The sequence below is a fragment of the Coregonus lavaretus genome, assembly GCF_964263955.1.
Source record: "Coregonus lavaretus genome assembly, chromosome: 13".
Lineage (NCBI taxonomy): Eukaryota > Metazoa > Chordata > Actinopteri > Salmoniformes > Salmonidae > Coregonus > Coregonus lavaretus.
In genome coordinates, this window is record NC_140000.1 from 21,796,376 (window position 1) to 22,084,733 (window position 288,358).

The 288,358-nt window shown below is 43.9% G+C and overlaps 1 protein-coding gene across 1 annotated transcript; it reads right to left on the reverse strand.

Annotated features, from left to right (window-relative positions):
- Positions 1 to 34,116: 34,116 nt before the first annotated feature.
- LOC311139868 (semaphorin-6D-like) lies at positions 34,117 to 173,274 on the reverse strand. The gene is made up of 21 exons (XM_084174858.1): positions 173,112 to 173,274; positions 154,366 to 154,470; positions 108,568 to 108,776; positions 81,646 to 81,854; positions 79,709 to 79,823; positions 79,292 to 79,349; positions 75,206 to 75,262; positions 74,701 to 74,802; positions 72,320 to 72,410; positions 71,933 to 72,055; positions 71,548 to 71,636; positions 67,877 to 68,094; positions 67,407 to 67,538; positions 67,055 to 67,210; positions 66,026 to 66,199; positions 65,544 to 65,681; positions 63,466 to 63,543; positions 60,654 to 60,712; positions 60,207 to 60,257; positions 57,429 to 57,593; positions 34,117 to 37,953 (listed from the first exon to the last, which is right to left on the reverse strand). Exons 4-21 carry the CDS (start codon positions 81,791 to 81,793, stop codon positions 36,587 to 36,589), a joined length of 3,321 nt encoding a protein of 1,106 aa, XP_084030984.1. The 5' UTR covers positions 81,794 to 81,854; positions 108,568 to 108,776; positions 154,366 to 154,470; positions 173,112 to 173,274; the 3' UTR covers positions 34,117 to 36,586.
- Positions 173,275 to 288,358: the final 115,084 nt, after the last annotated feature.

Sequence of the window (288,358 nt, forward strand, 5' to 3'; positions counted from 1 at the left end):
TCGGAGAGGGTGGAGAGGAGGATCTGATGGTTCACAGTATCAAAGGCAGCAGATAGGTCTAGAAGGATAAGAGCAGAGGAGAGAGAGTTAGCTTTGGCAGTGCGGAGAGCCTCCGTGACACAGAGAAGAGCAGTCTCAGTTGAATGACCAGTCTTGAAACCTGACTGGTTAGGATCAAGAAGGTCATTCTGAGAGAGATAGCAGGAGAGTTGGCTAGAGACGGCACGCTCAAGAGTTTTGGAGAGAAAATAAAGAAGGGATACTGGTCTGTAGTTGTTGATATCGGAGAGACCGAGTGTAGGTTTTTTGAGGAGGGGTGCAACTCTTGCCCTCTTGAAGACGGAAGGGACATAGCCAGCGGTCAAGGATGAGTTGATGAGCGAGGTGAGGTAAGGGAGAAGGTCTCCGGAAATGGTCTGGAGAAGAGAGGAGGGGATAGGGTAAAGCGGGCAACAATAGCATGGTAATTTTTTCTCTATAATAGCTGCTGTAAATTGGACAGTGCAGTTAGATTAACAAGAATGTAAGCTTTCTGCCCATATAAGACATGTCTATGTCCTGAAAAGTCTGCTGTTACTTACAACAGTCACGCTAATCCCATTAGCGCACGTTAGCTCAACCGTCCCGTATATGGGACACCGATCCCATAGAGGTTAAATAAACTTGAATAGATTGCAGCAGAAAAACTAAAACAGCCCGTTTGGGAATGAAATTAAGTAAGGTGGCTGAGTGTGTGTAGTAGACCTTAAAGAGCCACTGAACACACTGATTGGCATGTATGTTTTTCTGTTGCTCAATCGAAAAATGAGATTTCAGTCTTGGAGGTGTGTTTCCTGACCTATTCTGCTTTTGGTTAATGATGTCTGTCAACCCATGAGACACTGTAGCTTATTTCACTTCCTCAAAATCCCCAGAATGAATCTAAGATAAGTCAAGAAATCTGTAATTAATTTTGAAGTTTTTGCCGAGGATGTTTTAGTTGAGCAATTTTACATCTAACTAAGGTGTTTGGTGCAGTATTTTTCAAGTAAAAAAATGTGTGATGTGTTGTCTTATGTAAACAGTCGGAGCTCCTGGGCAGGTCTGTCTCAATGTCTATGCTATTGGATTGAGAGCAATCACCCCTGCTTTTACCCCAAGTTATAGTGGGCATATGGAAATCATCAAATCAAAACCCAACCTTAATTTACCCATTATGATGCACGGATGTTCCAAACTGACTTTATGACCAATATTATCCTATTTACACTGTAGTCCATTTTGACAGTAGAATAACTGTTTCTGACTCATATTGATGCGACATAGTCCGTTTTCGAAGGGATTCATTGCTTTTTAAAGGCAGTCGCTCTTTAAAGGTCCAATAGAGCGGTTTTTAATCTAAATATCAAATCATTTCAGGGTAACAATTAAGTACCTTACTGTGATTGTTTTAAATTAAAATTGTCCCCAAAACCAAAAGCTTCTTAGCAAAGAGCAATTTCTAGAAATTCTCAATAATTTTGCTAGGACTTTCTGGGAGTGGTCTGTGTGGGGAGGGGGAAACTGAAAATTAGCTGCTATTGGCAGAGAGGTTTGGAACTCTCTTTCATATTGATCTATTAACTAATTTACCACATGGTGATGTCACCATGGAAGGCCAAAACCCCATCCCACTGACATGCTGACATTACAGGCATCTTTCAAACAGCTCTTACACTAAAAGGCCATTAACATAATTTTCACAACCTTATAGTGGGGAAATATACGGTGGGGCCCGAAATTATTGACACCCTTGATAAAGATGAGCAAAAATGAATGCATAAAATAATTAATTCAAACACTGAGCTATATTGTATGCAAAAAAAAAAGGAAATTATATTATTTTATATTAATAAAATTGCTCAGAGAAAGAGATTGTGTTTAACAAGTAATATATTTTTTCTCAAAAAGGTAGGGGTGAAAATTATTGACACCCCTGTTTTCAATACCTTTCAATACCTCACCTTGCGAGGATAACGGTACTGAGCCTTTTTATAACGGCACTGAGCCTTTTTATAAAATATTTAATGAGTTGGAGAACAAATTGGGAGGGATCTTAGACCATTCCTCCATACAGAATCCTTCCAGATCATTGATATCCTTTGTCTGCGCTTCTGGACTGCCCTCTTCAATTCAAACCACAGATTTTCAATGGGTTTCAAGTCCGGAGACAGTTTTTTAAATTTTAATAGTCATTTTTGCTCATCTTTATCAAGGGTGTCAATAATATCGGACCCCACTGTATATAAAACACAGCAAAATCACGTTTTTGACTGCACTGTGCATTTAAAATAGTAATGTAATTAATGGGTGCATTTCCTTTACATTGGTCAATATCAATCAGATTGATAGTTATTGATCCCCACAGGTTCATGTCGTTACCATGAGCAGAGAACTCCAAATTACTGTAGTAGAGTGTGTGGATATGGGAATGGAATGCCTGCTTCTAGCAGGAAGAGACACAAAGGCTTTGTATTCCATGTTCCAATGTTAGTGTATGTGTATCTTTAAAAAACAGATAAAGAGAAGTGTTGCCAATATCAAAAATATCTTTGGGCAAATTTTGGAGGTAGATAATATGAATTACTGAAGACCTCTACAGCTTTTTTGAAAGATATGTAACAGCATTGTACTAAATGGCATAATAACAATTGCTCATTGCTTTACACAAGCATTTTAATATTTCACAAAATGATTGTACATAAATGTTTTTAGATGTAATATTAAATAGGTTCCCCATCACTGTCTGTCTATAAGATAATTATATATATCAAGGCACACCATTTGTGTGTCACAGTGGATTGTTATTCTGCATGGTATTGGATCCGTCTCGCTCGAAAGCGCAGCCCTTGCCTGCGGCTGGAGCAATAGCAGGTGTGTCTATTGGCCTGATGAGAGCCAGACAAAGCGTCTGGGTTCACACAAATGATACAGACTCCTGCCACAAGCTGATAATGTTTTAAAGAGAAAGTGTCACCTTTTTACCCGTATCATGAGCTTGGAAAGGGCATCATTAAAAATAAAGATTTTCTGTACTGTTTTTTTCCCTTCACTTTTTGTCTGATGTTTGATGTCTTAAAACAAAACAGAAAAAAGGTAATGCATCGTAATTACTTTTATTATGAAAGGAAAGAGGCTCAAGGCAAGCATAATACAAAAGAAGGCTCAAACGTTGACAGTGAATACTGTACTGTAGCAACTGAATAACAGCAGCATCAACATGTGTAAAGCACTCAACATGCTTGGAGGGGAAATGTTGCAAAAACATGCAAAGACACTTGTGCACAGAAAGGTACCACTAAACTGATACATTGTGATAGGAAAAGGCCACAGTATATCACAAGAACGTCACATGTCAAAGTGTGAAAGTACACTCATTTGGTAGGTGTATGACATCTGCTTGAAGTGCATAACATATCTTTCTGCCAACTATTCACTATCTGTAAACATGCTACTCTATAAGGCATACAGTTAAGGAGTTGCCCAAATAAAGAGCCACAGACATTGTCAATAAAGGGATAGTCCAAGGTGTGAAAATGCATAATATGTTCAGATGTAGCACACTGCTAACATGCCATCTGTGGGCAGTGATATGCTTTATTTCAGATACGAAAATAATATTATATAGAACTATACCAAGATGCTATCTACGATAGAACTACCGATATGAATCTTTGACTCATTTCCCTAAAATGCTAATCTAGATGTTCATAATTAGGCACAAGTTACGGCACAGTAAACATTTCAATAAACCTAATTTGGTCATTCACATTTATGACTCTGGATCCTTTCCATTAAAAGTGACAAAGTTGTCTATTTGTCATTTTTTGGATTGCAGACATTGAATAGTTAACACTTATGCTATTGCTGACATCAAACATCTAAGGCCCATTAAAGCCACCCAAAAACAATGACGTCTCTTTAAAGGATACTTTGAAACATTGTCTACCTCTCTTTCCATGATGGCAAGAATACAAATAACTCGGGTGACAAAGATATGGATCTGGATATCAATTGTATGTTATAGGCTGGCTGATGTTAAAGGTGATATCTGTCTTCCAATTTCAAAATGTATTGACCAGCTCAATGAGGGTGAGGGACTTTGTGAGTGTGCAGGGCACTGGTTGGCATAAATGTAACTACATTAGTTTTTTCTGTGTAAGTGAATTTGTGTTTGAGCGATGGTTGATTGATTGTTTGTGCATTTTGTGCCTTGGCCAAAGTAAAAAGTAAAAAGTAAAACATTCCACAGGATACACTGTGTATACACCATGCAGCAAACAAGCAACTTTATAGCTTCAAATGGCATTCACATGTTTTTCTTGATCTCACATGGAGTTTTATTCCTTTACTATTACAGGTACACAATTGAAATGTAGGCCTATTTGCAGGAGGAACTGTTGCATAGAGCACCTGTAGTCCTTTCCTGCAGTTGAATGACCAAAAGTGGTCTCATGGGTGGAATGTTATTAATATTTTTCATAGTTACATAATTAATAAACATCCAGTGTTTCTATGTCAAATGGTTGTGTTATATTTCAGTCTTCTGTGAAGTATATAAAGTGTAATGTTGGGATGCAAACTCAAAATTGAATACATTTCAACTCTATATCTGACATTGTAAAGGTGTCTTATTTTTTTTAAAGCCCATAACCATGTGTGTGAGGTGTATACTTTTTTTTCAAAGTATATTTGTTTAAGACTACCAAGAAACACTCTGTGTGACCCTGATTTAGGCCACTGCAGTTAAAAGTTAAGGGGATAGGGTAGTGAAATGATGCGATAGTAGTGGCAACGGAGATAGATTTGTGTCTTCAGGAGATAGATTTGATAGGTGTTACAGCAGGTACCTTAAGTGATGCTTATGGTGTTAGGCCATTTGGTAGTAGATGTTCCTTATTAGTGATTCATACGAAACCAGGGCAAACAAAATATCATGATTTTGGGATTTTCACAACATTTAATCCATAGAATGGTCCTTTGGAGGAAGGATTGTTGACATTTATTTGACATTTGTAGCTAAAAGCATAACTGAGAAATACTGAATCAAAGTTGGCATATTATGGCATTTTTGCCTTACCCAGTCCTCCTGTAAGACTCCATAATGTTTAATCTGTAGATGCTACAAAGTAAAAATTGGTGTCATATGAAACTTTACCGCTTGCTCTGTAATATAAGTAGTATTATGATTTCAATAACATTTTTGTACATTCATTTATGAATTTTGAAAAATATATATATCAATATTGAAAATAATATATGTATTAGGCAAATGTTTCAATATATTGTTGAACATAATATTGGGGCATATCAAAGTTCCAGAGTGGGATCTCTGCTAGTTTTAATGTTATGGTGCATTTTACATAGAGAAATTGGCACAGTAGGCAATATAACCAATCACAGCCCTCCTTTTACTTGCGTCATTGCACATCATGCAAATCACCAGCAGAGGGCGACCATTTTGGACGCTAACAAACTGGATCAATAGCTATAAAAGTAGCATAGATCCCACTCTGGAACTTTCATATGCCCGTAGAGCAGGGGTGTCAAACTCATTCCACGCAGGGCCTAGTGTCTGCGGGTTTTTGGTTTTTCCTTTCAATTAAGGGAGTTCCTTACAAATTAGTGACCTTAATTCATAAAAATAATAATATGCCATTTAGCAGACGCTTTTATCCAAAGCGACTTACAGTCATGTGTGCATACATTTTTACGTATGGATGGTCCCGGGGATTGAACCCACTACCCTGGTGTTACAAGCACCATGCTCTACCAATTGAGCTACAGAGGACCATCAATCAAGTACAAGGGTGGAGCGAAAACCCGCAGACACTCGGCTCTCCGTGGGATGAGTTTGACACATATGCCGTAGAGTATTATGTTCAACAATATATTTAAAAAATTGCCAAATCTAAAATGTTTTTTCAATAACATTATGGCGTATTTAAGGAGGCCTGGGTACTTTGATTAATTATTTCTCAATTATGCTTTTAGAAACAAATGTCAAATACATGTCAACAATTCTTCTTCCAATGGACCATTCTATGGATGAAATCTTTAAAAAATCCCCAAAATCATGGCCTTTTTTTTGTCCTAGTTTATTATGGAATCACTCTTATGTGTTGTCATTAGGGAAATAAGGGCTGGCAATTACTGCTCATGACTGCAGTAATTGGTGAAGGAATTGATATAACATGTTACAATAGCGCAGACAAAGAAAGGCCTTAGGTGATGCATGCTCGAAGGCTGCATCTAATACAAAGGTGGTTTGGCACCGGCAGTCATCCAGCATGTGGTCCTTGGGCAAAATGGATTTCAAAAAGTTGCTCCTTGAGCATTGCAATAGTTGACAGTGCTTCAACTGCAATACAGTGTCGAGGGAGCTCCTTAGGTCCTCCTTAGACAATGCGGTAGTCAAACGTGTCCTTCTCCGTGTGGTCTGTCCAGTTGGAGGAGGGCATGCTGCGGTATGGGTCCAGCAGGATGCGGAAGCAGCGCACGATGAGCAAGGCCAAGGCGATGAAGAGGAGGAGGACGAAGACAAAGGCAGCCTTCCCCTCAGCCATCCTGGACCCCTCATCCATCTCGTCACTGCTCCTCCTGACCTCCTCAGACAATCATTCACAGATGTGGGAAGATACTGGAGCACTGGTGGCTCCTGTAGTGAAAGCCAAACCAATCAAATATGAGTAAATGCATTGTATATAATGCTTTACAGTGGAAATAAAAATGTGTATTTTAGATTCTTTCTTGGTCTACTAATTTTTATTTTTATATTTTACCTTTATTTAATTAGGCAAGTCAGTTAAGAACAAATTCTTATTTACAATGACGGCCTACACCGGCCAAACTTGGACGACGCTGGGCCAATTGTGCACCGCCCTATGGGACTCCCAATCACGGCCGGTTGTGATACAGCCTGGAATCGAACCAGGGGGGTCTGTAGTGACGCCTCAAGCACTGAGATGCAGTGCCTTAGACCGCTGCGCCACTCAGGAGCCCCTAATGTAGAGGCTAGGCAAGAATAGTAAACACTTGCAAGGGTAAAAAGTATTCTAACCACTGGCTTGCCTACATCAGAACACTGCAACATGGCCATGTAAAAGGACAAGCCAAGCAAACACAATGCCAGTAGAGTGTGTGGTAACTCTTTGAATTGTTCAGGCTCCAAGCAGCAGCATTGTGTAAGAGTGTTTTGCTCTCTCGATTGTGAGCTTTAAGAGGCTCTTTTGGGCTGGATTTAGGCCTCATGGTTCTGTAAGCGTTGTCACAGAAATTTGACAATGTCACCTGGGAGGGGATGACAGGCAGAGCCGCTGGTGTTATGTGAAGGCTTATGGTGAGTAGGCAGACGAAAGAGCCATTTGTTCTAGACATATCTCTGCCAGTGACTCTCGGGAGAAAAACCTTCAACCCTGCTTCTCTGTGACAGGCAGAGGACTAAACATCCTGTAATCCATCACACTTAGGGCTCAAGAATGATATTTCACCCTGCTGACTTATTGTGTTGCCAGAGGAAAGTGACAGGTGATGTGGCAGTAAGCACAGCTGAAGGAAAAGGAACCAAATGAATTTTGTCTGGTTTACAGTCATTTTTTGTCAGTCTGATGTACTTGTTGATGAATGTAAGCTAATATCAATTTCTTACCATGATGAAATTAATAATTTAGACAAAAAAAAAAAAAAAACGTTTAAGCAGTGCTTTTGATATAGGCTACCTTCTTCGGTTCTTTAATTCTGTCCCTTCAAGGTACTATTGTTGAGCAATTAAGTCTAGCAACGCACTTTACTCTGCTGATTGTTGTTAGGCGATATAAAATCAAGTCTCCTCACATTTACTTGGCCATTTTGCATTGTCATTGCATTATGGAAGCCTCAGTTACAAAAAAAATCAGGGAGACAGTTGACACATTACAGAATATGATTGTTCATGGCTGTGTAGACATGGACAGAGTTGACTATCAAAGTGGCAAGAGAATGAGTTTTGGTTTGATTTATGATTTATGTTTCTACAGCATTAATTAAATATATGTTTTTATTAGTCAAACTGGAGAGAATAATACTATTATATGAGGGGTTCCATACGTTATGTTGTTGATTCTACAGTGTCGAGAATGCATATTGTCGGCTATTATCTCATAACAAACATATACTTGCCTGGGATCTACTGACCTCTGAAATAATGTAACAAGCCACACCATTTTGATAATAGAAAACAGGTATTTTTTAGAAAACAGGACACACCCTTAAATAAATGTTTATTTTCAGATGTTTTGTAAGAGTTTATAGACTATTAGAATTATTTTCTGATATCGATTGTTATTGTATCAGTGCCACATTGGGAAATTAAAAGAAAAATTCAAGGCATTCTCTCGCCTGTGCGGATGTGCCAAAAATGACAATACACAAAAATAGGCAAGTTTGTCTCTTTGATGTCACTCAATGAGCAGCATTGCATTTAAATGCTAAAATAAATTATCAAAACATTATTCCAAATTATTAATGTATTAGGCCTACTTTAGACTAGTGAGAAGATGGCGTGACACTTACCTGTTGTATCAGAAGAGCGTGGGAAATTCCGTCAGCGCGCGCACCAAAGGCAATACATTTATGAATAGCCTAATATTTTTCAGTTTTATGTGAGAAAAACAATAGCAAGCATTTTATCCAACCATACCATGTTCTCCATTTTCATTCTCTTTCTTTCAAGCTGTTAATATTTCTGCCTGCTCATCCACCCAGAGCTTTTGTCGTCCCCCTCACTCACTCCCACCAAAGCGATGTAGTAGGCTATCTCGTCGCCAGTGGCAACCTGTTGCCATAGTAATCCATCCGTAGAAGTGTAAGTGCACGAGAGAAAGCAAGGTGTGGTTCTGTCTGTGTGTTTCATGACATAGCAAATTGATAAGCTTCTGTTTGAGACATATAGGAATAACTGGTTCTTCCACAACCTCATTGTTAGATAATTATTGCAAAATGTGCAGAATATCTCAATAAATAGAGAGATACCACATAGAAAATACATTAATTCTGGCCTTTCATATTTTTTTGTTGGTTGTACTTCTCTGGAAGAAACATGTAGAGAAACCTTGCACAGACTAGTATCTTGGTTTTGACTCATATCCCATTCCCTGAGTCCCACCGATAGTCCAGGCTACCAAACTATTGCCTAATATCCTAATAATTTTTCATTAAAAAACAATGATGACCATGCAAGTCAGTTTCTTAATGGTCTGTGAGTAATAGCCTATATTAGACACACTTCAGTGGTAAGATGTGATTGAATTACTTGATTCATAATATAAGCAGACCAATACTGTTTTGGGTCACAGAGAGTGGGTTATTTGACCTCAGTGTTCGATGAGCATGATTTGCTCTGAGCCAGACATCAAGCAGTTAGTCCTCCACATTTAAGAAAACCAAATCCCCAATGAAGTTGTTCAATAATCGAAAACTCACTGATGGACCTGTTATACAAAGCCCCACAGAGCTCTCTTTTGGTTATTTTATGCATTGCAGTTCAAATCACACAATGGAGACAGACGCTGAATGTATAAAACATTAGGAACCCTTGCTCTTTCCATTACATAGACTGACCAGGTGAATCCAGGTGAAAGCTATGATCTCCTATTGATGTCACCTATAAAATCCACTTCAATCAGGGAAGGAGACAGGTTAAAGAAGGATTTTAAAGCCTTGAGACAATTGAGACATGGATTGTGTATGTGTGCCATTCAGAGGGTGAATGGGCAAGACAAAATATTTAAGTGCCTTTGAACTGGGTACGGTAGTAGGTGCCAGGCGCACCAGAAGGAGTGTGTCAAGAACTGCAACGCTGCTGGATTTTTCATGCTCAACAGTTTCCTGTCTGTATCAAGAATGGTCCACCATCCAAAGGACATCCAGCCAACTTCACACAACTGTGGGAAGCATTGGAGTCAACATGGGCCAACATCCCTGTGGAATGCTTTCAACACTTGGTAGAGTCCATGCCCCAACGAATTGAGGCTGTTCTGAGGGCAAAAGGGGGTGCAACTCAATATTAGGAAGGTGTTCCTAATGTTTTGTTCACTCAGTGTATAAGAATATACTGGTATTGAGCCTCAGGCGTTTAGTTACCGGACAGGGATGGGCCTATACCAGTGCTGTCATTGACTCAAAGGGAAGCTGAATCTCCATAAATCTACACCCTCACTGCATGCAGGCTATTATTATTCAAAAACAATACACGTACAGGCAAACAATAGTTTTTTATGTGTAAGTAAGAATCAAAGATTTACTCATTTGTTGATTCCTATGGAAGTTCCACTGTTAACACTTTGGGGATCTGTAGCCGCTGACTGTTTCTTGCTTTCTTTCCAATAGAGAACTGAAAACACAGTGTTTGATTAGCTACCCTCCTAATTAGTAGACATTCTCACTCCATGTTCTTTTATGGAAATGAATTGAAATGAACACCATTCATATCAAACACCATTTGCATAGTTCATTCAAGAAGCTATTTACTAAATAAGCTGGGTAGGCTACATTTGACCATAACACTTTAGTTCACACACCAAAAACAAACCCATTTGAATTTGCATTTGAAAGAGGAGCATAAAAAATATAGTTGTGTATGTGGTTGCAGAACAGATTAAACAATTTTCAAACATGCACTCACGCCATCCCTTGAGAGATGCTTTTCATGTTGACTACATAGCTTACAGAGCTTTTAAGTCAAATTTCTACTGAGAAATGAGTGGGCACATGTGCACACACACCCTCTCATGTGAAGCACCCACACACACTCGCGTGCGCGCACACACACACACACAAACCACAGGAGGCTGCTGAGGGGAGGACAGCTCATATTGGCTGGAATGGAGTGAATGGAATGGTATCATACACATGGAACATAGAAACCATGTTTTTGATGAATCTGATACAATTCCATTTATTCTGTTCCAGCCATTACTATGAGCCCATCCTCCCCAATTACATTTTATTTTTTTAATCGCTTTGGTGCAATTTTCACAAGTATGTGGTACATTTTCACAACTCTTTGTACAAAACTCAAAACAGATCATCAAAAAGGCAGTTGTTTCAAAACTCTTAAGCACATTTTCAATTGACTAAGGCCTAGATTTGATCAGATCAAGCGTTAACTGGCGATAGCCGACACCCGCATAGCATATGGCTGTGTCATAGCTGATGTTTTGGCTGTGTCTGAGGTGTAACTGCGTTGGAGCTGTCAAAATCTGTGAGCAACTGCTCTTGATCTGTCACGATGTTAGAAATGGTGTGGTGTGGAATCAGGCGCAGAAGCAGAGAGACAGTCCAACAAGGCTTTACTGGAGAGTGCAAAAATAATCCAAAAACAGCCAGAGGCCAAAAGACGCACACAGGCGTCCAAACACGAGCGCACAACACAGGGCGCAAAACTCTCCTCAACCGAGGAGGAAGCTAATCAGCAAATGGCGTGCCGAAACACGGGACACGCATAAACACCTGACACAAAACAATTACACACAACACTACACTAACAACAAGGAAACTAAATAGGGTGCTTAATGAGACATAACACAAGACAGGTGTGGCTAACAGACAAAACTAATCAAACAGGAAACATGGAGCGGTGGCAGCTAGTACTCCGGAGACGACGACCGGCGAAACCCGCCCGAACAAGGAGGAGGAGCTGCCTCGGCCGAAACCGTGACAGTACCCCCCCCCTTGACCTCGGGGACGCCCAGGAGGACGCGGAGCAGGGCGCGTAGGATGACCACGATGGAATTCGGTCATCAGGGACGGATCCAGAATGTCCCTCCTCGGCACCCAGCACCGCTCCTCCGGACCGTACCCCTCCCACTCCACGAGATATTGGAGACCCCCCATCCGGCGTCTCGAATCCAGGATGGTCCGAACAGTGTACGCCGGAGCCCCCTCGATCTCCAACGGGGGCGGAGGAGTCTCCTCAATCTCGAAGTCCTGGAGTGGACCAGCTACCACCGGCCTGAGGAGAGACACATGGAATGAGGGGTTAATATTCTTGTAATCAATAGGTAGTTCTAACCTGTAACACACCTCATTCAATCTCCTCAGGACTTTAAAAGGCCCCACAAACCGCTGACCCAGCTTCCGGCAGGGCAGGCGGAGGGGTAGGTTTCTGGTTGAGAGCCAGACTCGATCTCCAGGTGCGTACACTGGCCCCTCACTGCGGTGTAGGTCGGCGCTCGTCTTCTGTCGACGTATGGCACGCTGCAGATGGACGTGAGCAGCGTTCCACGTCTCCTCCGAGCGCCGTACCCACTCATCCACAGCGGGGGCCTCGATCTGGCTCTCATGCCACGGTGCCAGAACCGGCTGGTACCCTAATACACACTGAAAAGGGGTTAGTCTAGTGGAGGAGTGGCGGAGAGAGTTCTGTGCCATCTCGGCCCAGGGCACATATCTCGCCCACTCCTCCGGCCGGCCCTGACAATATGACCTCAGAAACCTACCCACATCCTGGTTGACTCTTTCGACCTGCCCATTACTCTCCGGGTGGTAACCCGAGGTAAGGCTCACCGAGACCCCCAAACGTTCCATAAATGCTCTCCAGACTCTGGAGGTAAACTGGGGGCCTCGATCAGACACTATATCCTCGGGTACCCCGTAATGCCGGAAGACGTGAGTGAATAGAGCCTCAGCGGTCTGTAGGGCAGTAGGAAGACCCGGCATGGGAAGGAGACGACAGGCCTTAGAGAACCGATCCACAACGACCAGGATGGTGGTATTCCCCTGTGAGGAGGGAAGATCGGTAACAAAATCCACCGATAGGTGAGACCAGGGTCGTCGTGGAACGGGCAGGGGCTGTAATTTACCCCTGGGCAAGTGTCTGGGTGCCTTACACTGGGCACACACTGAGCAGGAGGAGACATAAACCCTCACATCCCTGGCTAACGTTGGCCACCAGTACTTCGTACTAAGGCAGTGCACCGTCCGACCAATACCCGGATGTCCAGAGGAGAGAGACGTGTGAGCCCAATAAATCAACCGATCCCGGACCTCGAGCGGGACGTACGTCCGACCCACCGGACACTGTGGAGGACTAGGGTCGGTACGTAACGCCCGCTCGATCTCCGCATCGACCTCCCACACCACCGGTGCCACCAGACAAGACTCCGGTAGTATGGGAATGGACTCTCCTCCGCGTCATACCGGCGGGACAGAGCATCTGCCTTCCCGTTCTGGGACCCAGGGATGTAAGTGATCTTAAACACAAACCGGGCGAGAAACATAGTCCATCGAGCCTGGCGAGGATTCAGTCTCCTAGCTGCCCGAATGTATTCCAGGTTACGGTGATCGGTCAGAATGAGAAAAGGGTGCTGAGCCCCCTCAAGCCAATGCCTCCACACCTTTAGGGCCTGTACTACGGCTAACAGCTCCCTGTCCCCCACGTCATAATTCCGCTCCGCCGGACTGAGCTTCTTAGAATAAAAAGCACAGGGGCGGAGCTTAGGTGGTGTACCCGAGCGTTGAGATAGAACGGCCCCAATACCGGCCTCAGACGCGTCCACCTCAACTTGGAAAGGTAAAGTGGAATCCGGGTGCGCCAACACCGGAGCCGAGGTAAACAGGTCCTTCAGTCTCCCAAAAGCCCTGTCCGCCTCAGCCGACCACTGCAAGCGCACCGGACCCCCCTTCAGAAGAGACGTAATGGGAGCTGCCACCTGTCCAAAACCCCGGATAAACCTCCGGTAGTAATTCGCAAAACCCAAAAACCGCTGCACCTCTTTAACCGTCGTTGGGGTTTGCCAATTACGCACGGCGGACACTCGGTCCACCTCCATTCTCACCCCTGACGCAGACAACTGGTAACCCAAAAAGGAAACTGACTCCTGGAAGAACAGACATTTCTCAGCCTTGACATACAGGTCATGCTCCAACAGTCTCCTCAATACCCTGCGCACCAGGGCTACATGCTCGGCCCGAGTAGGGCTGTACACCAGAACAGTGGCGGCTCCTGAAAAAATTCTCAGGAGGGGCAATTTTTCTGATGATTTAGGTGACCTACACACGTGCACGAGTCCGTGCACGCGATTCCAGATATCTTTACCTCTGAATAAACTGCCTTTATTATACCATATCCACCCTGTCCAAAGTCTCTACTTGGTCTCAGTTCTCCAGTAAACTTGTGATTATCAACAGTACACAACGGTAACAAACAATTGGGGGAACTCACGGGGCAGATAGTAACCACTTAAAAGGAAGCGATTCCCAAACCTTCCATAACAAAGCCATCACCTACAGAGAGATGAACTTGGAGAAGAGTCCCCTAAGTAAGCTTGTCCTGGGCCTCTGTTCACAAACACAAACAGACCCCACACAGCCCCAGGACAACAACAACAACAACAACAACAACACAATTAGACCCAACCAAATCATGAGAAAACAAAAAGAGAATTACTTGACACATTGGAAAGAACAAACAAAAAAACAGAGCAAACTAGAATGCTATTTGGCCCTAAACAGAGAGTACACAGTGGCAGAATACCTGACCACTGTGACTGACCCAAACTTAATGAAAGCTTTGACTATGTACAGACTCAGTGACCATAGCCTTGCTATTGAGAAAGGCCGCCGTAGGCAGACCTGGCTCTCAAGAGAAGACAGGCTATGTGCACACTGCCCACAAAATGAGGTGGAAACTGAGCTGCACTTCCTAACCTCCTGCCAAATGTATGACCATATTAGAGACACATATTTCCCTCAGATTACAGCGATCCACAAAGAATTCGAAAACAAACCCAATTTTGATAAACTCCCTTATCTACTGGGTGAAAAACCACAGTGTGCCATCACAGCTGCAAGATTTGTGACCTGTTGCCACAAGAAAAGGGCAACCAGTGAAGAACAAACACCATTGTAAATACAACCCATATTTATGTTTATTTATTTTCCCATTTGTACTTTAACTATTTGCACATTGTAACAACACTGTATATATACATAATATGACATTTGAAATGTCTTTATTCTTTTGAAACTTCTGAGTGTAATGTTTACTGTTAATATTTATTGTTTATTTCACTTTTGTTTACTATCTACTTCCCTTGCTTTGGCAATGTTAACACACGTTTCCCATGCCAATAAAGCCCTTAAATTGAATTGAATTGATAGTAAGGTCGCAATGACACAGAAAGCAGTTCAACGTCGGGGTACAGAGTCGCTCTCTTATCAGGATCGCGGTCCGCTCTGACCAGGGTGAAGGTGGCCGGCTCCACTTCTCTGTCCGGGACTCATCCAGCCAAGTCTCCCAGCTGTATTGGGATTCAGCTGCCAGCAGCGTTTTCATTATTTAGTCCGTTCGTAGCGGGTATGTACACGATCAACAAGATCAGTCCAAAACCAACCACTGGAAATCCATGGTTGGCAGAATGTTTGTAAACTAAGTCTACAAATTAAAAACATAAAATAACGCCGCACTGCAGGTCGCAACAGAGACGCTTCTAGCCACCATTGTCTTAGTTACGTTCAACGTTACGTCACGTATGACGAAAGCGCGTAAGTGCAAGCCCACAGACACCCATAGAGAATGTATTGAAAGCTTTGAAATGTGAAAAAAAATAGATTTTACATGACAGGCTATGAGAGACTTCTGGGCGATTTTCAACTTGACTGAAATCGCCCCAAAAACGGGCGGGGCCATTTGAAACACGACTTTAGCCTGATTTGACATTTAGTGGCTGGCAGATCAGACGTGAACACTGATAACTGCTGTTGCCGTGATATAATTGATTAGAAAAAAAATCCCTTCCTTTTCCCGTTTGGCAGTGCGTCGCCCATATCGCCCTATTGAACAAGCCGTCCCTGCACCAGAATATCATCGATGTACACCACCACTCCCTGCGCCTGCATGTCCCGGAAAATTTCATCTACAAACGATTGGAAGACTGATGGAGCATTCATTAACCCATATGGCATGACGAGATACTCGTAATGGCCGGAGGTAGTACTAAATGCTGTCTTCCACTCATTGCCCTCCCTAATGCGCACCAAATTATATGCGCTCCTGAGGTCCAATTTTGTGAAGAACCGTGCACCGTGCAATGACTCCGTCATAGTCCCAATCAGCGGAAGTGGATAACTATATTTAACAGTCACCTGATTGAGACCGCGGTAGTCAATACACGGACGCAGACCTCCATCCTTCTTCTTCACAAAAAAGAAGCTCGAGGACGCGGGAGAAGTAGAGGTCCGTATGTATCCCTGTCTCAGAGACTCGGCAATGTAAGTTTCCATTGCCCTTTTCTCCTCCTGTGACAAAGGATACACATGGCTCCGCGGAAGCGCGGCTCCTGTCTGGAGGTCTATCGCACAATCCCCCTGTCTATGAGGTGGCAATCGTGCCGCTCGGGTCTTACTAAACACAAGTGCCAAATCCTCATACTCAGGAGGAATGTGCAGTGCTGACATCTGGTTCGGACTTTCCACCGAGGTCGCCCCTACGGAAACACCCAGACATAACCCCTCACACTGAGCAGACCACCCTTTAAGAGCCTTCTCTCGCCACGAAATAGTAGGATCATGGGTAGTCAACCAGGGAAGCCCCAGTACCACCGGATACGCAGGAGAGTCAATCAGATAGAGTTGAATCATCTCCTCATGACCCCCCTGCGTCATCATCCTAAGTGGCGCTGTGAGCTCCCCAATCCACCCAGATCCTAACGGACGACTATCTAAGGCATGTACGGGGAAAGGCTTATCGACTGGAAGGAGGGGAATCCCTAACTTAACACAGAATTTACGATCTATAAAATTCCCAGCTGCGCCTGAATCGACTAGCGCCTTATGCTGGGAACGAGGTGCAACCTGTGGAAAACAAACAGGTAATGTAAAGTGGACGACAGAAAGCTCTGGGTAAGTAGGGCGCCTACTCACCTGGGAGAACTCCCCACTGTATGGCCTGCCATCTCCCTCCTCAGAGGACCCTCCCCAGCACCTAGCCGCGGTGTGCCCTCCGCGGCCACACCTGGTGCAGGAGACTGCCCCCCTCGGGTTCCTACCTCGTCTCCCTCTAGCGCCAGCCCCTCCAAGCTCCATCGGACTCTGCTCGGAGGCGCTGGAGGGTGGAATGGGAGGCCCCCATCTGGGACGTCCGCGAGTCGTGAGTAGGTTGTCCAGACGAATAGCCATGTCCACAAGCTGGTCGAACGCTAATGTAGCGTCCCTACAAGCTAACTCCCTGCGGACGTCCTCCCTAAGGCTACACCTAAAGTGGTCTATGAGGGCCTTCTCATTCCACCCCGCATCAGCCGCTAGAGTCCGGAACTCCAGCGCAAACTCCTGTACGCTCCTCATCCCCTGTCGGAGGTGGAATAGACGTTCCCCCGCCGCTCTTCCCTCTGGTGGATGGTCAAAGACCGCACGGAAACGGCGGGAGAACTCCGCATAGGTGACTGTGGCGGAGTCTATTCCCCTCCATTCGGCGTTGGCCCACTCCAACGCCTTGCCGGTGAGACAGGAGATGAGGGCGGAAACGCTCTCGTATCCCGAGGGCGCCGGGTGTATGGTGGCCAGGTAGAGCTCCACTTGCAAAAGGAACCCCTGACACCCGGCAGCGGAGCCGTCGTACGCCCTCGGGAGCGAGAGCCGAATTCCACTGGGTTCCGGTAGAGGGGTGGGCTGGTTGTCTGGTGGTGAAGGAGCGACAGGTGGGGCTGTGGGAACACCGCTGGTCTCCCATCGCCGAAGGGTGTCCATGACACCCTCCAAAGCGTGCCCGATCCGATTGATGCGATGCTCTTGTCCCAGGAGACGTTCCTCCACGCTGTCGACGTGTGCTCCTGCTGATTCCATATTAGGTGTGTAATTCTGTCACGATGTTAGAAATGGTGTGGTGTGGAATCAGGCGCAGAAGCAGAGAGACAGTCCAACAAGGCTTTACTGGAGAGTGCAAAAATAATCCAAAAACAGCCAGAGGCCAAAAGACGCACACAGGCGTCCAAACACGAGCGCACAACACAGGGCGCAAAACTCTCCTCAACCGAGGAGGAAGCTAATCAGCAAATGGCGTGCCGAAACACGGGACACGCATAAACACCTGACACAAAACAATTACACACAACACTACACTAACAACAAGGAAACTAAATAGGGTGCTTAATGAGACATAACACAAGACAGGTGTGGCTAACAGACAAAACTAATCAAACAGGAAACATGGAGCGGTGGCAGCTAGTACTCCGGAGACGACGACCGGCGAAACCCGCCCGAACAAGGAGGAGGAGCTGCCTCGGCCGAAACCGTGACATGATCATTGTCACAAAGTTCAGAATCAGAAAGTGTAGGCTATAGGCCAATATAATTAATGATGCTCAAAATGAAACTCATTAAACAAAATAATGAGGATTTCTATCAGCCTAATTGAGGTTTAGATTACATCTCAAATTCCAGTGTTCGAAATTGTAAACAAGGCTGCATGCAATTTCTCATAATGCGACTCCGTGCTGCCAATGGCAATGCCCACTTTAGGTATAATGCCAGGAGCAGCTTTTGGATTTGACAGCTCTAACGCAGTTCACCTCCGACATGCGGATGTTGGCTGAAGCAGATCTGATTGAACAACAACACAATAAATCATACAGTCACTTTTTCACCAAACATAATCAGTGTTGACAGAGCGGCATGGACTAAGATACAGTGGCATATTATAGAATAGAATACAGTATATACATATGAGATGAGTAGTGCAAGATATGTAAACATTGTTAAATAGCCATCACTAGCACATTAGAGGCTGCTGCTGCCTATTGAAATCACTGGCCACTTTAAGAAATGGAACACTAGTCACTTTAATAGTCTGATGGCCTTGAGATAGAAGCTGTTTTTCATTCTCTCGGTCCCAGCTTTGATGCACCTGTACTGACCTCGCCTCCTGGATGATAGCGGGGTGAACAGGCAGTGGCTCGGGTGGTTGATGTCCTTGATGATCTTTTTGGCCTTCCTGTGACATCGGGTGCTGTATTTGTCTTGGAGGGCGGGTAGTTTGCCCCCGGTAATGCGTTCGGCAGACGGCACCACCCTCTGGAGAGCCCTGCTGTTACGGGCGGTGCAGTTGCCGTACCAGGCGATGATACAGCCCGACAGGATGCTCTCAATTGTGCATCTGTAAAAGTTTGTGAGGGTTTTAGGTGCTATGCCGAATTTCTTCAGCCTCCTGAGGTTGAAGAGGCACTGTTGCGCCTTCTTCACCACACTGTCTGCGTGCGTGGACCATTTCAGTTTGTCGGTGATGTGTACGCCAAGGAATTTGAAGCTTTCCACCTTCTCCACTGCGGTCCCGTCGACGTGGATAGGGGGGTGCACCCTCCGCTGTTTCCTGAAGTCCACGATCATCTCCTTTGTTTTGTTGACGTTGAGTGAGAGGTTATTTTCCTGGCACGACACTCCCAGAGCCCTCACCTCCTCCCTGTAGGTGGTCTCGTCATTGTTGGTAATCAAGCCTACTACTGTTGTGTCGTCTGCAAACTTGATGATTGAGTTGGAGGCGTGCTTGGCCACGCAGTCATGGGTGAACAGGGAGTACAGGAGGGGGCTGAGCACGCACCCTTGTGGGGCCCCAGTGTTGAGGATCAGCGAAGTGGAGATGTTGTTTCCAACCTTCACCACCTGGGGGCGGCCCGTCAGGAAGTCCAGGACCCAGTTGCACAGGGCGGGGTTCAGACCCAGGAACTCAAGCTTAATGATGAGCTTGGAGGGTACTATGGTGTTGAATGCTGAGCTATAGTCAATGAACAGCATTCTTACATAGGTAATCCTCTTGTCCAGATGGGATAGGGCAGTGTGCAGTGTGATGGCAATTGCATCGTCTGTGGATCTATTGGGGCGGTAAGCAAATTGAAGTGGGTCTAGGGTGACAGGTAAGGTAGAGGTGATATGATCATTGACTAGTCTCTCAAAGCACTTCATGATGACAGAGGTGAGTGCTACAGGGCAATAGTCATTTAGTTCAGTTACCTTTGCTTTCTTGGGTACAGGAACAATGGTGGCCATCTTGAAGCATGTGGGAACAGCAGACTGGGAAAGGGAGAGATTGAATATGTCCATAAACACACCAGCCAGCTGGTCTGCGCATGCTCTGAGGACGCGGCTAGGGATGCCGTCTGGGCCGGCAGCCTTGCGAGGGTTAACATGCTTAAATGTCTTAATCACGTCGGCCATGGAGAAGGAGAGGCCACAGTCCTTGGTAGTGGGCCTCGTCAGTGGCACTGTGTTATCCTCGAAGCGGGCGAAGAAGGTGTTTAGCTTGTTCATGTGGAAGATGTATGACTTCCATCCCCATGAGCGTACCACTCTCCTTCAGGCCATGGATGATGAGGTATGCAATGATTTAAATTCAGACCAGTCAGGCTTGGATTCACCATGCCAAAAGGTTTTTCCCCAGGTACATGAACAATGAGGACATTTACTGTGATGTCGATGACAACCTATGGCCAAATGCTCAAGACAGGCTTGATGCAACAGTGCCTGCTAAACATTATGTTTCTTTAATTTATTTCATTTGATTGTGAAAGATGTCTTGAATGATCACACCTTTGATCACACATGGGATAGAAATTATGGAAATGTGATGTTCAGTCAATTTTAATGGGTAGTGCAAGTGTATTGCCTAATGTGAAAACTGTAATGTACTGTAATTAACAAAAAAAACTAAATTGAGAAGATATCATTATGTTTTGTTTTGGTGATTAAACCAATGTACTCACTATGTTTCACAGTAAACTTATATTGTAGATCAATGGTTGTGTGGTGAAAGATGTTTACAAACAAAATGGATGCACAATGAAAGGTTTTGAATGTAAGACTGGCTGCGTAACAAGTGTTACCAGTATGGAATTTAGAAAATTCACCACATACTAGTGAAAATAGTACCAAAGCGCAAAAATCAAAACTGTAAGGTGCCACCAACCTCCTGTGACACACACACACACACACACACACACACACACAAATGCCTACTCGACAAAAACACGACTTTCCTAAACTATTCCTCAGGCACAGCCTCAAAGGAATAACCATTAAAAGTAAAATATATATATAAATAACTAGTGGGCTGAAATTGATTTCCTTTCATTATTTTTGTATAAATGTATGTACACTACATGACCAAAAGTATATGGACACCTGCTCGTCCAACAACTCATTCCAAGATCATGTGCATTAATATGGAGTTGATCCCCTCTTCGCAGCTATAACAGTCTCCACTCTTCTGGGAAGGCTTTCCACTAGATGTTGGAACATTGCTGCGGGGAATTCAGCCACAAGAGCATTAGTGAGGTCGGGCACTGATGTTGGGCGATTAGGCCTGGCTCGCAGTCGGCTTTCCAATTCATCCCAAAAGAGTTCGATGGAGTTGAGGTCAGGGCTCTGTGCAGGCCAGTCAAGTTCTTCCACACCGATCTCGACAAACCATTTCTGTATGGACCTCGCTTTGTGCACAGGGGCATTGTCATGCTGAAACAGCAAAGGGCCTTCCCCAAACTCTTGCCACAAAGTCCAACAGTTGCAAACGAGAGTTTCTATTGGACAAATGCAGTTATTTTTCATCCCCGTTTTGTTTGCTTCCGTTTAAGAAACGTTTTTCAACAGAATCGGCGGAATGAATACACCCCTGATCACGCATAAACACAGTTAACTTTCATAGCAGCAACGTTGCATTCCTTCTCGCCTCTATGCACTCTCCTCCTCTCACCTTTTCTCTTCATTTGTGGACTTCAATGAACAACACGTGACCAGGCTATGTGACCAGGCGAAAAAACCTTCCCAACCCAAACCATGTCATAATCGCTACACACAGCCTACATAGTTTTTCCCATATTAGCTCAAATTAATGTCCTAGTCAGCATAGCTAATAGAACTAATGCGTTAGTAAACCCGCTACAATCATGCAGTAACTTTACAGTGTATAGTCAGTAAGCTGTTACACCGGCGGGCCCCGGTGGCAATAAATTAATAAAACCAAAAGCTTACCTTGTCTTGGAAGAGTTCCAGTGTTGTGTTGGATAGTCATAGCCAGCTAGCTAACATAGCATCCCTCTGTTTAAGTAACTAAACTAGCCAGCTGCATTTGCTAGCTAAGTAAGTGAAACTGAAAGTGAAAATAAAGACGAAATCTCTCTCTCTCTCTCTCTCTCTCTCTCTCTCTCTCTCTCTCTCTCTCTCTTGCTTCTCCTTCATTTTTGAAGAAATGAATTTGTTGAAAACTGTTAAACTATTGTCTCCCTCTCTCTCTCTCTCGCTCTCTGAGTCAACTACTCACCACATTTTATGCACTGTAGTGCTAGCTAGCTGTAGCTTATGCTTTCAGTACTAGATTCATTCTCTGATCCTTTGAGTGGGTGGACAACATGTCAGTTAATGATGCAAGAGCTCTGATAGGTTGGAGAAAGTCCTCCTGAAGCTGTCATAATTACTGTGTAAGTCTATGGAATGGGGTGATAACCAAGAGCCTCCTAGGTTTTGTATTGAAGTCAATGTACCAAGAGGAGGAAGGAAGATAGCTGTCCTCCAGCTACACCATGGTGATACCCTACAGAGTGCTGTTGAGGCTACTGTAGACCTCAATTGCAAAACAGTGTGTTTTAATCAATTATTTGGTGACGTGAATATATTTAGTATTGTTTTATCTAAAAAGGATAATTTTTTCAATGTTTTACCATTTTAATTTTTATGAAATTCACTGAGGAGGATGGCCCTCCCCTTCCTCCTCCGAGGAGCCTCCACTGGTATGTATGCTTGCATATACAGTATATGATTATTTTCTTTGCTACTGCAGATGCAGTGTCTTATAAGCCCATGTGGGCTGGGCATCCTGAAGATGTGACACTATAATAATGAAATCAATCATGCCTTTTCTTGAGTCATTTCCAGCTAAGACATACTTTGTCTGACACCAATAGTTCCTCTCCATTCCATGTAGACTCATCTGTGTGTTCTCCCCAGCTTTAATTAATTAATAGCTTTGTACTCACTTCAACAAATCTATTCCCTGTATTTCTTAGACTAATTGCCGGCAGGAACAACCTCAATAATCTAATTTGGAGAGGAGTGTAATCGTCAGGGGCTGCTCAGACATGATTAAGTATTAGTTTGACTTTGAACCAAGAATAATACCTACAATGTGCGTGTCCCACTTAACAACACTCTCGAGAAATATTTTCAAGTTTGACAAGGAGAAATGTTTCGCATAACATTTACATGTATTCATGAAAGGTCTATTTATTAGAATAACGTTTAGTGGCTTTGGGGGCTGAATGGACTAGGTGTGACAAACAAATTATATTCGGAAACATACCTAACTCCACGTCTCAGTAGTCTGACTGATTTAACGTGTGTGTATTGTAGTAATATGCTATGTTGTTGGATGGTGTTGATCTGTCAGTAAACATGTGGTCTATTGAATGTGTACTGAAGAAAAGTGAAGTAAACCCTTGAATGTTGAACACGAATGTCAAAATAAAGATAATTCATTATTGACAGTTCATGCAGCAGTTAAGATTAAGTTGTCCATCAAAGAGCTCATATAAAGGCATGGAAGGACGTCACAACTGGATTACTGGTTGCTACGTTTTTATCCACAAGAGGGCAGTATAATGTAATACATCTCATGTACAGAATAAAAAAAAAAAACTTCAGCATTTAGTCAGACGCCATTCATGTTTAAAACAGTAAATAAACGAAATGTTTATTGACCATTGCCTAGATACTGTCGGACATGGATTTTGCTGCTCTGTAAGGTTGATTCATTCACAACAGCAGCCCTGAAAGTGGCTTTTGTGCCTGGAAAATATCCTGGCAATTACTGTACAGGAAGTTTGACAAGTGTTTAATTTCTTGAAGTGACTGTCTGGGAGAGTTGTGGCCCCTATGCTCATGGTAGCTCTGCAGCAGAGCAGGCTCACTGTATACAACTGTAGAGTAGACCACTAAAAATATCAAAGTCCCAATCGCTTGCACTCTCTCTCTCTGAGTTATTACAGCATGTCGGCTGCTCTTCCATTTGAGTGGTGATGTGGAGCTCGTAATGTCTGGATGCTTTTGACTTGATCCTGCTCAGTTTACAATGTAAATTAAGGGGATCACAAGCGCTTTTAAAACATATATTTTGCTGTTAATTACCACGAGTAATCAACCTTTCGATTGCCACAACAGGATTCTATGATGCATCACATCATTTGAATTAACAAGGCAGAGCGCAGATACATTTGGTGTGAAAACAGACATGAAATATGACAGGAACTAGCTGCCGCTCAGACTGCAGAATCACTATTGGTGAGGATTCTTCATCACACAAAGATTCCTTTGTTCTGTGGCCCATCTTTATTTTGTGTTCTTGTACTTTGGGGGCAATCTACTTTATGTAATATCCATTGGCAGATGAGTGACGTATTTCTTTGTTTGAATTTCTTTGTGAAAGTGAGAAATTATTAATAACATGATACACACCTCTTTGTTATCAGTAGCCTTGCACTATGCACGATGGACAATGTACATTCATTCTTCACAAAAACAAGTTGAAAAATCTATGAGCTAAGGTTTCATGATCAATTCTTAGGCGTGCTTCTGGTCTTCACTTTCCCCTTTCTCATTCTCTGGCTTTTTACCTGATGGAACTGTAGAGAATCCGGAAATAGCCCAACTCATTTAAAATCACAAAGACTAAAATGTTACTGCCTGAAAAGAAAATCAGCATTTCTCCAAACTGTCATCTCCTCAATCTCCCAAAGACAGTAATGATCCTTAGGCTCTGCAATTTAAGGAAATAATGTGTTTGGGGGAAAAAAGACAAAGAAAGAATGATGTCTCAGGGAAGGATGGGAAGAGGTTCCGAATCATTAGCTCTGTGGAAATGCCGCTGTTAGAGGACTAATTGAGTGTCCGGGTGAGCCATCGTTGGGTCGGCCTCAAAGCGCCGGCGTCAGCATAACCAGGTGGGTGGCTGTAAAGCTAGGAAAATGAAGCCCCACTTCCAGGCAGAAGTAATCACTGCAGTTTAATAGGGGCGACATTGAGACGATTCAGCTGATGAGCTGTGGGCGGCAAAAGAGGTCATGAAAGGCAGAGTGAGGGAGTGTATGGCATGTTAAGTGAGGTTAGGGACACGTACTGCTGAGTTAAGCAATTTAATTAGAATGTACAAACACCTGAAGATGTGTAAGGAGGTGGAAAAATTGTCTATTGTCACAGTACACTCCCTGTTCTGTTTGATCTTGTTCATTTCAACAATGACTCCAGGTCACACCGCCTTTCTCAGACACTGGAACAAAGTGAACAGTGGTTGAATGCTTTATCAGGATCTGATCATCTTTCTTCACTCCTTGCAGCCTCGAGTCTCGCAGAATCACCACACATGGGTGGAGGAGCTTTCAACTTTGTTAGTTGTAGATCTTAACTTTTAGGATAATAATGATATAATTCCCTTGCTTTACATCCTGCAAGTCACATAAATCAATCAATCAATCAATTTTATTTTATATAGCCCTTCTTACATCAGCTAATATCTCGAAGTGCTGTACAGAAACCCAGCCTAAAACCCCAAACAGCTAGTAATGCAGGTGTAGAAGCACGGTGGCTAGGAAAAACTCCCTAGAAAGGCAAAACCTAGGAAGAAACCTAGAGAGGAACCAGGCTATGAGGGGTGGCCAGTCCTCTTCTGGCTGTGCCGGGTGGAGATTATAACAGAACCATGCCAAGATGTTCAAAAATGTTCATAAGTGACAAGCATGGTCAAATAATAATCAGGAATAAATCTCAGTTGGCTTTTCATAGCCGATCATTAGAGTTTAAAACAGCAGGTCTGGGACAGGTAGGGGTTCCATAACCGCAGGCAGAACAGTTTAAACTGGAATAGCAGCAAGGCCAGGCGGACTGGGGATAGCAAGGAGTCACCACGGCCGGTAGTCCCGACGTATGGTCCTAGGGCTCAGGTCTCTCAGTTGGCTTTTCATAGCCGATCATTTAGAGTTGAAAACAGCAGGTCTGGGACAGGTAGGGGTTTCGTAGCCGCAGGCAGAACAGTTGAAACTGGAATAGCAGCAAGGCCAGGCGGACTGGGGGCAGCAGGGTGTCATCATGCCCGGTAGTCCTGACGTATGGTCCTAGGGCTCAGGTTCTCAGAGAGAAAGAGAGAACGAGAGAATTAGAGAGAGCATACTTAAATTCACACAGGACACTGGATAAGACAGGAGAAGTACTCCAGGTATAACCAACTAACCCCAGCCCCCCGACACATAAACTACTGCAGCATAAATACTGGAGGCTGAGACAGGAGCGGTCCGGAGATACTGTGGCCCCATCCGAAGATAAACCATTTACATGACTCAGTGAACTTTACATACACGTGAACTTTACATACACACTTCTTTTTTATGTCAAGAATTCAGACGGGTTGGTATTCCTCAAGAGCTATAACCATATAGCTGCTAGACAAGCTACCCATTGAGCTGGAAGTGGAAACCAATTTCATCATCCACAACTGGGCAGGACGTATATCTCTGCATTCAGCATTTCAGTGCACAGGGAGAGCCTGTTTTATTGCACCTATCATCTTCAGAGCCAAGTTGAGAATGGGCTCTGTTTAGCACTAGGCTAACGGGGCGCGCGCTGTGACCACCACTCGAACGGCCCATGATGAGAACACTCAACCTGTCACTTCCTGTTTCCTCTGGCTCTGATCACCTCTCTGTTTACACTCCCGGCCCCTCACAGCACAGAGGCTTTAATGGGGCACCACAGAACCAACCAAACATACAATAATCACGCTGTCAGGTGTCAAAACCCGGAGTTGTTCACCACATCGCAAGGCAAGACGCTCACCATATTTTCCCTAAAGACATCGATAGTTGATGTCGTGGGATTGGTGTCGGGATCATCGATTTTGGTCCGCTCTCGCCTGCAACAGAAAGCCTTGGGTTTGTCTGAGGACACAGTCTAAATATAGGAGTAGCCTCTGGGGCAGCTGTGGTTGGGGTTATATGTTATGAGTGTGTTTTTGTTTGAGGTATCAGTGTGGACTGGACTGGATGAAGGCTGTTTAGACTGGTTGTGCTGGGGGACTTCCAGTTGGCTGACAATACTCTGGCAGGTCTGAGGCCAGCAAGTGGTGTGTGTTGGGGGTTGTAACTGGGGCGGGATGTCCTGGTCTGGACAGGTGCAGGGTGAACAGTTTGAGACAGGCAGGGAACATGGGAACAAATGGGAGGGGGCACGAAGGGCGAGGGGTGGGTTGTGAAGGAGGGGAGGGGCAGAGGAGACTCATCGGAAACGGACAAGCACAGGTGGCTCCTTGTCTCCGGGTGAAAGTGTCAGAAGTGCTGAGTTGAGACCTCTACTGTGCCGTAACGGTCCGGATTGAACCGGCACCAGTCCTCTCCGCCCTCTGCCAACTGTAGCATTGGGGGTGTGCTGCGGGCTACGGGCGCCGGACGTGCCAGGCATGCCAAGCATACCGCATAGCTCTTTACTGACCTAAGCCCTTATTGTGGCTGAGCCCAGCGCGACAAGCCTCCTCACCCCACAGTGTATGGGCTACGAAGCTGGAACAGAGAGTGTAGCGCTGTGGATATGGGCATATGCTTCACATTCCCCATGGAACAACATACACACAGTCTGTGGCTTTCTCAATGGCTAGCTAACAAAGGATTAATGAATAAGCCAGTGAATTTAGCTAAACATAATCACTTTCCTGTAAACTCATTTTATCCAAGACCATTTAAAATGTGTCTTTACAGTATTATACTGTATGTTCTAGGTCCAGGAAATATGATCTTGTTTTAGGCAATAGTTGAAAATGTTGAAATAGCCCTTGAGGTCAGATTTGTGGGCAGAAAAAAAGGAAAACAATTTAGAAAACCCTGAAGAGAATTATCCAATCAATCACAAAACATGCAGAAACAGAAACAGAGAAACGGTCTGGTAAACCAATACATTTCAGAGGGAGACTTGATGGTACGTGGTTGACTGCTTTGCAGTGGTAGGAGAACAGAGGTTAAGAGAGGACAAGGTTAGTGTGATTGTGTTGGGCAAGCTACTGTAAGACCTGCATGAGTCCAGAGTCAGATCAATGCTGAACAGGGGCCATAAGAGGCCACTATATGGTTAGTATTAGCTCTTTAAAAAGCCTCACCCCATGAGACCTATAGCCTAGCTGATTTCACCCATAATCCATTATAGGTATGCCTGTCAATTACCTTTGCACGACACATTTGTGTTGGTGATAATTAATTTTGAACAGAGAATGGATCCTATACAGTATCTATGTGGTGTAGACTAAATACTATTACAGCAATTTCCCCCCCACATTCTTTTCAGCATGAAAGGGTCTTTCATGAAAAGGAAAGAAAGGAAGAAGGAGAGCATGAAAGAGAAATGTAATATTTTTCATACTGCAATTTTCAGTAAAAGGAAATGGTTTTCACCCTAGTAGGAGGGAGACTAGAGGCTGCTTGTCTCTATGTGCTGTTGAAGCTTTGTGTTTCTCCACCAGTATTTATGGGCCATTTAAAAGGCTCCAAATGCGGTGTGGTTTGTGGCCTACTAGTCCTTCCCAACTCCTCTCTGGGAGCGAGGCCAAACTGGGCCTAGTGTAAAAACAAATACTGTATAGTGAGGAGTCTGAGTTATGGACACTAGTTTTGTGGAGAGAGAGTTTTTGGCTTATATGTCTGTAAGCGCTTCCATCGTTCTGGCATCCATTTGTACTTGCCTGAGTATAGCTTCTACAGAGCTTAGCAATGATCTGGTCAATAAATGTTTCGATTTTTCTGAAGGAAATAATTCTGAGATGATCTATTGCACATACTCAAGCACAAGACCAAAACAAGATATTTGAGGATGTGTCCCTCTTCTTCTCAAGCAAATAAAAAATAATTTTCTTATCAAAGAGGAACATTATTATGTAGTTTAAGCTATCTTTACTAAATGCACAAAGAGGAACATTTTGCATCGAAGACCAACCTATAATAACAAGCATTATAGGGTACTGGACCAAAGTAGTCATTTCAATAACCCCCCTATCTGATCAGATGTAGACACATACTACTAATGCCCTGCAAAGTTAATTCAAAACAGACTTGAAAAAAATGTAACCTTGGTTTCCTCATCCCCTTGTGTAACATACTGACAGAAGATAGTATGCCGCTGACTTTTAAGGGAAAACTTCTTTACTGTCAACTTCAGCAAGATGTTTCTGACGCCAAATGAGATGAAAGCCTTGGTGGTGGGGTATAAAACAAGCTCAAATTAATATCCAGTTTAATGAGGAGCTTCCTTAGATCGTTTCCATCGAGTCTTGGGGGTATTCATAAATGAAGTCTTTGCATTCTACTCTCTAGAAAAAGCACAGCGTTGAGGTTAGCGCTTTTACAGTATTTATCATTCATCAAATAATGTGCAATCAAATAAACTGTGTTAATATTGTAAAGCCTACATTCACATTAGTTGACAACTCAATCAAATGTAAAACTAGACGTTGAGTGTCCAGCAAGAAAAGACTAAACTGTATTTCTTTATTCTGTGGTCATATTTGTTCTATGGACTGTCAAACAGCAATGCTGTGTTCTGTATAGTGACAGCCAGGTGCAGTGAGGTCACCTTCTTTGTTTAAGGCCAGTGACAGTGATGAATGGGACTATATGAAAGGGCCACAGAAAAACACAAGAAAGGTTGATGGAGGGAAAAGTATGAATACAAGGAAGGGACAAGCAGCATTACACGTGTCCTGAAACCTGGATCAATGTTCTCAGCATCGCCTTTTTTTGCAGGCAAAACCCAGTCAACTTTTCAGCGACAGTGATTATTTCACTGACAGGTCATCGCTGGTAACAAAATGGTGACTGCGTCTGCCCAGCCTTTCAGACGTTCCATTGGGAGACATTTAATGAATTCTGATGCCAGCTGTCAGTGTGCTGTCGCTAGGGTGGACACGACGGGAATAGGAAGTCATTTTAAGGCGAGTCTCATGATTCCACTGGAGCTGCATTTCTTAGGGGAGGGGGATGGGTTGGTGGGGGGGGGGGGGGGGGGGGGGTGCAGGTAGGTCACGGTGGAATAGCTGACAGCATATAGACCTATTTAGAAGGAGAAAAATACATGGTTTGTGAAGTCAACAGTCAGGCGGATTAAGGGAGGTGTGGGACCATGCAATGTAATTGGAAAATGTATTTTTCTGTCAATCATATGTGGTGTTTTCTTACATCAGTATTCTATTAGTTTTTCTTCGGTGTAGAAAGCTGAAGGACCAATCTAGTTCTCAAATTTGCCAGACAGTGACTTATTTCAGGGAATTAGATTTTTCTGATCAGGAGAAAAAGTGTAGGTGGTGTTCTGATCGAATTTGTTTCACATAAACTTCCAGGGATGAAATGCCTTTATTTGAGGCCAGAGGGCTTTCTCATACACCTCAATTCAAAGACTAGACACACAAAAAAACTGTCTTCCCATATGAATTCAAGTCACACAGGTGTAGGCCTGCTTTGTGTCAGATAAACTAGCTTTCTGCGTAATAAACTGCAATTGAATATACTCTTTAGTTTCCCAAAGTAAAATCTTTGCAGTTAAAAGCACCAAAATGTTTATACATTTGAAAGGACTGCTCTTTCATTAAGGTGCAAAGTGGTTTAAGTGATATGTCTCTGATAAGACAAAAAGCCATCATAAGTTATTTCAAGGGCCGTCTACTTATTTGACCACAGCAGTAGACTCCTATTAAATAAATAAACGCCTCACCTCTGTGTGAGTGGGGACTTTTGACTCCGTACCCCCACCTCACTCCCCCCACGCTAATGCAGTCATGATTACCCAATAGGCACTGAGGATAATTATATATGCTAATCAATACAGGCTTGTCAAGAGGAGCCAAAGTCAAGCAATTTCAGCACAACCTTATTGTACCTCATCAACAACATGGAGAAGGTTACAGCCAAGAGGTCAATCCCAGGTCACATCAACACATGTAAACAGTCCTCTTGACTAGGGTTGAATATTTTCCCAATATTTTACAATGTTCCATCCCTAGAATAAATAACTTTTCTCCTGGGTAACCTGGTATTTCCCGCCAAACAGGAAGTGTCATTCTAAAGCAGGGTTGCCCAACCCTGTTCCTGGAGAGCTACCCTCCTGTAGGTTTTCGCTCCAACCCCAGGTGTCACTAACCTGATTAATCTTATCAACCTGCTATTAGAATCAGGTGTGCTAGATTAGGGTTGGAGCAAAAACCTACAGGACGGTAGCTCTCCAGGAACAGGGTTGGGCAGTCCTGTTCTAAAGCATACAAATACTGTATGTCTGGATTTGATTCGAGCTTTGATCGGCATGAAAATTCAAGCCTGATGAACCATACACTAGGGACATTTTATGAGCCCTACATTAAATACATTTTATGAGCCCAAGCCCAAAGAAGCCCAAGTGATTGTGCAGTCATCCAATACATAACCTATGGTGACTCCCTGGTTAAATAAAGGTAAAATAAAATATATAGGTTACCTCACATTACGAACGACAGAAAAACATAAAAGCCCATAGATGTAGCTATTCTGTCTTGGGTAAATAAATGAAACACGCTCCAGTAGGCTACTCTTTGTGTGTGGACTGTATTACTGTATTGTATTGTATTATACGGACTGGAATTACGCACCTTGTTCAAACCATGAAGATTGGAGAGAACATGCGATGCTGGTGCAGTACATGCGGCCTACAAAGTTACAATTACAGGCTAGCGAGTTTGATTTTAATTTTGAAATATAATAGGGCCTATTTTACATTTTTATAATTAGTAGGCTGACGCAACGTGTGTGTTAGCCTACCTCCTCTTTCTCTCTATTGTTGCTTCATTGCTTTCAACAGTTAAATGAAATACGTTTATTTGTCCTTATCGTCATCATTTTAATGACATGCTTGAATAATATAGGACTAGAATAGGATGCAGATGGCGTTCTTTCACTTCTCTTCCAGATTGAATAGTGAATAAATAACTGCTATAGCCTACCACCATCACGCGTTCTCTCTTATTTTCTTTCTATTGGCTGCTGCATTTAACATTCAGCAAACAAGAGCTTGCATTCTTCCATCAAGCTATTCTAGTCTAGCTTTTCCTGGGACTCCAAGAGCTAAGGAGTGTTTTTTAAGGATAGAGGCCAGCGGAGCGCAGGTGCGTATTGAGCAAGAGGCTATAAATTAGAAACATATGCATAACCCATCATTTATTCAAATAGCTAAAAGGCTATACTGCATGTAATTTATTACCTGAAAAGGGTAGGCTAGGACATCTATCTATCTATATATCTATCCATCTATCTATAATATACACTGAACAAAAATATAAACGCAACATGTAAAGTGTTGGTCCCATGTTTCATGAGCTGAAGTGAAAGATCCCAGAAATTTTCCATAAACACAAAAGCTTATTTCTCAACAATGTTCGGCACAAATTTGTTTACATCCCCGTTAGTGAGCACCTTGTGCTGAGGACAATAAAAGGCCACTCTAAAATGTGCAGTTTTGTCACACAACACAATGCCACAGATGTCTCAAGCTTTGCGGGAGTGTGCAAATGGCATGCTGACTGCAGGAATGTCCACCAGAGCTGTTGCCAGAGAATGTAATGTTAATTTCTCTACCATAAGCCACCTCCAACGTTGTTTTAGAGAATTTGTCAGTACGTCCAACCGGCATCACAACCACAGACCACGTGTATGGCATTGTGTGGGCGAGCGGTTTGCTGATGTCAACGTTGTGAACAGAGTGCCCCATGGTGGCGGTGGAGTTCTTGTATGGGCAGGCATAAGCTATGGACAACAAACACAATTGCATTTTATCGATGGCAATATGAATGCACAGAGATACCGTGACGAGATCCTGAGGCCCATTGTTGTGCCATTCATCCGCCGCCATCACCTCATGTTTCAGCATGATAATACACAGCCCCAATGTCTCAAGGATCTGTACACAATTCCTGGAAGCTGAAAATGTCCCAGTTCTTCCACGGCCTGCATACTCACCAGACATGTCACCTATTGAGCATGTTTGGGATGCTCTGGATCGACGTGTACGACAGCATGTTCCAGTTCCAGCCAATATCCAGCAACTTCGCACAGCCATTGAAGAGGAGTGGGACAACATTCCACAGGCCACAATCAACAGCCTGATCAACTCTATACGAAGGAGATGTGTCGCGCTGCAAATGGTGGTCACACCAGATACTGACTGGTTTTCTGATCCACACCCATACTTTTTATTAAAGGTATCTGCGACCAACAGATGCATATCTGTATTCCCAGTCATGTGAAATCCATAGATTAGGGCTTAATTTATTTATTTCCATTGACTGATTTCCTTATATGAACTGTAACTCAGTAAAATCTTTGAAATTGTTGCATGTTGCGTTTATATTTTTGTTCAGTATATATAAATCTTGAACAGGATGATCTATTTGGGATGCAATTAGAATGAAATTGATGGAGGGCGAGAAACACGGAGTGCTCAAGTATCCACTGATTTAAAGTAATTATATTTGAGTGATAGGCTGTTTAAAAACTCTGCAGCTGCAAAAATTTTTTATAATAATCTTTACAATTAAGAAGTAAGGTGAACACCGAAAGATGGAGATTTGTAAATTAGACGCGCATTCAGTCCTTATATTATCCTATTGTAGCATAGGCTATGCTGCAGCAAATGTAGACCTACCTATCACAAGAAAAAAAGTTACCATGATAAGATAATGCATTGTAGACTGCGCTCCATAGCCTACTGAGATGCGCTCTGTCCCCACCCTGAGCGTTGATGATTGATTATGCAGATAGCAGAGACAAGGCCGTAGAGAAGCCAAATTTAGCCAGATATAATTTAACTGTTCCATTTCACGTCATGGTGTTCATAGAAATAATGTATTATAATTTACTGCTTTCTCGCATTTATATATCCCGGGGAAAAGGGAGTGGGTTTAGGCGGGAAATCTCGGGAACCCTGTTCCTGCTATTCAACCCTACTCTTGACAATGGTTTATAAAGTTGTTAAATACTTGTGTAATAAAACACAGGTAACTTCTATGTAAGAATAATGTGACACACCAGAGTCAATAACACACTTGCAATGTATTTTCATTTATTTCTATCAATAGAGACATACAATGGTATTCTGTGAGACCAAATTCATAAGAGCCCAAGAGCTTCAGCCCAGAGAAAGAAAACATACTGAATCAACGAGAGCCCCCCCCCCAAGATAATGTATTTACACTCTGTGCAATACTGATAGCTATTAGAAGTAAAATAGACCATTCCCTTTCCCATACAATCTCAATGCAAACTCAAATAAACTTCACTTCAACTCACCAATAAGTACCGTAGCTGCCTTTTTCCTGTTATGATATGGTCACATTCAAAATCAAATACTGGTTTCATGTGTAATGGGAGTGATCCATATGGTCTGTGAGGATTCTACTTATGCGTGTGTTGCATCCAAACAACTAGTTTGCCTAAAACGCAAGAATGTAGCCATCTATAACTAATGTTGTAGTTCAGGCTCATGTATCCATCGGTCAGCCCAAGGTGAATTCAAGTGGGAATGGTAAACTTGAGGTCAGACCAGCTTCAGGAATCTAGGGCATAAATACTATTTTCAGATACAGTAATAGTGTTTTTTCTCTCTCAAAGAATTGACCATGAATCCAGCAACCCATGAAGTAGACCAGAAAGTGCATCAGCAGAGAGTTCCAGAGGGAGTTGTATTTCTGAGGCCGATCTGACTGCTTTCCCTCTCTCTCCCTGAGGAGAACGCCCAGCGGACGCTCCGGGGAACACTGGCACCCCGGGCGATTCTTCCCAATGCTCCGAGAGCGTTGATCCAAGGACACGGCCGGCGCCGAAGCTTCCGATCCCTTCCAGTCTATGCTCATCGGATCAGGGCGTCCATTCCATTTCTACCTAAATCAATTACCACATCTTCTGACCAGACAAAAAGACCACAAAATATTTTCCGCTACCTGTGGTGTTGAGGTTGAGACCAAGTGATATGTTGGGAGTATCAGAGAGCCCGAATAATCTTAACAACTGAGGGACTGATGTCCCCCCCCCCCTTTTAATCTATTGAGTAGCCTGCTATGCATCAAACAATCAAAAGGTAAAGTTAGCAATCAGGGAAAAAGCAAACCCAGTGAATACACATGAAAATATGCAGCCTGAAGCTGTGGTAGTCACTTTTCCAGTGCTGGCAGGCTCACAGTTCAGGGATATTAAAAACCCTAGTTAGAAATACAAATCTACAATAGATATGACACATACCGACGACCATGAAAAAAACACCTATTATATAGCATCTTGGCGCCTTGCATTTACCCCTACACCCCATACCACATACTATATTAAATAAGGCACACATTTACACATACAATTAACATTTGGCTAGTATTATTCCTTTATTTACAACCAATAGCCACAAAGTTAATAATTATAATAACTGCAGTAAGTACCATGTTAAGAGTGTTTTTTTTTTTTGGGGGGGGGGGTGGCATTGTCTGATTTCTATCCTGATTCTTTGGGGGTTGAGTGTCTGGTCCTCTTTGGGTATGATATATGATAATTGTATTATAATTCATGAGGATCAACTAAGCACCAATGTGATAAAAACATTATTTTGGAATTGTTGTAGACCCTAGTTCATAGACCAGCTGTATTAATGCCTTTTATCTGTTTCTCAGGACTTGGCAGGATAGTAGGGTCTCCATTTTCCAAAAAAGAGAAACACCTAGCATAGTTGCTTTGAGTAGTTTCCTTTGCTTGTCAGTATCCACCAGCTTGGTTCTCTTTTTGAATGTGAGTAGTAAATTCACCATGAACGTGTTAATATGGTAAATGATTCTGTATTCACCCAGTCCACATACTAACCATGCTGAAACAGGGGCAGGCAGGTCCTTGCCTCATTTGGGGAACTTCTTTTTGAGATGCCAAACACCAACCAGTAATGTATTTCAACAGAATGGGTTCAGTTTCAAAGTAAGGCAAAAAGACAGAGCTACCTTTAAAGGAGTTTTGTTGAGGTCGCTCCACAGGATACATATACTGCATATGTATATGTATACATATACGGTGTAGATATAAACACTCATATATATACACACACATGCATATATATAAACACGTTAGGGGGATCAGGACTGTTTATCAACACTACATAAGAAAAGGTAAGCAAAAGCAAGTTTCATAGGCATCGCAAGAAGCTCTAGATTCAATCTTAAAATGTCCGATGCCAAACCCTTCCATAACTAAGTTGCATTGTAAATCCACACTGAGGACATTGGCAGCATAATATAACGGGGTCACGTTTCACCAACCCCAGTTCCTCACCTTCTATAAGCAAGTAGCTGAGCAATACCAATATGGTACAAAGATATTCATTGGACAAAAAGAGGGAAATGACAAGTTTGTTTGAGGTTTGTCGACAGCAACACGGCTGCCGCATAATCCAGGGCACGTCTTTTCATGAAGGTCTTTCACTTTTCACTCATTGAGAGGAGAGGACGAGGCACTCTTGTCCTGTTCTCCTCCTCTCCTCTTTCTCCTCAGTAGTTGAAGTTTCCCTGTTGGTTGACGGGAGAGGAGGCGGGGATGAAGAGGGGTTTGGGAGGGACGTCGGGTTTGAGGGAAGTGGTCCGGCGGACTATGGCCCCCCGGTGGAGGTATCCTCCGGTATCCTCCTGCTGCTCTCCGTTGTAGCTCTGCTGGCGCGTCAGGTACCCATTGGGGATGAGCGGGTAGTGGATCTCGCAGGCGCTGCCGGTGGAGTTCATTCGAGCCAGCATAGGGGGCGGTTGGTGCTGGTGGCCGTTACGCTGGCTGAAGCTTTGCTGCCGGTGGACCATCCCTCCACCACCCCCTCCGTTGGCAATCTTAGTGGCAGCGGTAATCAGTGAGTGTCTCTGGGAAGAGTGCCTCCGCTCCAGGGTGGACTGGTGGTGAGGGGGCATGTCCGGAGGTACATCCATGCGGCGGGTCAGGCTGTCTCGGGGCAGGGTGGATGAGCTGTAGTAAGGTGCTGACTCCGTCTCGGGGATGTGCGGCTGGACACGGTTGGAAAAGGCTAGTTGACCCCCGTGGCACCCGCCACTGGCTGACAGGCCGGATGAGGTCATGACCTGGGCGTTCTTGCTGGTGTTGGCCTCGTGGATGTGTTTGAGCAGCTCGTCCAGCGACGTGACCTCCATCACCTTCTGCGGGTAGCAGGGGTAAGGCTGCTGGACAAACATGCGCTCGGCATTGTGGATCTTGCGTTCCTCCAGGAGCTGGGGTCCACCAACCAGGGCATGCCCATTAGCCAGAGCTTGCCCATTGGAGAAGCTGTGAGAGTAGGGGTAGATCTGCTGGTGGAGCAGGCCTGAGCTGGGCCTGGAGCCTTGTCCAATGTTGTGGGACTTGGGCTCCTTGGCATTGTTGCAGTTCTGGTTCTTCTCCCACTGGTTCTTGAAAGCCTTCATGTTCTTGATGGGCAGTTCAGGGGTGGAGTCTGGGGTGGGCAGACCCGAGAGCTCCGAAGAGTGGTGTAGGTGATGGGGGTGGACCAGGTCTCCCATGGTCATCCCTGGGTGGTGACCACCGGTCCGTCTGGGTGCTCCTTGATGATGCTCCTTCCCGTTCTGGAAGAAGGAGTTGTAGAGCTTGGGCGAGGACACCTCCATCTTATCCTCCTTGTTCTGGCTGTCCAGCAGGCCATTGAGCTTGGCCAAGCTGCGTAGGGACAGGGCGTGAGGGATGGGGGCCTCCGGGTCCTTGGCCAGCCTCTTGGTCTTGTGGCCGGTGTGGTTGCAGTAGCAGGAGACCAGAAAGCCTGAGAGGAAGGCTCCAAGGACAAAGGCCACCAGCACACAGGCGATCAGCAGGGTGTAGTGGACACTGTGGTTGGTCTTCTCCATCTCGGGAGGCCGTCGGACACCTTCACAGAATAAGAGAGAGAGAACAAAATGGTATTTAGTGTAATGAAACCAGAGACCTAGAAGAGACTATAATTTCTATAAGGTCAAGCAGGCAGCAGCTGGAAAAGACTGGTTGTGTTTACAGAAGCTCTACTATGTAGGAAGCAGCATTGCAGAGGTGTTGGAACTAGCCTCTTGGCTTGCCTCCCTCTCTGTTAATGAATCAATAAAGTATTATTGCCAAGACCTCAGCTTTCGTCTCCAACTGCAAAGAGTGGCAGAGGGCAAGAGCTCCCCAGTCAGTGAGAAATCAACTCCAAAATGAGTTTGGGCTTTAAATATTGATGGGTGCACTGGCAGAGGTCTGATGTCATTAACACTGGCTGTGCTTTCAAATGCATGGATCAGGGTGAGTGCACCTGCGATAAACTTAACCAAAAATAACCAACTCGACCAACCAGCTCGTAGAATACATCACTCTTTAATTGAACGAGAGTCTGACTTTGATTCAAATGGTTGTTTGGGAAAACATCTGAACTGCCACAACTAAGCACCTCAAAATCTCAAGGTTGTTGTGACAAAACACTATGAAAACGCCCTTGGATGGTGTGACCCTGCCACTATATTTGCCTAATGGCATCTGAGATTCGACAGGAGGAGTGATACTTGCCACCTCTCTCGCAATCAGAGCTCAATTACAAAGGCTGCTGCCATCTGTGGTGTCAGGCCTTTCTCCAACCTTAATGATAGTCTCTGTGAAATTGATAAGTCTGGGGAGGGGAATTGGCCCGCACTCGGAGGGGAAATGCAGGTGTTCCAAACAGGCTAATTTCATCCCGTAATGAGAGCTCAGGTTAGGCAGTAATGGGCAATGATAGTGCCAGATTAGACGTAATGGTGGTGATGGGATGTTGAAGATGATGATGAGGAGGAGGAGGATGGGGGGGGGGATTGAAATGATTGGGCCTAAGAGAGACTTGTCAAGGGTTTTTCCCTTTCGATGAAATTACAAAGAGCTGCCACATGCTTCAGCTTTAACAGAGTGAGGGCACTTGAATAGAAGGGAATTTCACTGAGGGAATTTACAATTAGGCGTTTAGCGGAATCAAACATCTCATACAACATTTTCAATGACAGCAGTGTCTTACACTTCATAACTTTTTTAAATGGGTTTTGTTCAAACAGGTCGCCAATACATTATTCTGTCTGAATAAGAAAAACATTGCTGGGCCGAAAACTGGAGTCTGTGAGGGTAAATGCAGGCAGCATACCAATACTATCTGAAAGAAGGATATTAATTAATTTATAAGGGAAAGGGAGATGTGAATAATAACTCACATTAATCTACAGTACATGCAGAACACAGCACAGAATGACCTTGGATACATTTTTTAAAAATGCTCTTAGGTCAAGTGTGTGTGTGTGTGTGTCTTTAGGTATATATGTGGAGAACAGGTATGCAGTGCACACACACACTGTAGGCTGAAGAAATGAGTAGCAAAGCTCCAATGCAGCTTCAAGCACAAACTCATCATGAATCTATAAAAGTAACAAAAGCACAAACGGGAAAATCTCGATGTGTCAATAGAGGAGCACAGGCATCAGCCTTGAAGCTCCTGCCACTTTGCTAGTAACTCTAAAGGGTACTTGTAACCATTACCGTTTTTCTTTGACAGCCTTAATACAAACAGAGAGAAGATGGGGCAGAATTAGCATCAAACAAGGCTCGGTTCTTTGGTCTTGAAGGAGCTGCCGACACGAGTGTCTCTTTGCCTGGCGTTGATGGAAAGTTATATGTAGGTCACAAAGTTACCGGAGAAGTGTCTGCTCCCTGTCTCTCTCCCAGCGCTATCAGGAAGTAAAGGGTTTTCGAGCACTGCAAAGCACTATAAACTATCCATTGGGCCATTTGCTCTACATCATGAGTAGAATACTGGGTGCCATTCCGCTATAGAGAGATGCAATATACTGTACTATCACATTCTCCTGTCGATAATGTTAAATTCACAGAATAAGTTAGACGTGCTGCTTTGAAATCGCGAGTTCTATCCATTCAAGTGCTATATCCATTGTATTCTATGGCGTTGGTATGGCTGTCCTTCGTTTATCCCATCTGTCCTAGGCCAGTGTGTCAGAGTGAGCCGAGGCAGTGTGGCAGCATGGGGTTTTATGAATAATACAGGTCAGGATGCCCATGTCTCTGTGTGGCTTCCCCCAGCCTCCCTGTGGCTCCCAGCTCCCAGTCCTGTGACTCATCTGGGCCCTCTGACCAGGACCCTTGGGGGCCCCTATGACTATTGAAGGGTTCCACATGGCCGAGGAGCTATGAGTCAAGCGCCACAGTGGGGAAATGCACAGCGGAGGTACACAGATCTCCAACCCCACGCACAACCTGTCACAACACGTTTGGGGCTGGGGTGGATGACTCAATTGGGCCGTATGCGTGACATATTGTGGCATGGTCACAGTGAAATTAATACCCACTGAATCATGGCATGGGGGAGACTGGTGTGCTGCTAGATGGCGCACAGGAGGCAGAGCATGCAGGCAAACAGTATACTGCCAGTTGAGGCTAATGCATTGCCTCAACAGTGTTGAAAGAAAATACATTTAAAAAGGGTCAAATGAATTATTTTATGATCCAATGTCGTATGACACCTCTGATAAAGAGGTGAGACAAAAATGTTTGAGAGCTTTGCTTTTAATGTAACATGTGACCATTAATTGGAGTTGTCCGCACCTGTGTAGTGGTAGAGTTACATTAAATATGTTAGTAAAATATAGGTGTGTTATATAAAGATATGTGGTGCTGCAGGATAATTGAAGCTACTCAAAGCAACAACAATAACCTCCTCTCAATGTTTATATAATGTTAATAAGTGTTGGTCCATGTTTTTCTCTGTTGTCACACTATCTTTAGCCAAAGTGTGGGTTCAGAATGGTCTCTGCTGAACAGAGGCATAATATAACTAATGTGTGACGAACAGGAACACACACACACACACACACACACACACACACACACACACACTAAGGACTCTCAGGTCTTCTAAAAGGTAAACACACATATGGTTGAGAGAGGACAGGAGGAAAGGAGGAGAGGGAGAGGGGGGGGGACAGCTGGAAGTATTCATGCTCGAGAGGGAGAGAGAGACAAAGAGAGAGAAAATATAACTTCAGTAAGAAACTGCCAGGCAATGGGAGAGAGAGATACAGTAGGGAGAGAAAATATAACTTCAGTAAGAAACTGCCAGGCAATGGAAAAGAGAGAGCGAGAGGAATAGGACAGAAAAGAGACGAGCAAGAGAACTAGAGAAAATAAAATGAAATAGAATGTGGCAGAAAGCTGGGGACAAAAAGTGACAGAAATAGAGTGTGAGAAAGAATGTGTAGGGAGCAGATTGTAAGGGGGAGGCTGGGGGAAGATGATGGCGAGAGAGATGTGTCAAAGTGAGTGACAGATTGTCAGCCTGGTGGGTTTTGAAACCTCGCTCTCAGAAGCAGCTATGTTTTGGTACGTAGAAGACCCCCGCTTGACGCTTTCATAGCACTGCATATGAGAAACACTGAGCGATTATATCCATAAAGGCTGTGCATTATGTAACCAAGCTAAAGCTATACGTAACCTGGAGTCTGTTCTGCGTTTCTCTAATTGGGGATGGGTTGCGCGAGGAGCCAAAGTTGAGAAAGTGTCGTTTCTGGAGTGTGAAGTGCTATTACGGCAGGTGATAAAATGGCTCCAAAACAAATAAAAACAAAAGCAGTGAAACACAAACAACGCAAGCAGAGGTTTTCACCTTTGACTCACGTCTAACCCTTCTCTGAGATGCTTAAAACCGATAGTTAATGAAACATACAGATTCAATTAGCTCCATAAACGCCCAACTGAACTACTACAGTACATACCTTAGAAGTGTATCAGAGTCTTTATATCAGAGTTGTTATATTCTACTGCATGTCCACCATAGAATCAGCTAGCCATCTGCAGTGTTGATGGCCAAATGGATGGTCTTGAGAATCAGGGATGTAGGATAAGCTAGACATCAACTGATTATTGAGCTGGGATACTACGGTGCTTTTGGTAATCCTGATTGCTGATGGCTAACGATGTTGTGGAATGGTGAAATATAGACACAGCTCGACTTTGGGACAATTCCAAGGTACAGTATGCAAATGTTGTTTTCAGAGTGAACTATCCTTTTAAAGAGATCACTTTTCCATTGTGTGTCAGTACATTCCTCAAGATCGCACTTACAGTGCCTTCAGAAAGTATTCATACCCCTTGACTTATTGTTATAGCCTGAATTCAAAATGGATTAAATTGACTTTTTCTTACCCATCTACACACAATACCCCATAAAGACAAAGTGGAAACATGTTTTTAGACATTTTTGCAAATGTATTGAAAATGAAATACAGAAATATCTAATTTACTTAAGTATTCACACCCCTGAGTCAATACTTTGTAGAAACACCTTTGGCAGCAATTACAGTCTTTCTGGGTAAGTTCAACACCATCAGCTCAGCGTCCAACACCATAGTGCCCACAAAGCTCATCACTAAGCTAATGACCCTGGGACTAAACACCTCCCTCTGCAACTGGATCCTGGACTTCCTGACGGGCTGCCCCCAGGTGGTAAGGGGAGGCAACAACTGGGGCCCCTTAGGGGTGCGTGCTTAGTCCCCTCCTGTACTCCCTGTTCACCCACGACTGCGTGGCCAAGCATGACTCCAACACCATCATTACGTTTGCTGATGACACAACAGTGGTAGGCCTGATCACCGACAACGATGAGACAGCCTATAGGGAAGAGGTCAAAGACCTGGCAGTGTGGTGCCAGGACAACAACCTCTCCCACCATGTGAGCAAGACAAAGGAGCTGATCGTGGACTACAGGAAAAGGAGGGCCGAACTGGTCCCCATTAACATCGACGGGGCTGTAGTGGAGCGGGTCGAGAGTTTCAAGTTCCTTGGTGTCCACATAACCAACAAACTATCATGGTCTAAACCCACCAAGATAGTTGTGAAGGGGGCACGACAACACCTTTCCCCCCTCAGGAGACTGAAAATATTTGGCATGGGTCCCCAGATCCTCAAAAAGTTATACAGCTGCACAATCAAGAGCATCCTGACCGGCTGCATCAACGCCTGTGTATGGCAACTGCTCGGCATCCGACCGTAAGGCTCTACAGAGAGTAGTGCGTAAGGCCCAGTACATCACTGGGGCCAAGCTTCCTGCCATCCAGGACCTATATACTATGCGGTGTCAGAGGAAGGCCTAAAAAATTGTCAAAGACCCAGGTCATAGACTGTTCTCTCTGCTACCGCACGGCAAGCGGTACCGGAGCACCAAGTCTAGGTCCAAAAGGCTCCTTAACAGCTTCTACCACCAAGCCATAAGACTGTTGAACAATTAATAAAATGGCCACCCAGACTATTTACATTGACCCCCCACCTTTTGTTTTTACACTGCTGCTACTCGCTGTTTATTATCTATGCAGTCACTTTACCCCTATCTACATGTACAAATTACCTCAACTAACCTGTACATTGACTCGGTACTGGTACCCCCAGTATATAGCCTCGTTATTGTTATTTTATCGTGTTACTTTTTAATTTGATTTTTTAAAATATTTTCTTAACTCTATTTCTTGAACTGCATTGTTGGTTAAGGGCTTGCAAGTAAGCAGTTCACAGTAAGGTCTACACCTGTTGTATTTGGCGCATATGACAAATAACATTTGATTTGATTAAATCTCTAAGAGCTTTCCACACTTGGATTGTGCAACATTTGCCCATAATATTTTTCATAATTCTTCAAGCTCTGTCAAATTGATTGTTGATCATTGCTAGACAACAATCTTCAGGTCTTGCCATAGATTTTCAAGTAGATTTAAGTCAAAACTGTAAAGTGGCCACTCAGGAACATTCACTGGCTTCTTGCTAAGCAACTCCAGTGTAGATTTGGCCTTGTGTTTTAGGTTATTGTCCAGCTGAAAGGTGAATTCATCTCTCAGTGTCTGGTGGAAAGCAGACTGAACCATGTTTTCTTCTAGGGTTTTGCCAGTGCTTAGCTCCATTTAGTTTATTTTATATCCTGAAAAACTCCCTAGTCCTTAACGATTAAAAGCTTTTCATTTTTTATTAATTTGTCAATTTCGAAAAACATCATTCCACTTTGACATTATGGGGTATTGTGTGTAGGCCAGTGACAAAAAATCTCAATTTAATCCATTAGAAAATTCAGGCTGTAACACAACAACATTTGGAATAAGTCAAGGGGTATGAATACTTTCTGAAGGCACTGTAGCTAAACACTGGAGATTACTCCTGAGTTCTATTTGCATCAAGTAAAGACGTTCCAAAATAGCCTAATTAGTTTCTGTTCTCTACAGCTGAGGGGAGAATGTAATAGTTCCATTGAAGGGAACTTCATTCCATAGTGCCGCAATGAGTCAAAATGGCCCCAGGCTTTAGCAGGCTACTATCACCCCCAACTAATGCCAGAGATGTATTTTCTGCCGTGGAAAACACAACAACAGATTATTGACAGCAACACTCCAAGCACTGTGAGAGATTAAATAATGAACTAAAATTTTTCATTTTTTTTCTAAATTAAGCACGAAGAGGAGTCTGCTAACTAAAATTCGGAGTACTTTGACAGTTGAAATAGCTGATGCATGGGTAATGTTGAACACAGTTCACTCTCTGTGTTCGTGTGTGTGGTGTTTGAGTGTGTGTGAGAGGGGGTCTGGGTGTGCGTGTGAATGAATTCAATCATGTACTCTCATTATTAAGAATATGCATAATATTACACATCAGTGCCCAACCAATTGGATGCAGCTTGATTTATGCCCACGAGGTAATATGATACGCTGTAATGTAACTGGTTCACTCCAATTGAAAAATAGTGCTAATGAACATGGCATTTTATTAGAAGTGTACTGATGCATGTAAACTCAGCAAAAAAAGAAACGTCCCTTTTTCAGGACCCTGTCTTTCAAAAGTAATTCGTAAAATTCCAAATAACTTCACAGATCTTAATTGTAAAGGGTTTAAACACTGTTTCCCATGCTTGTTCAATTAACCATAAACAATTAATGAACATGCACCTGTGGAACGGTCGTTAAGACACTAACAGCTTACAGACGGTAGGCAATTAAGGTCACAGTTATGAAAACTTAGGACACTAAAGAGGCCTTTCTACTGACTGAAAAACACCAAAAGAAAGATGCCCAGGGTCCCTGCTGATCTGCGTGAATGTGCCTTAGGCATGCTGCAAGGAGGCATGAGGACTGCAGATGTGGCCAGGGCAATAAATTGTAATGTCCGTACTGTGAGACGCCTAAGACAGCGCTACAGGGAGACAGTACGGACAGCTGATCGTCCTCGCAGTGGCAGACCACGTGTAACAACACCTGCACAGGATCGGTACATCCGAACATCACACCTGCGGGACAGGTACAGGATGGCAACAACAACTGCCTGAGTTACACCAGGAACGCACAATCCCTCCATCAGTGCTCAGACTGTCCGCAATAGGCTGAGAGAGGCTGGACTGAGGGCTTGTAGGCCTGTTGTAAGGCAGGTCTTCACCAGACATCACCGGCAACAACGTCGCCTATGGGCACAAACCCACCGTCGCTGGACCAGACAGAACTGGCAAAAATGCTCTTCACTGACGAGTCGCAGTTTTGTCACTCCAGGGGTGATGGTCGGATTCGTGTTTATTGTCGAAGGAATGAGCGTACACACCAAGGCCTGTACTCTGGAGCGGGATTGATTTGGAGGTGGAGGGTCCGTCATGGTCTGGGGCAGTGTGTCACAGCATCATCGGACTGAGCTTGTTGTCATTGCAGGCAATCTCAACGCTGTGCGTTACAGGGAAGACATCCTCCTCCCTCATGTGGTACCCTTCCTGCAGGCTCATCCTGACATACATGCTCGTTCTGTGCGTGATTTCCTGCAAGACAGGAATGTCAGTGTTCTGCTATGGCCAGCAAAGAGCCTGGATCTCAATCCCATTGAGCACATCTGGGACCTGTTGGATCGGAGGGTAAGGGCTAGGGCCATTCCCCCAGAAATGTCTGGGAACTTGCAGGTACCTTGGTGGAAGAGTGGGGTAACATCTCACAGCAAGAACTGGCAAATTTGGTGCAGTCCATGAGGAGGGGATGCACTGCAGTACTTAAATGCAGCTGGTGGCCACACCAGATACTGACTGTTACTTTTGTTCAGGGACACATTATTCAATTTCTGTTAGTCACGTCTGTGGAACTTGTTCAGTTTATGTCTCAGTTGTTGAATCTTGTTATGGTCATACAAATATTTACACATGTTAAGTTTGTTGAAAATAAACGCAGTTGACAGTGAGAGGACATTTCTTTTTTTGCTGAGTTTAGATTGTAGAGCATCAAGAGGTATCACTGAGACTTGGGTTGAAAAATGTTTTTCTAGTAATTTAGGAGGCGATCGAAATTTACACAATAGTTACCTGGAGGAAAATGGGGGAGGTTCATGCTTTTTCAATTTCAGTCAGGAGGAGGGTTTAGTATTTTACAAATTTATTCCAGGAGAGGGTCATGTAATTTGTAATAAATTAAATGTCATATTGCTCAGGGTTTGAGAATTTGTTGCTTATTATAGTATCTCATTTGTGCCCGATGATGCCCCTCATCCCTGATTCTCTACTGGGTACGCAATATCAAGTGTGCCTAGTGTGGTCTCAATAAAATGGATTCATAGCCTATACCCCTCAAACTCAACTCTGGACCTCGAAGCCAGTTCCACTGCATTTTTTAATTGTTCCCCTCTAATCAGATTTAGACCTGGGACACCAAGTGTGTGCAATTAATGATCAGGTAGAACAGAAAACCAGCAGGCTCCGGACCTCGTAGGGTAAGAGTTGAGTGCGATGGAGGGCCTAGTGTCCGCAAGTTTTTGGTTTTTCCTTCAATGAAGCCCAAGACAACCAGGTGTGGGGAGTTCCTTACTAATTAGTGACCTTAATTAATCAATCAAGTACAAGGGAGGAGCGAAAACCTGCAGAAACTCAGCCCTCCGTGTAATGAGTTTGACACAAGCTATAGGCCTAGGCTATACGAAGTGCATGCTCGGAGAAGCACAGAGCAAAGTTATATGTATAAGAAAATGTACTGCCTTCCCAAGTGTTTGTGCTGCTGGGATGGTATATAAAACTAGGCTACACTGCATTACACACTGCAATGGCTAGGCTATCCCAATCATGGCCTGCCCTGCTTTTACTGATATAAATAAACCCTTTTGTGCTGCCTAACCAATGACTGTGCTGTGTACGGTGGCACTTCAGGAGGCGAGTCAATTTGTCCCCAAAATTCAATATCTGTGCGCCTACTGATGTCGAAGGTACTTAGAAAAAAATTCTTCCGGATACCCATTAGCTGCTGCCAAGGCAGCAGCTACTCTTCCTGGGGTCCAAAGCTTGCTACTGATATAATTGATTTTAATACAAATTAAATGAACCCAATTATATAAAACGATTTAGTCCGCAATGCTTTATGCTAGAAACAAGCTGTAAAATGCTGGGGAAAGACGTGACTCCGTTGCATATGGGATATCTTTGGTTTGTCTCTGACATTCAGAGGCTGCACTACAACCTTCTATAGCCGAGGAGCAGTGGTGTAGTTCTATTTTTTTTTAGGTGAGGGAGCGCAAAAATAAAAATTAAACGACATAATTTCTCAATGAGTTTGTACCGACAGATTGAATATCATTATAGAATAGGTGCAGAAAATGCATCCTCCAATTGCAACGTCTGCCTATATGCCCACACATCTTGCCTCAAGAACATTTTCTATTTTTAATACCCTCAAACACCAAGTTAGGCATATCTAATTTCAAAGTAGGCCATCCTCACTGTCCATTGTGAATGACAATTCTACACATTTTACCACCGCATGCCAATCATTTGATCTCAATCAGTTTCATGGGAAGATGCATTTAACTCTTCTTGAATAACTTTTTTGCGAGAGAATTAAAGCAGACGGCGTTAATAAACTATTAGTATAAAATCAAAGCCTGCAGTGCGTAGGCTGTTGAGTTTTGGCCACATGAGGAAAATATCATTCAGATAAGAAATGACTTAGGTGTTTTTGGTGTAACATATTATAGGCCTACTATGCTACAGTAGGCTTACAGTTGAAATCGAAAGTTTACATACACTTAGGTTGGAGTCATTAAAACTCGTTTTTCAACCACTCCACAAATTCCTTGTTAACAAACTATATAGTTTTGGCAAGTTGGTTAGGACATCTACTTTGTGTATGACACATATGTTTACAGACAGATTATTTCACTTCTAATTCACTGTATCACAATTCCAGTGGGTCAGAAGTTTACATACATACACTAAGTTGACAGTGCCTTTAAACAGCTTGGAAAATTCCAGAAAATTATATAATGGCTTTAGAAGCTTCTGATAGGCTAATTGACATCAATTGAGTCAATTGGAGGTGTACCTGTGGATGTATTTCAAGGCCTACCTTCAAACTCAGTGCCTCTTTGCTTGACATCATTGGAAAATCAAAAGAAAATCAGCCAAGACATCAGAAATAAAAAACGGCATAAAAATGCCAGACTACGGTTTGCAACTGCACATGGGGACAAAGATTGTACTTTTTAGAGAAATGTCTTCTGGTCTGATGAAACAGAAATATAACTGTTTGGCCATAATGACCATTGTTATGTTTGGAAGAAAAAGGGGAATGCTTGCAAGCCGAAGAACACCATCCCAACCCTGAAGCACGGGGGTGGCAGCATCATGCTGTGGGGGTGCTTTGCTGCAGGAGGGACTGGTGCACTTCACAAAATAGATGGCATCATGAGGAAGGAAAATTATGTGGATACAGTGGGGGGAAAAAGTATTTAGTCAGCCACCAATTGTGCATGTTCTCCCACTTAAAAAGATGAGAGGCCTGTAATTTTCATCATAGGTACACGTCAACTATGACAGACAAATTGAGAAAAAAATATTCAGAAAATTGTAGGATTTTTAATAAATTTATTTGCAAATTATGGTGGAAAATAAGTATTTGGTCACCTACAAACAAGCAAGATTTCTAGCTCTCACAGACCTGTAATTTCTTCTTTAAGAGGCTCCTCTGTCCTCCACTCGTTACCTGTATTAATGGCACCTGTTTGAACTTGTTATCAGTATAAAAGACACCTGTCCACAACCTCAAACAGTCACACTCCAAACTCCACTATGGCCAAGACCAAACAGCTGTCAAAGGACACCAGAAACAAAATTGTAGACCTGCACCAGGCTGGGAAGACTGAATCTGCAATAGGTAAGCAGCTTGGTTTGAAGAAATCAACTGTGGGAGCAATTATTAGGAAATGGAAGACATACAAGACCACTGATAATCTCCCTCGATCTGGGGCTCCACGCAAGATCTCACCCCGTGGGGTCAAAATGATCACAAGAACGGTGAGCAAAAATCCCAGAACCACACGGGGGGACCTAGTGAATGACCTGCAGAGAGCTGGGACCAAAGTAACAAAGCCTACCATCAGTAACACACTATGCCGCCAGGGACTCAAATCCTGCAGTGCCAGACGTGTCCCCCTGCTTAAGCCAGTACATGTCCAGGCCCGTCTGAAGTTTGCTAGAGTGCATTTGGATGATCCAGAAGAGGATTGGGAGAATGTCATATGGTCAGATGAAACCAAAATATAACTTTTTGGTAAAAAATCTACTCATCGTGTTTGGAGGACAAAGAATGCTGAGTTGCATCCAAAGAACACCATACCTACTGTGAAGCATGGGGGTGGAAACATCATGCTTTGGGGCTGTTTTTCTGCAAAGGGACCAGGACGACTGATCCGTGTAAAGGAAAGAATGAATGGGGCCATGTATCGTGAGATTTTGAGTGAAAACCTCCTTCCATCAGCAAGGGCATTGAAGATGAAACGTGGCTGGGTCTTTCAGCAGACAATGATCCCAAACACACCGCCCGGGCAACGAAGGAGTGGCTTCGTAAGAAGCATTTCAAGGTCCTGGAGTGGCCTAGCCAGTCTCCAGATCTCAACCCCATAGAAAATCTTTGGAGGGAGTTGAAAGTCCGTGTTGCCCAGCGACAGCCCCAAAACATCACTGCTCTAGAGGAGATCTGCATGGAGGAATGGGCCAAAATACCAGCAACAGTGTGTGAAAACCTTGTGAAGACTTACAGAAAACGTTTGACCTGTGTCATTGCCAACAAAGGGTATATAACAAAGTATTGAGAAACTTTTGTTAATGACCAAATACTTATTTTCCACCATAATTTGCAAATAAATTAATTAGAAATCCTACAATGTGATTTTCTGGAGAAAAAAAATCTCATTTTGTCTGTCATAGTTGACGTGTACCTATGATGAAAATTACAGGCCTCTCTCATCTTTTTAAGTGGGAGAACTTGCACAATTGGTGGCTGACTAAATACTTTTTCCCCCCACTGTATATTGAAGCAACATCTCAAGACATCAGTCAGGAAGTTAAAGCTTGGTCGCAAATGTGTCTTCCAAATGGACAATGATCCCAAGCATACTTCCAAAGTTGTGGCAAAATGGTTTAAGGAAAACAAAGTCAAGGTATTGGAGTGGCCATTACAAAGCCCTGACCTCAATCCTATAGAACATTTGTGGGCAGAACTGAAAAGGCGTGTGCGACCCTACAAACCTGACTCCAGCTTACACCAGCTCTATCAGAAGGAATGGGCCAGAATTCACCCAACTTACTGTGGGAAGCTTGTGGAAGGCTACCTGAAACGTTTGACTCAAGTTAAACAATTTAAAGGTAATGCTACCAAATACAAATTGAGTGTATGTAAACTTCTGAACCATTGGGAATGTGATAAAAGAAATAAAAGCTGAAAGAAATCATTCTCTCTATTATTATCCTGACATTTCACATTCTTAAAATAAAGTGGTGATCCTAACTGACCTAAGACAGGGGATTTTTACTAGTATTAAATGTCAGGAATTGTGAAAAACTGAGTTTAAATGTATTTGGCTAAGGTGTATGTAAACCTCCGACTTCAACTGTATATGCCATTATACTGAACAAAAATATAAACACAACATGTAAAGTGTTTGTCCCATGTTTCATGAGCTGAAATAAAAGATCCCAGAAATGTTCATATTTTGTGCACAAATGTGTTTACATCCCTGTTAGTGAGCATTTCTCCTTTGCCAAGATAATCCATCCACCTGACAGGTGTAGCATATCAAGAAGCTGATTAAACAGCATGATCATAACACAGGTGCACCTTGTGCTGGGGACAATAAAAGGACACTCTAAAATGTGCAGTTTTGTCAAAAAACACAATGCCAGAGATGTCTCAAGTTTTGAGGGAGTGTGCAATTGGCATGCTGACTACAGGAATGTCCACCAGAGCTGTTGCCAGAGAATTTAGTATGTTCATTTCTCTACCATAAGCCGCCTCCAACGTTGTTTTAGAGAATTTGACAGTACGTCCAACCGGCCTCACAACCACAGACCACGTGTAACCACGCCAGCCCAGTACCTCAACATTCGGCTACTTCACCTGCGGCATCGTCTGAGACCAGCCACCCGGTCAGCTGATTAAACTGTGGGTTTGCACAATAGAATAATTTCTGCACAAACTGTCAGAAACCGTCTCGGGGACGCTCATCTGTGTGCTCGTCGTCCTCACCAGACTGCAGTTTGGCGTCGTAACCGACTTCAGAGGGCAAATGCTCACCTTCTATGGCCACTGGCACGCTGGAGAAGAGTGCTCTTCATGAATCCCAGTTTCAACTATACTGGGCAGATGGCAGACGGTGTGTTGGCAAGCAGTTTGTGGATGTCAACTTTGTGAAAAGAGTGCCCCATGGTGGCGGTGGGGTTATGGTATGGGCAGGCATAAGCTACGGACAACAAACACAATTGCATTTTATCAATGACAATTTGAATTCATAGAGATACCGTGACGAGATCCTGAGGCCCATTGTTGTGCCATTCATCCGCCGCCATTACCTCATGTTTCAGCATGAAAATACACGGCCCCATATCGAAAGGATCTGTACACAATTCCTGGAAGATGAAAATGTCCCAGTTCACCAGACATGTCACTCGTTGAGCATGTTTGGAATGCTCTGGATCGACGTGCACGACAGCGTGTTCCAGTTCCCGCAACTTCGCACAGCCATTGAAGAGGAGTGGGACAACATTCCACAGGCCACAATCAACAGCTTGATCAACTCTCGCGAAGGAGACGTGTCGCGCTGCATGAGGCAAATGGTGGTCACACCAGATACTGACTGGTTTTCTGATCCACGGCCCTACCTTTTTTTAAAGGTATCTGTGACCAACAGATCTGTAGTCCCAGTCATGTGAAATCCATAGATTAGGGCCTAATTTATTTATTTCAATTGACTGATTTCCTTATAATGAACTGTAACTCAGTAAAATCGTAGAAAATTGTTGCATGTTGCGTTTATATTTTCGTTCAGTGTAGTTTGTCATTCTATCGTTTTCATGGAATTTAAGTGGTAATTAGGCCTAAATATAATTGATTTAGAATGTATCCTAATTCATTTTCCAGAAATAATTTTACCATGCAGCCTGGTGTATTCTCAATGTGAAAAAAGTGAGGGAGCACTGCAACAGGCTATTAAACAACATACTACCTCGAAATCAGTCAGGACCAAGCCAGGTAGCCTGAGAAGGAATTAAAATGAATTATTTAGGCTATATTGTTATTATTTCAAGGCTATAGCCTGCCATTGAAGAAATCAATTGTGAAGCATTTGTGACATGCTACAGTCTGGCAGGAGCGCTCGTCATTTCAACAACACACCAACAACAGCACTTCAACAACATGCCTATGAATTTAGCGTTTAGGCTATATTAAATGAAATAAAAGAAAAATATGACTTAGAATTAAATAATAATTAAAGGAAAAATGCCTTATTACACGAGTTTGGCCAGTCTTTGGTTTGAGGATCATGCTTTGAGCTATGCATGCCTAGTTTTTATTTTATTTAGCTTAGCATGCCGAATTCACTGATGGTAAGATACTTCAGTTGTAACTGGTTCTGTTGCACTAAATTTTTACAGTTGATAGACTACTTTAGCAGTGTTCCAAACTATCCTATTTTTTAACAGTAGCCTGTATAGAAATCAAAATGTCTCCGGTGCTGCAGCATGCACTCATTCTTTGTCATGCTCTGTTGTGGTATTAAAAAAAGATTTTACATGACTGGAGACAATGACGTAGAAATGACGTAGAATTGCGTAGAAATGTGTTTATAAAAGGCACTTTTTTCTCGGACCGCAAATAAGATGATAGTTTCATGCAGTGCTTTTATTATAATTGATATCTTTTCACCCCCCCTTGTCCGCGGTGGTCTGTGATGTAATGCTTACAAAATGAAGAACAGTTTCTAAAACTGCATAGCTAAGGCTCCTGTCTGTCCTAGGAGTGAGGGTAAACAGTAGGCATGTTCTCTGCTATCCACTTTATGTTTTAATTATTATTTTGGGTATAGAGGAGTGCGAGGGACATTTTTATTGTCTGAAGACATAGCCTTGAATTGTACACAGCATCTCCTCTCACTATCTTGGTTCGTGCAGGTGACTGTGACCTCTTCCTCAGACAAATTGGCAGTACGCCCAGAACATTGCTCTGAGAACCAAAAGGAGTATCTCAGTTTCAAGGTCCCAGCTTTGAGAGAAGAAGCCTCGTGAGGTATCAGTCAGTCACATGCAGGAACCAACGTTAATAATTAATAATGAATAATGTAAATCATGCTTCTATGACTTGTTTGTGTAGCATATATAAGGACTGAAAGGGAACACCCTTTTCAGAGTTTTCATCAAGATTGGATTGAGTTTGTGAACCTCTCCGGCCGTGATAATAAAGGACGAGGAACCGCCTGTAACAGACCTCCACTGTGGGACGCGTCTGGGAGGAAACAACATCTAACTAACTGTAAGTCGCTCTGGATAAGAGTGTCTGCTAAATGACTAAAATGTCAATGTAAATGTATGAAACCTAAAGGGACAACTCAACTGATTTCACTTTTTTTTTAAGCGTTCAGGGAGGGTCAGAAAAAATATATTTTACTTAAGGGAATACCATCCATTTTAATTTCAGAGATCCAATTTTCTCCAGGTATCCCTCATTATAAATAACGTACAATCCCTTAGAACCTGGCAAGTAGAGACCAATTTTCCATAATATCTCAGTACAGTATATCACTCAACCCTGACTTTGAAAACCAATATATTATTTGTCAAACCATTAGCGGTAATACAGTACAAAGACAGATTTTCCATTTCAAACAGCTTTGGAACAGACATAGTTCAAGTAGTGTCTGATTACCTCATCATACACCATCAAATCAAGCATGGCACTACATGCATTGTGGGACACATTTTACATGCAGTTGCATCAGAAATAAAATAAAGAGAATAAAAAGGGCATTCACCAATCAGCACCTGGTAAAGCTACTTTATTCCAGAGCAAATCCATAACTTAACTCCTTAAACAAATAGATTAACCGTGTGGATAGAAAAGCAGCTCTGGAAGAACCATAGCTTTACCAAACAGTGGCCTGAAAGCAGGCCTAAATCCATAGAAAAACAACTGATTGTAGGCAACAAAAACACACAAAGCACAGTTTCAGTCATAGGCTTTGAAACTGGGTAGAGAGGTCATAGGGAGAAAAGGGGAAGAGAAGCAGAGGAGGGTTCAACAAAGGAGGCAGATAAGGGTTAGTCAGTCCAACCGAAAAACAGGCAGGTTAATAGAGAATTATTCCCCATGGGGTCAGGGGTCGAGGAGACAGAAAGGGTTAAGGTGTTGGGGTTTGGAGTCAGGACAACTGCGTGTGTGGATCTGTACACTGTGGGCCCAAACGTCACTGGGACACTCAACACTCTGATGTTGACTAACACTCTGGTCTCCATGGTGTTAACATGATAATAAGAATGTCATGGTGACACTAAGCACTCTGAACCCGATGGTGACAGTAAACATATAGGAACAGTTTCCCAGACACAGATTAAGCCTAGTACTCGATTAAAAAGCATGCTCAATGGAGAATCACCATTAGCTTTTTTGTCCAGTACTAGGGTTAATCTGAGTATGGGAAACCAGCCCCTAACGTTGACAGACAGGCAAGGATATGTTGTGAACAGCATTATTATAGTGAATGTTATAGTTGGGTCTGTTCTTTGTTGCATATGGAAAGATGTAGTATTGTGCACGTACTGTATATGACCCGTGGGGAGGTGTACAGTACAGAGCCCTACAGTGTGTGTTTTCATAGTAAAACCTGATGTCATTCATAGCTGTCATAAAGAGCGAGTGATTCGGGCAGAGGAATTAAAGGAAAAAGTGATCTAGTTAAAGTGGCCTTTATTAAGTGTCATTACGACATGACTAAGTAGTGACACTAAATTGGCTGTAACAGCTGTGAGTGAGGCAATTTAGTGAGGTGGGCATCATTTTCCTAGTTATGATGAACAGCTTAATGTACACACGCAGCTTGAGGAGGGTGCTGCATGGGATTCTTGGTATGCCTAAATTATCCAAGTTCTTTGAGTTTATAATGCACAACTTAAAACGAACTTAGCGACATAGGATGACAAATGATGTCGTAATCAAGAAGAGAGGTGATATGAGAGTGTAGTTGTATTCATGGCTAGACGGGAAGTGATGTAACCTGGTGTCTATAAATAAGAGTAAGGAACTGGCACCATCCCCCCCCAGGACACCAACCCCTCTTCAGCAGCAAAGAGAAGTTCAGCCTGAGTTCACTCTCTGCTATTCTTCTAGTGCTTTAATGAGTTTCAGAGCCCTGCTTGCTTGCCTCTATTATCGAGTTGTCTCCCTGTACTTGTCTGCTAAATTAGCTGCTAGCGAGGGTTTTTTCGCCGTACCCACACAGGTTCATTTGAATATGCGGACGACCCCGGAGGAGGTCTGTTTAAAATAAAGCCAAGCAGGAAATAACACTGGAAAAATAAACAGTGAGGTCTAAAAGCTAGGTCTAAATAACGTGCTTTTGCAAATGCGTAGGTTGAAGCATACTGACACTATAGGGAGGTATCCTTGATGGAAACACAGGGTCTAACCGCAGCTGAATGATTGCTGGAAATGTTCATAACAGCGAGGTCTCAAAAGGGGTGCTTGTACTTGTATTTTGGTCGGTCCTAGTCTTTATATAATATATTGCTTCTATCCGTAGCTGGATGAATCATGTCACCTTGTATTTGTATGTGTGTAGGCCTTACATAAAATATAAACAAAAGCATTTGGGACGCAATTCTAGAGGGCTTCAGAATTGCTATTACTGTAGCTTGCAGTAAATTGTTTTTGTTTATTGTGTCAAAGATGTTTCAAACCTGCCTCAAGGCTAGCCTTAAACTTACATCAGAGCTATCTCTTCTCAAATTAACCTCAGTTTACAGAAGTACATTATCAGTTGTGTTGGTGCTGAGCTAGAACAAAATCCTGCACCCACCGCTGCCCTCCAGGACCAGAGTTTCTTGACCCCTGTTCTACCTATACTGTATCTCATCTAAAGTTTCTATGATGTTCCTTAACTGAAACCAATAGCATTAAATAAAAATATAGCTAGTACAGTGTGTGGGTGCATCAGAGAGAGAGAGAGAGGCCTTCCTGGAACTGCCACGCTGTTACTTCCAGAACAGTTCCTCTCTCGCCTTATCAGCCAGGTCCCCCGTGCTTTTGATTGAACCGGCAGCCAGGCGACACTAGCCCAGGCTGAAATAGATTGCGTCGCCCAAGTTTCTATTACGGTTTCCCCTTGTCCGTGCGCTGGCTGCTGGTTATTTATTTGTTACAGGCTTTTCTCATTTGAGCCTGAGTGGCTCATCATTGCAGCCGGAGACTCTGTCGGCCTGAATGGAACCCATCACTACCAAGGATTTATGGACTCCTGACAAGGCGCCAGAGGAGCGCAGCAAGGAGAGCCTGGGCTAAAGGAAATAGCATCAACGAACAGTCTTCCCATCCTGCTGAATATTAAGAGCTCCGGTTGGTTTCCTATTGGGAGTAATCTGGGAATGACATTTAGGAAGCAGCGCTGTAGACAGTGTGAGAAGAGAAGACGTGCTTGGTCGTGTGTGATTGTTAAAGTGTGTCCCACTGGAGAGCGGAGAGGAAGTTACCCTACTAGATGGACTAAATAAGAGATGAAAGGAGACATGCAGGAGTCATTTTGTTTGGACATTGATTTGAAGAGTTAATTGAAGAGTTAATTGGATCCAATGTAGTATCTATTTAAGTGATTAAGCCTCTCTAACTCGTGGTTGCTTCATTAAGTGAGTGGATATATGGTTAAATGTTCAGTGTCCTACACAGAGATTAGAGTGTTAGTCCTCAGCCTGATTAGCAGTGTACAGTGAAGCTGCAGGGCCCATAAATGCAATCCAGTGCAGGTCAAAGTTCAGCAGACACAGACATCCCACCCCCTTACCCTCCATCTCCACACTGATTGGTTCCGAGTCAGGTGACCCCTGGTCCCCAACTGGGACTGGAGGACCGCCATCAGGACCTGTACCTCTTTCAGAGTCACCTGCCACCTTTGGGAATGGGGCCACCTGATTGGTTGTGCTGGCGGTTGTTGTGGGTGTGGTCTTCCCTGTTGTTGTGCAGGTGGGGGAGGGGTAACAAATTGACCCGTTAGTGAAATGGAAATGCAGCACACAAAAATACCTAAATATGTTGTTTTATGACAAGGGAAGGATTCTTAGTACCTTGGAGAAAAAAATACCTAAATCCTGCATGAAAAAAAGATTACTGTCATAATTACTGTTAAGCTGTTGTGCATAAATTCTTGATGACAGTGAGGACATTAACATAAAGAGTGCATTGAAGAGAATTCAACTTAACCCATGACTGCAATAAATATGTAGGTAGCCTATATGTTACAACAAGTAAAGCACTCCTCCATAGCTGCAAGTTTTTCCCACTGTTTAATGCCCTTAATAGATAAAACATTCAGGAGTTTCAGCAATTACGAGTCATTGGAGAAATACGCTCAGGCCCAATATGGTCATGATTTGGCTGCAGTGCCGGCCTTAGATTTCCAAACCTGCTGCCTTTGTTACCAAACCTGTAAGGAATCTCTTACCCCCGGCACTGCAGCACGTTCTACACAGCAAAACCCTGTTGTTGTGGACGCGACCAGCTGGTGCATGAATGACTCTTCCAGCACATACAAACTCTGTTATACAGTTACCTTCCACATCTGATCTTCTTTGCTAAGTGGTTTGACAGATGAGTTGAAATAGATACCAGTAGCTGAGGTAATGGTAGGTAATGATTTACAGCCACTTTCGGTTCTCTGCGTCACTAAACTGTTTTACAGGTAGTTACCGTCTAACCTACATAGGGAATGGTCTATGGAAAATGTGACAATGTTTATGGAAAATGTGACAATGGCAACATATCCAATTAGGATCTGTACTGGTACTGTGGAGATATGTGGGGTCTGAGTCTGGATCTGTACTGTGAGAGACCTGGCAGATGAAAGCACTATCATCTTCACAACAACCATCATAAGTGTCTTCCTAATTCTCTGACAGTGGATGTCCTTGAGGCCTTGTGTACAGCACGCTGCTATTGATGTGGACATTTCGCTAATAAGCCGGCCATAATGTTAGCATACTGGAGGGTGCCAGCCCAGATTGAAAGCGAAAGGCCCGCTCTCGATGCCAATTGATAGTTTTCACTCCGAATAAGGTGCCCTGTCAGAGCACCATCTGCGCCAGGCAAATTAAAACGGCACACCGGGGGAGTTCAGCCTTGGCATGACAGACAACAGCTCCAGGGCTGCATTATTTGTTCAGTTTATCAACATTGTGTGTGTGTGCCTGTGCACTGTTTTCTCCTTTACAGTGAAAAACAAAAGGAGAAAAGCACAATGTGCAAATAGAAATGGTTTGATTGTCCACACTGCTGGGTGTTTGTCTCTCGCTGCTCTCTCTATGGGACGGGATTGTTCACTGCTGGGGATTAGTAAGAAAGAGGACTTAGGAACCAATGCACACCAGCGAGAATAGCATTATTCAACATTATGGGGTGTTTTATTGTAGGGAAACCTTGATCTTCAGTTTGGACTCAAAGGCTTTTGTCATTCTGCAAGTTTGAGTCTGGAGTGAAGTACTTCAAACAGAGTACAGAGGCATGGATGGAGTAACCGCCTGGCGGAATTAGCCAGTGGGGTTGCTCATCTAGTCTGAGGCTAAGCCGCCGTGCAGACAGTATTGCTTGTGTTCTGAAGTAGATGGAAGGGCTGGACACTGGATGGATGGTATTGTTGAGATATAATGGCCAGCAACTCTCACTAAGATGGTCTCAATGCTGTGCTTATCACTTCCAGGGATAAGCAGCCACCATCAGTACCCATGGATAATTTGTAAGGTGACAAAGGGATATATATATATATATATTTTTTTTACCAGCAACTCCTTTTGAGGAAAATTGTGGATTCCCATTGAATTAAACTCGACAAGTAAGTTTGAGAGGAGTGACCCTGAATGAGTTCACAAATTGTAAAACCTCTTATCACCAACTCCCTGACTAGCTAACTAACTAGCCAGCTAACTGAAAACCATTGAGCTACGTCAATAAGAGCAGTAAACAATTCTGCTCTCTGGCAAAAAACTATCGTTAAGACACGGCCCATGGATGACATTACCATAATTCGTGGTTTCATTACCATAATTCATGGATTCAATACCAAAATTCATGAGTGACATTACCATAATTCTGAAATAATTATACAGTAATTATCTAGTAATGCTACGTTAGGCTACATCTCAGCTGAGAGCTAGCGCTAGCACTGCGCTTTAGCGCCTGCTGCCAGCCACTGAGCTCTGTAGCCACCGTGCTCTATGGGCAGGCTGTGGGGAGTAATGGAATGTTACAGGGATGATGATCCTCCTTGATAAAGGGAAGTAGGCAGCTTGGCCACTGGAGCTGCTAGCCTGTCAAATATCCATGCTGGTGCTGCTGCGGCAACTAGCTTTGGACAATAGCTCCAATGTTAAAGCTAGCTGTTTGTGTGAGAGAGGTGGTGTTACTGTTCTCCGCAACAAACACTCCCGAACTGCTCATGTTGCAAAACAAGCTAAAAAAAGGGGAATAGAGATGTTGCTTACCAGGCTTTGCTAGCGTTAGCCTGTTCGCTAACAACCTCAGACAGTTCGGACAAGCTTTAGAAATAGAGGATAAAGAAATGTCAACTGACCATATGCTGAATCAGCAAGAGTGTTTTGCTTGCGTGTGGTCGCCAGGACGTCTAGAGAAGAAAAGGGAAAGCAACAGACATATTGACAGAACAGTAAGTCTGAGTAGTGGTTAAATACTTAAACTGTGCTCAGTTAAATGTATAATTGACTGCTTGTTTAACATGTGCCCATGTGCAAGGGAAAATTGGGAGCAAAATTCCCATTGGGGTACTCTCTTCAGCTAGGAAATTACAGGCTACTTCAACTTGTATTGAGTTGCTGACACAGTTTATGAAATGAATTAATTTCAATGTACTATCATTCCCCAAGTATGGCAATCACTTTTTCTGTATCATTTGGGACAATTAAAAGCACTTGATAAGCTTTGCTTGTTATGACAGAGCTTTTATGATGGCTCTGTGCATTTAGTGGAGAGCCATTAAGGACAGATGATTGTTCCACCTTACCGTGGCAGCTATCTGGGTAGTGAGGGTAGCCGTTCTCCACATCCTGCTCAAATCCGCCCCTGAGGAAAAGCAAAACAGAAGAGGACAAAACGGCCTGTCAGCGTGTATGCGTCATTCCTCTTTCACCATTTAAACACAACCTCCGCTTTCATTAATTGGGTACATTGTCAAGCTTTCCAAAATGGTTCTGTTGATGACAAAGACTTAAATAAATGGTGCTGCAAAAGAAAACCATTTAATTGGTTTTGTCTCTGCAAGGTCAGGCTGACTGTTTTGTTAATGCACCGGAGTGGATGTTTCGAGGTGCTATCAACTAGCTAGCATAATGTTTCACCACCAGTTGCATCCATGCTGATACTCCATTCTCTGGTTCTCCACTATTTCTGTTATACAGCAAAAGAAACACTGCATTCTTGTAAGACATTTAGTACCTCTAGTATTAAACATATTTATTTACATTTGGTTGTGCTCCAGTGCATCGGACACGTCATCTTTCTTCTATGAATCAAAGGCTTGTACACATTCAGAAATCATACATTCCCCCTGGTGAGCAATGTGATCGCGTTGATGCACAGTGGAGCGAGTGGCCCCTTAGTCAAGCAGAACATAACATCAATGACACTGAATCTTCTACGATGCAGTATCGACTGTGCAGGCAATCAAAGAAAAGAACAGATATAAATACTCATGAACATTCACACACACATATGCAAACACACATGCGCACGCACGCACACACACACACAGACGTATAGCAGTCACGCACTGGCAATCAAACACACACATCTACACACAGACTTTCCAGGCGCAGCCAAAAACAAATTACATCTAAATGAAAAGCAGGCCTAGATGAGTGAATACAGACCCAGTGAGCAAATCAAGAGTGAAAAAATAAAACAGGGAATTCAGAGGGGAGAAATAATAAACTCAAAGAAATCATATCTTCACTTATCTTTCTATGCTCGTCAGTGGGCCCACTGACAGCCAATAGCATTAGTTATATTACCACAGAAGAGTGGGTTTGTTTGTGAGTGAATAGGTCGGCCTGGGGGATTTTGTGTGATTGTGTGTCCGTGTGTGTGGACCACAACTAGTAACCAGTATTACCATATGCCTCCATTTCCTTTCTGTCTGTTATATAAACGTATGTATTTCTTCTTAGAGTGTGAGAGAGAAAGAGCCAAGGAGAGCGTCTTAGACTGGCCTCTTTGGCACGCCATGTCCCCAAGCGCTGACAGTGATGGGAGAGAGACAGGAAACCATGGAAAGGCTTCACCTCTGGCTCAACCCCCCCAAAGCAGCCGGCAGAATTTATGCCACCCCTGCAGCGAGAGAGTAAGGGAGGAGAGAGTAGAGGTGGATGTGTCCCCTGTTGCTCTCCGGTCCAGCCCCATCACAGCCTTTATGAGCTGTTGCATCTGTTCTGGAGGCATGGCCATGCTCGGGTTCTGCCTATTTCACACCATATCACCTCTCTCTCTCTCTCTCTCTGACGTGGACAGAGCAGGCACAGTGTAATAGCTCTACTGACTGCAGGTATAATATTTGCCAATCTCTTCGGTTCCACTCCATTGGCTTGCTGCATGGCACTGTCCCACTGGTTAAAAACGTGATAAATCAAGCCTCAGTCCAATTCTGATTACTTGCCCAGCACGTACGCACCGCCACACGCACACGCACACACACATACACACTTTTGGAATATTCCATTAACCTATGGCAAATATAACCCATGGGTGGCCAACCACAGGATATGCAATAAGTCAACCCCCCGCAGAATAATCCATTTGAAGCAGTCCATATGACTATCAGGACAGTGGCAGCTGCCTTTACTGTGATGTCTGTTCACCCATCCACACTAAGTTTACAGCCCATGTTTGCAGAAGGAAATACCTACAGCAGGTGATTTAAGGCCACACTGAAAATCAGTGGAACAGCGACAGCCCAGTCCCTGAGTGTCAGGAGGCAACATAGGAGGTGAAATAGTACCTTCTACTGCTTCTCCTCTTCTACCTCTCTCTTTCCCTCCCTCACTCCCTCCGTTCGGCAGACAGTGAGGTACATACGACATGATTGAAATCCACCCAGCTGAACATTACTTTCGATTCCATGCGACAGTGCAGAAAGAGAAAGACAGTGGGTCAGAGGGGAGGAGTCTCAGACAGTGGAATTGATTGGCCTTTTGCTTGCACACACACACCCTGCTTGGCGCTGATGCTGAGCCAGTCGATAGCTCTAAGTGTCAAATGGCTTCCTTCCAGTTCATCAGAATGGATCAGTCAATTACAGAGGTCATTTTGATCGATGCCTCTCAGTTCTACCCCAGAATGACCCACGACCCCTCCAAGCGGGTATCTGGGGTTTAATTTCCAAGTGATTGCATACGTGAGATATGTCCGTCACTTAGAAATAAACAAGATGGATGCTCATCCTATATGTGAAATGGAGCCGACAGACCAATGTTTTTATTCTTCACGTTGACAATCTGGGCAAGTCAAACTCCAGATTAGGTATCGATTATTGAAAGCATACAAGGAAGTGGTTTGCAGAGTACTATGAAGCTACTGCTACTTCATTCATTTAGTGTATGTTTCATGCAAGGTCATGTCTATGGAAATTTGATGTTGATAAATTGTCAGTACAATTGTATTTTTCTGATTGAAGACTCAACAGTCATTTTTGACACATAGTACTCAACAAAACAAGGACCAAGGAGTAGGGGCTAGGGATGGTTTGGTCCTTGGCCTCTAAACCTGCTCTCTTATGATTGGCTGCGTGGTGGGGTGGTCCGTATGCGACATCTGTGACTCACCTGAATCCGGGCACCACCGTGGCACAGCTCCCCGTCCTCTGCCACACGCAGTAAGGGTCCCTCGAGGACAGACAGCTCCTGCGAGACAGACAGTCAAAGTTCGGTGTGTGAACGCTATCAAAAAGTAGTAGAGACCAAATACATTTTTTAATGACGACTCTTTCGTGAGGCATGACCTAAAGTGATATGTGATATCTATTCACCTATCAACACCCCCATATTCTGGAGTGTCTCATTAACATCGCAGGCCACAGTCACACCAGACTGTCATTTTACCTAACAGAAAAAACCTCAACTGCCGGGTGAGCCTAGCTTGTAACTCTCCTATCTAGGAGCTCAGAAAGAGGCAGAGATGAAAATGAGAGATGGTCAATGTAGTGTGACTGGCTGTCGGTCTGTGAGGCTACAGACAGCAGTGTTTGTTGAGAGCCCCCAGGGTGTCTGGTAGCCAGAGGCAGTCTTGGACAGAGACTCAGTGACACAGCCCAACTAACAGGCCAGTACGTAGAAGAGATGTAGGGAGCCAGAGAGGAGGACAGAGAGTTAGGTCAGTCATGCTTACAATACGTTAGGTCAGTCATGCTCAGCATGGTTTACAATACAGAGGGCCGTGTAGAGTGGGAGGGCGGAGGGGTCTCCACCAGACCAGCATTGACAACATGTCAGAGTTAAAGGTAATGACCCCCATCTGCAGGGGAGACTTGAAGCATCCCCGCTGGCTCCTTTTCTCTGTGCCTGTCAGGACACGATGAAGACACAGGTGTTCATCTCACCATGGGACCACCAGAGCTGTGTATATATATATGGGTATGGAACCATTCATTAGAAACTGTCTGCATGGAAGAAAGGTCCACCATGTCTAATATCTCCTCTTTCTGTGGTGTAAATTCATGATGTCTCCTCCCCACCTGTGGCTTGTCAGTTTTGCTGACTTACTGTTCTTTACTGAGAATATCACCCCTGGTATGGGGGTTCTCATTAACCCAGCACTGTGAGGCAAAACAGATGCAAATGTGACAACTTTTTGAAACCTTTGTGCTTTAATAACTAAAAAGAGGGGGAAATAAAAATGTTATGAACATGTTGTGTGGGTCAGAGGGTTGAGAATTTCACACAACTTTTGATATCTCTCTTCGCCATCTTTTTCACAAAATATATTATCTCTATATATTTCATTCAATGTGTTTCTGCTGTCTGAACCATATCAATTTCTGAAACCTAATAGAAACAGCAGCGGCAGCGAGAGATAGCGATAGAAAACGGGTTTTGCTTTGTGCAAGATAGAGGCTACAGTAAGGGGGGAGATATAGACCAAACCAACCAAACCTAATTTGGAGGCAGACAGATGGGGAGAGTGTGGAGAGGAGGATATGGGCCTGACACCTGACTCCTGCAAAGCATCATGGAGCTTAAGGGGCCCCTAATCCCTGGTTGAGGTGCGCTGGGCTGTTTCAGAGGGATCCAGCGATGGAGGGGCTAAAGTGAGACAGGCCCTATCCACTTTCTCCTCGCCGCGTTGAAACCCTGGCCGTGGGTTGGCCTACCGCCAATCAGCTGGTTCCAATTTGTGCATAAATGCTGTTGAGCACTTCTCTAAGGCTCGCAATGAGGGTTTAGCATGCTATGGGGGATACACGTCCCTGTTCAAATTTAATACAACATGTTTTTCTTGGTGTTGGGGTGGGGGAGGGGACTTTCCTCCACAATCCCAAAATAGGACAAAATTGTAGAGTACACTAGCTCGGACAAAAACATATCAACTCCAGCAGTAGCTCTGACTACAAGGAAGCTCTTTTCACTGCCCTCATAACAACAACGTCAGCTTCTAAATTCTTGGTGATTCATATTTTGAAAATAGTCTGTTGCATACAGTATATTTACAATTTGACATAAACGATAGCAACAACATGATTGATTGTAAGTCACATTGTAACTACACATCACCATAGTAGCACTGGGGGAAGGAAGCCTATATAGCAAACACATCAAAAACAGAATTCCACTGCAATATTAACACACACTTGGCAACTGTTAACAGTGCAGTAATAGCTTTATATAATAGACGGGGTGTCACTTACTTCTTGCAGGAGCCATAGTCGTTGCAGCGGCTCAGAGGTACTCGGATCACACAGCTGGAGAAGGCCACAAACAGGGCGTGATGTTCCCTGTCCAGCTCCAATCCCAGAACCCGTCTGTCCTCTCCGCGGACGTTACATCTAGGAAAGGGGAAACAACAAGCACGACTCATTATTTCCAAAAATTATGCTGATGGGTGGTGACAACAACAGCATCCTGGGAGACTGTATGCAAATGAGTGGAGTTGAAAAGCTGTGCAGGACACATACTAACAGCACCACAACACATATCTCTGTCTTACTACAGTGGACTCGGATTGGAAGCATCACATACAATAATCATCCTCTTACAGTGGTAAAAACATTAGGGACTTTTTTTTGTTGCTGAACCAATAGATGTGAATGTTATGAGAGGAGTGCACTGTATTATAAAACAGATCGTTTGTATCATATAGCTGAAAGAGAATTGAGAAAGGGAGGCTGACTTGGTGGGGTTGTAGACATTGATGTCCTCCAGTAGCTGTGTGCTGAAGGAGGCGTTGGGCTGGGTGCTGGCCAGGATCTTCAGTACCCTGCCGTCCTCGCTCCCCAGGAACAGCACCGTGTGGTTCTTATAGGGCCCAGCTGACGTATCCACTGCTAGCTGGGTCAACTTGAACCTGGATGGACACAACAACAGGGTTGTGGTTCGGGTTAACATGATGATATCTCCGAAGAGACAAAGCATCTGCAATTAAAGATGTGAATTATTATCAGAGTGTGTGCATGCACTGCAATGTGACAACACTGTGTAAGATTATGCAGGACACTATTGTTAGTAAAACCATTGTACAGCTGCTCTCAACTTTCCTTCAGTACCACACAAGTTGGCGACATGTTGTTGTTTACTCAAAACATCACATTGACTGGCACTACACTAGCTAAATGACTCAACAATGTGATGTATTCATCGTTAGAGTTCTGTTCAGCTCGTCTCGGGAGAGTTCTGAAGCAGATGTGACGTTTGGAGGCAGATGTGAGACAGACCGCGTACCCTCCCTCCGCTGTGTGAAGACGCCTGGTTGTCTGTCAGACTGGCTCGACTTTACCATGTAAATCACAGCAGGGGTCCAAGCTAGGGGGCTGTCTGGCCCTCTGACACCTACTCTACCTTCAGCACCGCTACATGGCTGGGCTTCTAAATGAGCCGCTGGCGCTATTGCCTGTGTTAGTCTGGTGGACCCCTTCCGGACTTAAATTGATGTGCTTTTCAGCTTTTCACAGACCCCTTTCCGGTTAGATCTATAATTTGGGGAGGCCCTATCCTGCTTGGGTCTATCTTTGATGTGGTGTTTTGGAAGACCCCATCCTGACTGCGTCTAACTTTTATATTTAATGGGCTTTTCATGTTGAGACAAGGGACCAACTGTTATCCATTTCCCCAAGGAGATCGATGAAATAGTTTTCCACCCATCAATTTCCCCTATTATCTATCCATCTTTTCATCCCTCCATCCACCCTGCTGCTGTAGCTACCTGCTGGTTGTGCGTGTGAAGTAGGGCCGGTGGTTGACGGAGGGAACTGCCTCGTCCATCAGGGGGTGGTTCTTGATGAAAGTCAGGGTGTCATCGGGGAAGGTCGTGGACGACTTGTAGGCAGCGGCAGAGCCGTCGCCGGCACAGCAGCCTGGTCTGTGAGACCGAGAGGAGGGGCAGACGTTAGTCAGTGGAGTTTCAAAAAGTCAGTGGGATAGATTTGCTAAGCATTCACGCTGAGGGAATATAATATTGTAGATGCAAACTTTTGTTGACAGTGTTGACACTGGAATAAAGTAAATATGTCTGGACTGAGGCTGTCAAAGGTCCCACTCATATGTATCGGTCTTACCTGGGCTTGGGCACTTGCTCCTCAGGCACGGGCGTCCAGGCTGACTCACTGTTCCTCTGCTCCTTGAACTTCCCGTTGAAGGCCTTCTCAATGTCATCCATGTAGAATGCACACACTGCTGAGCCTGTGATACTGATTAGGAAAACAACAGAGACATCTGTCATGGGAAAGGCCATTATTAGCCCAGGTTATAATGGAATGTATAGCTATAAAAGCATTCAAGACTGCTGCCCAAGGTTGTAAAATACATTAAACAACAATCTTATAAAATAGGCTTTTAAAAATATATAATATCAAGGGGTATGATTTGCAAATGTGAGCATTATCTTCTGTAAAAGCTTTTGGCTGTTTTTTTCTTTATATTTTCTATAAAAAGAGGTACAGTAAAATCTCATTATACTCATTGTATGAGTATGTACTGTATATCTGTATGGCCGTCTGTAATGTTGCCGCCTGGTACTGTGACTGACCTGTTGGCCTGTGTAGTGAAGACCCCCAGCACGGCTGGTCTGTGATTGATCTGCAGCACGTTGGTCAGCGACTGCAGAACGTCAAAGTAGAAGAAGGAATCGCCCGGCACCGAGCAGTTGAGCCGCGCTTTGAGGAACGACGTCCAGTAACGCTCTAGAACCCTGGGAGAACCTCCGTTGTCATTCTTACATACACGAGCCACTCTGGAGAACACAACCTGAGGGGGAGAGAGAGAATGGGGAAAGGTAAGAGGAAGATTTATAGGATTTTAAAACTAATTATTTGATGAAAAATTGAATTTGGCCTTACTGCTATTAGCCCATACAAACACATTGAATAACAGATTCACTACATGGAACAACAGATAGTCCCAAAAAAATAGCAAAATAAAGTTTGTTCTGAAGTGTCTGTCCTATATCTGAGAGGGATAAGAAAGATCAGGAAACCATATATATACAGTGGGGGAAAAAGGATTTAGTCAGCCACCAATTGTGCAAGTTCTCCCACTTAAAAAGATGAGAGAGGCCTGTCATTTTCATCTACTATGACAGAAAAAAATGAGATTTTTTTTCTCCAGAAAATCACATTGTAGGATTTTTAATGAATTTATTTGCAAATTATGGTGGAAAATAAGTATTTGGTCAATAACAAAAGTTTCTCAATACTTTGTTATATACCCTTTGTTGGCAATGACACAGGTCAAACGTTTTCTGTAAGTCTTCACAATGTTTTCACACACTGTTGCTGGTATTTTGGCCCATTCCTCCATGCAGATCTCCTCTAGAGCAGTGATGTTTTGGGGCTGTCGCTGGGCAACACGGACTTTCAACTCCCTCCAAAGATTTTCTATGGGGTTGAGATCTGGAGACTGGCTAGGCCACTCCAGGACCTTGAAATGCTTCTTACGAAGCCACTCCTTCATTGCCCGGGTGGTGTGTTTGGGATCATTGTCATGCTGAAAGACCCAGCCACGTTTCATCTTCAATACCCTTGCTGATGGAAGGAGGTTTTCACTCAAAATCTCACGATACATGGCCCCATTCATTCTTTCCTTTACACGGATCAGTCGTCCTGGTCCCTTTTCAGAAAAACAGCCCCAAAGCATGATGTTTCCACCCCCATGCTTCACAGTAGGTATGGTGTTCTTTGGATGCAACTCAGCATTCTTTGTCCTCCAAACACGACGAGTTGAGTTTTTACCAAAAAGTTATATTTTGGTTTCATCTGACCATATGACATTCTCCCAATCCTCTTCTGGATCATCCAAATGCACTCTAGCAAACTTCAGACGGGCCTGGACATGTACTGGCTTAAGCAGGGGAACACGTCTGGCACTGCATGATTTGAGTCCCTGGCGGCGTAGTGTGTTACTGATGGTAGGCTTTGTTACTTTAGTCCCAGCTCTCTGCAGGTCATTCACTAGGTCCCCCCGTGTGGTTCTGGGATTTTTGCTCACCGTTCTTGTGATCATTTTGACCCCACGGGGTGAGATCTTGCGTGGAGCCCCAGATCGAGGGAGATTATCAGTGGTCTTGTATGTCTTCCATTTCCTAATAATTGCTCCAACAGTTGATTTCTTCAAACCAAGCTGCTTACCTATTGCAGATTCAGTCTTCCCAGCCTGGTGCAGGTCTACAATTTTGTTTCTGGTGTCCTTTGACAGCTCTTTGGTCTTGGCCATAGTGGAGTTTGGAGTGTGACTGTTTGAGGTTGTGGACAGGTGTCTTTTATACTGATAACAAGTTCAAACAGGTGTCATTAATACAGGTAACTAGTGGAGGACAGAGGAGCCTCTTAAAGAAGAAATTACAGGTCTGTGAGAGCCAGAAATCTTGCTTGTTTGTAGGTGACCAAATACTTATTTTCCACCATAATTTGCAAATAAATTCATAAAAAATCCTACAATGTGTTTTTCTGGATTTTTTTCCCTCAATTTGTCTGTCATAGTTGACGTGTACCTATGATGAAAATTACAGGCCTCTCATCTTTTTAAGTGGGAGAACTTGCACAATTGGTGGCTGACTAAATACTTTTTTTCCCCCACTGTATATATATTTATAACATGTATTTGACCCCTTCTTTTGGCACTAAACTATCTCCACATATACTTCCATTCATTTTTTAAACTGGTATCGGGGTACCTTCAGACGAGTCTTGTGAGGCTTGTGGGCATCCTAGAGCAAAACAACCAACGTACGTGTTTGTGAGAGACTCACCTTTCCACAGACTTGGCATATGTCACGGGTCACTACTTCACAGGAGAGCCATTTGAACGTAAACTTTTATTTTTATCAAAATGCGTTTTTTTTGCAGAAATGCCTTCTGGAACATGTGAACTTTTATGTGCTTTTATAACAAACTTGTATACCATCTGTAAATACGAATAAAATGGTTAAATTACGAGCCTAGTTGGTTTAGCCACAGAAAAAGACAGCAACCTTCCCACTAGCCATGATTGGCTGAGATAATGAGTGGGCTGGACATGCCGAGAGAGGAGTTCGGATTGGTCTGCCATATAGCACGCTTCTGTCTATTTGAGCTGGTCAGTATGAGTAGGTAATCCTGTCTAACGCGGCTTTTATGCAGGGTAGTAACATCATGAGTTGGGATTATGGTTAATTGTTTACGTAGCTACATGTCTTAACAAAAGACTCCACTATGCAAGTAACCATTTCGGGTGCGTTCGTATGCCAGAGCGGAGAATAACTGATGAATTTACGAACACTCAACACCTGTTGAATATACCGGTGTCAGTAAACGTCGGCAAAAAAGCATAATTCAATTGTTGCCAGCAGCACAGTTACGGTCACCAACACTCTGGATAACATGAAAACAGCCTAACTAGCTCTGCTAGGGCGAGTAAAATGGTCAGTGGGGTGTTCTCTCATTTGTGTCTGGAAGTAGCTAGCAAGCTAGCCAATGTTAGCTAGTTAGCTTGGGTGCTTGACTGCCGTTGTGAGGTCAGAACGCTCCGATCAACCCTACTCATCGGCCAGAGCGTCCAGTGTGACCTCTGAATGCTCTGAGAGCGAAACGAGATGGATGGGTCTAAAGCTTAAGAGGGTGTGAACGATGCTGAATGGGTGTAGACAAAGTAGGTACCAAAACATTCAAAGGCCATTTTCTCAAAAGTGAGATTACAAGTTCATCAACTTTCAAAGCAGATTGACTTTCCCATTGTTCCTCAAATGCAGTGTATGATATACCATTTTGTAGCTCAGTGTCTCTGCTTTTATCCAATGTAAAAAACACAATTTCAAATTTTGCTACATAAGACCGAATCAAGACAAACACCGCACTAGCTCTGCCACCTTTCACTGCAGATGCGGAAGTGCGACATTAGCGGATACAGTGGATTGAGACGCACAAAATGTAAAAAAACATATCTCTAGCTTAAACTGACGGATTTGGATGGATATTTTTTAATTATGCTAATTAGATTTCAGCGGGGCCATGGAAATCGACTCTAGGGGATTAAGGGCCTTGCTCAAGGGCCCAACGGTAGGGGATTGTCTTGAGTGTGTGAACCCAGCAGCCCTCCAGTTGCCAGATCAATTCTGCCCTATTTTCCAGCCCTCGGCTAACGAACCGGCCACCTTTCGGCTACAGGTCCTTAGCCGCTGGGCTACCTACCGCCCCATTCTGTGATATTGAATTACAACTCTCTTACCTTGCCAAGTGTGGTGTACTCCACAGCAATCTCACTGAAGAAGAAGTACACGTAGTTCCCGTACTCAATGGCATGGAGGAAATGAGGCTCTGAGGAGACAAAGGGTGAAATATGAAACAGTAACACTGACTGTACTATTTGGTATTCACAACAATATTGCATTAGGCAGTCAGTGTTTTGGTAGGAAACATCACTCAAGTAGGTACCACACACTGATTTAGAATGAGATACCTCTCTAATATGTAACGTACTGCATACAAATAGATAATGATATTTGGCAATGCAAAAGTGAGAAGATTTCAGAAGGAAGATTCTGAGGAAGATTCAAAAGGTATATTCACAAGTTGGTTCAAATTAAGACCTGAGGCAAAGGCCAGGGGCTCACCTCGTAGCCATTTGGAGTCGTACTTCACAGTACGAAGCACTGGGCTGCTCTCTCCCAGACTACGGTAAATCACTGCATCACTCGCCAGGAAGTCTGTCATGGTGGCCGAGTAGAAATCGCCACCTGAGAGGAACAAAATAACTAATTTAAGAAAGGCGTGTTTTTTTCAAATGAACACAATTGGAATGAAGATTAGGAACCGATGCCTCCCAATGTGTATTTTTATCTCATGGCTACACTTGATGTAGGGGCTGTGCTGCTCTCAATAACACTCTGTGAACTACGTCTAAATGTCACTGGCAAATTGGCAAGATTAAGGGCAGGTTTAGTGATCAAGTTGCTGCCCCCAGCTGACATTTCGCTCTGTCTCTGTCCAAAGCAACTCACCAGCGAAGAGGCCGACGTTGGATTGGCGAGACTCAAAGGGACAGCGGGCCTGACCCACCACCTCCTCACCATCCTGTTCCAGTGTGGACATCTGGGAGAGAGAGGGAAGAAAGAAGAGAGGGAAGGGGGTCCTTAATAAAGCTATTTATAGGAGTGTAACTCAAATGCAATTCAAACTCCATGGAGCTTATATTGAAAAACCTCAACTAAAATAACTAGGTCAGTGTTTGCAGTTGTTAAGTTTACTATTTTCCCCTTACTGAAAAATCGATTTCAGTCCAAATTTGAGTATTGTTCTGTTTTATATCAGGTTAGCTTTACTGCTAACTGCCAAGTTAATTAATATTAATTAATTAATTAATATGCCATTTAGCAGACGCTTTTATCCAAAGCGACTTACAGTCATGCGTGCATACATTTTTGTGTATGGGTGGTCCCGGGGATCGAACCCACTATCTTGGCGTTACAAGCGCCGTGCTCTACCAGCTGAGCTACAGAGGACCACATATAAAGTCGACCCCTTAAAGCCATGGACAGAATGTGCCTCTAGTCAATCCTGTTGAATAAATAGGAACACTTGTCATAAAGATACCTTTTATTTGATACGTTTTACATTGCATTGTAACAACAGTGAGGTCAAACGGTCAGGAGTAACACTCCTGTCAGCCTGTGGTATGGCTGCTACACTGTGAGGATACAGTATCTCCTAACCACAGATCTTTAGCAGCTATTCCTGCCCCACCGTTATCAAGGTCGTAAAACCTCGGCTCAGACAATATGTGTGAATCCCGCCGGGGTGGGGGCAGAATGCGACCCAGAGGAGAGGTCATGCTCAGCACCTCCAGCACACAGCTGCCTTCACAAACACACACAGTGATAGCCCGTCAACATGTGTGTTTATATTTAATGCTGTGTCACTGCTCATTGTTCCCTATGGGTACACTCTCTAAGTGAGAAATCCACCATTGTACTGTGGTTGTTACCGTTACATATTTCATCTGTCTGCTAAACCATGGTTCTGGGGCTTCAGTACTACAGTACAGTGTGATTTAGACTAGAGGTTACAGGTTTTCACCTCCTGGTCTAGCTACCACCTGGTCACACAACCTCTGTCTTTGATCAGCTGGCTCATTGGGCAGAGTGTTTTGTGGTGATCAATTTACATGGAAAATGTGCAAACACCTTCCACCCGTCCACACCCACAATCCAATCCCCTTCACCCTAACACCCTCTCCTGACCCCACTGCCCTCCTCAGTATTTCCAAGGAATGATGCTGACAGATTGCATGATATGATTTACACTTCAGCACACTCTTCCCAGTTCTCCGGGCAGTCATCGCTCCCGGTTTTTCAGAGCCGGGAGGGAACGGGACAGGGAGAGGAATTTGTTCTGGATAAAGTGTAAATCAACGTCTTCCATTGGGAGTCTATGGCGGAAAAGGTAAAGCCTCTGCCGTGGTCTGTATGGATTTAGCCAGCTCCCCGTTGGACTTCTCAGACGGTAGACGTTACGTCCCCTTATCCAAAAAGCACACTGTGAATCATTGCCCAGAACCGTGATGTCATCTCTCCTCAGCTTAATCAGACTTCTTTTGTACTGGTAGACATCCTGGAGTGTGTGAGTCTATCTGCGCACCGTTGTCACGATTAACGTATCGCTACTTTCCTATTGTATGTTTCCACTTAGCCGACAGCTCTCTCTGGCACACTTTGGGTTGTTAATCACTTGAGCAGTCAGAAAGCCATGGAGAGTAGGTGGCGTGAGTTCCTTTATGGAACTAAAGTAGTGGCTCCCCTGGGATTCTGACTCTAGTGTTCTGGCATGTTTTGTTCTCGCTCTCCCCTCCCCCACTCTCTTTCCCCCACTCTCTTTCCCCCACTCTGTCCCTCGGAGGATGACATGATCTCAAATCATCTGCGGTTGCAGTTTATTCCTCAGATGTGTGAATAAAGACTTATTATCATGCTGGATCTGTGTTCAGTCAACAGACCGCTGCCAATCTCGAGTCAACATGTTTCTCCATCAACATCCAGTATAGCAGCACTCCTTTGAAGTGGTTCTGCAATCTGGAGTCCTATAGCGGTCCATCTGTGCACATCAATGTCAACTTTATGATTTTATACTGTAAATAAAGAGAGGACACTTTTCCCCCAAAAAAAAGTTAAGAGAAAGTCAGGACGCCCACACCAACACCTGTAGGCATATGCTCTGAAGGCACCACCCTTAACCGCTAAACCGCCCCAGGCTGCGGAAAATAACACTTTGACATTGGTCCAACACTTTTTTAAACTAAGCTTATTTACCCCATTTGTTTCAGAACAGTGCTGGGTATGGGGCTGGGGGCTTTAGATGAAAAGGTGACTGAGGTGTAGTGTCCTACCTTGTAGTTGCGGCAGGTCGGGTTAAAGGCGTTGGTACCGCAGGCAAATAGCGTCTCATCGTTGCGTGGGACCAGAACTTTGATGTAGTTGTAGCACTCATCCTGTCAAAGGGAAACAGCTGGGTTTCAGGGGACGGCAATGTGACTCCTGGCTGCTGGTGTTATCACCCCACCTGCAGTGTCATTGCACAGCTTATTATGCACTGAATTGCATTTTGCTAAGGGCGCACACACACACACACACACACACCTCTCTCTCAGTCATACTTCTGGTTCTATTCTCATCATTACCATAATCCCTGTGCTGATCTCTATGGTTTCACTAGAGCTCTGGGAGGCTGACGCTGCCTGTGCCAGAGACTGGTTCTGGAACTACAGATAGCTGTGGTGCTGATTTTGATAAGCAATCTGTGCTATTGTTAGTGCTACCCTCCCACATCGCAGAACAGACAGTGGGAGAGTGGGAGAGAAACAGAGAGAGAGAGAAAGGGAGAGAGATACTCACACTGTTCTTCCCCCTCACTGTGCATTTGTCCACGTCCTTTGTCTTCCAAGTCAATTTCTGCAACACACAGACAGACAACCAACTGTCAGAGCAAGAAAGAGACACTTTGTTCACCCAGCCATTCAAGTGCTATTAGCAGACAGCTGTGATGAAAATCTCATCACGTTCAATAAAGCTTCTGACAAACAAACAAACATCTGAAACACCTGAGGAGCTGTGTCCAACTCTGTCAGCGTGCAACTAAAGACTGTTGTTCCTCTACAATCCATCTCCCATACAATTATTGCAATTCATCACAATCCACCTGTACTTCTTAACAATAATACATCTCTATGGTTAATTAGACCAACAAGAAGATCAAGGAATCAGAAAGGAATCTGCAATGCATTCCTATGGGAAGTGGATTGGCCTGATACTAGCTATCTATGGTCCTCCTGGTCATCCTCAATGTCCTTATCTCCTAGCATTGCCCCCCCAGTGGGCCTCCGCAAGTGTAGTGAATAGGAAGAGATCCATCAATTTGTTAACAAGGTTGCCTGGTTGAAGGTTTAATGCACTGCCCACCAGTGCAGATCCACTGTTCCACTACCGACTGACTGGGAGGGTGATTTACTGACTCCGCTGTCCACCCTGCAGGAGCACCAAACTCAACACCATGGGGCATGCTGGGAAATAAGATTTCTCCAGAGACTAAGGCGAAATCCCTCTTTTGGCTCAAGACTCAACCGTTACCCTTCTGGGCCTTAAAGTTACCCTTCTGGGCCCCCCCCCCCAGCTCTTCACTTCCCTCTTGAAGATCCAACACGATAGGATAGACAGGATAGATGTCAGCAATATGCTAATAGTTCCCCCTTGCCCTCTGGCAGAGTGAGCTGGAGTTAGCTATTTATTGCTTATACCCATCCAGGACTTTGATATACAGTATCTCTGAGTGGGGGATCATGATGGGCCTGGTGAGGAGACTGGGGATTAGAACTGAAACTGGGCCAGAGAAAAGGAATAGATCCATGATGAAGCAGACCCTAGGTTTTTGATTATGACTCAGGCGCACACTAATGATCTCACTGAGACAGATAAGAAGCATGGGAAAGTGAGAAAGCCAGGTTGGTATTATGGCTGATCAATGCACTATGCAATGCAGATATTCTTAGTTCTCCTAACTTCAAGTTTTTTTGAAAATACAGACTTTCTCTTCCGACAATTCTCTGCACTACACATAATTCTTCTCATGTATTTCTACTGCAATCAAATCCAAGTCAATAACGTTAGATCTCATTGATGTTGAGTGGGTCCCATATGGGAATGACTCATGCTGTAAATTAATCTAAATACGATAGGGACAAGCAAACACAAACACAGGCCTTAAAGTGCTTTTTATTTAAGTGCAATCGAGTTTGACAAATGGGATTCAGATGGGAGAGAGAGAGCACAGCACTTCAAAACCAGGAGTGCACAACATAACTTCTATTGGATATCTGTTTGAAGTGAAATGGCTTCGTATCTGCATGAGTGAAGAGACCGGCTGAGTAAGAAGAAAACAACAACAGTAATGCTCTTAGGTCCAGCCAGCTGCAATGATACACTTAACCAATATGCCACGGCTAAGGGCTGTTCTTAGGCACGACACAACGCGGAGTGCCTGGACACAGCCCTTACCCGTTGTATATTGGCCATATATCCCAAACCCCCAAGGTGCCTTATTGCTATTATAAACTGGTTACCAACGTAATTAGAGCAGTAAAAAGTAATGTTTTGTCATACCCATGGTATACGGTCTGATATCAAATCAAATTGTATTTGTCACATGCGCCGAATACAACAGGTGTAGACCTTACAGTGAAATGCTTACTTACAAGCCCGTAACCAACAATGCAGTTTTAAGAAAGAATACCCCCCCCCACACACACAAAAAAAGCACACAAAAAAATACAATATAAATTAATACGAAATAAAGGTAACAAATAATTAAGGAGCAGCAGTAAAAATAACAATAGCGAGGCTTTATACAGGGGTTACCGGTACCGAGTCAATGTGCGGGGGCACCGGTTAGTCAAGGTAATTGAGGTAATATATACATGTAGGTAGAGTTATTAAAGTTACTATGCATAGATAATAAACATAGAGTAGCAGCAGTGTATGTGTGTGTGTGGGGGGGGGGGGGACAATGCAAATAGTCTGTGTAGCCATTTGATTAGATGAGTCTTATGGCTTGGGGGTAGAAGCTGTTTAGAAGCCTCTTGGACCTATACTTGGCGCTCCGATACCGCTTTCCATGCGGTAGCAGAGAGAACAGTCTATGACTAGGGTGGCTGGAGTCTGACAATTTTTAGGGCCTTCCTCTGACACCGCCTGGTATAGAGGTCCTGGATGGCAGGAAGCTTGGTCCCAGTGATGTACTGGGCCGTATGCACTACCCTCTGTAGTGCCTTGCGGTCGGAGGCAGAGCAGTTGCCATACCAGGCAGTGATGCAACCAGTCAGGATGCTCTCGATGGTGCAGCAGTAGAACCTTTTGAGGATCTGAGGACCCATGCCAAATCTTTTCAGTCTCCTTAGGGGGAATAGGTTTTGTCGTGCCCTCTTCACGACTGTCTTGGTGTGCTTGGACCATGTTAGTTTGTTGGTGATGTGGACACCAAGGAACTTGACGCTCTCAACCAGCTCCACTACAGCCCTCGTCGATGAGAATGGGGGCGTGCTCGGTCCTCTTATTTTTCTTGTAGTCCACAATCCTCTCCTTTGTGTTGATCACGTTGAGGGAGAGGTTGTTGTCCTGGCACCACATGGCCAGGTCTCTGACCTCCTCCCTATAGGCTGTCTCGTCGTTGTCGGTGATCAGGCCTACCACTGTTGTGTCATTGGCAAACTTAATGATGGTGTTGGAGTCGTGCCTGGCCATGCAGTCATGAGTGAACAGGGAGTACAGGAGGGGACTGAGCACGCACCCCTGAGGGGCCCCCGTGTTGAGGATCAGCGTGGCGGATGTGTTGTTACCTACCCTTACCACCTGGGGGCGGCCCGTCAGGAAGTCCATGATCCAGTTGCAGAGGGAGGTGATTAGTCCCAGGGTCCTTAGCTTAGTGATGAGCTTTGAGGGCACTATGGTGTTGAACACTGAGCTGTAGTCAATGAATAGCATTCTCACATAGGTGTTCCTTTTGTCCAGGTGTGAAAGGGCAGTGTGGAGTGCAATAGAGATTGCATCATCTGTGGATCTGTTTGGGAGTGGATCTAGAGTTTCTGGGATAATGGTGTTGATGTGAGCCATGACCAGCCTTTCAAAGCACTTCATGGCTACAGATGTGAGTCCTACGGGTCGGTAGTCATTTAGGCAGGTTACCTTAGTGTTCTTGGGCACAAGGACTATGGTGGTCTGCTTGAAATATGTTGGTATTACAGACTCAGACAGGGAGAGGTTGAAAATGTCAGTGAAGACACTTGCCAGTTGGTCAGTGCATGCTCGGTGTACACGTCCTGGTAATCCGTCTGGCCCTGCGGCCTTGTGAATGTTGACCTGTTTAAAGGTCTTACTCACATCGGCTACGGAGAGCGTGATCACACAGCCGTCCGGAACAGCTGATGCTCTCATGCATGTTTCAGTGTTACTTGCATCGAAGCGAGTATAGAAGTAATTTAGCTCGTCTGGTAGGCTTGTATCACTGGGCAGCTCGCAGCTGTGCTTCCCTTTATAGTCTGTAATAGTTTGCAAGCCCTGCCACATCCGACGAGCGTCAGAGCCGGTGTAGTATGATTCGATCTTAGTCCTGGTATTGACACTTTGCCTGTTTGATGGTTCGTCGGAGGGCTTAGCGGGATTTCTTATGAGCTTCCAGGTAAGAGTCCCGCTCCTTGAAAGCGGCAGCTCTACCCTTTAGCTCAGTGCGGATGTTGCCTGTAATCCATGGCTTCTGGTTAGGGTACGTACAGTTACTGTTGGGACGACGACGTCAATGCACTTATTGATGAAGCCAATTGGCTGTCAACCAATCAGCATTCAGGGCTCGAACCACCCAGTTTATAATAGTCTATGACCCATGAGTTCCTGACTCATGTAAACGATGTGTTTGTGAGACAACATAAGGCTTACCTGTTGTGGGACGATCTGCTCAGAGGAGGCGCTGAGACTGACAGCAAACACATTATCCCTGTAAGAGGTCAAAGGTCAGAAAATATTTGAAGATTTCTCGTCTCTGCCTGAAACCCAACCCCACCACACCAAACTTAACACCCAAGCTGCCTGTTCTTAGCCTAAATTAGATTGATTAGGGTCAGTCACACAGCTCTTTAACGCAGGCTTATTTATGTAGAATGGCTTCTTGCTGAGCCTGAGGAACCTTTTACATAATGAACCTATAGTATGACAATATGAATGTAAGGGGAGCTATGCAATAAGGTTGATTGATACAATGACAGAAATACTACAAAGGGATTCAAGGAAGAGTTGTCAATACCGGGTTAATGCAAGGCAGTCCAGTGCATAATAATGAGAGGCATGTTGACTGACCTGGCTGCGATGTAGAGCATGTGGTTGATCCGGAGCATCCTCTGGAAGTCCAGGCCCAGTCGTACTGTATCGTTGTCTGACATGAGGCCCTGGAAGCTGGGGTACAGGTAGGAGTCTGCATTGGGAGGGGGAAAGAGTAGCAAGCTGAGTTCCGGGAAAAACTATCTCCATAACGACAAACCAGGCACTAAAGAAATCAAGTGTGTGAATCTGAAAATAGGGTGTATTCAAGCACAAAAATAGAGATTGTTTGAGAGCGTGAGTACATGAGAGAGAGAAAGAGAAAATAGATGGTTGACTTGATATAACCCTCTGATTGCAGTATGCTTTCTCAGTTTCTTTAAAAAAAAGTTTTTTCCTTTGCCCCACATTTGCTGCAGATGCCCAGATTGCAATTTGTTCTAACTGTCAGCTGGTTGTTATTGTAGGCTATCCCATGACTCCATGCTGTGCTGCTAGAGATAATACACTTAATTGTATAACTTAAGATGGGGGAGCGGGAAGCATCTCTAGACCCTAAGTTTATCACAAGAGCTAGACAAAACAAAAACACTGCAACAAAATCAATCCGTCGAGGCTGGCCTCTAGACCATCGTCTCTCCCATAGTGCTGCATTAACTGCTCAGGCCAGGGGTATCAAACATATGGCCCGTGGGTCGGAGGGGGTCCAATCCGGCCCGTGGTTGGTTTGAATTGGGGGGAAGGGGGGTTGGGGGTGAAACAAAGTCAATATACTTTGAAATTACTAAAAACAAATCCAAACTGTATACAAATGATAATGGACCTATATTCATACAGTTTCTTGACTGTCTAGCTCTCTAATAATCACTGCAATCAATAGACCTACATCCATACAGTTTATTGTCTGTCCAGCTCGGTAATAATCACTAGACAGTCATGGAGCATCCCAAAAAAAAAAAAAAACTATGGATAGTTTTTGCAAATTTTGACGGAAAGGAAATATAACACATTTTCAGTGCGGCCCTCCGGACCTCGATGATGACCGAATGCGGCCCCTGGAAAAAATGAGTTCGATACCCCTGGCTTAGGCCCTCCCGTCCAACTTGACAGGTCTAGCTGAATTAGCAGACCTCTAAAATAAGGCACTATCTGAAATTACAATCTCCTCGGAGGAAACATCTTTCCCCCAACCAAGCAAGTCCGACTCGACTGTTTAAAGATTTTAACTCAGGGGCGATTGGGCTGAGTCAAGCAGAGCAGTGATTCGCTGTGGGGCAGAAAGGGAGAGGGATAAGTTCCCCCTAGCGACCGCTCGGCCCTTTTATTACTCCTCAGCACTTTCACTTCCTTTAAAGTTTTGGGCGCCGCGTTGCCACGGAAACCTCTAACCTCCAATTAGCCTCGGCGAGGGAGATGATTCCGGCGATGGAGCTGGGCACTGGATGTATTACCATACATAATGGACATCCTGGGGAGTTGTGAGGGGTTCTGACGCCCTGTCACCTACAGACCTGCTGACAAATGGCCCTCATTACACCTGAGATGGGCTCCACATATAGAACTATTAGCATGGCTATTTATGCTAATGGCCATGTTACACTCCTCCAGATAGATCAATTAAAGCGCCAGGCCTCGGTCTCAGTCACCTCTTAAATAAATTCATGGGGCTGGCGACTAACCGCCAGGACCTCCTCACCACACCTCCTATTGATTAGGTGCTACTGATGGGCTATACGTGTGGCCCAATCAGATGCTGTATTATGTCATATAGCTGAAGTCAAGTGTATAGCTATTTTATTTCGATAGTGGTAATTATGTATTAGAAGAAGTCATCCTATTATTGACATAGATTTGTAAGAGGACTGACAAAATATGTGTACATACAACTGACAAGTTGCTGCCCTTTAACGGTATATCAGAACTCAAGCCCCCCTGAACTAAGAACCAACATTGCATCATGACGGGCTTGCACTCACGTTCTCTTCCCACAATGCTGATTGGCTCCAGGTCCTGGGGGAAGGGTGTGGCTCCCATGGCCAGGTGAGGTAAGAGAGCTGTGAGGGCTAGAGCCAGGCCCACCGCCAGAAGGGGGAGGGGCCGAGGCGACCCGGGCACCAGCCTCATGTTGGCAGGGGTTCACCACACCTCACCAGAACAGCATGGCCAACAGCGGGCACATCACCACCTAGAAGAGGCGAGAGAGTGAGACACAGGTTAACATGGCTACAACAAAAGTTAGCTGTACCTCTACCTATCTGTTAAAACAGTCATACGCTAATGTGAATGACAACAACAGCAGCATCGGCTTCATAATGCTCCCTATAATTCTGCTATCAAGTTCTACAGTAGCTGTTGGAACTTTCTGAGTTTGGATGCTAAGCTCTCATTAGCATGCGATGCTTACTGCCGGTGCGGCATTGTGATTGAGTGTTAGCTGAACTGTGATGGCAGTCTGTGAACACAGAGAGAGAGAGGGAGAGAGAGAGAAAGAGAGAAAGAGAGAGAGAGAGAGAGAGAGCGACAGGAATGGAGAGAGAGGTGAGGCCACAAGGGCCCTGACTGGGACACCTGGCTCATTTACTCCCAGCCTTCAGTCTTTCACAGGTGACTTCACACAATTAACCACCGCCCACACAGGGGAACGCGACTCCCTCTGTCTGCACCAAGACACCATGCCCAAGGGGAGGCAACAGGTACCCAATTTCACCTAATATACAAAACAAACTATAAGTTGTTTGACTAGATGGGAAAAACGAGCGGCTCCTGTAAGGTCAGACGATTCAAGTTCGAGCAAAGTTTGCTCTCTGCATTATTAATCACTCAGGTAAGCTATGCGTCAGACCTGAATTGTCTTAAAATGCTAATTTCCCCATCTGCTTGATTTCTGAGATGAGAGACCGGGACAGATGGATGCGGATGGCGCAGGGATTTGTTAAACTAAATCTCCAGAATGCCGTGACTGGTGTTTTGGCACCAACTTAATAAGGGCAGCGTGTCCTCTAAGGGTTTCAACTCAGCACAGCCCAGATTGATGTACTGTACCAATGAGATCCTGCCACACCGCTTTTAAAATGGGGAGCCGAAAACAAAGTCAACACAGATATGAACCGCCATCAATATTGATAACGGGCTCCTCATTCTGATTCAGAGGAGACGGTTGCATTTAGCGATGAGATCAAGCGATGATCACGGTGTCATAAATCGAGGGGAGGCGGTGTCTGCTCCTGTTTACTTAATGAATTACTGCCTCCTGCATGTCCTGCCTGGGCGATATATGAGGACATTACTCCCGATGGATTAACTCACAGGCTTTTCGGCTTCTCAGATGAGGCAGACAGCTTGAGCAAACAGGATATGATGCGGTGGCTTCCTGCCTGAGCAGGCCAAACAGCGGGTACCCCAAACACCACTGTCACCCGATCTAACCTGAATCTATCATTGAAGATCCAAGATCTTTGTACATGCTCTGATGGTTGAGCAATGCCTTCAAGTTAAAGAGTAGGCTCACATTTATGCTGCTTATGTAAATGCTTGAGGGATCTTGAAATAAAAAAAACACTTGGTAAAGTTGCAGTTAAAAATATGCTAAATAAACTTAATAGAACTATGAAATGATTTGCATAACTGGCTCTCTGCTCTCATGAATATGCATAGACTAGGCCGACGATCATAAACATGTAGAGTGTGAAATTCAAATCAAAGGTTATGGAGACGGGGCAGAGATCAAATATCGACAAGTGCAGAGTATTTATCCAATGCCTATAAAGCCAGGAAAATGCAAAGATGACTCACAACAAGACAAGCACAGTGCCTGCAGGAGCTTATGCAAGACCGACCACCAGATGAACTGACCCTACAGACCCTCTGAGGCCTCTGGACCTTCCACAGATTTCCACACAAAGGCACTGAGTGGATGAGCAACTTGGCGTGTTTATCAGCAGCACCCTGAACAGTTGCTGTTTCTGTTTGTGAAGTTCTCCACATGTTGACGAGCCTCACAGCTGGGGATGGATGTGGAGCTTGTGGAAATGCTACGACGAAGTGCCCAACGTAATCCAATTCAGTCCTAGCTACAGTAATGTAATGTAAACCAGCATAAGTCCCTTTGATCTGCGGCATACACTGTTGTCCTGGGGTTCCCTTCGAGACGTGTGCTGGTGGTGGGGATTTGGCAAGGAGCCTTTATCCAGGGCTTGATGACAGTGACATGGTAGAAAGAACCCTATCATGTAGACTTCCAGGGTACTGTATGTGGAGGCTCGTCCAGTCTTTCATGCTGAGTGAGTGACAGATGTGATGGTAAGCATCACTGCTAGAGTAGGGGCTGACTTCTGCCTCTTTAAAATACATTTATAGACAGTCCACAGTGACAAAGTGAACTTCTTTGGAAGTTGCAAAAAGGGACAGGCGGTCAGAAGCTCACTATGCTCAATCCCCATAAAGCCAATGCAATGGCTTAATTTAACAGTCTTTTAAGATGTGGTTTTACAAATATATTTAGGGCCTGCCTTCAAATTGCCCTGCATGTAGTGCATCTAATGTGTTCATGTTGTTTATCGCCTCAACCCGTAAATTCTTCAGCTTCTTCTCAATGGGATATTTCCATAGCGACAGGGGCATGATCGAAAACCTGATACCAGGGTCCAGCTGCTACCGCCACATTGAATGCCGCCCGCCAAAACTTGCTATGTCACAAACACACCGCACCCTTCCCATAAACGATGCAGCACCCATTAGGAATATGTGGCTCTTCATTTTCTTCTCTAATCAATCGCCTTTTACAGAGCGAATGGAGAGGCAGGCTGATGAGCTGACAGCTGTCGATGGGAAATAAGCCACTGCTTATCCCGACCCACACTCTCTCTCTGTGTTCTATTTTGGATGGGAGGTGTGGGATCATTTTGTTTTTAATGAACTGGACTTGTCAAGCCATCTGGGAGATACTGGCAGTTGGATCTCTTTGTAGGGTAAGGAATTGAGGGCCGCTGGGGCTGCACATTGATTATCTGACATTCATTTGGATTAGTCCACAGTGCTGGTTCTGTGGTTTGATGAGATGTCCTCAGTCTGGCGGTTTGAGGGCTTTTCACAGCATTGTGTGAAAAGGACACATAATGATGAGAAAATGGGAGCCTTTATGAGGAGTGGGTGTCATCTTTAAAAAGGATCCATTTTAATTCATACATAAACCTTCACAAGTCAATTTTTATGACCCAGCTTCAGTTTGGCTATGGACCACTGTTCCATAAAAATATGCAATTAAATCTTAAATGCCAATTGTATCCTCAAATCAACCGCTTTATGCACCTGTCTGCTCCGGGGACATTTATTTTCTGCCAACACCTGTCGTACAAACTAATGCAGACCTATCCCTCTGATATGCTGTGACCTCACAAACTGAACACCGCTGCCGTTTCACTGGGGTGGAGGCTAATCCCGTCATTGTTTTGGATAACAGGGGAATAGCTAGCGACCACCTCTCACCTCTGTGCCTTGGGACGCCACAGGGCCCCAGAGAAATAGGAATTGAATGAGCCCACCCCCAGTATACATGGGCCTACATAATGAGGGTGCATATCCCTGGCCGCCTCTGTCATTTCAGACACGATTAGGCACATTACCCCCTGCTCTCCACGGACCATTACCCACCCGGGGCTCTGCTGGGGACTGGGGACTATCACATCACCATGGCGATGAGCAGGGACAGGGGGCCAGATGATCTGCCACATAATGTGTGTGTGGTCGGAGTGTGTAGGCCTTTGTGGATGTGTGTCTACCTCATTTGGGAAGGGGAGCACTGTGATGCCTGTTTAGCTCTCTAACCATTTCTCCCCTAGCTATGGTGACTTTTCTTTGGTCAGTGATCCAGTGATTATTACTGTGAAATGACCATTGTTCTGCTTGATAAAGAGCCAGAAAGTCATCCAAGTGCATGGAGTACACCGTACAGCACATTCATTGATCAATAACAGTTCTGTGTGAAAATCTACAAGTTGGATAGAAGACAGATGCAGTTATAATTTCTCATATTATATTTACTCAATTGACTGATTAATGAAAGTATAACTTCACAAATCATAGCTGAGGAAGCACATTGTTTATTCAAGACTGAGGTTACCTCAGGAATTGGCACTCAGTTTTCTTTTCTGACAAACAAGTTTGACCAACACCTTATACATTTTCTGCTGTGCAAAAAACAACTTAATTGGAAGAAAACTAACCCGAGACATGCATCTTGTGAGTGACCTGGAGCTACAAAAGATCCCATTGTTAAGCCTGGGCAACATCGTCCTTACCCTACTCTCTGAGAGTTCATTTGACTGTCGATATCTGAACACTGTCCCATGATGCCCCCTCACAAGGCTGACGATTAGCTGCTGCACAGAGACCGTTTTCTAGTCACACACAACTCTCCTCTTACCTCGAGTCATCCACTCCCCCACAGAGTCCTCACAGTGTGGCAGCACTGTATGCAGCTGATGATTCACGTAAGGTTTTCAGGAAGTATGATGCTCTTCTTATCACTCTGAATTCTCAACTCCTAGCCTTCAGTAGACTTTGTGTTAGATGCTACTTCTCAACAAGCCCCTTTTCTGCCCGGGGGCCTTTTCAACTCTCTACATGACCCCCTCATACAGAGGAACTTCGCTAATTAGATTTCCAATGGCTAACCACACAGACGCCACCGAGGCAAATTGGAATTGGGATCAAGGAGCATTGGGCAATAATTGGGGAACAGCACCCGCAGGATACGGAGGAGATTTCTATGGGTGATTTTCAGACGACTACTACATGCTGGTGGTGCTAGGAGTTCATCCTACTGTTGCTCATAAATTACCTTAGTTTAAGCCTGGAGTCTTTGAAAGCACTTCTACAAGTTCAACCACATCCAGCAAGGCCAGCAGGCTTCAGGCCGTTTATAGCCTCTGCTGGTGTAACTACTTTCACAGTAGTTTTAAACACTTCTTTATCAGTTACTTCTAAATTCTACTTTCAGTTGGGGCAGGAGTGCAACAATGTTCAATGTCAGAGTCAGAGTTGCAATATTGGCAGGCTTTGACAGGCCAAGTTCTGTGAATGAAGTCAACACTTGATCTAGATGAGGGCCAGAAACTTAAACTTGCTGTTGAATAACAACATGTCAGTTGAAGTTGATAGGGAATTTCAGAGGCCCTGCAGTAGCAACATGAGAGCGGCTCAAAGGGGGGCCTCAGTGACACCATTCTGAAAACTCTATTACTATGCCGGGTCAAGAGGGAGCAACGGCTGGCTGCTTTCCTTTTGCCGCCCATAGTCCCTTAGTTCTGGGATTTGCATTTCAAACTGATGGTGGCAGTGTCGTGGAATCTCTCCTTATAGTCTATCTGAACAGTTGCATGGGCAGGAGAAAATAGTTCGGGGGAGGGGAGGGGAGATGGGGGGCACCATGTCATCCAGGGTGAGATGTGTCTGTCAGCGGAGGTCAGGACCCTCCCTGCCATCACTGCCACTCAACTTGCCCCAAAGGGATGCTGTGATGCCCTCCTCGCCCATAGGGTTCAGACAAAGTGACGGGTCGTCCTGTGAGATGGGCCATCTATTGTCATCCTACGTAAGAGTGCTCTACCCCTTCCACATGGAAGGGTCCCCACAGATTAAAGCCTGTTTGTCAGCCACGGGCAGCCCATCAAGCCCCCAACTCATCCCCACCAGCTCCTCTCTCTAGGAATGATGTTGGGCTGAATCAAGTTGACAGTGAGAGTCAACTAATGCTGTACTGTAAGAAGTAGTGATAATGTTCAAAGTCAGCGCAAAATCAGGTTCAGTAACCCTGGGCTGAGGGCTCTCTAAAAATAAGACTGAAAAGGAGCATCTAAACAGCGGTTTGAAATATCGCACCAGTGTTCAAGGACCGAGAGATGTTGACAACTTAAACAAAAAATAACTGGCACCCATTGCTTTCTCTTTACTGGTATCAATCTCTGAGAAAAGTGCCTCTGCCTCCAGTCTGGGCCTAAACCTGTAAGGCATCCCTGCCACAGTGGGCGAGCTGGCCAGACTTCAAAGAGGGATCTATGCGAGACACAGACACTGAGACGGTCCTCCAATCGATCGGGAGAACCGCTGAGAGCGTCATCCATCGTCTTTGTGTCTACTTGAGATGAAAAAAGCCCCAAAGGCTATCAGTGAGAGAGGGATCAGACACACACTAATGTTATCCTATTCATTTGTCTGCCTCACCTTCATTATATATTTTCATCTTCAGACAAGCCCTGTAATTCACTGGCAAATCCCTCTCTCTGTCTATCCCTCTCTCTATCCATCGTATCTATCTATCTCAAGTTTCTTCTTCTGTTTCTAGTGTGACATCTTCGGATGAGTGTAACCCCGGGTCACCTCAGACATACTGGCAGGAATTTGCAGATGTCGTTCAAGCTCCCTCTTCAACCCTCCTCCCTTTGCCTCCACCTCATAACTAAAACTGAATGGTATCTACCTCTTCCTCTCAATCGCCCCATCATCAATAATTCAAAGTGTTATTGGGAAACACTACCTGAACCTCTATTGACAGAAACTCAAGCACTGTCATTCACTCAAGGGCATCATAATTGGATACCCGAAGTCTGCTGCTGCAGACCCAGGCGGGGGAACAGGAGTCTGTGTTTATGTTTTTTTGTTGAGGCATCATTGTGTGTGTGTGATGTGTTTGTTTCTATTTTTGCATATTTATTTCAGTACTCCAAACCGGCTGCCTCCAGACCCAACAGCACACAGCAGGAGCCATCCCGTGCATAGAGTGAATCGGAACATTCCCCTCAGGGATGTTTTAAAGGTGGGCGAGAAAGTGTTTGGTTATCTAGCACCATGGAGAAAGGATTGTGGAGGGATTGCGGATGAGTCAGATTGGGAAGGGCAGTGAAGCTCTTTATCAACTGCAGTAGTGCACTTCTCAAACCTTGAGCGTGCAGTTGTTTGGCACAAGTCAAAAAGGTGAGGAGAGGTGCATTGCATGCAGGAGTGACAGCTTTTGAGAAGGTTAAAATGATGAGAGTTGGATTTCACAAAGAAACAGTCTAACTCACACAGTACATACATAAGAATAACATGCTCACCAGTATGACATACAATGGTATCATAACATGCAGTATGTCAACAGCTTCAATATTTCAGTGTTGCAGTGGGTGGTAGAACAAAAAAAGATTCAGCATTCATAGAGCTAGATTAAAGTTTAAACAATAGCAAAACTGTCAAAAACGGAACAACAGTATTCACCCTAAACGCATCTTCAACGTCAAAGTCAGTGGTACTCAAAGCCTCGCTTGTATGCACAATATAGAAATATGGCAAACTCAACGCTGCTGTCGTGCAGTGTCCTCTCCTCTGACAGCTAAACAATAGGAACAGAGATAGTGCTCCCTCCCACTACGCTTTGTAGACTATAGTACCAGCATAGCCTATCATTATTTCAACAGAACTGCCGACCGCCCGGAGGGGAGAGGAGAGGAGCGAGCAGCCAGATGAAGACGATATTCACCACACTCCTGCTGGGAAAGATGAAACGCGCTGCACCGATAGACAGAGAGAGGGAGAGATGAGACGAAGGAGAAGAGGATGAGGTGAATAAGCAGCGCTGTCAGAGCTCATCAGGCTGCTGATCGCTCAGCATTCTCCAGTGGCTCTTTATTACCACCGGGGGGGAGGGGGGGGGCTAGCCCTGGACCCTCCTATCACTTAAGACCCCCTGAGTTCAACCTAGGAGGTACAGTACAGTGCAGCAGAGGGGTGGAGATGTGTGTTCCTGCTGGTGTCAGGGCCCCTTGGGTGGTGATGTAAGCTAATGGGCAGGGGGACCGAGCTAAGCGGCTGGTCTGACTCCCTGTGATTAGATTTGGGCTCGTTGAGAGTGAGAGCGAGAGAGGGAGAGAGAGGGTGTGTGTGTGTGTGTGGTGCTGATTCCCCTCATCACACTGCTCTGATTAGGCACTGCGGTGCTTCTCTGGCTTGGCGCGTCCTCGTTCTGCTGCCAATGCAGAAAGCGAGCGCCCAAAATAAAGCCCGTCTATCAGCGCATCAGAGCCAGGCTGATTCTGAAGGACAACAGTAATTATGCACACTGCAGAGCGATGAGAAATATAATAAAGTTTACTGTTATGGCCCTCCTTGGACTGTTAAGTCGGTTTAATAACCAATGTTCTAACATGACGAAAGGAGCAATTCATGAAGGAGACTGCGTGTTCTTTGATATGATTATTTCTGTACCATGGCCTTACAAGGAGAGGTATTGAGACTGAACCCCATAGACAGGGACAATTAAGTAAATAAAATGTTTTAAAACATGTGGAGAGCAACCTTTCTTTATGGCCCTGAAGGGTGCTTGAGCTGAGGACTGCTGAGATTATGCTCTCATGACGCCTTTGTATCCATCTCTGTATTTAAGGTGGGGAACAATGAGAGTGCGACATCTCTATTAACAAAAAGCTCTTTGATCTCCATCTCTCGCCATGCTTTCCAGCAAATGGAACCTCCCCAGGCACCAATTAGATGGGTGCACTGTTTGCACTTCAATCTCCGCATTCCAATTCTGAAAGTTGGAAGACACATTAATTATCGATGTTGCAGAACTTTTGTTCCCCCTTGATAAAATAGTGCATTTGGAGTGTCACGGTGTTCCGGAGTTAGGTTTCATTTGCAAGTGAACTTTAGAGATAGTGAAGGAAGATAAGTCAAACCCCTCAAGTTACTCATCTCAGCCGCATCGTGCCCATTGAATATCTTTCTTTCATTATGTTTGAAGGACCTGTATCATGTTCGTCAGAGCCATAGATAGAGCCCTTATGACGCAGGACAAGCACACAATAATATGTGTGAAAACATGTAGAAAGCACCTAGTCAAGGACTCAGGCGTCACATTAGAGACAGAATAGTTGTGAATTGATCAAAGGAAGACAAATAGCGGAGAGGATCTTTCCATTGCCTTTTATCCCTGTTTAGCGTCTGCAATCACGCTGCCGTCACCCACCAGATCCATCCTTGTCACATTACCCAATAATATAATTTTAAAAAGGAAAGACGGGTTGGTGACAGCAGTATGTTCCCAGCATCTTTAGCAGCCGGTGCACAAAATGGCCGACCTCTTTAATAAATGAATGATTTTCCAATCTGAGAAGTCGATGCTGATGAAGGGACATATAAATCAGGTGAGGAGCAGCGGAGGGGTTCTGGAGAACGCTCCTCGCAGTAATGGTATTATCATGCCCGCGTGCTTCACTGTTCCTGTGGAGATTAAACGCTTTATCATTGTCTTGGCTACAAACAGTCCCCATTCCCAACATACATCCCATAATCAAACACCTTCCCATTCAGACCCACCAGGCTGCCGCACTTAACAGCACCATCACACACTGCCTGAGGGAGAGTCAGGAGAGAAAGCGAGCGAGAGAGAGCGCTGGTTTATCAGGGCATCCCTACGTTCGGGTTATGGCCTAGTGGATGAACCTGACATCATTAGTGCTGTCTCACAACTGATGACATCATCGAGAGGCATCTGAGTCCCCGGGGGCTTTTTGCTCCATTTATCTCATGTTATTGCTGTGGCACTTCTTTCTCAGCTCAAGAAAGTCCATGACCATGGGCTGCTCGTACACAGAATGTGAAGTGAGGCTCTTCTCAGTGTGCTCAAGGCTACATTGCATCAGTCTGAAGTACTATCAAAATGCTGGGGTTGGTAGCGCAGGCCTGTCTGACTAGACTATGTCCTGGTGACATGTAGTCTAGCTGTGTTGTGCTGAGAAAGAACCAGTCGCTGTAAATGAGGATGACGTCTGTGACCTCGCAGTGCACTGATCTGGAATCAGCCAGGAAATCAATCCTCCCACTCAATCTCAGTCCAGCAGATTTACTGACAGCTCCACACAACATTGAGACATTAAGGTGCCAAAACAACACCAGCTAACAAAACAAGCACAATAGAATAACACTACTTGCTGAACAAAATCTATAATATTTATTTCAGGAAATATTTTATATATTACACTAAACAATGGATCTAATTTCTCTATGAGCAGACCAGAGCTAGAGGTGCACCAGACCAGAGCTGGAGGTGCACTGGAAGACAAAGGAGTCATTGAGGAGCAGGACTGGCTTCTCCATGAAAACACACTGAGCCCTCTGACCCCATTCCTCCTCCATTAGGTGTCAACAGAGTGACCAATGTGATCCTCCTGACCTTGACGCTTCACAGGGCACTGGTCGCTGTGCTCTGTATGTGAATGGGGCCATGTTGCCAACACTAGTTGCTAGGGCCGGGACGATACCAGTATCGGGATACTCGTTAGTATCGTGGCAAGGAAACAAAACATGAAGCGGATTTCACTTCTTTAGGAAAACAGCCCTAATGTTGAAAACAAACATTATTATGTTGTCATCTAGAGTCACATGTATTTATTTCCCAAGCTATAGCACACGTTTTACATACAGCAGGTTTTTAAAGGACCAAAGAGTTTGGTCTGCTTGGTGTTTTCATTTTTGCCATGTAAAAAATATTGCGATACTGGTATCGTCCCGGCCCTACTAGTTGGTGCCAACAATGCTCTCTCTAGTCTACAGATTGTTGACCAAGGTTAAGTATGTGTATGGAGACTGACGGTTGGAGTGTGTGTGTGTGTGTGTGTGTGTCTCTCTGTGTGTGTGTGTGTGTGTCTGAGCTGTTAAAGTGAGTCTCTGATCCCAGTACAGATATGGTAGATCCTGCAGCCCTTAGGGAGGATAAGCTCTTATCTTTCGGCTAAATCCCAAAAGTCGTTAAGGGGCTCCGGAGCTGCTTAGAAGTCCAACTAATTAGAGTTCAAATAATTGTTCTGTAACACTTTACTTGACACCCAGCATCACGTTATGAAACGGCCATAACCATGTCATAATAGCTGACATAACCTGTCATAACACATCTTTGGACTGGTGACATATATTGCGTTATTTTATGGCTGGCTATGACACCTACATAGCAAGGCAAAACATTCCATTCCACCATAGCCTACTTGTCAACAGTATGTTAATGTTATATACCATTTTCAGAAATTGACCATATTAAATTATAATTGTAATTGCGCCTTTCTGGTTTATAGGATTATGATGGTCATAATGTCTCTTGACAGCATGATAAAGTGGATTTTCTACAAGTTAATTAAAATATGATGGAAAACATGACTGTAAAGAAATCATTACAACAACAACAAAGGATTTAAGAAACAAACTTTCAAATGAAAGGAACCTTCTTGGCAGGGAAAAAATACATTTGAATAAATGTGGGTTTTGACACTCTTATGTAGATGTCATAACCTGCCATAAAATAATGCAATGTGTCACAACAGGTGTAAATATATGGGTCATGACAGTGTTATGACCATATTATGACAGGTTATGACAAGTTATGTCAGCTGTTATGACATAGTTATGACCATGTCATAACGTGTTATGACACTGTGTGTCAAGTAAAGTGTTACCAAATGTTCTCCTCCTTCTAGATCGATCTCTATGATGGACATACAGTATAATACAGCTAGTGTATCCAGCCATTCTACCATTCTGTTGAGACACTGACTGTAGTTCACAAAGCACGATCAATGAGTTATCAAGCTAGCTAAATACTGTACACTGCAGCAACCCTTTGTTTCAAATGTATAGAAAACAATAAACCACCCTGGTCATTCTTGACAGACATTTCGTTAGGGTAAAATGAGGTGAGAGCCGTTTTAAAGAACGCCGCCCACTCTCAAACAAACAACAGTCACAGTGTGGATCAAAGCGGCGCATTTAGTATTTATCTGTCAAGTCTCCCACTGTTCCTCGGTCGATGCACAAACACTCATCTGCATTTGTTGTCCTGAAGTCAAAAAGCGAAACGCGGCAGGCACAAAGAGAATCAGAGAGAGACTAGACGAATCCACAGGGCGAGGGCGAGAATGAAAGATGGACAGAAAAAAAGAGAGAGAGAGAGAGAGAGAGGGAGAAAAACAAAAGCGGTCTGTTGCTTCCAGCATCCCCCCGACTTACCACCACCCACTACTCACTTCTCCTTCTCTTCATCCTCTCCCTCAGCAGCCCTGGGAAGCACAGGAGGTTGGTGGCACCTTAATTGGGGAGGACAGGCTTGTGATAATGGCTGGAGCGGAATTAATGGAATGGAATCATATACATCAAACACGTGTTCCATGTGTTTGACGCCATTCCATTAGCTCCTTTCCAGCCATTATTATGAGCCGTTCTTCCCTCAGCAGCCTCCAGCAGCCGTAATGGAAAAGACAGGAGCCAAACAGGCCCATCTTTAACAGGCTAGATAGTGGTGTATGGGTGCTGTTAACAGGCTAGATAGTGGTGTATGGGTGCTGTTAACAGGCTAGATAGTGGTGTATGGGTGCTGTTAACAGGCTAGATAGTGGTGTATGGGTGCTGTTAACAGGCTAGATAGTGGTGTATGGGTGCTGTTAACAGGCTAGATAGTGGTGTATGGGTGCTGTTAAGCCAGGGCGATGGTGTCATTAAGTGTGAGTGCGTAATAAATGCACTCTGCTTGTCGTATTTGAGATTCTCATTAGTCTGTGTGCAGGAGGGAACTGGAGGCTATTGCTCTTGTGGCTGCGGTGACACCGCGCCGAGTGTGTGTGTCTGTGTTTCTGTATCTAGTGTTTGTGTTTCGTTGTGTACTGTACGTGTGTACGAAGGGAATGTGTGTTTCATGTGTGTGGCAATGTACAACTGTGTGGGTGTGTAAAAGAGTTTGATAATAATCTGCTTCTGTGTCATGATGAAATGCTCTGTAGGTGTGTACATACACTGAGCATACAAGAAAACCTGCTCTTTCCATGACAGACTGACCAGGTGAATGCTATGATCACTTATTGATGTCACTTCAAAATCAGTGTAGATGAAGGGGAGGAGACAGGTTAAAGAAGGATTTTTAAGCCTTGAGACAATTGAGAAATAGATTGTGTGTGTGTGCCATTCAGAGGGTGAATGTGCAAGACAAAACATTTAAGTGCCTTTGAACAGGGTACGGTAGTAGGTGCCAGGCGCACCGGTTTGTCTCAAGAACGGCAATGCTGCTAGGTTTTTCACGCTGAACAGTTTCCTGTGTGTATTTAAGAATGCTCCACCACCCAAAGGACCTCCAGCCAACTTGACACAACTGTGGGAAGCATTGGAGTCAACATGGGCCAGCATCCCTATGAAAAATGTATGCACTCACTAACTGTAAGTCGCTCTGGATAAGAGCGTCTGCTAAATGACTAAAATGTAAAATGTAAATGAAAGCTTTCGACACCTTGTAGAGTCCATGCCCAACGAATTGAGGCTATTCTGTGGGCAAAAGGGGGTGGGGAGTGCAACTCAATATTAGGAAGGTGTTTCTAATGTTTGGTATACTCAGTGTACATAGGAAGTGAACGTGTGTTTTTGCTTTGTGTGTTGTGTCAGGTTTCTCAAATGCTCCCTTCAAGGTATAGACAGCCACAGCTATAGCAGCAGCCAGCCGCAGAACGACCCGTGTCAGTAACTGAGTCGTCTGGACGTCTGCTCTGCTCCAATCAATACTTGGAGATAGTGCCTGGCCGGGTGTCCTGTTACCCTGTCGTCCCTAAGCCTCCTCTCCCCCCTGCTCAACGGGCAGGCAGCCCTTTGTTGGCAGTCGTTCATATCAGCGCTGGCTTATCATAGAACATCATAGGAAATGTGAGAACAGCCACATACAGGTCGGTGACACTTTTAATTTGTCTCGGGTGATAGGGTTTGTCAAACTATTCCTGGGCCGCCGCCTCATCACCGACCTTATTTGGTCACTTAGAAGTTGACTTTCGCCCTCTTGAGAAATGTGGCGTCTCTACCGCCATCTTGACCTTGAATAGCATCATGTTTTGAATTGTATTTATTTTCCGCATAACAACTAAGAAGGATATGAGAAGAGTTTTAAAGACTTTTTAATATAGATGCAGTTTGCAGTATCTTCTCTTCAATTCATCACGTTACAAAAAAAAACTACCGTAATTTTCGGACTATAAGCCGTGCCTTTTTTCCAATTTTTCGACCCTGCGGCTTATATAACGGTGCGGCTAATCTATGGATTTTTACAGCTAACGGCCACTAGAATACCTCCTAAATCTATGGATTTTACAGGTTACAGTCCACCAACTTTAACTCTATGGGCTCTATGACCGGTCCGCGCCCCCCACCTTTAAGCGGCGGGCTCCAGCAGGAAAAGCTGGAGGCCGGAAAAGAGTGAGACAGGTAGCGCGCAAAAGTAAAAGTGGAACCGAGAGTGGTACGAGAGACAGAACGAGAGACAGAACGAGAGCAAGACAGACAGACATTACGAGAGCGAGACAGTTTGTCTCTTTCCCGACAATCCCCTCTGTGCACGAACCCTTACATATGGTAATTAAACATTAAAACACCTGTGGCTTATAGTCCAGTGCGGCTTATATATGTACACATCATTCAATATCATTCAATTTAGCTGCTGCGGCTTATACGCCGGTGCGCCTTATAGTGCGGAAAATACGGTAGCTAAATCTAAATGGAGTGAGATATTTTAAAAGCTATAAGACAACACCCTATAAACAGGTCCCTGCTTGGTGATTGCAGATGTCTAGGGATTCAAATGAACCAATATGGTACTCGGGTACAAATGAACTTTTCCTAAATAGGTGTTCCAAATAAGGAGTGCGCTAGGATATTATATTTTCAGGTTGTCATTAAGGTGGCATTAAAATAGCTTTTAATGGATTGTGTACTTGAAATAACTTTCTAAATATCATTTTCACCGTTTACTTTTCAATCTGACCCAGGTCTTACATTGAATTACCAAGATAACATGCTATTAGTTATAAGGATGGTCGATTTTACTTTGAAACAAGGGAAATATGATTAGAAAACAACTGAAGCATGAAAAGCTGAGGCGAACTCTTAACCCTGCATGCTATAAAACAGCTCCTTCTGATAGTTTTGTTTATTTACACAAATCTGCCCAACAGACTACCTTAGCGCAAGGTCTAAATGTGTAAACACGCAATAAAATGTACATTTCATGACTGCACCTCCTTTTTTCCCCTCTTAAATCTTTCAAATTTGTGGTCTGGCATTCATCCAAATCAAAACAATTTTTGTGTAAATTGTAACAAGGAGCAAGGACCCCACCCCCTACTTTCACTAGAAACTGTGCATACATACTTTTAAAAGGACCCGTCAAAACATTCCATACAGTGCAACGCCTGGGCGTTAGGGTTAATAAAATCCCCAAATAGCAAGCGATGCCTTGTAAAGTGAAGGTTGACTTTGCAAGTCAGGTCTCTTACACTACACCATAACCCTACGAGACGTTAAGTGTCAATCAAAACACACTGGCATCGCTAACGAGGCCCACGTATAGTTACAGCCCAAATGATCTAATGTTCAAATTGTCTTCCAGAGTAGAAACTATAGCAATATTACTTATTTTGGGAGAGGGTACAATTAAATTAGAGTCTATCCTATTAAATGACCAATCATACAGTAAAGAGGCAAAAGTAGCTTCCTTTGTATTGAAATGCCATGCCAATTAAAAAGTCTGGCAGCAGCAACAGTGACGACTACCTTCCATTACATTACATCCCTGTGCCATCTAAAATGAGCCATGCTCATGGATTTAGTCTCTCGCCCGGGTAGAGATCCACTTTAAACTTTCTTATTTTTTCTTCATTCCTGGGATTGGCGGAGCAGATGTCTTTTCTGTGGGCTAAAGCTCCACAGCCATATGTCGCCGCTGCCCTGTCCGTGACACGCACACTTTTAATCAGCGCTCTGTGATGGAGCACATCATGTCCTTTATGCCCAGAGCTTTGAGTCCTGGACTGATACAGCCGTGCTCTGAGCTTGTTGCTGCCTGCATCCAGTGCGGAGCTTCATTACACACATTCCTGGGTAGCAAAAAGTTTACAATAATGAATAACTGTGAGTTACTCTGACCCATAGGAGTCTCATTATATTTACATATTTTAGTGGCTGGCATTTAACAAACATGAATATATACAGTAGATAATGATAGAGGGAAAGTCCTCTATCCCAGGGATCATCAACTAGATTCAGCCGCGGCCCGGTCAGGGGGCCAGAACATAATTACAAATCATTTGTAGACAGCAAATTGACCACAAAAATCGCAAACAGATACACTACATGACCAAAAGTATGTGGACACCTTCTTGACAAACATCTCATTCCAAAATTATGGGCATTAATATGAAGTTGGTCCCCCATTTGCTGCTATAACAGCCTCCACTCTTCTGGGAAGGCTTTCCACTAGATGTTGGAACATTGCTGCGGGGACCTGCTTCCATTCAGCCACAAGAGGATTAGTGAGGTCAGGCACTGATGTTGGGCGATTAGGCCTCACAGTCGAATTTCCAATTAATCCCAAAGGTGTTCGATGGGGTTGAGGTCAGGGCCCTGTGCAGGCCAGTCAAGTTCATCCATACCGATCTCGACAAACCATTTCTGTATGGACTTCACTATGTGCACAGGGGCATTGTCATGCTGAAACAGAAAAGGGCCTTTCCCAAACTGTTGCCACAAAGTTGGAAACACAGAATCGTCTAGAATGTCATTGTATGCTGTAGCGTTAAGATTTCCCTTCACTGGAACTAAGGGGCCTAGCCAGAACCATGAAAAACAGCCCCAGACCATTTTTCCTCCTTCACCAAATGTTAGAGTTGGCACTATGCATTGGGGCAGGTAGCGTTCTCCTGACATCCGCTAAACCCAGATTCGTCCGTCGGACTGCCAGATGGTGAAGCGTGAATCATCACTCCAGAGAACGCGTTTCCACTGCTCCAGAGTCCAATGGCGGCGAGCTTTATACCACTCCAGCTGACGCTTGGCATTGTGCATGGTGATCTTAGGCTTGTGTGCGGCTGCTCGGCCATGGAAACCCATTTCATGAAGCTCCCGACAAACAGTTATTGTGCTGACGTTGCTTCCAGAGGCAGTTTGGAACTCGGTAGTGAGTGTTGCAACTGAGGACAGACGATTTTTACACACTACACGCGCCAGCACTCGGCAGTCCCATTCTGTGAGCTTGTCTGGCCTACCACTTTGCGGCTGAGCCGTTGTTGCTCCTAGATGTTTCCACTTCACAATAACAGTACTTACAGTTGACCGGGGCAGCTCTAGCAGAGCAGAAATTTGACGAACTGAATTGTTGAAAAGGTGGCATCCTATGACAGAGCCACGTTGAAAGTCACTGAGCTCTTCAGTGAGGCCATTCTACTGCCAATGTTTGTCTATGGAGATGGCTGTGTGCTCGTTTTAATACATAGCCGAATCCACTAATTTCAAGGGGTGTCCACATACATTTGTGTATATATAGTGTATAACGTTTGACTAAAACAATCATTTCAAACCTTGCTTACATTTGTATAGGATCACGTTTCTTTCTATTAGGCATTGGAATACTTGGTAACAGATTTCTTAAATTAAAATCACTTGGAGCTGATTTCCTGTGTGTTTACATATTATTATTTATTAATTTTTTGAAAACTTGGGGGGCCAAATAAAACCACCTGTGTGCCAAATTTGGCCTGCGGGCCACCAGTTGGGGAACCCTGCTCTAGCTTCTTAGGCTCTTCACAGCCAAGGGGGTATGTAGTCAAGTCAATCAGGAAAGGTAAAGTTTTATAAAATGCTGATGCGGATGAATGTCTACAACATTGACATGTTAATGCAGATGACAGATGAAAGACTTCACCCACACTCATGTTCCACTGTACAACATTAAATCATAATTCCTACTCCCTGAGAATTTACTGTACTTTAAGGACAGTGCAAGGTGTTGGGAAAAGGTGTGTGCGTACATGTGTGCCCACCAATTATGTAGATTTTAAAAGCATTCTAGGTTCACCTCGGTGCCCTGCACTGAAAAAGCACAGACAAGGGGCAATGTCAAGATGACAAGTGCAAACAGCCAAAAGCTAAAAAAGGACTTCCTATTAAAACTAAAGTAGCTATTTTGGATGACAGCCAACTGTCCAAGTAAATCAATTTGAATTTGTTCAGGAGTTACCTGAAGGGTGAAAGTGATGTAATTTTAATAAGCAAATATGAACTTTAAGATGATTAAATGAATTTATATTTTCCCCTCAAAGTTAACATTATTCAATAGCTGAACACATTTACATACATTAAGTTACATTCCAAGAAAACTCAGTAAATGTCTTAAGTCAAACGGCAAAAACAAGCAAATCCCATTAGCTTACAGTAAATAGTTAAAGTCACACCGCATGTATTAATCTACCAAATTTTCTTTCATTAGCTTATCATAAAACATTGCAAAGGCTTTAGGACTTTCTAAATCTGCAACAAAACCAGGACTGCTACTTTCAGAGCCAACTAGCATCATATAGCCTTCACCTTCTGAAATGAGAGCACTTTCAGTATTTATTTAGACCTCAAACCAAGAGGCTGGCAAAGAATCACCCTGGGAGGTGGTTTAGTGGGGTATAGCAAAACACAATCAGGAAACCTGAAACTCCTACCTGACTGATGTCTTCAACCAGACCAGAAGGTGGGGAGCGGAGAGGGAGAGGTGGAGAGGGAGAGGAGGAGGAAAGGAGGAAGACATAGGGTAGTGGAGGTCAGATAGGCCATACATAACCAACCTTGCTGTTGACATTGTAGAACTCATTCTGTGGTTTTAGAGGCATTTCTCTTCCACTTTGGTGAGAGGATTTTTTTTACTTGTCTCTGCCTGCAGTTTTCATTTGGCTAGATTTTACGGAGTGAGACAGTCCTAGGTTTTGGGGGAGTAAGGTCTGCAGATAGTCTGTGCTGACAGTAGAGCTGTTATCACAGAGGGAGTGTTGCTTGTCTCCTCACAGCTTAAGTACTTAAGGGTGTGTGTGTGTGTGTGTGTGTGTGTGTGTGTGTGTGTGTGTGTGTGTGTGTGTGTGTGTGCGAGGTTTGGATCTAACCCTACATCCTGGAGCATCTGAGAGGACACCTCATAAAATATATCCCATGCTGTGTGAAGTTCATATATTTTTCAGAGGAACGTTAACTGGCTGAAGATGTTGCATCACTTATTTGGCCCCTTTAACTTTCCATGTGGAAGGAAAATGGCTGCCAAGTTACTTAGAACTCAGCAAAGTACAAAAGCAGAGCATGGCCGTAACTACAGTTGAAGTCGGAAGTTTACATACACTTAGGTTGGAATCATTAAAACTTGTTTTTCAACCACTCCACAAATGTCTTGTTAACAAACTATAGTTTTGGCAAGTCGGTTAGGACATCTACTTTGTACATGACACAAGTCATTTTTCCAACAATTGTTTACAGACAGATTATTTCATTTATAATTCACTGTATCACAATTCCAGTGGGTCAGAAGTTTACATACACTAAGTTGACTGTGCCTTTAAACAGCTTGGAAAATTCCAGAAAATGATGTCATGGCTTTAGAAGCTTCTGATAGGCTAATTGACATCATTTGAGTCAATTGGAAGTGTACCTGTGGATGTATTTCAAGGCCCACCTAAAAACTCAGTGCCTCTTTGCTTGACATCATGGGAAAATCTAAAGAAATCAACCAAGGCCTCAGAAGAAAAATGGTAAACCTCCACAAATCTGGTTCATCCAATTTCCAAACGCCTGAAGGTACCACGTTCATCTGTACAAACAATAGTACGCAAGTATAAACACCATGGGACCACGCAGCCGTCATACCGCTCAGGAAGGAGACGTGTTCTGTCTCCTAGAGATGAAGGTACTTTGATGCAAAAAGTGCAAATCAATCCCAGAACAACAGCAAAGGACCTTGTGAACATGCTGGAAGAAACAGGTACAAAAGTATCTATATCCACAGTAAAACGAGTCCTATATCGACATAACCTGAAAGGCCGCTCAGCAAGGAAGAAGCCACTGCTCCAAAACCGCCATAAAAAAGCCAGACTATTTTGTACACAATAAAGAAAATCAATTACGGGTCAACATCTAAATATTGCTCCCAGCTCTGATCAAAGCTCAGAACGCTTATATTCATTATTTGACCGTTCTAATCTCGCCTGCCTTTGCGAATGAGCAGAATCATGAACAGTGGTTTGTTCGTTATGTTCGCCTGCATCCTCCTGATTTGTCTCCTGGATTTGCCTTTTAGCAGCACATTCACAACACTCTCAAATGGCTAACTTCGCCCTCTCGCGGCACAGGCCGAGGGCCTGAGTTATTTGACTTATTCCACATTTTGTTGTGTTACAGCCCGAATTAAAAATGGAGTAAATAGATGTTTTGTTTTTTACCCATCTACACACAATACCCATAATGAAAAAGTTAAAACATGTTTTTAGAAATTTTAGCAAATGTATTGAAAATGAAATACAAAAATCTCTCATTTACGTAAGTATTCACACCCCTGAGTAAATACTTTGTAGAAGCACCGTTGGCAGTGATTACAGCTGTAATTCTTTCTGGGTAAGTCTCTAAGAGCTAGACAATCATTTTCAGGTCTTGCCATAGATTTTCAAGCAGATTTAAGTCAAAATTGTAACTCAGCCACTCAGGAACATTCATCGTCTTTTTTGGTAAGCAACTCCAGTGTAGATTTGGCCTTGTGCTTTTGTTTATTGTCCCGCTGAAAGATGAATTAATCTCCACCTGTCTGGTGGAAAGCAGACTGAACCAGGTTTTCCTCTAGGATTTTGCCTGTGCTTAGCTCCATTCCATTTATTTTTTATTGTGAAAAACTCCTCCGTCCTTAACGATTACAAGCATACCCATAACATGATGCAGCCACCACTATGCTTGAAAATATGGAGAGTGGTACTCCGTAATGTGTTGTATTGGATTTGCCCCAAATATAACACTTTGTATTCAGGACAAAAAGTGAATTGCTTTGCCATATTTTTTTGCAGTATTACTTTAGTGTTGTAAAGGGGAAAGGGGGACACCTTGTCAATTGTACAACTGAATGCATTCAACTGAAATGTGTCTTCCCATTTTAACCCTGAATCAGAGAGGTGCGGGGGGGCTGCCTTAATCGACATCCACGTCATCGGCGCCTGGGGAACAGTGGGTTAACTGCCACAACAGGATGCATGTTTTGGAAAATGTGTATTCTGTCCAGGCTTCCTTCTTTTCACTCTGTCAATTAGGTTTTCTCCGATCACAGCCATTAAACTCTGTAACTGGTTTAAAGTCACCATTGACCTCATGGTGAAATCCCTGAGTGGTTTCCTTCCTCTCCGGCAACTGAGAAGTAAGGACGCCTGTATCTTTGTAGTGACTGGGTGTATTGATACACCATTCAAAGTGTAATTAATAACTTCACCTGTTATTTTTTCTATGTATTTATTTTCATTTACCAATAGGTGCCCTTCCTTGTGAGGCATTGGAAAAGCACATTTTTACTCCTGAACGTACAGTATTTAGGCTTGCCATAACAAAGGGGTTGAATACTTATTGACTCAAGACATTTCAGCTTTTAATTTAACTTGAATTTGTAAACATTTTGAAAAACATATACTGAACAAAAACATGCAACAATTTCAAAGATTTTAATGAGTTACAGTTCATATAAGGAAATCAGTCAATTGAAATAAATAAATTAGGCCCTAATCTATGGATTTCTCATGACTGGGAATACAGATCTGTTGGTCACAGATACTTTAAAAAAGGTAGGGGCGTGGATCAGAAAACCAGTCAGTATCTGTTGTGACCACCATTTGCCTCATGCAGTGCAACACATTTCCTTTCACATAGAGTTGATCAGGCTGTTGATTGTGGCCTGTGGAATGTTGACCAACTCCTCTCCATTGGCTGTGCGAAGTTGCTGGATACTGGCGGGAACTGAAACACGCTGTCGTACACGTCGATCCAGAGCATCCCAAACATGCTCAATAGGTGACATGTCTGGTGAGTATGCAGACCATGGAAGAACTGGGACATTTTCAGCTTCCAGGAATTGTGTACAGATCCTTGTGACATGGGGCTGTGCATTATCATGCTGAAACATGAGGTGATGGCGGCGGATGAATGGCACGACAATGGGCCTCAGGATCTCGTCACGGTATCTCTGTGCATTCAAACTGCCATAGATAAAATGCAATTGCGTTCGTTGTCCGTAGCTTATGCCTGCCAATACCATAACCACACCACCACCATGGGGCACTCTGTTCACAACGTTGACATTAGCAAACCGCTCGCCCACACGACGCCATACACGTAGTCTGCGGTTGTTAGGCCGGTTGGACGTACTGCCAAATTCTCTAAAACGACGCTTATGGTGGACATTCCTGTAGTCAGCATGACATTTGCACGCTCCCTCAAAACTTGAGACATCTGTGGCATTGTGTTGTGTGACAAAACTGCACATTTTAGAGTGGCCTTTTATTGTCACCAGCATAAGGTGCACCTCTGTAATGATCATGCTATTTAATCAGCTTCTTGATATGCCACACCTGTCAGATGGCTGGATTATCTTGGCAAATGAGAAATGCTCACTAACAGGGATGTAAACAAATTTGTGCCAAACATTTTAGAGAAATATGCTTTTTGTGCATATGGAAAATTTCTGGGATCTTTTGTTTCAGCTCATGAAACACGGGACCAACACTTTACATATTGCGATTATATTTTTGTTCAGTGTACTTCCACTTTAACATTATGTGGTATTGTGTGATCTCAAAATCTCAATTTAATCAATTTTAAATTCAGGCTGTAACAAAATGTGGAAAAAGTCAAGGGGTGTGAATACTTCTGAAGTCAGTCAGTCAGTCAGTCAGGTGGTTAGCTGCCAGCAGAGACTTCTATTGAAGTAACGTTGAAGGGCTCTGGTCTGGCTAGTATTACTTAGCCAGCTAGAAGGATGAAGTAAGAACTTAACGTTAAACGGAGCATTCCTCAGCAGGATAAAAAAATATGCTACTAAATTCTCATAATAACTTTGCTTTACAGAGAGTAGGCTGAGACAGACAGTGATGTGGCGCTCAGTGGTGAAGCTGAGGCAGGCTGCAATGCTTGCAGGAGGAAGCAGAGGAGACAGAGAGAGAAAGGAATCAAGCAGAGAGAGAGAGGTTAGTACAGTGGTTCCCAAACTTGGGGTCGTGGCCCCATGTGGGGTCCCCTGAGAAAATCTGTACTAATCTCATCAAAAAAGTTAGGAACTTAAAGAAAATAGGATATGTTTCAATATGAACATCTCCACATGGCCTATCTTCCCTATAGGCCTAAATTAAAATGCAATCAAAATGCAAACAATACCGTTTTTTAAATGTCATACGTTTTCTTTAATTCCTTGAGAGGAAGAACACATAGAGGAGATATTGTCCACGGTTTTCCAGCCTCTCTCGTTTCTTTCTCATTCATCTCCACCATGCTGCCTCCCATGGTCTCTAAGGACCAGCCGGTGCTGCCTCCCATGGTCTCTAAGGACCAGCCGGTGCTGCCTCCCATGGTCTCTAAGGACCACCCGAGGTTGGGGTGCATTAGCATCTTCCCACACAGAAGATCCCAAAGATGCTCAGGGGAAAGTCCCACAGGATGCAATGATCTGTGGATCAATATCCAGAGCTTAACGCAGTGTGTTCACAGAATATTAAGTCATCGTGGGAAAGTTATCCCATCACACTGCAGGTGAAAAGAGCCAAAGCCCACAATTATCCTAAGCCAGCCACCCACCCACAACGCTACAGTTTGAGATTATCAAATGCAAATCGTATCAATGAACAGAGAAAAAATACTTTCAGGTAGGAGTTTGTCGATTTACAAAATACGAGATCTACATCTGTAAGCAAAATATTGACTCATAAATCAAAAGTAAGCAACCTGCATCAACCCGCGTTAAAACATAGAAACTGAATTTATTTGAATAGTGTCCACAGGGACTTTGGGCATTCAGACACAAACTCGTTGCTCAAATGTCGACAATGGCAACTGTGTAAACAGAACATCTTGTTGCTGACATCCTGACATGTACAGTGCCTATATTCCTATATTGCTGTAAACCCCTGAGTCTCCTAGGCCTGCCATTAGTCTGACTCTTGTCTCTGTCAAATCCCTTCTTGTCCCTCGCTTCTTTTCCAGGGGAGCGGAGCGGAGAGCCTGTGACAGCTTACGCGCGCATCCACTGCACACATCATTGATAGTAATGGGGAGGGAAAGTAGGCAGGGAGGGGTGTGTGTGAGAAAGTGTGTATGCAGGGGGGGGGGGGGGGTAGCAAGTCAGGATTACTCAAGCGGAGCAAGTGTGCCGCTCCGCGAGATCAATTCATGTCACCATGGCAAACGGCGTGACAACCAGTCCCCATCTGCCTTGTCCCCAAGCCAATTTGTCACAGCACATGTGTGGCGATGCCCTCCTTCAACATTGAGGAAGATGGCGGTGGGAAAAAGGAAGGAAGGAAGGAAGGAAGGAAGGAAGGAAGGAAGGAAGGAAGGAAGGAAGGAAGGAAATAGCATTGGCAGAGGGTTTAAGCTTGAGCCCTGGAAACAGGAACAGGAGTTCAGAACAGTGGGCAAAGGCAAACTGCCTAGGGATCTTTTGGAACCACTGGCAGCACACTTATTCAGGTACTACTGGTTTGGACTGGTGTCAGACCTTAGTTTGCACCCAACTGAATTATAATGACCTAATTGAGGTGAACACCCTCCAGCATTGTCTCACGTAAGATGGCATCATTCTAACGTGACACACAGTTGCCAGGAGCCATCTGCCTAAACAAACGTGGAACTCATCTCTAAGAATCATGATTTTGCTAATCCGCCTAACACTAGTTCCTAATTCTGAAAATCACTTCACTCTCCGTAGGCAAACCATGCTCGATCAGCTGAGCAAACTAGTGCTACCCTGTTTGAATGGCCATTACGGTAGGTAGTTTGCCAGCTTACTGATGAAGTTGTATGGCACCAAAGTTATGGGACTGTTCTAAGGAATCAGCATGTGTCTGACTCTGACAGCTGGTACTGTGCCTCGCTACTTTGTAACATTTGGCCAATGCCATAACGCCGCAGAGAGCAGTCAGCTGTGCTGCAGAACTCGGCGCACTAATCACGACAGAACCTTATCATGAAAACGCATTAGTGCTATTAGCTAGAATTTCACTACACTAGCTAGCGGGAGTATTCAGCATTGAGTTGTGTGAACTTGTTAGCATCCCTTTAATTTCATATGGATTGATTTGAGACTGCTTCAGCCAGCAAGCATGTCACTAGTTAGCTAGCAAATGTTTGTGCACATTTCGATTTTCATACTGATTCTACAACCACAAAACACCTTAGCTAGATGTAGAATTAGGTTGAGAAGACTTGCTCATGAAAAAAAAAAACGTCAATATTAGCTCCAGGATTATAGTTTTTGGTAAGATGAACTGACTCGAGGATGAAAGGGGGTTCAGTTGAGAATGAAATGAGTGTTTGCGAGTTATCAGAGATCAGTGAAGACCCTCCAGTGGCAATGGAAACAGTTGGATTAATGTCTTATATGAGATGTTATAGAGTAGTGAGGTTTGGGACAGGGCAATAAACTGCTGACAACCAAGGCATTAAAGGAGTGTACACACTACAAATCTGAGCTTATTTCTTACTATCTTTCACTAGAAAAACCAGTGAAATAACCTTTGCAGCTATGCATCGAAGATATGAATAGAATTTCACACAGTGGGACGGGGACAGTGCTTTATTGTGAAGCGAGTGGGTGACAAGGTATGAAAGCAATGCGAGACACAGTCCTCTCATATACACACACTGTTTGCTGTGACAACTCCTCCATTCAGTGTTCCGTCTGATCACATGTCATGCCTATGCTCCCACTGACTGGTGTTCCTTCCCATTTTACCCTTTGTGGCAGCCATAATGAAAAGCAGAAAATGTCTAACTATATCAGGGCCAGCTGTAGACACCCAACTACTCTGCCAGTGACCAATTGAGCAAAACACCTATATACTCTATCTACATGTCCTGCACACCAAACCCTAATGCATTGTTTGCCTGCTAACATATTTGACAACAATGCAAGTGGCTGGCTTGCACTCACTTTGATTGATGCACAATGCTACACAATTGCCCGTGGTGTTTGTATACATAACCGGCCAAAAGAGGGATAACAGTACAAAGCCAATGCGCATAAAGGAGTATGAAAGCAGAGGTGTCCAATGTGAACCCTCGTCCCATCAAAAGGCTGAAAATACGGGCAACAGGGAGTGAAAAGGGTGACAGAGACAGAATAGCAGCTGTGTTGTTGTTGTTATATAAAGCATTGAGGCACGTCAAAGACGGGCCTATACAGGTAAGGTTTAAATGAAAGTCCTGAAAGGCCCATTTCCACAGTGGACAACAATCACTTCATGACATGAGGGCTTACGTAATGGCCTCCCGAGTGGCGCAGTGGTCTAAGGCCGCGACCGGGAGACCCATGGGGCGGCGCATAATTGGCCCAGCGTCGTCCAGGGTAGGGGAGGGAATGGCCAGCAGGGATGTAGCTCAGTTGGTAGAGCATGGCGTTTGCAACGCCAGGGTTGTGGGTTCGATTCCAACAGGGGGCCAGTATGAAAAATATAAATAAATAATGTATGCACTCAAATAATGTAAGTCGCTCTGGATAAGAGCGTCTGCTAAATGACTAAATAAATAATAAATAAATAAATAAAAGAAGTAATCAGCTACGGTTGTTATTCGGAAGGCCATTGAAACATCTACTACAGGCATCATAGCACACCACTCCTGATTATCATCAAGCTTCCGGGTTGTTATAGAACACCCATTAGATACGAGTCAGCATTTATTACACCCCACCCAGCATGTTTGACATCATACTCCATCTAAACCCATGGGTTAGACTACTTGGATCCTGTTTTCAAGCCAAGTTTCTAAAACTTAAGACATGGAGAGAGAATAATAATGGTGACAGTACTCACTTTCTGTATCAGTACAGATGGATGGTTATTGGTTACACCGTCAAATGGCCCAGTCGATCTTTGGTTCCTCCCAACAGAGGTGAAGAATTCAGAGGATCTGATCCGATAAGTACGGATGGGGAGGGGTTGTGCAGTTGGGGGAGGGTCAGGGGGTGGAAGCCCCCTCAGATTTCTACCCACAAAAAAATATGCAATCCTCAGCAAACTTCCTGTGAGAGAAAGAAAACAAGAGACGAACAACATGAGCGATGCGCTGCAGCGTTGATGGCCCAGTATGTAAAACAATGGGAGGCAGATTCTCAAAGCACAGCTGCACTGCAAACACACAGGCTAATAACCTCTGCCTTTTCAACGCACAGCATCGGCAGGATACGGCAACGGGCCGCTGACCCATGACTGAGGAAGAAGTGCGGGGGGCCAAACGTCCTCTTAGCATAATCTCCTCAGTCGCTTTACTGTCATAACATAGCGGCGTAACACAAGCAGATGAGCTCGAAATAGAACCAGATGTGTGGGGCTCCTCAGGGGTAGAGGCGGTGAGATGGTGAGGCGACAGAGAAGCTGCGGAGCTGCAGTATAGTGTGAGAACTTTTCTCTATACTTATCCCTTTCTTAAATAGCCTGTTCCCCCATAGTCCCAAGTTAGTTTGATTATTCAAACAGCCTACTATGGATGTGTAATATAGCCACTAATGAAAAAAGAGCCGTCAATAACCTAAGCTTGTTTATTACAAAGTAACGCTAACAGCCTAACGGTACTTCATACAAAGTTGCTGCTAACAACTATGCTACAAATGGTTATTCCACTAAAGCTTGTTTATGAGCTCCAGAGCCTCACCGGTTCCAAACCATCTGGGGGTTTGAATTATAACTGGCCTTGTCAGCTAACTGTATTGTCAAGGTTTTACCATCTCTCCTAAACAAACACCCTCGCAGTGATGGGAACCCGTGACAGATGAACTTCCCTCCAATCCATTCCAGAAAGGTCAGCACCCTGACTGGCCCATCGCTAACGACCAGCGCTGACTAATGGCATGTGGTCGATGCGTCTTGTGCCCGCAAATACGCCCCCGCCGCACATCCATTCACACGCAATCGCACAGTCGCACACAAATGGCTGCGGATTGCAGGCCGTGACCGTGGAGCTATCCCTTACATCCTCAGTGATTACTAAAGTATGTCCACTCACTGAACTGACTCACACCGCCCAGCGGATGGAAGACATCCGTCTCTCTGACCCCCCTGGATATTAACCCAGCTGACTGCAGTTGCTATAGACTGGAGAGTGACTCAGGAGGCTAACCAACAGTGGTCTAATGCACCCATGAATAAGGCTATAAACCCAGAACCACCCCAGCATTCTCCACATTAACTAGGCCAGCGTAGGTTCCTTGGCATAATGACCCACAGTGACTAAACCTATGTGGTGAAGAGGGGGACACGAACCTTCGCTCACGCGGTGTGGGTCGGTAAGTGGATGCGTTTTGGTCTACATGCCAAATGACACAGGGTCCCAGTCATGGGAAACAGAAGTTGTCTGTATAGGATTGATGTCAGTGCTAAAGATTTGTTTAAGACTACCAGGCTCAAATACAAATATCCTCTCCCACTCATTTCCCTTTTCATATACTTAAGACCTAAGACCACAGTGGTCACATTTGGCACAGAGCAGCCATTTTGGAGTCACATACACTAAACCATCGCAGAGGCCCTGTCAACATGTGTTGAAAGATGACAACAACAACCATCCTTGATAGCGAGATTAGCAGCCTCTGGCACACAGGATAGCTCAAATTAAGGTCAGCTGATTTTGTTGGCACACAATGTGTCTTTTCAGAGTAGAGGCTATGAGAAGGCATGAGCGAGAGGTTGTTGTTTTTGCACGCTTGTTTTCCCCAGCCCAACATGGAATGACTTGCAGTATCGATTTCACAAAACGAAGACTTCTAGATGTGGTCTTTTTTTCTTTCTTAAAAACAAACCATACCATGCCCTGGAACCGACGTTGAGTGAATTCGTTTTGGTGCACACATGATATGGTATAAATAGGGAGAATATAAAGTATTGATCACGTTTTTACTATTCTGATTTTGTCCAATCATTTCTAAATCTTATTTGCCTGGATTGGCCCCACTGAGCCTCACTTTCCCCTGCCTAAGGGACAGCTTGTCTAACTTGAGGTGTCATTAGAAGAAAATAAAAATAAAAATCGCCTAACTACCCAACATTAAGAATATTTTCACATGACCCTCCCCTTGTACTGTAAAATAAAATGTTGCACACCCTCAAAATAATGTTTACGACCACAAATAACTGTAGTGACCCTGTGTTTATTAACGTGGATATTGACTTTGCCACATCAGCATGCTTTTGTGGCACAGTCGATGCCAAGCAGGGCTACAGGCCAGAAAGTTAAGGGTTTGCCGACCTCAACGGACGAGCTCACTTTCCCTACCTTTCTCATTACAACTACACTACGATCATAGCCGGCTGCAGATAATGATCAGCTTGGTGGAAATCAGATTTTCAACATTTCGATGCTATATTTATAAAATCATATAAAATATATGCAACCAATAAGCAAAGAATGCTTACTTTTGGCGATTTAATGTCATGGTTTGCGATTTCAACACCACAATCTACAGTTTGGAGGCTGGAATTATATTTTGGACGTAGCCTACAGGAGATTTTTTAAGTAGATTAATCAGATTAAAACATTGTGACTAGGGCTGTGATGATACCAGTATCGCATTCTTTTTTCCATGGCAAAAATGAAAACATGAAGCAGCCCAAACTCTTTGGTCCTTTAAAAATCTGCTGTATGTAAAATACTGTGTGCTAAAGTTTGAAAAATAAATAAATGTGACTCTGGATGACAACATAATGATCCCAATGGGCACAGACGTCAGTTGAACATTTAGTTTTGATTTATATTTGGTTGAGTTTTCAACTAATGTGAATTCAACGTGAAATCAACAACAAATATCATCTTGTCATTGGATTTTGGGTATAAAAAGAAAGACAAAATGTTGTTGACTTATTTGCAAATCAAATCTGTTTTCCACGTTGATTCAACGGCATCACTTTTAACTCTGCATTGTTGTAAAATGACCCGTAAGTAAGCATTTCACTGTTCGGCTACATCAGTTGTTTATGAAGCATGTTAGAGTACCGTATTTTCCGCACTATAAGGCGCACTTAAAAGCCTTTAATTTTCTCCAAAAACGACAGTGCGCCTTATAATCCGGAGCGCCTTATATATGGATCAATTGGTTAATTGGTTGATCCATGCTGGTTGTACACGCCGCTCAAGGCGCTCTGTCAAAATGTTTCAGTATGAAAAACCAATAAAAACAATTTAATAATAATGAAATGTTTCAGTACGACTGGTAAACTACAAAGCCGCACCGCTTGCAGCATTACGGCTACCGTTGTCAGTAAACACTGGTACTGTGCTTACTCACAGTCCCACACCACTTGTCTGTGTATAAAGACCCCAAAATGGCAGCTTTCAAGAGACACGCTTACGACGCAGAGTTCAAGCTCAAGGCTGTCGGTCACGCAGTAGAATATGGGAATAGAGCAGCAGCGAGAGAATTCAACATTAATGAATCAATGGGTCTCAACTGTGGTCCAAGCTTTCACGAAGGCAGGAATAATCTCTAAACTGCCAGGCAACAGCAGCGACACTGACTCGGATAATGACGAGAGGGAGCCGGGCAGGTTGGATGCCGTAGTCGCCCAACTGTTCAATTCGGACACTGAAGAAGAAGAATTCGAGGGATTCGTGGACGGGGAATGAACTGAAAAAGTGAGCTTTACGTGTTATACGTAACTGAACAATGTTGAGTTATGCACTAACGTTTGATTTAGTGGTATCAGACTGTTTCTTTTACTACGTGTTTACTGAATCAGGGAAAAGTTCCCCTCCACGTTTGGGAGAAGAGTGAGCAAGGCTGGGAGATATTGTTAATATGCACATTAACGTTTGAACAACGTTACCATGGGAGTGAACGGAGTTGTCAGAACGCTTAATCCAGGCTCTGTCGTAGCTGGCCGCGACCGGGAGACCCATGGGGCGGCGCACAATTGGCCCAGCGTCGTCCAGGGTAGGGGAGGGAATTGCCGGCAGGGATGTAGCTCAGTTGGTAGAGCATGGTGTTTGCAACACCAGGGCTGTGGGTTCAATTCGCACGGGGGTATAAAAAATAATGTATGCACTAACTGTAAATCGCTCTGGATAAGAGCGTCTGCTAAATGACTAAAATGTAAAATGTAAATGTTAATAAAGTTTGACTTTATCTGACTGTTTTGTTGACATTCCCTTTAGCACAGCTCCATCTAGTGGATGCATAACGCAACCCCAGTCAATCGTTTGACTATTTTCTATTCTATGCGCCTTATAATCCGGTGCGCCCTATATATGAAAACAGTTCTAAAATAAACCAGTCATTGAAGGTGCGCCTTATAATCCGGTGCGCCTTATAGTGCGGAAAATACGGTACTCATAATTTTTTGGGGTGTACTAGAGTCAGCTGGTTAAATTATATTGTGGAACAATCTTCAAAAAGGCACTAACCTTAGCAGTGGCACTAGCTTGTAGAAACCTATGATCGCGATGGTATAGCTTTGCTTTGTTACTTTAGCAAACAAGACGGTTTTAGAGTAAAATAGGCATGGAATGTAGCTTGTATATTCCATCAGTTAGATACGTTTTTATAGGCATTTATTTCTGTAGGCCTAACGGGAGCTTGTGTGTGCAATCAGCACGCATGTGTTTAGGGAGCGGTCGGAACACAATTGAGTGAATAAGACATGGAGGGGGAAAGGGAATTTAGGGAGAAGAACTGTGATGCTTGGCTTGGTTTCGTTTTTGTTGTGCCCTGCAAATGCACATATACAAATGTAACACTAGAGTCAAAGCAAATGAACGTAGTCAAGACAATTTCACTTGCCATTTTGGGCAGCCACAAAGCACATTCCATCAAATAGTTTTACAGTATTTGATAACATTTTTTTAAATCTCTGGTTAAAGATTGAGCTTTGACGTCCATTTGAGTCCTCACGTACTCGATTACTCATGCCCATCCCTAGTGGAAACAACGTTGATTCTACCAGTTTTTGCCCAGTGGGATGTTTGTTTCCAACATTAGGGCAGTTTTCCTAAAGAAGTTAAATCCACTTTGTGTTTTGTTTCCTTGCCATGATACTAACGAGTATCGCGATACTGGTATCGTCCCGGCCCTAATTGTGACTGGTTGTGTTTATGCCACACATAAAAGGTAATACATTTTACAAAGTTAAGTGACTAATATTTAGGGTATATTGAAGCTTTATTGGTTCTAGAGTGGGGAAAAAAAGTATTTAGTCAGCCACCAATTGTGCAAGTTCTCCCACTTAAAAAGATGAGGCCTGTAATTTTCATCATAGGTACACGTCAACTATGACATACAAAATGAGAAAAAGAAATCCAGAAAATCACATTGTAGGATTTTTAATGAATTTATTTGCAAATTATGGTGGAAAATAACTATTTGGTCAATAACAAAAGTTTCTCAATACTTTGTTATATACCCTTTGTTGGCAATGACACAGGTCAAACGGTTTCTGTAAGTCTTCACAAGGTTTTCACACACTGTTGCTGGTATTTTGGCCCATTCCTCCATGCAGATCTCCTCTAGAGCAGTGATGTTTTGGGGCTGTCGTTGGGCAACACGGACTTTCAACTCCCTCCAAAGATGTTCTATGGGGTTGAGATCTGGAGACTGGCTAGGCCACTCCAGGACCTTGAAATGCTTCTTACGAAGCCACTCCTTCATTGCCCGGGCGGTGTGTTTGGGATCATTGTCATGCTGAAAGACCCAGCCACGTTTCATCTTCAATGCCCTTGCTGATGGAAGGAGGTTTTCACTCAAAATCTCACGATACATGGCCCCATTCATTGTTTCCTTTACACGGATCAGTCGTCCTGGTCCCTTTGCAGAAAAACAGCCCCAAAGCATGATGGTACCACCCCCATGCTTCACAGTAGGTATGGTGTTCTTTGGATGCAACTCAGCATTCTTTGTCCTCCAAACACGACGAGTTGAGTTTTTACCAAAAAGTTATATTTTGGTTTCATCTGACCATTTGACATTCTCCCAATCCTCTTCTGGATCATCCAAATGCACTCTAGCAAACTTCAGACGGGCCTGGACATGTACTGGCTTAAGCAGGGGGACACGTCTGGCACTGCAGGATTTGAGTCCCTGGCGGCGTAGTGTGTTACTGATGGTAGGCTTTGTTACTTTGGTCCCAGCTCTCTGCAGGTCATTCACTAGGTCCCCCCGTGTGGTTCTGGGATTTTTGCTCACCGTTCTTTTGATCATTTTGACCCCACGGGGTGAGATCTTGCGTGGAGCCCCAGATCGAGGGAGATTATCAGTGGTCTTGTATGTCTTCCATTTCCTAATAATTGCTCCCACAGTTGATTTCTTCAAACCAAGCTGCTTACCTATTGCAGATTCAGTCTTCCCAACCTGGTGCAGGTCTACAATTTTGTTTCTGGTGTCCTTTGACAGCTCTTTGGTCTTGGCCATAGTGGAGTTTGGAGTGTGACTGTTTGAGGTTGTGGACAGGTGTCTTTTATACTGATAACATGTTCAAACAGGTGCCATTAATACAGGTAACGAGTGGAGGACAGAGAAGCCTCTTAAAGTAGAAGTTACAGGTCTGTGAGAGCCAGAAATCTTGCTTGTTTGTAGGTGACCAAATACTTATTTTCCACCATAATTTGCAAATAAATTCATAAAAAATCCTACAATGTGATTTTCTGGAGAAAAAAAATCTCAATTTGTCTGTCATAGTTGACGTGTACCTATGATGAAAATTACAGGCCTCTCATCTTTTTAAGTGGGAGAACTTGCACAATTGGTGGCTGACTAAATACTTTTTTCCCCCACTGTATGTGCGTAAGGAATATCAGATCGGAGAGGAGACAGAGCGCGCGTTAAGCTTTCCTGAATAACTGGGCCTGCTGGGAGCATATGTGGCCACATTATTATAGGACGACTTGAGAGAATGATGATTCATAACAGACAGCGCATCTCAGTATCAGAACTTAAAATACAGGCAGACTGGCCTGCTACTGTTCCTTTCTATACCTTTTAAAGTGTTGAGTAGAGCCCTGATCCAAATGGAATGAAATATTCAAATCACAGGGCGCCGTTATTCAAATGACATTTTCACTGCAGTTTACAGCCTACAGTAGAATTTTGTACTCAATTGAAAACAACAAAGCAATTATTAATTGTAATGTGGTGTTGTAGGCTAGTCTAGGTAGGATAATTATATTGTCCCTAAACAAGATCAATAAGGGAGCTGCGTGTCTCATGTCTTCACTGTTCTTTCCGCTTATATAGAAAATTAGTGCAGCTTTTAATGATTTTGTGTGTGGTATGATTGCTAGTTTGCATATTGCAGATCTGGACAAACTATCCACCTACCAAGATTGTCACTATGAATGGTGGATAGAGGGCAGGATAGACAGACTGGTAGACTATTGACCTGTGTGGTATAGTTAGCGCGGGAAGTACCAAACACCTTGATATAGGGGAGGCGCATGCAAGCAGATGAGGAAATTTGGCTAGGATGGAAGAAATTATAATAGTAAAACCTGCAAAAGGGCGAATGTAAACCCGGGAAAAAAGGCACTACCCTCCCCCCGTGCCCAGTTCATCTCTGCCCTCAAATCCCTCCTTTTCCTTCCCTTGCAGGCTCCTCACCTCTCGCCCCCTTTCTCTATTTTTAAGTATTAGCCCTCTCTCTACCACTTCCAACCTTCACCTCCTACCATTTATGTGCAATTCCTCCACCTTCCAAAAAACCCCTCCGGTGTCCTCCTTAAAAGTCTTTGCAAACCCTCTCTTCCTCCTCCACACCCTCCCTCCATCTCTCAGATCATTCTTCCCTCCAGATATCTCCCAGCAGGCATTGCGCAGTGCGCTGGTTCGCTCTGCTGTAGAGGTGATCAATGGCCCCTGGCCGTGGCGCCTCGGGGCTCCTGAAATGGAGGTATTAATAATGCAGGGCCCGGCTGTCATATCCTCCATTAGCGTGGGGGAGACATGGGGCCTGGACGGCTGATTGATTACTAATTGGATTAATTGCCATCTTTTAGGGGAGGAGAATGTAATAGTCTGGAGGCCTAGCTGGCGACTGAGAGTGGAGTGCATTTGGCATGCTGGAATTCAGAGATAGGGATACCGAATGCTGAAACGGGTAGCGTAAACTGTGAGGGGGTCTGGTAGACTGGGGTTGCCTGTTCAGTTTCTTTGGTTGACGCCAGGGTTGAGAGAGTATGTCATTTGAGATACCGTAACATTTGTGCAACATGCACTTGATAGACACAAGGAATTTATCAAGCGGCTTCTCAATAGAGGCTTTGTCCATTATTTCAGTGTGTGTCTGCTGAACAAAATGAACCTAAATGGAATCGACACACTGTTTACCAAATCATCCATCTTGATGATATCGTTACTTTCATTTGCTAGCTATTTCCTCCTCCTATTTCCTTTGGAGGTATCTTGTTAGCCATCGACATCTGGCAACACACTTTGATAAGACAGATGTAGATTTGGTATAATATGTGTAATGATAGCGTTGTTCATCAGAAACATTCTGTAATCTTCTAACCATCCTGTGAGATAAAGTTAATAAACCACATCACAGCCATGGCACACTGAGATCTGAGCCTCAGAAAAAAAACGTATTCTCCATAAGGGCCGATTCACCGCATTGGCAAAGAACAAAACATGCAGTCATGTCAATGCCTTTCCATATAGGATTCGAATTGTTGACCTATCCATCACACAGACCGCAGACGTACAAATCAACGTTTATTTGTCGCATACACAGTTTAGCAGATGTTATAGCGGGTGCAGCGAAATGCTTAATTTACTAGCTCCTAACAATGCAGTGAAATGTCAAACAAGTACACAAATAATAGTTTATCGTGTGTATCAAGAATGGTCCACCACCCAGAGGACATCCAGCCAACTTGACACAACTGTGGGCTAAATGGGGGGGGGGGTGCAACTCAATATTAGGAAGGTGTTCCTAATGTTTGGTATACTCGGTGTATACCGGATGAATTTACACAATATATGCTAAGAATGATATGTACAGCAGTGTTAATAATCCAGTATATAAATATATATGCTGTGTGTATAAACCGTGTAACTACAATGCAATGTACAGTAGTAGAAATGTTAAAATGAACCATGTTGAGAATACAGTATTTAAAACACAGTACAAAACCCCATGGCAAAATGGATAGAATTGCAGGAAATTAGCTTCTGGACAAGATTCTGGAGATATAAATATATACACTCAGTGTCCAGATATTAGGTACACTCATCTAGTACTGGGTCTGACCCCGCTTTGCCTCCAGAACAGCCTGAATTCTTCGGGCATGGAAACGTTGCTCAATTGGTATCAAGGGACCTAACGTGTGCCAGGAAAACATTCTCCACCGCATTATATCACCGCGAACAGCCTGTACCGTTTACACCAGGAAGGATGGGGCCATGGACTCATGCTGCTTATGCCAAATCCTGACTCTGCCATTAGCATGACGCAACAGGAACTGGGATTCGTCGGACCAAGCAATGTCTTTCCACTCCTCAATTGTCCAGTGTTGGTGATTGCGTGCCCACTGGAGCTGCTTTTTGTTTTTAGCTGATAGGAGTGGAACCCTGTGTGGTCGTCTGCTGCAATAGCCCATCCGTGACAAGGACCAACGAGTTGTGCGTCCCGAGATGCCGTTCTGCACTGTTATTTGCCTGTTTGTGAACCGCCTGTTAGCTTGCACCATTCTTGCCATTCTCCTTCCACCTCTCATCAATGAGCTGTTTTTGCCCACAGGACTGCCGCTGACTGGATATTTTTTGTTTGTCGCGCCATTCTCGGCAAACCCTAGACACTGTCGTGGGTGAAAATCCCAGGATGCCGGCCGTTTTTGAGATACTGGAAACGGCACACCTCGCACCGATGACCATACCATGCTCAAAGTCTCTTAGGTCACTAGTTTTGCCCATTCTAACGTTCAATCGAAACAGTAATTGAATGCCTAGATGCAAGTCTGCCTGCTATATATAGCAAGCCACGGCTATGTGACTCACTCTCTGTAGGAGAGAACAATTTTCATGAATGGGATGGGTGTACCTAATAAACTTCCCACTGAGTGTATGTACACTGCTCAAAAAAATAAAGAGAACACTTAAACAACACAATGTCACTCCAAGTAAATCACACTTCTGTGAAATCAAACTGTCCACTTAGGAAGCAACACTGATTGACAATACATTTCACATGCTGTTGTGCAAATGGAATAGACAACAGGTGGAAATTATAGGCAATTAGCAAGACACCCCCAATAAAGAAGAGGTTCTGCAGGTGGTGACCACAGACCACTTCTCAGTACCTATGCTTCCTGGCTGATGTTTTGGTCACTTTTGAATGCTGGCGGTGCTTTCACTCTAGTGGTAGCATGAGACGGAGTCTACAACCCACACAAGTAGCTCAGGTAGTGCAGCTCATCCAGGATGGCACATCAATGCGAGCTGTGGCAAGAAGGTTTGCTGTGTCTGTCAGCGTAGTGTCCAGAGCATGGAGGCGCTACCAGGAGACAGGCCAGTACATCAGGAGACGTGGAGGAGGCCGTAGGAGGGCAACAACCCAGCAGCAGGACTGCTACCTCCGCCTTTGTGCAAGGAGGAGCAGGAGGAGCACTGCCAGAGCCCTGCAAAATGACCTCCAGCAGGCCACAAATGTGCATGTGTCTGCTCAAACGGTCAGAAACAGACTCCATGAGGGTGGTTTGAGGGCCCGACGTCCACAGGTGGGGGTTGTGCTTACAGCCCAACACCGTGCAGGACGTTTGGCATTTGCCAGAGAACACCAAGATTGGCAAATTCGCCACTGGCGCCCTGTGCTCTTCACAGATGAAAGCAGGTTCACACTGAGCACATGTGACAGACGTGACAGAGTCTGGAGACGCCGTGGAGAACGTTCTGCTGCCTGCAACATCCTCCAGCATGACCGGTTTGGCGGTGGGTCAGTCATGGTGTGGGGTGGCATTTCTTTGGGGGGGCCGCACAGCCCTCCATGTGCTCGCCAGAGGTAGCCTGACTGCCATTAGGTACCGAGATGAGATCCGCAGACCCCTTGTGAGACCATATGCTGGTGCGGTTGGCCCTGGGTTCCTCCTAATGCAAGACAATGCTAGACCTCATGTGGCTGGTGTGTGTCAGCAGTTCCTGCAAGAGGCATTGATGCTATGGACTGGTTCCCCAGACCTGAATCCAATTGAGCACATCTGGGACATCATGTCTCGCTCCATCCACCAACGCCACGTTGCACCACAGACTGTCCAGGAGTTGGCGGATGCTTTAGTCCAGGTCTGGGAGGAGATCCCTCAGGAGACCATCCGCCACCTCATCAGGAGCATGCCCAGGCTTTGTAGGGAGGTAATACAGGCACGTCGAGGCCACACACACTACTGAGCCTCATTTTGACTTGTTTTAAGGACATTACATCAAAGTTGGATCAGCCTGTAGTGTGGTTTTCCACTTAAATTTTGAGGGTGACTCCAAATCCAGACCTCCATGGGTTGATAAATTTGATTTCCATTGATAATTTTTGTGTGATTTTGTTGTCAGCACATTCAACTATGTAAAGAAAAAAGTATTTAATAAGATTATTTTATTCATTCAGATCTAGGATGTGTTATTTTAGTGTTCCCTTTATTTTTTTGAGCAGTGTATGTGAATGGTGTGTATAGACAGTATGGACAGTATGTGAATAGAAAAAGTGTGTATAGCAGTAGTTATATAGGATGAGCCATGACTAGAATAGAGTATATACACTGTACATAGAAAGTGGGTAAAACAATATGTTAACATTATTAAAGTGACCAGTCTCTTTTTGTACTTTTTTTATTTAACCTTTATTTAACTAGGCAAGTCAGTTAAGAACTAATTCTTATTTACAATGACGGCCTACCCCGGCCAAACCCTCCCCTAACCCGGACGACACTGGGCAGTGTAGAGAACCGGGTGGTAGCCGGCTAGTGACAGTGTCTAAGGTTCAGGGCAAGGTACTGGGCGGAGGCCGGCTAGTAGTGACTGTTTAACAGTCTGATGGCCTGTAGATAAACAGCTTCTATCAGTCTCTCGGTCCCAGCTTTGATGCACCTGTACTGTCTCCGCCTTCTAGATGGTAGCGGGGTGAACAGGGCGAGGTTTGGGCGGCTAAGGACCTTGATGATCTTCTTGGCATTCCTGTGACACCGGTTGCTGTAGGCAGTGTGCCAATGATGATGCGTTGGGCTGACCGTATCACCCTCTGGAGAGCCTTGCGGTGCACTGTTTGCATGTATGTGCATATTAATGCGTCCAATGCTGTGCTTATATGTGTTTGTATGCGTCAGCCCTACGTGTTGCCCTTGGTAACTGGTGGTCAGGCATAGATCATGAGTGGAATAACTAGTGTGTGTATTTGTGTGCGCACACACTGGGAGTGTGTGTGTGTGTGTGTATACTGTATGTTTTGGCTGGTATGACCAAACTTATTACGACACACCAACACCCACAATAGAAACTAATCAATTTCTGCCCCGACACACATCATTGTGTGTGTGTGCGCGCGCGTCCACATTAAAGCATAGCAAATCATATCCTGCCAGCTGGGGCACAGAAACCTCAGGAGTGTGTATACAGTGTGTGAAACAACATAATGCAGTGTCCTACTTCCAAACTCATCAGGTTATTTTGAAGGGAAAATACGATTTATTGGCCAATCCAGGAATCACAAAGGCAACTCATTATTCCTGAATACAGTACAGCCACACTGCCTCATCCTTTCCCCAGTACAGAATGTCAGAGTGATACACTACTGTAATGGGATTTATAGAGGTCGACCTCTGTCTGATCCTTCCTCTTCTCCTCTCTGTCTTATGAATCATTAGAAGACCCTCATCCCTTATCAGGATTTTTGACAGTAACGAGGTGTTTTCAGGATTCCATCCTGGTTTCGAACAGTAAGCCTATCTAAACATCCATCTCTACATTTCACTCTCGAAGCGCACACACACACACACACACACACCCTTTGCTTCCAGGCATGCAAAAGCGTTCTTCCTTGGGCAGTCGGGGACAAGCACGACTCTCTCTCTCTCGCTCTCTGTCTTTCTCTCTCTCGCGCTGTGCTGCACCTGCTCCCCCATCCTCTCCACCCACTCCTCTCCTCACCCCTCAGCCGCCCCCGCCACCTCCTCCCGGCCCCTGTGGCTAGCTGCAGTGATGGCACGCTGCGCTAATTGAAAGCGACCCTGACTCGTCCTTTTCCCCAGGCGCTCCAGCCGATGCCCCATTGTTTTCTTTCACCGGCGGTTGACAACTGGCCTTTCAGCCACGGCGCGCTGCAGCGCAAACTCTGACCCTAGCGCTCTGTCCTCTCAATCTAACCCCTCTCCCCCCCACATCCCCTGTTCAGGCCCATGGTGAAATGGAGAAACTGCAGAGTTGCAGATTTGGTTGTTGTTCTTCTTCTGTTTCTAAGGTAAGAATGGTTTGTCAAAATTAGACAATTGCACATAAGTGGATTAAGTCATTTTGATTATGGTCCACTTACTGGAGCCAGCAAGCCAAGAGGTGAAAATGAGATGAGTGCTGATGATGATAATTCATTACTTCCCCTTTCTTAGCGAGACTCCCCAAACTTTTAAAGGTTAAAACATTAATTGGAACGCTGATACACCCACAACACAGGCAATGTGCTTAGATTAGATGTCCTTCATATGGTACCTTCTGAAAATCCCAGCCATGTCCCCATGAAATGAGGCACGTGGACAGGGAGTTTTCCCATGGTGGTGGGCTGTTCTTATCACCCACACGGAGCAGAGCTGGAGCCCATAATCTAATAGCCTAACAGCACAGCCATAAATCACCCTGAGAGACTGCATGCTGCAACACACTGACACTTCCAATCTGGCAACCTGTGTCTTTATTAAAGACTACATTATAGAGGGGAGACCCCTTCTTCTCCCTCCAAACCTCCTCCATTGGAAAAGCATACATCCTGTACACACACATAAGAACGTTAATACACACAAACGCACACAGGTGCCATACATGCCGTGTAAATGTATGACCCGCGGACTGAGAGGGGAGGGTGATGAATGCTAGAGTGATGGCTGTAGTTAAGAAGCACATTTCAGTGCATGTGTGTTTTTGTATGTGTAGAAATGCACACAGTATGTGGTTTGGTGTCGTCCTGGTTGCCTGCCTGCGTGGGTCCATGCATGCATTTGTTTCCTTTCAGTCATTTTGACAACTTCATTGGAAAATGTCAACGTCAACATGCCTTCTGACAAAGAGTAGCAATGTACGGTCTAAGAAAGACATCTTAGGCTCTCTCGTTTAATTTTTTCAGATAATTATAGCACAGTCACACAGAGAAATTACAACATAGTACAGCCAAAATGAAGAGAGAACATTGGCCCTGGGACATTATCAAACTAAATGAACTGGCAATTATAAGCCATCCCAACCCACAGGTCTAGCTTATCGAACCTGAAAGACCAGTAGGCCTATTATAAAAACATTCACATTTTGAGAAGGAGACAATGATTTTGGTAACAAGTTCACAGCTATTCTGTGCTCTTTCTATCTATGAAAGTTCTCTCTTTAAAGTTCACAGAAATACTTTACTGTAGACTCACTGAATCTTTGTCAAGACACTAGATCCATCGCTCATTGGGGCAAATAAAGCTTACTGTACCTTTACCAACCCCTCACTGAGTACAAGTCGCTCAAGCTGACAAAGTTACATTTTGAGTTGAACAAACTTTGGTAGAGAAGTCTATTAGTCAGTGTCTAATTTTAGAGGCAAAGCCGTTGACTGCTTAAACTCACTGAGCGATGTATGCACCAACCAAATAAAAAAGAATCAGCATTCGCTACCTGCCTCAGTACTCTCAACCAAAATAGTGCACATTTCGAAAGGAGAGAACTCCCAAATACACATTTTTCCCCAATCTGTGTGCACACATTAAGTGCCCCTCTTTAAACATAACCTCCAAACCGAGCCTTACTGTGGAAAGACATTACTGAAGACCTGATATTTAAATGGAAGTTGTTATTCTGTAGCAATACACCATTGAGGAAGTGGATTCTATAAAGACACGAGTCAGGGCTGTTCTTGGGGTTGTCTTGTAATCCATTCCACTGTAATGTGACCTGTAGTTCTGAACCACAAGAGACAAGTCTCAGAGGACCTCTCTCACACACAGAGCTGCAGTGTAGATCTTTATCACACCCTGACGTGTTTCAGAACCAGACACCCCCCGTCTCTCTGCCAGCAGACACCCAGACAGCAGCCCCCTAACCTGTGTCAATACCACACATCCTCCCAGACCCACTGTGGAAACCTGGGCACTGTGCAGGCTGGGCTTGGTGGGCAAATCACAACCAACTACCGCTGCTGTGCAGATGTTGCAGAGCCATATCACAGAGACAAACACTCACACAGTGAGTCAAAGTCTGGGCCGGTGTCGTGATCTCTGCTGACGTGGATCGTAGACACAGACGACAGAATCGGACAGGTATTCCTGGATTACAGTCCAGTCGTGGATCCTGGATGACCTTTAGACGTGGGTGTAACCTCATCCACCCTTCCATCCTCTCCTCTGGTGCCCATCAACAGAGCGCCGTGCCCTTGCATAGATGGAGAAATAATGAGCTCTAGTTGCCTTGTCAACGCTGTCCTTTCTATCGCCGTGCTCTAAGCTCCCGTTCGCCCATTCCCTCCCCACCAGGCTCTTTCGTAATCATGGGGATCCAGGAGGCAGATGAGATTTCATATTGTCTGAAATCCCTCAATCTCTGATTGGAATCCAGGAATGGACCATGCATCTCCTGGCTCCATAACTACGCGTGTAGATTACTTCCACACAGGTGATGATTTTAAGGGGATAATGTAAAATGCTCCTCAAGGAAAAGGTCACGCTTTGCCTCAGATCTCAAAGCCATCAACCTGGTAATAACAATGATGATAGATGGGGTGTTTTATATCGGAGGATTTAATAGCCCTTTATATTGGGTGGAACGAACTCAACCCGAGCGACAAAAATGATCTCGTGCCCAATTGGGTGACTCATTACAGCCAGTTTACACCAGTAAGCTCACCGCACAATTATCGCTATAGGGTATCCAACAAACTTCTCCTAAAGTCATACATCAAAGGGAAGAGAGCATTGGCTTGTAATTATGTAGGTTGGTTTCTGGTTAGGAGAAGTGGTTGACTTTCTGGTTTTGCTTCAAGCCCTCTTAGGTTCATCACTCTACTACATGACTTGAGAAGACACAGTATACTATGACATTTCCTGTGGGGGAGTATTCTGCTCCTTGCCCATGTAACAACATGGTGTCAACCACACTCCAAAACAAAACTTCAAATTCAGACAAACTGAAAAAAGTTGTGTTTCCTCATGATGTAGGCAGTCTGCCATGACTAAACAAATGCCTTGAATTATATGTAGAATCAAATGCGTTTGATGTGTCGGTATTACAGTTCAGAGAAAAATTTACAGGTTGAGTTTTTCAGCATCCTCAACCTCTAGGTAACACAAAACGTCCTCATTCCTCAGGTTAACGGTCTACTTTTTAACTCAGCTTCTCTTAAGTATTTCATATGCATGACAGACAATCTTTCAGACTAGCTTTTCATATATTCATTGGTTAAGTGATTCTTACTTCTAAACTGCCTTCACCTTGTGAATAAAACATGACTTTAAAAAGGTCAAACAGGAATAACTAGTATGGACTTTCTCAATATTTACTCAACCTATTTGTCTTTTAAAATACTTTTAGAAAGGGAAGTTCTACTAAACCCAAGGGTGTAACTTCATCTACAGTCCCAAAACGTTATTAGACTACTTCATACTCTTCATCCCTTCAAACATCCATTGGTGCTTAATGTACAGCTAATTTAACAGTTACTGTAGCAGAGAAAGACTTCCAGTTCTGGCAGCAGGTTTGAATTTGCTCATGTTTCTCTCCCTATAACTGACTCATTATTTATATTTGAACAAAAAAAGTGATATTTTTCCCTCAACAAAAGCAGCTGCTCAAACAATGAGGAAAAACACATGCTGACATTCAGAATAACAAAATGTCTCTTTACAGAGCTTGGTTAACTAATGCAGGCAAGCTAACCTCTCACCCAGTAGAGAAACAGTTAAAAGAGAGGACTTGCTGAGCAGTGAAATTCCTACTCAAAATCAAATCAACACAAATTGGTAGACATCCAGTTGGAAAAGGAGCATGTTTCCAATGTAGGACATGTGGGGGTTGGGATGACACTAAAACGCTCTGAGATTTCTCAGAAATAAAATTTCCCCAGCCTTGGATATGGAGATGCCTCGTGTTTCAATAGCTGAGCAAAACATAGATAGATTTTTTAAAAACTAGATAACATAGATTAAATAAATTCATTTGACAGCCACTGAGTTACTATGAACCATTACTCAAGAAATGGTTCAGAAAATACTAAATAAACTCTGACCCTCATGTTCTTGAACCATTGGAGGGTGCACATTAATGACCACACTACTGTATGTCAACATGCTGTTTGGATGAATGGATGTAGTGAGGGCCAGGGGGCAGGGGGGTGCCCATATACACTGACATGTCGTGGCCTGGCACGAGCCAGTGTTTGGAAGGAGACTCATGGAAACCAGTGGGACATGGTCTGCCAGGCAGGCCCGCTACAGTACTACTCTGGTCTACTAATGGGCCTCAGGGTTTGGGGCTGCCAATGTCGGCCCCACTGATGTGAGTGCCAGAAGGACCAGCCTCTTTCCATCGCTCCACCAGAGGAAAAATACTGCACTCCCACTGGCCAGCACTGTACAAACACACACCCACTCATAATGATCAAACATATGAATACACACGCATAGACATGGCATACTGTACACAAAAGGTGGTGTAGATGTATTGCACATGGATTTGCAGCAGAACTGTACTCAAACACAAACTAACCCACATACAAAGACAAAGGCAACTTGGCAAACTCACCCCATACCTGATACTTCAACAGCAGACACAGCCAAAAAAAACTGAAAGCAAGATGGTCTGTTGAGATGGCCTGTTCCGATTCTTGGCGTGTTCCCAGCGCTTTATGAAAAATGGGTCTCTCTCTTTCGACTGATTCGTATTCAAGCCAGGGAAACGGGATCCAAACTGGAAACACTAAACCTCCCGTGAAGAAAAAGGGAGACAGAGAAACAAGAGTGCAAGAGAGGGAGCTAGCTAAAGAGAAATAAAAGGAGAAAGCTAATGAGGTAGTGGGGCCCCGAGCGTGCCCTGTGGTGGGCCTTTTCACAGTCCCACAGACTGACTAACACTGACAGGTCAGCTGGAAGACTCGCTGCCAAGAGAAACCCAAAGCGAAAAGAGCCAGGCATCAGGCTGCACACACAGACCACACCTCCCAGCACAGCAAAACAATTTCCTTTTCAATCTGCCACACAATAACTGGCCCGCTGTTTATTGACCTTTTGCATGGGCTTTCATCAGGCAATCAGTTCCCTGCTCCAGGTACAGAAATATAATCTAGGCCCTCTGCCCTCGGCTGTAAACTCGCCACCTTCCAGTTGGATGGAGCTGCTAACCCTGCTTCTCCATTCACATCAGGGTAGGTACGTCAGGGACGTGTGGCTTCGAGCGCCTATGGGACTGTGTGTCTCACTACTGCCAGCTGTCACTCCTTTCAGAGTTGATCAAATCATCATGGGTGAAAACGAGATATCATATCGCAATAATTAGAAGAATAACAAATCAATTAACTGTAATAATGGAGCTGAAAGCCTCCATACACAAGGGGGTCTGAGAGACAATGTTTGTGAATCCAGTGCACACTGTTTGAGTACTCATATCATGTCCCTTTGATAGGAACACACATAATTAATTTATGGGGTGAATGTTAACATTGCATATTATGACATATTGTGAAATTGCAAGCTAATTTCTGGTCTACGGGATACTGAATCCTTATAAAAACATACCATCAAAAACAAATACAATAGGACAGAATTTTCCTAACTATAGAACTACAGCGTTTCAGCATCTGCCCTTCTCTGCGTCAAACTTTTGGCAAAGTTTTGACAACAAGCTTTTGGTTTGACAGTTGACAGCAACACTTGTACAAGCAAGTCCAAATAAATGACTGAATTATTATCATTCAGAAAGTTCTGTCCTATTGTTTAAAGACTATCTTACAGGGGCGGTGTGTTCATTAGGGCGATATGGGCGACGCACTGCCAAACGGGAAAAGGAAGGGATTTTTTTTCTAATCAATTATATCACGGCAACAGTAGTTTTTAGTGTTCTAATCTAGACGTCTGATCTGCCACTAAATGTCCAATCAGGCTAAAGTCGTGCTTCAAATGGCCCCGCCCGTTTTGGGTCGATTTCAGTCAGGTTGAAAATCGCCCCAGAAGTCTCTCAGACTCTCATGTAAAATCTTTATTTTTTCAAATATCAGAGCTTTCAATACAATCTCTATGGGTTCCGGGAGGGCTTGCACTTACGCGCTTTCGTCATACGTAACATAACCATGAACATAACTAAGAAAAGAGCGGGTAGCAGCGTCAATCAATTCACGTACTACTGTCAAAATGGCTAGCGTTCAGTGCAACTCGATTGTCTCTTTGAAAGAAGTTCATTTTTGTCGGCGAACAAATCAAGATAAATTGGCAACTAAACAATTAGGACCTCCCAGACCAAATTTAATAATTCAACAGGTTTCTACTAAAGGGGGAAAGTCCTACACCCGAGGATTTTCCAAAAATTGGTACGAACGAAAAACCTGGCTAGCAGGCTGCGATGTAGCTAATGCAGTCTTCTGCTACCCCTGCTTACTCTTTCACCCTGAAGGCGGCACAGCAGACAGCACCGCTTGGACAGCGACTGGTGTAACGGACATGCACCATCTTTCAGAAAAGATTAAGAAACATGAGCTGTCAAAGACCCACATGGATAGCTGTTTGAGATTGTCTGCTTTGGGGAGAGTGAACATTGCCACTCAACTGGATGAGGGATACAGGCTAGCTGTCCGCCGCCACAACGATGAGGTTAGCAAGAACCGCCACATCCTCAGCCGGCTAATCCAGTGTGTGAAGTTTTGCGGAGTGTTTGAGTTAGCTTTGCGAGGCAAAGATGAAACTGAGGGCTCCACCAACCCTGGTATTTTTCTTGGACTTGTCAACTTTGTGGCACAATTAGATGAGGTGTTTGATGACCATCTTAAAAATGCTAAAGTTTTCAAGGGCACATCAAAGACCATTCAAAACGAGCTACTGGAGTGTATGCTAGCGGTCATGAGGGAACATATTGTGGAGGAGGTGAAGTCGGCGAACTTCGTAGCTATCCAAGCTGACGAGACCACGGACGTTTCTACACAGACACAGCTGGTGCTTGTGCTGAGGTACATAGATAGCAAGAAGATTTTATTTTTTTCCTGGGGCTTTTTCACAAAATCATGCCCCACGTCGACATTCTGTACCAGAAGCTACAGAAGAAGGACATCGATGCGGTCTTCATCAAACGTGCCCTCGACAGCTTCACAAGCAGTGTGCAGGCCATAAGGTAAGATTAAACAATATCATTCGATCTTTCTCAAAGCAGAGCTTTATTTGAAAATGTATGCATGAAAGGAGACATCATCATATTTACAAATCTATACAATTGGCCAGAATATGGTTGTTCATTTTTACAAAGCCATACAGATAGCTGTGTTTACCTTTTCTATAAATTATTTTCAAATTCTGTTTTCAGGCAAAATGTCTATCACTGTTCATTTTCACAAATCTATACAAGAGGGCAGAATATGGAAGTCTATAAAAATGTCTTATTACCAATAACTTGCATCAATGTTTTCAGTAGCCTCTATCAAAAGCTCCTGCTTGCTTGTTGTGAATTATGCTCAGGTGCACATATTTCCAATTCAACCATGAGGCCTTTTTGAAGCAAGTAATGTGTATATCAGTATTGACTTATATGCTGCCCCTGTCTTCATGTTGTTGCTGGACATATCTTTTTTTAAAATGTGTGTAGGTCACCTAAATCATCAGAAAAATTGCCCCCCCTGAGAATTTTTTCAGGAGCCGCCACTGCTATCTTAGCAACACAAGCTACCTTGAACATACTATTGCTGTGATGCATAGGATCTTCAGCCATGTGGACAAGGGTTTTATCTTTTCTGTTCATTATTTCCATTATCGTCACTGTCTGTGTAGCTGGAGGAGGAGCTGCTCTGTTGATTTGGACTCTCGCCATCTTTCTCTGGGACAGGGGATTAGGCGATGGTTGGTGATGGGGGCTCCTTCGCAGTAGAAACCTGCCTGTCCCGCGTGAATAACGGTGACAGTGCAAGTCCCGTTCGACTGACGAGCGGCAGGAAGCCGGGCGGGCAGGGAGCGGCTTATCTGCCAAAACAGCTGGAGTGCTCCGCATCTCCAGCTGTGAGCGCCGCCGCGACTGAACGACCCCATGCAGAGAGAGAGAGAGAGCGAGAGAGTGGGAAAGAAAGAGAGAGAGTGGGAAACAGTATAAAAAGAGGAAATTGGAAGAGTGGTAGAGGGAGAGAAAAACTAGGTGGGAGGAATCACACTTTCTCTCTACTTTTTGCGCTCCCTCACCTGGAGATTACACTAGCCTTGTTCCGCCGTTCACTCTCGGCTCGTTCCACGTCCTCTGCTGGCATTTCAATATAGTCAGCCCGCTCCCAATGTAACACATGCGGAACGCACAGGAATTCCATTTGGGGCAGCACTCTGTGCCAAACCCATCTCCGGAGCCTGTGAAGTGTTGACTAAGCAGTGTGGGGCCGCTGTCGGGGACCTGTACTGGGCTTTGTGGAAGGTGTGAATGTGAGACCCAGGTATCACTTTAATTGAGACTGAGATATCGCTGTAGGAGCAATACAACTGAATTGTGGGTGGACATTTTAACTTTACAACAATGTATAACCTTACCGAGATAGTGGGGCGAATAGCTTTTGCCTCCAAATAAACTGAAAGTGTCTCATCCCCAGTCACAGCCATAGTCCCAGAGAGGGTTAAGTCCCCAAACAGCAAAAGGAAAACAGCGGTCTGTCTAGGAGTCTGTCTGCTGCATCGGCACTCTGGCTCCTCTTTCTGCCATTGTAATGAAATTACAGTGGGCCCCATCTGATTGATGAAAGTGTCATGTCTGCGAGTGCCTCTTTTACATAAAGGAGAGGCTCTCCCGCAGACTGCAATTCATCATCTGACAGTCGGATGGCTCCATTCGTCTTAATTCACGCCAGACCTAAAAGCAAGGGCCCCGGTTGTGCAGCCCTGCGTCAACCTCCCTGCTCGCGTTGGGGAGGGGTTGGCGGGGCTATCAAAGGAGTTTAACCTTGTTATTTACTGCCACTCAGCCTCCCTTAAGACAGCTCAAAGAGTGTATGCATTTTTCTGGGTCCAGTAAAAGAAGAGACAATACAAACAACACATTACTACTCAGATCCTGTGCTTTCTATGTATTCCTATAGCAGTCCCTCCAATATATATGAAGATAGGCCTACACCGTCCAAGGGTCGTGATGAGGGGTCATTGTAATTGAGGCCTATTCATTACTCAGGACCACCCAGACTGCAAGAAACATCTGCCCATAACTCCCCCACTTTTTACCACCACCACACTATACTTCTGTGTCACACTCACCAAATAAACTGCCACAATTGCAAGTGAATCCTGATCCAAATACTCACCGGCAGATAGAGGGTAATACGGTGTGATTACACAATACAGTGAGTCCTGCTCTCCAGGGTGAGGAAAGAAAAACCCTACCAGCCCGAAAAGAGGAACGTCTCATCTCTCTAACTCTGACGGCAAACTGCCGGTCAGCGCCATCAAGAATCCTTGGGACGTCCTTACCCTAAACCCTACCCATTTTAACTTCAATGGGGTAGGGACGTCCCAAGGATCCCAGATAGCACGGACCATAAACTGCCAGCCTTATGCAGTTAGGCCAAGCCACATGTGAAAGAAACAAAAACTATGCATGCAGTCCATAATCTACCATGAAAAAACAAGGTCATTTGAAACATCATTACATTGCGTGACTGTTTCTTGTGACTCATGTAGTGAATAGAAATGGTGCTTTAGAAATCTGTTTGCCTCAGCAAGTGAGCAAATAGCTCTATGTTTTTTCTTTCTCTCTTTCATTCTCCTTGACAAGTCAGCAGGGGTAATTGGCATGCATGCCCTGGCAGTGCACTAGACGAGCCGGGTCTTGAGTTTGGGCACGGAGCACAACGGCTTCGCTATGCCCACGTAATTTGTTTAAAGCTATGATTCAGCTACAGGCAGCGTCCTGTAGGGCTCAACTGATGCAATCCATCACTGCAAATCCATTTCTCTGGGAGAAAACAACCAATCCACACCGCTCTCTCCCCACACAACCCCCTGCAGCCAGTTACCACTCCTTACCACTCCTTCAGAGTAAACAGCAGGAATGAGGCGAAGCTAAAGAGGGCTGGGAGGTGGCTAACCAGCCACTACTCCTACAGCCATGAGTCAAGCAGCTGTGAGAGAAAAGCAGTGGCGGTGATAAGGGGGTGGGGGTGAGGGGGAGGGTTTCAAGGGGATCGAATCTTCTCATTAACTTTGGCCAGGCCTGGGGAGAGTTGGAGGATGAGGTGGAGGGAGGGATTGGTTTAATGAAGTCTCCTGCCGTGAGGGTCCGTCTCCCGACTGTGCTGCCCTGTGAGTAAGCTTGGCAGACAGATGGGCTGAGGAATTGATCAGTAGAGACTGTCCACAGAGATCTGAGCAGACAGAGACGCTATATATAGGAGTTCATCCACGGTTATAGATACGAAAACAATGGTTTCAGGATCTGCTAATCAAGAGGAAAGGTTGTATTTGAAGTGGATGCACAGCTGAACTTGAGGGATGAGATGTTTACTCAAGGTGCACCACATCAGAAACACTTCTACTAATTATTTATCAAAACAGAACAACATTGCAGACGTAACACCCCAGAGCGCAGGAGACTGATGAATAAACATCTCTGTGCAGGTGTGCTCAGGTCAATATTCCCAACGAATTAAGAAAGAACTGGCTGCCATTAGTTATCATCCCTGCTCTGGCGCTGTCGCTCCACTGTCCTTCTGAGAGCTGTCCTAGTTTCAGCCTCTGTGTGACATCCATCTTTCACAGAAATTACACCCCCCCCCCCTCCCTCACCGCCAGTCTCATTCTTTTGTTCAAGGCTCAGAGATGGAGCCCGGCAATTCTGTCATCTGCAGAAGCTCAATACCTGCCTGCATCACTGATAAGCAGACAGGTGCTAGTCGAGGCAGAATTAAACATATGCAGTCACAGGGAGGACTCCTATTTGTTCCATATAACCCAAGTCGAGCATTTTGATTCAAGCCCCGAGGACAGGGAATATGGCTTTTCTTTGATACGGCCCAGATTTCAAACCCTGCGTGAGTGACCTCTCAGGCTAAAGCGTCCCATATCCCCCCGTGATATTGCAAATCTCATGCCAAAGGGATATAGGACAGTTGGGAGAGAGTAGAGCATCTTAAAATGTTCATTTCGTTTAACCTATTGGTCATCTCATTGTAGGTATAATTATAGTGTCCCTTGGACAGTGAGCAGGTGAGATATGCATGCACTCTCACTTCTGTCACTGTTGAAAACACAGGCAAACACAATTAGCATAGCACAGAAGGATAAACGTGCTATCGCACTGCTAATTTGCCCTGTATTGTGCGCTTTTGTCAGTGCAGACAGTGTGCTGGTACCTCATTCTTTGTCTGGACTAGCAACTATGAGATGAAAATGTATTTTTTTAATTATTAATTAATTAAATTAATTATTTTTAATATTTTCTATTGACGTCAGTAGATCCTTTTTCTTACATCTCTACGACCCTTTAAAAAAGTCCTTGCAAGGAAACAAGGGCTGCTAGGCGCCCAGATTCAGATAGAGCCCCCAGGGAGGACCACTGAGCTTACACCTCTAGCTCTTCAGAGCACCGTCACCATAGTTACCACTGCTTGACGCTGATGGCAAATAGACTGACCACAATGGGGCACGCGGGAGGGCACTGCCAAACACGGTAAGGGTCTTCACACACAAAAAGCCAGAGGGGACCAGAATCGCCCTTCTAATGCCATTCAGGGAATGCCAGTTAAGGTTAGTACTTTCAGGAAGTTGCCTGAATGCTCTTTTAGGGGAAATGGACAACTACATTTTACATTTACATTACATTTTAGTCATTTAGCAGACGCTCTTAACCAGAGCGACTTACAGGAGCAATTAGGGTTAAGTGCCTTGCTCAAGGGCACATTAACGTCATTTAGCAGACGCTCTTAGCCAGAGCGACTCACAAATTGGTGCGTTCACCCTATAGCCAGTGGGATAACCACTTTACAATTTGGGGGGGGGGGGGGGGGGGGGGTTAGAAGGAATACTTTAGCCTATCCCAGGTATTCCTTAAAGAGGTGGGGTTTCAAATGTCTCCGGAAGGTGGTGAGTGACTCCGCTGTCCTGGCGTCGTGAGGGAGCTTGTTCCACCATTGGGGTGCCAGAGCAGCGAACAGTTTTGACTGGGCTGAGGGGGAGCTGTGCTTCCGCAGAGGAAGGGGAGCCAGCAGGCCAGAGGTGGATGAACGCAATGTCCTCGTTTGGGTGTAGGGACTGATCAGAGCCTGAAGGTACAGGGGTGCCGTTCCCCTCACTGCTCCAAAGGCAAGCACCATGGTCTTGTAGCGGATGCGAGCTTCAATTGGAAGCCAGTGGAGTGTGCGGAGGAGGGGGGTGACGTGAGAGAACTTGGGAAGGTTGAACACCAGACGGGCTGCGGCATTCTGGATGAGTTGTAGGGGTTTAATGGCACAGGCAGGGAGCCCAGCCAACAGCGAGTTGCAGTAGTCCAGACGGGAGATGACAAGTGCCTGGACCAGGACCTGCGCCGCTTCCTGTGTAAGGCAGGGTCGCACTCTCCGAATGTTGTAGAGCATGAACCTGCAGGAGCGGGTCACCGCCTTGATGTTGGCGGAGAACGACAGGGTGTTGTCCAGGGTCACGCCTAGGCTCTTCGCACTCTGGGAGGAGGACACAGCGGAGTTGTCTACCGTGATGGCGAGATCATGGAACGGGCAGTCCTTCCCGGGGAGGAAGAGCAGCTCCGTCTTGCCAGGGTTCAGCTTGAGGTGGTGATCCGTCATCCATACTGATATGTCTGCCAGACATGCAGAGATGCGATTCGCCACCTGGTGATCAGAAGGGGGAAAGGAGAAGATTAGTTGTGTATCGTCAGCGTAGCAATGATAGGAAAGGCCATGTGAGGATATGACAGAGCCAAGTGACTTGGTGTATAGGGAGAAAAGGAGAGGGCCCAAAACCGATCCCTGGGGGACACCAGTGGTGAGAGCACGTGGTGCGGAGACAGCTTCCCGCCACGCCACTTGGTAGGAGCGACCGGTCAGGTAGGACGCAATCCAGGAGTGAGCCGCGCCGGAGATGCCCATTTCGGAGAGGGTGGAGAGGAGGATCTGATGGTTCACAGTATCAAAGGCAGCAGACAGATCTAGAAGGACAAGAGCAGAGGAGAGAGAGTTAGCTTTAGCAGTGCGGAGAGTCTCTGTGACACAGAGAAGAGCAGTCTCAGTTGAATGACCAGTCCTGAAACCTGATTGGTTTGGATCAAGAAGGTCATTCTGAGAGAGATAGCAAGAGAGTTGGCTAAAGACGGCACGCTCAATAGTTTTGGAAAGAAAAGAAAGAAGGGATACTGGTCTGTAGTTGTTGACATCAGTGGGGTCGAGTGTTGGTTTTTTGAGAAGGGGAGTAACTCTCGCTCTCTTGAAGACGGAAGGGACATGGCCAGCGGTCAAGGATGAGTTGATCAGCGAGGTGAGGTAGGGGAGAAGGTCACCGGAGATGGTCTGGAGAAGGGAGGAGGGGATGGGGTCAAGCGGGCAGGTTGTTGGGCGGCCTGCAGTCACAAGTCGCAGGATCTTATCTGGAGAGAGAGGGGAGAAAGAAGTCAAAGCATAGGGTAGGGCAGTGTGAGCAGGACCAGCAGTGTCATTAGGCTTAACAAACAAGGATCGGATGTCGTCAACCTTCTTTTCAAAGTGGTTGACGAAGTCATCCACAGAGAGAGAGGAGGGGGGGAGGGGGGGGGGGGGATTCAGGAGGGAGGAAAATGTGGCAAAGAGCTTCCTAGGGTTAGAGGCAGATGCTTGGAATTTAGAGTGGTAGAAGGTGGCCTTAGCAGCAGAAACAGATGAAGAAAATGTAGAGAGGAGGGAGTGAAAAGATGCCAGGTCGGCAGGGAATTTAGTTTTCTTCCATTTCCGCTCCGCTGCCCGGAGCTCTGTTCTGTGAGCTCGCAATGAGTCATCAAGCCACGGAGCTGGAGGGGAGGACCGAGCCGGCCGTGAGGATAGGGGACACAGAGAGTCAAAGGATGCAGAAAGGGAGGAGAGGAGGGTTGAGGAGGCAGAATCAGGAGATTGGAGGGAGAAGGATTGAGCAGAGGGAAGAGATGATAGGATGGAAGAGGAGAGAGTAGTGGGAGAGAGAGAGCGAAGGTTGCGGCGGCGCATTACCATCTGTGTAGGGGCAGAGTGAGTAGTGTGGGAGGAGAGTGAGAGAGAAAAGGAAACAAAGTAGTGGTCGGAGACTTGGAGGGGAGTTGCAGTGAGATTAGTAGAGGAGCAGCATCTAGTGAAGATGAGGTCAAGCGTATTGCCTGCCTTGTGAGTAGGGGGGGACGGTGAGAGGGTGAGGTCAAAAGAGGAGAGGAGTGGAAAGAAGGAGGCAGAGAGAAATGAGTCAAATGTGGACATAGGGAGGTTGAAATCCCCCAAAACTGTGAGGGGTGAGCCATCCTCAGGGAAGGAACTTATCAAGGCGTCAAGCTCATTGATGAACTCTCCAAGGGAACCTGGAGGGCGATAGATGACAAGGATATTAAGCTTAAATGGGCTAGTGACTGTGACAGCATGGAATTCAAATGAGGAGATAGACAGATGGGTTAGGGGAAAAATTGAGAATGTCCACTTGGGAGAGATGAGGATTCCTGTACCACCACCCCTCTGACCAGATGCTCTCGGGGTATGCGAGAACACATGGTCAGACGAGGAGAGAGCAGTAGGAGTAGCGGTGTTTTCAGTGGTGATCCATGTTTCCGTCAGCGCCAGGAAGTCGAGGGACTGGAGGTTGGCATAGGCTGGGATGAAGTCAGCTTTGTTGGCAGCAGAACGGCAGTTCCAGAGGCTGCCTGCGACCTGGAACTCCACGTGGGTGGTGCGTGCAGGGACCACCAAATTGGAGAGGCAGCAGCCACGCGGTGTGGTGCGTTTGTGTAGCCTGTGCAGAGAGGAGAGAACAGGGATAGGCAGAGGCATAGTTGACAGGCTGTAGCAAATGGCTACAAAAATGCAGAGGAGATCGGAATGAAATGGGCTAAGCATCTGGGAGTGGAGAGAGCAGGGCCTCCCTCACCAAATCTTCTAGCTCGGAAACTAAAATTGTTTCACTGAACCACCCGAACAAAAACTCTCCCAACTTCCGCCTTTGGAAATCAGAATTGTTGTGAACCACAGCGGTTCAATGTTTAAAGGAGTAGACTCAACCCACTTTGTTCAGCTAGCCAACTATGACTCCATAGCCAACTAGCAGACTAGCATCCAATAGCAATAACACACCGTTTAGCGCCAACACTTGGTCACAACAAACCACCAATATTGTGATATCACACTAAACAGATCATTCGTGTCTGTGTCACACAAACCACCAATATTGTGATATCACACTAAACAGATCATTCGTGTCTGTGTCAAGTTCCTTATATGACGCAGCAATGATTAGACGTTGGCTAGCTAGGACAAGTAAATTGTGGTTAGCTACTACAGTACAGCCAAATGGTCATGTTGGGTAGCTAGCAATGGCCACTGTGTCGACTCTGTTTGAAGAACGGCTAGCTAGCTAGCTTCGTGCTACAGCTGGCACGGCCGAGGACACTGCCAAGACACAGTAACTACCCACAACAACCCACGAAGCCTAGCTATGACGCCGTAGCCAACCTGCAAGCTAGCATCCATTAACACACAACTTAGCATCAACACCTGGCCACAACAAACTGCCAAGAGTGTGTCAGCACACCAAACAGACAATTCAAGTCCGTGTCGAGTTCCCTTCACAACGCAGCAAAAAAAAAAATAATAATAATAATAATAATAATAATTAAACGTTGGAACCAGCTCTCCAGCGTTGCTAATCGTTACCAATAGCTACCCGCTAGCTAGCTAGCCTCGTGCCTCGATACTAGTCCACAATTACCTATGGAAAGCTACTACAACCACAATACTAACCTACAATAAATTCAATACCTAACTACAGCTAGCTACCTACCTACGATCTAATACATGGTTAAGCAAAAGTTAAACGTTGGGTAGGAGTACATTACCGTTGGAACCAGCTCTCCAGCGTTGCTAATCGTTACCAATAGCTACCCGCTAGCTAGCTAGCCTCATGCCTCGAAACTAACCCACAAATTACCCACGGAAAGCTACAATAACAACAATACTAACCTACAATAAATACAATACCTAACTACAGCTAACTACCTACCTACGATCTAATACATGGTTAAGCTTTACTCAACACTACATGTAGCTTACCCCTACTTACCTACTTACCTACTTACCTCCAGCCAGAGAAAAACACGTCCTCTCCCGTCAGCTGCTCCAGATATAAGATATAACTACAGGGGAAGGACTTGCAGGCTGGGTGCCTCTGTCTGTTGGCACAACGTGGAATGTTTAATTAGGCCTTGAAAAACAGGACATCGCTCTCTTAAATGTCACATCCTGGTGAGGAGAACGGGGACGGCAGTGAGTTAGATTGACTTCTGTGAACTGATTGATGCCAGTGTTTATTTACCTTTCCCTTGGCAATTCATGCTCCCCATCCCCGCCTCTCCCTCCACCTCACTCTTTCAGCTCGCTCTTTCAGCTCTCTCTCTCTCACTCCCTCTGTCTTTCAGTTCCACTGTTTACTCGGATGTATGGCCTCATTTCAAATTGGGCTTTTTTGCCAGAATGAGATTACAATCTATGCAATTGTGCGGAAACAAGATTGATTTTAAAAGTGGAGCTTCTGATAAGATGTCCTGCAGACCAGACAGTGCTTACAACTGAGACCATGGAAGAAGGTAGGAGGAGAGAAGAAACAAATATCAGAGTGGTTTGAAATGAGAGGCGACACTTGAAGAATGCAGCCGGCAGCGGCCTTTTAAATGGCAGGCCTCGTTACCGGGCTGGTTTCATACCGTCAGAAGGGCAGAGACAAAGATAAAGGGACCATCGTTAATGGATGGGGAACACTAAGGGCTGACATGCAGCGACTTTAACTTGCCAAACTCGCAATGTCGTGGAGGATGCCTGACAAAATACCACACAGTCCATGGATATGTAGGCTATTTGCGTTCATTTCCTGGTTCTGTCCTTGACATTGCTTTGTAATGGCTCTACTTTTCTTGAGTAATGTCTAAAGTGATACAGTATCAAAAGAGTAGCTTGGGGTCATCATTGAATAATTAAGCGATGCAAAAAAATTACTTGAAATAATAATTGCCTCCCTCTCAATTCCAACCAAATTAATCAAACAGGCACCAAAAAGATTGAAAAATGTACCATTCCTTAGCAGAGGTGAAAAGAGTATGACTGACTCATAGCAATGGTCTGGGGGCAATTTAGCTGTCATAATGGTTAATGCTTGGGTGGGGAAACCATTATTTTGGACTAACTTTGAAGAGGCAAATTCATCCCAGAGGTGAGATTCCAGATTGTATGCAATGGCTTTTCATTAAGTGATTACAGGAGTGGAGCAAAGGTAAAAAGCCTGTCAAAGCAATGACTCAGGAGTATGTTCCCAACCCTCCTACCCTCCCAACAGAGGGAGCTCAGCAATTTACACACACACCGAAAACAATGCTTTAACATTCACAACTAAATGTCATAGAGAGAATCTGAAAAGATAGGGAATGAGTCTTATGAGGAAGAAAATGCTGGCTGCCAGCTCGCGTTTCGTCTTAGTGTCACAATTTGTTTGGAGAGAGTCACGGACATGCTAAAAAGAGAGGGCTCTCTCTGAAAGCCTTCCCAACGGCTGCAGAGTTACTAAACGTCACTCACGATCTTTCAGCCACCAGGGAGGGAGAAAGAGAGAGAACAAGAGAGGGGGAGAGAAGGAGAGAGGCAGATAGACAGAGAGACACAGAGAGAGGCTCATGCATCCTAATCTGTGCCTCCTGTGGTGCTTGCAGTATAATCTGAGAAGACTGTAGAGTTCAGGTTTCAAAGCTGGGAGATGTTGAAGGATTGGACCCGTTTTCCATTCCAGCCAGGCACACAAAAATAACAAGAATACAGAAGACAAGTGTTTATAGAAGTTTCCTAATGTTCACTTTGTTGTTGTAGGTAGTCGATGAGGGGTTTGTGTTGTTGTGGAGGCCTGGTTTGGTTTCTTTAGCTTGATTCAGTCTAAACCCTGCTTATCTCCATCTCACCTCCACCAGCAGTGAGGAGCGTGGGAAATTATTTCCAAACATTCAGTGGAGCTGGTAGAATGACCCGGAATTATCAACCAGTGCTTCAACTACACATCTGCATGTCTGCCATGGCCGGCTGCCAGAGAGCTGACGGTTCAGAAGCAGAATCTTTTGACTCTACAAGTTGTCTCGTCTTTCGCTCTATCCGACTGGATCCCACAGGTGCTGAAAACCACTCTATATGTTAGACGATGTTCTTCTGAATCGGCGAGTCCACAGAAATGTTTATTTTGATAGTGGATGTTCCCTTCCCTTCATGGTTGCAATTTTACTTATTCTAATTTTGAATCGAATTGGCTTCCATTAATCTTGCATTGCCTAGCCCACGCTGGTATAAGAGCAAGAACCAATGACTGTTGCAAAGTTATCCCTATCTCAGATAAATATCAAATCAGCTCTTGGTGGCATTCAGCGTGATCCTATTATTTAGGCTGGTCCTGTGAAAACAGTGTCTGCAGGTGTTTTGGCTCACTCAAGAACCAGGAGCTAATGTTGAACATGCAATCACACGTCAAATGTGCTTTAAGCATCAAACTCTGTGAATGACAGCATGGTGAAGAGCCCCTTCTCTTCGCTGACATGGCTGATTTAAATATCAAAACATGATGTAAAACAGTGATTAAAACTCAATTACAGCACACACCGAAGAAAAGTCAATTAGCGCTTCAGAGGCTGGGAACGGGCCGCTGCCAAGGTGAGGATAGAGGGAGAAGAGAAAGAAAACAGGAGAGAGATAAAGAGAAAAGGGCTGGAGGAGTGAGTCGGAGAGAAGAAAAACCAAGAGACAGATACAGCCGCTGAGGGAGCGACGGAGAGCGCAGCAGTGAATGAGTCAGATAAACACAGGCTCTTGAATTCTGGAGTCAGACTGAAGGCACATTTTACAGCAGAAAATGATTTCTGTCAGTCCCTTCACAAACCATCCATAAATTATGACCAATTTGCATTAGGAGGCATTCAATTAAGAACCCGATCCATTGTGGGACAAGCGGGCCCTTTTCTGATTAGGCCCCCATAAAACAAAGCCCCCTTATTTAAATAACTCCATGATATAGTCCCTGAGCTTCCCTCCAGGCCAAGTTCCTTCTATTGATCCTGCATTACTTATTTATGCACCCGTAATGACTGTTGAATATAAAAAAGGAAGGGATGGAGAGAGGGAGAGGGAGAGGAGAGGGGAGGGGAGGGGGGAAAGCTCAGGCATGGGGCCGTGCTGGGCTTGTTGATCACAAGTCTGGAGCCCGCAGGGGAGCGGTGTTTAAATACAGTAGTGGTGAGACACCGTCGCAGGAGCCCCGCCGCCATGGGAGAGCAGGCTGAGGTTTAACAACATATGTGGCACAAATCAGCCGTTACATAGAGCCCCTTTCATGACAAACCAGCCTGGGTCCCCATGAACTGCCCCACCGGAAAATAAATACATATAAATGAATATGCGGCAGTAGTGCTGCTTAACCCATCACATTAATTATTGAAATATGGCTGAAATTAGTGATACACACAAGGCTCTCAAGCGGAGGGGTATTTTAAGAGGGTAATGAGAAGAGGAGATCATTTTAGAGAGCTGCCAACCTGGGGCTGACATGCTCAAGTGGATATCTTTTGAAGTGTTTGGCTGCCTTTTAAACAGTTCATGGAGTGGAGGGATATTTCAGGAAAGCGTAGAAAAACACAAGAGATTGAATAGCAAGAGAAAGTAAGGGCCTGGTCTTTAAACGCATTTCATTTGCTTGTTACTCAAGATATATGGCAGAATCCTAGACCGCATACACACATACATGCACACAAACAAAGTCCACACAGGGCAATCAACTGAAGCACGCAACCCCAGCAGGACTCCGGCACGCACGCACGCACACTCACTCGTCTCCCAGTGAAAACAACCACAGGGTGAAATGTTTACTCTGAGCATTTTTCCCAAGATCTGAGGCCTGGAAAGGTCTGGGAATTCAGACCAGTGTTATCTGAAGAAAAAGTCTACAGGATATCAGTTAGGGTCACTGACAGTGCATGGGCCAGACAGCCAGCAGTTTCAACTGTACTCTCGCCAACAGCGCCAATGGCCATTGCCTCATCTGTGTGTGTGGTTAATAGAGAATGAAACACACTCAATGGGCATGAATCACAAAATAGAGCAAGCCTCAAAAGCTGTCCTCCCTCCACATTAGTGTGTGATTGTTGTCTTGTAATGCTGGGATTATTCTTTGCTTCTCTTAGTAGTGTGGGTGTGTATTAAACATGGGAGTGTATTTACATGCAAATGAGTTATTCCCTCCACTCTGTTTTTGTGTGTGCGCACATTTTAAGCCACCACCCAATTACCTCAGGGGATCAGACTTGATGGAGCTCAAAATGGCTGGCTATTGACAAAGTCCATCCTCAACCCACAAGGAAGAGTAATCCATGGATTCGAGCTGTTTATATTACTCCACAGAAAATTGCATCAGCTTAATTTGTCATGGTTTGGGCATTAGTCAAGGCAATACCAGCAGAAAGCTGCATATGCATCAGCTGAATAAGATTAATGGCTTATCTGGATTCTCCTAAATGGGGGTGAGTGCATAGAGAGGACAACACTGTGCACATGTTTTTATTCAGCCTTCACTTCATTACCGCAATAACAATAATCATAAACCCTGGGTGCTGTGGTGAAAAGCTGGGGCCATTGCTCGAATGATTCAGCAGAGACCAGATTCTCGGCAAATGGCGGCCAATGCCTTGGAAACCCTGCGTGAGCGCCCATAAAGGAAAGCTTTTAGGAGTAGAGTCAAGTCTCGGCCAGGGCGCTCCAACATGTTCCCGCAGCATTACCATTTGAAAGGGAGGAGAGGAACACCAGGAGAGAAAGAAAATGACATAATAAGAGAGAAAGAGAGACGGAGAAAAGAGTGAGGGGAGAGGGAGAAACAGTGTTCTTCATCCCACTGACTTCTGGGAACCTATAGAATACAAGCCCAGTGCAATCGGACATTTTTTTACTGTACCTTGTGTGCGTTTCAAAGATCCGGTTTTAACCCTTTGATACGTACATCATGCATTGTATGATTTCAACAAACATGGCGCCACACATAGCTGGCAATTAGCTTAGCATTATCTCATCATAATCAGTACAACCTTCAAAAAAGTATGCAAGAATCGAAATGCATGATTTGTTACCAGTAATTGAAAACGTGAATAAAACAGTAAATGCATTATGCTCCATACATAAATACGGTGTGCTACAGTAGAAACTACAACACAATATACAGAAATATAACGATAACGTAATAAGGCACTTACAGTTGAAGTCGGAAGTTTACATACACCTTAGCCAAATACATTTAAACTCAGTTTTTCACAATTTCTGACATTTAATCCTAGTAAAAATTCCCTGTCTTAGATCAGTTAGGATCACCACTTTATTTTAAGAATGTGAAATGTCAGAATAATAGTAGAGAGACTGATTTCTTTCAGCTTTTATTTCTTTCATCACATTCCCAGTGGGTCAGAAGTTTACATACGCTCAATTAGTATTTGGTAGCATTGCCTTGAAATTGTTTAACTTGTGTCAAACGTTTCAAGTAGCCTTCCACAAGCTTCCCACAATAAGTTGGGTGAATTTTGGCTCATTCCCGCTGACAGAGCTGGTGTAACTGGGTCAGGTTTGTAGGCCTCCTTGCTCGCACATGCTTTTTCAGTTCTGCCCACACATTTTCTATAGGATTGTGGTCAGGGCTTTGTGATGGCCACTCCAATACCTTGACTTTGTTGTCCTTAAGCCATTTTGCCACAACTTTGGAAGTATGCTTGGGGTCATTGTCCATTTGGAAGACACATTTGCGACCAAGCTTTAACTTCCTGACTGATGTCTTGAGATGTTGCTTCAATATATCCACATAATTTTCCTTCCTCATGATGCCATCTATTTTGTTAAGTGCACCTGTCCCTCCTGCAGCAAAGCATGATGCTGCCACCCCCGTGCTTCACGGTTGGGATGGTGTTCTTCGGCTTGCAATCTTTCCCCTTTTTCCTCCAAACATAACGATGGTCATTATGGCCAAACAGTTCTATTTTTGTTTCATCAGACCAGAGGACATTTCTCCAAAAAGTACGATCTTTGTCCCCATGTGCAGTTGCAAACCATAGTCTGGCTTTTTTATGGCGGTTTTGGAGCAGTGGCTTCTTCCTTGCTGAGCTGCCTTTCAGGTTATGTCGATATAGGACTCGTTTTCCTGTGGATATAGATACTTTTGTACCTGTTTCCTACAGCATCTTCACAAGGTGCATTGCTGTTGTTCTGGGATTGATTTGCACTTTTCGCACCAAAGTACGTTCATCTCTAGGAGACCCGTTCCTGAGCGGTATGACGGCTGCGTGGTCCCATGGTGTTTATACTTGCGTACTATTGTTTATACAGATGAACGTGGTACCTTCAGGCATTTGGTGATTGCTCCCAAGGATTAACCAGAATTGTGGAGGTCTAAATGAAAATTCTGAGGTCTTGGCTGATTTCTTTAGATTTTCCCATGATGTCAAGCAAAGAGGCAGTGAGTTTGAAGGTAGGCCTTGAAATACATCCACAGATACACTTCCAATTGACTCAAATGATGTCAATTAGCCTATCAGAAGCTTCTAAAGCCATGACATCATTTTCTGGAATTTTCCAAGCTGTTTAAAGGCACAGTGAACTTAGTGTATGTAAACTTCTGACCTACTGGAATTGTGATACAGTGAATTATAAGTGAAATAATCTGTCTGTAAACAATTGTTGGAAAAATTACTTGTGTCATGCACAAAGTAGATGTCCTAACCGACTTCCAAAACTATAGTTTGTTAACAATACATTTGTGGAGTGGTTGAAAAACGAGTTTTAATGACTCCAACCTAAGTGTATGTAAACTTCCGACTTCAACTGTACTTTGATAGGAACGCACACATGTCCAAAGTTATTATTAGTAAGGAAAACAACAATGAAGGCCACGCGGGCGCCAGGGGGAATCATTTTCTGTTTTGACCGGAGATTCGCAAATGTCTGCATACTTGATCTGGGGAAACACTGGGATGTGCATGGGCTCTTGTTGAAGAGAGAAGTTTGTCCGGCTCAGTAATGCCTCAATTGTACGCAACAGTTAAATGGGCTACTTCTATGTGAATTAATGAGGTGGAACACACCTCAATTCAAACTATTATTAAAAAATAAAAGCAGTTAGAAAATAATTTGAAATTGACAAGTTGAAACATAGCCCATAGATAATTAGCAGGCAGCGCAGGTTAACTGTCCTGTTGCGTAACAATCACATTTTGGAACAGTGAGTGCATTCTGACATCACGCACATAAAAAAAAACTCACTGGGGCGACCGTTAAGAGATATTTGGAACTCGCGTGTGAAAAGGTGCATTCAAACATTTGACGGGAAATGATGGAGGGCAAATTCAGAGATCTGTAGCTGAACCACTTAAACTGGCTCTCAAACATTCATTGCCTGGTTGAAATGGCACTGTTAGCTGAGCTCTGTTCTGTTCTCCCAATCCAATCTTTACACCGTTCACCACTGCATTGTAGCCAGGGTTGGTGGGAAGTGTTTTGAGATGGAGGTGTAAAGAGTCCTGCATCCGCAGTAGACAAGTGTTATGGATTTCTCTACCTCTTCACCCTCTCTAAGAGACACTGGGAAGGGCGAAACGATGAGAGGAGGGAACTCAGAGTCACACATCTTTGTGTTGGTGTCATCGTTTAGCTAGTTTTTCTGAGAACTGGTTGGTCTCTTCCACCCCAGGGCAGGTGACTGCAAGCAGGTAGTGACACCTGTTTCCACTTGTTTTTGTTGGGCGTTCTCCACCAGGAGTACCACCCGCTTTTCTTTTTAGTTGTTGAATGAGTTCCACCCATTCAACAGCCAGATGCAGGCACCCACACACACACATACACACACACACACTGACCGATCTAGAACAGCTATTTCACGGCACACTTAAGCACAAACAGTGGCCACAAAGCCATATAGACTGAGTAATGGCTGTGGCTAATTATTTCAATGGTCTAAGCTAAACAACTTTGCCTGTTTTTTCCCTTACTGCATATGGTTCTAATCCCTTGGGATGCAGTTCTGGGTACGGCTGCAATGGAAGAATGTGACATTTCTCACATACAGTAAATAAATGCCATTACCCATTCTATTGAATAAGCACAAGAGACATTTCTCAGAAAAAAAGGCAGGCAATCATTACAGGGAATCACCTAACCTTGGAGAAAGTGTCCCCTGTCTACCTGTTCTGCCCAATGGCCAACTCTTGACAGCTTGATCCCATGTTCTATAGCCCCATGCGCTGGAGTAGGCCAGGTGTCAAAGACAGAACAAAACCTCTGCAAAAGTGTGCTTGACAGGGCAATCTGAGAGTAATAGAATTTAAGTTGTCCACTTAGAGCACAGAGAGTGCAGAATCACCATGGAAACCCAGATGGTGGCTTGGCAGTTTTGAGCTTTCTGCAATTGAAACCCTTTTGTTTGGAGGACCTTAGGTATGGTGCCATTATGGAAGCGATTTCCTTCAGAAGTGTGAAAAACCCTGCTTACATACTGTACCTCACTTGCATACTCTGATCTGCAAGGTAATCATGGCAGCCACACAGTGAGAGAAAGCCTTAGCGGTGGGTGATAAAGGCTGGGAGATTGTCAGTAGGCAGCGTAACTTCCCCGAGCTGCTTGTTTCAGCAGTAATTATGGAAAGTGAATGGTACACTGTGGCTGGTGCTAAAGAGCTCACAAAGCATTTAGCTTGTGATGCAATGTCAACGAGCTACTGGAGGGAGGTCAATCGAATAAGTAAAAGTGACTATAAAGCCAAACAAAATGTCTTAAACAAAGACATAAGAAGTGGAAAGTGGCAAGTGTGTTGGAGGGATGCAGAGGGAGGGAGGCAGGGGAAAGAGATGTGTTCAGAAGACTATGAATAGGGATGAGATTGGAGAGCACACCGCATCAGTGAACCAATCACCGGCATATTGAAAAATCTGGAGAGAGTGAAGATAAGGAAGGAGGAAAAGAAAGGAAGAGAAGATGGGAATAAATAATGGAGTGGATGAGAGGGCTAGCATAGCCATGGAAGCAGGTGATTGAAAATAACCACCAACAGGATGAACAGATTGATAGAGATAGGCTGATGGAGAGCAAGTGTGTGTGTGTGTGGAGGGGGTTGCAGGTTGCTCCATCCTAATACCCATCACAAAGTACATGGAATATATCACCTCCCTCACCCCCCTGGTCTGCCCTAAGTAATCTCCTTTTCCCTCCACATCTGCCCTCCTTGTCCTCGTCTCATCAGTATGCTCTCATCCGCCTCTCTCTGTGTCATACAGGTGCTCGTAAGGAGGGCGCTTAACCCCTCTCTCAGGCTTGACCTGGCAGATATGGAAGGAGGGTGCCGGTGGAGCATGGTAGCAGCGGTAGGTACACAGTGTGCCTATAGAAAGTCTACACCCCCCTTGGATATCTTCACATTTTGTGTTACAAAGTGGGATTAAAATAAATGTAATTGACATTTTTTTGTCAACGATCTACACAAGACTCTAATGTCAAAGTTTTTAGATTTATGAAAAATAAAACACTAATTTGCCTTGATTAGATAAGCATTCACCCGAGTCAATACATGTTAGAAACACCTTTTCAGCAATTACAGCTGTGAGAGTTCTTGGGTAAGTGTCATAAGAGCTTTGCACAGCTGTATTGTGCAATATTTGGCCATTATTATTTTCAAAATTCTTCAAGCTCTGTCAAGGTGTTGGGGATCATGGCTAGACAGCAATTTTCAAGTCTTGCCATAGATTTTCAAGCAGATTTAAGTCAAAACTGTAACTTGGCAACTCAGGAACATTCACGGTCTTCTTGGTAAGCAACTCTTGGATTTGTGTTTTAGGTTATTGTCCTGCTGAAAGGTGAATTCCTCTCCCAGTGTCTGGTGCAGTCTTTCCTCTCGGATTTTGCCTGTGCTTAGCCTCATCCCGTTTCTTTTCATCCTGAAAAACTCCCCAGTCTTTGCTGATGTCAAGCATACCCACCCCATAATGCAGCCACCACCAGGCAGTTACTCAGTGATGTGTTGTGTTGGATTTGACCCAAACATTAGGCTTTGCATTTAGGCCAAAAAGTGCATTCTGTATATTTTTTTTCTTCTTTTCACCCTGTCATTTAGGTCATTATTGTGGTGTCACTACAATATTGCTGATCCATCCTCAGTTTTCTCCAATCACAGCCATTGAACTCTGTAGCTGTTTTAAAATCACCAATGGCCTCATGGTGACATCCCTAAGCAGTTTCCTTCCTGTCCTGTAGCTCAGTTCAGAAGGACAACTGCATCTTTGACATGTATTAAACCACCCAGACATCATCCACAGCATAATTATTAACTTGACCATGCTTAAATATATATTAAATGTTTTATTTGTTACAATTACCCATCTAACAATCACTGCCCTTCTCTATGAGGCTTTCAGAAAGCTCCCTGGTCTTTGTAGTTGAATCTGTGCTTGAAATTCAATACCTGACTGAGGGACCTTAGATATTGTATGTATGGGGGACAGAGGAAGGGGGTAGTCATTCAAAAATCATATCAACCCCTATTATTTTACACAGAGTGAGTCCATATAACTTACTATGTGATTTGTTAAGCCACATTTGACTTCTGAACTCATTTAGGCTTGCCTAAACAAAGGGGGTGAATACTTACATGACGACTATATTTTAGTTATTGAATGTTTATTAAATAGTTTTAAAAAATGAATTGTCTTTTCACTGACATTATGGAGTATTGTGTAGATCAATGGCAAAACATTACAGTGAAATCTATTTCAATCCCACTTTGTAATGCAACAAAATATGAAAAAAATTCAAGGGGGTGTAGACTTTCTATATGCACTGTACATAATCTGGGAGAAATTGGATATTGAATGGAGGAAGGGACGAAGGCCCTGGTGGAAGATGAATGAAGATGAACTATGCAGGGAGCAAGCCGATAATATTGAGTATGGGGAGGGGACTCAGGACCAAGAGGTTTAGTGACCATGTCCAATCCACCGGTGTCGGCATCCATAGAGAGGTCATTCATCATGGGACAGACAAACGGCAGTGGGGAAGGGAAGGTTTGTAATAAGAAAGGGGGGTTGAATCTGTGAAGCGCCGGATTGCACTACAAACTCAATTGGCTGCAAAAATGCATGGTCACGGTTCGGGAGAAAAGGTAAGAATCACATACATTATAAACACGGAAATAGGAAATGTGAAATGTCCTGGGAAATGTCCTTGAAATGCACAGCCATGTACTAATGGAAATGAATGGGAGGAGTCAAATAAATGTGGAGGGGTCAAGTAAGGGAAAGCAACTATTTTAGTGTCTGTATTTATTAATGAAATGGGCCTGTAGTACTTCCATATAAATAAACTCCATTAAACACAAGCAGAGTGCATTTATATTCCAGCAAACTGCTTGCAATTACCTATTCAGAAGACATACGTTGGCAATTAATACAGCAATCCCTGTAATGCTGTAGCTAGAGAATTTGTAAACATCAATTATATGAAATAGGAGAGTCAATGAGATAGAACTTGTAGCGTGCTGCAGCAGTCACAGCATGATACCACTACCAGCAAACATCCCCCTCAACGCTAACAAATGCTTCACTGGACAAAACCATCCAACTCCACCATATAATTTCCAAGCGAAAGCAAGAGAAATTCTGATTGGGGGTTTTGTGTTCTACTGCAAATACTAACAGTCTCCACATTGTAATAACCCAGAAGTCCCTTGACAGATAAAGAAGGGATGAAGCAGGAGGAAAAACAACCCAGCTCAGTGGAAAACAACATGCCACTGTAAATCTCCAAGCCCTGCTCCACTGTCAATATCGCTGATCAGACTGGTTCTTCTACATTATGCAGACAACTCAAAGTCCATGGCTGCTTACAGTACCAATCTTTCACATAAACCATCCGTCTCATGGCCAGATCAATACAATCTGTCTCTCCAGCTCCCTGCAAAGGGTAGGCACTGTTTTTGTGGACGCTGGACAGAATACACTCCAAAACACAGGACTCTAGAGTGCGACCATTTAACTTGCATATGCGCCTAAATATTTTGCTGTGCGACCTGGAATTTCTATTTAGGAGCACCAGTGCGCCTAGAATAAAAATCATCCAGATGATAATTGTTGCAATGATTACTTCACTGTACCGCAGCCCCTGAGTGCCACTGAGAATACACAGAGCGCAGATTCATGACAGTCTTGATTGCACCATTACTACAAAGAAAATATTGTTACTTCAAATATTTTTCATTGTGCTCCTACATTTCTTTGTGTGCTCCTAGATTTTTCAACCTAGGCACACACATGCTCCTTGTAAAAAAGGTAAGCTTAGAGCCCTGATACAGAATACACCATAGTAACTATACTCGCTGTATATTATCTATGCATAGTCACTTTACCCCTACCTTCATGTACATATTACCTAAATTACCTCAACTAAAGCGTCTGCTAAATGGCATATATTATTATTAACTAACCTGTACCCCGGCACATTGACTCGGTACCGGTACCCCCTGTATAAAGAATAGGCTAGGGTTTGCTAATTGAATAAGCTCAATGAATTGCAACATCACATCTACTAATGTATCCATAGGTAACAGAAAATCCTCATTATTCTACTAAACCTTGCTGACCTCTTATGCAGGGTTAGCCCAGGGCAAAGCTGTCTCAGTGACATGTTTAGCTGGGTTCAGCAAATGGCAGAGAGCATTATGGCTGAATCCCACTCGCCACACATCCCAGCACTTTCCTGGTCAAGGAAGGCAAAAAGCATAATCTGGAGCCCAGGGAGTCCACTTAAGCTAATTACCAGGTTGCACGGACATGCTGCATTCATTAAACAAGCGAGCAGGCAAGTTATCATCAGGAGTAAGGAGTCCTTCACTGTAATTATTCCTTTATTCTAATCAAGGGTTTAAATTGAGTGAGCCCTCTGAACCGTCCAAGCAACAAAGACTTCTGATTAAATTTAAATAACGAGACAAATAACTCAAGAGGAAGACACAAAACGAGGACAAATATTTTAGATAGCTTGATTTCCACTTGGTCAAACTAACAAGCACATGGGCACAAACATTTGTACTTAAATGCTTTGAATTTGAAGCCCACAAGATTAGTCATGCCAATTGGAATAACCAGTATGTTATTGTGTTAAATCATTTCTAAGAAAGAGCGACAGATGCTGAATATAAAACTATGAAATACTTAAAAAATTACTATCACAGGCTTGTTAAGACAGTAAACTATTGTTGATCACAAAAAATAGTAAGTGCAATGATCCTGAAAATCCTACTCAGCTGGCATGAATCCTTGCTGCTCCAATCAAGCAAATTGTTATCTGAGAATCTAACTGGGTATGAGGACCCAAAAAGAATGTACATGGTAGTAATTGGAGTGATTCTTGGCAAAGGAGCAGCAGTATTCTGTAGAATTATAAACAGTGCGATGTCTCACAATTAACACACCCAGAGCCAAAATCCTGACTCACGATACAGCCTGTACATAGATAGACTTGTTATGACAGTTCAATGAACATGATCTGACAGGATTGGCACAAGGCAAAGGTATCATCATTACTATAAATTATGAGGAACAATCAAAACTTAACATATTCAGAATTAGGCGTTTGTCAGTTCAATAATTAAAAAGACTTAAAAAGGAAGGGAGGGAGGGGTTTTCAATTTATTTTTTCCCCTGCAATTCACATAAAATGGTACCTTTCAATTAGGCAGCAGCTCTTCAAATTGGGAAAAATAGCTTCACAGGCCCGCCATCCTTCTTTCAGGTTTCACAGGTTATGGCCAGAGAGAGCCTCCACACACATCTGCCAAACCAGCTATCCCCTACCCAGTACCCCAATCAACAAAACCATCCCCTCGAGACTGAACGTCTCTGTGTTGCCTTGGGGAAAGTGCATAGGTAACGTTTGAGGTGACCCTCGGAGCGGGTTTCCTCACAGTGGACCTCATTCACCCAGCCCACTTTCTCAAGCCTTGTATCACTGTGACTTTGAAGTCTGGCCAGAGACGGGCTTTGAAAATTCCAGCAATCTCCCCACCATGACCAGGCACAGGATTAGCAAGCCCCTGTAGGATTGGGTAGGAGGACAGGGGGGTCGTTTTTTCGGGGTAGTGTGTGCGCAAGCATTTCCCCTCCGGCCAGAGCTGGGGATTAACAAGCTACTAAGGAAGCAGAGAACACAAGGAGCCAGCCTCTTTCTTGAGTTCCTCGGAAACCAATTTGTGGTGGGAGAAACTGAGGGAGGCAGCTAATTCTGCCCGTGACCTCTCTGCATCAACTTTCTCTTGTTTTGCTGCTCAGAGTCTAAACTATTTTCTCAGGAAAAGAGAGCTGTGTCCAGGCTGTCAGTGTCCCTCTCCTTCACAGTGGCTTTGAAAACAAGCCTCTACAGGGCACCGCAGAATACGAGCCTGAGCGAAGGGGGGACTTCAATGACCGAGTATTAACAATTTAGCATTTACTGTGTGAGAAAATGAAAAACACATTTCTGCACTACATCAAGGTAGTGCAGAACCCCATCACTTAAAAAGGGTCGCGTCAAACTGGCTTTGAAACAAATAAAAAAGCCCTGAAACTACTGAACACACTTGCATTTAACTAATCGGTCCTTAAACAGAACTAGACAGTAGCATATGTTTTCAACTGGAACTGTCAGAGGAGCAGACAACCATTTGGACACAGGACCATAGATAGCCTTCCCCCTAGCATTTGTAGATTAATTAGGTCTTTGTCTTATCTCTGATTGAAAGGAGCCTGAGGAGTTTGCCCTCTACGCCTTTGTTGAACAGAGTCTCTTGTGGAAATGGAAGATTGGCCTGTATGTGTGGGTGTGTGGGAAAGCGAGGTGGACGGGCCACATCCGAGTTCAACTGACTTAATAAAGCTTCTCTCTATCTACCCCGAGATCTCCTCACCCCAATTATATGCCTGACACCTCTAACCTCACCCCCTGTCCCCAATCCCACATCCAGCTCTTGTCATGCCCCTCCCTTCACTGCTCTTAAATCACTCTGCAGGGCTGGTGAGTGTTGGGCTGATGGTGGCAGTCATTCCCCAGGCTCCTCCTGTTTTCTGGATCTGGCTGTTTGAATTGGGTCAGGGTTGGGGCATCTTCTCTGAGAGCCCTGGATGGTCAAGTGGCAGGTGAGATGCAAATTATTGAGAAGAGACAAACTGCTGTTTAAGCGATAGAGGGACACACTCCCAAAAGACTGCATATTTGCAGAAATTGCTATAATGATGCCTCTGTATGTCCTCAAAATGCAAAATAATGTAACAGACACCAAACAATAACAAAGTACTGTAAAATGGGTCTTCGACTGATATTATGGACATGTTTTTTAAGACATTTGCACTGGTTCTACCCTCAGATTGGTCCAAGGTCACAGCTAGATTGCATCTGGCCAACCATCTGTTTAGACCAATCCCGTGAGATGGCCTGTCACCAGCACACCTTGGCCCTGTCCTCTACTGTCCATGGTCATGGTGGCCAGGGACTGTCAGACCAGACAGGATGGCTCTTCATCTAGGATACGGTCACTAGGGGAATCTATGCAGTTGTTTTTTCAATGACTGGCGGGATGGCCATAATGCAATCTGAGCCACTTTCCACCACGGCCTACACGTCAATATGCTATTGTCATGCTAATAAATGTATAACATGATAATGTAAAAGTCTAATCTACTTCTACAAAAACAAAATGCGAGGATAATTCAAAGTTATGCTCATGAAAATTACTCAGCTCTGTAGATTAGATTTTATAAAATATTTTAATCAATGAATAATATAGGTCAATACAGGAATTAAAAAAGTGGCTACATAACCTTTCACACGGCTTCCATTTATCAATCTGTCACTGGGTGCCTCCAGCCACCTGACCTTGCCCCTATCCTATCAAACCACTCTTATTCATAATTATTAAAGATTAAACAATAAGAAGAAAGTTCATAGCCAGAGCTACAACTCCCAATCAACATTCATCTCACTGCAATTAATATTCACTGCATTCTTACCTTAACTTTCGACAAATTTGACTGCAGAGATTCAGCCTGCTGACACGGATAGATTATTGGCAATAGCTGGTTAGGATCGCCACCCCGAGTGAAGACATCCACAATCTAAACAAAAACAAAAATACGAATTATTTAAACAGGGACAAATTCAAGAGTGACGTACAGTTAGACATTCAAAATATGTAATGGTCTAGCCAAGAAAAATAACCTCTGCTCTATGTGGTCATTTAAATCAAAATCGGGCTTTTAGGGCAAATTAAGATCTTCACACCTCGGAGGTCCCGCATGTCACATCATTCAAATCCCTCTGCCGCTGTCATGCAGCAATTAATATATTGTGAAGCAGGGTTCCCATCTAGTACATAAAGTTCCTTTAGAACACAGACAATTATATTAACGAGTGGACTATTTCTTAAAAACAAGATGCAGCAGGTCAATAATATGAGAAGGCGATATGTACCAACCCTGCATAATAATTATGTATCTAATCTCCCGAGTGGCGCAGTGGTCTAAGGCACTGCATCGCAGTGCTAGCTGTACCACTAGATATCCTGGTTCGAATCCAGGCTCTGTCGTAGCCGGCCGCGACCGGGAGACCCATGGGGCGGCGCACAATTGGCCCAGTGTCGTCCAGGGTAGGGGAGGGAATGGCCAGCAGGGATGTAGCTCAGTTGGTAGAGCATGGCATTTGCAACGCAAGGGTTGTGGGTTCGATTCCAGTATAACAAATAAAAATGTATGCACTCATTAACTGTATGTCGCTCTGGATAAGAGCGTCTTCTAAATGACTAAAATGTAAATGTATCTGTGAACTTTTTCCTCGCCGTCAAAATTGCAAAAACATTGTCCTCTATAAATAGTTTAGGGAATTTTCTATGCTCCCTGACTGACTACATTTTGTTTCGGTGATTATTAGCGAGCTGGACAGTCAAGAAACTGTATGAATGAAGGGCTATTATCATTTCTACACAGTTGGTTTAAGTCATTTTAAAGTATATTGAGTTTGCCCCCCCCCCAAAAAAAAATATATTATTATAAAATAAAATAAAATTACTCAAACCATCCGCGGGCTGGATTCGTATGTTTGATACCCCTGCTCTATACTATAGCCAAAGAAAGACCTAAACAACCAATAAAATGGCAATGTACTCTGGAAATAACAAGAGCAGCAATGGACTATTGAAGTAGTCAACTCTGGTCAGTAAAAAAAAAGCAAGACATTTAAAATGTCCTGTGCTTAAAGAAGAAATTCCATTTACTAACGAAGCAGAAGAGGACAAGTTTCTTTGCAGGTTCTTCTCTATTCAGAGAAAGGAAGTTAACAAAAGTGCACTTAGTTTACATTGATAATGGGCAGATTATGAAGAAAATCTGTTGACAAATCCTAGAGAGTTGGAGCTGGCCAAATCACAGGGCATCTCAGAACACAATCTGTTCTGGCAATCTGCTTCAAGAGAATTAGGCTTCACTTTGCCAGTTCCCCTTTCAGCACAGAGTGGTTTGAGAAAGCTTCTTTGAATTCTCCACTCTGACAATATGGCAGAGATCTTTCAAACAATGAAAAAGAACAATCTGTGGGTTTCGTAAGTGATTTTGTTCCTCTGGATAGCCTGACAGCTAGATTTAGGTCCAATTTTTTAAATGATGCTTCATGTTGTGAATTATAGCATATTATGAGGGTTATCCAAGTCCTTGGCCACAAAAATGTACACTACAGAAATCCCAAATCGCGACAAGGCCTTGCTTAACATGAGGGCCATCAATCACAATTAACATTTTGGAAACACTCTAACCTGGTCATTGTTCTGGAAAATTCCTTCTGCCAGTCGATTCAGCAGAGCCTCAAGAAAGTGCATCCCCCCCCCCCCTAATGCAGCAGCTATTTATAGTTAGACTGAACTTGGTCGGTCAAAATCATCTATGATTGAACGTTTTTGGGGCCATGATTAGAGACCATTGACCTAGATCCAACACTAGGTCCTTATCTATTCTAGACAAAGCTAATTGTGACAAATGGTCAAGGTCGGGTATGTGACCTAGTTCTCCAAAAACCCAGCAGGTAGTTCAACCTGTAAAGACTTGTTAAAAAAAGAAGCCCCTGGATAAAAATAAATAAAAAATGACCTGCTGGCAGCCACATGCGAACGCTGGTTCAGTTAAGGTTAAGGCGAACAGACTCTCCATCTTATTTCTTCTCCATTGTCTCAAATTCTATAATAGCTCTGTTTATTTGTACTTTGTTCTATTTTCACTCTGCCCCCAGTATGAGTGAAAAAGGCCAAGAGCACAAAGAGAGAAAATCTAAACTGTAGCGTATCAATAACAGCCTATTTGTGGATTGCGTGATATGCGTGGGCTTCTGGCCAATATACTATTGTTTTGCAATTTTTTGGTCTGTAGCAAAATGTTGATCGATGAATGCTGGTACTTGCCATCTGTAAGAGCTGTAATGGATCAGTTCAGAATTCAAAGCACAGCCTGGGGAAGAACAACACAAAATACTAACTTATTCAACGCTTGTGTGCAGTGGAAACCAAATTCCATTTCAAGTTCAACAGAAAAACATTATTACCAAGGCACTAAAAGGTCCCAAACTTCAAAATGCTCCCAAATGCCCAGTAGATTCATTTATGAGGGTAGGGCTATGTGTTTTATTTTCCTTCAGGAAAAAGGGGAAGGTTGCACAGTTTAATCAACACCACAGATCAATAAGCCACCTGTTAGGATCATGCTCGTACTATCTGATTGGTGCACTGCGATCAACTCGTCAATGCAATTTCAAAAGATATTTGGCTGGAGTAAGGGAAAAGGCAAGCATCTGCCGGGTTCAGTAAGCTTCCAAGGCTCTTAACATATTGAATGTGGAGAACAATCTTATTTTCCTTAAAAAATAAGAAACTTGCCTCACTCTAAAAGTATGATACCCAAGCCAAGGCAGCATAAGAGTAGCATAAGACCTAAAAACACCTAAAAAAGGAAAAACAGAAATGTAAATTGGAAGGAAAAAATATCTGAGAGGGCTTTGAGATAACGGTGCCAGCATAATCTCTTCTGATTGGGTAACGTGAGTAGAGGGGAATGATTCCACCACTAGAGCTAAGGCAACACAACTGGCCAGCCTGGGCTTCCTCTAAACTCTGAGTTAACATATAAACACCATTACACAATCCACTGCTCGTAATCACAACTTGGTAGTTAATCAAGTACAACTCTGGCCGCTGAAACATTTTACAGGATTTTTGTTTTATTTGCAACTTTATTCTACTCTTTTCAGAAGCTTCAATATATGGTTGGAAGGACAAACAAGCAGCTCACACACTTGCATGTTAACATGTGTTGACATGCGCATGTGCAATTCTGCATCGATTCTGAATATGGATCTTCAACAGTGAGATACCACATCATCTCCAAAGAAACCAGAAAATCTCCATTAAGCAAAATAACACAAATGACAACAACCACAGATCTCAGATCTCGCCAAGTGGAGGGAGAGATGAAGGATAGGGTTGGAGGTTAGTAGAGGACAGATTTCTTCTAAACCCTGTGTCCTCTCCACTGACCTTGCAGCAGTTTGATTAATCACAGAGACTAAGGCGGGAAGACTTAGCTGCTCATTATCCCAGATGAAGCCCCTGGGTGCAGGATCAGGACCAGGGCTTGGCATTAAGATATTGGGATCATCTACAGCTGTGGACCACCATGTCACTGCGGGTGGTGCCCACTGTCCAACCCCCCCTCAGTGTAGTACTGTGGGTCAGTGTAGTACTGTGGGTCAGTGTAGTGCTGTGGGTCAGTGAGATCGAAAGCACAAGGAGCACACACACAGTCCAGCAGAAGGGAGAGGCATGTTGTGACCACTCGTCTCTCGCCATTCCTTCACCACATTCCCATACGCTACGTCTTAACAGTGGGTAAAAGACTTGACCCCCCTCACATGGCCCCCTTCCCCAGACAGCCACAAAGAAAATCAATCCGTATTCAGGTCAAGCCACAACTCCACCTTAACTCCTGACCCCTGACCTCACCCGGCTCTCCTCAGACCATGACAGGGGTTTGTCTGTGCTGCCTGTTTCAGGCTTTAACAAAGTCCTTGTGTGAAGGGGAGGAGCAGCGGTCTAACCCTGTCAAGGCCAACACAATCACTCCAGCGGAGGAGTTCAAGGTGGGCTGACCCACACCTGACCTGAAACCATGGCGACAAGCTCAGCCAATGATTTTCCAGTCAAACCCCCACCGCCACAGAGAGCGTCTGAGAAACAGTCCAGAATATGCTCATGTTTCAGGGGTGGCACTGGATGACTTTTCATTTATTTAAAATTATCTTTGCTCTAGTTTCACTCTATCTACAACAATGTGACATAGCATAGTCTAATCTGGAAGTCTGAACAACCCTGCTGCTGGTATAACTGGGGACCAGTGGGAGGGTATTAGCGTAGCATAATTACACTGGGGAAAGATCCATGGAACAATATTGTGGACACCAGGGAGCAAGACATAGCCCACAATTTGCCATTGTTCTCCTTCCCCCTTTCTTAACCTATTGGTATTGGAGAATAATGCCGGAATTCAGACTGTTAGTTTAACTGATGGTGAATTTAGTATAATAATAACCAGGCCGTGAACACAGTGAATCTGATTAGCAACCCTGTGCTGACACCTCACCATCCTTCCCCCCGTGGGGTATTATCATGCTAATCCAAAAGAGAAAAAAATACATTTGACTGAATGGAAAATATAGTAGGAGGCAGGGACCTCGGAAGCCAAGTGAACACAATGCCTGCGCATTCAGCCCAGTCTGCCAAGGCGAGCGGGTAGACAAATGGACATAGACATAATGCTAGCTGGTTAATTAAAATAACATAATTAAAAAGGTATTCTGTGTGAATGGTCGCCTCAATGCAATCGCTGACCCGAGTGTCCGATACATGTTCCTCAGAGCTCAGTCAGTCTCTCTCTCCATTACCGACTCCATTAGCACCTCAGAAGTGTTCCTACTGAGAAGAGGGAAAGACGAAATTGGACAAACTACGGGAGAAGTGGGGGGCCTGGCTAGTTAGATGAGACATGATTTCCATTAGCCTGGTCAGGTAATAGCACATCGAACTCCCTCATCTCAAATAACTTTTCTTATCACTTCTTCAAATCAGACAAACGTCTTGAGATTCTGTTTGTTAGAACATTTTGGTGACCATCTAATAGTCACGGACACTGACTGTGATTATAGTAGTAGGTATGGGAACCATGTTTAGAGTGTGACAGTGGGGGGGTAGGGGTCATTTCCGCTGTGGTGGCTATTTGGGTCCTTTCAAATTAGGTGACTAACGATATACCCTGTTTACTGTGCTTGCTCTCTCTCAATCATGAGGTATTAAAGCAATATCAGGCTCTGCAGTTGGAGACTTGTTTACCTTGAGTTGTTTTTCAGGGAGAGACTGTCGAGGCAGAGCGATAATGTGGGAAAGGAATAAAGGAGGATCAAATGAAGCCGCCTAGGATGCACTGGACAGGAGAAAGACAACCTGTGGGAGTGTGTCTGTGTATGTCAACACAAATATGTTTACTGTATCTGTGTAAAAGACTAAACACATGGTAAACATCGTAACAGCCGTTATAACACACAAAACACCCACCACGCACACCCAAGCACGCACACACACGCACGCACACCTGCGTGGATGAGTCACCACATGGTTAACTGACACAGACCCGTGGAATGGGACGATAGCAGTGAGAAGGGGGGGGAGGCAATTGTACACACCCTGGCCGGGTGCCCAGGGTAGAATTATATGACACTAACCCCCTGGACCTCTCCCCCCCACAGACCAGTTTAAAAATAACTGATTCAGCCGAAAGGGTCTGGAGTTCTGAGAAACCCAGGAAAATAACCGTGCTAGGAGTCTGTTACTGAACTAATCTTGCACCTCGTCCAAACCAAACGACTGATATCATTATCACCACCCAGAGATGTAGACCTATACTGTAAAAACCAGCACATACACCCACACTCACACATGCACAAATACACACACATACACATCGAAGTTAAACAAAGCGAAGACTAGCAGAGACTTGAATGCGATCCATTGTCACCCATACATGTACAGTACATGCTACAAGTCTTGATCGACTCCGGCTAAGTTTCCAGTAACAAGGTCGAACAAGACTGCTATTTATGGATAGTTGGGAAATTGGATGCAGGGTTTTGAACAAGCTAATAAAAACCCAATTGGCAGTATGCATGTCATATTACACCAACGTGTGACAGACTAGCATATTTATTTTTCAATAGTCGCATGATACCATTCCAAAAAAATTTATAAGCGGTTTAATCAAAACACTTTGTGTAAATGAATACCAGTCACCTTTTGAGTGCGTGCAGAGCCTGAATTGGGTATGATGAGGCATTACTGCATGAAGCAACGGCTTTAAGGGGGGAAAACAATCTTATCTTAGGTTTTTAATTTCCTGCTTCATTTCACGTTTCGGGCCCATAAAAATCCTAATTTCCAAAAACTGCAATAAGCTACTTTGAGACATGATCATAACTCAGAATAAATTATGCAGTAGCTAAACTCTAAATAGATTTTTTTGCACATGCAGTTATTGCTTTACGGTATAGGCTATATCTGTGATAAGACAATAACTGTGCCACAGATATGAAGAACAAAGACTAATAGGGGTAAATTCCGACCAAAGTTACGCGTGTGCGTAAACGGAACGTAATTTCCTTTTTATGCACTTTTCTCTCTACGCGTATTCTGACGTTACGCATGAGAATATTATGCTATTCAGCCACTATTCGTTTGGGGTAGAGATCAAAGAAATGGTGTGGCGGAGGTGTCCACAGTGTATTCTGACCTTGACTTAATTCCGTCATAATTCCAACACCTTTACGCGCAATGAAATGATGAATAAGGTCGAGCAACCTGTCAGTTCCAAGTGGAACAATATCTTAATTTTTTCCCCCGATAGAAATAACACCATTCTCCAAGCACTGAAATTTACACATTTACAGAGCTATTTGAGTAATCTGTTTGGATAAGGGAATTGTACATATAAATTACAATTGTTTTAGATCTATTTTATCTTATGATCGCTGGAGAGAAATGTGAAACCAGTCATATTTCAGCAAACTGAAAAGCATGTCAACATGACAGGTATTTCGGGCTCTTTTCCAAAGTGAAGTTTAAATATTTAAACCTTACCTTCATAATTTACTACATTCGCACACACTGTATATATATTTTCTGTTGTATTTTTGACTTTGTTTTGTTTACCCCATATGTAACTCTCTGTTGTTGTTTTTAATCACACTGCTTTGCTTTATCTTGGCCAGGTCGCAGTTGTAAATGAGAACTTGTTCTCAACTGGCTTACCTGGTTAAATAAAGGTGAAATAAATACAATAAAAATAAATAAATAAATTGCTGTGCCGTTATTCAGTATTCTAAATTGTAGGCCTATGGCTTCATAATTTGTGGGGATGAAATTTGGAGACCCAAGCCGAGGCTGTAGCCTATGGAAACCTGTGCGCACTGACAGTAGCGGCGAACCTACCGAGTTGATGTATGCACTCCAGAATGATTTAATGATATGGCCGGACTTCTCCGTATATATCAGTAGCCACCATCAGTAATATCCACATAAATAGGCCTGCTGTGCCTTCAGAAAGTATTCACACCCCTTGACTTTTTCTAAATGTTGTTGTGTTACATCCTGAATTTTAAAATTGATTAAATTGAGATCATGTGTCACTGGCCTCTACACACACAATACCCCATAATATAAAAGTTTTTAGAAATGTATTAAAAAATGTTAAACAAAAGTATTGAGTCAATAAGTATTCAAACCCTTTGTTATGGTAAGCCTAAATACGTTCAGGAGTAGAAATGTGCTTAACAAGTCACATAAGTTGCACGGACTCACTATGTGCAATAATAATAATAATAATAATAGTGTTTAAGATGATTTTTTAACGACAACCTCATCTCTGTACACCACATATACAATTATCTGTAAGGTCCCTCAGTCAAGCAGTGAATTTCAAAAACAGGTTCAACCACAAAGACCAGGGAGGTTTTCCAGTGCTTCGCAAAGAACGGGAGCTATTGGTTAGATGGGTAAAAAATGTAAAAAGCAGACGCTGAATATCCCTTTGAGCATGGTGAAGTTATTAATTACACTTTGGATGGTGTATCAACACACCCAGTCACTAAAAAGATACAGGCGTCCTTCCTAACTCATTTGCCGGAGAGGAAGGAAACCGCTCAGGGATTTCACCATCAGGCCAATGCTGACTTTAAAACAGTTACAGAGTTTAAATGGCTGTGATAGGAGAAAACTGAGGATGGATCAACAACATTGTAGTTACTCCACAATACTAACCTAAATGACAGAGTGAAAAAAAGGAAGCCTGTATAGAATACAAACATTCCAAAACATGTATCCTGTTTGCAATAAGGCACTAAAGTAGAACTGTAAAACATTTCCTGAATACAAAGCGTTATGTTTGGGGCAAATCCAACACAACACGTCAGTGAGTACCACTCCTCATATATTCAAGCATGGTGGTGGCTGCATCATGTTATGGGTATGCTTGTCATTGACAAGGACTAAGGAGTTTTTTTAGGATAAAAAGAAACGGAATAGAGCCAAGCAGGCAAAATCCTAGAGGAAAACCTGGTTCAGTCTGCTTTCCAACAGACATTGGGAGACACATTCACCTTTCAGCAGGACAATAACCTATAACACAAGGACAAATATATACTGGAGTTGCTTACCAAGACAACATTGATTGTTCCTATGTGGCCTAGTTACAGTTTTGACTTAAATTGGCTTGAAAATCTATGGCAAGACTTGAAAATGGCTGTCTAGCAATGATCAACAACCAACTTGAGAGAGCTTGAAGAACTTTTACAAGAACGCAAATATTGTACAATCCAGGTGTGCAAAGCTCTTTGAAACTTACCCAGAAAGACTCACAGCTGTAATCGCTGCGAAAGGTGATTCTAACATGTATTGACTCAGGGGGTTGAATAGTTCTCTAAATCAAGATATATTAGTGTTTTATTTTTTATACATTTTTTTACAAATATGACACATTTTGCATTCTTCCCTTACATTGTTAGTTTACCTTTCTTTCCTCTGTCAAGTTCGTGTGGTTGTTCCTGAGGGTCGCTAGCAGTAGTGTTTTACATTAAGCTAACATATTACAAGTTGTGCAATCATTATGGAACACAGACCATACATAGCAGTTTAAACCTGGAGCCTTGCGCACGGTTCATGACGATTGGATCATTGTCATCACAGTTCCGGGATTAGTGAGGATTATTAGGGTCGATTTATAGGACTACTGTTCAACCCCTATTGTACCCATTTCTCACCTTCCAATATTTCATCGATTCAACAATTGAATATGGAAACTTTCATGAAACTTTCATGATGAATCAAACCGCTGTTGACTCCCATGCTTCCCACAGTTTGTGTCAAGTTGGCTGGTAGTGGATCTCTACTCTGAATAGCTCATTCCATCTCATCCCACAGATGCTCAATTGGATTGAGATCTGGTGACTGGGCAGGCCACTGCAGTAAACGGAATTGACCGTCATGCTCTTGGAACCATTCCTGGACAATCCTAGCCTTGTGGCATGAGGCTTTATCCTGCTGAAAAAATTGAAGGGATGCACCTGATTGGCAATGATGTTCAGATATCCTGTGACATTCAAATGTTGCTCCACTTTATCAAGGGGCACAATATGTGCCATGAAAACACACTCCACACCATCACAACCAGCCTACAATGTTGACACGCGGCATGATGGATGCATGTGCTCGTTTGTTTTTTTCCACGCCCTAGTCCTCCCATCAGCATGAAACAGCAGGAACCGGGATTCATCAGACCAGGCGATGTTTTTCCAATTTCCCAATGTTCAGTATTTTCTCTACTTAGCCCACCGCAGTTTCTTGTTTTTTGCTGGAAGAAGTGGAACTCTGTAAGATCGTCGGCTGCCATACCACATTCGTGTCAAGGTACGATGAGTTGTGCAGTCTTTTATTGGTCTTTGGGCACCAATGTTGTACTGGACTGTTATAGTTGACTAACTGTAGCCCGTCTGTCGCTCTGCACATTTTGCGTAAGCCGCCTTTGTCCTCTTTCATCAATTACCCATTTTTCGACCACTGGCCTGCCGTTGACTGGATGTCCTTTGAGTGGGGGACCATTCTGGATGCACACGGGAAACTGTTGAGCATGAAAAACCCAGCAGTTGCAGTTCTTGACACACTCAAACTGGTGCGCCTGGCACCTACTACCATACCCCGTTCAAAGGCACTTAAATCTTGTGTCTTGCCCATTCACCCACTGAATGGCACAGATACACAATCCATGTCTCAATTGTCTCAAGGCTTAAAAATCCTTCTGTAATCTGTCTCCTCCCCTTTATCTACACTGATTGAAGTGTATTTAACAGATGACATCAATAAAGGATCATAGCTTTCACTGGACAGTCTATGTCATGGAAAGAGCATGTACACTGAGTGTATATTTACATTTTAGTCATTTAGCAGACGCTCTTATCCAGAGCGACTTACAGTTAGTGAGTGCATACATTTTTCATACTGGCCCCCCGTGGGAAACGAACCCACAACCCTGGCGTTGCAAGCGCCATGCTCTACCAACTGAGCTACAGGAGGCCAATGTTTTGTACACTCTGTCGAGAAAATTATAATTAAAGGAACACTATTTAAAAGGGATGCCTTTAGGTAAATGTACTGAAAACGTTATTGAATGAAAACTCCACAAGAAAATCTGTTGGCCAGCAAGTGGGAGGGTTTTCAGAGATTTAATTTGATTTATTCAGCGCCCGCAAGGGAACCACAGCTGCTAAGCCCGTTACGCACCTGCATAAGGTAAGTCTGAATACCAACTACTGAGAAGTGCCTAGGAAATGCATGCGTAAGAAAGGCGTACATTTCCTAAGTCTGAATCGGGCCCAAATGCATAAGGATTACATGTATTATGTGGCATGAATGATGGATTTTAAGATGATCAAATTACATTTTTGTTGATGTTATTCTCCTACTTCCTCTGCCTATTTCCCAATCTCTCTCGCTCTCTCCCTCTTTTACTAACGTCCTCCTCTCACACATTTTCTCTCTGCAGAACATGTCTTTCCTGCATGCTAAGTAATTGTGGGTCGATTTCCAAGAACAACACATTCCAGCATGCTCCCACATTTAAATTCCTGGAACATGGTTAGTAGAGAATTTTTCTAGCAGATTCGGTTTTGTACTTTAATTTTAGCCTAAAAATAAATAACAAATACATATTTTGAAATCATACAGGAACTAGGTGGTTTTCAGCTATAGCCAAATCCTTTGCATGATCACAAAAATAGACTATACAAAAATGGTATGAATGCGCCACCAGAAACAAAATCAACTTAAACCCAATAAGGATTGTGGACACAGCTAAGCCCAAACACCAGCGAATCCAAAGTAAACATTCAGCGAAGTGAAGGGACGCATTGCTTCAGTTTCAGCATGAGCAGCTAATCAATGAGACAGGATGTAGGGGGGCTGCCCTCATTATGAAGTGATTAAGCGATAATTTGGAACACAAACCACTGCACCTTTAGCCCCACTAAGACTGCACCAATCAATAATGTGTATGTATGGCCAGCAGCAATTTACGGGAGGGCTTGTTTCGTTAACTTGTATTCTATGAGAAGATGAGCAATGTAGTTACAAAATTGTGGCAAAATGTTGCTTCCTGCATTAAGTAACCAATGAGAAAGTGTTTTGATTCAAATTTACTGATACCTATTGGTACTGTATTCATATAATAGTTTCTCAATGCCTGAATATTGCCATATAGGCCCTTGAGTTTGTTATGGTACATTGGGGGCTCTGGGGGATTGTGGGTATCGTCGTTAAATTAGAGTTTAAAAAAGGCAATGGTCTTAGTCATCGCTCAGTAATCTCAGTGATGAGGAGACTCAATATGTAAATGAGGAAGTAGCTACCTCCACAGATGAAATATGCATGAAAGGGGAAGAAGTTATCTCAACACAATGTATTTCTTCTCCAAAACTCTTCTCCCTTACCAGCCCTGAGGGTACCGAGCAAAATCTTCCCGTCACACTAATCAAACAGCTGTGTGTGTGTGGCCAATCTCTTTGGAGGAAGACAAAAGGTAGTGGAATCTACAAGGATTACTCAAATGCAGATTGAAGCACCTTCCCAAATCACAGAATTACAAACAAACATAGACAAGCCACTCTGACAGCATGATTGACATACTAATAGAACACAAATAAAGTAGGATTAATAAACATTTTTCACATACAAAGACTATTTTAAGGGTTGGGAAACCTTTACTGACCCGAATACATAAATATGATACTCTCTGCTGACACAGGGGTTTACAGGTTATATTCCCCTGTAATTGCTGGAACCCTTCCACTTCAGTTCATGGAGCTTAACCAGACAGTTACCCAGCATTCTCGGCCCGTGGCTGCTGCGGGTTAGCTGAGCAGCCTAAGACCATGTTTGACAAGGGGTTAAAACTGCTGAAAAACGCTTTATAAAACCACAGGAAGACAGCCAGACTGGAAAGGAGGACCGATGCCTGTCACTTGTCCAGAGTGTGGTCTGCAACCTTTTTTTCATTCTACCCTTTGGTTGAACTGAGCTCTTTTTCCTCCCAAATTTACACACTCATCAGCTCTGGTATAATTACCCATACTGTGCTAACCGCGGCGGTGTGACAGGAGGGCAGCCATCGCTCGCCTGTTTTTAGAATCAGAGCTAATTACTGCCCTGTCAAGGACTCTCTTTAAATGACTGCTACTGATGTGGCTAATAGGATAAAACAGTGTCAATATTGAACACAGTCAATTAAATCAGACATTTATTTTGGGCATCCAGGTCCTGGTGTGAGTGCTGAAATGAACACAGTAAAAAAAAAAAAAAGATGTTTTGAAAAGATGTAATATTCAAACCAATCATAGATTTTGCATTAATCATGCGCAATCTATGATGACCAAATACAGTGAAGCTTAGCATTGTGATGAGGACTCAGTAAAACAAGCTTCTGCATTGTGAGGAGCAAACAGCTGAAATACAGTACAGTACATTCCCCCTACTGGTCCCAGACAATGATTGACGACCCCCTTCAGCTGCCATGCCAAAGCCACGAGGCAGAAATTCTCACTTTCCTCAACCCTCCATTTGTAATGCTTGATGCAACATGTTAATGTGATTTTCTCCCACTGTCCGTTGGTGGGGCCAGACCTAAAGGCCAAGGCCTGGTGGTCTCAGCAGATAACTGGAACAAGCCTGTCCCGTGTCAGCCTTGGGTTATGGATGATGGGGAGGCTCTGGAGCTGACAGGTAATAATTCACTCCCCAGGGTTCCGGGACCCGTCGCTGAACAGAGGCAGGCAGGCAGGGAGGGTGGGTGGAAGAGTACGCGGCCTTGCAACCCCCTCCTTTCCTTACTTTCCCCACTTCCCACTCCCCCCACCTCCCCACCTAAGTCAGATGTGGGGTTCCCATTGGCTGCCCAGTTACCATGGGTAACACACTACCATCAATATGAAATATGAGGTGCCACAGTCCAGTGCTTCTCTCAGGTGCAGGGCCAAACAAAGTCCCATATGCTGGGGGTGGGAGGCGAAGATTAACTGTTGCTTCTTCAAGCCAAACACAGTCACACTGCCCATTTTCTAAACTCCAGCAGCCCTCCAGAGCCGTAGGTAGTACTTCAGAGTCACCTCAGACAGATGGTTACTGTCAATGCTCCACACTTACAATGCTTTAAAAAAGATACTATAATAGTCATATTGATCTCAAAATGGAAGTTAACACAGAAGGGACGGATTGCAGTAATTTAGCCACTGCAATTGATATGTGCCAGGGCGTCTGGCCTCTCAGTTTCCCAACCGAAACCATTCAATATAGTATAATGGATAGTATTATGGTACCACAGTCTTCTGCGGAAGACAGTTGCCTCCTAAGACAGTTGCTTCTCTAAACAGTACAGTAACTTGAGTCTGGGCCAGTTCTGAAGTGTGTTGGAACAGTTGGAGACACAGGAGAGTTGGATGAGGGAATATCTGCATCACAGGGTGACCGTGGGCTGGGAGGTATAGGCTGTACTGTACGTCCCACAGGACCATAGTCCTGGGCCCCTGGGACGGAGCCTATTTCTGCCCTCATTACCCCGCGGACCATTAGGGAGGCACAGCCATCCACATGTCACAGCCCAGCACAGCCCTGCAGCAGACCTCCCGTCATTTAATACAAAAACTACAGCGCCATCGGAAATTGGAAATAAAATTACACCCTGGTCTAAATGCACCATTAGCCATGCTAACCGAGCGCCGGCTCTTTCAGGGCTGAAATGAGAACCGGACAGCATGCAATTTGGGAGCCGACGGAGAGGGAATGGGCCGCCGACACTCGCCTCTCTCAGCTCCAGTCATCCACCAGCCGGCAAGACCTGAGTTACTTATTGAATGGGGTTGGGTAATAAGAAAGCGGAGGTGTGTGTTTATGTGGGTAGGAAATGAGAGAGGAGAGAGAGAGAGAAGAGAGCGAGAGCGATAAAAAGAGAGTTCAGAGGGGGCATACTGGTTGGTTAGGAGTTACAAATAATATGATAAACATATTATTCAAAAACGATAAATCCAGAAAAAGCAACAAACCAGTGGGATATTCCAACTCTGTTGAAGGGAAGCAATATCACCACTTGTTGATTAGGTCATGACATCTAAACCACCTATAACCTGAGGACGAAGCACCTAACCCTGAGGACAAAGCACCAGTGAACAAATATGATACCAACTGCAACTTTGATTTCCTTTTTAATATGTAAAAGTTGGGGGTGAATATTGTTTTTCATAAAATACCTGCGGCAAGAAACATTTAAAAAGGAGAAAAACAACCTTGCTTGTACTGTAAGATAATCATACCCTGGAGCTGGTGAGTTTTGCACCAAATTAACATGAATATTTAAATTCCATCTAAACTTTGGAATATAGACACAGTAATCACACATCAACATCACCGACATTATTGTGGAGGGGAAACAAAGTGGCAATAAAGATTTGTCTTTATGTTAGTTGTGCATGCTGCCAGTGGCGTCATGCCCATAGAGGGCACAAAGGCACGTGTGCCCCCCCCGCCCCCCCCCCCCCCCCCCAGCAAGTGGTTGCTTCCAAGGAGCACTGAGCAAAGAGATGCCTAGGCAGGACACTATACTCTGGTGCGTGTAGTATCGTCAGTGGAGGAGAGAGTGTAGAGTGACACACAGCGTTTCATTTGATTTTAGCTGCCGGTGCTAGGCAGGAGGTATGTTTGGAAATGAATGTGATCAAGCTATGTAGCCTATTGATTTCTTCTTCATGAATAAATAAAACAAAAATGTTATGTTGTTTGTCTGTAATACTAGCCACCTAGTAATTTTATGAAGTTGTCTTTAGCTAGCCAGCTAGATATATTCCCAATCTCCCACCCTCATAACTAGCTACCAAGCCATTTCAGGCTATCAATCAAGTTAGATTAGCTTGTCTAACCTGCCTGCTGGCAAGGTTGCTAGACTTTAGAAAAGCAAGCAATTACTAAATGTACTGAATAAGACTTACATTCCTTTCAATCCTTTACCCTGATTTGAGCAGAGATGCATTTTTTATTTTTTTAAGAACCACCTGTCAGGAGGATACTGACAGCTCAAGGGGTATGCTTAAATCCCCCCCCTCCCTCCCTTTCTACACACATACTTCATGCCATACTTTCGTCAAGATATTTGACTTGCAGATATACAGTGAGGGAAAAAAGTATTTGATCCCATGCTAATTTTGTACGTTTGCCCACTGACAAAGAAATTATCAGTCTATCATTTTAATGGTAGGTTTATTTGAACAGTGAGAGACAGAATAACAAGAAAATCCAGAAAAACGCATGTCAAAAATGTTATAAATTGATTTGCATTTTAAATGAGGGAAATAAGTATTTGACCCCCTCTCAATCAGACAGATTTCTGGCTCCCAGGTGTCTTTTATACAGGTAACGAGCTGAGATTAGGAGCACACTCTTAAAGGGAGTGCTCCTAATCTCAGATCAATCAGATCCCAAACTCTCCACCATGGCCAAGACCAAAGAGCTCTCCAAGGATGTCAGGGACAAGATTGTAGACCTACACAAGGCTGGAATGGGCTACAAGACCATCGCCAAGCAGCTTGGTGAGAAGGTGACAACAGTTGGTGCGATTATTCGCAAATGGAAGAAACACAAAAGGACTGTCAATCTCCCTTGGCCTGGGGCTCCATGCAAGATCTCACCTCGTGGAGTTGCAATGATCCTGAGAACGGTGAGGAATCAGCCCAGAACTACACGGGAGGATCTTGTCAATGATCTCAAGGCAGCTGGGACCATAGTCACCAAGAAAACAATTGGTTACACACTACGCCGTGATGGACTGAAATCCTGCAGCGCCTGCAAGGTCCCCCTGCTCAAGAAAGCACATATACAGGCCCATCTGAAGTTTGCCAATGAACATCTGAATGATTCAGAGGGGAACTGGGTGAAAAGTGTTGTGGTCACATGAGACCAAAATCGAGCTCTTTGGCATCAACTCAACTCGCCGTGTTTGGAGGAGGAGGAATGTTGCCTTTGACCCCAAGAACACCATCCCCACCGTCAAACATGGAGGTGGAAACATTATGCTTTGGGGGTGTTTTTCTGCTAAGGGGACAGGACAACTTCACTGCATCAAAGGGACGAATGATGGGGCCATGTACCATCAAATCTTGGGTGAGAACCTCCTTCCCTCAGCCAGGGCATTGAAAATGGGTCGTGGATGGGTATTCCAGCATGACAATGACCCAAAACTTACGGCCAAGGCAACAAAGGAGTGTCTCAAGAAGAAGCACATTAAGGTCCTGGAGTGGCCTAGCCAGTCTCCAGTCCTTAATCCCATAGAAAATCTGTGGAGGGAGCTGAAGGTTCGAGTTGCCAAACGTCAGCCTCAAAACCTTAATGACTTGAAGAAGATCTGCAAAGAGGAGTGGGACAAAATCCCTCCTGAGATGTGTGCAAACCTGGTGGCCAACTACAAGAAACGTCTGACCTCTGATTGCTAACAAGGGTTTTGCCACCAAGTACTAAGTCATGTTTTGCAGAGGGGTCAAATACTTATTTCCCTCATTAAAATGCAAATCAATTCATAAACATTTTGACATGTGTTTTTCTGGATTTTTGTTGTTGTTATTCTGTGTCTCACTGTTCAAATAAACCTACCATTAAAATGATAGACTGATCATGTCTTTGTCAGTGGGCAAACGTACAAAATCAGCAGGGGATCAAATACTTTTTCCCCTCACCGTAAGCCTACTAAAAGGTTCTCTCTGTTGGGCATAGCTGAGAGTGGTTCTAAAGACCATAAAAATATAGCCTATTTTTGTCTCCATCCAAGTCTGTAGGCTACACACAGACTGTCACCCAGACCTGTACCTTCAATGTGCTCCCATCCGGACCTATTCTCGCTACTTCCACACAATATTGGCTATTATATTTTGGCTAGAGTTTATCAAAACGCATAAAAACTGCATGAAAAAACGAATATCAACATGTAGCGAGAATCACTTTTATTGATAGCCTCTAGCTGTCTTTTCAGACTATAAATATAGCATCAGTGCACAAACTCAAAAACCATAAAACAATTTAAGAATCAAGTTTATCAGCCTAAACATACAATCAAAGGCATCATCATTTGTTTCATTGCATTAGGACAGATAACCAGCAGGACACGGGCTGCAAATTCAAAGTTATCCACAACTAAAATCACCCAATGCGCATTTTAATTAAGCAGCTGTCAAAATGACAAGAAATTGCTATATAATGTAAAGCTGGTGAACCAAATAAGGTAAATCTAGGCCTACAACAAGTTTTTGTCACACCACACAAAGGACTGCGCGCATTCGATTCTGTGAAATCATCCAACTTTATACATCTAGGCGGACGCAGCTATGCATTTCAACTGACTCTTTAACTGGCAACAATTTTCTACAAACGCGATCTTGTATTCACACTGTTCAAATGGCCCAGTGAGATTCTATGACAGCGTTTGAAAGACATGTATGGTTGCAGGTCTATTATATAGCCTATTCAAGTCTCATTTTAATTTCTGTAAACTATAGCCTACACAAAAATACACACAGACGTCCGTCTGCACAACGACAAAACACAGTCATATAGCCTATCCAAAAACGGATGGAATATTCCTAGTATACATTTTTTTCATATTTCTTTGCTGACAAATGCTCTTACCCCATGCATTTAGCTGAAAAGACGATCGAGCTGTAGCCGATGGATTAGGAAAGGGTTAACCCTGGGTGCACGTTTTGGTTTTGCCCCAGCACTACACAGCTGATTCAAATAACCAACTCTTTTTCAAGCGTTGATTATTTGAATCCGCTGTGTAATACTTGGTCAAAAATCAAAACAGGGGGGCTGGAGGTAGGTGGTCTAAACTTGCCTAACATGTTATGAGTGGTAGGCCTTCCTATAAGTAACGTTACCTACTTAGAACTAGAAGACGACATCGTTTTGTTTTGAATAGCCCAATGTCCTCTATGCACTATGTAGATACTGGGGCAAACTTCTCCAAATGCGCAAGTTAAATGTTGGTGCAGCAACCGAGGCAGTCGGCTACTGAAGGAGAAAGTGTCGTAGTAGAATTCTTACCTTTTTCTTTCGTTGACAACAATTTGATTCTTGCAGGACAGAGGCCAGTGTTACAGAAGCGTTGAGACAAGATTAGTTATTTTTTCCAAAAAGGCTTGTATTCCCAGAGCGCGAAAGAGCGTCCCTCGTCATGACAGAGACCCACTCACGCTCGAGCTGGACTGCAATCACAACAGACTTCACCCAGCGAAGAGCAGAAGCGGAGAATACACGCCCTAATGTGTTGAATTGGCAGGCAGTCGGTCCAATGGCAGGTGAGGGATAGTACCAGACCTTGTTTGAGACGTTTTTTGTTTTGTTTTTTTTAACCTTGTTTGAGACGTGTTTTGTTCAAACCTTTTCGTTTGACTCCTCCCTCCACATCTCACCTTTGTCCAGTTGTTGGATGCCTACACATCTGGTGCCTACATATCTGGATCCTTGCAACCCGAGCCTGCAGCCAGTCTCTCGGCCAATGAGATTTCAGACAAGGGCATTTCAATTGAGATATGATTGAGCTTCTTTCTGAAGGGGGTTACTTTGCTCCAAATATAAGATCACTGAACAAAATACTTTCATTCTGTCAACAAGGTTCTCTGTTGCCTTCAGTTATTAATATTGTGGTCCAAATATTAAATTACATGGACCTAACTTACTCCATGTTTTGCTTATACATCCCTTTAATTACATGCATCATGCCATTATAATAGCATTTTCAGTTTTCACATTAAATATGTTTGACCACTGCGCCTGAGTGGCGCAGTGGTCTAAGGCACTGCATCGCAGTGCTAACTGTGCCACTAGAGATCCTGGTTCGAATCCAGGCTCTGTCGCAGCCGGCCGCGACCGGGAGACTCATGGGCGTCGCACAATTGGCCCAGCGTCGTCCAGGGTAGGGGAGGGAATGGCCGGCAGGGATGTAGCTCAGTTGATAGAGCATGGCGTTTGCAACGCCAGGGATGTGGGTTCGATTCCCAAGGGGGGCCAGTATAAAAAAATAAATATGTATTCACTAACTGTAAGTCGCTCTGGATAAGAGCGTCTGCTAAATGACTTAAATGTAAATGTAAATGTTTGTAATAGTGTCCTTTGTATTGTAATAATGGTTAAACAATGAAACTTTTCTTCTTCAGATTATCAACAAAAACAAGCTGAGCACTTAGTGTAGGCTTCCCAGAGCCAATAGCCTATGCATTTCATGGATGTTTTCAGTAGGCCTTTTAGGTTCAAAATGTATGCAGCCCAGCGTACAGTATGTCAAGGTGCTAAATAGATTTGTCCTATCTATGTTGACAGGCAGGGAATTATGCCGGAGGAAGACAGAGCATAATGAGGGAACCGTAGAGTTAATTGGTGAAGGTAGTTATACTGTATGAAGCTATTGCTCCCTTACTGGGGGATTCTAATGAGATATCTGCATAGGAGAGCCTTGCTGATCATTATAAATGTTCCAACTGCAAATCACTGTCTAGTGGAGATAGTAATCATGTAGATAGACATGGATATACTACTGATTAAATAGCTAGTTATCTGTAATTTGTTATCTACCACAGATGTCAGCTGTTAATTATATTTTATAGCTTGCCAATCATTTTAGGTGAGTTTAGGGTCAATGCTGATAGATTTACTCCAGTAATTTCTCTTGGCAGTGAAATAGAGTCTGTGAGCCCAGCCAGTGAAATAGAGTCTGTGAGCCCAGCCAGTGAAATAGAGTCTGTGAGCCCAGCCAGTGAAATAGAGTCTGTGAGCCCAGCCAGTGAAATAGAGTGTGAGCCCGGCCATTGTGGTAAGGTGCCTTCAGGAGTAAGGAGAGGACAAGCTCCCAAGTCCACAATCTGAGTGGACACACTAAATCTCAGTAGGCGTGTGTTCAGTGTCAGCTTTGCAAGTAGGGGTTTCCTGGTTTTGGCAGTCTGAAATAAAAGAACTTTTCCACTTCGTTTTCTCATTTTTAAGTTCAATAGGGCACCAGCTGAGTTTCATAAGAGTGTGTGGGTGGGTTAAAGAGATTCAATCAATGATACCATGCTATCTTGCCACACCATGGGCTTGCAGAAAACTGACACACTGTATTTCTCCTATGCCAACAAGCAAAAGAAAATAAACTAAATGCCAAGAAGCACTGGCTGTTGTCAAAAAGACAAGCATTCTAAAACTGGTCCAGCAACATATTTACTCTTTTTTTTCTCACAATTGCATTGCAGTGAGCCAATGGGTGCTAAATGAGGAGAAAGCATGTGAGCCCATCAGCACAATAGCTTAATTCATCTAGACTTGTTAGTCCATGGGAATGACTAGAGGTCAGAAGTAAAAGTAAAAGGTAAAGCATCTTGTATAATGCTGATAATGATACTCCGAAAGGACACTGTGTTTGCATGCTGTGAGGACTGAACACCTAAGGGTCTTCAGATCTGCCAAGGAACAATGCCATTTGAGTGTCAACTCTGTCGTTAACAGGAAATGGGTGTTATGCCAGCTAGCTTATACTGTCCAGAGCATATGAGAGCAGTGCAAATGGACTTGGATTCTCTCTCTCTCTCTCTCTCTCTACACCTCCAGCGCCTGGCCTCAGACAGCTTACTGCTGGTCTGGGTCTGTCACAAGACATCCTCTCCACACTGTTTACACACACTGAAACATATAGACTCATGAACTAATACACGTGAACATGTATGTTTTTAATTTCTACATAGGAAAATATGCTCATGCATGCCGGCACACACATACGGAGTATATATAACACATCCTGTTAACACAGGATATACCCTGTTTGTAACACATGACAGGAACATACACACGCACACACACTCCAATCAATCCTTCTGTGGACGTCATGCCTTGCTGTGTGAGTGTCATCATCTTCTCCTGTGCATCATGTGCTCACCCTTCCAGGAGCCTGGTTGCAGTAAACAGCAAGGGACATTGTTGTCAGAGTAGGGAGTGAAAACAAGGGGAAAATACTCTTATCTTTCCTCGTTTACATTTTCACATTTTAGTCATTTAGCAGACGCTCTTATCCAGAGCGACTTACAGTTAGTAAGTGCATGCATTTTTCTTTTTTCATACTGGTCCCCCGTGGGAAACGAACCCACAACCCTGGCGTTGCGAACGCCATGCTCTACCATCTGAGCTACACGGGACCTCGTTTGTGTCCAATCATCAGAAAAGAGCCAAAACTTATAATGTCTGTCACAAATATAATTATTTTCTCCAGATTTTTCAAGTGAACATGAGCTAAATGAATGTAGTATAAGGCCAAACATCTTCACAAACTCACTATTTTGAGTGTTTACCTACAGAATGCAGTGGTGTAAAGTACTTACGTAAAAGTCCTACTTAAGTAGTTTTTAGGGGTATCTGTACTTAATATTTATATTTTGACTACTTTTACTTCACTACATTCCTAAGGAAAATAATGTACTTTTACTCCATACAGTCGTGGTCAAAAGTTTTGAGAATGACACAAATATTAATTTTCACAAAGTCTGCTGCCTCAGTTTTTATGATGTCAATTTGCATATACTCCAGAATGTTATGAAGAGTGATCAGATGAATTGCAATTAATTGCAAAGTCCCTCTTTGCCATGAAAATGAACTTAATCCCCAAAAAACATTTCCACTGCATTTCAGCCCTGCCACAAAAGGACCAGCTGACATCATGTCAGTGATTCTCTCGTTAACACAGGTGAGAGTGTTGACGAGGACAAGGCTGGAGATCACTCTGTCATGCTGATTGAGTTAGAATAACAGACTGGAAGCTTGAAAAGGAGGGTGGTGCTTGAAATCATTGTTCTTCCTCTGTTAACCATGGTTTCCTGCAAGGAAAAACGTGCCATCATCATTGCTTTGCACAAAAAGGGCTTCACAGGCAAAGACTTTTGGAGGATGGCCTGGTGTCAAGAAGGGCAGCGAGGAAGCCACTTCTCTCCAGGAAAAACATCAGGGACAGACTGATATTCTGCAAAAGGTACAGGGATTGGACTGCTGAGGACTGGGGTAAAGTCATTTTCTCTGATGAATACCCTTTACGATTGTTTGGGGCAAGGGTTTAGCTATCTTGGAATTAAGAACAAATCCCAAAAGTTTATTTTCAATAATCTAATTTCTTCTTAACTATTTGCTTAAGGAGAAACATAAGAAATAGCGCAAGAACATTTCCAATAACCTTTTTGAGGAATAGCAACTTTGCTTAACTTTCTTCATAAGTCTTTAGTTAAGGACAAAATGGCAGTTAAGAATACATTTCTTCTTAAGAAGGTTTTGTGAATCTGTGCCCTGGGCCCAGGCCGGGGGGTTTGGGGTTTTAGAAGTCAATGAGAGAAGTGAAAAATTATTCCTTGGCTGTTAATTTTCTCGAAATCTAAAGGCACAACCTAGATTCGAAACAACGTCTTAACTGTCATGTTATTACTCCAACCTCATGAAAGTGACAAACTGACAGGTCAAAACCAACTTTATATCGAAGGAGTGCCTTTGATTTTACGGCCTGCACATGCGCAGCTCGGTGCGAGACGACTGTTAGACCCAATGACTTGTTTCTACACATGAGCTTAGCTAGCCAACGTCACCATGACATCACCTACACGTGTGATCGGGAATTTCTATTGGAGAAGCAGTTTTAGCCTATCTTCATACTGTACTGTCTTTGTCTGCACATGCAGAAATCGCTCTGCCATTTCCTGGTTGCACAAATTTCATTTTATCTGACAAAACAAGCAGTCATCATGTAGAGAATCATTGTACCATCTAAACCGCTGTGAAATATTGTATTTTCAGCTGTTTGAATCTGGTGTACAAAACTGAAAGTAAAATATGCAAAAACAAAAAATGTATGAACGGATACGGGAAGCATAGAAATAGCGCACATAGAATATATCTACCGCTTCTTAGACATGCTTTCAATGAGAATGAAAGATCTATAACTCACATTTCTATGTGAATTTGGTCAGCCGCCCAAGTTACATATGTAGCTTAAAAATAAGGAATTTGAAATGATTTATACTTTTACTTTTGATACTTAACGTAATTGCTAAAATATGCTTAACTTATAAAGTATATTTAAAACCAAATACTTTTAGACTTTTACTCAAGTAAAAGTGACTTTCACTTTTACTAGTGTCATTTTCTATTAAGGTATCTTTACTTTTACTCAAGTATGACAATTGGGTACTTTTTCCACCACTGACAGAATGACGTACGTATTGAGGTCTTTGGATATCATTTTGCCTGCTCAAAAACCGATGTGATAGCTGTGAACAATCACAATGATCCAGCATTGGACAACAATAGAAAACTATTTGGATTGGAAGCACATAGCTTGTCATGTTACACTCATATAACTGGGTTATCATCACATGTTCTCTCACTGATTATTTCGCTGAGTAAACATCTCTGGAAAATTGTGGTCCCATCCTAATGTCCAATTAATTTGCTGAAAAAGCAAATTAGAGGAAAGCAACCAAAAATGTTATTTTTGGGGAGAAAAACACAATGAGAGAATTTGACAATAATCTTGGTAAAAAGTATAATGCCAATTATGCTATTATTGATAGAATATAATAGATGGATACAAACTGAGGATATGGGATGATCTCTGAAATGTCAATGCTTCAGAAAAACATTCACTTTGCAGCCAAGAGCCAATTTACGGCTAGAGGTAGAACAGGGATTATAAACCCAGCATCAAGCCTTTTTGTGGCAGAATAGCCAAGACCACCCTCCACACAGCACAATTACCTGGAGATGAAGGAAGAGTCAGGCCACTGAGGAGAGGAGGGAGGAGGGGAGAATGAGTAACCAGCTCAGTAGGGACCTGTCTATTATTATGTCTCTAATAGTTGAGATTCATGTGACTTCACTCTACTGCCATTTATTTTGGGACCATTTAGAAAGTTACAATCGAAAGTGGGCAAAAGTTGTTGGCGCCTTTAGAGAAAATGACCTATTCATATTTGTTAAACCACCCACCCGCTCTGCTCACCACCATGATGGTAGCTGGCTCAGAGACAGAGGCTGGCAGAGGCTGGCCTGGCACAGAGGACGATGGAGCCGTCTCCATAGGGCATGTGAATAACAACTAGGGGGGATTTTTTTGGAGGTTGGTGAGAGGTTAGGTCAGATCAGTTGGGCTGCTGAGCCGTGCCGTGTGGGCGAGGGTCGTGGCTGGGTGAGCACCCTGGATTCCCTGCCCTGGGGTACTACTGGCCAGGCTCCGCTGCTAACTTTGGGCTGACCTTCGCCTGTCTGTTGGCTCCTCTGCTCTTTCACTGGTGGGCAGTTAAACGCTGAGTCATATTACAACACTAGCCTGAGACCCCCTTGGCCCTGGGTGGATGAAGGGCGGTATTTTAAACAGATCAGATCACACCATCACGGCCCTCTGTGGTATTCGGTGAATAAATCTGGGCCTTTTAAAGATCGGTGATTACATGTTTTACTGGGTCCATCTGCCACGACTCAGGAATGGGGACTGGTTTAGTTCAGAGAAATTAAATAAAATCCTGCTTTTACTCAGCATTGTTTAATGGCTTACAATGTTGATGGCTTTTTGTGCTGCAGATGTCCTCCTGAGATGTCCTCCTGAGATATCCTGAGTCAGTTATTGGCCATGATATTAAAGCCTAATTCCTCCAACCTTCATTGTCTGTTTGTCTTGGAAAGGTTAGCTAAAAGCTCCTATTTGTATAGAACTAAGAGAAGTCCTTGCAGATGAGCAGGGGAAAGTGCTTCTTTTTTTATGTCAAGAGAACATCGTTTAATAATTTAGAGGACTCCATGGGATTTTACAAAAGATAAATGCCTCATACCCTACTACACTACAACATGACACTTTTCTCTACCGGCAGCAGCTAAACAGTAGGATGTTTACAGGGAGCAGACAGCAGGAAACAAACAGCAGTTGGTGTGGAATGAGAGAGAGGGCTGTAGATGGCATCGTTAGAGCAACAGTGGCTTGGGCTGGGAGCGGCTGGTGACATGGTGTTAATCAAACCAAGGTGGCAGTATGGGAGCAGGGGGAAAGGGGGGGGGGGGGAGTTAGGGAGGGACGGAGGGTGATTAGTAACAGGCAGGGCGTTGATGACCCATAACTCAGGAGGGCATTTCCCACTCCCCACCCCATTCTAAGACTGTATATGTGTGTACGCACACACACACACACACACGTCTGGGTGTTTACCGCTCAGAGCCTGTCCTAAATAAGACTAATTAGACTGTCAGAGGGACAAGAGGGGGGCTATACCCCACCCCCCTCCTCCCCCCAGTGAAGTGACAGCAATTAATTTGGTTCTGAATGTGGCTGTGATAGCAGCCTCCCTCCTGGAGGTGACAGGCACACTGACACCTCACTGTACCCCAAGTCTGTTCTGTCGCCCGTAGTGTAAAACAACAATAACAACAACAACAACAATAAAGAGGGAGACTGGGAATGAGGCGTTCTAGGTGCCAACACCCCACAGACAGAAAATCTGTGCAATCTGACAAATGATCTGAAATTAGTGTAGCCTGCCAAATGATTATGAATGACCATACAGTAAATCTAACATAAATCCACACTGTTAAAACAGCTATCATAAAATCTGACAAATAGTCTAACGGCAGCATATTCAGACAAACTGAAATAATTGGATTCTAATTATAACATACTAAAAGATAAATGTAATCTCATCATCTAAAAAAGGTTGGCAGATGAAAACGGCTCTCACATCCACTAGTGTACAGTATCTTGACTGGTGCCCTATGCTACTGATCTCCTCTCAGTGCTCCATTGAGAGGCGCCGCACGTATCTTTCCACCCTGTTGTACCTCTCGTCTCGTATAATACCTCAGTGACTGTATTACAGCGGGTGCCCTGTGTATCCTATATATCTGCATAACAATATGGGGGCTGTTATATTGCTGTGTAATTTCCATCAGATCCCTGACCTGATTCATCTAGCGAGTTCGCTGCTTTTCCATAATTGTCGTCCTTGTAACAATTACCTTGGGTGAAAGCGGGGCCGTTGCATGAGTCTAACACGTGTAGATAAAATAAAGGTTAGAGAGGAGAGAGGGAGAGAGGAGGGATGGAGAAAGAAATAGGGCAGGCCTACTGTTCATCTCAGCAGGCTCCATCATTGTAATGATAATCAATGCAATCCTACCACGTCCTTTAACTGTAATATTACATCCTAAGATGCAAGGTTTCAACGCAAAACAACAGTAAGACCTCACCCAGCATTCACACTCATACTATCTAAAGCGCTTGATGACTGAGAGCATGTAGCTTCCTGTCGAGGCATAATTCAATAATATCGACACAGCGACATGCTACGGCCGGTCGGCCACTCAATCCCCTGCTGCCCATTCTCCTCATTGGGAGATGAGAGATGGTGATTGCACTCTGTCACGTCCAGTTTTGCTCTCTGGAGAATTACAGAGGGCCAGCCAGATGTCTGCGTTTGATCAAATCAGACTCTCGCAATATCCCAGCGCCGCTGGCATTTGAATATTTCCGACATGATGAGGAGGAAAGGGAAGAGGAGTGTCAAAATGGTGACATTTCACTAGTGAAGGTGAAGTCCCTCTGCTCACAGCTTTCCTTTCAACTTTCCTGAGGGAATGAGGTGGGGAAGGTAGGAGATACATCATCCACCAGAACAGAAATCAGGTCAGGTAAAGCAGGTTTAACCATAACACTACTTCCACCTCCACCAACTTGCTAGATCCAGGAAGACAGCAAGTTGAGCCATGATCCCCTCACCTTCGCCTCCCTCTGGTACCCTGCTTTGGCCGGTAAGACCCAGGTCAGGTAATGACCTGCTAGGTGTATGTAGAAATATGGATAGAGGAAGATGGCAACAATGACCATTTTATCCAGGAGCCTCTAAAGGCACCCAGGGGGAGAGATAATGACCTGCTAGTCTTATCCTAAATAATAAGGGGGGATTCTGCAGTGAGATTTAAAGACAGGACTTAGACCTGTCTGCATAGGTAAACCTTAGATAAAACCCTATATTGCTATATTCACCTTTCTATTAATGGTGTATCTAACCGGAGTAACCCAGCAAACAGCTAACGTTCCTGTAAGGTTCTGTGACAGCAAACAGCTAACGTTCTTGGGCCCGGTTTCCCAAAAGCATATTATGTCACGCCCTGGCTCTGGGGACTGTATGTTGAGCCAGGGTGTTAGTTTCTTTGTGTAGTGTCTATGTTTCGTTTTCTATGTTCTGTTCTAGGTTATGTGTTTCTATGTTGGCCGGGGTGGTTCTCAATCAGAGGCAACGTGAATCAGCTGTTGCTTGTTGTCTCTGATTGGGAACCATACTTAGGCAGCCTGTTGTGCACTTGTGTTTTGTGGGATCTTGTTCCGTGTAGGTTTGTGTTATTGACCGAGGACTTCACGTATCGTTTTGTTGTTTTTGTTGCTGTTTGAAAAGTACCTATTCAAGTATGTACTCATATCATGCTGCGCCTTGGTCCACTCATTATGACGATCGTGACATATTAAGGCTACGTTCATCGTTAAAGCCTTTGTAGGAGCATCGTTTCCCAAAACCATTGTTACTAAAGTTGCTCTTGAAAACGCTTGTTATTTAACAACTGCCTCAGACCACTCGTAGAACAGCTAAGTGCGTCGTTAGATGCTTTTTTCCCGTTCTGTGTCACTTTAGACACAGAAGATATCCGCTAAACACAATATCAAGATGTTTATCTGTCTTTCTGTGACCCCGATAACTTCAGAACGAATGTGACAGTGACTACAAATACAAAGCTGCCCATTTCTTTGCATAACAAGCAAAGGATATAAAGACTCTTCCAATGAAAACCGAGATGACTGTATTAAAAGATAAATACATTATAGGCTACATAGACCCTATATACTTGAATGATATTGAAGTCAAATTCATGATAATTCAATTGAGTTTTATTCAGCTATTTGTACGCTACTGTCTGTCGTGTATGTGTAACACGTGCACAATGATGTGCCAAATCTTGATTTTAGTGCATTATTATAGCGTAAGCATTCGAATAAGCCACCTCAATATTTGCAGCCATAGGTGATAATATATCTCTAGGAGCTGATCCGTCATCAGTATTATGGAATAATTATAATGTTAAAAGTAAGATTGGAAAGGGAGAACGCTGATCCAAGAGCAGTGCTTCCTTTCTTTCGATCCTATCAGTATCGACACATGCCTCAACGACACACTTAGCAAACGTTCTCTCTGCGTGGTGTTTTGGGAAATGCATGTTACATCTTCGGCCGCTGTAGGAAAGATGCATAATTAAAACAAACATAAGCCTAAGTTCCCAGCGCTATTGGGAAACCGGGCCCTGGACAGTTCCGTGACAGCAATCAGCTAACGTTCCTGAAATGTTTCTTTACAGAAGTCAGCTCCCATTTAACTTCCTGGTCATGTAGGAAATCTAACAGAGGGAAACGATGCTGGTGCAAAGGATTATGGGCTTTTGTCTGACCTTTAAGCCTACTGCTCCTGTGTAGAGCAATGAGGATCCCAGAGCTGAGTAGGAGACTGTAGCCAGACTGGCAACGTTCAACACATTTCCAATATCCATATTCATAAAGGCGTTCAACCATCACCTGTTTTCCATTGATCTACATTTGTATGTGGGAAGCTGACAGATGTATGAGGATGCGTTTAGTCTTCAAACGACACTGTGCTGCCCTGAGGAGGCGCAGCGAGTAGAGAGCAAAACTCTCTGTTAGTGTCTGTCTGGGCCACTCACCTGGCTGTCAGTGATCACTAAACAATGTCTCCACCTGAACGTTCATTGAAGTGCTCATTTGGAACGGCTGTATTGTATTGGTGTGTGTTTAGATGAATATCCTATGATTCAAACGCAATCCAGTGATCCTCTGTGGCTAGGATAGTAAGCCACAGTGAAGCTGTTAGATATTTGTTTGACTATTCACCTTCCTGTAATTAGTGATTCTGAAAGGTAGTAAATGGGAATGGTTTGATTTATTGCATCCATAGTGATGACAGTCGGACATTTTGTCTCTTCTCATGTTCAACCAACAGTGCCTTTGGCTCTGAACTTCGAGCATATGACAAACCACCACCCCGCCCCCTTCCCATCTTTCAATGTCCAGACACCCGCTTCACCTTAACTGTGATAAAAGTCTGATTAGTAATTATGAACAGGGCCCCATGTATTTGGCCTTAATTAAGAGGAATATACTGGAAGAGGAAGAAGGCAGTGGAAGAGGAAATCATCCCTTCTTGATTGGCTTTAAAGGGACAATCAGCTGTTGAAACAATAACAAAGCATACTCCCCGCCACTGTTTTGTTAAAAAGCTGAGGGATGGGGCTGGAGAAATTTAACCATTTACATGATATCAAAATAATATTTAAATGTTTTGTTTGTTTACATTTACGTTGTTTACAAACATTGGAGTAAAACCATCTTATATTTTGGGTTCTGATGGGGTATGACAGTTGAACTAAGCTCATGAGGCATTTCTATTTTTCTTCAAGAATGAATGGGTGCATATTGTTAATTTATACGTCCAAAAACGGATGTAGCAAGTGCAGATTGCCCCTTTAAGTATTTAAGCTTTAGGCTGTGACTGAGTCTGAGTCATGGTAAACTTAGTGACACTTTACGGTTACTTAACTTTAACCTGAGGACCGTTTCCTGACAGACACATCAATGAGAGTTGGCAGAAAAGCTCTCCCCAACTTCAAGGGTACACCGGAAGGTCGAATATCATGTTAAATGGTGTACTGGCCTTGGGCAACAATACTGGAAAAAATTCCCTAATTTAACCTTCTGTCAGAATCTGAAGCTTTTCAACTCCCCAAATGTGGAAGTGATCAGACAACATCATATGTGAATCTGCTAACCCCAACTAGACCCACTCAAATATTACTGGCTTCAAAGAGGATTTGAACTGAAGACATGAGAAGAGAAGAGGGCTCATATCTAATTCACAAACCCAGAAACACACTCAGGGTGTGAGGTTAACAAGAGCCTCGCATGTGGTTTGCTCAGAACAATGAATTCATATCACCCACTCCAACCAAGGTTATAGGGGTGGAATCATTTAAAAAACTATCCAGAGAGTTGGAATACTACATGTACATTGGTACAGTGAACTTTTATACTTTCAATTGATATAGTACTTGAAGGACATTAAATAATCAAATATTGGGCTTACTTAGTACTCCTTGGTTGTATTCCACATCCTAGTACTGTAGGTGTCGAGACTGATGATTTGGAGACCTGAGATCAACTTTGAAGTAAAAAAAAAAAACTATCTTGCCTTTAGAGAACTTTACCGTTATGTGAATCTCTTCTCTGTTTCATCAATAAGTCACTGTTTGGAGAAAATCAGAGTTGATGAAATAATGGGATGTGCATATTATATCATACCGAGCTAATAAAAAGTTACCTACATAAACCACTGTGTCTCACGGTCATATCGGAGCTTTTTGTGATGAATAATCCAATGGTTTGACCTTATTCTTTCCCTTTCAATGTCACTGTAGGCAATAAAAGTAACACTTCAACAACAACAGACATTCATTTGTTGGTGAGGCAGTGAAATATGTTAATGCTGTTTCTGTTTATGCCGTATGGATGCGCTAACCTTTTCCGCCCACGCAAAGGCTGTTTCTCCCAGCTAATGTGCTTAGTGAGCGCCGCTGTTTATGTTTCTAACCTGCAGGTTCTCATCTCTATGTTAAATGGTCTCCATTTATAAAAGAACAAGTAACATTCTTTTAAATGGCAGGATACAGCCTTTGATTTTCAGAAATAGCAACTTATCTATTGAGAGAGAGAGAGAGAGAGAGAGAGAGAGAGAGAGAGAGAGAGAGAGAGAGAGAGAGAGAGAGAGAGAGAGAGAGAGAGAGAGAGAGAGAGAGAGAGAGAGAGAGAGAGAGAGAGAGAGAGAGAGAGAGAGAGAGAGAGAGAGAGAGAGAGAGAGAGAGAGAGAGAGAGAGAGAGAGAGAGAGAGAGAGAGAGAGAGGTCTTCTCTACCTTTTTTATTTCAACCTTTGAATGAGTTTGAGGTTTGAAGAGTGAAGCCATCATTTATTATACATAGACTGTTTTATTTGATTTTGCGAGGTCACATTTCATTTCGTGGTCAAATGTTGATATAGAATGGATGGTATTACTTTGGGAAATAGAAGTGGAGGAAGTGATTGTTTCAATGGCCAAAAAAAGCCAAGGGATATTTTATAATAGAAGAATGATACAGTGGACTCTCTAAACTGGTAACTAGAATGTACCTATTATACACACTGATTCTTACACACAAGCCCCAGTTCAACTCCCATTATCTCCTTCTCCCTCCATATATCTCTATCTGTCTGCATCTCTCTCTCACTCCTCTCTGTCTCGCTCTCCCATGGTTGACCACCGTTGCATGTGAATGAGCTGAAGGTGGCATTAGCTTAAATCTTTCCCGGTGACGCCGCTGGTTCCTATTAGAGAGAACATAAATCAGGCTGGCGCTGCATGGCATGGTATGGAGCCCCCGCGGGCATGGTGCCAGGCTCACGTGGCAGTGGCACCCACACTCTGTGCTCATTACTGTCACCATACAAGCTGTCCTAGAGGGTTCCTGTCTGGAGACAGCTAGGCTGGAACGATGCTGTTAGTCTATTCCCTGACATGACCAAAACTGTCCTTAGGAAACCACTGCAGGCATTATGGTGTAATGTTGGATTGTCACCAGACTCTGTTCACCTTTCAATACCTGGGCATCAGCTTTGATGTTTATCTCCCTTGGATTATATGCACTCAATAACACAAACCTGTAGAAACAGATTTGAGCACATCTGTGCGTGTATGAGACAACATTCCTAAGGAAAGAAAATAATTAGAATTGGAACAGTCTTCTCTGCCTGAGAGGACAAACTGAGATTAAAAGTCAAAATGTCTGAATGCAGATATTAAAATCTTTTTTTTCTGCTATAGGCCACATCACCCTGTATCCCTCCGCTGGCTTTCATCTGAAGCTTAGCAAGGTTAGACCAAGCCAACAGTTGGATGGTAGACCACCTGGGAAAATGAGGTTGCTGCTGAAAATGGTGTTGGAGGGTGAGTAAAGGTCAGTAGAGGTTACTCATCAGTCTGGTCTGAAGGAAACCCTGAATCACCCAGGGATGTGATGAGGATCCTGTCCTGCAAAGAACTTTCAGGTCCTGTTCCCAGCCTTGACAAGTCTTGTTGCACATAAAATAGGCTATAGTCCTAGTCAAAACGAGGAGGGTGCATTTTCAGACAGAAAAGTAATGTGGTGTTGAAAGGTCAGCAGACCATACCAAAGCAATGAACCAGTCTCTTTATCACGTAACCTATAGAACTAACCTGAGTAAATTGCTAGGATAATTAATACTAATGCTGTCACTTCTACAGCTGCTGCTAATGTTGATGATGATCATTATTGATGAGCGGCAACACTTTGAAGATGACATGTCTTTAATCAAGAATTTGAGCTGATCCTGCAACTTCTGGGCTAAGTGCACGAACACGAGGGTGATTAAGGCCAAAAGTGAACATCTTAAAAACACTTAGTCTGACTTGTCACCCCTCCAAGTCCCTGCGGAGACTTCCTGGTGAAATATATATATATTTTTTGTCATTTAGCAGACACTCTTATCCAGAGCGACGTACAGTTAGTGAGTGCATACATTTTTCATACTGGCCCCCCGTGGGAATCGAACACACAACCCTGGCGTTGCAAACACCATGCTCTACCAACTGAGCTACACGGGGCCCTAAAGGTTAAATTGCTAAAGTAAGTAAATAAAAGCCAGTGGTGCTTGGTTTTAACAGGAGGCTACTGCCATTGGCTGTAAACTATGAAAGCTTTAAAACTCTACCCCCTCTAAACCCCTCTCTGGTGCCCCTCTTCTCGAAACTGGGTTTGATTTATAGAAGCAGGGCATTTCTCTCCACAACCCCCTCCTATAACCCTACCACACACTTTTCCTGCCTTACTCTCCCACAGTCAAGTCCCATTAGCAGTGGGGCTTGTGTATCTGTACAGCCCCAGGCCCACCAGCACATTTCTAAATGAAGACCAAATGTTGGTTTAGGGGGTAGGAGGGGGACGGCACGGAAAGAGTGGGACTTGGTAGTTCATTTGGGGAAATAAGCTTGGTGTGAGGGTTAGGGGAGGTGGGGAGACCCAGGGGGTGATTATATAGATTTGGGGATATCGTGGGAGTGCAGGGTGAGGGATTATAGCTCCTAAGTGTTGACACACTGAGAGGCGGGTCATGGGGAGAGAAAAATGTGCCTCTTGTTCAACATAGACGTGTATGTGCTAATTATTCTAAAAGCTGTGTGTGTGTGTTGCTATGAATGTCTATCTATAGTGTATTCTACATCAATGTATTCTACACATTTATTCAATACACATGATACTTTATCTAAATGTATGTTTCCCCTGTAAAACATTAGTTGGAGGTAGTTCCCAGAAAATATTTAAGATGGGAAGCTTCATTGCATGCAATCTGCAATGAAGTGTAGAAATTCAATGTGGTCTCATGGGTCCAATTTTATTGAATCGAAAGTTGCCTGCTATGTTCAAGAAAAAATAAAGGATCTTGAAACAATTACCGGACCACAACAATATACTGTATGTACATGGTCATCATCATTCATCATAATTTGATAGTAGACATAGAACATCTGTGAAGACATTTTCACTGGAAAAACTGTGCGGAAAAACAACGATTAAATATAATAATACATTAATATCCAGGCATTCCACAAAAAGGAACAAGTATATGTTAAAAATTCCTAAGACAGTCAGTAATTAAAAATAGTTTAAATTGGAAGAGATGGACAGTAATGCTTGCTTCGTCAAAGTCACACCACAATTCAGTGCTAATATCTTCATGCCAGCGGGGATGTATCTCTCAGAGGGGCTCCATCTCTGCATGAAATGTAAACTGTGATGACTTCTCTGCTCAGCTTGGGACTGGGGACTGAGCCAGACACCAGACGCTCTGCCTACAGGTTTATCAACCCCGACTATCCAGCTCAGTATTTTATTCAATATTATTCAGCAATACAATACTGCTTCAGGGGAAACACTTAACTCAAATAAGCTCTCTTGCACATTATGGTAACGATAGCTCTAATAACTGACTTTACATAGTCCTGAATGCAAACTAATCAATAGACCATTATATACCAGCCAAGTTCATCAAGTTCTTTGAAAAGCAACCAATTATAATATCTCTGCTATTGGTCTAAAGTTCTAAGGAGATGTACAAGAAACCACAAGTATACTTGTAAACTTCTACTTCAGTTACCCGAAATCTGAATGAATGGGCGATGTCACTCTGTCTCACTGATCCCCTGACAGCTTAATCAGATCCAACCCCTCCCCCCCCCAAAAAAAAAGAAAGAATGCCCCATCCGCTGGTCTTTTTGCTGCTCTATCACACCCAGGGCCATTTCCAATGCATACACAATAAGCCACTTTTGTGCTCATGTCAGACTGGGAGCGATAAAGAGTCATTTCTCAGAGCTTCTAGGGAGAGAGAGCAATGAATAGGGGTGACTAGCTGAGCTGAGGGAGAGGCTGCCTCAGAAAGAGAAAGAGTGCATGAATCAGAGAGCACCCTGGGATAGATAGGGAGACATTAGATGGTTGTGGGTGGCGACCGTGCCAGGCTGTCAATTGGTCCACTGGTGTATAATGAAGTTTTGCTGATTTAAAAAAATCACACCAGGAAGGAAGTGACACCTACCTGTCATGACAAATGTTCAAACAATGGTTGTCACCGAACCCGGGGCTGGCAACGTGATTCGGAGGGAATTCAATGAGATTGTCCTGACCTTGCAGAGGCTGTGTGTGGTTTCATAGTTGCGTCACTGAGGGAACATGACAGGATTAGTGTCCTAGCGAAACGCAGGAGTCTGTCGGCAGAATGTAAACAGTCTTACCCTCTGTTGGCTACTTAGCCTGCATGACAGCAGTAGCAGCAGTATAGGAGAGGGAGAGACTCATGTGGTAACACATTGAGCCATGAGCTGAATGCACTGCAATTGAAGATTAACTTTCTCATTCAAAGGAAATCAAAGCTTGAGCAAAATATCCAAACTTGTAAATTGTGAATGAAACAACGGCCGCTGCCTGGTTTCAGGCGATGAAACACCAAGTAAATAAAACTAAAACTCAAGAATAGGGTCAGCACACATTACAACAAAACGTGACTTTATTCAAGGTGTCCACACACCACATCTCCAAGGTCAAGTGACAGGCATCATAATTCTCAACTTCTGTACTCTAACACTAAGTTAGACTTTAGTTGAGAATCCTGTTACATGTGACTGAACAGCCAAACATTACAATGACAAAGGTTAACCTGGTCAGTCATTCATCTGTATGGTAGAAACCATCAAAATACTATTTCACACACAACTCATTACAGCTATCCTTTAAATGTCACAATTATCTACACTACCGGTCAAAAGTTTTAGAACATCTACTCATTCAAGGGTTTTTCTTTATTTTTACCATTTTCTACATTGTAGAATGATAGTGAAGACATCAAAACTATAAAATAACACATATGGAATCATGTAGTAACCAAAAAAGTGTTAAACAAATCAAAATATACTTGAGATTTGAGATTCTTCAAATAGCCACCCTTTTCTTTGATGACAGCTTTGCACATGCTTGGCATTCTCTCAACCAGCTTCATGAGGTAGTCACCTGGAATGCATTTCAGTTAACAGGTGTGCCTTGTTAAAAGTTAATTTGTGGAATTCCTTTCCTTCTTAATGCGCTTGAGCCCATCAGTTGTGTTGTGACAAGGTAGGGGTGGTATACAGAAGATAGCCCTATTTGGTAAAAGACCAAGTCCATATTATGGCAAGAACAGCTCAAATAAGCAAAGAGAAATGACAGTCCATCATTACTTTAAGACATGAAGGTCAATCAATACGGAACATTTCAAGAACTTTGAAAGTTTCTTTAGTGCAGTCACAAAAACCATTAAGCGGTATGATGAAATTGGCTCTCATGAGGACCACCACAAGAATGGAAGACTCAGTTACCTCTGCTGCAGAGGATAAGTTCATTAGAGTTACCAGCCTCAGAAATTGCCGCCCAAATAAATGCTTCATAGAGTTCAAGTAAGAGGCCCATCTCAACATCAACTGTTCAGAGGAGACTGTGTTAATCAGGCCTTCATGGTCGAATTGCTGCAAAGAAACCATTACTAAAGGACACCATAATAAGAAGAGACTTGCTTGTGCCAAGAAACCAGAGCAATGGACATTAGACCGGTTGAAATTTGTCCTTTGGTCTGGAGTCCAAATTGGAGATTTTTGGTTCCAACCGCCGTGTCTTTGTGAGATGCGGTGTGGGTGAATGGATGATCTCCGCATGAGTATTTCCCACCTTAAAGCATGTAGGAGGAGGTGTTACGGTGTGGGGGTGCTTTGCTGGTGACACTGTCTGTGATTTATTTAGAATTCAAAGCACACTTAACCTCTATGGGATCGGTGTCCCATATACGGGAGCTAACGTGCGCTAATGTGATTAGCATGACTGTTGTAAGTAACAGCAAACTTTCCAGGACATAGACATGTCTTATATGGGCAGAAAGCTTAAATTATTGTTAATCTAACTGCACTGTCCAATTTACAGTAGCTATTACAGTGAAAAATGACCATGCTATTGTTTGAGGAGAGTGCACAACAACAAAAAACTTATCACGGCAACTGGTTTGATACATTCACCTCTGAAGGTAAATAATGTACTTACATTCAGTAATCTTGCTCTGATTTGTCATCCTAAGTGTCCCAGAGATAAAATGTAGCATAGTTTTGTTTGATAAAATCAATTTTTATATTCAAATGTAGGAACTGGGTGCTACAGTTTGAACCCCTGCTGTCTCTGGCTCCACACCCACCCCGCCCAGCCATCTAGATGTGTGAAAGTTAGCGTATAAGCTAATGATCCATCATATATGACATTCCTGGGAGTGTGTAAACGTACATTTTGTATTACCATATCATTTTTGTATGTTCTCTATAGTTACGTACTTGAAAATGTATCAATTGACCAATACGGCACATCTGGGCAGACTTGATTCAAAATAGTCCAGTATTGCAATGCTTCACTGGATCAATCTGAAACTTTGCACACACACTGCTGCCATCTAGTGGCCATAATCTAAATTGCGCCTAAACTGCAATATTATATTGTGGCCTTTCTCCTGCATTTCAAAGATGATGGAACAAAAAAATTAATAGAAAACGCATGTTTTTTTGTTTGTATTATCTTTTACCAGATCTAATGTGTTATATTGTCCTACATTCATTTCACATTTCCACAAACTTCAAAGTGTTTCCTTTCAAATTGTATCAAGAATATGCATATCCTTGCTTCAGGTCCTGAGCTACAGGCAGTTATATTTGGGTATGTCATTTTAGGTTGAAAATTGAAAAAAAGTGTCCGATCCTTAAGAGGTTAACCAGCATGGCTACCACAGCATTCTGCAGCGATACACCATCCCATCTGATTTGGGCTTAGTGGGACTATCATTTGTTTTTCAACAGGACAATGACCCAACAAATCTCCAGGCTGTGTAAGGGCTATTTTACCAAGATGGAGCGTGATGGAGTGCTGCATCAGATGACCTGGCCACCACAATCCCCCGACCTCAACCAAATTGAGATGGTTTGGGATGAGTCGGACCACAGAGTGAAGGAAAAGCAGCCAACAAGTGCTCAGCATATGTGGGAACTCCTTCAAGACTGTTGGAAAAGCATTCCAGGTGAAGCTGGTTGAGAGAATGCCAAGAGTGTGCAAAGCTGTCATCAAGGCAAAGGGTGGCTACTTTGAAGAATCTCAAATATAAAATATGTTTTGATTTGTTTAACTCCTTTTGGGTTACTACATGATTCCATATGTGTTATTTCATAGTTTTGATGTCTTCACTATTATTCTACAATGTATAAAATAGTAAAAATAAAGAAAAACCCTTGAATGAGTAAGTGTTCTAAATCTTTTGACCGGTAGTGTATTTCCCTTTCATGACCTGCTAGAAGGTTTCAGGATTCCTGCCTGTTCTTGATCATTTCCTGGAGACTCATAATTTCCAAGCTATTATTAAGCTAAGTGTTTTTGCCTTTAAAACGTTGTGACCAATTTACAGTAATTATTAAATCTTGCTTCCGAAATTGCTGTACCGAGAGTTTCCATTTCATTCCTGGAAAAAGAAGGTGGGTATTTTTCAATTTGCTCTGAAAAGACAAATTAATGTGGACATTGGTCTGAAAGGGGTACAGTGCCTTGCAAAAGCATTCATCCCCCTTGGCGTTTTTCCTATTTTGTTGCATTATAACCTGTAATTTAAATTGATGTTTATTTGGATTTCATGTAATGGACATACACAGAATAGTCCAAATTGGTGAAGTGGAATGAAAAAAATAACTTGTTTCAAAAAATTCAAACAAATAAATAACGGAAAAGTGGTGCGTGCATATGTATTTACCCCCTTTGCTATGAAGCTCCTAAATAAGATCTGGTGCAACCAATTACCTTCAGAAGTCACATAATTAGTTCAATAAAGTCCACCTGTGTGCAATCTACAGTGGGGAAAAAAAGTATTTAGTCAGCCACCAATTGTGCAAGTTCTCCCACTTAAAAAGATGAGAGAGTCCTGTAATTTTCATCATAGGTACACATCAACTATGACAGACAAATTGAGAAAGAAAATTCCAGAAAATCACATTGTAGGATTTTTAATGAATTTATTTGCAAATTATGGTGGAAAATAAGTATTTGGTCACCTACAAACAAGCAAGATTTCTGGCTCTCACAGACCTGTAACTTCTTCTTTAAGAGGCTCCTCTGTCCTCCACTTGTTACCTGTATTAATGGCACCTGTTTGAACTTGTTATCAGTATAAAAGACACCTGTCCACAACCTCAAACAGTCACACTCCAAACTCCACTATGGCCAAGACCAAAGAGCTGTCAAAGGACACCAGAAACAAAATTGTAGACCTGCACCAGGCTGGGAAGACTGAATCTGCAATAGGTAAGCAGCTTGGTTTGAAGAAATCAACTGTGGGAGCAATTATTAGGAAATGGAAGACATACAAGACCACTGATAATCTCCCTCGATCTGGGGCTCCACGCAAGTTCTCACCCCGTGGGGTCAAAATTATCACAAGAACGGTGAGAAAAAATCCCAGAACCACACGGGGGGACCTAGTGAATGACCTGCAGAGAGCTGGGACCAAAGTAACAAAGCCTACCATCAGTAACACACTACGCCGCCAGGGACTCAAATCCTGCAGTGCAAGACGTGTCCCCCTGCTTAAGCCAGTACATGTCCAGGCCCGTCTGAAGTTTGCTAGAGTGCATTTGGATGATCCAGAAGAGGATTGGGAGAATGTCATATGGTCAGATGAAACCAAAATATAACTTTTTGGTAAAAACTCAACTCATCGTGTTTGGAGGACAAAGAATGCTGAGTTGCATCCAAAGAACACCATACCTACTGTGAAGCATGGGGGTGGAAACATCATGCTTTGGGGCTGTTTTTCTGCAAAGGGACCAGGACGACTGATCCGTGTAAAGGAAAGAATGAATGGGGCCATGTATCGTGAGATTTTGAGTGAAAACCTCCTTCCATCAGCAAGGGCATTGAAGATGAAACGTGGCTGGGTCTTTCAGCATGACAATGATCCCAAACACACTGCCCGGGCAACGAAGGAGTGGCTTCGTAAGAAGCATTTCAAGGTCCTGGAGTGGCCTAGCCAGTCTCCAGATCTCAACCCCATAGAAAGTCTTTGGAGGGAGTTGAAAGTCCATGTTGCCCAGCGACAGCCCCAAAACATCACTGCTCTAGAGGAGATCTGCATGGAGGAATGGGCCAAAATACCAGCAACAGTGTGTGAAAACCTTGTGAAGACTTACAAAAAACGTTTGACCTGTGTCATTGCCAACAAAGGGTATATAACAAAGTATTGAGAAACTTTTGTTATTGACCAAATACTTATTTTCCACCATAATTTGCAAATAAATTCATTAAAAATCCTACAATGTGATTTTCTGGATTTTTTTTTCTCATTTTGTCTGTCATAGTTGACGTGTACCTATGATGAAAATTACAGGCCTCTCTCATCTTTTTAAGTGGGAGAACTTGCACAATTGGTGGCTGACTAAATACTTTTTTCCCCCACTGTAAGTGTCATATGATCTGTCACATGATCTCAGTATATATACACCTGTTCTGAAAGGCCCCAGAGTCTGCAACACCACCACCAAGCAAGCGGCATCATGAAGACCAAGGAGCTCTCCAAACAGGTCAGGGACAAAGTTGTGGAGAAGTACAGATCAGGGTTGGGTTATAAAAAAAATATCAAAAACTTTGAACGTCCCACCATTAAATCCATTATTAAACAATGTCAAGAATATGGCACCACAACAAACCTGCCAAGAGAGGGCCGCCCACCAAAACTCACGGACCAGGCAAGGAGGGCATTAATCAGAGAGGCAACAAAGACACCAAAGATAACCCTGAAGGAGCTGCAAAGCTCCATGGCGGTGATTGGAGTATCTGTCCATAGGACCACTTTAAGCCGGTAACTCCACAGAGCTGGGCATTACGGAGGAGTGGCCAGACAAAAAACATTGCTTAAAGAAAAAATAAGTAAACACATTTGGTGTTTGCCAAAAGGCATGTGGGAGACTCCCCAAACATGTGGAAGAAGGTACTCTGGTCAAATTGAACTTTTTGGCCATCAAGGAAAACGCTATGTCTGGCGCAAACCCAACACCTCTCATCACCCTGAGAACACCATCCCCACAGTGAAGCATGGTGGTGGCAGCATCATGCTGTGGGGATGTTTTTCATCGGCAGGGACTGGGAAACTGGTCAGAATTGAAGGAATGATGGATGGCGCTAAATACAGGGAAATTCTTGTTTCAGTCTTCCAGAGATTTGAGACTGGGACGGAGGTTCACCTTCCAGCAGGACAATGACCCTAAGCATACTGCTAAAGCAACACTCGAGTGGTTTAAGGGAAACATTTAAATGTCTTGGAAAGGCCTAGTCAAAGCCCAGACCTCAATCCAATTGAGAATCTGTGGTATGACTTAAAGATTGCTGTACACCAGCGGAACCCATCCAACTTGAAGGAGCTGGAGCAGTTTTGCCTTGAAGAATGGGCAGAAATCCCAGTGGCTAGATGTGCCTATCTTATAGAGACATACCCCAAGAGACTTGCAGCTGTAATTGCTGCAAAAGGTGGCTCTACAAAGTATTGACTTTGCGGGGGGGGGTGAATAGTTATGCACGCTCAAGTTTTTTGTTTATTTGTCTTATTTCTTGTTTGTTTCACAAGAACAAATATTTTGCATCTTCAAAGTCGTAGGCATGTTGTGTAAATCAAACGATACAAACCCCAAAACATTTTATTTCCAGGTTGTAAGGCAACAAAATAGGAAAAATGCCAAGGGGGGTGAATACTTTTGCAAGCCACTGTTTTGTCTGTTTATGCCTGGTCTCCAAGGTTGTCCTTCCTGTACTCTTCGTTCTCTTTCTCCTTTCTACGCTCCCTCTCTTCGCAACACACACAAGATGAAGTGGCAAGTTTCTATCTGTCAGAAATATTTCCTAAATAAGGGTCCTTGACTCTTTCAATGGGGTCCTTCAGCCTTTGAAATGTGTTTGATTATCTCACTATAATGCTCAAGAGATGGTATGATTGCAGTGCAGGTAGGAACCATCCTCTTCACTCTTGATAATCTAAAAGGAGATCTCAGGAAGTGAACATTTCCATGCTGTGAATGTACGGTGTCAATGTCAAAACATGTGTTTGTGAATGTGGTTGTGGTTGGATAGTATATTTGTGTGAGTGTGTGTGTGTGCGTGATTGCGCGCATTTGCGCGCGGATGTGTGTGTGTGAGACAACTTTAACATAGTTGTAGAAAGCCAATCCACCACCCTCCATCTCCTACCACATCCCCTTCAATGACAGAGGCCATTACTAACATAGAGAGGGTGACAGGAACAAAGAGCAGGATAGAGAGGGAGAGAGAGATTAAGGGGATGAGGAAGCAAGAGAGACAGCAGGAGAAAGAGAGAAGGAAGGGAGGAAGAACAGAGGCTGACAGGAGAAGAAAGGAAAGAGTGAAGATGAGGGTGACAGAGTCGGAAGGACAGAAAATGGAGGCAGACTTCAGGAGTGATGATGACTGGGAAATAAAGAGAGGAAGGAAGAAACAAAATGGTGGTGACCTTTTACCCATGCCCAACCATTAACCTCATCAGGCCCAAGGACCCCAGCAAATATCTGCGTTTTTTTCACTACTTTCATTTATCTGCATGTCCAGCATTTATATTTAGCATCACAATTAAGTGTTTTACAATAGTATTTTCAGGACAACCAGGGCTACAAGTAGGAAACAAAACAATTTGACATAAACAGTTGTTTTACAATTTTATTTTCAGGACAACCAGGGCTACAAGTACAACACAAAACTATTTGAGATAAACAGTTGGAGTGTTTCAGGGCTCTACACTGACATTTTTTACAAGGAGCATGTGTGTGCCTAAGTTGTAAAATGCAGGCGCACACAAAGACATTTAGGAGCACAATGCTAAATATTTGAGGTAATAATTTGTGGTGCTCCTAAAGAAAAATTCCAGGTCGCACAGCAAAATATTTTGTTTTCAAGACAACCAGGCCTACATTAAAACACAAAAAAATTGGACAATCTGACATAAACAGTTGCATTAATTAGTTTTATTGACAAATAAAACATTTATAAAAAATAAGGTCCGATTTTAACGAGCATTACTGTTAATCTCTCCCAATTTAAACTCTTTGTCATTACTGACTGTCTTACGCATTATACTTTTTAACATGTAATTGTTCCATTTTGTGGAATGGCTGGATATTAATGTATTATTATATTTAATTGTATATTGTTTTTCCGCACAGTTTTTCCAGTGAAAATGAATTTATTTTTATTTATTTTTTTATTTAACCTTTATTTAACCAGGTAAGCCAGTTGAGAACAGGTTCTCATTTACAACTGCGACCTGGCCAAGATAAAGCAAAGTAGTGCAATAAAAACAACACAGAGTTACATATGGGGTAAAAAAAACATAAAGTCAGAACTACAACAGAAAATATATATACAGTGTGTGCAAATGTAGCAAGTTATGGAGGTAAGGCAATAAATAGGCTATAGTGCAGAATAATTACAATAGTATTAACACTGGAATGCTAGATGTGCAAGAGATGATGTGCAAATAGAGATACTGGGGTGCAAAAGAGCAAAATAAATAACAATATAGGGATGAGGTAGTTGGGTGGGCTAATTTCAGATGGGCTGTGTACAGGTGCAGTGATCGGTAAGGTGCTCTGACAACTGATGCTTAAAGTTATTGAGGGAGATAAGAGTCTCCAGCTTCAGAGATTTTTGCAATTCGTTCCAGTCATTGGCAGCAGAGAACTGGAAGGAATGGCGGCCAAAGGAGGTGTTGGCTTTGGGAATGACCAGTGAGATATACCTGCTGGAGCGCAGACTACGGGTGGGTGCTGCTATGGTGACCAATGAGCTAAGATAAGGCGGGGATTTGCCTAGCAGTGATTTATAGATGGCCTGGAGCCAGTGGGTTTGACGACGAACATGTAGTGAGGACCAGCCAACAAGAGCGTACAGGTCACAGTGGTGGGTAGTGTATGGGGCTTTGGAGACAAAACGGATGGCACTGTGATAGACTACATCCAATTTGCTGAGTAGAGTGTTGGAGGCTATTTTGTAAATGACATCGCCGAAGTCAAGGATCGGTAGGATAGTCAGTTTTACGAGGCCATGTTTGGCAGCATGAGTGAAGGAGGCTTTGTTGCGAAATAGGAAGCCGATTCTAGATTTAACTTTGGATTGGAGATTCTTTATGTGAGTCTGGAAGTTGAGTTTACAGTCTAACCAGACACCTAGATATTTGTAGTTGTCCACATACTCTAGGTCAGACCCGTCGAGAGTGGTGATTCTAGTCGGGTGGGCCGGTGCTAGCAGCGTTCGATTGAAAAGCATGCATTTAGTTTTACTAGTGTTTAAGAGCAGTTGAAGGCTACTGAAGGATTGTTGTATGGCATTGAAGCTCGTTTGGAGGTTTGTTAACACAGTGTCCAATGAAGGGCCAGATGTATACAAAATGGTGTCGTCTGCGTAGAGGTGGATCTGAGAGTCACCAGCAGCAAGAGCGACATCATTGATATACACGGAGAAAAGTGTCGGCCCAAGAATTGAACCCTGTGGCACCCCCATAGAGACTGCCATAGGTCCAGACAACAGGCCCTCCGATTTGACACACTGAACTCTATCTGAGAAGTAGTTGGTGAACCAGGCTAGGCAGTCATTTGAGAAACCAAGGCTATTTAGTCTGCCAATAAGAATGCGGTGGTTGACAGAGTCGAAAGCCTTGGCCAGGTCGATGAAGACGGCTGCACAGTACTGTCTATTATCAATCGTGGTTATAATATCGTTTAGGACCTTGAGCGTGGCTGAAGTGCACCCGTGACCAGCTCGGAAACCGGATTGCATAGCGGAGAAGGTACGGTGGTATTCGAAATGGTCGGTGATCTGTTTGTTAACTTGGCTTTCGAATACTTTCGAAAGGCAGGGCAGGATGGATATAGGTCTGTAGCAGTTTGGATCTAGAGTGTCACCCCCTTTGAAGAGGGGGATGACCGCGGCAGCTTTCCAATCTCTGGGGATCTCAGACGTTATGAAAGAGAGGTTGAACAGACTAGTAATAGGGGTTGCGACAATTTCGGCGGCTAGTTTTAGAAAGAAAGGGTCCAGATTGTCTAGCCCAGCTGATTTGTAGGGGTCCAGATTTTGCAGCGCTTTCAAAACATCAGCTGTCTGAATTTGTGTGAAGGAGAAGCGGGGGGGGCATGGGCAAGTTGCAGCAGAGGGTGCAGAGTTGGTGGCCGGGTTAGTGGTAGCCAGATGGAAAGCATGGCCAGCTGTAGCAAAATGCTTGTTGAAATTCTCGATTATTGTAGATTTATCGGTGGTGATAGTGTTTCCTAGCCTCAGTGCAGTGGGCAGCTGGGAGGAAGTGCTCTTATTCTCCATGGACTTTACAGTGTCCCAAAACTTTTTGGAGTTAGTGCTACAGGATGCAAATTTCTGTTTGAAAAAGTTAGCCTTTGCTTTCCTGACTGCTTGTGTATATTGGTTCCTAACTTCCCTGAAAAGTTGCATATCGCGGGGGCTATTCGATGCTAATGCTGTACGCCACAGGATGTTTTTGTGCTGGTCAAGGGCAGTCAAGTCTGAGGAGAACCAGGGGCTATATCGGTTCTTAGTTCTGTATTTTTTGAATGGGGCATGTTTATTTAAGATTGAGAGGAAATTACTTTTAAGGAACAACCAGGCATCCTCTACTGACGGAATGAGATCTATATCCATCCAGGATACCTGGGCCAGGTCAATTAGGAAGGCCTCCTCGCTAAAGTGTTTTAGGGAGCGTTTGACAGTGATGAGGGGTGGTCGTTTGACCGCAGACCCGTTACGGACGCAGGCAATAAGGCAGTGATCGCTGAGATCCTGGTTGAAGACAGCTGAGGTGTATTTAGAGGGTATGTTAGTCAGGATGATATCTATGAGGGTACCCATGTTTAAGGATTTAGGGTTGTACCTGGTAGGTTCGTTGATAATTTGCGTGAGGTTGAGGGCATCTAGCTTGGATTGTAGGATGGCTGGGGTATTAAGCATATCCCAATTTAGGTCACCAAGCAGTACAAACTCAGAGGATAAATGGGGGGCAATCAATTCACATATGGTGTCCAGGGCACAGCTGGGGGCTGAGGGGGGTCTGTAGCAAGCGGCAACAGTGAGAGACTTATTTCTGGAAAGGTGGATTTTTAGAAGTAGAAGCTCAAACTGTTTGGGCACAGACCTGGATAGTATGATAGAGCTCTGCAGGCTATCTCTACAGTAGATTGCTCTGCAGGCTATCTCTACAGTAGATTGCTGTAGGTACAGAAATTGTTTCCTCAGTAGGAAATGAAAATCCAACTAATTAGTGACAACTGTTTGGAGTTTGTGACAGCAACTATGTGAGCTTGTTACATTATTATAGACATTATGTTCTGGGATTTCCTGTGATCTTCTATGTAGAAGAACTCCTTACCTTCTAACTACTCGTGTAGCTTGTGAGCTTCATGGAGCCAAACAGATTACATGTATGTGTTTGTGAGAGTCTCAGCTTTGTAGCTCAAACCATTCGGACTCCATAGACGTTTTTGTGAGAAGACCCTAGCACTGAGAGATTACCCCCCCCCCCCCCCCCCCCCCCCCCCCCCCAAAAAAATTAAAAAATAAATAATGTTTTTTGTTGGTTTCTAAACAACAAATTTTCTGTGAGCTCAATGCACGGTTTCTCTAGAGATAAATCAGATCATGCCCGAACTGTGCGATGTAGTAGGGAATTGTGGTTTTCAACAGGCCAATATTCTACATAGTTTATTGCAGAAAACGTGGTAATTCACTACAAAGACCATGATCCATTGCGCTAATTTGTCCGGTGGGGCAGACACGGAGACTGAGAGAAGAGAGAAAAATGAGAAAAACGTGCGATGGAGAGATAGAGAGCAGTTGCTTCGTATCTCTACTGAAAATACAGGCTAAATAAGTTGAGGAGTAAAAATTTGCTCAACAAGTCACATAAGTTGCATGGACTCACTCTGTGTGCAATAATAGTGTTTAACATGAGTTTTGAATGACTACCTCATCTCTGTACCTCACACATATAATTATGTGTAAGGTCCCTCAGTCGAGCAGTGAATTTCCAACACAGATTCAACCACAAAGACCAGGGAGGTTTTCCAATGCCTCGCAATGGGCATCTATTGGTAGATGGGTAAAAAAAAAAGCAGACATTGAATATCCCTTTGAGCATGGTGAAGTTATTACTTACACTTTAAATGGTGTATCAATACACCCAGTCACTAAAAAGAAACAGTCGTCCTTCCTAACTCAGTTGCCGGAGAGGAAGGAAACCGCCAGGGATTTCACCAATATTTTTTTTTTTACAATAAGGCACTAAAGTAAAACTGCAAAAAAATGTGGAAAAGAAACACATTTTATGCCCTGAATACAAAGTGTTATTTCAGGGGCAAGTCCAACACAACACATCACAGAGTACCATTCTTCATATTTTCAAGCATGGTTGTGGCTGCATCATGTTATGGGTATGCTTGTCATCGGCAAGAGCTAAGCACAGGCAAAATCCTAGAGGAAAACCTGGTTTAGTCTGTTTTCCAACAGACACTGGGAGACAAATTCACCTTTCAGCAGGACAATAGTCTAAAACACAAGGCCAAATATACACTGGAGTTGCTTACCAAGATGACATTGAATGTTCTCGAGTGGACTAGTTACAGTTTTTACTTAAATCGGCTTGAAAATCTATGGCAAGACTTGAAAATGACTGCCTAGCAATGATCAACAACCAACTTGACAAAGCTTGAAGAATGTTAAAAATAATAAGGTGCAAATATTGTACAATCCCGATGTGCAAAGCTCTTAGAGACTTACCCAGAAAGACTCACAGCTGTAATCACTGCCAAAGGTGATTCTAACATGTATTGTTCAACCTCAGGGGGTTGAATAATTATCTAATCAAGATATATTAGTGTTTTATTTGTCACACTTTTTGTTGTTTTTTACCAAAAAAATAGTTTTTCTTCCACTGACAGAGTATTTTGTGTAGATTGTTGACAAAAAAAATACAATTAAATCCATTTTAATCCCACTTTGTAAGACAACAAAATGTGGAAAAATTCAAGGGGTGTGAATACTTTCTGAAGGCACTGTACATGATCTAAGCCAGGGCAGCCCAACCCTCTTCCTGGAGATCCGCTGTCCTGTAGGTTTTCAGTCCAACCCTAATTTAGCATATCTGAGTCAACTAGTTAAGGTCTTGTTGAGCAGCTAATATGTAGAACCAGGTGTGTTAAATTAGGGTTGGACTGAAAACCCACAGGATGGTAGATCTCCAGGAAGAGGGTTGGGCAGCCCTGATCTAAGCGATTGATAGTTGATATTCAGCAGTTATAAAAGTAGCAGGTTGGTGTTTTTCATCATGAATCTTGTTCTGGAGGCATCTCTGCAAAGTGGTCACTAGCTGGCACAGCTACAAAGTCATAAAATCAGATTTTAAACCTAACCCTAACCCTAACCCTAACCTTAACCACACCGCTACTTTTTTTTTCAATATAGCCAATTTTGACTTTGCGGCTGGCCTATATAAGGAGAAATCGCTCAGTTCTGCCTCCAGGACAAGACTCATGGTAATAAACGTCAACCTGCATAAAAGTGTGCCTTATTTACGTTGAAGAACTATAATTATTTTTTCTCGATTTTATCAGACAGCATAGGCAGCAGCTCTATATATATGAGATGATTACTTGGAATGAAATAATAAAGTCATCAAATAATATACACAACAACGGAAATATATTCTTAAAGTAAAGTAATGTGAATAAATGAGGGTTAAGAAGTGATAAGCAGTAATGGGCAGTCACTACCATCATGGGACTTTTATTAATTGTTTTATTCTGTATTGTTACAGGTTTTTCGGGGCTGTGGGGGCATTTCAGATGGTTGAGGGGCAGCTCTCGGGGGAATTGTGGATGGATCTTGGATGGTTGGGAGCTTGGGCCGGTGGCCGAGAGGTCGCTAGTTTGGGTCCCCGATTTGACTTGGTGGGAGATCTGTCAATGTGCCCTTGGGCGGGACGCTTGACCCTGGTTGCTCCTGTGGGTCGCTCTGGATGGGAGTGTGTCTGCTAGATGACTGAATGTAACATAAATGTTGATAAAAAAAATATATCAATATATTTGTAAAAAATAACATCTTTGCTACATTGAACAAACAGAGAGAGACACTCATCTCCCCCTCCTAAAATGGTGTCTAGGAACATTTCCCCGAACAAAGCCCCCACAATGCTACTCAACCATTTAGAAACCCACTCACTCCAAACTCCCCATACTTGGACAGGGAGTGGGAGGACGCATGTAATTGGTTATTAGATAGATTCCCGCTAGGTTGGCTCATTACAAGGGGAAATGGATGAACCTAAATGGGCTACTTTCTCACCCATTCCACAACCCTAAAGAGCTGCTACAAATGCTGCAATTCCAACAACTGGCAATCACAGATGCCTGTCAACATCTAATGGCTAGGGTGCTGTGTGTGGGTGACTTCTTTTTTTAAACCTACCTAGTGGGGAAAATGTTGTTGTTGCTGGGGTGCTTTTAGAAACCATATCCATAATATGCAAATACTGTAGGTTGTGTCAAATGCATAGTGACCAGGGTACTAATTGCAGCAATTTCACCAACACAATAATGATACTATGATGCCACTCAAAGAATATCATTTGAACAATAAACAGGGTCTGAAATTATACTAATTACAGCCTGTGGTGGCTTGACAAGTAGCAGGGTGTCACGCCCTGACCTATAGACTCTAGTTAGTTTGGTCAGGGTGTGAATATATGTGGGGGGTTTTCTATGTGGGGATTCTATGTTTCTATTTCTATGTTTGGCCGGGTGTGATTCCCAATCAGAGGCAGCTGTCGCTCGTTGTCTCTGATTGGGGATCATACTTAGGCAGCCAGTTTTCCTGCCGGTGTTGTGGGATCTTGTTTGTGTTTCGGTGAGTTTGGCTTGTGTGTATAGCAGTCCATCGTCACGTTTTGTTGACTTTTGTATGTTTATACAGTTTAATCAACATGGATGCATTTCACGCTGCGCCTTGGTCTGACCCGTCCTTCAACGTCTGTGACAGAAGATCCCACCAAAAATGGACCAAGCAGCGTGCCCAGGAGCAGACATCCTGGACAGGTGGGGAAGTCATTTTGGGAGGAGATATTGGCTGGTGGAGGACCCTGGGCAAAGGAGGAAGCCCAGGCAGGAGAGGAGCAATGGCAACACAGAAGGCGCCGGCCGAGGAGGAAGCCCGAGAGACAGGCCCAAGAGAAAAAATGTTGGGGGGCTAAAAGGGTGGTCGGGGAGCGACAGAGAAGAGCCCCGACCACTGCACTCGTGGGGGCTCAGGGAGGAGTCCTCACGGGAGGAGGACTGGGCGCGGAGAGTGAAAGACTGGTACAGTCGGAGATCTCTAACGTCAGTTCCCAGCCCGGTACACCCCGTACCTGCTCCCCGCACCAAGCCAGTGGTGCGTGTTCCCAGTCCGGCCCGGCCTGTACCTGCTCCTCACACCAGACCTGTGGTGCGTGTTCCCAGTCCGGTATGGCCCATGCCTGCTCCTCGCACCAAGCCAGTGGTGCGTGTTCCCAGTCCAGTACGGCCCGTCTCTGCTCCTCGCACCAGACCAGTGGTGCGTGTTCCCAGTCCGGCCCGGCCCGTTCCTGCTCCTCGCACCAGACCAGTGGTGCGTGTTCCCAGTCCGGCCCGTGCCTGCTCCTCGCACCAGACCAGTGGTGCGTGTTCCCAGTCCGGGCCGGCCCGTGCCTGCTCCTCGCACCAGACCAGGGGTGCGTGTTTCCAGTCCGGCACGGCCCGTGCTCGTTCCACCGGCGCCTGGTCCAGCACTGGTCAGCTGCTCCACTCCGGAGCCTGAGCAGTCTGCTCCACCGGGGTCCGGTGGGTCCAGCTCCGGTCGGTTGCTCCACTCCGGAGCCAGAGCAGTCCGCTCCACCGGTGCCTAGTCCAGCTCCGGTCAACGGTTCCACTCCGGAGCCAGAGCAGTCCGCTCCACCGGTGCCTGATCCAGCTCCGGTCGGTTGCTCCACTCCGGAGCCAGAGCATTCCGCTCCATCGGGGTCCAGTCCAGCTCCGGTCAGCTGCTCCACTCCGGAGCCAGAGCATTCCGCTCCATCGGGGTCCAGTCCAGCTCAGGTCAGCTGCTCCACTCCGGGTCCAGACGTCATCCCCTCTCTAGGTTCGGAGTCTCCCACACCAGGGTCCAGACAGGGATCGGTGCATTGTGGGAGGACTGAGAGGGGAAGCTCCGCGTTGAGGTCCAGGGGTGCAATGCGGAGTCAGCAAGGGAGGAGATGTCACGCCCGGAGCCGGAGCCGCCACCGAGGCTAGAAGCCCACCCGGACCCTCCCCTGTTAAGTCAGGTTTGTGCGGCCGGAGTCCGCACCTTTGGGGGGGGGGGGTACTGTCACGCCCTGACCTATAGACTCTAGTTAGTTTGGTCAGGGTGTGAATATATGTGGGGGGTTTTCTATGTGGGGATTCTATGTTTCTATTTCTATGTTTGGCCGGGTGTGATTCCCAATCAGAGCCAGCTGTCGCTCGTTGTCTCTGATTGGGGATCATACTTAGGCAGCCAGTTTTCCTGCCTGTGTTGTGGGATCTTGTTTGTGTTTTGGTGAGTTTGGCTTGTGTGTGTATAGAAGTCTGTCGTTTCGTTGACTTTTGTTGTTTTTGTATGTTCATACGATTTAATAAACATGGATGCATTTCACGCTGAGCCTTGGTCTGACCCGTCCTTCAACGTCCGTGACACAGGGTTATTTCCTTTACTATACAGTATGTGTGCTTCTGGCTGTGATCGACTTGAATTGAAATGACTGGCACCAGGTTGTTGCTGGAGGTAGTCTTGACCAGTGTCCAGAACCAGTAAATTAGCAATGATTCATGCACCAAAGATGGGGTGAGCATGCAATACATCAAGCACTTCTCAACACCACTTTAAAAACAAAAATATATACCAATCAATCTGTGTTAGGGAACATACTGTAAGGCAAGTTTGCAGCACCACAATCGCACTCTACAAAACATCTATTTACGATAGCACTCGCTTTCTCACACCCGCTACAGTTGGTCTGCTCAGGCCTTGGACAAAATATTATTGTCGACAATGTTAGAAAACAGAGAACGTGAATCGTTTCAGTGGCAAACGTCCTTCAATGGTCCTAATTCAATTGTTTGTCCTGGCTAATAAACATTTTCAGCTATTTCATTTTATTAGTGGCAATGAAAGCATAATCCTTCATCCTCAGCCTGGACAATTTACTTGTTTCTTTGTTTTATCAATTTATTTGGAATTTACCAGGTAATCTTGCCAGTGTGAAGGATAGAACATGGCAGTGTTTGTGAAGTTCTGTTTGTATGGGGCAAGGGGGAATGTTTGTGTGTGTGCGTGCGTGCTTTTATAAATATGTTTGTTTGCGGCAAGTCACTGGGGAATTTGGGGACAAGCCTATCTGTGTTTCACCTGACTATTTCATTTCCTAATCACGGCTTATCGATTGCTTGGCTGCTCTATCAATATTTGTTATCCATGGCGTTTTTTCTTCAAGTAAGCATTTCAAGCCATCGGATATGATTTCACTGGGGTCACATCTGCCAAGCAAAGGATTTCTTGTCAAAACTCTAGGAGACATTGGAGAGCAAATTTGTATACATCTGCATTGCTTGCTCGTTGGGGTTTTAGGCTGGGTTTCTGTATAAGCACTTTGTGACATCTGCTGATGTAAAAAGGGCTTTATAAATGCATTTGATTGATTTATATAGGGAATCACTTCTCTGGAACATGGGCAATATCTCCTTCTCAAGGTTGGGTCCTCAAATATCTGCATCTGTTTGGTCATAAATAATGTGATCACAGGTTTGTGTAAGCAGTAATATCTGTGCTCAACATCCTCCTAAAATAATATTTTTGAGCTGCTTTTATGTTGACAGAGAATCAAGGCCAGGCTAGCTATTTAGATATCCCACAGAGAACAAAATTACATATTTTTAGCTCCTGTTCTCCATAGTGGCTCCATAATTTTACTCCTGTGCATTTCCCTACTGACATAACAGAGAGAATAATTACTACACGACGCAATGTCTATAGGGCATTATGAAATTATCTGGCTGCATTTGTAAAGTTGCACATAATTTCAAACTGCTGAGTTGTACTGAGCTCTAAATGATCGAGATAAGTTACTCATTATCAGCAGAAGCAGGAACAATAATCTAGATAAATGTGCACTTATACACACATGCCTAATACACGCACACTCACATGCACACTCTTCCTAAACTTCTATTTAAAGCCCCAGAAGGTAACCCGGGTTCTACTATTCCTAGGGGACGGTGCTGCTAAATACAGTATAGGTCATCAACATTCCGCCCCCTCCCTATTTCAATATAAGAGGCATCGTCTTGGTTTTCTACAAAACATATTCCCCACTAATCTGTCTCCTGAGCAAATCTTTAGAACTGTCAACAACAACAACCAAATCTTTAATGATGACTAATTGCATCCAAAACTCATATCCATTTTGCCCCCAAATGAATAGACAAAAGAAACCTTCAGAACAACAAAATTATGATATGCCGCTAATCATTTAGTAATTAGGGAAGATGGATTAATTAAAGTACCTGCTGAGAGGGTGAGAATACTAATGTTTCAGAAGAAATCCCAATGCTGTATCAATCTAGCCTCAACAGGTGCTCCAAACTTCGATCCACAGATATCTCTGTGCTTATGGGTTATAGGCCATGGGCTAGATTGAAAGGAAACACCTAAAGGCTTACAGAGAAAAGTGGTGTGGATAAAACAGCGATTTTCTACATTACTTCTACATAGAATTCTGGAAGGAAACGGTATCAGAAACAACAGACATTAAATAATTGAATTACAAATCACATAAATATAATTTAAAGACTGTGAAGACCCTTTCACTGAAATGCTGGTTCAGAAAAGAGACTAACCATACTACAAAATGTAAAATGTATATAGAGGTGACATTGACTTGCTGGCTGCACATGGCCCACTCACCACCTTCATAACCACATCAAGCTCTTCAGTATAGCTCCACACCACATTGTATTACTCTACCACTATCTGACAGGGGGCCTTAGAAAAGGGATGGGAGACGTAGTCAGTGACTTTTCCATTTGAAAAGCCTGACATATGACCAAGCATAGCTAGCCCCTTATCAAAGAAAATACGATATGATTAATTCTTGAAACTGACAAAGGACCGGAAGAGGAAGGACATGCCACTGTAGCTGTGCGCATGTGAATGCAGACAATACCCGTTTTGACCATGGGGAAAACAATGGACAGCTGTTAAAAAGGTATGTCAAGTCATAATCCTCTGCTTACAGTCAGGAAAAATGTACAGCGTTTCTAAGGACTGTAATTTAAGGCTAATGTAGCTTACAGTATAATAATTGGCCTATTCATGAAATTGTCAGCTATGCAGTCCACTATGATTATTTAACTGTGAAATATGCCATGGAACTTCCAAACTTTTTAAGATTATGAATAAACTTTTGACTTTAACATGGAAGCTCCATCAGTACATTGAGAAGGAAGGATTAGAACATAGTAACTTTTCATTACAGTGAAAATAGTATGTACTTAAATCATAGTGCTAGGCTACCACTAATACCAATGGTTTCCTGGACATAGAAGCACATTCAATGGAGAATCTCTATTAAACATGCTTTTTAGTGCAGGACTAGGCTTAATCTGTGTCCAGGAAACCCTAAAAGCAAATTGTTCTATAGTGTTTGTGTTAGTGAAACAGTCCCTGCATTTGACTGTGAATAAGTCACATTATTAAATTGCAATCCATGGACTTCAAACTTCTGAAATGCATCTACACTGTGCTTTTCCATTATATAAACATTAAAGTGAGAAAAAAATATGTCAGTCAGTCAGTCAATCCATTACTAACTCACTCAATCCATCACTTACTCACTGACATAGCACAATAACTCTCCACTAACTTCTGAGCTCATTTCTCCCCTGAGTCGTATGGTTGGCAGGGCATGGTGTGTCAGACAGTATGGCTGGGCTGGGTGATGCCAGTGACAGGGGCATGCCCCAGACTGTCACCAGCCTGCATGGCAGTCCCAAGGGACAGAGCCCGAGCTGGAGGGAGAGTGTGTAAGTAAAACGCCCTTCAAAGTCTGTCTGATGATACAGACATACAACACCTCACTACACTCTGTCTCAGAGCCTCCCTGATGACCTGCAGCACCAGATTTACGTACAGTATGGGAGAGTAAGCACAGAGAAACCGTATCAGACTATTGTGATCTGGAATTTTCAGTTAGTGTCATGATAGATTTTATTGTGCTCTTTTACATCTTTCCTTAGTTTGCATGTTACATTGATAAAATGTCAGCTACAGTGTAAACACAAGGAACCTGGTATCATAGACTAGACGTAACATAGTGAACAAAAATCCGGGACACTCAAATTTGTATAATATAAAACCATATCAAACGTAACATAAGACAGAAGGTTACTTAAGGCAAAAACAAAAGGAGGGTGGTTGGTCTGGGTAGATGGGTAGGTGTATAACGCGAACATCTAGCAACCCAAAGGTTGCGTGTTCGAATCTCATCACGGACAACTTGAGCATTTTAGCTAATTAGCTACTTACTACTTTTGAGCTACTTTGCAGCTACTTAGCATTTTAGTTAACCCTTCCCCTAATGCTAACCCTAACTTATAACCTAACTCCTAACCCTAACCTTAACCCTTAACCTAGCTAACATTAGCCACCTAGCTAACGTTAGTGTTAGCCACCTAGCTAAAGTTAGCCAAAACAAATTGGAATTCGTAACATATCACACGTATTATAAATTCATAACATACTGTATGAATTACAATTCGGAACATATCATACAAATTGTTATTCCTAACATATCATACAAATTGTAATTCGCAACATATCCTAGGAAATGAATGATGCACATCCACAAATTAACACATTCGATACTAAACGTAACATATCATACTAATTTGCGTTTACTATGTTATGTCTACCCCTAGTCCAGGTTGACACAAGATATGCTCCAGGAAATTCAGTGGTGTTCCACTATTATATCTCTGAAGCATTTAGCTGTATAAAATCAATATGCTCTTGAACCGCAAGTTACCGCTTACTGCAAAGTAATGTTCATGAATGGGGCTGTTGTTACCATGAGGGAATGAGTTAGGTGACATAAGTAGCTATTAGAGGTATTTAAACAAAATGCTGCAATCTAAAAGACTCTTCGGGTTCTTCTGCCCTTTGGCTGTGAACCACTTGGGGTCCCAATTAATTGCTGGATGCCTTGAAATGGGTGTAGCTATGATGTTATGAGAAGAGTAGGTACTGAGAGAGCAGACGTATCAGGGAAATAGCTGGCCCGAGGATAGATAACACAATTGCAGCACTCTCATTCTCTCCACAGCTGTGTCACGCCCTGACGTATGGAACTCTTGTTTGTTGAGTCAGGGTGTGGAAATCTATGTGATGTAATTCTATGTTTATGTTCTAGGTAGTGTATTTCTATGTTTGGCCGGGTGTGATTCCCAATCAGAGACAGCTGTCGCTCGTTGTCTCTGATTGGGGATCATACTTAAGTAGCCTGTTTGCCTACCTTAGTTGTGGGATCTTGTTCCGTGTTAGGCTTGTATGTGTATAGCCTGAGGACTTCACGTTACGTTGTTTATTGTATGTTTATTTAGTTAAATAAACATGTTCGCATACCACGCTGCACCTTGGTCTGACCCGTCTCTCAACGATCGTGACAAGCTGATAAAGGCTTGGGTTGTCTGTGTCTACATAGAGGAGTGTAGCTGCCTCGTCAGAATGGGAGAGATTCTCTGGCATGCAGGCAGGAAGCTGTTCATTAAAAACCATGCAGAATGTGACGCAAAGCAGGAAGCTAAATGTGCCCCAGTGGATGGGTGTTGACAATTGAACAGCTGTTAGCTTCATCGTACAATACCAATCGATTAGATGGCAGGATATGAATCCCTGTGCCTGGCAACGCTAGGTGTGTATTTTCTCCTGTCTGGTTGAAATTGGATTAGCATTTTTGGAAAACAAGAGTTTCCTGTGTGTGTGTGTGTGTGAGAGAGGTGTGTGCAATGCATTAGATTAGATGTTGCCCCAGTAACAGCAGGAGTTTTAGCCCTGGCCCTTGCACATCATTGTTCCAATGTAACATTATGGGATGTTATTCCTCCTTTGCTCAGCTGTTGCTCTCTTTTTTACTCAACTGTAAAAGCACTTTCAAATCGCTCCATTAAGCTGAACTAAACCCACAGACTATAACAGGGACTTGTATTATCTGTATGATAATTCTGGACTCCCAAAGCGACACACTATGTCACTTGAAATCACTGTAGCATCTCCGGAATACCAACCAGAGGATTAGAATGGGAGAGACAATGACTTTTAATAAATCGATTCATATTTTCCACCCAAAAAGAACAAGTGCTGCAAAAAATCGTCTCAAATCTCCTCTCTCATCAAGCAATCCACAAGCCCCAAAATATGTGATTACACCAGAGATAAGAGGATTTGGGCTATTATTCACAACGATATTGTGCCTTTTTTGGACTGCAAAAATCTAAATGGGTCTGCTGATCAGAATCCCCTTCGTGTGTCTCAGTGGTTGCTAATCCATCATGATACTGAAGATTGCACACTCAGGTGATCTTGAATATACACTGCTCAAAAAAATAAAGGGAACACTAAAAAAACACATCCTAGATCTGAATGAATTAAATAATCTTATTAAATACTTTTTTCTTTACATAGTTGAATGTGCTGACAACAAAATCACACAAAAATTATCAATGGCAATCAAATTTATCAACCCATGGAGGTCTGGATTTGGAGTCACCCTCAAAATTTAAGTGGAAAACCACACTACAGGCTGATCCAACTTTGATGTAATGTCCTTAAAACAAGTCAAAATGAGGCTCAGTAGTGTGTGTGGCCTCCACGTGCCTGTATGACCTCCCTACAACGCCTGGGCATGCTCCTGATGAGGTGGCGGATGGTCTCCTGAGGGATCTCCTCCCAGACCTGGACTAAAGCATCCGCCAACTCCTGGACAGTCTGTGGTGCAAAGTGGCGTTGGTGGATGGAGCGAGACATGATGTCCCAGATGTGCTCAATTGGATTCAGGTCTGGGGAACGGGCGGGCCAGTCCATAGCATCAATTCCTTCCTCTTGCAGGAACTGCTGACACACTCCAGCCACATGAGGTCTAGCATTGTCTTGCATTAGGAGGAACCCAGGGCCAACCGCACCAGCATATGGTCTCACAAGGGGTCTGAGGATCTCATCTCGGTACCTAATGGCAGTCAGGCTACCTCTGGCGAGCACATGGAGGGCTGTGCGACCCCCCAAAGAAATGCCACCCCACACCATGACTGACCCACTGCCAAACCGGTCATGCTGGAGGATGTTGCAGGCAGCAGAACGTTCTCCACGGCGTCTCCAGACTCTGTCACGTCTGTCACATGTGCTCAGTGTGAACCTGCTTTCATCTGTGAAGAGCACAGGGCGCCAGTGGCGAATTTGCCAATCCTGGTGTTCTCTGGCAAATGCCAAACGTCCTGCACGGTGTTGGGCTGTAAGCACAACCCCCACCTGTGGACGTCGGGCCCTCATACCACCCTCATGGAGTCTGTTTCTGACCGTTTGAGCAGACACATGCACATTTGTGGCCTGCTGGAGGTCATTTTGCAGGGCTCTGGCAGTGCTCCTCCTGCTCCTCCTTGCACAAAGGCGGAGGTAGCAGTCCTGCTGCTGGGTTGTTGCCCTCCTACGGCCTCCTCCACGTCTCCTGATGTACTGGCCTGTCTCCTGGTAGCGCCTCCATGCTCTGGACACTACGCTGACAGACACAGCAAACCTTCTTGCCACAGCTCGCATTGATGTGCCATCCTGGATGAGCTGCACTACCTGAGCCACTTGTGTGGGTTGTAGACTACTAGACACTAGAGTGAAAGCACCGCCAGCATTCAAAAGTGACCAAAACATCAGCCAGGAAGCATAGGAACTGAGAAGTGGTCTGTGGTCACCACCTGCAAAACCAGTCCTTTATTTGGGGTGTCTTGCTAATTGCCTATAATTTCCACCTGTTGTCTATTCCATTTGCACAATATTATGTGACATTTATTGTCAATCAGTGTTGCTTCCTAAGTGGACAGTTTGATTTCACAGAAGTGTGATTGACTTGGAGTTACATTGTGTTGTTTAAGTGTTCCCTTTATTTTTTTGAGCAGTGTATTTCAGAGAACTAAGTCAAATAACCATGGGACCACGCGTAAACATGGGGGAAATGTTAAAATGCCTATTGCTTTGTGATCCTGTCTAAATGAATCCCAGTAGGGTTGGCCAGTTCTAAAACAGATGCACTACTAGTTGTCACCACACTGATAAACTGTCTCTGAAACATTCAGCCAAACACTGCCACGTTCACAATCCATCAGTGCTATATAAAGGCTGAATAAATGAGTATGTCTAATACCTAAGACATCCTCAAGGCCTCAGAGCAGCCTCAGAGTTACAAGCATATTCTAATAAGCACCCAGACCGACAGTCAGGGATAAAATTATAACCATCTGGACATTTCCATATCTGTCTCCTCATTCTCCATTCATTTTTCTTATGACTGGCCCTGTTTTCTGAATTTGTTCCAGCGATATGAGACAGCCAAAGGACAGACAGTCTTTGAGAGCTCTCTTAGGGTTCCTGCTGCAGACAGAGAAACAGTCACAATACGGCCATTTTCTTACTGCAGACACTTAACCCAAGTCAAAGGGTGAAACGTTGATTGTGTCAATGGAAAGAGGGGAGGGAAGGGAATGAGGGATGGAGGGAGGGAGGGAAGGAGTAAGGTAAAATGAAGGTGAAAATTAGAGCAATAAGGAGAGAGGATTGGCACACGTATTCTTGTAAAATAATTTAACAACGGTGATCGTGGTACGTATCACATTAACAAGAATATGAGGAAAATGTAATTTCCTCCTCTCTCTGAATGTGTGTTTTGGTAAATAATGTTCCTAAAGACCAGCAACCACTTAACTTTAAACATACTAGGGTCATTCCTCCAAATCGGTGCCTTCTGAGATGTGTAATTTGGTGAAAAAACCCAGTCTGATTTCACCAATATCTTTAATTCTGTCATAAAGAGCACGTTCAACCGAATTTTGTGAGTTTAGCAAGTCTTTATTCAAATATAATATTTGATTTATTGAATTCTCCATGTGGTTTATTTTACTTCATTGACTATAACAGGCTTTTAAAATGCAATATTGGTGCACAATTTCTACTTAAAATATTAAAGGGGTACTCATTTCGTGGAATGACACAGTAATGTAAAATACATGTTGGGTATTGGTTTCTATTCAGCTCCGATATTCCCTCATACGGTATAGGCGACAGTCAAGACAAATTACTGGCAATTTTAGGCTCAAAGCACTGGAATGCCGTTCAAAACCAACATTAACAAACACTGCATGCATGTAAAACTGACAGCCATCTAAACTGAACCCACAATTCCATCAACGCTGGCCTGCTTTCACCACTGAGCTGAGGCAGTATACACCCAGTATCAGACTCCAGTCTGAAGCCCGTAATGGTGGCCATCCAACCACCCGTAAAAAAGCAAGTATCACCAGGCTTATGGTGACACATTGGAGATTTGAAGCCCAGTTGTGGTTGACTGGATCTGTGTATAAAGTCAGGACATCACTCCAAGCTGGTGCTGAGGCTCCATAATGATATAATGGGGCTCTGGTGCATTCAACAGAGACGTTTTGGACCATGATACAGAGGAATGGAGCCATAAAACCTGGATCATCGGCTTAACGTACCGGACTAAAGCTATACACTACTTAATATGAGGAGAACTTGGCTATCACTGTTATGGAGTGGTAGTCCTTACAATACTTTGTAAGAGTATAAATCTGGCAGTTTTTCTTTCAAAGAAAAAGCACCTAAAGATACTATGTTACTACAGTACACTCACAGTCACAATATACAAATCTACCCTATATTATGCAGTCAGGCTTTTGCTTTGCTGTTGTTGAATTAACAGATGTATATTCTTGCGAATAATCATGCACAAATGATATCAGTACTCCATACTGCTACAGTGTGACTCATTACAAAGGTGCACCATGACAGAAGAATACTTGATACAGAAGCTACCCTGCTGCCATTGAAGTCAAATTAAATCAAATCAAAGCAAATTGTATTTGTCACATGCGCCGAATACAACAGGTGTAGACCTTACCGTGAAACGCTTACTTACAAGTCCTTAACCAACAATGCAGTTCAAGAAATAGAGTTAAGAAAATATTTACTAAATAAACTAAAGTAATTTTATTAATTGCCATTTTATTAATTGTTCAGCTTGGGGGTAGAAGTTGTTAAGGAGCCTTTTGGACCAAGATTTGGCGCTCTAGTACTGCTTGCCGTGTGGTAGCAGAGAGAACAGTCTATGACTTGGCTGACTGGAGTCTTTGACAATTTTTGGGGCCTTCCTCTGACACCGCCTAGTATATAGGTCCTGGATGGCAGGAAGCTTGGCCCAAGTGATGTATTGGGCCGTACGCACTACCCTCTGTAGCGCCTTACAGTCGGATGCCAAGCAGTTGCCATACCAGGCTGTGATGCAACCGTTCAGGATGCTCTCGATGGTGCAGCTGTAGAACTTTTTGACGATCTGGGGACCCATGCCAAATCTTTTCAGTCTCCTGAGGGGGAAAAGGTGTTGTCGTGCCCTCTTCATGACTGTCTTGGTGTGTTTGACCATGATAGTTTGTTGGTGATGTGGACACCAAGGAACTTGAAACTCTCGACCCGCTCCACTAGTGAGGGTTTCATCTTGCTGGGCTGATGACAGGTGGCTGCAGGGAGCTGTTTCCCTCTGAAAGGTCAGGATCTCTCCAGATCTCATATGTGGTGTAGACTCTTCATGTCACAGGGGGCAGCACATAGACATGAGAGGGGAGAGATGTGATGCTATCAGATACAGCCTAGCTTTATGTGATGTTTACTAAAGAAACGTTGTATATGATAAAATGGAATTTATAGTTTAGATACAGTATGTTTCTAAGATGGGGTAATAACCTAATATTGGAGAATGACTCATGTTTATGTAGCCAATACATTTTGCTACATAAGACCGAATTGAGCCAGTCGGTCACAATTGGTCGGTCTCGTAGCTATCCTATTGCATAATGGAACCCTTCTCTCTCCTGTGCACCCCGTGAACACCATCAGAACCCCTTACCGCCTCACCCAAGCCGAGAGACACTAATTAAAAAAACAGGTATGGAGGGTGGCGTCGCCGCAGAGCGCAACACAGTCACAGCCATCAAAAACCTCATCTTGGTAATTACACACCTCAGTTCCGTAACATTGACAGCGTGGCACTAATTGCTTTCTCTGTAATTGTTACTTTTTTATTTATTTTTCTGTGAGAGATAATGAAGGAGAAGTCATTGGCCATCTGCGCCAGAGGTACCTAATAGAGCCTGGTAGAGATGTGAGGATCAACACTGTATGCGTTTATAATACATTGACAAATATGGGACCATTTAGCAATGCTAAGCAGCTGAGAAATGACTACTTTATTATGATGACAAGGCGCACAGGTGAATTATGGGTGTTTAGCGCAGCACGCCATGGGTGCGGTGCCTGGAGCATCATTTTTTACACTCACAATTTAATTACATCCCTCTAATCAATACAGGACTTTTGATGAATGGTTTAATAAGAGAGTAACTTCAGTCACGGACGTGCGCGCACACACACACACAAGCGCCCTAATACGTTGTTGAGTTCCTTCATACTGAAGTGACACTGAAACTGAAATTTGTCATTGCGAATCACTTTCCTGACAACATCTTTGAAGTGATGTTAAAAGGGTTTCATAGCAATAAGAGAGGAGTATCTGAACTGAATAAACAGTTCCTTTATATATATTTTTTTACTCAAATATAAAGTGCTAAATCTGAATGAATATGAGCTAAAGATGAATCATATTAGGAATTTTACCCTTCACGGACAGAAGTGTTTGGAGTAATTTAGACTCGGGTTTCTTTCATGTGTTGTGGTCATGTCCCTTTTCTTCCTATTCTTCCTATGTGACCATTACAAAATGTGCTGATAAGGCTCTGGCTCGGTGAGCTTATTATATCGTTCATATTTCAAAAAAGAATCTTAGAGCTTTCCTTGGATATTATCATATTAATGGGAATATCCCACATCAAAGTTATTTTGGGATTGGGGACAGAAATGACTGTCGCACAAGTGAGGTGCAAAGTGTAAGTGAAGTTTGGCTTACATCCTGCAACCATATCCCTCCATATAAAGAATAAGCTGACGGATCATAAAAGGGAGAGGGATTTTAAAGTTCTGGAGCATATCCAGTCCAGGGATTGGAACTGATAAATTAAGTTATAATAAGGTCTTTGAATCCCCTATGGGTTGGTCTCTCTCTCTCTCTCTCTCTCTCTCTCTCCCTCGAACTAGTGTTATGGGACAGTGCTCAGTGTTTTGTGCGGACTGCTGTCTCAACAAAACATCATGCTCAACTCAAATGCATTGTCAGCCTGTGATGAGTGATTTCGAAGGAGACAGGCGCAGGAGGGTAAATCACAGAATAACAGGATTTATTTCGAAAACACAGAGTTACGCAGTAATGCGTCAAACACTCCAGTGCGCAAAACAGGCGCACTGGAAACAACAAGGCACACGGGGAAATATCCCGGCGATACAAAATACAAGGAACTCCACCGAGCTTCTCTAACCTCCACAATAAACAATCACACACAAAGACAAGGGGGCGGAGGGAACACTTATACAGGTACTGATGAGGGGATATGAACTAGGTGTGTGTAATAAACAAGACAAAACAAATGGACTGATGAGATGAGGAGCGGCAGTGGCTAGAAGGCCAGTGACGATGAACGCCGAAGCCTGCCCAAACAAGGAGAGGAGGCAGCTTCAGAGGAAGTCGTGACACAGCCCAATAACTCGCACTGATTTTTCACTCAACAAAGACAAGGATTCAACTCATCCAGCACTTGGCACAAGATGTCAATTGCCATCAAAATATCCATGGTTTAGCTTTCTCACCACTGCACCTGTCACGATATTGTGATGTAATTTATCACATGATAGAAATTCCAGTTAATGTGCCATATTCTGAGTACTATTCTGTGGATATTTGAAAGCGGACTTTCAACATAAATCCTGTGACATAAATCCTGTGACTGAAAATCATGTGACCTCCACAGAGGTCAAACCGATCTGGAGCAGAGTTTTATCTCCAGTACTAACGGTCAATGGCATGGACCGGCAGAGTTGCCATGGAAATAAGGCAGCCTTCCAAAACCTAACGGCTGTTAAGAAGGTCATTTCTTCACACCAAAACAATGTGAAGTCACACTTGAATGTTTGATCTCATTAACCACAATGCATTGCATACCTCATTGCTGGTTTAATGTACCTCAGCTTTTCCTCCTACACATCACTCTCTAGGTAATTACCGTAGGGAATACAAAATCTGACAAATCCTCCAATGACACAATTAGCGGTGAAGTATTTCACCCTCCAGAAGGACAGAAGAGCATGTCTGGTAACAGCAACTCAAGGTGATCAGTTACTGATCATAAACTGTACCATTACATTTATTGACATGCCAATGAATGCTAATGGCATCCTTACTTCTAGAATTGCCACAGTTATCGGGAAGTACTGAATTATTACACAAATATTTTAATATGTTGCATGTACATTAGGAATAATGGAATTGTTATCATATATAGCCTTGCTGTTTAAGGTATGTTTTATTGTCAATGCTGCAAGGTCTTTACCAGATGTACTTGCAGACAGCCAATTTGTCACCTGTTCTACAGTGATTCAATGGTACTTACCATCTGTGCAGCCAACTTTGTGGCAGCCAGTTCTCGCCATCTCTTTTCTAATAAACAACCAAATAAAATGACCCAGATATGTCTAGCATTTAACTTTAGGCGCTTTTGAAAATCAACAAGGAAAGTAGTCTTGAGACTGCTGTTAAGAGGCTCTTGCTAAGCTGAGAGAGCACTTACAACACTTCTGCTGGATCGCCTCCATTTAATAAACTAGTCTCACCATGGAAACCACAGCGCCATACTATAGACCTATTACTGTGCTGAACATTGATATCAACTTGTCCAAATCAAAACTGAAACCCTCCTGACAATCCTGCCACAGTGCCTCTTCTCCCAGACAATGAATCAATACAAAAAAAATCCCAATACAAGATGGAGAGGTATATGAATCCAATAAAAACATTACTACAGAACATTTCAAGCGAGAGCTAGCTCTCTGCACCCCTTGTATTTAATAAGGTTTTGCCTTCGACTGGCGTAATCATAGAGCACTCTGTAGTGGAGTCTTGACACAGGCGGTGGGCAGGAATCATTATGCCATCTCATCAGGGATTACCCATTTTAATTACTTCCCCCTCTCAGCTGTTGACATCTGCCTCAGTCTGGATGGGCCTCCTCAATCGACATGCTATTCAAATCAATTGCTGAGATCTGCACAATGTTTGCATGATAAGCTACACTGAGGTATTTTCTGGGCTTTGTAATCCAGTTTGTATTGAATAGATAAGGTTTATTGCTTGCCGGATAATCTTTTGATGTCTGGCACCATTCCGATTTATTCCAATTAGTTTGCTACCGAAAGAGCCCAATACAACAGGACCAAGGGATAGAGCAAATAATTAGCATGTCTTGATATACATGCTAATAATATAAGGTAATTTTGAGTTACCCTACAATACCAGGTTGAATCATTACACAATTGTCTTTTACCCCACTGACTGTATACTGTTTACTGAGGGTTATGCTGTGCTTTATATGCAAAGGACTAAATCAATAATCTCTATTGACTCTGGGTTTAGAAAGTGACAGCAAATGGTCACGATAATCTTTTTCAACCATATTTACCGCAATTGATTGACTAAATTATGTCGGCCACAAGCAATCAATCCAATCATTGGCTCAAGGCAGCAATTACTGATGCTAGTGGTAGATTCCACGGGCAGAAAATGTAAGAAAACAAGGCTATTGACAAGCACATTCCCAATGCAAGATGTACTGTAGATATGCGGAACAGAAGATCAATTTTAGGAGTTATGTGAGTGTGTTGGTGTACAATGTTCTCTTCCAGAAGTAGGAGTATGGTCTAACTACTGGAGGTCATACTGGAGGTAGTTAGGAGCGCTTTCCCCTACACCTGATTCAACAGCTAGCAGAGGTTGGTTAGGTCCACTTATGATTATGGGTATATAGTTGCCGTTAGAGTTGGAAGTAAATACGTAATATTGATGAATTTGACCAAATGTGCATTTGGCCTATGCTTAGCATGGAGAGACTCTTTTAAATAACTGCCCATAGCAACAAGCACAAACAACCCATGAGCCGTATAGACACCACCAAACAAAGGAGACTGGTCAGTCTATTTGATAAAGTAGAAAAGGCTCAATAAGGGTTGCTCGCTGTCAGTTTCAATGGTTCTAATGGCACTGACTACGCTCTGAAATAGACTATGATAGAGAGAGTGGGGGGGGGGGGGGGTGAGACAGGAAGTTAGCTTTAAAAAGTGTCAACGAAATCTAGAGAGTGAGGGAGAATGAGAGAGAAGCTCATCAGTGTTAGGGGAGCGTTATTGAGGGTCACAGCAAAGAGACTCAACTCCACCATGCTAACATCGCGGCTGTGCATTAGTCCAGAGATGGCCTTATTTAAGCAGCAGACAGGATCAATTGGGCTCCCTAATGCAGCACAACGAGATGGCCGCCTCCAGCAAGACAGGGTCAAGCATTTACCGCAAGTCTGGCGAGCACGTCTTAATTTGAGTTAATAATGTAGTACGGAGCTGGACGATGTGGAGCCTACTCCATCCACAGATAAAAGCCTATTTGTCTTTGAGCAGTGTTGTCGTTAAGCCCAGAGGCTGTTTTCTCAATAAATCACCACTCCATATTCGTCACCATGGAGGTGGGTGCCAGGCAACTGTGACCATACTCGAAAATTTACAAATGTGTCCCTTCAGTGTGTGGTTTGACAGATGTGCTTTGTTCGTTGACAATTGTAGAGCTCAAGCTAAAAGTGCCAACGTTAGGAATGAGTCACAAAACCTCAAGGTGCCAGGTTCATCGTTACCGATCAGACACAAGTCTGCTGTAAGATAACGTCATTACAGTTCCTTCAGAGAACTTAAGAGAATAGTCAGGCTCATTTGCGGCATGCTTTGCTTTGGTCTGCGTGATTTGTGAATGCGATCACTTAGCCTGTGCCTTTACAAGAGCTCCTCACACGACTCAGTGGCTATGATGTCATTGATGACCCATGAGACACATCCGCTGTCTGTAATTTTCCAATCAAAGCAAAGGCAATGGAACAAAGGACAGTGATTATAATTTTCTTACTAGAATATTGTGCTTCTCTGGTGAACATCAAACAAACAACTTGTACAGCAAATTAGAAGGATTTCACTAGATCTGAATCCCCATCCATTCATGTGACACGAAATTAACAAATTATAAGTGCAGCTTATTCAAATATTTAGACTTTGTTTAAGCATAAATCTATAGTAATTATGTCTACATTGTCTTGGGGATTTGCAACTATTTTATCTGTTTCTTAGAAGAGCAGGCCAAAAGCCAAACCAAAGTTTTTACATGCCTTTCTTGTGTAAGAAATCTGTTATTAAATCTCTTTTCTCATCTTTAGTCATACTAGGCCCGCCAAATTGCTTTTGGATTTTGTCTTCTCTGATATATGACCCTCATAAGAAAATAGTTGTTTATCCGGTGGTGGGTGATGGTAACTTCATGTAGTGATAATTAATAGATTGTTCTCAACATCTAACATTTAGATATTAAACAAGAAATGAGGCATTACACAATCAATCAAATTATGTAATAGCCACTAAGCCAAATCACAAATAATTCACACACAAAAGACACCTTTTCATCGTCTGTTTTAAGCACAGACTCCAGTCCAGTATCGGGCTGAAATTGTTTCATGTCACTTAATAATGTCTCCAATAAATCATTTGATTAAGGAACATGATTCACAAAATGATTCAAAAAGTCTGGCATCCCACCCGATGTCCACAAAACACGACAGGGAACTTACTGGAAGAAGTTCTATCCATATCAGCCCCTCATTCGGTTTCCCAGAATTCACCACTTTTATGACAGTGAGAAGCCTGAGTTGCGCTTTCACAGAATCTGTCATAATCTTTCAGCAGTAAACAGAGCATGAATGACACGAGGTCTCAATAGCTAGCGATGACAGTGCATTAGAACAGGATAAACCAGATCCTCTGTGGCAGAATGGCCCTGTTGAATTGAATAGATGCCATTGCAGAACAGCGGGATCCAAACCATTACATGTAAGGGGATTTTCTATGTGTCATCTATATGGGGCCTTGATCTAATTCTGTGTTCCAAGGAGGTTGACAATCCAATTACTGGGAAGGGATTCAGAGGAAAAGTGCAGGGATAGTTGGTTATCACAATAGCATTGTCTACCTCTTTATAAATATTTAAGGCAGCATTTCAGTTACCGTACAAGGAGTCAAGATTTCACAATGGAGTCAGATTGAACAACTACCATATCTCTGCTGTTTAAAATATGTTGGATGTTTTCATCTTCTGCACAACGATCATTATGTCTTCCTCAGAGCGACCATTTTGAGCGGTGTGGGGGCGGTATATAATATTTGGAGATATTGAAAGATATTTCCTGGGTCCTGAATTGGGAGGGAAATGTGATCATGGCTCCCTGTTAATGGTCTAACCCCCCTGCCTATCTGAATCTCTGCAGTCGACCACATTAAAAAACAATTTGGTTGCTCGGATACACTAAATGTTTATCCCAGTTTGACTCAGCAGCTACCTACACAGTCCAGCTTGGCGAAAAAAACATGCTGCTTTCTGAGGAGAGAGAAACTTCCGTCTGATTGAAGTGGAGGACAAAATGAAGTGGGGTGGTGTTTAATTGCCTAATGGTGACGGCAAAGGTGTTCATGTGTTACAAATCCCGTCGGGAAGGTTATGTAGCTGTAGGTTGTCTAATGATGAAGCCAAGCAGGGAGGGCGACAGACAGACTAGAGAGGCTTGGCTACTGCACTCAGAGGGCTGGTTGTCACTAGAACCGATGTGGATGTGGTGAGGAGTCAGGCGCAGGACACAGAGGTTAAGTCCAACAGACTTTAATAGTCTAATGTATACGAGAAAAAACCCCGACCTCAAAATACACCAAGAGGCGAGGGAAAATTACGCACACGCGTAAACACTAAACACAAAACAAACAGGGTGCAAACACGTAGCTCCGACACAGTGGCAGTCATAACAACACACAATCATACTAGTGCAAAACAAGGAACTTATAAGACACGTAATCAACACACAAATGGACACAGGTGTAACAGACAGACAAAAGCAATCAAATAACGAAACATAGAGCGGTGGCAGCTAGTACTCCGGGGACGGCGAACGCCGAAGCCTGCCCGAACTAGGAGGAGGAGCAGTCTCGGCCGAAACCGTGACAGTACCCCCCCCTTGACGCGCGGCTCCAGCCGTGCGCCGACCCCGGCCTCGGGGACGGCCAGGAGGACGCGGACCCGGGCGCGTGGGATGCCCACGGTGAAACTCAGTCAGGAGGGATGGATCGAGTATGTCCCTCCTGGGCACCCAGCACCGTTCCTCCGGACCGTACCCCTCCCACTCCACGAGATACTGGAGACCACTCATCCGGCGCCTCGAGTCCAAGATGGTCCGGACCCTGTACGCCGGGGCCCCCTCGATGTCCAAAGGGGGCGGAGGGGTCTCTCCTATCTCATCCACCGGCCTGAGAAGAGACACATGGAACGAGGGGTTAATATTTTTATACCCTATAGGCAGTTGTAACCTGTAACACACCTCGTTCAATCTTCTCAGGACTTTGAAGGGCCCCACAAACCGCCGACCCAGCTTCCGGCAGGGCAGGCGGAGGGGCAGGTTTCGAGTCGAGAGCCAGACTCGATCTCCCGGTGCGTACACCGGTCCCTCACTGCGGTGGCGATCGGCGCTCGCCTTTTGTTGACGGATGGCACGCTGCAGATGGACATGGGCAGCGTCCCACGTCTCCTCCGAGCGCCGAATCCACTCGTCCACCGCAGGGGCCTCGATCTGGCTCTCGTGCCATGGTGCCAGGACCGGCTGATAACCTAAAACACACTGGAAAGGTGTTAAATTGGTGGAGGAGTGGCGGAGAGAGTTCTGGGCCATCTCTGCCCAGGGGATGAACCTAGACCACTCCTCCGGCCGGTCCCGGCAATAGGACCTCAAAAACCTACCCACATCCTGGTTGACACGTTCCACCTGCCCATTGCTCTCTGGGTGATACCCCGAGGTAAGGCTTACCGAGACCCCCAACCGTTCCATGAACGCCCCCCAAACTCTGGAGGTGAACTGGGGACCTCGGTCAGACACTATATCCTCGGGGACCCCATAGTGCCGGAACACATGGGTAAATAGGGCCTCAGCGGTTTGTAGGGCAGTAGGGAGACCCGGCATGGGAAGGAGACGACAGGCCTTGGAAAACCGATCCACAACGACCAAAATGGTGGTATTCCCCTGGGAGGGGGGTAGGTCGGTTACGAAATCCACCGATAGGTGGGACCATGGTCGTTGTGGAACGGGCAGGGGATGTAGCTTACCCCTGGGCAAATGTCTAGGCGCCTTACACTGGGCACACACCGAGCAGGAGGAGACATAAACCCTCACATCCCTAGCTAACGTTGGCCACCAGTATTTCATGCTAAGACAGTGCACGGTCCGACCAATACCTGGATGTCCAGAGGAGGGTGATGTATGAGCCCAATAAATAAGACGATCACGAATCTCGAGCGGAACGTACGTCCGCCCCACAGGACACTCGGGGGGAGTAGGGTCGGTACGCAGTGCCCGCTCGATTTCCGCATCGATCTCCCATACCACCGGAGCCACCAAACAAGACTCCGGCAATATGGAAGTAGGCTCGTTGGACCTCTCCTCTGTGTCATACCGCCGGGACAGGGTGTCTGCCTTACCATTCTGGGACCCAGGGATGTATGTGATCTTAAAAACAAACCGGGTTAGGAACATGTTCCACCTAGCCTGACGAGGGTTCAATCTCCTAGCTGCCCAGATGTACTCCAGGTTACGGTGATCAGTCAGAATGAGGAAAGGGTGTTGAGCCCCCTCAAGCCAATGCCTCCACACCTTTAGGGCCTGGACTACGGCTAACAGCTCCCTGTCCCCAACATCATAGTTGAGCTCCGCCGAGCTGAGCTTCTTGGAGTAGAACGCACAGGGGCGGAGTTTAGGTGGCGTGCCGGACCGTTGTGACAGAACTGCCCCAATACCGGTCTCGGACGCGTCTACCTCTACTTGGAATGGTAAAGAGGGATCCGGATGCGCCAGCACAGGAGCCGAGGTGAACAGGTTCTTTAGTTTGACAAATGCCCTGTCCGCCTCAGCCGACCACTGCAAACGAACCGGACCCCCCTTTAGCAGGGACGTAATGGGAGCTGCAACCTGTCCAAAACCCTGAATAAACCTCCAGTAGTAATTAGCAAAACCCAAGAACTGCTGCACCTCTTTTACAGTGGTTGGAGTTTGCCAATTACGCACGGCCGATACCCGGTCTACCTCTATCTCCACACCAGACGCGGACAACCGATAACCCAAAAAGGAGACGGACTCCTGGAAGAACAGGCATTTCTCTGCCTTGACATACAAGTCATGCTCCAACAGTCTTCTCAACACTCGGCGCACCTGGGCTACATGCTCGGCTCGTGTAGAAGAATACACTAGGATGTCGTCGATGTAAACTACTACACCCTGCCCATGCATGTCCCGGAAAATCTCATCAACAAAGGATTGGAAGACTGAAGGAGCATTCATTAACCCGTATGGCATGACGAGATACTCGTAATGACCCGAGGTGGTGCTAAATGCTGTTTTCCATTCATCCCCCTCCCTAATGCGCACCAGATTGTACGCGCTCCTGAGATCCAACTTTGTGAAGAACCGCGCTCCGCGTAATGATTCCGTCATCGTCGCAATCAGTGGAAGTGGGTAACTGTATTTAACTGTGATCTGATTGAGACTACGGTAATCAATACACGGGCGCAATCCCCCGTCCTTCTTCTTCACAAAGAAGAAACTCGAGGAGACCGGGGAAGTGGAGGACCGTATGTATCCCTGTGCCAAGGACTCGGCTATGTAAGTCTCCATAGCCGCTGTTTCCTCTTGAGACAGGGGATACACACGACTCCGTGGAAGAGCCGCTCCTGTCTGGAGATTTATCGCACAGTCCCCTTGTCTATGAGGAGGTAGCCGTGTTGCCCTCGATTTGCTGAACACGAGTGCTAAATCCTCATACTCAGGGGGAATGCGCAGTGCGGGCACTTGGTTCGGACTCTCTACCGAGGTCGCCCCTACGGAAACACCTAGACATCTCCCTACACACTGGGCAGACCCCTCCATAAGAGCCCTCTGTTGCCACGCTATGGTAGGATCATGGGTGCTTAACCAGGGAAGGCCCAACACCACGGGGTACGCAGGAGAGTCAATCAGATAAAACTGAATGATCTCCTCATGACCCCCCTGCGTCGTCATCGTCAGTGGTGCTGTGACCTCCCTGATCAGGCCCGACCCCAACGGCCGGCTGTCTAATGCGTGGACAGGAAATGGAGCTTCTACCGGCCGAAGGGGAATTCCTAACCTACAACAAAATGCCCGATCAATAAAGTTCCCAGCTGCGCCTGAATCTACTAGCGCCTTATGCTGGGAATGAGGTGCCACCTGTGGAAATCTCACAGGAATACTCATGTGACCAACAGAAAGCTCTGGGTAAGTGGGGCGCCTACTCACCTGAAATGACTCCCCAGTGCGTGGCCTGTTGTCACCTCTCCCAGGAGACCCTCCCCAGCACCTGGCCGCGGTGTGTCCTCCACGACCACAGGTGGTGCAGGGGATGGCCCCCCTCGAGTTCCCTCTCCTCCTCTCTCTAGCGCCAGCACCCCCGAGCTCCATGGGAATCGGCTCGGAGGTGCTGGAGGGTGGAATGGACGACCCCCACTCGGGACGTCCGCGGGTAGCCAGCAGGGTGTCTAGACGGATGGAAATGTCCACCAACTGGTCGAACGACAGGTTGGTGTCCCTGCAGGCCAGCTCACGACGAACGTCCTCTCGTAGGCTACACCGGTAGTGGTCGATGAGGGCCCTCTCATTCCACCCCGCATCCGCCGCTAGTGTCCGGAACTCCAGTGTGAACTCCTGTGCGCTCCTCTTCCCCTGTCGGAGGTGGAATAGACGCTCTCCCGCCGCTTTCCCCTCAGGTGGATGATCGAAGACAGCCCTGAAGCGGCGGGAGAACTCTGCGTAGGTGATGGTTGCGGCGTCTATTCCCCTCCATTCGGCGTTGGCCCACTCCAACGCCTTGCCGGATAGACAGGAGATGAGGGCGGAGACGCTCTCGTATCCTGAGGGCGCCGGGTGTATGGTGGCAAGGTAAAGTTCCACCTGCAGGAGGAATCCCTGACACCCGGCTGCAGAACCGTCATATGCCCTCGGGAGCGAGAGCCGAATGCCACTGGGTTCCGGTGCTGAGAGAGGAGGACTGGCCGTTGGTGATGAGATGTTGTAAGAGTGCGTGGGCACCTCTCGATTCACCAATCGGCGCAGAGTGTTGGACACCTCGTCCATGGCGGCCCCGAGTTGCCGGATCATGGTGTCCTGGTAGTTGATCCGGTCTTCCAGGGATTCGGGTGCCGCCGCTGTTCCTGCTGACTCCATGGTGGTGTGTTGTTCTGTCACTAGAACCGATGTGGATGTGGTGAGGAGTCAGGCGCAGGACACAGAGGTTAAGTCCAACAGACTTTAATAGTCTAATGTATACGAGAAAAAACCCCGACCTCAAAATACACCAAGAGGCGAGGGAAAATTACGCACACGCATAAACACTAAACACAAAACAAACAGGGTGCAAACACGTAGCTCCGACACAGTGGCAGTCATAACAACACACAATCATACTAGTGCAAAACAAGGAACTTATAAGACACGTAATCAACACACAAATGGACACAGGTGTAACAGACAGACAAAAGCAATCAAATAACGAAACATAGAGCGGTGGCAGCTAGTACTCCGGGGACGGCGAACGCCGAAGCCTGCCCGAACTAGGAGGAGGAGCAGTCTCGGCCGAAACCGTGACACTGGTGTAAAGGGTGCCCAACTTAATATTGATTTAAGGGCATCAGAACATTCCCAGAACGTTTGAAAATGTTTTAAGTAAGATAAAGGAAACTTCCTCAATGCAGGTGTTAGAGCTGTTAGAAGGTAATGTTTTCAGAGCAGCAAGAGTGAAGAACAGTGATTTATGTCCTGACTGAAGTTTGTACTGCAACTGATGGAACATAATAGGAACTTTACCTTATGGGAATGTTTGGGGGGGCTTCAGCGCCAACTCTATTCTGCCTCAGTTGTGTTCCTCCATCAGTGGCTGGCCTGGCTGGATAATCCCCACCAATCAATTACCCTTCACGGGCAAAGTCAATCAGGCAACGCCGGCAAGGCTTATTTCGAAAATGAGGGAAGCATTTAAGTGCAATAAACTCATTCCCCAAAGCTGTATAGCTTGCTAATGGAGCTTCGAATACCGCTGAATCCCATGTGACCCTCGCTCAGGAAGTGATGGATTCAGGTGGTTTAATGGTGGTCTCCTGCTTTCATTTGTTCTGTTTTGGCCACTTCTATCCTAAATCGGGCTATTTATTATTAGTGGATGTCAGGCTCGATGCTGTGAAAAAGGAGAGCTATTTCACAGGCTTGGAATAGCAACTCACAAATGGCTGATATTGTCCTCAGTTTTTGGTCCCGGCCTCAGAAGTTTGTGAAGAACTAGTAAATTGTGATTATTACATGTGACTACATCACACTTGATCTTCCTTTAAGTTAACCAGCATCAAAGCGAGTTACTTTTTAAACACAAGAGTTCACTTCCACTATTTGTCTTATCTTCTAAATCCAAAACAAATCCCCCAGTATTCTAGTGGAGTCTACAGGGCTTAAGGCAACACACCACCATAGAAATCTAATGGCGATAACATCTGAGGACTGTGCTCCTTAAGGCCTAGTCGCTCTGTATTTCATAACCATTAAGAAAAAGGATGTGTATTACCCCCATTGTTGGCGTTCAATGCAATCTCTGCCAGTTTAATCTACAGATGATACAAGCACTAATCTAATAATGACAAGAATGGGAAATTGCTACTCTCAAAGACTCTGATACAGTGACCCCCAAGGATGTGTGTGTGTGTGTGTGTTTGTTTGTGTTTGTGTGTGTGTGTGTGTGTGTGTCATTAATACTAATCATTATGTGAATGGGTGAACTGTGCTCTGAAGGATAATGAGGAGGAATATACAGTGGGGTCTGAAATTATTGGCACCCTTGATAAAGATTAGCAAAAATGACTGTATCAAATAAATAATTAAAATACTAAGCTATACTGTATGCAAAAAAAATGGGAAAATATATTGTGTTATACAAATACAATTGCTCAGAAAAATAGATTTTGTTTAACAAGTACAATTTTCTTCTCAAAAAGATAGGGGTCAAAATTTATGACACCCCTGTTTTCAATACCTTTCAATACCTCACCTTGCGAGGATAACGGCACTGAGACTTAAAATATTTAATGAGTTGGAGAAAACATTGGGAGGGATCTTAGACCATTCCCCAATACAGAATCTTTACAGATCCTTGATATTTTTCGTCTTATGGACTGCCCCCTTCAATTCAAACCACAGGTTTTCAATGGTCCGGAGACTGACATGGCCATTGCAAATGTTGATTTTGTGGTCAATTAACCATTTCTTTGTGGATTTTGCTGTGTGCTTGGGGTTATTATCTTGCTGGAAGATCCACTTGCGGCCAAGTTTCAGCCTCCTGGTAGAGACAACCAGGTTTTTGGCTAAAATGTCCTGGTACTGGTTAAAGTTCATGATGCCGTTGACCTTAACAAGGGCCCTAGGACCAGTGGAAGCAAAATAGCCCCATACCATCAAAGATCCACCACCATATTTTACAGTAGGTACGGGTTATTTATCTGCTTATGCACTCTAATTTCAAAGCCAAACCCACCACTGAGCTCTATTTTCATGTCATCCAAGAAATGTAAACGCCTGGAGTTTGCTAAATGGAATTGGCACTTGGATTGAAACCAGTGCTGTGGTCAGATAGATTACAGGAAAATAGAGCTCTTTGGCCGTGCACACCAGCGGTGGGTTTAGTGTCGATGCATAAGAGGAAGAAATATATAATAATCTGATTATATTTTATTTATTTTATTTTTATTTAACCTTTATTTAACTAGGCAAGTCAGTTAAGAACAAATTCTTGTTTACAATGACGTCCTACCCTGGCCAAACCGGACGACACTGGGCCAATTGTGCGCCGCCCTATGGGACTCCCAATCACAGCCGGGTGGTGATACAGTCTGGAATCGAACTAGGGTCTGTAGTGACGCCTCTAGCACTGAGATGCAGTGTCTTAGACCGCTGCACACACACAATATTTGAATAATTTATTTTATACAGTAATTTTTGTTCATCTTTTTTAAGGGTGCCAATCATTTCAGACCACATGTACATTACTTAGAATTACTTAGAAATATACAGTATTGGACCTTTCATCTGTGTCCCACTGTTTACATTACAGTGGAGTGAGTCAGTGATTTCTGTAAAATGGTGCCTTCCACCACATTGCTCATCGTTTTCCCTTGATACACTGCAATCCTGTAAAATCATGTCAAGCAGACTCTCTGTCCTCGTGACAAATTACTGATTATGTGTGAATGTGTTTGTGCATGTGAGCCACATGAATGTCTGTGCGAGACATAGCATATAAAATTGTGCGTTTCCCAAAACACCCCTGCTCCCTAGGACAGAGCCAACATCGCTTCACTAACACCCCCCTGAACCTGCTTGAATGGACCGGACTGCTCCAATGAGGCAGGAAGAGGAGAGAAAGCACTCATGTGGGTTGGGAGTAGAGGGATGGAAGGGGCGTGTCACTCTCCTCTGCAAGGGACAACGAGGCATTTTGTGGGGGCCGGAGGCTAAGAGACAAGCCATTGACCCGCTATAGTCGGTCACTGAGAAACCAGAACTATTGTTCCCAGGTTTGTTTTGGGAACGTTTTGTCAGAAAAAGGGATGAGAAGCTCTGTGACAATGAGCTTGATGGATGTCCACGTCTCTGCCCCTAACATCTGTGGTAAATTATAATTTTTACAGGGGCTCATGGCTTTGTTGGATAGTGACAGAAAGGAAAGGGTTGATCCTCAGCCAGATACTCCTATTGTACAGAATAAAGTTCCCCCAAAAGTTCTCAGAATTGATGGAAAAGCTCAGGATATTTCAACATTGTCATCCTCTTCGTGGCGTTTCAACTTACTGCTTTCAAAACGACAGCATACCAACTAGTCTGGCACAGTAGCATTAATAATAAAGCATGTCCTAATTTCACCTCCAAATATCTGAAGTGTTGGTGCTGCCTCAAGCCAGTATTGGTAACTTTAATTGGTCTACTCTTTGAGATATGCTAATCAGACCAGAGCCATTAATTTAATCAATCATGCTGATGGTTGTGATTGGGCCTGCACTCCAATTGATTATAGGTCTGATTGGACAAAAACAAGAGTAGACTTACCGATAGCATAAAAGAGGTAAACATATGTTAATCATACTTTCTGAAATGTGGAACAATGCCTTTGCCCTTGTAATCCACTCTGTCTCTGTCTTTATATCATGAAAGTGCCTTCATGATGTAACAGGTCATCACTGGCCATGTCCAGTTTGTCGTCAAAGGATCTATGACTGATATCTAAATCATAAAGATAGGAAGCATATCAAACCTCTTCCAGCCTTCCATGTTTTACTTGAATTGATGAGTGGGTGTCAGGCAGAGACACAACGGCAGAACAAGGTGACAAACAACGTCATTGCCTTTGTGACACATCTTACTGAGATGGAAAGTACTGAATAGGACTTTGTCAGCTCTCCCTTTGTTCTCAAGCAAGTCCAAGTATATGTTAACCCTTTCTTACCCCTTTTTGTATGGTTTTCCCCACTAGCTTATATTATTAGCCTACTGTGTTATATGTATTTTATGAAGTTCTTTACATGTTATTTAAAAAAATGACATATATTTAACCTTTATTTCAACAGGGAGTCATGCTGAGACCAAGGTCTCTTTCTCAAATGAGCCATATATACACATCAATATACATAAAAAACAGATCAATATACACTATACACATCACTAATATTCATTAATATACACATCAATATTCACATTAATACAAAAGCAACAACAGAAAATTGTCCCACCTAGCTTTCTTAAGATGAATGCACTATAAGTCGCTCTGGATATGTCACGCCCTGGCCTTGAGAGGCCTGTTGTCTTTAGTTGGTTTGGTCAGGGCGTGAGTTTCTATGTTATATATTCTATGTTTACGTTCTAGCTAGTCTATTTCTATGTTTCAGTTCTAGGTTGTGTGTCTATGTTTGGCCGGGTGTGATTCCCAATCAGAGACAGCTGTCGCTCGTTGTCTCTAATTGGGGATCATACTTAAGTAGCCTGTTTGCATACTTTAGTTGTGGGATCTTGTTCCGTGTAGGCTTGTGTGTATAGCCTGAGGACTTCACGTTACGTTGTTTCTTGTTTTGGTTTGTATGTTTATTGGGTGTATAAACATGTACGCTTTTCACGCTGCACCTTGGTCTGACCCGTCTCTCAACGTTCGTGACAGGACAAGAGTGTCTGCTAAATTACTAACATTTAAAATTAAATGTAAAACACAATCATAGAAAATAAACATATTCATCAATCAGCCTTTTGAATTGCTCTAAAGGCACCAATAAATCAAATTTTAGAGATCCTTGGAGATTATTCCACAAGTTAGGTTCAGATTCACCTAAATCAGTGGAGATTGAAGGGATCTCCAAGTCAAATCAAATCACATTTTATTGGTCACATACACATATTGCGGCTGTAGCGAAATTAGCCATCCCTGAGACCGGCTCTGCTATCTTGTACGTCTGTCTATAAGTTAACAGTGAAGTAAGGTACAGAGGAAGTTTATGCAGGAGGGCTAAACGAAAGAGTGCAATGCATCGATCTATAAGATTTCAAAGAGGGCCAGCATATTCTTGATACAGAATGATGCGCACTGAGCCTATCGCCCATAATAAAGCGCAAAGCGCTATGATAAACTGCGTCCAATGGCTTCAATACAGTGGCAGCTGCATTTAGGATTCAATTAAAGCTGTACTAGCAGTTCATAAAGTTGCACAGGTCTCATTGTATATTTGTTGAGTTGAGGAAAGTATACGAAAACAACTATATACAACTTGGCCAAGTTGGTAAAGTTAGAAAGGTATACGATTGAACAATTTAAGTAATCTGTTATGTGCCACATGCCCCGCAACGTACCCTAAATGCATTATCATAAAGATGTATGCATGCATTCTGCTTTGCATTGCAATCTCATTAGCGTCGCAGTAAGACGCGGACATTACCTTCATGCTCCATCGGTGGCGAATGCCACCACACTTAAAGCTAGTTGTTTCTCATGCATGTGTTTTGGTTTATTCATCATTTTCAGAGAAACAACACATTATGCAAATGAGGCCAAAAGGATCCATTCAGCAGATTCTCAAAAGCCTTTTCCTGTTCTTTATTCACTGTCCGTTGTTGTGCGTTGTTTTGTGTTTTGATGAATCAAGTGAAGCCACAGGCTATACATCACTCCATGTCTGACAGCAGGAAATGAATGGTTATTTGTAGCCGTATTTAAAGCTTTTGTCTCCCATCCCCTTTAAGATAGGAAGGAGACCAATGACAACAGGGGATGGGTTTGATCAGTGATATTACAATTAAATGTGCTTTAACACATGGCTGTGACTGTGTATGGCAGTAAAGAATACACTTAAATTGTTCCAGGAAATTGTCTACGGAAAAGGTACCACGAGGATAAATCAACTGAGACCATTGAGGTCAGTAACAAATGAATAAGTGCCGAAATAAATGACAAGCTAATTTATTGTGCACTTCTACTGTAGACAGGAAAAACGATCAAACAAAACGATCAGTGTAAATCTATGCTGGGTTTGGACCTATTTTGAGTGCTATATTCCCATCCCTAACGCCACCTTGTCGTTGTCTTCCACACTCTCTTCCTGAAGGTCAGATGTTCCTTGTGTCCATCCCTCCTCCCCAACCCTCCCCACCACACACCTCCCCTGTCTCCATCTTGCTAATCTGAGAGTCAACATTAGATGTACAGCCCCTACCGTCTACCTAGAACACAAACACACACTGGAAGCTGAGAAAGTCCTTCTGAAATGGGAGTGCGGCTGCACATGTCTGTAAATATACATTGGGAATTGGGGAGAGATTGTGATGGGAGACAGTTGAGTCCCCTCTCTGCTGCTCTCAATCTGCAACAATCCCAGACGAACAGACAGGCAGTGTATGTGCAACAGTTTCTCAGGCTATTAGGTTGCTAAACAACATTGATATGCTCTTGTTACTCCCCACCTGTATATAAATGAAAGCAAACCTTTATTGTTCTGGATATACCTGTTTTGTTGTGTATTATTATAGAGTGAACATATTGGAATTAACCCAAATCACCTCTGTATTCTCATGTTGCTCTTATTGTAGGGCCAGTGGCCTGGATACTATATAATGCAGCAAACATGTAGGCTGCCAGTCCAATGTCAGTCTGACAATGTGTGACACATACAGACTTACCCTGACTTCCCACTGCCACTATGCATAATCAATACATGATATGAAACACAAACAACCATTCATATAATTTGTTCCCACTGAATGAATTAGTATGCTGAGCACTCCTAGGTTCACAGAGTCCATATCCATACTGAATCACAGTAGCGTCGGCCACGGTAGCACGCGCCACACACTTGGAACTGCCACAAACACACAGTCACAGTCACAATATCGTTTGCCTTCTGTCTCACATTAGAACAGATATCAGAGCTTCAAGGTCTCGAGAACGGAATTTCATGCATACATAAAATATGAGCACTAATGACTATTCCCTTATTACTGCAATGTTCAATTAGCATTATAATGATTTGCCATTTATTTGCTTTTACAGCGATGTGAAAGAATTGGGTTTCATTAATAATTTGTGAATGTGAAATTAATTGAAAGATACTGCCATAGCAGCTGTGTGTGTCCTGTTTTGCATAGGGGGGCACAATTAAATGACGCTTCTCTGTGACCTAGGTTTGAAGACCAAGGAGGAGGTGCTGGGATGGAGGTGGGGGGGGGGGGGGGTCTTGGAACAGACAACTCACACTGATAGACTAATGTGGCCTGTTAGGCTTGGCTACTGTCATTGTGTCATCTCTCATAGAACCTTTCTGTTGTTTCCCACCACAGTGCTGCATACTGATTGCCTCTCCTGGCTCCCAGAGAGAGAGAGAGATAAGGTAAAGTAAAGGAATCACCTGTCCTCTACAACACTGCTGACAGCTGCCTCCGCAAAGACAATCTGTTCCTGTTTTCATTGTGTATTTCTGAATCTTTCCCTTTAAATTGCCATAGAAACAGCCCCTCTGAACATAGATTGATTGCCAATAAAGGCAATGAAAGCCAAGGATCTGGAGGTATAAATGATGAAGGCTCCGGCACCTCTCAGATTTGACTTTATTAGTTCCGGCACCTATTTGCCCGGATCCGGAACCTCTCGCGGCCTGATTTATTAATTGTTTCACTGTTCGCACTGTAAACATTCTAATAAAAGCGATCAGTGTTAAATCAAGTTTCTCTTCGTTATTTCTCCCGCCCCCAGAAAGACCATGATGTAAAAGCTCGTGATCCTTCTGTGTAATCATCCTATCCTGCCACACTGATTCCAGACCTGCTCTCTTATTTGTACATATAGGTTATGGGGAGGGCCGGTGGGGTAAGTAACTGATCAGGTCTTGGTAGTGGTGGTCAGCTAGTGAAGAGGTCCCTACGTAATCATGTCACGTAGCCTAGGCTAGTTGTCTCCCTACGGAATTTGAAACGTGGGAAAGCCAAATAAATTTTTTACAAGAAAAGACAATTGAGTTTGATGAAATGTTTCAAGTCCAAAAATCCAGAGAAAGATGGTGAATCAAACCCAGAATGAGCCAGAGAACGGTCAGTGCCGGAGGAGACGAGTGAGGGGCAAACTGTTCCTGATGGCGATGCCTTAGCTAGCAGCACTGCTAATCCCGCCAGTTCAGCATCACCACCGGCACCTCCACTAGCTAGTAGGCCTACTAGCGAGTCAGACTCAGCGGGAAAGGGAGATGGGGAGCTAGGGGGGGGACAGTGCATCCACCGACGAAGTGCTCGGAACAGGTGCAATTTGCAGTTCAAGAACAAGCAAACGTATAAGCCCTGGCTTGTCATGCAGAATTCAAAGTTGGGCTGTACAAAATACAAAAAGGTAGGGAACTTGGGTCTAGCAATGACTTGAGGGATTAAACTAACAAAAGAGTGGGTGGAATGTACAGTAAGTTAACATCCTCTGCCTCGGACGTAAAAAACAACAACAAAGGTTTTTGAACATGCCCGAACATAGGCGCATTTGTTGGCAGCAAGCCTTGTAGACAAGGCTAAAGAGGACACCCAGGTTACATACTGAACAAAAATATAAACGCAACATGCAACAATTTCAAAGATTTTACTGAGTTACAGTTCATATGAGGAAATCAGTCAATTAATTATAATTAAAAATTAATTAGGCCCTGATCTATGGATTTCACATGACTGGGAATACAGATGGTATCTGTTGGTCATCCACCGCAGGAGCCTCGGTCTGGCTCTGATGCCACGGTGGCTGATAACCTAAAACACATTGAAATGGCGTGAGGTTAGTGGAGGAGTGGCGGAAAGAGTTCTGGGCATATTCGGCCCATGGCAAGAACACCGACCACTCCCCCGGCCGGTCCTGGCAGTAGGACTGCAGGAACCTACCCACATCCTGATTCACCCGTTCTACCTGCCCATTAGACTCGGGGTGAAAACGTTCCATGAACGCCTTCCAGACCCTGGATGTGAACTGGGGACCCCGGTCAGACACTATGTCCTCTGGCACCCTGTAGTGCCGGAAGACGTGTGTAAACAGCGCCTCCGCAGTCTGCAGGGCCGTGGGGAGACCGGGCAGAGGAAGGAGGCGGCAGGCTTTGGAAAAGTGGTCCACAACGACCAGGATGGTGGTGTTACCTTGACAGAGGGGAAAATCAGTAAGGAAGTCAATACACAAGTGGGAGCATGGCCATTGTGGAATTTGTAAGGGATGTAACTTACCCGCTGGATGGTGCCTAGGTGCCTTACTCTGGGCGCACACTGAGCAGGAGGAGACATACACCCTCACGTCCTTAGCCAAGGTAGGCCACCAGTACTTTCTGGTCAGGCAGCGCACTGTACGACCGATACCTGGGTGACCAGAGGAGGGGGACGTGTGTGCCCAATAGATCAGACGGTCTCGAACAAGAGAAGGCATGTACTGCAGCCCAGCTGGAAACTGAGGTGGAGATGGCTCTGTGCGTAACGCCCACTCTATGTCTGTGTCCATCGACCATACTACCGGCGCCACAATGCAGGAGGCCGGGAGTATAGGGGTGTTGTCTATGGGCCTCTCCTCTGGGCCGTACAGCCGTGACAGTGCGTGTGCCTTCACGTTCTTCGTACCCGGGATGTAAGATAGTGTAAAGTCAAACCGGGTGAAGAATAGGGCCCAACTGGCCTGGTGAGGGTTCAGGGTGTTTCGCCCCCTTGAGCCAGTGCCTCCACACGGTCAGGGCTCGGACAACAGCCAACAGCTCCCGATCACCAACTTCGTAGTTCTGCTCCACCGGGCTGAGCTTCTTGGAGAAGAAGGCACAGGGGCGGAGCTTGGGTGGCGTGCCCGAGCATTGAGATAGGACAGTGCCTATCCCTACCTCGGACACATCCAATTCCACTATGAACGGTAGTGATGGATCGGGATGGGCCAGTACCGGGGCTGAGGTAAACAGAACCCTCAGGTTACTGAAGGCCCTGTCAGCCTCAGCAGGCCAGCGGAGCCGGGACGGCCCACCCTTCAACTGTGATGTGATGGGAGCTGCGACCTTGCCAAAGCCCCGGTAAACCTCCAATAGTAGTTGGCAAAGCCAATAAAGCGCTGCACCTCTTTTACCGTGGTTGGAGTCGGCCAATTATGCATGGCTGAAATGCGATCTCCCTCCATCTCCACACCTGAGGTGGTAATGCGGTATCCGAGGAAGGAGACGGACTGTTGGAAAAACAGACACTTTTCTGCCTTGGCATAAAGGTCATGTTCCAACAGTCGGGCCAGCACTTTGCGAACCAGGGCACATGCTCGGCGCACTTGGCGGAATACACCAAAATGTAATCGATGTAGACCACTACACCGCGACCAAGCATGTCCCGAAACACCTCATTCACAAAAGACTGGAAGACGGATGGAGCATTCATCAAACCGTAAGGCATCACCAGGTATTTGTAACGCCCCGTGGTGGAGCTGAATGCTGTTTTCCACTCGTCGCCCTCTCGGACACGTACCAGGTTGTACGCACTCCGGAGATCTAACTTTGTGAAGAAGTGCGCACCATGCATTGACTCGATCACAGATGGAATGATGGGTAGAGGATAACTATAACGTATCGTTCCCTTGTTCAGTGCTCGGTAATCAATGCAAGGACGCAGACCTCCGTCTTTCTTCTTCACAAAAAAGAAACTCGAGGAGGCGGGTGAAGTGGAGGGACGTATGAACCCCTGGCGCAGGGACTCGGAGACGTGTGTCTCTATAGCCTCCGTTTCAGCCTGTGACATGGGATACACATGACTCCTGGGAGGCACAGCGTCTACCCGGAGGTTTATCGCTTAATCCCCCGCCCGATGAGGTGGTAATTTGTTTGCCTACATTTTGGAAAACGTGTGCGCCAAATCGAGGTATTCGGGGGGAATGCGCACGGTGGAGGTACTGTCTGGACTTTCCATCGTGGTTGGACCAACGGAAACAAATAGACACCTACCTTGACACTCTCGCGACCACCCGTGAGAACCCTCTGCAGCCATGAAAAGGTGGGGTTGTGTAGTGCTAATCAGGGAAGACCTAACACAACAGGGAAATCAGGAGACTCAATAATAAAAAAGGTGACTTGCTTTCGATGAGTCTCGTGTGTAACCATAGTGACTGGTGCTGTAACTTCCCTAACGAACCCTGACCCTAATGGTCGACTGTCAAGTGCTCTAATGGGGAGTGGAATGGATAGGGGAACCAATGTAATGCCTAGACTATGTGAAAATGACCTGTCCATAAAGTTCCCAGCTGCGCCTGAATTGACCAGCGCCTTACACTGGGGAACTACAATGTAATCAGGAAAGTGGATGGGTAGGGTACAGTGCGCAGCAGAGAGCTCTGAACGAGTGTGGGTGCTCGATACCTGGGGTGACGCGAGAGTGCCCTGCCTGCCGCCTCCAGACCCAAAAGAATGCTGAAGACATTGTGAAGGAGAATGTCCTCTCGCGCCACGAGAGTGACACTGGCGCTGTCGTTCTTTGCTCTCCCGGATCGCCGCTCCATCGTCTCGTGATCCGGGTTGGGGGGGTGGAACGGGCAGGACCCTTCCAGGACATCCTCTAGCAGCCAGCAGGTTGTCCAACCGGATGGCCATGTCCACCAGTTGGTTGAAGGGCAACATGGTGTCCCGGCAGGCTAGCTCCCTTCGGACGTCCTCTTGCAGATGGCACCGGAAGGGGTCGATGAGGGCCCGCTCGTTCCACCCAGACCCAGCCGCCAGAGTCCGAAACTCCAGGGTGAAGTCCTGCGCAGTCCTCGTCCCCTTTCTCAGGTGGACCAGCCGCTCGCCCGCCACTCTACCCTTGGGCGGGTGGTCGAAGACTGCCCGGAAGAGGCAAGCGAACTCCCCATAGTTGTCCAACGCGGCTCCTCCTTCACTCCAAACCGCGTTGGCCCACTCCAGGGCTTTCCTCGAGAGACAGGAGACGAGGGCGGCCACCTTCTCCCGCTCCGATGGAGCCGGGCTGATGTTTGAATAATATAGCTCCAGTTGTAGGAGGAATCCCTGGCAGAGAGCAGCTGCCCCGTCTAAATCCCATAGTCGGGAGATATGGATCCCTCTGGGTGGCTGGATCCGGTAGCCCAGCTGGTCCCAACACATTGGGTCCACTCCTCTCCAGGCGTTGGACAACCTGGAGAACCTGATCCATCGCTTCTCCCAAGCTGGCTAGCATCGTCAAATGCTCCCGGACCCGTGCCACGACTCCAGGCATGTGCTCCTCTCCTGCTGACTCCATGGCGCGTGTGTGGTTCTGTTATGTGGTGATTTGAAGGAGTCAGGCGCAGGAGGGTAAATCACATAATAACAGGATTTATTCCGGAATACAGAGTTACGCAATAAAACGTCAAAACAGTCCAGTTCGCAAAACAGGCGCACTGAAACCAAGAAGGCACACGGGGAAAATAACCCAGTGATACAAAATACAAGGAGCTTGTTGTGTCGAGAAAACGTTGCTAATTATGCTGTGAAACCAAGGAGTCCGCTTATACTGTACTTTGATTATAAGTTTTATTTATATCACAAAATTTCAGCATAAGTTTACAGACGTCTGCAACATCTGGAGAACAGTGGCCCAAAATAATATGTCTGTTCTGCTCTCCTTTGTCTCAACCAAGTATTTATAATCTTTACCCTGCTGTGGGTGGTTTCCCATACAGACCAATCACCTGTCTCCACACAACATACTTCCTCTGTTCTATGGGGTGTCCCCACAAAACTGCTCCCCAGATGCTCCAACCAAGCTGAATAAACATCCTCTCAGATACCATTTTGAAAACGTTAGCAAAGTCATTATTCCTCAGATACTACATATTCCCCCCTTCGAGACAAATTAAGTCTTGAAAACAAAAAGAATAGGATTATGGCAAGTAACAATTTCTCTTATTGAGTATCTTTAACAATAAACCAAAAACACATTTTTCTATGGAGTGTAAATATATTTCTATGAAATATGAGCAAATCTTTATGAAGTGTGAATACATTTCTATGAAATATGAACAAATCTCTACGGAGTGTGAGAGCGAAAAACCTGTCTGGCAGCCTTCTTTCCAAATATCCATCCATCAATCAAGACAGTAAAATTCTCTCACGGCCCCTCTGCCCCAGGCAACCACCTAAGTACTCCAGATCAATTCATAAATCTTTATCAATTCATTTGAAACTATGATGCAATTTGAATACACATGAAAGCCCCAGCAAACAAAATACTATCAAAAATGTCCACATTCAGGCTGGTCGACCCATCGAACCCTCCTGTGGATTCTCTCTATCCCTGCCTAGACCCAATATCCCTAAGCATCCACGAAATAAACAAAAACATCTGAGATCCCCACATGTACCCAATAACAGCAAATATCATTCTACAAAAATTAATACAGAAAGAATATGACACAAATTATGTATTACACATGCAAATATGTCTATATATCATTGCAGACACTGGAATGTAGTCCACTACACTTCATCTCCTCAGCAGTGTCGACTTCCAATGCATCGTCGATGATGGAATCGGAACATTTCCACACCTTCCTTGTTCCACCTCCTCCAGTCCATTCATATTGTCCTTTCATATTGTCCTTGTTTGAGCATTTGAATCCCCTCTACATATTCCCCCATATGCTTCTGGAAGAAAAGAAAAGACCAAACAGTATCTTTTGCAAAACAACACATTCAAATTAAAACATCAATATCAACTAAGAATATAAAAATGATATATAAAATGAATCACATTCTATTTCCCCCCTTTGATTCATAACAAAATACTAAAATCACACTAATATTGAAAAACATTTGAAAAAAAAGATCGGATAATCAAAATTGATATTTATCCATCAATACTCCATCCAGTCCCACTTGTTCATCTTCATCTAGATCAGTAACAGTTAACAACGGCATCTGAGTGTTATCTCCAGGCATCACAACTCCAACCCATCTCAATATCATAGCCTTCGCAAAGGTCAGTAACAAAGTACAAAAGCAAAACATCACACACAGCGCTATCAGAGCTGCTACTAAAATCTGAACCATCACTGCTCCCACTGGGCCTAACTGATCTTGCAACCAAGCCTTCGCTGACCATCCAGCTCCTTCAGATCTACCAAACGCATCCCTTATATTCTTCAATGCATCTACAACACTAGTGATATTATCGGAACTATCTGGGATCAAAGTATAACAATCATCCCCCGTCAAATTCATAGCCAAACATAAGCCACCCTGTTTTGCTAAAATATAGTCAAGAGCCATGTCATGTTTCAACAGCGTCAGTCTGTGACTTCTTTGAGTATTCGACAGAAGGTTAAACCCTCTTATCGTTTCATTTGCAAAACCCTGCAAAGTATAGGTAATATTATCAATATGACCTGCCAAAAATGTTACACCATACCATGGAAAAAGTCCCAGTCCCCACTTCTCTCCTAGACTTATCCTCCAATGGTAGGCTTCCAGACTATGAAATTCCGAAATGTCCCTTTTCACCCTATTTCCAAACCTAGACTCAGATATATCTGTTTCCGGTGCTTCCCCTCTTTCAATGGTAAAAACCTCATATGGAAGCTTCAACGTCGACATGTAACAACATCCTGTCCATCCATAGGGTAAGAATATATACGCTTTATCACCACAAACCCACCAAATATCTCTAAAATTCCCAATAGTCACATTGCCAGGCAAAAGCTGATCTTTCACCATCAAAGTCCTGCTCTTCTTACAAACTGGAACATAAAAAGTTACATTATATTTCTCATTACTAACCTTATGTTCAAGCTTACCTAAAGTCATCATATAATCATCACAATCTGATATTCCCATAAACATACCCTTTCCATCATATGTTTTATTAGAACGAAAACAGCTTTTAGCCCTCACTGGTTTCACCTCCAACACTTCAGGAGTCGCTGTTAGCTGATTTTCCTTCCCATCTAACAAATTCACATAGGGTATTTCATTTAACCAAGAACACTTAAACCTAGGCCTAAACAAATGTTTCGACAACGACATTATTGTATCCGTTAATGATTGTTGCTGATACAACAGCCATGATAAAGCATAAGATTGACACGTACTTGATAAAGGTTTAGCGACCGTCTCTAAAATAGAACCCCATGTGCCTGGTGCTGGAATTCTCAACAGACATGGACCCTCAAGATTCCTCACTGATCTTACAGAATTAGTTAACTGCTGGAACCAAAGATTCCTACCTGCCCATCCATCTTTAATTTGCAAAACAGAAGAGTCAAATCCATATGCCTTCCATTTAGTTTCTCTCTTCCCTAATGAGCGGTACTGATCAAATATATCTTATTGTCTTTCATTAAAATCAAAGAACTCATCCTGTACCTCCATGATAGTATCCTGCACTATTTCCGATGAATCTGCATCATTCTCTACTACCATCTCCTCTCCTATCTCAACAATATCCTTACTACCATTGACAGCACTCTCCATCCGTATCATAAACTCCTGAGTCACTCTTGCTACATCCTTTAGTTTCAGAAAAGTTGTTGTTGGTGTCTGTGTCATACTTCCTACATTTGTTATTGCCGTTGTACCATTAATCTCTTTCAAAGTTACTATTAAAATAGTTGCTGTAGTTGATGTATTAACACTCTTAACTATTTCAAGTGGGAAAGTTACAGATATCCTCTGTGTAGTATTTACTGTTGGAGTGGCTACTGTAATATACTTCTCCTGAACTCCTTTGGTGACTGTGGAAGCTTCAACAGACTTCAAATCTTCCATCATAAGAGTCACCTTACGAGTTACATAGCCTTTTAACCAATAATTCTTAGCCGGAACAAACTTTAATGCTTGCACTAAATAAGTACACATATATTCTCCCTGATCTTTCCATGTAACATTACGCAAAATAAGTGAGCAATCACTCATAACCCTCTTCCTCTTCAAATCGTTGTACAAAATATACTTCCTTTGACTAGGGGGCACAGCTTCTACTTCTGGTCCTGATAACAACACTTCTTCTCCGTAATTATCTCTCCATGTGGGAGGAACGTCACCACCCCCACTCCATCTCTCATATCTACAAGGAAGATGAGCTGTATCACCCATCCTAACCCTAATAACAGTCTTTTCCTCTAAAATTGGTGCTGGAGCGATTGGCTCCCTTGTAATCAAATGTGATATATTTATAGCTTTAATAACTGTCAATGTTGAAGGAGTTAAATTGCTTCTCACTGTTGTTTATAATAGGCTGAAGTGTTGATGTCATTGTTGTTAATTCACCCATTCTCCCTAAGGCTTGGAACTCTTGACTTGTCTTTCCATCTATCACCACTAGTGTCACTACATTAACTCTCAGTCCTAACTCTAATCCCTCACTTTCAAACTGTTGATTATAAAAAATACACTTATAATCACCTTCATCTTCCTGCTGGGAATTGTAAATATAGATACTGCAATCACCCTCAATCTTCATTCTTCTCTCATCATTCAGCAACGCATACTTTCTCAATGCAACTGCTCCTAACAGATCTAAACTCCTGCCATATCTATCTTCCCACTGAACTCTAAATTTCCCTTCACCACTGTTCTCTCTCGTGCACTTACATGGGAGCTGAGCTGACTGTCCCAGAGTTACTTCAACCCTAGTTTTCGTAACGTTTTGGTCTGACTTTTCTCCTAACTGGTCTTGGCCTACTTTGTCTAACCGAATCACCAGCTTCTCTTGTAACAGAGTTGCCCTGGGTGATCTCCGCTGCTTCACATTCCACTGAAATATTCCCTCTTGTTTCTGGGACGTATTGAAAATCAATTTCCCCAAATCTCCTTTCCTTTCCCTCCATTGCAGAGTCATCTCTGGCATCATCAGAAGTGTAAACATTATCATCCATGCTATCCATAACATTGACAATCTCTCCTTCTTCCTGTTCTCCCCTATCTCCCTCCTGCTCTCTTGAGCCTTCAACATCCTCTCTCTCTGCGCGTGGCACCTCTTCTCCAGGCACTTTAACACAATGTGACAAATGATACCACGTTGGAGATCCTTTAACCTGGACAGCTGTTCCAGTACTACGAACAACTTCAAATGGTCCTTCACGACGTTCGTTATACCACTTCCTTCTAAATACCTTCACGAACACCTTGTCCCCAGGTTGCACTGTGCTCCTTTTTTTCTCATCAAGCTCCTCCTCCACCTCTTCTTTTCTTTGCCTGTCAGAAACATATGTGGACAACTTTTTATGAAAATTGGCCATATATGTAACGCACGCTCTCATTTCATCTTCCAAAAGAGCCAAGCTTGGACCCTTTCCACTTGTTCGCAAACAAGGCGTAGGCATCCTTCTTCCCGTTACCAATTCATGGGGTGTCATACGTAGATCACGCAACTCACTTGAGCGACACACCATTAATGCTAAAGGAAGCGCCGCTATCCAGTTTAGACCCGTATGCTGACACATTTTGACAATGCGATTTTTCAAGACACTGTTCATTTTTTCACAAATCCCTTGACTTTGTGGGTGATAAACTGCTCCAAGACGTTGCTTAATTCCCAATTTTTGCAACATCAATTTCACTGATTTATCCACAAATTCCTTCCCATTATCTGAGGATATTTGATCGGGTAATCCCCACCTGCTTATGACTTCTTTACACAAGAAGTTGGCAACCGACTGAGCATCCTTTCGCTTGGTTGGACAGGCCTCCGGCCATCGTGAAAATCTATCTACAACCACCAACATGTATCTTTTCCCATCAACTGGTTTTATCATATCAACAAAGTCAATAACCAACTCACGCATAGGACCTCTCGGTGTAGGAATGTAACCAGGAAGAACAGTCACACCCCTGCGAACATTATTTTTCAGACAGATTGTGCACCTTCCTATCATATAGTCAATCTGTTCAAGCAAATATGGTGCCCAAAAACCATACTCCTTTGTGATCTTTCTCCTAACCTCCCCCCTTGCAACATGAGCTAACCCATGTGCCTCCTGAATCATCAGACCTAAGAGGTCTAGAGGCGCTACTATTAACCCCTCATGGTTTCTCCAAAGACCAGTAGCATCTTTGACCGCCCCTCGGTCTAGCCACAGCTGTTTGTCAATCATAGAAGCAGCTTCCTGCATCAAAATCACATCCTTAAGCGTAATTTTGTCTTCCAAGTCCAATCCATGAGTGACCAGAAAAACCTTGCCCAATTTGTCCGCTCCTGTGACGGCTTTTGCAGCTTCATCAGCAGCTTTGTTCCCTTGGGTGACTTTTGACACATCTGTTTTATGAGCTGCGCACTTAGCTATCGCTATCTCTTTAGGCTTCATAATAGCATGCAACAGTTCCATTATTTGCCCATGATGTTGTATCGGAGAACCATCCGCTTTCTTAAACCCTCGACCTTTCCATACTGCCCCAAACAAATGACATACACTATGTGCATATGCTGAATCAGTGTATATCGTCACTCGCTTTCCTTCTGCTAACAAACATGCTTCTGTTAGCCCCACAAGTTCAGCAAGTTGTGCAGACACAGGCTGTGGTATTACTTCAGCCTTTTCAACAACAAATCCAGTTCCTTGGGCTTTAACTACTGCATAGCCAGCACACAATTTATCTCCCACACGATAACAAGACCCATCAGTCCAATACTCCAGGTCTGCCTCACGTAATGGAAAGGCTTGCAAATCTGATCTAAGCCTTGAGTATTTCTCTGCTTCTTGGACACAATCATGTGACTCACCATCCTCTGAAGTTGGCAAATTCTCAGCTGGATTTACCGTATCACACCTCACTAGGGTGACATCTTCCTGCTCTAAGAGCCTATGATAGTCTCTGAGCCTAGGCATAGTCAATGTATATTTCCCATAGTTCAGAAGATTTCTGAGACTATGATGGGTAAGAATTGTTACTGGGTAACCCATCGTAACCGATTATGCTTTGTCATACATTAAATATACTCCCACCATTGCTCTGTAGCACAGTGGTAGCCCTAGTTCTACTTCTGAATAGGCAGTAGAGTAGTTGGAAATAGGCTGAGGATTCGTCCCTGTGCCTGTCGGCTGACAAAGAACTGCACATGCATATCTACATCCAGTAGAAGTAGACACATATAGAAAAAAGTTCTTAGAGTAGTCTGGTAGTGTAAGTGCAGGTGCCTCCTGCAACCTCTGTTTGATCGTTTCAAATGCCACATGGCCTTCCTGTGTCCAGGAAAGATTGCTATGGAGTTGTCCACTTCCAGTATCCTTAACCATAGCTCTCAAAGGTCCCATCAAACTAGTATATCTCTCCACCCAAGATGAGGAATAACCAGCAATACCAAGAAATTTCATCATCTCTCTGACAGTTCTAGGCTTCAGAGCCTTACGAATATCTTCCAATTGACTTTCCAAAATGCTTCTGTGTCCATGCGTTATTTTCTGACCCAAATAAACAACCCTCTCCTGGCAATACTGCAACTTTTTCTGTGAAACTTTATGCCCCTTTTCTGCCAATACCTGTAGCAATTTAATTGAGTCTCTATGACATGTTTCTTTATTTTGTGAGCAAATTATTATATCATCAACATAATGAAAGTGCTTCTGTCAATTCATAAAGTAGATCAAAAGAAAGGGAAAAAAGGGAACAACGTAAAGAAAAGAGAGCTGGGTGTTCTTAAGTTGTTTGAAAATGAAGGAAAAAAACGGATAAAAGATACCAACGATAAAAGAAACAAAGGTATAGAGAAAATTGAAAATGCAGTGAAGGTGACAGAAAAACTAATGACAGAAGTCAGTACACCTTTCTCACATACGGATTCAGCAAAAAGACCCCCACCTTATGAGAAAGAAGTAGAGTTTAAGGACGTCTATCCTCAGCTTCCAGTGATCATTCAGGAGGGTGATTATTGCATCAGAGATGAAGATGAACGAATAATAGAGAGAGGACAAGCAGAAACGACCATAAAAATGAATCCAAACTCCAGAAGTAAGAAAAAACCGAGATGTCTGGAAACTAAGGGTAGAATGAGGTTCAGGAGGATGGAACTTGAAGATGATGATGATGATGATGATGATGATGATGATGATGATGATGATCAGAGTGATTCAGAAGAGATCATGGATATGACCCTGTGATCAGACGGAGGTTGGCCAGAGCGGAAAGAAGGGGTGATGGATGTTTGAAGAAGAAGAATACAAGAGATTCGAGTTCTGATGAAAGTAAAGATGGAGACAGCGATAAAGATTTGGAGATTAAAGGTGCTTCATATTCAAGAGGATTTTATCCTACAATGACTAGCACAGAAGAAATAGAACGAGATATAGACCGATGCGTATCATGCCTGGATAAAGCGAATAATTTAGAAGAAGTAAAAGAACTGGAAGAACAACTCAAGAAGCTGAAGATACAGAAGAAAAAACTGCTGAAAAAAGGATCCCATCCTCGTCGCCATTTTGTTGTGTCGAGAAAACGTTGCTAATTATGCTGTGAAACCAAGGAGTCCGCTTATACTGTACTTTGATTATACGTTTTATTTATATCACAAGATTTCAGCATAAGTTTACAGACGTCTGCAGCATCTGGAGAACAGCGGCCCAAAATAATATGTCTGTTCTGCTCTCCTTTGTCTCAACCAAGTATTTATAATCTTTACCCTGCTGTGGGTGGTTTCCCATACAGACCAATCACCTGTCTCCACACAACAGACTTCCTCTGTTCTATGGGGTGTCCCCACAAAACTGCTCCCCAGATGCTCCCTCCAAGCTGAATAAACATCCTCTCAGATACCATTTTGAAAACGTTAGCAAAGTCATCATTCCTCAGATACTACATGCTCCACCGAGCTTCACTAATCTCACAATAGACAATCACACACAAAGGGGGCAGAGGGAACACGTATACAGGTACTGATGAGGGGATATGAACCAGGTGTGTGTAATAAACAAGACAAAACAAATGGAATGATGAGATGAGGAGTGGCAGTGGCTAGAAGGCCGGTGACGACGAACGCCGAAGCCTGCCCGAACAAGGAGAGGAGGCAGGCTCGGAGGAAGTCATGACATGTAGCCTACATTGATTTATTTTATTTGAAGTTATATTCCGATATTGTGATAGTAGTTCTACTGCTACATTGATGGCTTGAAAATTATATGAAATTCGGGTCTTGTAAGCCCCACAGCCCCCGCTCATTGGATGAAGGTATCAAGTTGATTGGTCCAACCAGCGGAAACAACTCAAAATGGTACCACCTCACAACACCAATTTTAAAGAGATACAACTAAGAGCGGCACAGTCTAAACTACCAACGGTCACAGCAAATTAACGTTCTTAAGGTTATACTGTAATATTGTAGAGAACAATCAAATTATTAATTCTATGTAATTTATAATGACATAAGGCAAAGAAAACTACGTTTTGACTTACATTTCATAGCTGGGAAGTCTGTCCTGCAAATAGTTGAGGTCAGAGTCTTTATAAAATGTTAGCAATGCGCTCGTTAGCATTTAGTTAGCATTCTCTATGGGATGTTACATGTACTGTACTTGTTAGCATTGCTAACCTTCGTATTAAGGTTTGGAAATAGCGCCCCTTGGGTTCAGTGCCAGTATTATCCAATATCCCGGTAATGCACAAGGTCCGCATGATGGCATGACAATCTGGATACCGCCCAAGCCTACACTGCATCGCCCTCCTCCAGAGGAGATAAATAACCACCCTTTTCCAGTGTACCTTCTCTCTCTCCCTCTCTTTCTCAGGGGTCATATGTCAAAGGCATACACACAGTACAAGACAGCCCATATATTGCATAAAGATGCCTGGACACAGCAGAATAAAAAATAAGACTGGGAAAAAAGGAGTTAGCAAAGGGAGAGATTCAAGATGGCGTAGCAGTGCGGTCGTGTTCTTTGTTGTGTGTCCGTGTAAATAGCCTGTTTTTTGTATTTTTTTGTATTCTTCGTACATATTTCCCAGTCACACTTTTCATCCTTCTACTAAATATACTTTCCTGCAACCCGCCTCACTCAATGTGGAACGGATTATATTATTTACTCACCTTTATCTAGAATCTCCAGTTGAAACTAGCTAGCAAGCTAACTAGCTACTTGCTATTAGCCACCGTTAGCGGTTTTCACCCAGAACAACGGATTTTCTGCCGGAATAACTGAATCACTGGACCCTAACACCGGATCGCAACTAGCTAGCCGCAACCGAATGGATGTTGCTGTAGGCTAATCACCACTGCCCCCGAAGCAAGCACCAGTTAGCCTTGAGCCAGGCCCATATCCCAGCTATCTACCTCTTTGTCTACCGGACGGGAGTAGCCAGCTAACTAGCTACTTGCTATTAGCCACCGTTAGAGGTTTTTCACCATTGTCCATGGCCTGCACTACCTACCAGCCAGCTCTAGCCTGGACTATTATCGGCCAGTCTGCACTGTCTGCACAGCACGTTATCGACCCAGAACATATCGGATTTTCTGCCGGAATCACTAAATCACTGGATCTTTAACACCTGATCATCACATCTAGCTAGCTGCAACCAAATGGATGTTGTTGTTGGCTAATCAGCCTTGAGCTAGCCTCGAGTTAGGCACATCTCCCGGCTATCTACCTCTCTGTCAATCGGACGGGACCTCCTAGAGTCGACACGGAGCCCCGCCGATCCATAACGACTGGTCTGCCGACGTAATCGTCTGTGGTTTCAACAGGCTTCCCGTTGTGACAACCACAAAGATCCATCTGCTAGCCCTGGCCCGCTAGCACGCGCAAACAACAGCCGTGCTTCCTGCTCGCTGGGCTTTAGCACCAATTCGAACTGCTCTCGGACTCACATATTGCTGTTCACTGGACCTTATGATCACTCAGCTGCACAGCTGATGCCTGCTGGACTGTTCCTTTACACGGTACCCTGTCCTGTTTATCTGTTTAGCCTCAGCCCAAACTTTCAACGCCATTACCAGTTGTTGTCTTAGCTCTCTCTAATAACACCTGTGATTGCTTTATTCCTCTCTCCCATGTCAATATGCCTTGCCTATTGCTGTTCCAGTTAGTTGTTATTATACAATTTCAATATAGAACCCCAAGTCATTCTCAAACTGCCTCAAATAGCTCCTTTGTTCCACTCCCCATACACGCAGAGACCGGCTCAATCGGTGCCTCCAGTGATGCTATCTCTTTCATTGTTACCCAACGCTTAGGTTTACCTCCACTGTACTCATATCCTTCCATATCATTGTCTGTACATAATGCCCTGAATCTATTCTACAACGCCCGGAAATCTGCCCCCTTTATTCTCTGTACCCAACGCACTAGAAGACCAGTTCTTAAAGCCTTTAGCCATATCCTTATTCTAGTCCTCCTCTGTTCCTCTGGTTATGTAGAGGCTAACCCAGGCCCTGCAGCCACCAGTATCACTCCTACTCCCCAGGAGTTATCATTTGTTGACTTCTGAAACCGTAAAAGCCTTCGTTTTCTGCACGTTAACATCAGAAGCCTCCTTCCTAAGTTTGAGTTATTCACTGCGTTAGCACACTCCGCCAACCCTGATGTGCTAGCAGTGTCTGAATCCTGGCTTAGGAAGGCCACCAAAAATTCAGAAATGTCCATCCCCAACTACAACATTTTCCGTCTAGATAGAACTGCCAGAGGGGGTGGAGTTGCAATCTACTGTAGATTTAGGGTTGTACCTGGTATGATAGAGCCTGCAGAGCTCTATCATACTATCCAGGTCTGTGCCCAAACAGTTTGAGCTCCTACTTCTAAAAATCCACCTTTCCAGAAATAAGTCTCTCACTGTTGCCGCTTGCTACAGAGCCCCCTCAGCCCCCAGCTGTGCCCTGGACACCATATGTGAATTGATTGCCCCCTATCTATCCTCAGAGTTTGTCTGCTTGGTGACCTAAACTGGGATATGCTTAACACCCCGGCCATCCTACAATCCAAACTAGATGCCCTAAATCTCACACAAATTATCAAGGAACCTACCAGGTACAACCCTAAATCCGTAAACATGGGCACCCTCATAGATATCATCCTGACTAACTTACCCTCTACATACACCTCCACTGTCTTCAACCAGGATCTCAGCGATCACTGCCTTATTGCCTGCGTCCGTAACGGGTCCGCGGTCAAACGACCACCCCTCATCACTGTCAAACGCTCCCTAAAACACGGCGAGCAGGCCTTCCTAATTGACCTGGCCCAGGTATCCTGGATGGATATCGATCTCATTCCGTCAGTAGAGGATGCCTGGTTGTTCTTTAAAAGTGCTTTCCTCTCAATCTTAAATAAGCATGCCCCATTCAAAAAATTCAGAACTAAGAACAGATATAGCCCCTGGTTTTCCTCAGACTTGACTGCCCTTGACCAGCACAAAAGAATCCTGTGGCATACAGTATTAGCATCGAATAGCCCCTGCGATATGTAGCTTTTCAGGGAAGTTAGGAACCAATATACATAAGCAGTTAGGAAAGCAAAGGTTAGCGACTAACTCCAAAACGTTTTGGGACACTGTAAAGTCCATGGAGAATAAGAGCACCTCCTCCCAGCTGCTAGGAAACACTATCACCACCGATAAATCTACAATAATTTAGAATTTCAACAAGCATTTTGCTACGGCTGGCCATGCTTTCCACCTGGCTACCACTACCCCGGCCACCAGCTCTGCACCCTCCGCTGCAACTTGCCCATGCCCCACCGCTTTTCCTTCACACAAATTCAGACAGCTGATGTTCTGAAAGAGCTGCAAAATCTGGACCCCTACAAATCATCTGGGCTAGACAATCTGGACCCTTTCTTTCTAAAAAATAGCCGCCGAAAATGTCGCAACCCCTATTACTAGCCTGTTCAACCTCTCTTTCATAACGTCTGAGATCCCCAGAGATCGGAAAGCTGCCGCGGTCATCCCCCTCTTCAAAGGGGGTGACACTCTAGATCAAAACTGTTACAGACCTACAGTATATCCATCCTGCCCTGCCTTTCGAAAGTTTTTGAAAGCCAAGTTAACAAACAGATCACCGACCATTTCGAATCCCACCGTACCTTCTCCGCTATGCAATCCGGTTTCCGAGCTGGTCATGGGTGCACCTCAGCCACGCTCAAGGTCCTAAACGATAATAGACAGTACTCTGCAGCCGTCTTCATCGACCTGGCCAAGGCTTTCGACTCTGTCAACCACCGCATTCTTATTGGCAGACTAAATAGCCTTGGTTTCTCAAATGACTGCCTCTCCTGGTTCACCAACTACTTCTAAGATAGAGTTCAATGTGTCAAATCGGAGGGCCTGTTGTCTGGACCTATGGCAGTCTCTATGGGGGTGCCACAGGGTTCAATTCTTGGGCCGACTCTTTTCTCTGTGTATATCAATGATGTCGCTCTTGCTGCTGGTGACTCTCAGATCCATCTCTACGCTGACGACACCATTTTGTACACATCTGGCCCTTCATTGGACACTGTGTTAACAAACCTCCAAACGAGCTTCAATGCCACACAACACTCCTTCCGTAGCCTCCAACTGCTCTTAAACACTAGTAAAACTAAATGCATGCTCTTCAATCGAACGCTGCTGGCACCCGCCCATCCGACTAGAATCACTACTCTCGACGGGTCTGACCTAGAGTATGTGGACAACTACAAATACCTAGGTGTCTGGTTAGACCGTAAACTCTCCTTCCAGACTCACAATAAACATCTCCAATCCAAAGTGAAATCTAGAATCGGCTTCCTATTTCGCAACAAAGCCTCCTTCACTCATGCTGCCAAACATGCCTTCGTAAAACTGACTATCCTACCGATCCTTGACTTCGGCGATGTCATTTACAAAATAGCCTCCAACACTCTACTCAGCAAATTGGACGTAGTCTATCACAGTGCCATCCGTTTTGTCACCAAAGCCCCATATATTACCCACAACTGTGACCTGTACGCTCTTGTTGGCTGGTCCTCACTACATATTCGTCGCCAAACCTACTGGCTCCAGGCCATCTATAAATCACTGCTAGGCAAATCTCTGCCTTATCTTAGCTCATTGGTCACCATAGCAACATCCACCCGTAGTATGCGCTCCAGCAGGCATATCTCACTAGTCATCCCCAAAGCCAACACCTCCTTTAGCCGCCATTCCTTCCAGTTCTCTGCTGCCAATGACTGGAACGAACTGCAAAAATCTCTGAAGCTGGAGACTCTTATCTCCCTCACTAACTTTAAGCATCAGTTGTCAGAGCACCGTACCGATCACTGCACCTGTACACAGCCTCACTACCTCATCCCCATATTGTTCTTTATTTTGCTCATTTGCACCCCAGTATCTCTATTTGCACATCATCTCTTGCACATCTATCATTCCAGTGTTAATACTAATTGTATTTATTTTGCACTATGGCCTATTTATTGCCTTACCTCCATAACTTGCTACATTTGCACACACTGTATATATATTTTCTGTGGTATTTTTTACTTTATGTTTTGTTTTACCCCATATGTAACTCTGTGTTGTTGTTTTAATCGCACTGGTTTGCTTTATCTTGGCCAGGTCGCAGTTGTAAATGAGAACTTGTCCTCAACTGGCTTACCTGGTTAAATAAAGGTGAAAAGAAAAAGAAAAAAAAGAAAAGAAAAAAGAGATCAGTAGTTCAGTGGTGATGTCCAGTGACATGTTGGGATTTGTGCTGTAGCAGTGGTCAGAGCAAGATGGTGGTGAATGCAGGTACACTGGTTAATTTAGAGTTTATTGTTTGAATTCGCCCCTGGTCAAAGATAAAGCACATGCTCAGAGTCTGATATCAACTAGAAGGGATTATGTATACTACACTCTATAATCCATAAAAGGACAAAATACCTGAGGCACTAGCTACGCCTCCACAAAGTCCATAAAGATGAGAATATTTACAATGCTGACTGTCAGTGTGCTCATTGTTTGCAACATAAAAGCTATTTTTTATCTTGTGTCTTTCTCAAGGTCGCACATCTCCTCATGGGGAAACAACAGTAACAGTGTTATAGTGAAATAAGTCTAGACCTCCTCCTTAGCCAAACACACAGACAGTTATTTGCATCCAGGCCCAACCTTGGTGGAACAGCATAAAACTTCACTATAAAATGATTTTTTTTTTTTTTACAAAAAGCTTGTTTACTTATTTTTCCTGTTTTTATAGCTTTCTATGTTCTTGAGTGAATTAATTTGACTAGACTCATGTTCATGACATGGTTATTTTTATCTGGTATTTTTCTCTCTCATTAGCAGTAATAGCAGTAATGGTTGCATTTCAGTTCCAGGCAATATTCTTCCGTTTCTGAGAGGTGGGCATTAGTATTAACACTGTTAAAGGACATTGATTGTTTGGTCCTCTACTAAGATACAGTATTGGATTGGCTCTAAAACCCACAGGCTTACCAAGAATACAAATGACAAAACACGAAAACGCCTCAATCAGACAAGTAGCAAACCCAGTCATTTAATTTAATTCATTTTACACTATTAATTCCCCTGTTTGGGCCAGATGAACCCCTTTCACCTAGATCTGCTCCATTCACTAACACCAGCCCATTAATAATGATTAGATGCTGCCATTTCCATCAGGGCTCTCAGGAGAGAAGTGCAGAGAAAGAAATACTATCTTGCCATGATGATATTTGAGTAAAAGGTTACTGTTATTGCACAAGACAGAACAGGGAAATGGAAGGGGGCATCACCAAGCTCTCTACTAAGGAACAAGCTAATAAGATGGTCGCAGCTGGTATTTTCTGAATGAAATAAATACAAAGGTCACTGGTCTGAGCCAATTGTGCAAGGCTTCATTGTCCAAAGACTTTTCCATTCTGATGGTATAAGATGGTGTCCTATGAAGCTTTTGGCATATTGCCAGGTAACATATATGACACATACAGTGGGGAAAAAAAGTATTTAGTCAGCCGCCAATTGTGCAAGTTCTCCCACTTAAAAAGATGAGAGAGGCCTGTAATTTTCATCATAGGTACACGTCAACTATGACAGACAAAATGAGAAAAATAAATCCAGAAAATCAAATTGTAGGATTTTTAATGAATTTATTTGCAAATGATGGTGGAAAATAAGTATTTGGTCAATAACAAAAGTTTCTCAATACTTTGTTATATACCCTTTGTTGGCAATGACACAGGTCAAACGTTTTCTGTAAGTCTTCACAAGGTTTTCACACACTGTTGCTGGTATTTTGGCCCATTCCTCCATGCAGATCTCCTCTAGAGCAGTGATGTTTTGGGGCTGTCACTGGGCAACACAGACTTTCAACTCCCTCCAAAGATTTTCTATGGGATTGAGATCTGGAGACTGGCTAGGCCACTCCAGGACCTTGAAATGCTTCTTACGAAGCCACTCCTTCGTTGCCCGGGCGGTGTGTTTGGGATCATTGTCATGCTGAAAGACCCAGCCACGTGTCATCTTCAATGCCCTTGCTGATGGAAGGAGGTTTTCACTCAAAATCTCACGATACATGGCCCCATTCATTCTTTCCTTTACACGGATCAGTCGTCCTGGTCCCTTTGCAGAAAAACAGCCCCAAAGCATGATGTTTCCACCCCCATGCTTCACAGTAGGTATGGTGTTCTTTGGATGCAACTCAGCATTCTTTGTCCTCCAAACACAACGAGTTGAGTTTTTACCAAAAAGTTATATTTTGGTTTCATCTGACCATATGACATTCTCCCAATCCTCTTCTGGATCATCCAAATGCACTCTAGCAAACTTCAGACGGGCCTGGACATGTACTGGCTTAAGCAGGGGGACACGTCTGACACTGCAGGATTTGAGTCCCTGGCGGCGCAGTGTGTTACTGATGGTAGGCTTGTTACTTTGGTCCCAGCTCTCTGCAGGTCATTCACTAGGTCCCCCCGTGTGGTTCTGGGATTTTTGCTCACCGTTCTTGTGATCATTTTGACCCCACTGGGTGAGATCTTGCGTGGAGCCCCAGATCGAGGGAGATTATCAGTGGTCTTGTATGTCTTCCATTTCTTAATAATTACTCCCACAGTAGATTTTTTCAAACCAAGCTGCTTACCTATTGCAGATTCAGTCTTCCCAGCCTGGTGCAGGTCTACAATTTTGTTTCTGGTGTCCTTTGACAGCTCTTTGGTCTTGGCCATAGTGGAGTTTGGAGTGTGACTGTTTGAGGTTGTGGACAGGTGTCTTTTATACTGATAACAAGTTCAAACAGGTGCCATTAATACAGGTAACGAGTGGAGGACAGAGGAGCCTCTTAAAGAAGAAGTTACAGGTCTGTGAGAGCCAGAAATATTGCTTGTTTGAAGTTGACCAAATACTTATTTTCCACCATAATTTGCAAATAAATTCATTAAAAATCCTACAATGTGAGTTTCTGGATTTTTTTTTCTCATTTTGTCTGTCATAGTTGACGTGTACATATGATGAAAATTACAGGCCTCTCTCATCTTTTTAAGTGGGAGAACTTGCACAATTGGTGGCTGACTAAATACTTTTTTTCCCCACTGTAGGCCTAATGGTTCTCAAAACAATCAGATAAATATCTGTTTTTTTAAATTGCTCAATTACTGCCAGGACACAGTCACTTTTTCCCACAATAGTCTAAGGCTAAAGTCTAAGTGCCCCATTTTGACAACACAAAAAGTGACACTATGTCCAAGATACCATAATACTCCTAAATCCCAAATTGTTCAATCATCCATAGAGGCCGGCGAAAATGTATGCACACAATACAACCACAAAACCTAAATGCTGGTACGACTAATTGAAGAGAGACGGCTTATTTTGATAACAGTGCTGCATTGTCAAAATGTAATCTAGTTAAAAACACAGTGGTTAAGAGGAAGTCTCACTCAGCATCCAGATGGCTTTGGAATCACACCCGCTGCTCTCATTTGCTTTTTAATTATCCCTGGACAGCAACACCCTCAGGCCAAAGGCTGCTGCACTCATTCACTATGTTCACCCTCCTAAGATAGACATAATTCTGGGTAACAGTGGAATAATGTTATTCCTTGCCCATGTGTTTATAACTAAAGAACACGTGTTGTGTCTTTTTGGACACAGGTGAGTTCAAAGACTATACCTGGAAATTGGTATTGAAGTAGTGCATGTTCTTTGAAGTAGAAATAATATACCTTTTCAAGGACGTTCCTGGGTGGGAAGTTCACTGATTCATCAGATGATGTTGATGTTTCAGAGGAGGATGCAGGAGAATAATGCTAGGTTAGAACAAGGCTGTCTTCACCATCCATCGATGAACCAATCATCCCTTTCAGTGTATGCTGTGCTACTCTGCAGTTTGTTCCAAACAAGCCAAGTTCACCATGTTATTTGTCTTCTGTCACTAAGGTCAATTGGACTTCGGGGAGCAACAGATCTTTATGGACTCAGAGAGGAGGCTGGGAATTGAGGAAACAACATTCCTGTTGCTGCTCTATTGCGATGAAAATGTTTCTATTTACTTACTCAAAAGTATACAGTAATTTAATGCTTTTCTGAGCCTTTGACCACATCATCAAATGAGGTCCAACTTAGAGGGAAGCAAAAAGAAGGAAGGTAATCATTATAACTCTTACTCTGATGGGTTAGTGACAGCCATACAATATGAAATGCTTTGAAACCTACTGAGAGCCGCTAGTTTGAATTCATTAGCATTAGTATCATTTCTCACCAAGGCTCCCTCACTATCAGTCCCCGTCGCCTCACACCAGGCTTACATCCCTCTGTGCATCTATTTATCCATACGTATGGAGGAATGAACTGGAGCACACTGCCACATAGAGCCCATCCATCCATAGCCCATCTCCATAGGCCAGTGATGGATGGAAGTCAGCAGATTGTTGCAGCCTTAACCAATTTATCCAGGAATGCTGTGACATCTATTTCTAATAACATCTGCGTTCCCTGAGAATCAGCTTAACACACTCTGACAGACACATATGTCAATATTGTGCTTGTGCGATTTCTACTCTCCTAAGCCCAACTATAATCTCAAGAATGAGAAAGAAAGTTGCCCAATGAATGTCACGCCCTGACTTATGGGACTCTAGTATGTTGAGTCAGGGTGTGGAGTTCTAGGTTGTTATTTCTATGTTTACGTTCTAGGTGTTGTATTTCTATGTTTGGCCGGGTGTGATTCCCAATCAGAGACAGCTGTCGCTCGTTGTCTCTGATTGGGGATCATACTTAGGTAGCCTATTGGCAATCATTAGTTGTGGGATCTTATTCCGTGTAGAGGCTTGTATTGTGTTCAGCCTGAGGACTTCACGTTACGTTGTTTTGTTGTTTAAATAAACATGTATGCATTTCACGCTGCGCCTTGGTCTGACCCGTCCTTCAACGAGCATGACAATGATATTGTAAATTGGGTAAATGGACAGATGAAACACAGATACAAGACATCTACTGTATGGACAGTAAAGTTGTAATGAGTTATTGTGATAATTAAGGAGCGTTATTTCATCAAACTGGGTTGAAATTTGGCCTTGTAGTTTAATAAAAGGAGCAGACTAATCAACATTTCACAATAGTTTTGATATCAAGTGAACCGGTAGCAGTAGCGTTTATTCATGGATGCCAAGGGAAGACATGCTCTCCTAAGAATTGACAAAAATTGACAAAAAAACATACATTTCCTTCAATTCGCAAGAGGCTGAATGTATCTCACCGGAGAAAGCATCTGAGCGGACGAAACAGCACCCCTCTGTCTCAGTATGTGTAGCATATCTATCTGATGCTGTCTGGTCAGAAAGAATATGACATTGTTGCGGCCTGTAGCACTGAATGCAAGGGAAGCCACAGAGCATTTGGCCTCCCTTGATAATTAAAAAATAAAAAATAAAAGCCAATCAGTGTTGAGCTAAACTGAGTGAGCTCAACTGTGAATGATCCTGGCTCACCCAAAAAATGTGTCAAGGGAAGCCAGTTTGGATTTGGCTTCAGACCAATCACATCTCAAGCCAAACGTCATTATTGACAGAAAAAAAACTTGAATTGGTGCATTTAGTTGTGTTGTTGTCCTCCAGCGGCTAGCTAGCTAGCTAAAATCTGCCCTTTCCTACAGTAAATTAGCCATGGATTTGGACTTGTGGTTTTACTTAATTCTCTGTACTGGCCAATGATTATAACGGTGATTCTGATCCAACCATAAATTCATACATTGTGCCCCTGGCCTAAGAGGATGGAAGTTCAACATGTGGTTCAACATGTAGTAGGCTAATGTTAACTAGCTGGACTGGCGCATCGTTGCCCATGAAAGGAAGTTAGGCCAGCAAGCAAGTATTTTAGCCTAGGACAACAAAAACAAAAAAAAGTGTACTGTGTGACAGTCATAGACCGTTTAGGCAACATGAATGAGGAGGACGGCATTGACGTTTCTCCACAAGTATGGTGAGTCAACATGTTTTTTCTACTTGCACAGATGCATGCACACACACACACATAAATCAGCACCATGGACAGCCACATCATATTTAGCTTACGTTGATTGGACTAAATAGTTTTTGGTATGTTTTAGTTGTCACTGTATTAGACTAAGCATAGGTGATTAGATGATGTTGAAATGTTGAAGTTGAAATGGTGCTGGAAGAGTGGAGGCAGCTCCTGTTTTCTTTGCAACTTCCGGTAATTCTGTGGTTCTAAATCAATAGTTGTTTAGTAGTCCGGAAATATCGGAAACATTACCTTGCTTGACCATGCTGTAGGTCATGTAACTGTTTGTTACATGCAATATGTTTTGTGGACTTCACCGGACAGATGTTGCTCTACGGTTTTGTAATGAAACAAATGTGTGGTCAAATGTATTCTGCCACTGTGTCTTCTTATTGTCTCGGCCTTAGGCCTATATATTACGGTGTCAAGGCATATTAACAAACAGGTTATAGTGTAAACAACACAATTATCACAACACATAAGTTGTAATATGGCTTTTTTTTCTGTATTGGTTTCCCCAGTGATTTTACCCACGCACAGCTACTGACTGGTAGACACATGAGACTAACCCAGTTAGATAGTGACCATACTGGGGCTTTCTCCTTTGACAAGGTCTATGAATGAACTGAAAAGTGTTTTAAAATTAGAGTCTGCACATTTTATGCTTATTCTGTCCAATTCCAAAGCAAAATACATCTCTGGGTCATAATTTTTTATCAAAGATTAAATGAAAATCACAGCTCTGGTCAAAGCACATTTAATCACTTTTTTTCTCTCTCTTCCTTTACAGTTCTCATTATTGGTGAATAACGCATTTGAGATCAGTCTCAACACTTCCTGCCTCTGAAAAGCTCTTTATTAATTCAGTCCAGAACCAGCCCCATGCTCCGACTTTCCCCTGACTCGGCAAGACCGTATGAAATAACACTGTTTCAATTTAGACCGCTCCTCCAATAACGAGGTGGAGTTCAAAAGGTGCTTAATCTCACCTGCCACTCAAGAGACTTGGCAGGAATACTGACAAGAATGGAGCACAAAATGGTGGCCGGTGTGGACACTAGCAAGAGTGCTTTTTGATGAAACATCTTAAAAGACAGTTTGTGGATTCACTGCAGTCTTGCAGGACCAACATTTTTTCACTACTTCAGTGGTGGTCTAAGCTACTACAGTATACTCTTGATTGGTCTGATCAAATGTAAGCCTTAATGGGACAGGTATCATATGAACAACAACAACACTACAGTGCAACCATGGATAGGTATGGATAAGTATGAACTACAGACGTTGTATTTCAAATGTATCGAGATCGACAAATATAAAAAATACACAAGTGCTTTCACATGATCAGGCACAGTATGGAATGCATAATGTGGTCCTTATATATCCAAATGGATGGCCCATTATACAGTATATTTCAGGTCTGCACTACATTTCAAGGGAGCCATACATCTAGTGTGACTCTGCTCCTAAAGGCCCATCATTCTCTTTTGTCGCCGATAAATCAGAGCTCGTAATCAGTGTATAAATATGCATGAGTCGTGCTCCAAGTGCTTCTGGAGGTGTAACTCTTCACAATGGAACAGACCTCAGACCTGCCACAAATCCTGGCCAGAAGTCAGCAAGTTGTTAGGTGGTGAAGAAATACGTTTTTGACATGAGGAATAATGCACAAAATAATATGTTAGGCACCTGACCCACTTCTTTAGCATTCCACAAACAACCTAATGTATTTTTTCTCATTCATTTACAAGGGGTGAAATATGGGATGCCAGAATGTGAACAATTATGGAAAACTATACATGTTTGACCAATTTGGACAAGGGTATGAGCATGTCAGGGACCTGAGATGAATGCCTTTTCAATTTGCCGTCTCTTAGTGGCTGCCAGGTTCTCTCTCCCTGCGGTAAAGTGCCATTTCTCCTTGTACTAATTGAATACTCCCCCCGCTCCCCCCACACCATCATGTATTGCTCATCTATCATTGTTTGTTGGGAGCCAGTGTGGCGTCCTTTCCCCTGACTTTGAGAGAGCACTTCATCTTATTTGTTTGTTCCTTGACACAGCCATGATGCACTCGACCAGGCTGGCCATTTAGAAGCTGGGTAGCGTTCAAGAATGGAATACTTTATCATAGAACACAACCAAAGTGTGGTAGCTTTGTAAGAGGACTATCTATAGAGGTTATTTTTCAAACAAGTAAACAAAAGCCATACATAATGGATTTGCTTTGGAAACTATAGTTTACTGATAGTGGTGGTACTTGTAAGAAACACACTTGTAACAGATGGTCATACAGAGAACAGTATTGCCAAGAGTACTTATTCATAAATTGATGTTATCAATAGTCTAGCCAATGCCAGAGACTATCCAAAACCCACAAAATCCTTAAATCAGTCAACAATATCAACTGAAAACCAGCCGACACTGCAGGCCTTAAAGACTGAAGCTCCTGAGCTATTATATGAAAGTCACTGCAGCCTCAACATGAGCACACAAGCAGAACCCCTAGGGACCCTGACAACACAAGTGTAAATATGATGAATATGTAGAGAGGAGAATCAGGGGGTGGTGAGGACTAGAGGCTTCTGGGGGAGTATGGTTCTGTGTAGTAAACCTCAGGTATAGTAGAGCGATACGAAGGACATGATTTCCCTAGATATGAGGCAACGTTTATTTGCAGTGTGTTTGCCATCACAGAGCCTTCAATTAGATGCAAGTCACTCTCTGGTTTAATCTATTTCCCTGCAGCCCACCTCCGACATCGATCCCCCCGCAGTGCAAACTCTGACTGATAAAAACAAAATGAGAGGTAGGTGATTTCAATATGGCCGCCAGCGCTGTTTTCAGAAGCCACTTCACACAATTTTGTACCCTCACTCAAAGCTATTTTTCTATTAATTAACTAATGGAGAAGACAAACAACAAGACTCCATATGCTATAAACATATTGGTCCAGCTCTAAATTTGTGATGAGTACTGAGGATACGAAGAGGCAGGACGCAGACGCAGGAATCAACAATGTAATGGTTTACTTAACCATGGGGCGGCAGGTAGCTTAGTGGTTAAGAGCGTAGTGCCAGTAACCGAAAGGTCGCTGGTTCTAATCCCCGAGCCGACTAGGTGAAAAATCTGTCGATGTGCCCTTGAGCAAGGCACTTAACCCTAATTGCTCCTGTAAGTCGCTCTGGATAAGAGCGTCTGCTAAATAACTAAAATGTAAAAAATGTAAAACACTGAGCAAGAGAACAACAAAGAGCGAGTACACAACAAGACACTAACAAACACACAACACAACACTGAACAGTAGGGATGGTGCGCTGGAATATATAGGGATGGTGATGAGATGAGGTGCAGGTGCGCTGGAGGTGATTAGGGTGCGTTGGGTTTCCATTCCGGTGTTGCCGAGGTGGTGCGCTCAGACCGGTGGCTCAGTAGACCGGCGAATCAGAGCGCTGGAGGGGAGCAACGGGAGGAGACGTGACAAAATTGTGGATTCATATTAGCTTTGATTGTCCTGATAAGGATTAGAGGTCCCACTTATCTAATTTATAATGATGACCCTTATAGGGCTAATGATGATTTTGTTATCACGTCGGGGTCACCAAACTGATGTGGGGAAAACCTTGACATCTATTTGGGCTGTACAGTATGCCCTTGGTGTGCCAAAACCAGCATATCAACCCCATAAACTAAAGTATTGACAAAGCACTGGGTATTGTGATGATAGCCTGGTGTCTTTTTCTACCACTGTGAAAGAGCCCAGCATGATAAAGCACTGAGTAACCTTCCTGTAGCTTAAAACCCACAAATGTTTTTACGTTAAGAAAAGTTGAAAGAAATTATTTACTTTCTTTGCCTATTTCCAGTTCAACTGAGGCTCTAGCTCCAGGTCCCTCACATGGGAAGTGTATTCAGTCGCTTTCTCTGTTTTTTTTCTCTCTCTCTGTTTTTCTCCTTCTCTTCTCTCTGATGATATTCATTGTTGCTGCTGGAGGACGGTGGTTTTTCAGGGAGCCGTGGTTTGTTTCTCCACACCACCGGTCTAATTATACCCCTCTTAGAATGGGTTGAGTAGGTAGAGCCGTCTCTAATAAAAACCACAGGGCAGCTTTTTGCTCAGCGCGACTGAGCCTCTCTGGGATGGAGGCCGTATGACCTCAGATGAATCCAGTTCGACCCCTAGCTGTGTCTTACTTTAGATGGTAGCGGGAAATGGACCCACATCAAGAGCAGCAATATATAGTCTGATAAACACTCTGGTGCTAATTCAGAAGTTCACTGCTGTTTAGAAGGAATGGACAGCAAAAGTAAAACAGTTGCATATTTGAAATTAAATAATGATTTAGTCTAAACAGCGTTCAGTTTGACCGGCCATGTATGCATCTTCATTTAGAATTCAGATCTGTTCGGTACAATAATTTAAATTTAGTTTAATTTGTGTGCTTGGATAGACCGATGCAGGGATATGACAACTCTCTTTGTGGAAACTTTAAATGTTTGTAAATAATGAGTAGGCTTAGGCTTAGTATTTTCAGGCAAGTAATTCCAATTAAAATGTTATATGCTTATACAATCACAGAGATAGACAATGCTGTGAACAATCTCTCTTAAATGAGAGAAAGCAGATCTAGGCCATGTATTTTCTGACGGGTAAACCGGGGACTTTGCTAAGGTTATATGCTTAGGCATTTGGCATATGAAAATCTGTCAACCATTTAATTTCATTTGATTGAATTTCCATAATGCTCAGACAAGTGAAATGTCCTACTTAAACATCAACTCAAAACCCCCTAGAATAATTGTGTTCTACTTAGCTACCCCCCGTCACACACCCTCACTCAATTGCTGATAATATATCTTAAAGGATGAAAAATACAAATACATTCGTAATCTGTGCCTATATGAAAAGAGTGAAAGAGTTATAGGGAAAAAAGTAATTTCCTTATATTTTCCTGCACCACACAGTCAAAATACAGTGCTATCATAAGAGGCCTACTTAGACTGATGTCAAAGCGGCTTACAACAACCTAGTCTACGACATAGGCCTGTGTCTCACATATTTAAAATCACGAGCTAATAACATATATTAAAAAAATATGAAATGATGTCATTGGGCTAGGTCTTTCTTGTGTTTTCTGTTACTCTACTTCGAGCCAGGTTGTGTGTATAAGGACAATATAAATATGACATGCTTGGGAGCCCACCTTTGAGGGTGGCATTTAGGAACACTGTTGATGTAGGATCTTAATTTGAGCCAGTTTGCAACAGGAAATGTGCATTATTATGTGGATTAAGGAAGATCAAGTCTGAGATTTTTTTGTGGAAATTACAAACTTCAGAAGCCTTTGGAAACCACAAATACACAAGTTAAAAATGTCCTGCATTGCAGGAAAGTTCTCCTGCAACAGGGTGATGAAATGAAGATCCTACATCTGTATAATGCTATATGAAACGCTGCTTAGGCCTAATGCCAGCACGCCACTCCCTCTGGCATGAGCATAGTTCAAAGGGAGTCCACATAGTCCTCTGACATTTCTACGGTTTGGTTTGTTTATCCTAAAATGCTTTATCCACCTCAGGGAAAACAAGATACGGCATCATAATCAAGTGACTGATGAAGCTTCGAAGAGAGTTTGGGGTGAATTTGGTTTGTAAGTGGAAATTCCAGGACCAGAGGAATCTATTATGGTATCTTTACAAAGGTGAGTTTGCCTTAGGTACAGGTATATATTTACATCAATATGGTAATGTATATTATGGGCCAATGACTCTACAACAGGGGTGTCAAACTCATTTTGCCCTGGGGGCTGCATTCTGGCTTCAATGAGGTCCGGAGGGCCGCACAGAAAATTGGTTATATTTCCTCGCTGTTAAAATTAGCTAAAAATGGTAATCTATACATTGTTTTTGGAATTTCCGATGCTCTCTGACTCTTTAGCTTTCATTTCAGTGATTATTAGCGAGCTGGAGACAGTCAAGAAACATTATGAATGTAGGTCCATTATCATTTTTACACAGTTTCAATTTTGTTTTAGTCATTTTAAAGTATATTGAGTTAGTTTCACCCCAAAAAACATTTGTATATATCTTTTTTTACTCAAATCACCCCCGGGAGTGATTGGACCCCCTTGCATATAATATAATAATAATATGCCATTTAGCAGACGCTTTTATCCAAAGCGACTTACAGTCATGCGTGCATACATTTTTGTGTATGGATGGTCCCCGGGGATCGAACCCACTACCCTGGCGTTACAAGCGCCGTGCTCTACCAGCTGAGCTACAGAGGACCACCATATGTTTGACATCCCTGCTCTACACCATACACCCGTCTCAACAAAGGTGCTGTTGTGAAAACTGTAACTTCCACATGCTGATGAGTCATCCAATGAGAGAGGGAGATAGAGAGAAAAGGAGAAGGGGGGGGGGGGGGGGGGTGAGAGAGAAAAAAAGAGTAATGACATCCCTCAACTACATATTGAGGTCATTCCCAAAAATATTTAATTTCCATCTCAGTCACTGTCACCCATTCCTGTATAATTTCATCCCATTAGCACCGGTCATATGCAGTCAATCACCTGCTGTTAGTAGAATACATTTTAGCAATACCATTTATAACCATTACCTTGAATTTGGGATTTAGCTCAATTTCAGTATTCAAAAACAAGTGTTTGTACTACTGTTACAGTATGTGTGCTGATTTCTCACTAATGGACTATATTCTCTTGGCAGCCAGTTACTTCAGAGAGGCCGTTGTGTGGAGTGCCGTGCACAGATGTGGAGTAGACGGCAATTGCACGTTTGCAATGTGCTGTGTTAGCATTCCATTTAAAGCCAAGGCGCCAGACGGAGTGGTTTGCTTCTAACTATGTCGATAGTGCTGACACAAGAGAGCTGCAAGACGGCAATAAGAAAACAACAATAACAACTACGGACACTGTCAAAGTTCATGGGGACAGGGATAATATCAAACCCTCACTTAAAAAATAAATTAAAAATGCCATTTAGCAGACGCTTTTATCCAAAGCGACTTACAGTCATGTGCGCATACATTTTTACGTATGGGTGATCCCGGGGATCGAACCCACTACCCTGGTGTTACAAGCGACATTTCAGTTTGTCAGTGATGTGTACGACAAGGAACTTTAAGCTTTCCACCTTCTCCACTGCGGTCCCGTCGATGTGGATAGGGGGGTGCACCCTCTGCTGTTTCCTGAAGTCCACGATTATCTCCTTTGTTTTGTTGACATTGAGTGAGAGGTTATTTTCCTGGCACCACACTCCCAGAGCCCTCACCTCCTCCCTGTAGGCGGTCTCGTCATTGTTGGTAATCAAGCCTACTACTGTTGTGTCGTCTGCAAACCTGATGATTGAGTTGGAGGCGTGCTTGGCCACGCAGTCATGGGTGAACAGGGATTACAGGAGGGGGCTGAGCACGTACCCTTGTGGGGCCCCAGTGTTGAGGATCAGCAAAGTGGAGATGTTGTCTCCTACCTTCACCACCTGGGGGCGGCCCGTCAGGAAGTCCAGGACCCAGTTGCACAGGGCGGGGTTCAGACCCAGGAACTCGAGCTTAATGATGAGCTTGGAGGGTACTATGGTGTTGAATGCTGAGCTATAGTCAATGAACAGCATTCTTACATAGGTATTCCTCTTGTCCAGATGGAATAGGGCAGTGTGCAGTGTGATGGCGATTGCATCGTCTGTGGATCTATTGGGGCAGTAAGCAAATTGAAGTGGGTCTAGGGTGACAGGTAAGGTAGATGTGATATGATCCTTGACTAATCTCTCAAAGCACTTCATGATGACAGAGGTGAGTGCTACGGGCGATAGTCATTTAGTTCAGTTACCTTTGTAGACCCTGCCACATATGTCTCGTGTCTGAGCCATTTAATTGCAACTTGTGGAGTGAGTAGCTACACTATTTGTATTCTGCCATATTCCCAGTCACCTTGCCATGGTTAAATGCGGTGGTTCGCGCTTTCAGTTTTGCGCGAATGCTGCCATCTATCCACGGTTTCTGGTTAGGGTAGGTTTTAATAGTCACAGTTGGCACAACATCACCAATACACTTCCTGATAAACTCAGTCACCGTTTCAGTGTATTCGTCTAAATTATCTTTGCAAGCTACCCGGAACATATCCCAGTCCGAGTGATCAAAACAATCTTGAAGTGTGGATTCTGATTGGTCAGACCAGCGTTGAATAGTCCTTAGCACGGGTACTTCCTGTTTGAGTTTCTGCCTATAGGAAGGGAGGAGCAAAATGGATTCGTGGTCAGATTTGCCAAAAGGAGGGGAAGGCCTTATAACCATACCGGAAGTTCGAATAGCAATGGTCGAGGATTTTAGCAGCGCGAGTACAACAGTCGATATGTTGATAGAACTTCGGCAGCCTAGTCCTCAAATTTGCTTTGTTAAAATCCCCTGCTACAATAAATGCAGCCTCAGGATATGTGGTTTCCAGTATGCATAAAGTCCAGTGATGTTCTTTGAGGGCCGTCGTGGTATCGGCTTGAGGAGGGATATACACGGCCATGACTATAGAAGAAAATTATCGAAGAAAATTATCTTGGGAGATAATACGGTCGGTATTTGATTGTGAGGTATTCTAGGTCGGGTGAACAGAAGGACTTGAGTTCCTGTATGTTACTACAATTACACCATCAGTCGTTAATCATGAAACACACACCTCCGCCCTTCTGCTTCCCTGAGAGATATTTATTCCTGTCTGCGCGATGAACTGAGAACCCATCTGGCTGGACCGATTTCGACAGAATATCCCCAGAGAGCCATGTTTCCGTGAAACAATGTATGTTACAGGCCTTGATGTCTCTCTGGAAAGAAATCCTTGCCCGGAGCTCGTCGAGCTTGTTAACCAGAGACTGAACATTAGCGAGTAGTGTACTTGGAAGCGGTGGGTGGTGTGCGCGCCTCCTAAGTCGAACCAGCAGGCCGCTCCGAGTGCCTCTCCTCCGCCGGCGATGTTTTGGGTCAGCCGCTGGAATCAGTTCAATTGCCCTGGGGAGCAAACAAAGGATCTGCTTCGGGAAAGTCGTATTCCTGGTAGTAATGCTGGTGAGTTACCGCCGCTCCAATATCCAATAGTTTTTCCCGGCAGTATGTAATGATACAAAACACCTTCTGAGCTAATAATGTAAAAAATAATACATAAAAAACAAAATACTGCAAAGTTTCCTAAGAGCTAGTCGCGAGGCCGCCATCCTCGTCGGCGCCAAGCCTTTATTATACTAGAATGGATTGTGACATTTTGGTTGTTCAAGGACTAGGAAGCATACATGCCTGCACCTTATCCTGTGAACCGTACATCCAGAACCACCCTCTGGGTCAGACAAACAAACGTCTGAGAAGAAAAGGGACAAGGAACAGTTTGAAGAAACCCTGTCACATCCCAACGTTTTGTGTCTCTCCTGTGCCAGTGGGAGGGAGGAGCTGTCTGTCGGTGGTGGAGAGGTGACCTTGATGAGAAGGGAACGGGGCGTTTGGGGGTGCGTGGGGGGGATTGATGCCAGGCCTCGGCCCGCTGTGGTCTTTCAGACTGTTATCAATACGATTGAGCTCTGACGGTGGGAGGGGGGTGAGCAGGGAAACGAGAGACAGTGACAGAATAACTAGAATCAGAGGGAAAGGCAGGGCTGAAGGTAAGGACGGATGGATGGAGGGGAGGGGAGGAGGGATGTGCAGGAGATGGTACGGGGTCGGGGGCGTTGTTTGTTCCCTTGCTGGCTGTCAGCCGGCAGTAATGAAGTTAAATGAGGGCAGCAGCTCCGTGGAGAGACGTGGAGGGGGGGATCACCGCTGGGCAGAAGAAAGGAATGTGGAGGAGAAGGAATGGAGGTGATTGACCACGGGAGGGAGGAGAGAAGGCGGTGCGGTACTGGTTCAGTCAATCAATATCTCCTTTTCTATCCAACTAACCACCTCCACCTCCGCCCCCCACCCCCCGTCTCTCCTGACCTGACAGGGGAGGCTCTTCGTGTGTCTGCATGTGTCACCAGGCTGAAAGGGAAAGTCACCTTCTCCTGTCGTTTAATGGGAATCTTTAACAAAAGAAGCCTCCCTCTCTGGCTCTAATGCAGTTCTCCATGTGCTGGGAGCCAGGTGGTTCAAAGTCAGGGAGGACTTTTCTTTTTAGATCATCTCTCAAATGTAGAGGCACAGCCCACAGACAATTGCAAAGTGGCTATTGTGTTGTTCACATCAAACCAAACAGCACTCAGTAAAACAGTATCTACACTTAATAAGCCCATGTACTACATTGATAAGAAGACCAATATCTCAATATACAATAAACATATTTATCATACAAAAGAGGCCAAACTCCGAGTGAAGTTTAAAATGTTTACTCAGCGAAGATGTCCAGCTGAATATATCCATTCAATATAGTGCAGTGTCCTCTTATACCCTTAGCTCTCGCCCCCTCCCTTCCACAAAGATGTACTTCAGTACTTTTCCATCACCCAGGATATCTCCGTGCTCCTCCATGCATATCACAGGACTTCTCATCAGTCAGGAGTAGGGCTGTTGTGGTGACCTAATTACCGCCACACCGGCAGTCATGAGTCATGACCGCTGTAAAATTCCATGTGACCGTTGAGTCAAGGTAATCTCCTCTCATGCTTTGGTAGTACCCAACTTGCTAATGATCATCAGGTCGCCAATGGCCTGGTACTCAGGGCTCTATTGTCCCTCTAACCACTCTGACATCAATGCAAATGAAATCGAAAATTACATCCAGCACTTATCATCAAAACAGTATTGCGCTTTTAAAACTCACCTCACTGTGATTGATCTATATATTTTTTTTGTAGTCATTTAGCAGATGCTCTTATCCAGAGTGACTTACAGGAGCAATTAGGGTTAAGTGCATTGCTCAAGGGCACATTGACAGATTTTTCAGTCGGCTCAGGGATTAGAACCAGCGACCTTTCGGTTACTGGCACAACGCTCTTAACCACTAAGCTACCTGCCGCCCTATTTGAAGAAAGAAGTTCAACAACAGGTTGAAACTGAGTGGAAGACATGGTCGCTGTAGATGTTGTTTCAAAGCCTAACACAACGAAATGGACAGCGCTTTCTAAGGTGATGATTAATTCAAAACACCCATATATATATTAAAACTTATGCATACTCATAGGCCTATATATTAGCCCAAGCCCCCCCAAAAAATTGATTTCAAATAATGATTGTTCCATTATACAATATATAGCCTACCGCATATTATACATGCCAATTGTTTAAATGTTTTTTATTAAGATGTCTTTGGTACATAATTGGTCTAGCCTATACTCCAAAATTAAACAAATTCAGAGTTAGCCTACAATTATAGTGAATTTGTATTTGATTTTGAATAGCCTAGTAATAGGGAATTGTTTTATATTTTCATAACTAATAGGCTGACACATTACATTAGCTACAGAATATCTCACCTCCATGCATTTCCATCTCCTCCCCACTCTCCTTCATTCCTTTCTCGAGCACATAGAGAGAGGGGCTGTCAACAGTTTATTGAAATACGTTTTGTTGTGAAAACATGTTACTATTGATGTTCCCAAACAGATTTAACTTGGTTTCCCAAATTAAGCACTGGGTAGCTGCAGGAACAGGGTTGGAGAGCCCATGGCACACAGAGTTTGGGCGGAATATCACATGTTGTGCAGCGAGAGGCTGCATGCTCCTCAAACAGTGGTTAATGTGTGGAGTGAAATAACCGGAGTAGCAAAAAATATCCTTCCTTTTAAGTTCAATTATATTTTTCTTAATATAAAATCATACAGTATAATATAAAATAAGGGCACGGGACTTATAAGCATATCTTGTCTGCTAAATGAAGATGCCTACAGCCTATGGCATGGGCGCATAGCCAGATAACATACAGTAGGCCAACTCATATTCTGTTCTTCTGAAATACATTTTCTTCATATCATAATGTTTCTTTAGACCTGCCTAAAATAAATAATGGATTTATTGTGATGGTGTATATTTCATTGATTTATTTGACTTTTTTAATGTGAATGTGTGGAGGCCTGGCGATGCTAAGTGTTAATTAATGGCCAATTACCGTTAGACATACTTTTGCATGACAATAACTGGCTGCCACAGCCCTAGTCAGGAGGCCTTGAGTTATTGGAAGTACACATTCCTACAGTCCACTGCAGTCCACTATATAATTACACTCTTCAAATACACAAAGAGCTTGAACCTAACACTACTTTCTATCTTTAAGGATTTAAAAACAATCTATTCATACTAAGAGGACTAAGATAATTATATAAAACAGTAAAGATATAAAACAGTAATTTACATTTTAGTCATTTAGCAGACGCTCTTATCCAGAGCGACTTACATGTTGTTGTTATTATTATTTTTTTCATACTGGAATTGAAACCCCCAACCCTGGCGTTGCAAATGCCATGCTCTACCAACTGAGCTACATCCCTGCCAGCCATTCCCTCCCTTACCCTGGGCCAATTGTGCGCCGCCCCATGGGTCTCCCGGTCACGGCCGGCTACGACAGAGCCTTGATTCGAACCAGGATCTCTAGTGGCACAGCTAGCACTGTGATGCAGTGCCTTAGACCACTGCACCACTCAGGAGGACGTGAATATCAACATGAATAAGTTAAAATGTCCACCTTGCAGAAGAGCATATTTTTACTCCATCTTGGTCCTAATAACACACCAATTCAATAAAGGGCTGTAACCTTAGGCTTGGAGCTCAGGGTCAGTTTTTCAAAAGTTATCGGATAGGATTAAATGCATACAAATAGAATGATAGAACAAACAAATCATTGACTTGAATGGGGACTCCCGTTCTATTCATTATATTTCTATGTATTTAATCCTATCCGATAGATGAAATACAGATAGATCCTTTTTGAAAAACTGGACCCAGGTGTCACTTCTAACTCACTCTGGTTTTGTAACAATGCTACCAGGTTGACATGGCTGTGTGGTATACACGGCTATGCAGGACCTTGGCATCAAGGAACGTTTGTCTATCTGATCAATTTAGCAACAGCGGTCACAAGCCCTGTCATTCCTTCTGTATGGTATTTTTCAATCCAATTAGTGGAACAGGAGATGAGTTTTACAACCTTGTGAAGGTGTAAGACAGAGAAACGGAGCCAGCGGGGGACAGAGTGTACTGCCGGTAGGCTACTCAGCATTCTTCCGATCACGATGGCATTGCAACTTGTGATACACTCCAGAATGACTCAACAGCACACTCTAATCAGAGAGATACTGGAGCTTGTGTTGTTGCTGTAAGAAGAGTACTATCACAGCCCTGAACTTAAGGTCCTGAAGTCCTACCATAACGATTGCCAATGACATGTACTCTACAGTCCGACCAAAATATTTTCAATTACCTTAATTGCCGGTGAGTTATTTTGTTCTCGTTAATGTCTAGCCAGCGTTAATTAAATCCTTAATTGCATTTTAATTGGGAACAAGGTGCCATTTGCAATAACAGCAAGGGCAAGAGGCTCAGCCAATGACAGGCGGATGACACAAGGTCGATAATGAATTAAGATCAACAATGAAAAGGTCCATCATAAAGAAACCTTTAAACAATAATTTACAGCTGCCATTTTGTTGAGCTCATGTCTCTCATTGTTGTATTTTCTCCTTAATCTATCATCCATCACATTTTGATGAGGAGTCTCGCTTCACTTATTCCATTAACTTTATTACTAATAATATACTCCATTATGCCCATTATTAAATAGAATTGCAATCTGCTTATGATAGCTCGCGTCCAAACAGTTAATTAACTAAATGAATAGTGAAACCCAACTAAAAAAACACAAAAATGTGCATAGAGTAATTGAATGTCACTCTTAGTTATTCTGCTTTCTTGAAAGGATGGAAGGGCACTATATACACACCATGGTCTTCAATGAAGAATGATACACTCACACACACTTGCATGCACGTAAAACACGCATGCACACACACACCACACACACACGCACAAGCATACACACAGACACACACCCTGTCTGCAATGCTAAATTCAATTATCTCCATAGACTAATCTATAACATTGACTTCGACAGTTCATGTTACGCTTCTGTCCTTGCGGGCAAATTATAACTAACTCTCTGCCTTGGGGCATATCAGTTGTGGTGCATCGAGTTAATCACATGTCCACAAGCTGAATGGTAACGATTCAATGAAATGTCTCATGAGATTAATTTCATAACCATCAACACTTTTTATACCACAAAAGAAAAAAGACAAACGTTGGGATGAATTCAAAGCAGTAAGCATCGTGTCCTAAAGATACTTCCTGATGTAAGCTTTAGATGCACATCAGCACAATGACACTTTAAATATTTAGTTCAGACCCAACCAAGATGGCTTCCACTATAAATATCAAGAAGTCATATAATATACCCGCGAGCAAGAAAATAATATGTCATTTTCCCACCTCACTGCTCTTGCTATAGCACCTTTTGTTGAGCATCAATATCTCTGGTGAAGATCACACAGCACATGGCAGGAGTTCCATCACTGCCCTGTGTGCCCGCTGCTCGGTAAGGAGACATATTTCATAGACAAAGGCAGGCAGGAGGTCCAAGAAAGAGGATCTTTGCTCGCTCTTAATGAGGCTAAGAAAAAGGATGGGCCTTTTTCCTCTCCCCCCCCCTCCTTCAGCTCCTTGAGAAGCCTGGCCAGGCACGATAAAGGGGAAGAAATTGAATTCTTTATGGAAGTGGCACTAGTTCGAGCTCCGGAGAGATGAGGCAGGACTCCAGAAATAGAGAGGGTTAGATGTGCTAACATCATCCTCTAACGACAAATGTGTTTCAGCCCTCTGTCGTTTCATTCCTCTTATCTGACTGAAGAAACGTTCTTTCCTGCCCATAATTTTGCGTGTCTAGCTAGCTACTTCATTTCCTCATACAGATTTGGTCTTTCATCAACCTCTCCTCTCTCTGTCCACTCTGTCTTCATCCGCTTTTGTTCTCAACTCCATGGCCCCCTTTCCCTCAACTACCCTGTGCTAAATCACCACACTTCCCATACAAATTAAAACTGCAATTGTACAGGGGGCATCCCCTATCATAAAATCTTTACACATTTCAAAAGAAAAATAAATATACTTTGCCTCAAAATCTAATTCCGAAATCTTGATACATTTCTTCGACATAATTCTCTTTTGAGGGCTTGTGCTTTGGATGCTATCATGCACTTAAGATTCAAACAAAGCATAAATATGCTTTTATAATGAAGAGATATGATGATGTTTGAAGATAACATGCTGTTTGGTTTATTTTGTCAGCTAGCTGATGGGGTGAGGAAGGGAACATTTTGTTCCAGATTCTCTGCTTCCTGGGGTTAGACAGACCAGCTGCAGCCATGACTGACTGACCACTTGTCACAGGGAAAACAAAAACACAAAATTAAGCAAACCAAATCATATTTCCAGACGGTGTGGCAAAAATAGCATTATTTAAATCAGACATTCACACTCTGCAACCTCCCAATGTAACCTGTAGCAGCCAGGTTAATGACAGTGGGATGGAGGTTTTATTTAATTTCATCCACTATTAAACCCTGGGCCCATAAATACCCTAGCCATCTACAGGTGTTGTCCTGTCACTCTCAATTAAACACCCAGTCATCCAGCCACGGCGCTACCAGACCGAACTACACACAACAAGAGTCAGGGTATCATTAGCCATGGGTCAAACTGTATTAGGCTCCAACACCCATACCGTCATGGCTAGGTGCACAGTACATTTCGCAGTTCTAAATCAACACTTAAAGAGTGTTTAACACTATCTCAGAGTACATATGGTCCCACTCTACAGAGTGTAAAAAGTACTCTGATTATAGTGTTACATTTTGAGTATTAATGTAACACTCCGTACTGTAAAAAATGACCACTGAATTACACTTGCCAGTGTTACACAAATATAACACTATGGGGTAATTAACGCTTACAGTGTTATTTCTATTCAACACTAGTGTTAATAGAGTTAACTCATATTAGCGTTAAACAATAACACTGTTACAGTAAGGGTGTTTTGGGTGTTGTTTTAAAGGTAGACTCAACGAAATGACATTGCCATGAGCAACACCGCAGATATTGAGATGAGCAAGATGCAAGACTTCGCCAGGGCATCAAAACAGTGGAGAAGTTGAGCCTTGTGCTTCAACGATCTTAGTTGTTGCAGAAATTGACTCAGTATACTGTTTACTTTCTGCATCTACGTCATATCGCTGAGTCTACCTTTAAAACTATATGGTGTAGCCTAATTTGCATATTTCCCATGGTGCCTTTTCTTTGAGTGAATTGTAAAGTTACCACCTATGACTGTATTTGTTAGTAACAGTGACATGGTTGTTGAATTATTTCCTTTTAAAGGCCTGTGGCTTTCACCAAATGAGTTGCTAGGCGAATGTTATCATTCAAATGTGATGGGCATTTCAAGTCTTTTCAGTGAGCTGGATCACTTGGCTCCGTTCACGTAAAAGAGCCGGCTCCCAAAGGACTCTTCGTTCAAAATGCTTAAAAATCTACCTAGAACCATGACAAAATTGCAAATCTCCAATGTAAAGCCCTAAAGAAAGGCTACCATTATGTCAGATCGTGAAAAGCACGTTCAAAAAAATTTTACCTGGCCAATTATTAGATGGCCTGCTAAATAAATAATGTTTTTTTAACGCACTGAAAATATCTGCGTGGACCAGATTGACGCACTCTCCCCACTATTCATTGTTTCTGCAGTGAAGATTCACCCTCGTTACAGAATTATTTTGTAATTTATCTGCTCAAAAAGCAGTAGTAGCAGTATGCAAATCAGGGAGCCAAATTAACGGCTCTTGCGATTCGGTTCCCAAAGTTCACCAAAAAGATCCATTCAAAAAGAGCCCTTTGTTCGAGAATGACCCATCACTAATGACAATACATTACAGACACTGAGTGTACAAAACATTAGGAACATGAGTTGCATGCACCCCCTTTTGTCCTCAGAACAGCCTCAATTCGTCGGGGCATGGACTCTACAAGGTGCCGAAAGCGTTGCACACGGATGCTGGCCTTGTTGACTCCAATGCTTCCCACAGTTGTGTCAAGTTGGCTGGATGTCCTTTGGGTGGTGGACTATTCTTGATCCACACGGGAAACTGTTGAGCGTGAAAAACCCTGCAGCGTTGCAGTTCTTGACACAATCAAACTGGTGCACCTGCCTGGCACCTACTACCATACCACATTCAAAGGCACTTAAATATGTAAATGTTAAATGTAAATATTTTGTATTGCCAATTCACCATCTGAATGGCACACATACACAATCCATGTCTCAATTGTCTCAAGGCATAAAAATCCTTCTTTGACCTGTCTCCTCCCCACATCAATAAGGGATCATAGCATTCACCTGGATTCACATGGTTAGTCTATGTCAAGGAAAGAGCAGGTGTTCCTAATGTTTTGTACACTCAGTGTATATCATGAGGCCTTACTTTGATGGCCTAGTGTATCCTAACACAATGGTGTTAGGAAACTCCTGGTTTACAGGCCACATCAGGCCTGCAAGTCACATTATGATGGCTTGCAAAGTGATGTGTAATTCCTATTGGAATCCAGCCAGAGTTAGGCCATCCAACAGTTTGAATTTTTATTCACCGCATTCAGAATGACATCCAGGGTTAGGAAACTTGATAACAAAGATTACCTAAACCATTTAAACTGTAACAACCATTTCAGTAAAGGGTTTATTTATCTTCATGTAGCATAAGATTAATCAACCAATCAATGTACATGCAAAAACACAGATATTTAAAACAATCCAAAAAAAATCTACCTGCAGTAGAGTGTGCTGGGAAATATGAGTGGGTGTGGTTTTGATGGGACTGTTTCACTCTCCACAGTGTAAAACAATAACTCTGGTTATTAACACCAACACTGGCGGTTCTTTTACACCACTTACAGAGCAAATTTAACTCCTGAATCAAGACTAGAAATGTTACAAAAAATCAACACTGGCCAATTTGCTGTGTGGGTGGGCACACATCACACTGGTGCAGCTAGATGTCAGAGCAGGTCAAAATGGATACAACTCAAACAGCCATGCTATCCCAGCCTTACTGTCCAGAAAATAATAAGTAACGCTGTAAACTTGCTGCCTTGAATCAGGTCTGAAGGCAAGGCAGAGCAAAACCAACTCATAATGAAAATAACAACATGATGCTTGGTTGAATTAAATATCATGTTTGGCTGTCTACCCAGCCTCCATCAGATGAAAAGACTGTTGCTTCTATAACCTAACTATGTGGTTTACAACTGTTTACACCATACTGTCTATACTGTATATGTTTTGCAAAGGCTGGTTTATTCAGGGCAAAAAATATCATTTGAACCAAGATGATTATGGAGAATGTAGCTACATTAATGCTTTAGTGTAGATAATTGCAGTGTGGCTGTCAAGACTTCGCATCTGACTAAGAGCATAGAGAACCAAGCTAAAAACAGCCTTTTTGTAAGCTGTTTTAAGCCATTAACCATGAACAGTAAACCTTCTCATTTGAATGTTCTGATTGGTTCCTCACGCTTTCATACGTCTTACTGAAAAATACAAAGAACAACATAATTCCATGCAGTGCAGGAAAATATGATAAATACAATGCATTATTTGTCACAGTGTGCATGCACAACAGAAAATAAAATTCCACAGACTTCATTGATGCACAGTTTGTACTCATAATTCAATCATTTCTTCGAGGGTTGGAAAGCATTTTCCAATCCTACTCATTAAACCTTGCAGAGATAATCATACAATTACTTAATCTATACATTTTGCAGTTTTGGAAGCATTTCCTTTCACATACAACAACGTTTAAAAGTTGAATGCAAATCAAAATCCATATTCCTGGGTGACTTCAATTTGACCAGTCTTTGTATACTGTGGGGGTTAGTTATCGGTCTTGGAAGTCTTGCAAAGCCATTATAGCTGTAGTGACCCAAGAGCATTCTGGGAGCAGAATAGACAGCGGCAGTGGTGCTGTCAGAATAGACATGGAGATCCCTTGATGTAGCCAATCAAGCTGCAATTCAGTTGTTAGTCCCATTGGAGGATATATCATTTAAAATAACTCAATTTTCATTTAAATGTTCCAAAGAAACCTTTATTTAAAGGATTTCCTTAACAATTCAGTCTAACAACAAAAATACATCAGTATCCACAAGCATACTCTCCAATACCGTTTGACCCTAATAGTACACATTGAAGCACTCCCCCCACCTCGAATGCATTACCCGACTATAGAGATATAGTTTATCATCACAACAGGGAAAATATGAAACAGCATGATGGGTATCAGCAACAACTTAAGCTACCACACACCTCTCGCTGTTACAAATCATGGGAAGGGGCACAGGGTAGGAAGGATGAATGTGCATCTAGCGGTATCTAACCTCCCTCGTCCTTGCAGGGGTTGGTTAGGCTGCCTGGGAGGGAGCAGAGCAGCGGAGGGAATGGGATGAGATGAAAGGAATTCATTCTCCAACAGTTTGAGGTTAAAAGCCTGTCATTGGGCTTCCTTATCTGATGCCCAAGATCGATGGCTGAGTGGCCAGTGACCACAAACACATCCGTTCTCTAACACCCCAACAAACAATCCCGCCAATCCCCAGTATATCGGCAGCAGGGGCAAATGGTGATATAAAATCATTAACCACCCTCCTCCATGGCTGTCCGGGGCCTGTATTCTTGTTTTTCTCCCAATACTGCATAGATGGAGGAAATTCATGGGTTTGGCGAAGGACAAAGCCAATTAGAAATCATGTTTTTGTTCGTAATGTATTGAGAAATGAGAAATATCAGCACAATCACAACATAAACTGGCTTTCTTGGATAGTGGGAATGGCTGCTGAATGAGAAAGAAGCAGAAACATGGGATGGGTGTCACACCCTGGTGTTGGGACTCATTATTGTTTATCCAGGGTGTGTGCAGTCTATGTGTTTGTGTTCTATGTTGGGTGTCTAGGTTGTTGTTTTCTAGGTTTGTTCAATGACTCCCAATCGGAGGTAACGAGTGTCAGCTGTTCGGCTCGTTATCTCTGATTGGGAGCCATATTTATTCCTGTATGTTTTCCTGTGGGGTTGTGGGTTTTTGTTTCCGTTACGGTGAGTGCACCGTGGAACTTCATTGATCGTGGTTTATTGTTTTGTCGTGCTTTAACTAAATAAAGTACCATGTTCGTTTCACACGCTGCGCCTTGGTCTCCTTCACTCCTCGACGACCGTGACAGAAAAACCCACCAAAGAAAGACCAAGCAGCGTGTCCAGGAGCAAGGTGACTGGACATGGGAGGAGGCGCCGGGCAAAGAGATGGAGAGGCTGGCGATGGCCCAGGTGGGCACAGTGTGGTCCTGGGAGGACATGCTCGGAGGCAAGGGACCTTGGGGGAAGATCAAGGCCCTGGCAAGAGAGGAGCATCGGCGGCAGCAGGTTCAACGTCGTAAGGACGAGAGGCAACCCCAAGAAATTTTTGGGGGGGGGCACATGGCTTGGGCGACGGAGCAGCAGGAGGCTGCCACAAGGGAGAGTCAGAAGGCGGCCAGGTTAAGGGGGCTGACGGAGGCAGAGAAGGGTAGGATTCAGTGGGCTACCAGGTCAAGGGGGCTACTGGGTAAAGCAGAGAGGGAAGGTGTTGAGGCACGGCGTGAGGGACTGGGGTGTGTAACCAGTTCGGTCCGGCCCGTTCCTGATCCTCGGTTGAGGCCAGTGGTGTGTGTTCCCGGTATGGACCGGCCTGTTCCTACTCCACGCACCTGGGATACGGTGCGCTTCGCCAGCCCGGCCCGGCCTGTTCCGGCCACTCGCACCAGGGATACGGTGTGCGTCGCCAGCTCAGCCCTGCCTGTTCCTACTCCACGCACCAGGGATACGGTGCGCTTCGCCAGCCCAGCCCGGCCTGTTCCTACTCCACGCACCAGGGATACGGTGCGCTTCGCCAGCCCAGCCCGGCCTGTTCCTACTCCACGCACCAGGGAGACGGTGCGCTTCGCCAGCCCAGCCCGGCCTGTTCCTACTCCACGCACCAGGGATACGGTGCGCTTCGCCAGCCCGGCCCGGCCTGTTCCGGCCACTCGCACCAGGGATACGGTGCGCGTCGCCAGCCCAGCCCGGCCTGTTCCTGCTCTCCGCACTAGGCGTGAGGTGAGTCCCCAGGGTCCAGCATGCCCTGTTCCGGCTCCCCGCACTAGGCGTTATGGGAGTCCCCAGGGTCCAGCATGCCCTGTTCCGACTCCCCGCACTAGCCCTGAGATGCGTGTCCTCAGCCCGGTACCTCCAGTTCCGGCACCACGCAACAGGCCTACGGTGCGCCTCAGACGGCCAGAGTCTGCCGTCTGTCCAACGGGGCCTGAACTGTCCGTCTGCCCAACGGGGTCTGAACTGCCCGTCTGCCCAACGGCGCCTGAACTGCCTGTCGGCCCAACGCCGTCTGAACTACCCGTCTGTACAGAGCCTACACAGCCGCCCGTCTGCCATGAGCCTTCAGAGCCGTCCGCCAGATCGGAGCCGCTAGAGCTCTCCGCCAGACAGGATCAGCCAGAGCCTTCCGCCAGACAGGATCAGCCAGAGCCTTCCGCCAGACGGGATCAGCCAGAGCCTTCCGCCTGCCATGAGCAGCCAGATCCGTCAGCCAGCCATGAGCAGCAGGATCCGCCATTCAGTCCGGAGCTGCCCCTCAGTCCGGTGCTGCCACTTAGTCAGGTACTGTTCCTTAGCCTGGTGCTGGTCCTTATCCCGGTGCTGGTCCTTAGCCCGGTGCTGCCCCTTAGCCCGGTGCTGCCCCTTAACCCGGTGCTGCCCCTTAACCCGGTGCTGGTCCTTAGTCCGGTGCTGCCCCTTAGTCCGGTGCCGCCCCTTAACCCAGTGGGGTGTAGTTGGGGGGTGGTAATGTGTAGGAGGCAAATTAAGTGGGTAATGACTATGGTGGGGTGGGGACCACGACCTGGGCCAGAGCCGCCACCTGGACAGACGCCCACCCAGACCCTCCCCTAGACGGTATGCTGGTGCGCCCGGAGTGCGCGCCTTTAGGGGGGGGTACTGTCACACCCTGGTGTTGGGACTCATTATTGTTTATCCAGGGTGTGTGCAGTCTATGTGTTTGTGTTCTATGTTGGGTGTCTAGGTTGTTGTTTTCTAGGTTTGTTCAATGACTCCCAATCGGAGGTAACGAGTGTCAGCTGTTCGGCTCGTTATCTCTGATTGGGAGCCATATTTATTCCTGTATGTTTTCCTGTGGGGTTGTGGGTTTTTGTTTCCGTTACGGTGAGTGCACCGTGGAACTTCATTGATCGTGGTTTATTGTTTTGTCGTGCTTTACCTTAATAAAGTCTACGATGTTCACTCAACACGCTGCGCGTTGGTCTCATCCTTCACACGATCGTGACAATGGGATCTGGACAGTCCAATTCAAAGAGTCATCAACTGGTGAGATGCTTTTTGAAGAAGGTTCGATTGATGGAGTGAATGACTGCATATGTCTTTCATTCTTATGAATAAGTTTCTATAGGCTACTACTTTGTTGAGCAGGAGGACAGATAAGCCACTGAAGCAGTGAGTGTGTCCAGGTGTCTGTAGAAAGGTCACCAAGGAGTATTATAGCTGTGGGATGTCTTAAAGGTTACCGCCATCATGCTCCATCCAATATTAATAACACCAGACTACCCAGCAAGACCCCCTGCAGATAAACAAGACCGTTTAGAAAAGGAGCTGTCATAAGAGGCCATGTACTTCAAGCCAAACTTCTTCTAGTGTTACCTCTGTCTAGTGTAGGAAACAAGTGAAAGCTAAAGTATACCATTGTATAGAAGTGAATATGCCGTCTTTTCAAACCCAGACATTCTTCAGGATTTCTTCGAAAGGTCACAGTCAGGTAGTCGATGACTCTTTGCCCTTGTGTTTCTAGTGTTGCCATTACTTTATCGATCCAGTGACGACATCAAGGGGAGCTTAAAGGTTATAGTCAAGCAGGCCATCTTTGGCGTTGCCTCAATACCTGTATGGCTAGGTCCAGGATATTATAATGACTGGCTTTCTTAGCAGCCAAAACAAATATTTTGCTATTAAAAATGTTTATAAACACGAGGCCAGTGTCCTCTATAAGGATTTGGCAGTCTTCCTCAGGCTAATATTCTAAAAAGGTGCATTGCTCAAACCCCTCCCAAAACGGAAATATTTGCCTGTTGGAAGGGTGATATAAACAATGATGAAGACAAATATCAAAATGTGAATGAATCTGTGAGTCACAGACGACAGGCTGTTTAAGACAAAGGTAATGACAGATGTTGGCCAGATGTTCATTTGCATGTAAAATGCTGCCACATTACGTATTGCCAAACGTTTACATAATGAACTGATGGAGAAAGTGATCATTATTCATTTTCAACCTAAACATTTTGGTTGCTACTGCTCTATCCTCTTACTGCTAAGTCTCATCCCTGGAATCATTTCCATACAATGACCTGCTGTTTCCGTGCCACACGTGTGGATTAGACCACAAATCTGGTATTCAAAATGGAATGCAAATAAGCCAAACCTCAAGCCGTTGCCTGTGGCTTTTTAAACAGGTTAGTTTGTAGTGCTCTCTCCGCCAATGCTTTACCCTCAGGAGCAGAGCGGGTGTCTTTCTTTGTTGTTGTATTTATGTAACAACTTAATCCTATACAGTTCAAGGCCCCGGCCTTCTCCGTAGCACATATAGCCCCGGCTTCTTAGGGTGGGTGTAAGGACTTGACTAAAATCTGAATACCAAATATTGTGAAGCACAAATTATCCTGCTTAAATGCGCAGGTCCTCTTTTACAGAGAAAACTAATCAATGCACAAAATAAGAGAATGTTATCTTCCTCTTAGCTTAAGACACAGAGAATAAAGGTACAGTGGGGGAAAAAAGTATTTAGTCAGCCACCAATTGTGCAAGTTCTCCCACTTAAAAAGATGAGAGAGGCCTGTAATTTTCATCATAGGTACACGTCAACTATGACAGACAAATTGAGAAAAGAAAATCCAGAAAATCACATTGTAGGATTTTTAATGAATTTATTTGCAAATTATGGTGGAAAATAAGTATTTGGTCACCTACAAACAAGCAAGATTTCTGGCTCTCACAGACCTGTAACTTCTTCTTTAAGAGGCTCCTCTGTCCTCCACTCGTTACCTGTATTAATGGCACCTGTTTGAACTTGTTATCAGTATAAAAGACACCTGTCCACAACCTCAAACAGTCACACTCCAAACTCCACTATGGCCAAGACCAAAGAGCTGTCAAAGGACACCAGAAACAAAATTGTAGACCTGCACCAGGCTGGGAAGACTGAATCTGCAATAGGTAAGCAGCTTGGTTTGAAGAAATCAACTGTGGGAGCAATTATTAGGAAATGGAAGACATACAAGACCACTGATAATCTCCCTCGATCTGGGGCTCCACGCAAGATCTCACCCCGTGGGGTCAAAATGATCACAAGAACGGTGAGCAAAAATCCCAGAACCACACGGGGGGACCTAGTGAATGACCTGCAGAGAGCTGGGACCAAAGTAACAAAGCCTACCATCAGTAACACACTACGCCGCCAGGGACTCAAATCCTGCAGTGCGAGACGTGTCCCCCTGCTTAAGCCAGTACATGCCTAGGCCCGTCTGAAGTTTGCTAGAGTGCATTTGGATGATCCAGAAGAGGATTGGGAGAATGTCATATGGTCAGATGAAACCAAAATAGAACTTTTTGGTCAAAACTCAACTCGTCGTGTTTGGAGGACAAAGAATGCTGAGTTGCATCCAAAGAACACCATACCTACTGTGAAGCATGGGGGTGGAAACATCATGCTTTGGGGCTGTTTTTCTGCAAAGGGACCAGGACGACTGATCCGTGTAAAGGAAAGAATGAATGGGGCCATGTATCGTGAGATTTTGAGTGAAAACCTCCTTCCATCAGCAAGGGCATTGAAGATGAAACGTGGCTGGGTCTTTCAGCATGACAATGATCCCAAACACACCGCCCGGGCAACGAAGGAGTGGCTTCGTAAGAAGCATTTCAAGGTCCTGGAGTGGCCTAGCCAGTCTCCAGATCTCAACCCCATAGAAAATCTTTGGAGGGAGTTGAAAGTCTGTGTTGCCCAGCGACAGCCCCAAAACATCACTGCTCTAGAGGAGATCTGCATGGAGGAATGGGCCAAAATACCAGCAATAGTGTGTGAAAACCTTGGAAGAATTACAGAAAACGTTTGACCTGTGTCATTGCCAACAAAGGGTATATAACAAAGTATTGAGAAACTTTTGTTATTGACCAAATACTTATTTTCCACCATAATTTGCAAATAAATTCATTAAAAATCCTACAATGTGATTTTCTGGAAAAGAAATTCTCATTTTGTCTGTCATAGTTGATGTGTACCTATGATGAAAATTACAGGCCTCTCTCATCTTTTTAAGTGGGAGAACTTGCACAATTGGTGGCTGACTAAATACTTTTTTTCCCCACTGTATATTGTTGCAGCCAACACACCTCCACGGCTTAAAGAATTGCCTCAGTCTGCTGCTCTTTTGACCTAGCTAAGAGGTCACAAAGTAGAAAGTAACAACAAACTACCATACATTCCAAAGATCATGTGAGTCACACAACCTTGTAGTATGCGAACGTACAATTATTCCTTCCTTCACACTATATGGTATACCTCCAACACAGTTCAGTGAACTATGCATCCCCCTAAGGCTCTGCAAAGCCCCACAGACCCCTACCCTCCTGCAGCCTTGATCTTGTGGTTAACAATAGATGGTGGTCAGGCCAGCTAGATACTGTTTCCTCTCCCTTTATGGAGCCTCCTAGGTCAGGCTACAAGGCCACTGGACTTGCATACCTCAAAGAGGGAATCTGTCTTTGCTGTTGTCAGCAGCAACTTCCCTTTTCTATACTGTGGTACTGTGCTCCATGGTGGTAAGAGAGAGCTTTGATGGTATCTTTCTGCAGCTGATATCCTTTCAATGTGAAAACTGGAGGCAAATGAAAGAGTATTTTTCCAAAACTGACAAAGGTCAGTGAGGAAGTATTGTACACTTTCTTCTTAGCTTATTTGTATAAAGCCTGTATTGCCATTGATCAAAACAATAAAGTATGCATGTATTTTCAGGGAGGAGAACTCCATAAGTAAGGTGACAATAGATATCAGACTGTGAATAATGCATACAATCCATCTATTTAATGCAGAATGAGACTGGGCCTAAAACCTAATCTAGATAAGCATCAGAATTGCAGAGCAATACCCCAAAGCTCACTGGTTATATAAAGCGGTTAACTTGCTTCAAATATGCACCAGATGAGTTCGATGGTATATCTGGGCTGAAAATATCTCCAGGACAAAGAGCGGCAATATAGTGAAAGAATTTGAACTGAAAGTCTATATGAACCCAAACAAACAAGAATAAAAAAAACTGGAGGATGCCCACGCAGATGCATTCACTGAAGTCTGGTTCTTAGTATAAGAGATGAATCTCAGGAGAGCGAGAGAGAGAGAGAAAGGTAGGGTTAATGCCTGTTCATTTAGCCTACATTGGATATCAATTTGGGGAGTGTTTCTGCGAGCAGCCTCATCGGAGTGTATCGATTTATTGATTTCTGAGTTAAGTTTAAACTGCACCATGGGAAAAAGGGCCTCGTTCTGTTCATATGGGAATCGACACTACAACTCTAAATGGTGAGAAACGTGAGAAACGTGAGAGAGAGAGAGAGAGAGAGAGAGAGAGAGAGAGAGAGAGAGAGAGAGAGAGAGAGAGAGACACAATTAGACCCAACCAAATCATGAGAAAACAAAAAGAGAATTACTTGACACATTGGAAAGAACAAACAAAAAAACAGAGCAAACTAGAATGCTAT

Bases quoted from the DNA above. Each gene is read 5' to 3' on its own strand.
- LOC311139868 (XM_084174858.1), bottom strand. From the start codon at position 81,793: ATGAGGCTGGTGCCCGGGTCGCCTCGGCCCCTCCCCCTTCTGGCGGTG. The intron at 72,056-72,319 runs GTGAGTTGCTTT...TGTTCCTCTCAG, and splicing joins CAACGTCGGCCTCTTCGCTG to GTGGCGATTTCTACTCGGCC. The intron at 60,258-60,653 runs GTAAGGTGGAAC...TTTCTTCTCTAG, and splicing joins CTACCCAGATAGCTGCCACG to ACGTCCTGGCGACCACACGC.